The sequence below is a fragment of the Tympanuchus pallidicinctus genome, unplaced genomic scaffold (genome assembly GCF_026119805.1).
Source record: "Tympanuchus pallidicinctus isolate F22 unplaced genomic scaffold, pur_lepc_1.0 scaffold31, whole genome shotgun sequence".
NCBI lineage: Eukaryota > Metazoa > Chordata > Aves > Galliformes > Phasianidae > Tympanuchus > Tympanuchus pallidicinctus.
The window spans coordinates 14390826-14679183 of NW_026294749.1; the positions used below are offsets into that span (position 1 = coordinate 14390826).

At 39.4% G+C, this 288358-nt stretch overlaps 5 protein-coding genes and 2 long non-coding RNA genes across 8 annotated transcripts in view; 3 read left to right on the plus strand and 4 right to left on the minus strand.

Moving 5' to 3' along the window:
* Nucleotides 1-4490, minus strand: part of LOC128087812 (uncharacterized) — an 11268-nt gene extending 6778 nt beyond the window's left edge. Inside the window, exon 1 of the long non-coding RNA XR_008210024.1 lies at nucleotides 4437-4490. This is a non-coding gene — a long non-coding RNA (uncharacterized LOC128087812). The remainder of the gene's footprint in view (nucleotides 1-4436) is intronic.
* Nucleotides 4491-9557: 5067 nt separating this feature from the next.
* On the plus strand, nucleotides 9558-27178 carry IGFBP3 (insulin like growth factor binding protein 3). Its single transcript, XM_052697706.1, has 4 exons — nucleotides 9558-9948; nucleotides 13479-13705; nucleotides 18695-18814; nucleotides 24790-27178. The coding sequence occupies exons 1-4, from the start codon at nucleotides 9573-9575 to the stop codon at nucleotides 24913-24915; spliced, it is 849 nt and encodes a 282-aa protein (XP_052553666.1). The 5' UTR covers nucleotides 9558-9572; the 3' UTR covers nucleotides 24916-27178.
* An 8116-nt stretch (nucleotides 27179-35294) lies between these two features.
* Nucleotides 35295-41713, minus strand: IGFBP1 (insulin like growth factor binding protein 1). Of its 2 annotated transcripts, XM_052697704.1 has the most exons (4): nucleotides 41240-41713; nucleotides 39175-39353; nucleotides 37344-37472; nucleotides 35295-36196 (listed from the first exon to the last, which is right to left on the minus strand). In XM_052697704.1, exons 1-4 carry the CDS (start codon nucleotides 41697-41699, stop codon nucleotides 36065-36067), a joined length of 900 nt encoding a protein of 299 aa, XP_052553664.1. In that variant the 5' UTR covers nucleotides 41700-41713; the 3' UTR covers nucleotides 35295-36064. The 2 variants fall into 2 exon arrangements, with proteins under 2 accessions (XP_052553664.1, XP_052553663.1); XM_052697703.1 differs by having other exon boundaries at nucleotides 36092-37472.
* A 13781-nt stretch (nucleotides 41714-55494) lies between these two features.
* On the minus strand, nucleotides 55495-59160 carry CCDC201 (coiled-coil domain containing 201). The gene is made up of 3 exons (XM_052697715.1): nucleotides 59060-59160; nucleotides 56925-57487; nucleotides 55495-55665 (listed from the first exon to the last, which is right to left on the minus strand). Exons 1-3 carry the CDS (start codon nucleotides 59076-59078, stop codon nucleotides 55579-55581), a joined length of 669 nt encoding a protein of 222 aa, XP_052553675.1. The 5' UTR covers nucleotides 59079-59160; the 3' UTR covers nucleotides 55495-55578.
* A 16051-nt stretch (nucleotides 59161-75211) lies between these two features.
* On the minus strand, nucleotides 75212-230516 carry ADCY1 (adenylate cyclase 1). The gene is made up of 20 exons (XM_052697657.1): nucleotides 229593-230516; nucleotides 191168-191317; nucleotides 166426-166544; nucleotides 152183-152294; nucleotides 141156-141283; nucleotides 131703-131861; nucleotides 130222-130363; nucleotides 112011-112166; nucleotides 108156-108350; nucleotides 106169-106266; nucleotides 103167-103251; nucleotides 99269-99358; nucleotides 96305-96561; nucleotides 94538-94664; nucleotides 86778-86894; nucleotides 84159-84305; nucleotides 83679-83777; nucleotides 79084-79198; nucleotides 76747-76871; nucleotides 75212-76345 (listed from the first exon to the last, which is right to left on the minus strand). Exons 1-20 carry the CDS (start codon nucleotides 230259-230261, stop codon nucleotides 76007-76009), a joined length of 3429 nt encoding a protein of 1142 aa, XP_052553617.1. The 5' UTR covers nucleotides 230262-230516; the 3' UTR covers nucleotides 75212-76006.
* Nucleotides 124310-133635, plus strand: LOC128087808 (uncharacterized). Its single transcript, XR_008210019.1, has 3 exons — nucleotides 124310-124385; nucleotides 131686-131807; nucleotides 131927-133635. It is a non-coding gene; the product is annotated as an uncharacterized LOC128087808 (long non-coding RNA).
* Nucleotides 230517-245211: 14695 nt separating the features above from the next.
* Nucleotides 245212-249034, plus strand: LOC128087697 (uncharacterized). The gene is made up of 3 exons (XM_052697554.1): nucleotides 245212-245887; nucleotides 246008-248959; nucleotides 249001-249034. Exons 1-2 carry the CDS (start codon nucleotides 245212-245214, stop codon nucleotides 247357-247359), a joined length of 2028 nt encoding a protein of 675 aa, XP_052553514.1. The 3' UTR covers nucleotides 247360-248959; nucleotides 249001-249034.
* The last annotated feature ends 39324 nt before the right edge of the window (nucleotides 249035-288358 follow it).

Sequence of the window (288358 nt, forward strand, 5' to 3'; positions counted from 1 at the left end):
GTATAACATGTTCATTTCTTGTTAAGACTGCGAGGTGGAATAAAATAAACTGACATGTTGTGTGTTGGCTGGCTTCCTCTGTAAAAAATTAATTATTAATTTCCTCAGAGGTGGCAGACCTGGACTTACTGGCAAATTGAAATTGTGGAAATGGACACAACTGAACTACTGCATTGACAACACTCAGAACAGCTAGTATCCACAGGTCCACTTCAGAATTCCAGATTCCCATCACCTTCTGTGCCAGATCACATCTGACTGGACCCACGGTGACTGGCTGTCCTCACGGCTGCCATAGCAACACCTACAAGGTGGGCTCAGAGCCTCCATGCCCTGTGCTAGGAGTGCCCAGTAGCAGCACCTAGCCCCATGGCTGGCTGGTTCAGTGGGCCGAGCACCAGTGCCTGGAGCAGGGGGACATAAGAGCCTATCATACTGGTTGCCTGGGAGACAAAGTCAGCCTTGGATTGATCGGAGTAGGGAGTTCTGCTCCCAGCTGCTTCACAAGAATCAGGAGGGAAGGCTGAGACTTGTGCACTGATGCTATGCATCTCAGTTCAGCTTGGCTCAGCTCGGCATGACTCAGCACAGCATGCTCCTTCACCTGCCTGCATGGCCACCCTGCTTGCCAATACCAGCAGAGGTGCAGTCATGTAGCAGTACCCACCAGGGGCAGGCCTTGCCTCAGGTGAGGTGTGTATGTGCAGAGCCAGAGAACACACTCATGGGTGGTGCTACCACTTCTTGTCAAGAAGGAATCTGTAAAACCTTCCATCTAGTACCAAAGAAGTTGCATAAATAGCGTACTTAATACATAGCCAGTTTGTCTAAGTTACTGGATTTTACTTTGGGAGATGACTGGAAGAAGAGCATTTTGACATGAGTAAATCGCCAAAACATAACATTTTTCAAGTGGATACTCATCCTTCCACTCTCTCCTTCCACTTTCATATTAGTATTACCTAAGTGCTACCAAAGCTTTAATTCTGTTTTTTCCTTAATTTCAACTTAAAGTTATTTTATTAGGCATATTAAAAAAGAAAGCTATTATTACAAGCCAGCAAAACATTCTGATGTTGACATAATAAGCTCTTTTCATAATAAACCTGTACAATACTCAATTATGCTCAAGTTTCATACACCTGCATGTAGCTGAGTACAAAGTTGTCTGTTCATTTCCTTCTGAATCCACTACTGAAGCTGTAACAGCAACATTACTCTCCAGTCACTTTGTGGTAAGTCCTCAGTAAGAAGGAAAAGAGACAGCCAATCCATGATCACCTTTGCATAGCATAAAGTCTTGGACAACTGAGCTAGATTCTGTTGCAGCTCTGTGACTTCCAGGAACAAGGAAATGCCCTTAGTGCTATGGATCACAGGTCTGTCAATTAGTAAGAACAGGACACACCTCCTGATTGGTCTTCTAACCTCTGTATGGTTTTAGTTCAGAGGATTTTCTGTAGCTGACGTGGTTTGGCTGTTTAGAAGGTCTCAGCAGACTAATCTTCCAAATATTTGTCTGATCTACCCTTGACCCCACATAACCTTTTGCATGCAGAAGACTAGAAGTATAAACGCAGACTTACAAACTAAACAGACAGTTCACAAGAACAAACTTTGTCATGCCCTGTGATACTGCTAATTGTAAGTAAAAGCTGTGATACAAGCTAATTGTTATAGTCTCAAACAAATCCTGGGCCATCTGAAGAGCTAGAACTCAAAGCACTACTGTCTCTCCTGTCTGGAACAGGAAAGTAGTCATTCACCAGGGCTATTTCCTGAAACAACAATCCCAGTAAGGCTCCAGGGTCTCTTGGTGATCTGACAGAGATATACTGGGCTGCTTTTGAAGAGGCTGCTCTGTCTTAAGGGTTAGGAGAGCTTAGCAGTGCAGATGTAACTCTTGTCATGCTAGTTAGAGTTGAGACCAGAGAATGCCTCTCAACTTGTTCTACCTAAAAAAGCACACGTGCCAACAAGCAGACAAGCATCACCTTTTGTGTCACAAGTGTGCTAAGAAACTCTGTGGGCTTAGGGGCAGGCATAGGATATTTAGTTTCGAAAGAACACAAGCATTAGAAATGTTCCAGGAATCTTCACTTCACACAAGAGGTAAATTCACTCTTTTTTAAGGACCTGTAATAAGCTCTTCCTGTTAAGTAGTGAAATGAGACCATCACTGGCTATAGTGCACATGCACCAGCTCAGTCTGAACCAGTAGGTGAGCTGAGTGACCAGAGCTGGGGAACACACACCCATCATGCCTCCCTCCCTCCTGGTGGTGCTCCCAGGAGCACATGCACACCAGCCAGCACGGTTTGCCTTGAGAGTGTTGGTGGACACTGCTGTCCTCCCAAAAGAGAGGGATCACCAGAGCACCTGTGCTTATGTGATGCAGGAAGAACTACATAGGAAACTGGGAACCTGCTATCATGGAGCAAACATATGACAGCAGCTCTGCTCTACAAAACAGCTTTGTCTTTCATGAGATCACATCAAGAGTGAGAAAAGATTCACTCTATGCATTCAGCGTCTGTTCAGTGTTATGGTATGTCAACAGAGATGCCAGTCAACTTCTCACTACATCCAAGTTTCTTAACCAAGATCTCAACCTTGCTGACCAACAGTCCATCTCCCAGATGGATCCACACTGCCATCAAATAATGTAGCTTTGTATCTGTCAAAGCAAGATCCTGCAGACAGAAGTCAGCCTATGACACTGTTATATGAAGACAGTGTTTTTGTTTAATAGAAGAATTTCACACATTGTGACTGACAGGTTTTTTTTGTTGTTTTTTTTTTGTTGTTGTTGTTTTTTTTAAAAGGAGAACCTCTACTCTGGTTCACAGCCATGCTTGACAAAAGGCAGCTTTTGTCAATTCAAATAACATGGAGAGTTCTGGTGTAATTATGCTCATACGAGAACTTTTTCCCATTTATACGTGTATGTATTTATGTATATGTACATTTAAAATTGTAGTTCCTATAGCAGCAAAGCCTGTTTACAAAGCTCCTACTCCAGCAATCCAAGCACCACAGTTTGTGTCCCTTGCAGCTGTGCTGCCAGTAGTGACTGCAGAACACACTGCATATCTCCTTGTTGAGACAAGCAACATTTCACTTATTTGTTTCGCAGCATGAACAGTTGCATCTCTGCTTCTGAGATGATGACAAACTACTCTATAGAAATAAATAACTAGACATTGCTATAGGAGAATTGAGTGTTTTACACTATCTTTCTCAGTCATCATTCACTTGTACTCAGAATCTGCATTGGAGGACTCTAAATCAGAATATACTGTATCCTGAGCAACCTCTTTGACCTCCTTCCATCCAAGATATTTCTTGCCATAGAATCCCCACAGAAAGGAATATCTTTTGTCATACATTGGTATATTGTTGATATGTCTATCAACACAACCAGTCTGTCAAACTGTTTCAAAATTTTCTTTTATTTTTATAGAAATAATGATATTACTATTACAACACAATGCAACTAGAATGATAAGATTATAGTAAATGAAATGTTCTACTTTTAAGTCTGCCTTTTGTTAATACGGAAATCGTGACAGACCACTGTCAAAATACTTAAGATTATGTAATTTCAAAATGAAAGACATAATGGTCCAAATTCTTACAAACATTACAACAGAGTGACATATAAACTCTGCCTAAGAAGTGAATTGCCTTTTCTGATAAGGCTTGTGGTCATTTTATAGGTAAAATATATGTAAAATAAAATCTTTCATATTCTATAAAAATAATCCACAGACAAAGGAAACTTTCATTCTCACTACATTGACCACAAATAACCTGTCATAATAAGTAAATACAGGCATGCCACTATTTATTATTTGCAGGGTAATAGTTTCAAGCATAATATAGAGGAAGGATACCAACTGATTTCATCTGCACATGTGGACAGAATTCTAAGTATTTTACTCTTTAAAAACTTACAATTCTCATTCTGTCCAGAAGTTCTTCTCACAGTCATCTTCAAGGTCTAGTTGACATTGCCAGAGCTAAAATTCATCAAAAAAGTGGTATTATCATTTAAGAGAGTCTAGGCAACTCACTTTTTTTACCAGCTACTGATAAGTTTATGCAATTCAGACATTTAAGACTGTTTAAGACTGGACCTTATTTGATCAGCTCAAAGTAGAGGAACTTTATGTAACTTAGTCATACATTTTCCAGTTGCTTGAATTTGCAAGATATATTTCTGTCAACGGCTACTCTAAAACTACTGATTTGTATGCAATTCATGGCTCTGCTAGAATTTCAGATCACATATGCACATGTAATGCTATAATGGGATGGGAAGTACTACAATAATAGCAGGGTGGCAAAGTCTTGAGCTACAGCAAATGAGAAAAAGCCCAAGCGTAGCAGCTGTAGAAATGGAGAAAAAAAAAAAAAAAAAAAAAAGTGCTTACCTGTGGAAGGGCTCAGGTAGGCAGGGATCTCCAGCAAGAAACACCCTCACCTCCACTACCAACCCTTAAATAAGGTCTGGGAAGGGGTGGATCCTGGCTCCACCACTTCCAGTCACTCAGGTGCATTTCTTACACCTGAGTTCTTCTAGGTTGGCCCTGCCTTCCCACCAGGTGCTCCATCACTGCTTCAGGATGTGACTTAGCATTTCTACTGTACCACAGCAAACAAGTAGAAATTTTGGTTTGCCACAATGGGCTCAAAATTATCCATTTCCACCGGTTAAGTAGAGAACGGAAAAGCATGGTTTAAGTCTTGCCTTGACAAGTCTGACCCCCATCGCATGAATGTTTAAGCAGTGATGCTTTCAGGTGGTTGATTTCATAAAAATTTAACATAAGGAATAAACTACCAAAATTTATAATTAACTATTCTACCTATAATTGTGAATGGCATCTCTGTATTCTTCCTGTTTCTCTCAACATGGCTTGGTATAAAAGACAGGCTGGATTTCTTGGTTAGAGATTGCTGTTTTTTTTTTTATGGCTGCTGACTCTTATTAACAAGGTCTGCGGGGTGATATCTTTTATTATTCTGGCGGTTTATGTTTAGTCCTGAAAAGAAGCAGAAAAGATAATTTTTGAGAGTTTTCATCTTTTCATCGTCACACTACACCCATGCATGTCTCTGATTCCCCCAAGCTGTCTTTGGCACTTTCTAGTTGTTCCTGCGATGCTCGGGCTGTTTGTTTCTCTTCTAAGTGCATGTATAACCATACTGCAGCAATGTCCAACTCCCAGTGAAATCTCTCCACCCACACAGCGGATCATCAGACCATCCATACATGAGGCCCGTGTTCTTGATAGTGGCTCTCTGTTGCTTCAACAGTTGCATACATGAGGAAATTTAACTGCTCCTGTTGTGTGCCCTGATGAAGAGTAACTCCTGTGCTCAACTGTTTCTGTTATATTTCAACTCAGTGTTAACAGCATTTTCCACTGCAAGTAGTCCAAGGATTATTCACTTTCTGATGTTTTAGTTTGTCTTTGTTCTTTAACAAAATGAATTAAATTATACACAAAGTTTAAACCAGCTTCCATTTGCTTGAGTACTATAAGCCTCTATTCTATACTGAGCTATGGTACTGAACAAACTGTAATTATGGGATCTGATTTTTGCTGTGAAAAGATGTATGTTATTTAGATACCATAAATTAAACTGTGCACAATTATCACAGCAAACAATTTTGCAGTGTATCATAAAAGGAATTGCACCAATATGGAAATAATAGTGTGCCCAGAAGACATAAAATATTGCCTTCATCTTTCTCTACAGTTTTAATATGTGATGAAAATCATGATGCTGTTTCTCTTGAAACTGTAAAATTCAGTTTAGCAAATTAATTCCAAATGCAGATTTCCTCTAAGAACTTTGTGGTTTTACATCATCTGTTATTTCCATATCTTGCAGAGCCCACAGCATAGGACAGCAGATAACTTAGTTCAGATTATTATTCATTGTTTTTAATAGTTTTAACATCCCAAAGGAGGGTGGGATTATTTATATGTTTAATGGTTTCCAGATTTTTGAGCTGGTAGTTTGTTCAGTTCTCTGGGGAAAAAAACAAAACAAAACAAAACAGCAACAACAACAAAAAAACCAACAAACAACTGATGGCTACTATTCATCTTTCTTTATTCAAAGACAGCGTTGGGCCTCTGGTTAAATTATTAAAGCAAAACTGCCCAGTACAGGTTAGACTTATTTTCACTTTTTGCTTATCTCTAAGGAGAATTAAAGAATTGTTTTTAAAAGTCTTACATTGAGTTTCTTACTTTGATCATGCATATTAAAGTGACTATGACTGTATGATCCACAATTTCTTAGTGAGTTTTTAATACAATTGCATATTTTTATATCTACATACATTTATCCATGTTGTTATTGGTGCCTTATCCCATTTTAGCGCTGTTTCAATTCTGCCAGCATTACTAGTCTTTTACTATCATCATTACTGCGAAATTTATCATCTTTTCAGAAATTTTATCAGATACAAGGAGTTTGATTTCAGTGGCATAGAGTGCTAAAGAAGCTGTTATTAAAGATAAGAATAGAGGATAAAATTGTTCTGATTATTTAAGACTGTGTTCCTTTGAACAATCAACAGTTGATTGTAGCTGTATATAAATTTACTGCTCTTTAGGAGGTGGAGTCATAGAATGGCAACAGATTATTCCTATAATAAATATCTTCAGGATCAAGTCTACGGATTAATATAGAGGTTGCCTAGCTTAGAAAACCTGGCCCAGTCTTTCTCTGAAGTGACTTCAGATTTATCTGTTCTCATCACAGCAAATTCTCAGTGTAGACTATTGTAAGGGTCCCTCACCCTGTCACCTGTCACCACCAGAGAGGTGGTTGAGTCACCATCCCTGAATGTGTTTAAAAATCATCTGGATGTGGTGCTCAGGGACACAATTTAGCTGTGGGTTTCTAGAGTTATGACAGTATGGTTAGGTTGTGGTTGGACTCAATTATCTTGAAGTCTTTTCCAACCTGAGTGATTCTATGATTCTATGATTCTATTCTACCAAAAAGCAGGAAAAAACTGAGAAATCCAGCATATATTGCCACCCCTGTATGTTACCTACCAGAGTAGAAATGAATGTCTCTTTCTTATAGACTTAATCTGAGTTTTTCTTAAACACAAAAGATCATCCTAAAGATTTTTCAGTATTCATCACCTAATAATAGTGTTTAAATACAAAATAAGATTTTTGGCAATACTTTCCAACGGGGGGGGAAAAAAAGGAAAGAAAGAATGAAAGGAAGGAAGAAGGAAGGAAGGAAGGAGGGAAGAAGGGAAGGAGGAAAGGAGGAAAGGGAGGGAGGGAAGGAAGGAAGCAAGGAAGGAAGGAAGCAGAAAGAAAATGCAGTATTTTTCAAACCCCTCACCCTCCTCCTTGTGGATGGGTTTAGTCTAATTCAACCCTGGACAACTCGCGACCTCTTTTGGTCAGTGAACAAAATGAGTAAGATGACAAAAGATGGTTGAATACCATTGGTGCAGTCACCTATCTGTGTAATAAGAGTGTCTGTTTTTTTTCCGGAACTACTTTTATTTCAATTCCCAAGGAAAAAAAGTTTTTCTTAACTCTTGCATCATACTTCTTAAATGCAAAATCAATTAAAAAAAAAAAATCCTTGCAAGGTAAAATGTCTCTTTCAAGAAGGTATCTGGAGGCATTGTCTGAAAAAAGAATGGAGAAAGCAACCTGAAGATTTTATTTTAATGATCTATAAGTATCTGATTTTTAAAAGAGAACAGTTTTTGAGATTGACAGGACAGTACCTTGAATGATACAATACATACTCCACATTTCTGAACTTCAGTGTTAATGACAAAAGGGTTGAAAACAGAGCAATTTTGGGCTCATATCATTTCCCTGGTAGAAAATATTTGTATGAGCCAGTATCTTGTCAGCAATATTCTGTTTACTTTGTATGATGAGCAGACTTTTATGTCAGAAAGACCATACACATGTTTACCTCACCATCTCCTTTTGCAACAGGTCTCAGGAGCACTGTGGTGATAACGTATTTGTAATGATCACAAATTCTGGCTTCGTCAGTTCTGATTTTCTCCTTTGAAATTAAGCCAAGAAAAAGAGGGCAAAGTAAGCCAAGCAGAGAGAGGGTGGGATTTGCACTGGCTACAAGAAAAACGCAAACACATGCGCTGTGCAAAATTGGGTTTAGATGTTATTATTTTTCCCCAGATCTGTGAGGATGTTGTAATGGAAAGTGTTTTCTCTTGGGCAGTGGAAAAGGTTTAAGAGTTCAGAGAATGTTTTAGAAAGATAGGGGAGGAGTATCCACGGGGCTGGAGCACCACATGTACTGAGTCCTTTGCCAGAGCCAGAGAGCATACATGTCTGAGATGTAACATCTGTGTGCGTGTGTCTGTGCGTGTGTGCATTTCGCCCTATTTTCTCAGCAAATGCAACTGTCATGTGAACTGTAAGCCAGTCCCATGGTTCATCCAGGATCTGAATGTATGCACGTGTAAGAGAAAAGATATGCCTCTCTGCTTTCCGGGGCAAAGCAGGCAAGATTGTGTACTCAGGAGTCCAAAAAAGGGCACTCTCCATGAGATCTGCTCATGTGTCGTGCTGTACTGGTGCCAAGCTGACACACGGGCACGCAGAACACCCGTTCTTAAAAGAAAAGGCAGACGAAATGCCCTTCTTCCCAGGGCCGTACCCTTAAGCCGATCTCGAAGAACCCGTAAACCCCACGCATGGCCACAACCACCTTCCCCGCCCCCAGCTCCATGTCCGAAACCTGCATTTAGCGAGCAGCAGCGCTCCGTGCCGCCTGGTGCCGCTGGTAATTCATGGCGCGGGGCGGGCGGGGGAACCGCGCTATATAGGCAGGTCCGGGCGGCATGCGAGGGCAGATGGGTGTAGGGTCGGGAAGGCGAGGTGGCTGAAGGAATAAAAAGAGATTTCTTCTTTTTTTTTTTTTTTTTTTTTTTCCCCTCCCCCTTCATCAATTTTTCTCCTCACATGCCTGCTCTTTTGCGTTCCTTGTTTTCTCGAGCATTTTTAGACCGAATTCTCTTCAGATCGTCTGGGCTTGCTTTTTAAAGGTTGTTTGTTTTTTTTTTTTTTTTTTTTTTCCCCTCTTTTTGGTTTTACAAGACTTTTTTTTTTTTTTTTTTTCTTGTGCGTATGGCAAAAAAAAGCTAGCGTCAAGCCCAGTGGTTGAGGCGCTCTGCAGGGGGGCGGGAAAAGTTGCCTTTGTTCCCAACAAGTTATTTTATCGCTAAGGGCCGGCGGCTGAAGAGAGAACGGGTCGGCGCGCGCGCGCCCCGGGCGCAGCCTTCCACCCTCGCCGAGTCGCCGTGCCGCTCGCACTACGGGAGGCCGGGGCCTCGCCGCCCCGCGGCTCTTCCAGGCGGCGCGGGCTGTGAGCGCGATAGCGCGCCCCTCCGCTCTCCGAGGCGGCAGGGCCCGCCTTCGGTCGGCGCGGCGCTCCGGGCGAGGAGGGGCGGCCCGGAGCTCCTCGAGCCCCGGTCTCCCCCTCGGCCGGAGCCGCGCGGGGACGCCTTCCGCCGGTCCCCTCCGCCGGTTGCCATGGTGTCGCGGCCCGGCGTGCTGTGGGCGGTGGCCGCGGCGGCGCTGGCTCTGGCGGGCCGGCGGGCGCTGCCGGCGCCGGTGGTCCGCTGCGAGCCCTGCGACTCGCGGGCGCTGCAGCAGTGCAAGCCGCTGCGGCCCGACTGCGCCGAGCGAGTGCGGGAGCCGGGATGCGGCTGCTGCCTCACCTGCGCCCTGCGCCTGGGGCAGCCCTGCGGTATCTACACTGAGCGCTGCGGCGCCGGCCTCTACTGCCGGCCGCGGCGAGAGGAGGCGCGGCCGCTGCAGGCTCTGCTGGAGGGCCGCGGTCTGTGCACCAACGGCACGGCGGGCGACGAGCTGCGGGCCTTCCTGCCGCCGGCACCGCACGCTGCAGGTAAGGGGCTGCTGCTCCGGGCGGGGGCGAGGAAGAACGCCGAGGCTGCGTGCGTGCGTCTGCGGCGTCTCGATTGGTTCGCCATGGTTCTTTTTTAAGTTCGAAAGTCAGGCACGTACACGAGAAGGGTCGGGCGGCGGGGGAAGGCGAGGCCGGTGCCGTCTGCTGCTTCAGCGGTTCTCGGTGGCCGGGCCGGCGTGGCACCAGCCGTTTGGGTTTTTGTCCCGAAGTTACTTGTTTTCTTAGCTTTTAAGTAGCTCTTCAAAAAAGAAGCGAAGTTGCTCTTCTTAAGTGTAAGGGGAAGGAAGGAGGTACGCGCTGCCCGCCTGGCTGTGTGAGGCTATCAGGATGAAGGACCTTCCTACAGAGCTGAAATCCTTGTGATTTGTCACTGGTGTTCCTGGAAAGAGGGTGCGAAAACACTGCAGAGTGTGGGCTGACTCCTGCAGCTTGGCGAACTCGGGGGAACGCTAAGCCTGGGAATAAAATAATGTAGAAAAGAGAACAAGAATGTAGTGAAGTATTTCCCTGAGCCATGGAGGCCGTTATTAAGAACGGAGCATTCTCATAGCGGTGAGAGGACGCTGCTTTTCTCTGAATTGCAAATAAGTCTTTGGTCAAACAAAGCTGTCCCGTGCTTCTTGCAAATGAGACGTTCACAGAGCAGGTTCTGTTTGGCTTGAAGAGGAAGAGACGGTTGGAAAAAGTTCTGTTAACGTGCATATTTAGAAACTTAAGAGACAGGAAGACCTGGGTTTCAGATCAAGAAAGCACAGTCCCTCTCTGCAAGTATTTCATTAAACTGTTTGCTAACCAACAGCAAGCATGTTAATATTTATTTAAGAGAAAAAGTGTGTCAGAAGTCTTTCCACTGTTTGCCCTTTTTAAAAACTAAGGGTTTTTCTGCTAGGTTACAGGAACTCTTTGACTGGCCTTTCCTTAGCTGAGGAAGTGGCACTGGTGTTTCGGTTAAAAACTGGCTGCTATGAGAGTAAGACATGTATTATTATGATTGCTTATGTGCCTCTGCCAAACTGTGATGCTTTGAGCAAGAGTTCAGAGGTGCTTACTGAAGTTCTAAATATCATGGGAGCATGGAGCAGCTGCCTTCGTCACATGAATGTTTTGACTCTTCATTCTTCACGTGATTTGACAACAGTGGGTTGTCACTACTCCTCAGTACTTGGAACCTGGTGCTGTTTAGTGCAGGGCAGTTCAACAACCTAGAGGAAAGGGGAAAGAGGCCTGGTGAAAATACTTCCTTTTTTAATATGAAGTAGGCAGAATGTTGAATTCCTGTTTTGCATTCTTGGCATACTGAAACGTCTTGTTTTGATTCCTTAAGAAGTGGGAAGTAGATCCCATACAGTTTACATTCAAGGCATGATGATGGAAAACTCCGTGCAAGAAGGAAGCTGAACCTGTATGATGATATCACACACTGTGTCCACCTTGTTGTGGGTGCTGTTCCAATTTCATTGATAAATCCAATGCTAGGGAATTATGATTCTGAGGTGGTACCCTCTGTCCTGGAGCAGGATCACGTCTTACATCTTCTCTGTTATGCATGGCTAGGCCCTGCATTAAGTGCTATGCTTAGATCGGTAGTAGTGATTGCTAGAATTCTGTGGCTGGTGTGTATTATAGGAACTTCTTAACACCATCTAAAGTAGGCTACTGCTTTTACAGTTCAGATTTTGGAGCACTAAAGCGATAATTAGTAATGCTTATATGCAAACATTCTAGTATCTTTTTGAAAGAAAGGAAGTAACTTGAGTAACAGTTTTGTTTCCACTACGCAGGGTGTAGAGGTGATGTGCAACAAGGTCGTGTAGAATAGAGTTAATTGAATACACTGTACAGTTTAAAAAGTGCAATTATGGCTATTCTAAACTTAAGTGTAAGAAATACCATGATGGTCTGTTGAAACTGTGTGGATAGCCTGGTGGCTATTTGATGTGCAGTAATATAATTTTTGATATAGCTGGTAAACTAATATCTGAATGTAGAAAACCTATTGGGCGTAATATTTATATGTAGAAGATCTGAATTTATAACATTGTTGTGTCACTTACTGCAGACTTCACTGAGAATGTGGAAAAAAAATTCATTTCAAGAAAGAGACATTCCACTGCCAGAAGTGAGTTCAGATAGTGCTGAGAGTATGATTTAACCATTGCTAGCTAGGAAATCTTATATTTAAGACTTGAACTTCCTTTCCATTTGTTCTAGGAGCTGCATTTTCTCAGTCAGTTACGTCTTTTGCTGTCAGTGACTACATTAAAACCCCCAGTACCAAGATGTTGACTCTGATCGCTCCTGCTTGTTTTCCTCCCTGATTCTTGGGTATTGCCAGTTGAACAATACATTAGCACTGGATTTCTTGGTTTGTCTGGTTTTCCAATGAGCCAAGTATAATTTTAATATAGGTATTCAGGATGTTTCTTGTGCATCACTTATTATTGTGCAACCCCAATATGATTTCTTTCTTCTTATCGTAGCTGACAAGTATCCATTCTGTAGAGGAAATAGAGCCTTTTACAGTTACAGTGCAAGAGCCTTAAAAGAGAGAAATGCAGTGTAGACAAATAACTTTATGAGGTACAGGAACGCTGAGCTTATGCAGTATTCTGGAATAATGCATTTCTCCTCTAGCTCCATGGATGATAAAACTATCATCCAAGAAAAAGTATTTTTGAGGCCTGTATTGAAAGTAGATGTTTATCCTGGTATCACACTACAGAATGAATGGCTTTTTTTTTTTCTTGCCCTTGACCCTTAAAAGTATACTTAGTACATCATGAGATATTTTCATTCCTCTCTTATTAAAATCAGAAACACTTTTTCTCCTGTACTGTATGTGGACTAAAGCAAAGAGGAAAAATGGCGTTAAAATAATTAACTAGTACTGTCATGGTCAGCATGGTAGAAACTTTGCAGTGAAGATTTTCTTTTTGTTATTCTACCAGGGGAGATCATTAGTTGCTCTCTGTCTAGTAAGTTTCCCAAGTTAGATATATTTAACGTTGTTTAAATCTGCTCTGGATCAGAAGTAGATGATTTGAGCGCTCTACATGTCCCTTGTTGGTTGGGCTGCTAACAGCTCTGACTCAGGGCCAAGTGCTGGCAGCAGTCTGCATGTGGCAGACCTTCCTCCTGCCAGGAAAGGAAACCAGTGAAGAATAAGGACTGAGAAACCTCAGCAGTAGTGGTTTGCAAATAGTTAGAAGTGAAGTGAATATAAATAGTTCTCAAGTGATTAAGAATGCAGCATGTTTTTTAGAGGCATCCAGCACAGGTGTTGGAATGATGTAGTGCCAGGAGGGAAGCCTTTAGTTAGAAAATTCATCACAGTTCTTTACAGTTAGCAGTGGAGATGCTAATGCTTACAGAATATTGAGTTGTTTGGTGTTACAAACATTTTTATAAAGAAAAACTAAAATTGTAGATGGTTTCAGTGGTCTGTTGTCCTTCCAGACTCAGCTGATAGTCAATTAACTTTTTCTTCACTGAATTTGTTCTTTTCAAAGGAAATTCTGGTGATTCAGAAGAAGACAGGAGTACCAGTAGCTTAGAAAATCAGGCCATCCCAAACTTGCACAGAGTGCCAGATTCAAATTTGCCTCCACAGCACATCAGAATAGATATCATCAGAAAAGAACAAGCCAAAAATACACAGCGCTATAAAGTGGAGTATGATTCACAGAGTACAGATACACTGAATTTCTCTTCGGAATCCAAGCAAGAAACTGAATATGTAAGTAAATTCTGTAAGTGGAAAGACATTTTCCTACTTCCGAACATGTACCTGTGTGACTGTATCTGCATGTTGTGTTTTAACAAAGTAAACAAGAAAAGTAACCAAAATGGTTATATTTGTTGTACTCATCTAAAGCATTCTGACTGTTTTGCAATACAGCTGTTCAGTCTGCAAATGCAGACAAGCAGCTGACCAAACAGATTATATTCAGAAGACAAAGAGGCCTAATGCACTGGTGTTTACATTGATATGAATATGTTTTTCACAAAATAAGTTCTTAGTGAAAGTGCTTGTTTCCACCTGTTTCTGTCAATGGATTCAAGATAGGTTTAATAGTGTCACAGTTTGATGAATATGGTTGCAAAAAGCATTATTGGGGGTTGTAATAATGGAAAAAAGGAAGACATTGCATATTCAGTCTCGTGATGTTTTGTTTGCACTCTGTGGAGCATTAGTGTAGTTTGAAGGACATGGTTGTCCAACCTTTTGAGTTGGCTGGGATGCATTGAGCAAAGAGGAATTGCTTTGGGCTGCACATAGAGTATGTAATAAATTTGTGTATGTAAGTTACAAAGCTTATGTGTTAATTAAAAAAGCATAAAAATAAAAAACAAAAAACAGAGCAACGAAGACCTCAAACTAGCAGGGTGTTTGATCATGTTTTTGTGAAACCGGTGCATCAGGCTGGTTTGATGGCAGTGGTTGCCATTCCTAGTGAATTTTCTAAGTGTTCATCAGATTTTTGATGCAATATTACTCTTCCTGTGCTTCATTTTTGACAGTAATTTTTCACTAATGTACATACTGCCAAAAAGTGATGACAGGAATAAGGCATGACTGTGAAGTGAGGGGTATTTTTCTCCATTAAGGCAGGGCTTATGAGAATCTGGTAAAGAGTTGAATCTCTGATTGCAACTCTATCCATTACTGTCAAATATCCCCATGGAATGTATTTACATTGACTGAAAATGGAGTTGGAAAATCAGAAAAATGTCTTTTTTTTTTTTTTTTTTTAAGTCTTGAAACCTATTCTCAAATTCCTTTATAAAAACTGAAAGCATGGCTGCATGTTATTCACTGTTCACAGATTGTGTTTAGCCAATGTACCAGAATGCATGAAGTTATTTGCCGTAGCTTGAGCCTGCCATAATTTTAAGTTTCATTTCAAACAGTGTTGTCGTCTGAAATATAGTACAGATAAGGTGATTGTTCACCATGAAGATGTGTGTTGGACTCATTTAAATGAGCAGTCAAATCCACCAAAAATACTAAATCTGAGAGTCATTCTTAGTTTTCACGTTCTGGAACAAATATCCTTTTTGATTCCTTACAGGACTCGATTTCACTTTGCAGAGTCCATTTAGCATCTTACCCCAACTTAGCCACCTTCCTTTGTAAAAATAAATGATGACCCCCTCCCTCCCCCCTCCTTCCCCCCATAGTCAGCATTCTTACTTTTAAGGAACTCCTAGAAATGGCAGTGCTTCGGTCCCTTAGACTTTATGAAGTTCGCAGGTTTGATGAAAATTTGCATGATGCTATCTGCTTTACATCTTTTGCGCATAAATTTTCTTGATGCCTGATGCAGTGAGAGTTCATCAAATGCAGTAATTATTTTTATAAGCCCCTCTTTTTTACCAACCTTCATGGGGCATCATTTGATGCTATACCAGTGGTGCTGACAAAAGTCAAGGAAAATGGCTTCAATATACTTTTTTTTTTTTTTTTTTTTTTTTTTACTGCTTCATATAAACCAGGAGACTTTGTTGTGTCTTCCAGTGGCGCCAAAGAAACTATTTCTTCAGTGACATTACATTTGCTCTCAGTACCTATAATGAAAATGGCAAGTTGAGCTGTATCTGTAGCATCAGGACTTTCCTATGTTGCCAAAGCATAAAATTTGAAAAGCAGCTTTACTTTCCAAATTTCTTTCAGTAGGTAGTTCCTTTTTCTTCAGTTCACTTGGCTACTTTGTCTGATAAGACAAACTGATTTTAGAAAAATCTGTTTTTATGTATGTATAATATCCCTATATTGCTTAACAAACTCACCATCACGAAATAGGGTGGTTTTTTTTTTTTTTTTATCTTCTCAGACAGATTTGCTACCATGTAACTAGTTTTTATAATGGAGTCCATTTGAGTTTTAACTTCTTTAAAAAACTTTTACTGAAATGACACTTTTTTCAGTTCTGCTTTTTTTTTCTTTATGAAGCATTCAATAATCAGATAACTGGAGGACCTCCCATAGGGGGACAGGTGAGAAAACTGGGATGTTCCAGCCTGGAGAAGAGAAGGCTCTGCAGGGACCTCGTTGTGGTCTTCCTGTACCTGCAGGGGGCCTGCAGGAAGGCTGGGCAGGGACTCTTTACAAGCAAATGTAGCAGCAGAATGAGGGATAAGGTTTTAAACTGAAAGGGTACATTTAGACTAGCTAGTAGGAAGAAATTATTTACTGTGAGGATGGTGAGACCATGGAACAGTTGCCCAGAGAGGTTATGGGCACCCTGGAGGCATTAAAGGCCGGGCTGGATGGGGTTTTGAGGACCTGGACTAGTGGGAGGTTTCTCTGCCTATAGCAGGAGGGTTGAAAATAGATGATCCTTTAAAGATTCCTTCCAACCCAAAACATTCTACGATTCCTTGATATGCGTTGAATTTGGCAGTGTGTTTCTGCATTCAGTGTCTTTTTAAATTTTAATCTTTGAAGACTGACATCATTTCCATGCAAATCAAGTGTAGTGCCATATTATTTGTCAGCACTGCACCGTGCCCTCCTCGTGTCCTGGGGCTGCATGGGGCAGAGCTGCTGCCATTATGGTGCAGTAGCAGGGAGTGTGGGCTGCACTGAGCAGTGCTGAGCTGCGTGCAGCTTTTGGGCAGTGAGTAGGATGTGCCTGGATTAGGGTTTTGAGTGAACAGGCATTCACTGCGTATCATGTTGAACACCACCTCCACTTGCAGTTATCATTTAGTGCCAGTACATGCACATAATGGCACAGAGGTAAGGAATATACCCAAAGAGAATGGGCAGCCAGAGTATTGTGAATCTGAAGGCACGTTAATTAGAATTCAAAGACTTCTTGGCTGCTAGCTTTGTATCCTCAAACCTGTGCCACACAACTTAAAAGTATGAGTTGATACACCTTGACATCTCAACAAAACAGTTGTGTTGAAACCAGACATAGTTTCACACCTGCAGGAGATTTTTGAAACCTTTGGAACATTTTGTCTGAAGAGTGTGGCCTCCCAAGATAACACAGGAGGGCTGTTTAAACTGTGTTGGTTTTGTTGCTGATGACAAACTATCCAGTAAAAGCACTTATATATCCAGGTTTTAGTATGTCCTCTTCCCAAAAATTTGAAATAGTAAACCTCTTCTAGTAAGAGTGAGCTTTTTTTATGCTTGAGGAAATAGGACCCTACTAGGACCCTAACTAATTCACCTTTATGTAGGATAAATGTTTTACTTAGCTGGTGGGTGGTCTCTGTGTGACTTACCAAAGCTACTCATATCTGCAGGGACCAGAACTAGGTCCATCTGAGTCAGGTACTTCAGCAAGTAAATGACTTTCTACCTAAGTCTATGTGCTAGCTTTTGATATTCATTTCTTTGACTTGTGAGGCCTGCTTCAAAGTAATGGTTAAAAAAAAGCTGTTGCTCATTGTGTAGGCTCAACTCAATCCCTAATCATTCAGTGTGTGATCTGCAGTCACTGTGTCTGAATATTTTTGCTTGCTGCCAATAAAAGCAGCAATTTAAATCGCTTGTCTAGAACTTAGGAGGATTGATACTGAAAGAAAGCAGCAAGGAAGACTTTGTTACAATAAAAAAACAGTTTTAAACTGCAGCAGAACAGTGGAGTCTATACATTTTCAGACACGCGAAAGGCACTTATGGGTGAACTTGTGACATTACTACTTGAAAATATAAATGTCATTACTTCACTAATTAATAACTTCACCAATGGGTCTTTGTGTTGATACAGCAACTTAAACGTATGTAATTTGTGTTAAGAATTCTTGGTCTCCACTGAAGAATCAGGTTGGTGGACTAAGTCAGTAATGTGCTCAGGGAGGAGTGTGGCTAAAGAGTATGTGGGATGTGATTCTTGAATCCTCTTCCTGCTGCTAATGCTGACTGCTTTCCTAGTAAAATTTTAACTCTTCTTTTCCTAGTTTTCTGACTGCAAAATGGGGCTGGTAACACTTTACACTCTATTTTGGGCTTCGGTTGAGGTTTGAGACATGTTTTAAGAAACGATTCTGGAAGTTCTTATCTCACTGCCATAGAGCTAATCTACACTATGTTATTGTCTTTGTTTTACAGATAAGCTAGTGCAAAAAGTTACGTACTTACACGATGAAAATGTCATGTGCAACCATTCATTTGTATGACCACATTTATTTGCATGATTGCATCCGTTTGGTTCAGCTGAAATTTGGAGTTGTTATCCGAAGTTGCAGTATATTTATAAACACATGTATAGCATGCCAAACTACTTACTTTCAATTTAGTATGTTTTATTCAATCCTTTAAATTCAGAAGAATTACAGAAATCAAGTGGCACTAGGGAAGATTTGCCAAGTGTTGTATTTCCAATTGCTTATGTTCTTCTTTTCCTGCTTGATGAAGATCTGTTGTTTCCTGACTTAAGTTGTGTTATATATGACTGACTGACATACAAGCTGTCTTTTACATATATATGTGGGTGTGATTTCAGCTGGAAATGCCACTGTGTGTGAGCGTGTTATGTGGCCTTCAGTGTTCAGAGGATATCAGAAATTAGTAACTATGCTTTATCCTGAATAAAGCATAGTGTCAGAACTTTTATCTGTGAATGATTTGCTTTTTGGCATTTCCTTTGTTTTAATGAATTTGTTCAGTTTAACACATCTTAATCCTTTGAGGTTTTAAGTCTTGTGTGAAAGACAGCATTTGGGAATAAAGTTTCATCTGTGTTTTTTAAAACATGCTCGTTGACAGGGTCCCTGTCGTAGAGAAATGGAAGACACTTTAAACCACCTGAAGATCCTGAATGTCTTGAGTCCCAGAGGTTTCCATATTCCAAATTGTGACAAGAAGGGATTCTACAAGAAAAAGCAAGTAAGTACAGTGTCTTGATTGTTTCAGTAAATACATTTCACTTTTTCTGCATTGTTCTGAGCCTTCTGCTCTTGCCAGGAAGGTGTGTTATGTATCATTTTACAGAGGAGCTGTTTTAATTCAAATTATAGGTTCTGATGTGATATTGTTGAACCTTGTTAAGTGGGGATAGTGTTTTTATTTTCTGTTGTTCATAACAGCAGATTAATTTGAGCAACTTTTTGCCTAATCACACATGGGTTGACCGTTGTCCTAGATACTAATGCCCTTCAGTTTAAAAAAAAAAAAAAAAAAAAAAGCAAAAAACAAACAAACAGAAAAGCAGTGGCTCTGTAATAACCCACGGAGCTAAATGTTGCAGTCACCATATGACTGCAATAGATCAATGCTTTGAATTGTAAATAGCTGCTTGAAAGTTCCTAGAAGAACTACACTGGGTTATATTACAAAAAGCAATTTGAGAAAGACATGTGTGTGTCCTTTATGTGCTACACAGATCACTTCCAAAATCCAGGTCATGTTATCATGATACATTTAGTAGTTGCTGTGCAGCAAAGATGGTCCTCCTTGGTTCTCCATTTACATTTGACTTCAAGGTTGTGAACCTTTCTCACAAATGCAGACCTAAGCTGCAGGTATTCATGCTTTATTTGTACTGCAGCAGTGTTCTCCATCCAGGGCTGCCCTTACAGCTCATTCAAGAGCTTTCAGAAGTGCGAGACACAACAGACTGTTTGTTTTGTGTGCACATCTAATTCTGCCATTTAGTTAGTGACCTGTCTCTCTATGTCCTGATATAATTCCAGAATTTCCTGGTCTCAAAAGATGCAACATTTTCCTGACGGCAAACCTCTGTTGTAACTACAGATTTTGTGAACTATTTTGTCTCTCCCATTTGTGTTTACACAAGTCAGCCTCTTTAGCTGTGTTAACCAAGGGTGGCTAAGTGTGTTAATGTCTGACGCAGTTTCTAAGCAGGAAGTGATAGGCCAACCTCAGAGCACACCACATCATTTTAGGAGTGGTATCTTCTCATTGTTTGTCTTCTAGCTTTCTTAGAAACAGTATTAGGCTTTCAGATGTTTCATGAAGCTCTGCAATTAGCTTGCAGTGTCAGGTGGGCTTTTTGAAATAGGGATGAGTTTGCCTTCTGCCATTAGTCCAACAATGGACTGTGTTGTATAACCTTGGCTGTGTGTTGCTGAGCTTATACACACTCCCAAGCTTTTTCCAGAGCTGGTGGAAATAACTCCCATGCAAGGAGAATATGATTCTGAAGTTTTGAGAGCCCACTGTCAGTTCATGTCTCATTGCCTGTAAATTAACAGATAGCAGTGCTCAATTCACAGTCTGCATTTGTTCAGGAAATTCCACGGACTGCTATGTGAGCTTCTCTGTGGAGCAAGGATAGAACTGTGTTGCTGCTGTGCCATAAATGCATATGCTTAGCTACTTCAGAGCAGCATGTCATTTAACTGCATTGAAGACATGTAAGTGTATCGTAGTTCTTATTCTTCTCTGGGTATTACAGAAGACCACAGATTGGTATTTACTTCGTTCAGGAGATAGTTTTAGTTCTATCACCAAAAGGTGGTGGCTTGCATATTTATTCTGGTGTGCACGTATAGTAGATCAGATCCACAGGAAGCACATACTCAAGTGCCTTAGTGCTCAGTCATGGCTCTGCCACTGAGGCAGAAAATGAATTGAATTAGAAGGAGGGAGGAGGGCGGGAGAGGGGAGAGGAAATGGAAAAAGAAAATGTAAATACACTTTTCTAGTCTTTTATCCTAGAAGTTCATTTACCTAGGGTGAGGTGTTGGTGTGGAGCAAAGAGACTTCTGTGCTGTGTGTAGTCTCCATGCTATCTGGGGTGCCACATAGGTTTAGAAAAGGTGCTTGCAACAGCCGAGGTCAACAAATAGAAATCTTGAAGGGGTACTTTCATACACTGGCTGTGCCAATCTGTACAAATCTCTGTAGTTGCATGGTAGTTTGAGAGCACAGAATCTTGTAAGAAATGTCTGCAAATGGGGCCAGTGTGAGTAAATACGTATAACACAGTTTGAATGTTCCTACTCTAAAAGAATTGCAATCAACCACTGGCATAGGCCTTCACAACTAGTGCTGACAGGAGCAGACTGCTTCTCTCATGAACAAAATGTAAAAGAATAATAATGTATTTTAGGTACCCTTGATAAGTTAACTCCTAGGAAAGAAACATCAGATGGAGTAAGAAGTGAGTTCTGGCCACACTGAATTCACTCTCTCCAAAACAGTACAGCAGTTTTTTCTTTATGGAGCCTCAAAACTTAGGCATGATGTCTTTGGGAACCACAAGCAGATATCTAACCTGATTAAGCGAACACTAGACTATTTTGTTAATTTTTTTTACATTGCTACTATTAGCAGCATTCAGTCAGCAATTCACTTTATATTTTGTTCCAACAACAAAATTTAGAATAGTTTGTTAGGAAATAGACAGTAAATCCATCACAAAAGGAGTGTGGATTGAGCATTTTTAATTCTAGAAATGACTGATGAAACTACTGCTTAGGGTATTCGTATATGTGTGTGTGTGTGATGAGGTGGTAGAAATCTGTTAAAAAATGCCTCCTGAATGAAATTTTATTATCATAATTTATGTTGGTAATTTTTCTTTCCTGGTCACTTGCTCTTGCAGTCAAGTTGAAAGCAATTACTTTTCTTGACATTTGTTGATGTGTAGGGATGGACTTTTCAGGAATAACCATAGGAAGTAATTATCAATAATTTCAAGGGTCTTATTTAATCTGTCATGTAACAAAAATTATTCTAGACCTTGTTTTATATATAAACTTTTTTTTAAAAAAATCAAGCATATTTAATATCTTAATAAATCACACATGTAAGCCTGCACTATTCAAGTATGGTATCTAGCTGTGTCTACGTAGATTAGGTTAACATGGGTACGTTTCTGCTTTGATACTAGAATTATTGTCCCATATTTGTGTACCAGATAGAGATATTCACCTAAATGCGAGCTGGAAAGCAGAGCTGGTCTTGCCAGGTGCCAGCACAGCCTGAGGTGTAAGTCAAGGCTGTCTGTGCTGTTTCAGGAGACCACAGTTGTATCTCTACGGAGGCCTCTGGGCTGATCAGGATTCCACTGGGATACCATATGTTCTGGTGTGCCCCACTACTGCTTCTGTGGTATGTCTTTGTGGAGAGCGGGGAGGCAGGTGGCATGAAGCTGGCAGCTGGTGCTGCTATTGGAAGTAACTATTGACTCCACTGCTTGGGCAGTTTTCCAGCTTTTTTAAACTTCTGAAGTCATGCAGAAGGCAGAGCTGAGAAATGTATGTGGAGTACAAAATGTATGCTTACTTCATACAAATTGTGTACCATTTCAGTGGGGAATGCTAGCAAGCTTTCTTGGTAAACATTGCATTGGAATCTGAAATGCTTTTCTTTTGACAGTATTGTTGAGCAAATAGTATAAAGTCATGGGACTGCTGAAGGTCCTTATTTTTTCCTCACAGTGTTATTTCAACTATGAATCTCACTCAGTGTGTGGTTTTCATTTTCAAGTTGCTGTTGTTAATTCTACAAATTGAGTATGCAGCTGTAAAAAGCAATCCGGACCCCCCAACAATGTGAGATAACTTCAACTTATCATTTGTTTTGACAGTGACATAAAGCTATGAATCAGTTGAGAGTTGTGTAGTATACTTCACATAATACTTCTAAAAGGGAGCGGCTGCGTTGCTGTTATTAGTGGAAGTTTAGTTTAATTGCCAGAGAAACAGATCAACAGCAAGAAATTAGCACTCTAAATTGGGCTCCATCTATGCCTGCACTCTTGATAAAAACAACTACAGAATTGCTGCCTTGGTTTCCTTATTTGTAAAATGTAAACGATGCAAAAACAGTTGTTTACAGATTACTTGATACCAAGCAGAAAGGATTGTGCTGAATGTTAATATCAGTTAAGGTATAGCCAAGTCCAGTTACCACCAAAAGTAAAGAAAAAAAATCCTATTGACATCAGTGACCTTTGAATGGCCATTCACTGAGAATGGCATCTTAGAGAACATGGACAAATGGTCTGCTTTTGAGACGGTGTATGATTCTAAAACTTCCTTTGATTTCATATTTAAAGACTTGATGCAGGAAGCCAACAAAAAAGGTGACTAAAAGCAAGTAAAAGCTAATCATGCAGTTCAGCAAATTTTTCATGTAGTTGTTTTCTCAACAGGCTTGAACTTTTTCACTCTCCTTTAAAAACAAAACAAAGAAATGTAGCTTAAGGTATATATGTAAGAATAACTTTCAGTTACAGTGATGATTAATGTTATTTAATTTACTTCAAAGTAAACCCAGGTGAAAAATTGGGTTCCTGCCAAGGAGGAATGTTCAGAGGTTTGGTCTAATGTGTGATCTGTCTTTTGCAACTTCATAGCAAGTGCTGTCTGTGCTAATCTTTGCTGCCAGAAACTACTTGGCTCAAGGGCCTATCTGCTGGTACAGGCCGTCCCCAGGAGTAGCCCATGTGCGTACTTTCTGACATACCACTTTTTCACCTGAAGTCCTAAACTAGGCTTTAAAGTGTCAGATGCTGTGGGCAGCACATGATGCACAACATTTACTTGCAGTTTCCTTATGTGCCCATGCCTGGGAAACACAGTAGCTTTGTGGATCACTGACATAGGAGAGCAGGGTGTGTATGAAACTCTGAGGAGCCAACAGTGCAGAAGTGTTACAGGCCAGGTAAACTTTCTGCTATAATAAATCTACAGTTGATACCCGGAATAGACTTCTGAAATACTTGAATTGTTCTGATCTCAGGTGTAGCATTTACTTTGCCTGTATGATAGCCTTTACAGTATTCTGTCTGGTCCGTTCATTTTCACACAATGGTACAGCAGATTAAACCCCAGCCTTCGAAAAAACAGGTGCGTTTGTTACCGTTTCTGCTGGAGTCAGAATTCCTTCTGTCCTGACTAAATGTCCTTCTCTGTTAGCGTTTGCAGTGAATCCTCTATCATCAAATCTAAGCAACTGCGTTGGATGCAGGTGAAGGTTCTGTCTTAGCAAAGAGGTTGACAGTTGGAGACTCTGTGCCCAGTAGGCAGATGCTTTTTGAAAGGATGAAGACCTTGCAGAGTTTCCTTTAGGCTGTATCCAGGGTTACTCACCAAGTGTAATCTGTAATGTCACCTTCTTTAGTCTACCTCTTACCATTCTTGATTTCTTGAGAAGAGTGTTAGTATGGGGTGGACTTTATCTGCTTTTATCAAATTACTTTTTCTGAAGAAGTTCAGCATTGTGTTTATTTATGCTAGTTTCAGGTCGGCCAGTTTGTTAACAAATGCTACTATGCAACTGATTTCTGACAGTGATGTAGGTTGTAGACTAATTCAAGTTCTAGATCACTTAGCAGTTGTTGAAATAAGAGCTCAGTTTCAGAAGGATTGCGTATCTGTTACTATAATATAAATGACGGTATTGATATTCCTTCAGAAAACAGATGCAAACCAAGGGTATTTGTTGCTGCAAGAGTAGTCTTTGCCAGACTTGTGCTTTTAGTGTAGAACAAACTTCTTGACTTTCTTTTCCAAAGATGGGTTCCAAGTCAGCCACCTGCATGGTTGTAAGTAGTTTTGAAATTCAGCAGGCAACAACTGTGTTGCTTAATATAACAGGGAGTAGTTCATTCTGCTGTTTTCTGGTAATTCTTGGAGTAGTTTTATTATTCATAATTGGGTACTCCACCCATAAACCATTTTGTATTACATTACATATTGTCCTGCTATACTTTGTAGTGGTGTTAATCTTCAATTTGATTCTAGAAACGTCTTCTAGCAAATCTTCTATTTGATTCTATATATGGCTAGAATATAGCAATGCAACTATCAAACAAGATTCCTGCTTGTCATAACAACAAGAGCAGAATAAAATAAAAAATGTTAATTAGGTGCTACGTTCTATTTCAGTGTCGTCCATCCAAAGGCCGAAAAAGAGGTTATTGCTGGTGTGTGGATAAATATGGACAACCGCTTCCTGGATATGATGGCAAGGGAAAAGGAGATGTCCACTGCTATAACTTGGAAAGCAAGTGAGGGCTGAATGCCAAGCTCTTCTGGCATCTGTGTGTGACAGCTGGACCTAGCAGAGACCTTGGAGGGAAGTACTGCATTTTGCAAGGAGTTATGGTCTCTGCTTCCTGTCTGTCTCCTGTGGTGGCTGGGGGGATCCAGACTTCTGTGGGTTCTGCAGCTGTACCTGGCCACTGATACATGTTGAGCTTTCTATAGAATGTGTAGGGAGCTCTGAATTCCTATGAAAACCTGCACTATTGACACCAAGAGAGAAAGAAAAACACAAGGCACTTCAGAATTGATTCAGGGAATTTCCACTGACCTTTTAAAAAATGGCTTGTGGCCAATTTGATCCTGAGAGATTCTGGTTTAAATTTGAAAGAATTCGTAGATTGAAAACTTGTAAAAATTAATAAAGCAACTATGACAATGGAAAGTAACACCCGAGGATTTAAAGGGTAGGGATTTCTTTTTTTTACAGGTCTGACTTATCTTCACGGGTAAAATGTTTTATAAAAAATGTCAAAGAACTTTTTAAGAGACATATTTCTAAAATAAAGACATGGCTATTTTTTTCTGTAAAGTGTATTATGAATATTCTGTTAGTCTGTATTTAATATAATTGTTTTAAAATGAACTTATATTTAAATATAAATACCAAACTAGACAATAATTCTAGTGTATACTGAATGCAAAGAGAAGGTAAGAACACGGGGTGATTTACAAATGTGTATAGTTCCATGTGCATACACACTGACCTATTCTAGATAGTAGAAATGGACTTGTGGAGTAAAGGAAGTGTTTCCAGAAGGAATTGTTTCATTATCTGAAGTAGGTACAAATACCATGAAAATCTGCTAAATTTTGTTTATTATTTTATTGGTATTTCTGATGTACCCATCGCTGAATTATGCCACTGGAAAAATTAACAGTTGCACTGAAGCTCTCTGTAAAGCATTCATTCTTCATCCGTCCTTAGCTTCAGTTTTTGCAACAAGGCTTATGTTTTGTCTGTTTCCTTCAGGTCTCCTCATGTTAGTATAAAATGTTTATGGACAAAAAGATGCCATTACAGTACCAGCCTTTCTGTTTGCTGACTTACTTTTAAAAACTGTGTCTACTCTGTGTTGTCTTAATATACTCTAACAAAGCACACATTCACCATGAGGAACTTATGTTTTATGTTTAAAACAGTGCAGATGTGGGGACTGTGTACTTGGCTGTTGAGACCTGTGTGCTCTGTTTGTACTAAACATAATAGTTTTTTCCTTTGACTTTGATAGAAATTATTTGCCTGTATTTAAGCATAGAGTGAGAAGCACAGTTTAAATATCCAAACCACCTGCCATGACATTATATGTCCTTTTAAATGGAAGATAGGTGTTTTGGTTTTATTCTAATAGGTGATGCTTTTATGTTTAAAAAAAAAAAAAAAAAAAAAAAAAAAAAAAGGTCTTTGGCAGTTTTGTTTTGTTTTGGCCGATGGTTTATTGAAATTTATGGGGGGAAAAAAACAAACTGTATGACAGTGAAACCTGGTAAGGAAAGGTGGCCTGTGAAGTGTACCAGCTCTCTGGAAAGTAATGCCATACTTTGTATATGTATTTATTTATATATTTTATATAAATATCATATATATTTATATAAATATATAATATATTCTTGTATGTGTCACTATAAATGTTTGATGTCAACATAATTAAAAAACAAAAAAACACAATTACATCATCATTGCAATTTCCTTTTGGGTTGGGAGTTTGGAGAATGAGAGCAGTACTCTCGTGTGCCTTTCCAACTATTGCAGCCAGTGGTTTTGCTGATGGATGGGAGACCGTGAGGTCAAAGAGCCTGCTCCTCTCCCACCCTGAAAGTTGCAGCAGTCCTTTTTTCATGCCAGCACTGGCAAATGTCTTGAAAATCTGATGTGGAAAGATCTGGATACACAACTTGAAGGGTCAAGATAGCGATCGCTTCAAACCAAATGTTTAAAATTTTACCTGGACGTGTATTAGCTACCCTGTTTGAATTCTTTGCATATTCCTAATCTATATCTAATGAAATGGATTCTCATCATTGTTAAAACTTAAATTTCAAACTTAACAGTAAGAATATAGGGCGTGTGAAGTTATGCTTAGGCCAGGCTTATACAGGCTTATTGGTGGATGGTTACATTGAGCTTTGCGAGTTGAAGATTTATTGCAATAGTTTTACTGCTACTGCAAATATAATGCCTGCGAAGATTTGTTGGCTAAACAAATGAATAAATGATGAGCTCTTCTCCTTATTTCTTTTTTTTTCTTTTCTTTTGAGTTGTAAACCAGTTCATTTCAAATACATACACATGGAGAGTAAAGTTATATTTAACAGTGTTTGGTCATGTAATAGATGGTAAGTGCTGGATTCATAAAAACGAGTTATTAGTAGTTCTTTTTTTTTTTTTTTTTTTTTTTTTTCCCATCTGTACCTCATGAGCCCTCTGAGAAAGGAAAACAACCTCTCTCGTATTTCTTGCCTGTGATTTCAAGCTACACCATTCAGAAATTGCCTGTAAGTATTCCTTAAGAGTATGATTGCTTGCACTAGTACTGGACGCTTACTGTTTTGTTCATGTTCCTGGCAGCTGGCATTCTTGTTGTTAAATATTAACTTTATTTCCTTGTATCCCTACAGGGTAAAGAAGATCAATGGTAGTTTGAATTTTTTTTTTTTAATTAATTAATTAATTAATTATGAGTAGTCCTATTTCTATGAAAACAAAGGTTCAGTTCAGCAGACAAGTTGCACATCATTCAGAGGTTCTTGTCATGGCTGTGGGAGTCAGGCTGCAATTCAAGCAAGATTATTTATGGGCTATGTAAACTGTGGACAACATGGAGCAAATGTATGGGTCACTATCAGTTCAGAGGAAGATCTCTTCCTGCATGCACAAGTTAGAAACATTCCTGCAGTAAGTGCAGGAATTTTTTTGGTCACAGAAATGGAATGTAAGTACTGGAAAAATACCTGCTATTTTGGTGCCTTTGCTGCCTTTGGCTCAGGTGCATGTGTTTTTTTTTTGTTGTTGTTGTTGCTTTGTTTGTTTTTCTTCAAGTAAACGTTTTACAACATTTTTCTTTCTTTTTAAGGAGCTCTTTCAAGAATCTTGTGCAGTCCACTGTGAAGTCTCATAAAGATCCTTCTAACAGCATTATTGACACCTTAAATATTTGTGCAGGAAGGTGCGCAACAAAAGATTGATGTGTGTACTGCAAATCTGGCTTTTTTCTTTTTTGGTCCTTTTTGAGCATATTTCATTTCTAGATGCTGCATGGGTCCAATATGTGGCATGTATTGATGTGGAAAATATTTGTTTTAACCAGAGTAATAAATAGTTCATAAACCCTCTAATTGGCGTAAGTGCAAGTTTAAAGTTGATTGCAGGCAGCTCTATTATCTTTTGAACTATTTAATAAAGTTCCCTTTTTCAGTAGATCTGCTGTGCAGTAGTCTTGAACTCAGAATATCCCTGTTCAACTTTCTGGCATGCACACTCTTCAGGGAATATCATTAGCTATTTGTGCACAGGGAAAAGGAGGCTTCAATGAGTACCAAAACCACAGAATTAATTAGTTTTTAGTACAGTCTGGACTTTTTATGACTGAATTCCATAGAAACCTTAACACAGCATAATTCTTTATTGAACTAAACCCTAAATTTAAGTAACGGTTTTATAAATCTTTTGGGAAATCATTTTTTGGTATCTGTAGTCACTCTAAAACTGTGTAACCTGGGATGGCTCTGCAGAGATTTTACATATTAGCAGTATAAATTATAAAGTATGAAAAGTGCTGAGCAATTTTCATGGATGCCAACACATACTGGTATTCAAAATGAAATGTTATGTGAGTAGCTGTGTTATATGTGCTCCTGCTAAGCCGTTAGGAACTCTTCCTATCTGTTAATAGCAGAAGAATATGCTTTTCTTCCTACAGTAGAAAACACTTCCTCCCCTAGTCTGCTCTTTTTTTTTCTTTTTTATTTTTTCTGAGCGTTCTGAAAATAAGATCCAAAAACTGGTGTTGTGTTTTCCAAGGGCAAGCTTTATGGCTAGTAGCATCTTCATAAGCATTTATACAAAACTTATGCTGCTTAAGGATGTTAAGAGAAATATTTCTGTATGTCCAGTGGGCTGGTGTACATTCCAGCTGGGAGGCATTTAACCTGTCAGCGGGTGCTAGCTTGGTGTTCGGAGTTCCAGCATGTGGGATTTGTTTGTGTTGTACACATCAGTTGAGAACATACTAAATATTTTTCTGCCAGAAGTGAAATTTCCTGATAAAATCAGTTGTTCACTGGAAGAACTTTTAGTTTTAAAATTCTATCATTTTATGTTTTATAACTTCTTGCAGTTCAGCTTTTGTGGCTATGGAAACACGTACACCTTTGTTTTTGCTTTTACTCTGTATGCATATTTAAAAACGTAAATGACTTCAAGGCTGGAAGTAGCAGAAAAAAAGGAGTCCAGGTACTAGTAGAAGCAAAGGATAATGCTGCAAATCTCAGTTTATCCTTGCAGAATGCTTGTCCTGAGGTATGCGTCCTGAGTTTCCACTTCTGCTGACCTATCCAAATTCCTTGAGAGCCTTTCTCTGTCATATTGCTAATTTCACCGTGAGTGGTGATAGAAAGGCAGTAAAGTTATTGCTACAGAGAGCAGCTGAGATTTCCACTAAAAACTTCCATCAAGCTGAACAAGATGTCATTGGGAAGGACTGTTTCCCACTGCCACATGCAGTAGGACGTTCCAGAGGTGGGGTAGTGGAAGAGTTTAGTTATGAGAGCCAGGCTGAGTGTGTATTTCCCTAGCTTCCTGCAATTGGAGAACAGAGCTATTTTTGCCTGGTTATACCATGAGGAGAATATTCAAGGTGAAGGTGTGTTTCCTGCATCTGCTACACATCACGTAACTTGCACCCGTTTCACTGTCTGAACTTGAAAAGCTGATCACTGCTTTACTGTGGGGGTGCCGCATGCGGAGTTCAGCCCTGAGATCTTGCTGCATATTTCCATAGCTGCTATTACCCTGCTGACAGTGACGTGCCACTGCTCTTCTTTCCCTGCTCCCTTGCTGAAGCCAAATGGTGAGGGCTCAGCTGTTGAAGCAGCAATAAACAGAAGATGCAGGCCGTAACAAAATACAGAAGAAAGCAATGCTTGCTCCCACAGTAATCCCACTGGAAATTGCCCCTTTCCCAGGGCCTTTGCATTAGTATACCTGCAGGTAGACTTTGCACCATAGGAGAGGAGGGGGAAATGATGGGAGATAAATAAAGCCCTTGTTTGCTGATAGACCTGTCGTCAGAGCTGTTTTCCATAGCCAGTGCTGATGTGTCTGGGCTACTGCTGTACTGTCTGATAATACATAACTAACTGGCAGTGTTCCTGTCAGATCCTGCCCTTCTCTATCCCCTCATTACTTAAATGTGGCTAGGTGATACGTGGTGAAATATGACCCTACACTTGCCTCTACTTCCCTCAATTTGCTATCATGTTATTTGTTGTACACCATCCACACAAGTCTTCAAGAAAAGCAAATGTGCCAAATGCAGTTAGGTGTTGGTTAAGATACTCGTAACTCACATTTTCCTGTGCTTTTTGAGTCTCTGCCTGTTTCTCAATGTAGCCCCCAATAACTGCATGAAGTAATTGGTCCATAAAAATGAAATGTTTTCAAATAAAAAGCCTGGGACCCATCTTTGCCCCAAGTAATTCCCCCCCAGCGCTAAACAACATTAATTTTAACTCAAAGTGATGAGCATAAGTGGCTCAGTATGACTGGACACCAATGCTAGGCAGGTATTCTTGAATAGATTTAAGGGAAAAGGTGGGTAGAAAATTTACAGAGTGCAGTGACCTCATTTCTTTGCTATGAGCATTTTGCAGTTGGCAGTAGGCCAGCAGGAGGAGGAGTGGTTGGAACAAATCCTGCTGCAACAAATATGGCTGGGTTTTGGCAGAAGGAAGCACAGACTAGGTAGTGTTCTCAGATAACATGAACCAGACATTACAGATGCTTACCTTATTCCTTCCCACCAATTAATTTATTTCAAGTGGGGTGGAAGGACTGGAAGAGGGTGTGAAGGCAGGCAGAAAAAAATAACAGGAGGAGCAGTTATTCCCACAAGGATCAGCTTGCCATCACATTAGGGACTTGTACTATCCTGGATTGTGAGGTGATACATGTTAAAAAACTAAGTGAAACAAACAAGCAACAACGACAAAAACAGCCCCACAGTGAGGCAAATAATAATTAAAAAAAAAAAAAAAAAGCAAAAGGAAAGGACAGATCTTTGATATTTTTTTCATCCTATTACTGAGACTGATAATAGCAATAATGGAAATCACAGTGCACGACACCTGTGGCCTAAACATAGGACAGACTCCTTGCAGAACTCCCAAGGGGAGAGAGAATTTGCATTCTTTGCCTCCTTGCATTAGTCCTAATCCCAGTATGCAGAAGAGTCAGGCCTAAGTCAGATGGCCCAGCCTAGAGCAGTTCATCAGAGATCTCTCCTGAGTCCTGGCAAGATGTCACACAAGGCCAGATTGCAGATAAGGAGGCACCCATCCCCTGCTGTTTTCATTAGGGTGTAAGAAGACCTTCTAAGGAATCAGTCTGTCGTACCCAAATGTTGTATGAGGTAGCTTTTTTTCCTGGTGCTAAAATTATAAGAAGAGTTCCCTAACACCCCTCCCCATTTTATGGGGAGTAATTTCTTGCAACTAGGATGGGAATTTGCCACCCTGCAATTATTAGGAGTTCACTATACTGGAAATAGACTGTACTATTAGTAATTATTAACTTGATACGCTTTTCTCCTACCTGTATCAATCCTAACAAAAAGAACCAATTTCTGCTACTTAGTGATCACCTCTGTGCAAGGCTGATGATGTGAGAACAGTCAGTGCTTTTAGTTGTGTGCTTCAGCTGGAAACGTAGAATTTCCCCTCCTTTCCTCGCCATTTTCCCTTAGAAAATGTATGTGACTACTGCTCAATGCTGTGGGCAAGCTTCATGAAAGCATTCTAGGATTCTGCCACAACCTGCTGTTTTTAAATTATTTTGATGCAAGTGATTACGAAGCATTTTGACACAGTGAATGCTGTTTTACAATGAAGCTTTAGCCAGGTCTCATTGTAATTCATTACAGTGAAGTTTTTCAATTATTCATAATGCCAATGCTACCAACTGCCTTTGCAATACTTTTCTTGGACAGATCTCAAAGCACTTCACAAAGCAGCTCAGTAGCATATCTATAATTTCAAATCTAGGGCAGTAAGAAGTTTGTTTATTAGACTCCAATAAGAGCAGCTAACACCAGTGGGTAGATACAGTCAGCACGTTCAACAAATACACTGTGATGCCTTAGAACTGTAATACACAGAACAGAGATCTACATGCTTGAGCTTTGCAGTTACTGCACAGCAGTTCCCTCTCCCATTTCAAATCTAAAGCTCATCTCAATAAACACGCCCTTTTTTTTTGCTGAGTTTTCTTCCAGTTAAGCTTTTAAAAATCTCCTCTCTTCTCTATACCTTTTCTCAGGGAGAGTTGGTGCAGCCTGTTACCACCTCTGGGACTTCCTAACTCCCACACCAGTTTAACTGAGTCACATCCTGCCAGCTCTGCAGGAAATGCAGCAGGAGAGACAGTCCACAATTAGTGGAGGGTTCCCTCCTTTCTTGCCATCAAGCAGAAGGAGGACTGAATGGAAATGGGACCCTGCATGGAGTGACAGATGAACCCCCTTCCAGCCTCCCTCACCTTTCCAGCTGCCCTTACACCATAGGTCTGAAGTTCTGGAACTTGAAGGATGGGGAAATGAGGATGTTGATTAATACCCATCCAGGGAGTTGTCAAGGGTGAGTCAGTCAACCGATGCCTTAAGACTGCTTTTACCAAGAACAAAAGAAGGGTGATGGTTGTATGATACTCCTGTCTGAGGGAAACAGAGGGCCTGATATACTGGTTGAACCCTACTTAAAATGAAGTCTACTGCCTATCTGGTGCCCAGGTCAGCGACATTACAAAGAAGCTCCCTGGTTTGATTTGGCCCTCCAGTTATTACTTGCTTTTGGTTGTTCACGTCAGCATTGAAGAAGCTACAGAATTTTAATGGCTAAGAAAAGGGACTGTAGGGCACTGGGTGATTAGCTGAAGGAGCAGGAGCACAGTGTTTTCCTCAATCCCTTCAAAATATCAATAGCAGGGAAAAGTACTGATAGGAACAGGAAAACCCACCTGATCAACAACACATGGCTAAGTGGCTGTTGTCATTGATGGATTTTTTTTTTTAATTATTATTATTTTTATCGTGGAGCAGCTTATACAGCACTGGGCCTGCTGGCAACAGATAACATTCATCTGTCTCAAGGAGGGAAAAGGATTCATGGCAGGGCTCATTAAGAGGACTTTCAGCTATGTTTGAAAGGGAAAGGGGATAAAAACAGACTCCATAGAGAAGAGCCTAGGGGCAGCATCCCAGGGTTGAGAGTGAGATCAGTAGCTCAGCTGAAGTACATCTACACCAGTGCACACAACATGGGCAACAGACAGGAGTACCTAGAAGCCATTGTGCAGCAAGAAAACTATGACTTTGTGGGGAGCTGGTGTGGAAGAAAACTGGCCTGGCTGAACAGGGAGCTTTCACTGAGACCTCAGGAAAAAAAGAAAGTTTATCACCTCTGGAAGAAGGGGCAGGCAACTTGTGAAGCAACAAGGATGTTGCTAGGATATGCAGTGAGAAAATCAGAATGGAGAAACCTCAGATAGAATTGAATCTGGGGTTTAATCTGCCACAATACAAAATATACATAAAAGTATTTAAGAGCATCCAGAGGAATGCTACAAAGATGGTGAAGGTTCTAGAGGGGAATGAAGACATTTGAGGAGTGGCTGAAATCCCTTGTTTGTTCAACTAGAGAAGAGAAGGCTGAGGTGAGACCTCATCATGACCTACAGCTCCTCAGGAGGGGGAGGCAGACACTGACCTCCTCTCTCTGATGAATAGCAATAGAATGACATTGAAACTGCAACAGAGGAGGTTCACGTTGGATATCAGAAAAGGCTCTTCACTGAGTGGATGGTCAGGCAGCAAAACAGCCTCCCCAGGGAAGTGGGTCATGGCACTGAGTTTGCCGGAGTTTAAGAAGCATCTGGACAATGCTCTCAGACATATGATCTGATATTGGGGTAGTCCTGTGTGAGTTAGACTTATTGATCCTTACAGGTCCCTTCCCAATCAGGATATTCTATGATTATATAAAGAGTCAGGAGAATCCAGAAAACTAAAAGCCTCAGTATTGGGGAAGGTCATAGAGCAAATTGTCTTGAGCGCAATCACACAGCATGAGTGGGACAACTGGGGTGTCAGGCCTAACCAGCAGGGGGTTCATGAAAGGCAGGTCATGCTTGACCAATCTGATCGCCTTCAATGACCAGGTGACTTGCCTGGTGGATGAAGGCAATGTTGTGGACAAAGTCTTTAATAACACCATTGTTACTATCTCCCACAGCATTCTCCTGGAGAAGCTGGCAGCTCATGGCATAGATAAATATACTCTTATCTGGATAAAAAACTGCTGGGATTGCTGGGCCCAAAAAGAGATAGTGAATGGAGTTAAATCCAGCTGGTGACTAGTCACAAGTGGTGATGTCCAGGGATAGGTATAGCCAGTCTTGTTTAATGTCTTTATTGATCATCTGGATGAGGGGATTGAGTGCACCATCACTAAATTTGAAGTTGACATGAAGTTAGGAGGAGGTGTTGATCTGCTTGAGGGTAGGAAGGCTCTACAGAGCGATCTGGATAAGTTAGATGGATGGGCAGAGGCCAGTTGTATGAGGTTGACTAGGATCAAGCTCTGGGTCTTGCACTTTGGTCAAACAATCCCATGCAACACTACTGTCTTAGGCAAAGTGTCTGAAAAGCTGTGTGGCAGAAAAGGATTCATAGTGGACATGAGCCAGCAGTGTGCAGAGGTGGCAAAGGATGCCAACAGCATCCTGGCTTGTACGAGAAGTAGCAAGGTCAGCAGCACTAAGAGGCTGAACCTCAATGAGGCTGAACCTCAAGTACTGTGTTTAGTTTTAGACCCCTTGCTACAAGACATTGAGGTCCTGGAGAGTGTCCAAAGGATGAGAAACAAAATGGATGAAGGATCTGGAACAAAAGTCTTATGAGGTGCAGATGAGAGAACTGGGATTGTTTACTCTGGAGAGCTCAGGATAGACATTATTGCTCTTTACATCTACCTCAAAGGAAATTGTAGAGGTGGAAGTTGGTCTCCCAGGTAACTTAGTTACCAGCTTCAGAAGGCTAGCACCTCTGTGCTGTACTGCAAAAAGTCAGACACTGGAGCTTTGTAGAAGAAATTATTTAATAACTCATCTTAAATAACATGATAATGTCAACATGTGAATAATTTACATTTGTGGCACAGAATATCCTGTTGTTTTGCTATATGTCCTGATATATGTGGAAAACAGAAACAAATACTGTCCCATCATGAGCTTCAGCATATAATCAAGGTTTAGACTTTCTTTTTTAAGAAACAGCTTGACATTGAAACAGAGGTGCCAAAGCAACATGATAAATAAACAAAACAAGTTTTAAATTAGTTCCAAAGCACGTTCCCTACTGAAAGCTATTTTTTAAAATTCCGTTTTACATCTATAAATACACAGTACAAAAATGCAAGTTTACAAACCATTTTTTTCCCAATAGACTTATGTCATTTGAAGTTTTAAGTAGCATCATTTCTGCAACATAACATACATATATTTAAGGGCAATAATACTAACTATTTACATATAGTTATGAAGTGTTTAAGAATATAAATTAGTAAGAATGCAGACAAAAACACACTCAAAATAAATAACCCAACAGCTTTACATATGAGAGCATTTCTGATATTATACAAACATAACATACAAGGCTGCAGGACTTGATCTTGCAGTTACTTGTATCTGTCAGTTTTGCATCTAAGTAATGCCAGTACAGTAAAAAAGCCATTTTATGGGGCTGCCCGTGAGCCTGCAACTACCTTCCTGGAATGTCTCCTGCCTGAACTTGGTTCCTGATAAGTTCAAGCTCCAAAGAGAACCTGTTGTAAATGAATGTAACTGGTACTATTCTTCTGATCTGAGGTACTGTTGGCAATCAGAGTCTCCTTTCACTTCTGGGGATCCAGGAATTTTTATTCCATTTTTTGGATAGACACACCAGCACCCAGCCGACTCTCCATCCAGTGAAGTTTCACACTAGGATTATTAAGAAAGTTAATCAAAACCCAGAATAAGCAATTGTCAGCAAAAAATTCACTACAGGATACTGCAAACAGAGGTGTTGAACAGCACTAGAACTGAAAGCTCAAGAAGTGCAGCACATGGACCCATTTTGAATACAGTGACACCTCCCTGACAGAACCTCTAACCAACACACTTGGTTAGGAAGTCTTGATTTGAGCTTAGCTACTTCAACAGCAACTACACACTTCAAACAATACGCCCAGTCCTTGCTAAGTGGTAATATAAAATAGTCATATTTTCCAGTAAGATAAACTGACGGAAAGCAGGATACGTAAGGTAGAGAGGTGAAAGCAATGGCTTGATAGGCTGACTCTTCACACACAGAGGGAAATGGGATTCTTTCTTTAGCTGGGGAGTTGAACATGTTTCTGTGTTTGCCTGGTTAGATCCCAGGTGACAATGAGTCACACGGTGGGGTCACATTCTAAAACAATGTCTTGGTGACACAGATTTATGCAAACCTATGAAATTTTTGTGTATGGCCTATGGCTACAACAGTTTGATTTAAGCTTTAGTTAATTATACAGATTTCCATCAGTGCACTTTGTGGTGGCTTCTGTAGATATTATAATGGGTATAAGCATTATCAATAAAGTAATCTAATGGAAGTACAAATCAATATTTTTTTCAATGTAATCTCAAAGGGCTAATCTTGCTCCAGAGAGTTTTGTCACTGCAAGTGTTCTTTAATGTGAGAGCTGAGATCCTTCTGTCTCCATAGTGATTATTACATATGCACTTAACAATACATGCAGTATGATGGATATCATGGATTAGCATTGGCTGTGAATATGCTAACAAACTGGATGCATGGAGTTTGACTTGGCCTGAGAAGAGACAGGGTCAAAATGTTTTAGAAAGGCTTTGTGTACACCTGTTCTGTGAATAAAGGAGACTTCTGCCTCCATTTTTGTCTATGCTGAGCATGCACTCACTTTTAAGAGGACTACCATCTGTTCCCACTACTAAGTATCCTATTTTCACAACCGGTTTCCAGCAGCTGCAAACTTGTGAGCTTGGGAGCAGAGGGTAGTGAAAGAATTCTCAGTGCCAGATTAATTGCAATGCTGCTGTGAGCAGACAGGAAAAAAGTACATACCTGTTTGCTGTGGTAAAATCCATTCTTGTTACAGTTGGGTAAATAGAATTTGTAAATGTCCCCTCCACTTCTCTGCTGAGCCTTTGCCAATTTATACAGAGCTCTATTGAGCTCCTTTTGACAAGGTCCCTACAAGCAAACAAAAAGTGATCAATATAAAGCTAGCAAAAAGCTCTAAGTATTTATTAGTCATATAATCTGCAGCATATAACACTGATTTGCAAGTAGTTCCTACATGTTCCAATAGGAGTGTGGCCAGAAAACTCTAGCGTTGCACTTAGGCTTTTGTTTTTATTCTTTGAGGTATTTTCTGTCCTCAGAAACATGACAAAGTCCTTAAATTGCTACACAAGGAAACTTAACCTGCACTGAGTAAACATATTACTACTTTGAGAGTACAGTATCTCCTATTATGGGGAGCTGCAAGCTAGAAGGCTTGTGTACGTGAGGCTGGCCATGTTTTGTGGGTTGCCATGGTCCTGTGTTCTGTTGATGTACAGAGAATAGGTGCAAGACATATATAGACAGTGTGAGAACAAACATCTGAATGTTATCTTTTGTGTAACACATGGCTGTTACCAGATCAGAGTGCAGAGCACTGCAGTGACTCTGAGACTCAGACCCAAAGTCCCTCAGACTGGGACTGAAGATCTGTTTGCATCATTAACTACGTTCACTATTTTCTTGCTTCTTTTTTTTTTTCTTTTTCTTTTTCTTTTTCTTTTTCTTTTTCTTTTTCTTTTTCTTTTTCTTTTTCTTTTTCTTTTCCTTTTCCTTTTTCTTTTTCTTTTTCTTTTTCTTTTTCTTTTTCTTTTTCTTTTTCTTTTTCTTTTCTTTTTCTTTTTCTTTTTCTTTTTCTTTTTCTTTTTCTTTTTCTTCTTCTTTTATTTTAAGTCACTGCATTATGACTACTGCATTGACTGAACAGATATTTTTACTTGGGAGTGAAATAATTTCATCCTCTTCTTTTTCAATACCTCCCCTCACATAAACTGTTCTGTTCTAATCAGTGGGCTTTTCTGTTGCTCTGGGTCAGAAAGTAGAGGTTTAGGAGACAGAATTGTAGCCAATAGCCCTCAATATATAGTAGTGCAAACTAAATGAGTGCTTCTGCTCTGGATATGCAGAGGGATTTTTTAGTTTTTTGATTGTTCGTTTGTTTCCTTCCATTCTGTTTGTGAATATTACGAAAATGGGATTCTGTTGTGCATATATATAATTCAACGCCACACCGCATGGTTAAGCACGCTGCCTGGGACTGCGCTAAATGTGGTTCTCTGGTGCCATCAAGTGCCCACTGCTCACTGCTGCTTTACAGTATTGAAGATAGAAGTGTACTTTAATTGCTGAGCTTTCTGTCTTTTCGCGTGCACCTATTTGCTGGTGAACAGAAATATGTTTTGTTTTGTATTGGTGTTTCATCAATATTTGTACATAATTACTCCTTTTTATTTCACCGATCAATAGACAAACCACAAAAGCCTTTTATTTTTCTAACTAAAACAAGAAAGAAGTCTAAGATTGTAGCATGGGTTTCCAGAAATTAAGGAACCATGCAATCATCAGAGCAAGATTCAGCCTCTGCAAGGACTCTGTATAGAACATATCTGATGCCCACCTATTTTTACAGTTACTACAATTCTGCATGTTTCTCAAGCATCTTAGGAAAGCATTTCTAGAGAAGTCTGTTTGCTAGCTACCCAAAATAACAGCCGCTTGATGTTGGGGCTAGAACTGCTATTAGAGTTCCATGCACACTTTCATTTTATAGTCAGAATCAGTAGCATCTACTGAAATGGTCTCTGAAAGGCTTGCAAAAAAACCCACTCACCTGTTCTTTCCATTTCTTGAGTTCAAATGTTCTCTTTGCTTTCATGTTTTCATATACAGTGATGAAATTCCAAGGGTTGGATTTGTCCTGGCTTATGGGAAACATCAACTGATAGCTCAGCATCTGATCCTGTGTCATTTCAGAGCTTTCTAAAGGTATATCCTCAGGCTCGGTGGAATCTGGAAAGGAATTTTATTAAGGTGAATATCTACAGTGACCTTTAACACTTATTTCTCCAAAGGAAAAAGGTTAAAAAAGAAAAGACAGAGGAAGACCTCACGCACTCTCACCCCCCCCCCCCCCCCCCTCCCCAAAATCCCCAGAAAAAATGTAATACCTCCAACAGATCCACTTCAGCTGGAGAAGAAATAACTTACATTAAACCTTTTGTTGTAAAGTCACATTCTGGCATGGAGAAATGCTTCCAAACTTAAAGAGGGTAGATGTAGGTTGGATATAAGGAAAAGGCTTTTAGAGTAGGGTGTTGAGGCACTGGAATAGGTTGCCCAGAGATGTGGTGGAAGTCCTGTCCCTGGAGACATTCAAGGTGAGGCTGGACCAGGCCCTGAGCAACCTGATCTAGTTGTGGATGTCCCTGTTCATTGTAGGGGAATTGGACTAGGTGACCCATAAATGGGTCCAATTTAATCCTTCCAATCTAAGGATTCTGTGGTTTTATGATTTGGAATCACTCCACTCCTAAAGATTGAACTGCAGACACTCTGTCAGAAATGAAAAATCTTTCTTGACCACAGCAGGTTGTAGCTGCTTTGCTAGATGCAGAGAGTCTTGAGAGAACTTTTTTTTCTTTTTTTTTTCTTTTTTTTTTTCTTTTTCTTTTTTTTTTTTTTTTCTTTTTTTTTTTTAAATCAGTATGTGTTTCAGTTTTTACTTAGGAGGTGATTTGGTCCAGACTTGAATTCATGGTATCCTGTAGTTTGTTCTGCAGCTTGCCTCACATTTAACAATGGGTAGCAATTCACAGGAGTTGGCAGATGCACACCTTGGCCTGCAGTGAATTGAATAGTCAGGGAATGGAAGAAACTGTTTGTATTTGCCTGAGCATGGCCCCTATGCCTGTACCTAAGTTAGAGACTGTGAAATCTCTGCTCTTTTGCTAAAAGCAAAAGAAGCTTTTAGCAATTGCAAGAACTCATAATGTTTGACGTGTATAAACTTATTGTATCAGGGCAATTAATCATACAGAGACCAAAAATAACCCCTCCTTTTTTTCCCCCCTTTTGATGCTGCTCAGGGGAAAAAAAAAAAGAAGATTAATCTATAATAATAAAGAATGAGATTGTTATATCTTCCTAAGTGATGGAATCTTAAGCACTCACTTTACTACGGTATAATCTCAGTTTACTTCCACTAATGGTAAATACTATTTTGATTCAACCATGACTGCTTTTCATATGTTACTGTGTTTCACATAACTGTGTTTCATATGTTCATATGAGTTACCTTACCATCACTACATGAACACAGCTGCAGAGAAGGCAAAAAATGATAATAAATAGTAATGTAATGAAATAACACTGAGGAAGTTCTTAGTCAGCATTTAAAGTAAGATGCTTGATATGTCTTTAAGCTCAAAGACAAATTAATAATGCACTATTTAAGATAAATTTTATTCTTAAAATGAATCCAAACACAAAATTTGCTTAGGTATTTTCATTCTCTCTCAAGACTTTTGGAGGTGTCCATTGATAAAGTCGTGAAAACATTTGACCTACTCTAGTTACTGTTTTATTACAACAGGAAAACAGCCTACAGTTCCACAAACCTTACTGTGAATAGTCTGCATCTTGCCATTGCTTCAGTGGTTTTCACTTGCCACCTGGGGCATAAAAGCCTTCTCTGAACATCTCCTGGATCTGCAACAGGATGCTTCACCTCACACCCATCTGAGCACATTCTCCTTGAAAATGCCATCTGCATTTCCTATGTTTCAAACGCGTGCATAACTTTGTCCATCCTCCCAACCTCCCGTTTCCCTGTTCCCGCAGCAGACCCGTCAGTTCCCAGCCCACCCGCACGGAGCGCGGTCGCGATCGGTCCCTACCTGCCGGCTCAGCTGAGCGCGTCCCTCCAGCTTCGCTGGCTGGCAGACACTTTCCTTGGCCCTGGATGAGAGCAGAGAGCGGCCGGGTCACCCCCGACGGGATGCGGCAGCGGAGACCGTGGCGACAGCGAGTCGTGTAGACCCCGCACGACTGGCCCGGCCCGAGGGCGCAGGTCTGGCAACAGCCGCAGCCGGGCTGCCGAGCCGTCTCCGGGCAGCCGGGCTCGACGGGCGGGCAGAGGGCCAGCTTCTCCTGCGTGCACGGCGCACAGTGCAGGGGCTGCGGGGATGCGGCGGCTACGAGGCGAGGGCCCAGCAGCGCCGGCAGCAGCAGGGGCGGCAGCCAGCAGCGGCTCAGCAGGGACCGCAGGCAGTTCATGTCGCTGCTGAGGGACCGCACTTTAGTGGCGTGGGGAGCTGGAGGCAGGGTGCATACGTACATCCTGCTAGCCCGAGCCATTTATGCAGCCATTTGTCTGGCTATTAATCTTTAACCTCGAGTTAACTATTATCTGAACTAGAGAAACGTCATTTCACTGAAGGTTCAAGTTCCTGACCGCTATTCTCCTCCCCTTTCACTTTCCTCCTTTAATTATTTTTCTTCCAGACGTGCAGGATTGCCTTTATTCCCTAACTCCATCTCTCTTCCCTACCGTAGTTATCAGGGAAAAAAAGCTGCGGAGGGGAAACGGGCAGAGAGTAACAAATGAGTGGGTGCATCCCTTTCCTCTTTGCCCGTCAGAAATGCCTCCCGTTTTAGGCATAGGGGGGTCTCCCACCTCTGGATTCACTTTTGCTGCTGCTGCTGGCATGGGAGAAATATCAATCTGCATAATAGGCACTTGACAGAAACCAGTGTTTGTCCAAAAACCCAGAGACAAACGAGGTAGCTCTGCTTTTCTGACTGTCATGTTAGCCTCTTCATCTACTCGTATTTCACCTTAAAACAATCTTTCTCTTTTTTCCTTTGCATACAGAAGTTATCACTATAATGAAAGCAAAAGCATTCAGCCTTCACTGTACTGAGCAGATAAATCTTAGTATTTGCAGCATGTATTGAGCTTGAAACATCAAATTCCACTGTCAAGTTACCTAAAGTAGCATGATTTTTGGTTGTGTGAGGGTTTTGGTTTTTGGTGGTTTTTTTTTTTCTTTTTTTTTTTTTTTCTGTTGTTTTTTATTATTTTCTTCTTCTGTGTGTGCGTGTGTGAAGATGTGTCGTTAGTGTGAAAGTGAAGCAGAATTGTAGTGTTGTTTCGTGTTTTATTATTCACTTTAGTTTCTATATTATTGAAGCCAGAGTTTTCATTTATAATTTAGTATTTACTGCATTTTTAACTCCCTAACATCTTAATTCAGTTCTTGCATTATTCATATTGGTTACAGACTTTCATGACTTAGAGACTTTTTCGCTTTACTACTGCATCTTCTATTGGTTTTCTTTTTAAAATTTTCAGGCACTCAATGGAAAGTTAAAAAAAAAAGAAATCACCATACACAAAAGGTAGCAGCTCTCAAAACTCACTTGCATTTTTAAGCATACTGAACAAAACATTTTAAAAGAATTCTTTGGATTTCACATGTCTGTGAGTGAGAGTAGGCTCTGTCTGAAAACCCAGTGCATGACAACTTGTGCAGAAAAATTCAGCAATTAGGCTTTCCAAGCTCTAATGATTATTTTCCCTTTTTCAATTTTTTTTTTTTTCATGTATATCTGTAATGGAAAATGATGATTCTTCTATCAGTGTGTGAGGTGAAAATATATATAAAGATATATTTTCTCCCTCCTTCAAAGAGAAAAAAAAAATAGTCAAAGTCCCTTGCACTAAGGACCATATATATATGTGTGTGAAATGTAGAACCATCTGAAAAATACAGAGACCCGAATATCTCACATGCATCTGTAAATGCATATGCATGCATTTGCTCACTTGTCTACAAGGGATGCTCCGAAAGTAATGCTTCCTATTTCATTATATTGACCCACGACATCAGAAGTGGATGTTGGTGGTATGGCAGTAGAGGCTGAATCTTCCACTGATTTTCTGTTAAATTTTGTTTCTATGCAACATAAGGAAGCAGAGAGGCAGTCTGACAAAATAGTGTCTGACATGGAAGCGCATATGAAGCAAAGGTATATAATTGAATTGTTCTTTGCAGAAAAAAAGTGAAACCCATTGACATTCACTGACTTTACTGAGACCAAACAGTGAATATTCACACAATGAGGCAGAGAGGGGCTCATTTCAGCAGTGCTGATGGTGCCAGTGCCAATAGATCACCATAGCTGGTGTGCAGGCTCTTGTTTATCATTGGTGAAAATGCACAGCTAATAGTGGTGACTATGTTATCAAGTAGTGTTATTTTATTCTTTATATCTACTGTAGTTTCTTTGGAGCAATCTGCTTATACATGTCTCTGCTCTTTTGAAAGTCTTCATTGAAACAGAATGCAGGATCAGACTTTTACTGACTGCCTTACGTAGGCTTACTTCCAATAAAATGACTGCTCCAGAGTGACTGCCTTCCTTGCATTTTTCCTTCCTTTGCTTTTAAAAAGAAAACATGAACTGAGAAGAAATTGCTCCTAGTGATACATATAAAGCACATTCTTTAAAACTTTTGTTGTTGCTGTAGTTGTTGTTTTAAACACATTACCACATCACCATCATTTTTCCTTCACTGGATAAAGAGAGGAGCATAGTACTTCAGTCCTTGTCTGAAGTACAGGACTATATCACAAAATTTTCACTAGTTTGAATGGCAATTCTTCTTTGGAAGGTACAGTTGCAGTTTTGGTCTTTGTCATATTTCTCACAGAATCAATTGGATTAGAAGGGACCTTTAAGATCACGTGGTTCCAACCCCCACTATAGGCACGGACACCTCCCTCTAGATCAGCTTGCTCAAAACCCCATCCAGCCTGGCCTTTAAATGCTTCCAGGGAGGGGGCATCCACAGTCCCTCTGGGCAACCTGTCTCAGTGTCTCATCACCCTCCCAGTAAAGAATTTCTTCCTAGTATCTAGTCAAAACCTACCCTCTTTCAGTTTAAAGCCATTTCCCCTCCTCCTGTTGCTACCTGCCCTTATAAAAGGTTCCTACCCAGCTTTCCTGTGGGCCCTTCCAGGTACTGAAACGCTGCTATAAGGTCCCCCTGGAGCCTTCTCTTCTCTAAGCTGAAGAGCACAATCACTCTCAGCTTGTCATCTGAGGGCAGGTGCTCCAGCCCTCTGAGCATCTTCATGGCCTCCTCTGGACTTGCTCCAACAGCTCCATGTCCTCCTTGTGTTGGGGGCTCCAGAACTGGACGCACTACTCCAAGTGGGGTCTCACCAGAGCAGAGGAGAGGAGCAGAATCACCTCCCTCGACCTGTGGTCATGCTTCTTTGATGCAACCCAGGATATGATTGGACTTCTGGACTGCAAGCATACACCGCTGGCTGATATTGAGTCTTTCATCAACCAACACTTTCAAATCCTTCTCCTCAGAGCTGCTCTCAAGCTATTCTCTGCACAACCTGTGTCCGTGCTCGGGATGGCCCTGACCCAGATGCAGGACCTTGACTTGTCCTTGTTGGATTTGATGAGGTTGGCATGGACGTGTTTGACAGGTGGGCCCAGGTTTCTCTGGATGGTATCCCTTCCCTCTAGTGTGTCAACTGCACCACTCAGCTTGGTGTTGTCTGCAAACTTGCTGAGATTGCACTTGATCCCACTGTCCATGATGCCAACGAAGCTGTTAAATGGCACCTGTCATAGCACACATCCCTGAGGAACACCAGTCATCACCTGTCTCCACTTGGACATTGAGCCCAACTTCCCTCCAGGGCTTTATCCCATGTGACCCTGTCAAGCAGTTCCCTGAAGAGTTCAGTCTACTCTCTTGAAGTCCAGAGTACCAAGCTTTCTGTGCACCATCTTTGATGATCTAAGGGTCTTGACCTCCTCCATTTTGTGTCAGTGCAGTCAAGACTGCCCTTGAGCTTCACATTACTCAAAAGCCACTTTCAATGGTGAGCACAAGGTCCAGCATAGCACTTTTTCTTGTGTGTTCCTTTATCACCTGGAAGATGAAGTTATCACCCACACATTCCAGGAATCTCTACAATTTCTGGTGCCCTACTATGTTGTCCGTCCAACAGATAACAGGGTGGTTGAAGTTCCCCATGAGTACCATGTTTTGCAAATGTGAAGCTTCTCCTATCTGTTTATAGAGGGCCTCATCCACTGGGTCTTCCTGATCAGGCAGTCTGTAGCAGATTCCCATTACAATGACTTCTTCCTCTGCCTTCCCTTTCTCTTTAACCCTAGCCCATAAACTCTGTCAGCTCCTCTTCTATCTCCAAGTGTAGTTCCAAAGACTCCAGCTGGATGTTGATGTAGAGCACAACACCCTCTCCCTTCTACCCCTGCCTGTTTTTCTTAAAGCATTTATACTCATCTATTTCTACATTCCAGTCATGAGAGCCATCCCACCACATCTCAGTGATACCAGTGACATCGTAGCACTTTGGGCACACACCTGCCTGCAACTCTTCCTGCTTGTTCTCCATGCATCAGTATATCAATGTATTTGTATCATGTATCAGGCATTTGAGTTGGGCTCCCATTGAGGCTGATTCACCAACTGGAGTTCCCTTATTCTGTACTTTAGGTGCTGTCTTACTGGCCGGTGATCCAACTCAGAAGCTCCCTCAGAAGACCAGATTTCCCAAACAAGTTCCATGACATAAATAGCCAAAGCCCTGTTCATGATACCACTCCCTTAACCATGAATTCATTTTCTTAATTCTATCAGTCATTTTCCTCCCCACTCCCCTAACTGAGAGGATTGAGCACTGTCTGTGCTCCTTAGCCCTTCACTGCTGCTTCCAGTTCCTTGTAGTCCCTCTTGACATTCTCCAGGTTGCTAACAGCTGTGCCGCTGGTGCCTACATGAAACAGCAGCAGTGGGTAGTAAGTAGTCCATGAGATGTACAAGGTCTGGCAGCCTCTCTGTCACATCCTTGATGCAGGCTCCTGGCAAGCAGCAGACCTCTCTAGATAGCAGGTCAGGACAACAAATGGGTGCCCCTGTACCCCTCAGAAGATAATCACACATCACTATCACCTGGCACTTTTTCTTAGCTGCAGTAGCTGCTATGTAATGGGGAACAGTCTGACTGCCTCTCTCAGCTCTGATGACTTGCCTGTTAGAGTTTCTTGTTCCTTCTCAGTCTGCAGAACCACGAAGCAGTTCTGCAGAGGCACCTCTCAATTTGGGGCAGGCTTGTTCCTCCTGTTAGTCTTTCTTGTGGCAATATGCCGTTTCTCATTACTCTTGCCTTCCTCTCCAACTGGATGTGCCAATGGAGAAGTTTGGGGCTGCTTGGCCCTGGACTGTGGATTCAATGCAGACTGCATGTGAATCTGGCTGTCTTCTTCTAGCTCTGCCACCCCAATAGCATACAGCTTTTTGACTGTCTCCTGCAGCTCATCCACCTGTTGCAGGAGGTCCTGCACCTGTGCACATCTTACATAGGCGAGTTTGCCTCTCACCTCTGCTCCTGGAGCAAGGTCCAGGCACTTTCCACAGATCACGATCTGCACAGTTGCTTCTCCCTTTAGCAGCTCTGAGTGGAGGCACTGATTGTGTCCAGGGTAGGTTGTGCACACTCCCCTGCCAGAGCTACAGCCTTAGCTTGGCATCACGTGCTCACCATTCTGCTTTGAGGGTTGGCTGGAGTGATGCTAGCTATAGGATCACTTCGCTTTCTTGGTATTTCTCTGGCAAAAGAAACCCCCCCAAGCCCCCTTGTACCTTGAGATCAGTTGCTGCAGATCTGGCTTGGCTGGCTCTGAAGCAGCTGCTCTTGACTCATTGAGTTGAGATTTTTCATTGTTGTGAGGCAGCTGGCAGTATCTGAACTGCCCAGGCAACTGCTAGCAGCCTTCTTGAAGAAAGATTTTCTTCAGCTTACCTTGTAATAAATAAACAAACAGAAAAACCTTACAGATTATAAAACATTTTGAGGGTGTTCATTTTGCTTCTTTTATGGTTGCAGGTCACTCTATATGGTGGCCTTGCCTTTCTTTTTTAACTTGCTATCCTCTCTACGATAAAAAAGGAAATCTAGGACTCCGTTTAAAACAAAGTTTGTAAAGTAGTCACATGAATCCTAAGCAAGGGTTTCTTTTCCATGAAGCATTTCCCAATTGTTTCTCAATAATTCTTAACCAGTGATTTCATTTCTCATGTTAAATAAACCTTGTGAGCTTTTTTTTCCTTACAATTGCATGAAATTTTTCATAGAAGATGAAGTTATATACAGATATATGCAAGAGATCTTTATCCTCTGATCACAAAAAATTCTATTGACTTGCCAAGTAAATTCCTGCTGGGACTGCTTCACTGGCATGTCAAAAATGCTTAAAAAAAAAAAAAAAAAAAAAAAAAAAAAAAAGTGGAATATCCCCATAATTTTCCTTTAAGTAAGAAAGAAACTGATCCCAACTTGTAAGGTTAATATTAAAAACTATTATGCAATATATGAACGTACACACATGCACATATGCATGGCATCTAGCATATGAAGACAAACAGCTGTGAAAGAAATGCAAAAAATCTACTGTCCCTGTCATTTGTCCCCTGCCAAATATGCTTTATGTCATCTCTATGGATTTTAGTACTTTTTAATTCATGTCACTTATAGTGCTTTGGTTACTGATGAACCCTGAAGATAAGGAGGTGCTCAAAATTTGTCTTGTACAGATATTCTGTAACTTTTGCAGAGTGACTTCTTGTATTTTTTTCTCAGCAATTAATTCTTTTAGAATATAGAAAATATTTAAGAAAAACCTCAATGAATTAGTGCAGAGAAGAAAAATGAGACTCTAGCTAGAAAAACATTTCTGTGTCAAATTATGGTTAATCAGGATCAAAAAAGAGAGAAGAAAAAAAGGAAAAATCATTCCCTTTAGTGCCTAATGCATTAAAGCATTTGGGCATCAAATAGAGCAAATAAAGTGTCTTGTTTCCAATGCTGTGTGTGCACAGACTGGTCAGATCACTATTTTCCAGAAGTCCTGATCTCTACTGGTAAGAAAGGTTACAGAGCAGTCTGTTAATCTTTGTGCCATGGTCTTGTTGCTCCCATCCAGGGATGGCTCAGAGGAGAGTTTTCCCTTCTAGAGGAATAGTCCAGACACAATGCCAAGCTGAAACCGCCCTGGGAAGTATGAATTTCTGTGTGGACTGTTAATATAAAAATTTGGTTTCACTCCAACTACTCCTGTCAACAGTGCTAAACCTTGGTAGGGATATCCCTAGTACCACCCATGGAAAAGAAGGTTTTTCAGTGCCTACCAGAGTAGGATGTATCTTAGCAGGAACTTCAAAATATTTAACTTATCCTGTTTAGCATTGCCTCCTGAAACATAAACCAGCATCAGCTGCTTAAACCTCTTTGCATGTTTCTGTTCACTACGTATCAGCCAGACAGATAGAAACTAAAGGTGCTGTTCTTTCATCTTTTTATCCTTTCTATAATTTTAATAAAAATAAGACTTAGTCATAAGATCTAAATCGTAGTAAGACCTGAGGTCCATTTTCTCTGAGTGTACTGTGATGTGGGAAAATGAAGCTTGTGGATGAACTTGCCTGAACTATTCTTGCTGCAAACAGCAGTCTGAAAGTCCCAGCAAGAGGGCAAGAGAGATGTTCCAGACACCAAAATGATAAACTGTCAGAAGAGGAGCATATTTCCTTGGATCATTTACAATTGGCTTCCACACTCAGACAGTTCACCCCTATACTGCTTGTTGACAAAAACAAACAAACAAACAAACAAAAACACAAAAGAAAGTAAAAAAAAACAACTTTGCTCAGCTGCTTTTGTCTCTGCTTTTTGTCCCAAGGTATTTCTGCTTTCAGAAATATCATTGTTATTCATCATTATTATTAATATTTTTGCTAAAGTCAGTAAGAATACCTTTCAGGTTTCAAGCTTCTATTGTTTTGTTAGAGCATGAGGGACAGGACTTCAGGACTTCACTCAGTTCTGCAGATAGCTCAAGGCTCGCACTTAACACCAAATCTAGGTAAGCTGCTGTGAGGATTCAGGGCTACCTCAGCTATTTAAACATTATTACCATCGAATAAATGTCTGATAGCTAGAAAGACTGAAAGACTTTGACGCCTCAGTGCAACCTTAATCTATGTGTATTTACAGTTTTGAGGGGATCAGCAGTGAAGTTTAGATAAGTTCATGCTGCCATAAGAACAAGGATGCACAGAGGTGGTAGCCTTTGTTTGGAATCCCTGAAGCATTCAGTGAGGGGACCAATACTTGCTGACCTCACAGAAAAGAAGGTTGGAGGAGGTTCAGAGAAGGATTCCAGCGACCACAGAGATGATCTGAAGGCTGGAGCACTTCTCCTATGAGGAAAGGTTGAGAGAGTTGGAATAGTTTCATTTCAAGAAGAGAGAGCATCAAGAAAACCTCATTGTGATCTTCCAATACATGAAAGGGGCTTAAAGGCAGGAAGGGTACTGATCTTTTATGCAGGTAGATAGTGATAGGATAAGAGGAAATATATTTAAACTGAAAGCGGGGTGCTTTAGGGTAGATGTTAGAAAGAAATTCTTCAGTTAGGGAGTGGTGAGGCACTGGAACAGGCTGCCCAGAGAAGTTGTGGATGCCCCATCCATACAGGCATTCAAAGCCAGGCTTGATAACCCTGTCCAAAGCAGGGGGTTGGAACTAGGTTATTTAAGATCCTTTCCAAACCAAGCCATTCTGTGATTCTAAGATGATCTTGCATATTTCTGCTGTCTATCTCCTTGGGGTTGGAAGCTAGCTTAGCTTTTTCCTCTTGCAGGGTCTTAAGACAAAGCTATTGGTCTGACTGTGGCACTGCATGATATTACTCATCAGTCTCTCTCTGATTTCTGAATACTATGCTGCTGGTGACTTCCTCACACCTCCTGGCCACCAAAAGCATTTCTGAGCTGGGCACACTTGCATGCATGACACACTCTGCTGTGCTCTGTTTGCCATTCTTATTTGCTGTGCTCCTGGTCCCTTGCACCCACCTAAAGTCTACTTCGCACGAACACTATAACAAAGAGCCAGTTTGATTCAGTTGCATGCTGTATGGGGTTCTCGTGACAGGAAAGCATACCTTGAAATCTTTTACCTAGGCATTTTCTAAACTTTTCACATCCAGTTCTTCTCCCAGTAAATTTGTTGGCAGTGCTGCCTGCACTTTTTTTTTCCCCGATATCTAAATCTATGTTGTGGTTTTCATACCAGAAAATTTGAGAATTCTGGTTCTAGGAATCTCTTTGTTCTAGGTTCTAGGTTCTCTTTGTTTTTCTATCTTAAGGGTATAAGGTATTTCTTTTCTTGTTGCTAGATTTTCCTCTGTAGGAGAAACTGTAAGTTTTGGAAGGTTTACAGTATCTGTCAGTGGAAGATTACCACCACAAGAGACAAATCTGCAATGAGATGAGGAGGTGAAAGTATAAGGCAGTCAGAAGAGGACATGGAGAGCTAGGAAAGGACAAAAGGATGAAATGGAGGACAACAGAGATTATTCAAAATGCAGCAATGTTAAGAAGCAGCAAGGAAAGATCCTTCTTTCTTCATCTCTTCGCATCCTTCCATCCCTCCTTCCTTCTTTCCTTCTTTCTTTCTTTCCTTCTTTCTTTCATCCTAGGAGTAACAAAGGACGTTTAAACTCATTCCTCTTTTCATTTTTAAAAAATAAATATGAATTTAAAGAAAACTAATAACATTCCTTAGATGCAAGAGAGTGAGCCACTGAACTATGATGAAAATTTAACCCTCTTTTTTAATAAATGCTTAGACAAAGTAGAACAGCTTTGAAAGGTGACACTTAAAAGCTGTGACTGCAAAGTAAGCCTAGAGATGGCGATTACTGGCTTGTGACCTCAGGCTCTTTGATTTCAAAGTTCTGTTTCAAGGGAGAAGGGGATTTGAAATGTTTTGTCATACTTCCTAGAGTTTTACCTTGAGCCCTGCTGAAGCTAAAGGCAGATGGTTATATGTACTCCCTGGCTGATGTCTTCTACAAATCTCCTTTGTATTATTTCAGGGTGGACAAGTATGATTGGTGTAGCTTAAGTGTTGTGAGATCACATGCATGAGTAATGCCAGAATGAATGATAGCAACCAGGAGCTGATGCCAGGTTCTGCAGGGTTAGCAAACCTGTTAGGACTGGCTGCAGTAAAATAATAATGAAACAATGAAATTGTTGAAATTAGGCACCCAGCGTGGCAGTATGACAACTGAGCAGCAGACCTGAGGTTTTCTAGGGGGAAGACTGCATCTTAGGTGGCTCCAGCATCTGGGCCTAGGTCTACTCTTTGATAACATTTTCAAATGATAGGCAGTAGCTTCAGCTGGTCCAGCTCTTCTAAGATTCTGCTTTCAGTCAAAACTTTGTTGTTGTTTTTTTTTTCCTCTACTGAATCTGAAATGTTTTAAGAGGCACTGCAGACTGCAATGGCAGACAGAGATGAGGAAGTCTGTAGACTTGTGTCCTATAGATACTATGGAGTACAGATCAGCGACACCGCTGTAATATTATTACTCAGTTTTTACTATAGGAAATAGGTATGTTGTGATTTGGAGAAAAAAGTTTTCCTGTTTCCCACTGTTACTCATTATCCTAAGATTGTTCAGCTAGGATCAGCAAAGATTTACTCAGTTACCAGTTACATGTAAGTTTGAAATATGTTAAATATGCATGCAAAACATTTTCTTTCTTCAACCTGTTTTGCTACAGCAGCATGCCAGCTGGGTAGAGCACTCCCAGTTCTGTCAACAGGAGCATTACTGTTGCTTCAGGGGGAACAAGGCTGAACTCATAAATCCAGGGTGAAAATATTTTTTGTATCTTCCCTGTGTTCTTGGTAGTGTTTTTGTTCTTCTCCATCCAACTGCCTGCTTAGTCATTATCAGCAGGTAGATTGTGCAATATCCATTCAGAAATAAGTGTACTAAAATCAATTCCCTAGGTCAAGGTCACAGCTTAGTTCCTAAAGGAAAAACACTGATCTAAAGGAGTACTCTCAGGGGGAAGGCTGTTCTAAATTTGCAAACATGCTCAGTGTTACTTTTGAAAGCCACAACAAGAGCTGAAGAACATAACACAACTCTGACTCATTTCCATTCATGCAAAAAAGGTCAGGTTTTTAATACCATAATATTTTTTCAAAACACAGTATCTGGAAGGTTATCTTCTCATTAATTAGGTGCCTGTAGTCTTAAATCTTTTCCAGTCTCATTATCTACTGCTAACAAAAGGCCTATTTTAAAGTGATATTAGACTCTGCAGCTCCCAGTAAGGGTTTCTGTATACTGGGCTGATATTGCAATATAAACATGCATAAAGGAACTTTGCACCTAGTACAGTTCTCTACATAAGTAGTAATTCATCATTGTTGCTACTGGTGGATGAGCATTAAATCAGATTAAAACAGCACACTACTAGAGTCTCTCAAAGTAAATTCATGTATCACAGTAGAAAACGAACCCAACTATCATTATATTACTTGGGAGTCTGCTGGAGAAACAAGTGAAAATGCAAGCCTTTTAAAGAACAGAAATGTTAGTTTTTATTCTTTTTTCCTCCAGTACACACATGTGCCGCACAATAATAGCAATTATACGTAGATCCAGTTCCCTTAACATTTTGGCATTCTCTGGGGACATCATTCAAAGGCGGATAACATGTAGTTTATTACTAAATAGACCTGATTGAAATCCCTTAGTATTCTTACCTGTAATTAACAGTAATACTGTTGCTGTAGATAATGAGTCAAAAGTATTTCAGCAACACCATGAAATATGAATTAATTCTACACACATTTTACCATGAAAAGCTATCAGCAATATTGCGATTTTTCAAAATCGATGAGGATTGGAATTATTCTGAGATAAATGCTATAAATTCATGTGATTCTTTTTAAGCATTCTGCAGAGAGGAAATAGTAGCAGTTTCCAACATCTTGAAACTCCCCAGTTTTATATGCCTGTCTGATACAGCTGCAGGACTTGTGAAGACCCAGTCAAAATCAATTCTATGCTACCATTCCAGGCAATTAGTTTGCCTCCACTGAGGAAAGTCTCCAGGATTTTACTGCTACCAACTAGTTTCATGAGCTTGGCAGGGAGTAGACTTGCTCCCAAGAAAACATTCCCAGCATTTACCATGTCCTGAATCTTAGGAAGCTTTGTGTTGCCCTTGAATAAGACTTTTTAGCATCTGTATTCCCTGGATCCTACTTGTATTTCAGCTAACCTGAAAAAAGGACTGAGCAAGACTTTCTTACCAATTGCATGCACCCTTATCCTGATCAGGACTGAGTCTTATTTCAGACAGCCTTCAGTGACTTCCATCATGGATAGGTCAACCTAAGACCAAGGCACTGCGGAGGCATGACAGCTGAGACTGAGTTTTGGCAGAAGACTGACATAAAGTATCAGAGAAGCCTTTGAAGATGGGAAAGGAATACAGCAATGAAAAAAAAAATCAGGCATAAAAGACTGTTTTATAAGGAAGGCACCACTAGAGGCCAGATTGAAGATGACATTAAATGGAGGCATTTGAAGACATGAAAACAGGTTCAGGAAGGAGGCAAGAGTGACTCTGAAATGTAATTAGTAGAATGAGAAGCAGCAGCAACATCAAAATTTTCTGAGACCAGGGCAAGAAGCCTGAGAAAAGAATAAGTGCAGCTGGCTGTCTGGGATGGTACAAATAAACAAGAGAGAGATCTGGGTCACTTGGATTAAGTGTTGGGTAATGTGGCCAGACTAATCTATGCTTGTCCTACGGGTAGAGGAGGGTTTTATTCTAGCTTTGCACTTGTCTGATCTTAGTTCAGCCCCCTGCACAAATCACAGAAGCTGATAAAGTCCCTGATGAACATAAACCCAAAGGAAATAGAAGCACATCTTCAACCATGCTATTTCTTTTCCCGTCAAGAGCAGCTTGAGATCTACATTCAGAGAGAGTTTCAGTTACCCAAGGAGCCTGTGGTGCCAAGACAATCTGCATAAATCTAACACACAAGTAAGTGCCAGAACATTAAACATCAAACCAAGTGAGTATGCTTTGACTAGCAATCTGAGAGTCAGTATCACCCCTCCACCTGGCTACCACAGAAAGTAGCATCTGAGGACCATGCTGCTCCCTTGAGCAACACTGGAGAGTTTAAGGTCAGGAATTACTAGTAAAAAACGTGTCCTAACTTTGCTTAAGTCTTAAAGGAAACCATACAACTCTGCTCTTGTATTTTTGTGCATAACATAGCTGCAATTGGTTGGCAGAGACCATCGTTCTACTTGTCTATAGTTTAGGACAGGAGACAAGTTTCAGTGAGTGTAAAGGAATAGCAATGGTTTCTCTTGCCTCTGTCTATAGCTTGCAACTCAATTTGAACAGGATCTCTCCCTTTTGGACCAGTTCAGTAAGGGGAAAAACAGATTGCTGGCTTCAAAACTAGTAGAGTCAGATAAGCATCTGTACTACAACCACATCAGAACAGGCGTGAGTGGTAAATCTGTTGTGGGTCCCTGTCACTGACACCCTACTGATAACTTAGAAGTGACCTGCCTAAAGCTTACGTTACATGCAGTAGCAGGAACTAACACAAATATTATACTTTCGGGATTACTTTGACAAGTGCTTCACAGGCAGCTGCTTTAAGATAAAACATCAATCTACTCCAGCATCTTTAGAAAGGGACCAAAGAAAAAAAGAAATGAGCATACTTTCAAAACATACTTGAGATAGTTACTGCTTCACTTGGCAACTGTGCAGCATGCTTAGAATACAGGCCAGAGCAAACTTGGAACCAAGTCTTCAAATCAGATAGCAATCTCTAAAGATTTGACTCCCAACTGGTGCCTCTCACTATTTCCTCATCTCCCCAGCTAATAAACATTTCTGATTGCATGTTTTTATTACTCTCTAGATGAGGAGATTCTCCACTGACAAACCAGGATTACATTCATGTGGCCACTAGGACTTTGTCACTTCAAGAACATCAACAGCACTAGAAGATTTGAATGCTATACAAACAATTGTGATAAGTGGCAGCTGTGGCAGGATGAAGAATGATTTTTACTTAGCTCTCTCCGTTCCTTTATTCCAGGCATTTAGCTATTGCAGATTAGTGTTGTCTTCCACATAGAAGCAGTAGCTGACATCTCTTAGACTTAATAGGAAGTCCAACAGGCATTGCAGATTAGTCGAATGTGCATTTTATTGGAATCTGCTATTCACAAAATAAGCATGAAACATCATTACTTTCAAAAAGTTTGATCAAACTTCTTCAATTGTTAATTCATGTTTTGTTGCTTCCTCGATGTTTTTCAGTTGGCGAAGCACCCATTCTCTTTGTTTCTTTCTCTGTTATAGAAAAAGAAATAGTCAGTCTGACCTGTTTAGACTTCATATGCTTTAAAAACAAGCATAGGTAGATTTGGGCTGAACATTTATTTGTTTTAAGCTAAGAAGCTTTAACTCAGAGTGAGCAGATCTTCCTGAGCTTTCAATATACTTGTGAACAATATGGAGAAGAAATCCCCACAGATAAATCCAAGAAAACAGAATCTGATGGTTTGCGACAGTCTTTAGACTCCAAATCCATTGCCTTATTTTCCTTTTTGTGAACTTGCCACCAAGTCCATACTTATAATCAAAGCTGCAGGAAGCTGAGATCTCTAATTCCATTTTAATCAAACAAGACCACCTGCATAAGGACTACTAATCTAAGCTTTTCCCAGGATACCTTACACCAATTGAAGGATTGCATACAAGACCAACATTAGCAATAACTAGGATTCTTTCTATAAAATATTATGATTTCAATTAAACAGGCCAAATAGTAGATTGTGTTGTTTTGTTTTTTTTTCTCCTGCATTTTCAGTTAAGTCTCCAACATGAAGAAATTTAAGAATTTTTCCAGTTAAGCCACTAATCTCTTCCCATTCTTAAGTTCCACCTGCAGAGAGAAAAAAAAACAAACAACAAAACAAACTACTTCTGCAGTAGCATTCATATGTTAACATGCAAGTGCAGAAGCTAAATTAAATACCAAATGAGTAAATCACATCTAGTCTAGCTGGAATGATGTCAAAGAATCTAAGAAGTTATCAGTATGAACTAAGACATACATTCATAGAATCATAGAATTCACAAAGTTGGAAACGACCTATAAGATCATCTAGTCCAACCGTCTCCTCATCACCATTGCCACCACAGGCACTAAACCACATCACGCAGCACGTCGTCCAGACGCCTCTTGAACACTGACAGGGACGGTGACTCCACCACCTCCCTGGGCAGCCATTCCAATGCCTGACCACTTTCTGAGAGAAAAAGTTCTTCCTTATGTCTAATCTAAACCTTCTCTGATACAACTTGTGGCCATTTCCTCGTGTCCTGCTCGTTGCCTGGGAGAAGAGGCCAAATTTCACCACAACCTCCCTTCAGGAGGTTGTAGAGTGCATTGAGGTCTCTCCTGAGCCTTCTCTTCTCCAGAATTATTGATAAAGTTGTGAAGATGTTGTATAACCACAATATTCTTCTATTACTAGAAAGATGTGCAAATACAGTACTGGCACAAAATTGTATGCTATTTCACAGTATATGGAGAATATAATTACCACAATAGCTGTATCAGTTTTCTTCTTTTTCAACATTGGAGGATCTTTTATTCCTGGTATTCCAGAAACCATCCATGAAGATCCACTCTTGGGAGTTACTGCTAACTTCTCAGATGCTTTTGTGGGAGTTTGAGTCTCCACACTTGAGACAACCTTTTCACTTGCCTCTGCATTTGATTCATCAGATGCCAATACTGTGGAAAGTCGTTTTCTAGAATACACAACTTGAGAGCTATGGCTTATCTCTCTGCTGGAATCTTGCAAGTCAAATACTTCTGAAAACCTTTTTGGAGACATATGAGGGAAGTATGCTTCAACACTTGCTAGTGATAGTTGAGCTACTGACCTTCCTAGAGTTGATTTTGGCACTGGGGATATACAAGCTCTCTTACTGAGATCTTGGTCCTTGATTGACTGATTGATTGGACCCGAAAGAGATAGCATTTTTCTTGAGAACACTGAGTCCACTGGAGTGCTGTGTTTCACCACTTTCCTTTTTAGAGATCTTCTAACATCCCAAATAGAATCTTCTTCCTCTGACATCTGGAAGTCAGGTTTGCTGTCTTAAAGTAGAAAGAAAATTGCACCATTGCTCATATACTATAAAATGTCATGCAAAGTGTAATGCAAACATGAAAATAAGAGCATCTCTCCACATGAATTTTACCTATTATATTGATGAATATTCTTAAAAGGGTTTAAGAGATTAGAAGACACTTATTCCTGTCTCAGCCCTCTGCATACAGAGCTCCACATTGGCTAAAACTTAAGCAATCCTATTATCTGTAACTTCGTTACGATAATTGTTTTTCTTTTTCCCCTCAGCATAAGCCTTGGGGTTGCAGTTACTGAAACTATGGAAGACAGCAGTAACTGTGGCACATCAAAAGAAATCAAATAGCATAGGAAAAATGAAAGCACACTGGAGTAACAGAGACATTCTGGTCCTACTCTAATTGCTATTTTGTTACTCTCGCATGAACAACCAATTTTAGAAAAAGCTTCTAATTCCCTCCCACTTGCCTTTTCAAAGAAAGTTTTACTACTTCTGAACTTTGATCCTAAAACATTTTGTACAGTTAAATTTACAGCAATGTCAAGATTGCTCTTTTGTGAGTTACTTCCCTACTTTTACAGCTGCATCAACAACAGAAAAGAACTCGTCTTCTTAAACCTGGAGAAGCCTAAGATAAATACACTTTAAAGTATAATTAGAATATCTCTCTTAAGCAAGTGTTCTAATATTATTCTAATAATTACTGAACTGTGTGGTTTCATGAGGCAATTCAGATATTTCATACATGCTGATTGTGTAAGACAGCAACAGATTTTCAGTACCTATGTTCTGAGACCTCTATACAAAAGATCATGTATGGGTGAGCTGGACTTCTATGAGAAGAAAGGCATCAGCTCTTCTTTCCTTGGAAGCGTTTTGCACCTGTGTAGAGTCTATGAGTTTAGTAGTGCCACACCCACTTCGTGTTTCTAGAGAGCACAAGATGGCAAACAGGGGAACTTCTTCAGTAGATAGGTTGTTTTTTGTTTATTTGTTTGTTTTCTCTTCCTTAGAAAGAGGAAAGAGTAGAAATCCTTTATTACCCACTTTGAATAACCATTTCTCCTCCCATTTCTGCATGTTGCCAGCTTTCATGACTGACTATAAACAGCCCTAATCTGACTGTTTTTTCTCCTCCCTGTTCAGTCACGTTAACTTCCCTTAGTCTTAGAAGCTTACTGGTAGCAAGTTTATATGAATAAGCTAGAAATGGAAATCAGCATAATAAGTTTACAACTCCTCAAATCCCCTCCTTACCCTCCAGCACTACTATACATTTTGATGCTTTCCCCTTACTCATTAAATAATGATTTATATGAGTAATTATAAACCTTTATTTGTACTCCTAAAGATAGCTTTTGTTTCCAACCAAAGCTTTCAAGAAGAGCAAAATACTACACCATACTTTAGACATGCTTGTAAGAAACACTTTCCCCCCCAGTTGCATTAATAATACAATTTAATGACACCCAAAAGGGAAGGAGGAATAGAAAACTAAAAATGGCAGAAAAAGTTTAAACAATTAAGAAAGATAGGATCTACAATAAAAGACAACATCAGCAAAAGAAAACAAACTTACCAGTGCTATTAAGTTCCATCTGAAGTCTTCCACTACTTCTCTCCTTTTCAGGTGATCTAACTAAAGATCCTGCTTCAATTCTTATAGCCCTGGTAACTTCCCAGCATTCTTTGCTGCAGAACCTCCCCAGATGATGCATCTGGCATTTTTTTAGGAGTTTCATTAGTGCTGCTAAATGAAAAAATGCTGAATAGTAACCTAAGATGAAGTAGTCATAGGAAAACAGGCTGTCCAAATCGTCTGTGTGCTAAATTTGTTGCTGTTTAGGGTCTGCTGCTTGCTATCTACTTCAATAACAATAAATCTAGTGATTTATTGGCTTCACATAACTGTTTATGGCATGGCATGTTGAGGATCTGTTACAAGAGGGATGCTTGTTTATGGACATGTATCTGTTTCTATTCAGATTTTATTTTCTTTGTTTTTATTACCTGAAAAATTAATGTTAGGAAAAAAACATGTTAAATCTTCAATGAAAAACTCTTCTTTTGAGAAAATAAAGGTAGTAAGATTACACTGAATATTGTTTTGCTGCAGTATGAATTTCACAGTGTTTGTAACTAACATTTGTGGAGATTACAGCACTAAAGAATTTTGTCTCAAACCATCAGCTCTTAGATGAGAATTGTATTGGTATGAAATGCTAAGGTTCAAGTGGTGGAGGACCGTAATTTTTGTTTACAAAAAATCCAGCTGGACTGAACCAGCCCCACTAGAAGTGCTAGTGAACTTTGTGGCAGCAAATAGCTGCCATCGCAACACTGTAGAGCAAGCAGAGATGTGGAGGAATGCTTGCACAGATATTGGGGTAACCCTTTTTGACAAAGCATGAATTGTGGAGCTTTAAAATCTAGGTTGATCAGACAGACCTAATTTCAGGGCTTTATGTGGATGATCTGAGGTTGTAATATACACCTCAACAGGAGGTCAAAGGTCTCATCTTGCCAGGAGTTGAACTTGTGGTTGCAGGGAATATGAGCATTTCAAACCTAATAATAAACCACTCTAGCTTGCTGTATTAATACTTGCACTATGAACAGAGAGTTGGAGCGACCAGTTCAATATTTAGGAGTAACAGTCTGTCAATACGTGGAGTATGTTTCTAGGTTTAAATTGTCCGCCCCCGCCCCTAAGGAACTGAAAGAGAGCTCGAGAAGTTGAGGCACTTTAGAATCACATGGATTGCATAAGTAAACGTTCTGGAAATAAATAGCTGGTCCAAGTAAAGCTATTTATTTCCTAAACTCCCAGGGGAGATTCCTACAGGAATATTTTGAGAACTAAACATAAAATCATTTCAAGTTATTTGTGGCTGAGTAAAAGAAAAAAAATATCTTGGTCCCTTATAAACATAGAAGAGGCTAGACCAGCCCTTACCTCATTTTGACTATTAGTATTTAGTTTTCAAACTAGTGCCCTTGTGGCTTCATGAACAGACCCACCAGGTCATCCATACTGTGTCTTGCAGAGCTCAGCAAGGCAGTTCTTTATATAGCACAAAGCAGTGATGTCTTGACATAGTGTCGCAATGTTTGCGCTCTCCTGTATAAGTGGGACATACTACTGCCTGTCCCAGCAAGGGTGGGATGCAAGCAATGTTGTGCAGCATGAACCTACACAAGAAGCTTTTTGGTAGGTCTGAGTAATTTGCCAAGAAGTAACATGCATTACCATAGGACAATTTTTTTCCCCATAGTTTTCTGATCTAATCTGAGACTACACATTTTCAGTTGCTGCTCCGCTCATTTCTTCAATTCCCACTCTGATTATTGTTGCTAAACAGTTCTGAAGACAACTTGAAGGCCAAACTTAGCACCTACATTTACCTAACATGTCAAATTGGTTTTGTATTTCTAGTTTGTTAAGTCAAAAATCTTGCAAAAGTGTCCCAACAGTGAGGAGTTTGATACAGTCTGTAGTACCAGACTTCTCCCTGCCCTTGTGACTAATCTAAGGGATTTTTGGTGTGGGTGATTTTGAAAAAAGTGCATAATAGACAGTAGGAATAGGAGCTGGTAAGTGCAGCTCATCAGTCTATTGTCTGATAAATCAGTGGGATGATCCTTTCTGGGAGAAATGGAAGGAAGGAGGAAGAGCCAGGGGAAGAATACAAGGAATGGTGAAGAAAAAGACAAAGATAGAAGGAGACAAAGGGGAAAATACTTTGCCAATTTTACAGTGTAATGAAAAGAATAAACTAGAGGAAAGATTAGAGGAAGAAAGGAAAGTCAAAGAGAAAGGAAATTATACTGTATTTCTTAAACAGTTTAGAAAATTTAGGCCTAGATTATCAGTTGTTTTTGGATGAAATCCCTCCACAATTAAAATCTAATTCAAATTATTATAATCTCTCCTTCCCCAGTTTGAGTTCTGTGGTGTAAAGTCAAATCAGAGTGCTCTAAGACTGTCTGACAGACTGAACTTCTCAGTGAAATAAAGAGTGCTGCATATTTATCAGCATGAAGGCTGAAACTAGCAGGGAGCCTCATCATGAACTAAACTTTACAGCTGTAGTGCCTTCCTTGGTCTACCCAGAGTTTTGATACAACGGGATGTGCAAAAGGAGCAGAACCTCTGTTTTCCTAAGTTGTAAGCATTTTGGGTAGCCATAGAGATTGAAATGCAAGCAGTCCAAAGCTTGTTTAGATATGCTGTATGGAGAAGTACACTGGGACTTTTCAAAGGAGCCTTAACCCTTTGTTTTCACTGATTGCAGTAGGAATTACATGCTTGGGTGCTGATAATACTGAGATTTGTGAGAGGATGTATTATGGTGGCAGTCATTTAGTACGTATATTTCATGGAAATCTTCAGAAACCAGAAAACTTCAGAAAGGATTATAATCCTCTGTGGTCTGTTAAACAAAAACTATGCAAATTTATGGACCTGATCTCCAACAGTTTTGGAATTTAAGAAGTCTTTTCTTATTGTCAGTGAAACGCCAAATCATGATACTGTGATTACTGGAGGAAAAAAAAGCATAATTTATTGCAGCATTGTGGAAGTGGTACCTTGCACCTGTTTTTTCAGTGTTACAATGACCTTTATTCCTGGTCAGAGACAAGATCAATGTTTTTTACTACACTGTCCACAGACTGACCTAAGTGCAGTACAGTTCCCATTCCAATGCCTGTCATAGGTACGACTCTTAAACAGTCTGAGGTGAAGGCTCCAGGAAATCCTAGACAACTCTTTACACAGAGTAACAAACTGTTTTTCAGATTTTGGGTAGTGTCCCTCTACTATGACTGGATCTGTTCAGCTGGATAGCAAGTCTGATTTTGCATACTAAAACCCACAACATGGTTTGCTGGATGGATTTTGTAGCTACTCAGGAAGTCAAACTGTTGTTTAAACATCTAAATCTCCTTCCATATGATTAATTGCAGTGAGAGTATGAGGAATAACGAGACTGCTTCGTTTCCAAACAATTGCAAATATTCTTAAGTGCTTTTAATAGAAGTTAAAGTTAGAAAATTTCCATCTAGATCCAACAATTGCCTGGAATTAAAAATGGTATCCTACCAGCCAATTTTTTTTTCTGTTTTAATGTCAGACTGAATAAACAAAAGCCTTAAAGAGCACAACTTTATCCCCTCATGATGCATCAGGGTTCATAGACAAGGTCAGTGACGCATCCTCCCTTAGCAAGCCCAGTTTTGCCCTCAGATAGAGTGCTTGGATTCTATGTGAGAGGAGGATTAGATTGTAAACATTTAAATAAGCTGGTATCTTATAAATTCAATTATAAAACTCTAAGGCAGTAAAAATTGTTGCCTCTCTTGGTTAAACAAGTTTATTATATACAAGTCCTTATTCTAAGAACACAGTGGGAAACACTAAACTGAGAAAAGTATATTTCTATCTAGTGGTCTGACTGATTAATATTTGACTTTTGAAAAGTCTAGTTACCTAAATGGAAGAAACTTCAGTACTAGTAGAGGTCATTAACCTGCATAAAATCAATGTGCCACCACCTGCCTTTGTAATTACGTCAATGACTCCTCTTCATTATATGCCTATCCACTTCAGTCTTACCAGAGGGCCTCAATGTGTTCTATCTGCATGTTGTTTTTTTTGCTAGACGGTGTCCTATACATTTTCTGCATGTTTCTACATCCCAGAAATCAAACGGGGTTAATATTCAACAGGGACTTTTCCTCAATAACGTGCTGTCTGTTTTCCGATACGACTGCTCCTCTCTAATTATGTTGGCAGTGCTGCAGAGGAGCACATAATATTATTGCCTAAGTTCAATAAACATGCAGAGTAACTATAAAGTTCAGAAAAAAACAGTCATGCTTTTATGATCTCTGGCAACAGTATAAGCACAGTTTGGCCAGTGCCAAACAAATGTCTAACTTAAAATCTCTCAGTGATCAGAAAATTATGGATTTACTTTACTTTATTACATCTAATAATAAACAAAAAATGCTGTTTGAGCAGTGAAGTAGTGTTTCCAGACTATTACTTTGCAGAAGGTCAAGCCAGAGGTCTATCAGTGGCTCTTTCTTCTACTGAAATCTGATAGACAATTCCCCAGGTGATCTTAGCTGAGGAAGTGTTAGTGAAGGCACCAGAGTCCCACTGACTGAAGCAGTGGGTTTGTATGGGTGTGTGATAGGAAAGCTCATCCACTTCATCTACAGTGGCATAGTAATTGATACATCCTGTTGATGAAATCCCTCATTGGCATCTTCAAACTAGGCCAAGTAAATCGAAAGGAAGACATTAGTAATATTCATAACTACTTGTTCATCACTAGCTTTTTCTACTTATTCATTATTAATAATTGAATAACCAATTCATTATTAATACAGCTAGATCTAGTAATAGTAGTCTACTCTCCGGTTATAAGTATAAAAACAGCAAAAGCCTGGGAGGTTTATATTAATGCAAAATTAAATGCCTATTCTCTGAGCCCTGAGCCTGAAAACCTATGCAAATTATTACTGCAGTAGACAATCTGTACAGAACTGGATGTTTAGTATCAGATCAGGACTGATAGTGGCCTGGCTATACCTCAAGATCTCTGTCTTCAAATTCTATCCACAGTTTAATGAAAACCAAAATTGTCACAGAAATTTCTGCTACATGGGTTGCTTTCCAGATACATTTCTGTTTGTTCATTTTGTTTTCCAAAATAAACGTTCAAATGAGAAGATGGTCCATGGTTGGTACTTGTATCATCATTTCATTCTGGTGGACAGCAGAACATCGTGTTCTGCCAGCAGATGCTGTGCATTAGGTTGTCTTAGGTTCCCTAGGCTGACCTAGGGAATGGCTGCAAAACTGGAAAGCTTTGACATAGATGCATTGGCAATGCATCAATAATTCCTGGATTAGGTACACAGTGTTCACATTTTCCATTCTCCCCTTTCCCCCTGTTTCAAATTCAAAATATTCTCAGGTAACATTTTTAGACAAGAAGACTTGCTCTAGGGTGGTTTGTGGTGAAAAAATGCAGCGGCTTTGGAATTTCCTGTTCAGGAACTGCATTTCTACAACATAAATGACCATCCTGGTCCATAAATATTACCTGAGGATTTAAACAATCTGCTGCTGCTGAAGCTACCTCATTATTTAAGTAATACAAATTCTCATACAATGTAATTATGTCTCTGAAGTAATTCAGCTATGTAATGGATGAGAACAAAAAAATATACCTGACCTGGGTCATTAATCCAGAATATATGCTAACTAATTTACTAACATATGTGCATGTACATATTTTATGCCTGTTGTCTGTATTTATATACTTCACCCTTAAAAAATACAATGAAAGTTGAACTCTTTAATATTAAAAAAAAGCATGAAGTACTAATGTGGCATGTGGCAGAATGGCTCCAGTTAAAGATGAATGCCAGAATTTCAGTTTATTTGGATTCTTTTGACTTCAGAGCTGCTTTTATTGAAATTTTAGAAGGTTTGGCTTCCTTGGGGAAGAGGGAAAAAATAAACAGTTCTGCAAAGCCTCAAACAATTCTTCTCGCTAGTGTAAGGGCAAACTAAGAACAATTCCGTCATACTTACTGACATCATAACACTTCTGTACAACTCCTACTATGCTCTCTAACATGCATAAGAAACAGCTCAGGAGCCTTTGTCTAGCATTTGAAAAAAAGACTTTGTACCTGAGCCTAGGCTGTTTGCAATCACAAGGGACTCTGCATTTCCGAGTTATCTTAGGGCTCATCTGCATGGACGGATGTGATGGGCCTGAATGTCTCTGCTTTTACTCTGAGTTGACCAAATGGGAATGTGCTGTGATTTGACAGTGGTACAATGAAGTTAATTTGATATGGTGTCCAACCCTACAGAGCCTCCTAAGTGTCATGTTACCTGATACAACTTCAATCAGTCTTCAAATTAATTTTAAGTTAGGCAACGCAATTTTACACTGAGGCTGGTTCTGTGTCTTGCACTGTTTTCTCACTATAAACTACTTACATGATCTACTGGATGCTTTGAATGGCCCTAGTGTGGGGTCAGTTCTTACGGGCCTGTGTTGGGGGAGAGAGGGAGAGAGAAAGAGAGAAAAAGAGAGAGGGAGGAAGGAAGGGAAGGAGAGAGGAAGAGAGGGAGAGATGAACTTCCCCTTCCCTTCTTCTGGTCTTTGTGGACATTACTGGGCCAGTATTTGTACATGTTTACTTTCCACTGCAAGCACAGTGGATGCAGAGCTTTGCCCAAGCTGGCTTCCACTGTGTTCAATGCAGAAAGTCAATATGGCTCACAATGGAGTTGGATTGGTCCCAAAGGGTTATTAAGTGCAAAGCAACTGTGGAAATAAAATTGTAGGATTTCTATATGTATAATCTTAGCATGAAAACTGAAAAGCAGCCTTTTGGGACTTTTGAAAGGCAGCTTTGCATAGAATAACGACTGCAACTACATAAACAAAAACAAAAACAAAACAACAAACAATCCAAAACAACTGTTTATTCAAGCTGATTTTTTTATTATTTCATTTTTAATTGGATTCCAGAAATTATGATAGTGCAAACACTCAGTATAAAAGTTGCAATAAGAAATTTACATTCACATTTAACATTTTAGTTCATTCACTTTTTAACATAAAAATAGGACAAATATTCAATTGCTCTTCTCAGTTTAACAATCCTGAAAAAGATTGGAAGATACTCTACAGTATTTTATTTACATAAAAAGACCCGTATTATTAATGCAAATCTATCATTAGAAGTTACCCAGTGTTGTTATTGTATCATACTTTGCATATACATACATATATATATATATATATAGTGTATAGATATATGGTTATAGAAACTATTTCTATGTATCAGTGGTCTTCAATAGTAGGGGAAATGATGACTTAATAGTTCATTCCTTAAAGATAGAGATATTAATTTTATTTACCTATGTAGATGTTTCTATTACATTACAGTAGGCCTCCTCCTGGTCCCTTTGAAGTCACTGGCTACAATCCATTTGACATTAATGGGAGAGGAACAGATAGTTACTTACTCTTATAGTAAGGTCTGGTCTAGCAATTCAGCAATAACTGAAGTTAAAGGAAGCATTAACTCTACTGGGCTGCAAAACAGACTAAAATATCTTCTGAAAACTCATATGCCAATTAAATAAAGAGAAGAGTGTGCTTGGTTTTCCCTTTGAGGAATGGAAATGGTTTATATTTTTCTCTGAAGCCTAAACAGAATATTCCAGTTAGTTTGGAAGGAATATAGCATTTGTTGCTAACATCTTCAGCTTAAGCAGCTGGTAAAATTCCTCTAGCGTTTTCCTCTTAGCGAACACTAAATTCAACCAATCTGACAATCCTCCATTCTGTTTGTTTTTTTACTTTTATTTTTTAATAGAGTGATATCCAGACTCAGACTACCCTTTAAATGAGTTTGCACTTAATTTTTTAGGCTGCTAGCGAGCATGAATTACATTACCCCTCTCCTGTGTAACTCTGTCTTTTCTTTGGGAATTCTATCATAGATGCTGCTCTGTCTGCATCTGGCAGGACTGAGCCTTGCTGCCCAGTGCTGCCAGCTGCTGGAGTCTGCACTCCCACCACAGAGTTCACTTACCTGCCACCTCGGGTTTTCTGTTGCAGGCCACTCCCTAACAAGATTTTGTCAAATCCGTTTCTATTCCTTTCAACACCTATTATTTGAATAACTTCTTTTAGTTTTCAAAAGAAAAGTTTTGACAACTATGAGATGGAGAACTTACAGAAGAAGACAACAAGCAAGCCTGAGAGCTGCCTGTAATAAAAATGCAATGGAGCTGAACAACTGAAGGCTGGAGGAGCATGCTGATTTCTTAGAAGTAGTGCAGTGTTTATGAGCAACAATTCACATTTTCACACTTCTAACGAATAATTATTTCCTGTTAAAATATTTCTGGGATACTTAAAATTATGGGCAAGCCTACAATGGACACTGAGTACTTAGGTGTAGGCAGACTAAGTTTGATTGTAAAACACATGCTTCAAGTGTTTTTTGCTTTCTACTTAAGGTGATGGACACTTAGTTATAAAAAGAAGGAATCACATACAATTTTTGATCTTTCCAATAACAGATCAGAAAAATACCTAACACCTCATTTTCAAGCAGAACATATAGAGGAGGAAAAGAATTAACTGCCTGGCAGTAAAGTGCAAGGGCTAATTAATAGGATAAAATTCAAAGAGTTGCGGGCTGCAGCATCAGTTTTAGTGGTAAGGATTTTGAGAGATGGGTCAAATTTGTCTGAAACTACTGAAATTGTGAAAATTGTTTTGCATCATTATCCAAAATCTATGTACTCATCACTTGCACACAGATGAATCTAGAAACAAGTATATTAAGGAAAAAACACCCCTCCAAGAAGAGTTTTTTAAAACTCTGGTTAGAATTTCACTGGAAATAATGTTGCTGTTCTGTAATTCTCTGAATAAGGTAAAGTTACTCCTGAAAGGGTACTCGAAAATTATTTCAATTGCTCTTCCTTTTCTGAGTGAGAACTCCGAAAGCCTTAATTTAATTCTTACCAGAACCTTTTTCAAAGCTACATCTATATAATAATCAGTTGCTTCAGTGCAGAACAGAAACTCTATATTTGCTTAGTCTAAGTCAAATTTGTGCACACATAGACAAATGAAATACGCAATTCACATAATTACTTCTTTCTTAATTGAACTACTATAATATCACTATAAAATAAAAGCAGGAAAGATATATATTGTAAGTATTTCGAAAAGCAGTTACCAGAAAGCAAAGTTGTGATGGCACAGCAATTCATTTTCACCTACACTTCATTGAAAATGCTTGATATATCATTTGAATGGCATTTGAAATGTAAGAATAGACTGCCTTTGCATCCATGTTCGCTAAAGAGTAAAAGTAGTGAGAAATCACCTAAGCAACTTCAACATGCCAACTCAAAATTGTCCTACTGAAGTCACCATCAACAAGTCTCAGATCAAAGTAGCAGATCAGGCACTTGAACAGTAAGACACTTGAACAGTAAGAGTGAAGAACCTCAGTATTTGAAGTACACCTTAGAACTGTCCACCACAAGGACTGTTAATCTATGTCTAGCAAACATGGCAGCGCTGTTACAAGCTGTAGGTAAGTGTTCTGGATATCTTAAATTAACATGCTGAGTAAGCCTGAGAGCTCTGAAGAGGAGAGCAATCAGCTTTTTTAAAGGAGCTTCAAGCTATTTGGCCGTATTTTTCTGCAAATCTCAGCTCTGTGAACACTGAGATTAATAGAAAATCTGTTCTTTATTTAATTTGGAGCCACAAACACATGTCTATGGCCTTCCTCTATAAACACTCGGATCACTCTTTGCACTGGCATGACTGTGCTGGTAGTGAGCCAGAGTAGGAAAGAAAGTAGTAAAAACTCTTCACAGTGATGCAGCACTGTTTGTTACTGCAGTCTTATGCTGGCGTGACATGTCTGATGTCACAGAAGACATAAAATGAGAATGCTAGTATAAAAGAAGCAGATCTTCCATCGTGCAGTAAGGCACAAGTAAAATCTAGTCCCTTCAGCACACTGGCTATGTATGTTAACCAATGCTAATTCAGATTTCAAAGTGCTTGCTTGTATTTGGAAAACAGACTTTAAAGGTAACAGCCCCAACTATTCATAATGATTCTGTCAGGCATTTTTAAAGAAGTTCATCAAGAGATCTTGAACACTCTTATGGATGTGAACAGACGTGAAATCTCAGGAACGGAGCTGGCCATGCAATTAAACACAAGAGTTAATTTTGTTGCAACATGAAGCTGGTTAAGTACTTTGGCAGCTCAAACACTCGAGAACGGTATGCACCTTAGACAGCTTTACCACTGACTTCAGGAGTTTTCTCACCTTTTCCTTTCAGTAATTGATTTATTTTAGTCTATTTTTCTTTGTTATTTGTTAGTTTTGCTAATTTCCTGCTTTTCTGTCTTTTCCTACGTATGCCCTTGCATTGATCAGATTATAGATTGCACCAGATAACCCAACCAACGTACATTTTGAAGTATCCTTAAAGAGGATAGATTAGACAGCCCCCCACCCAGCCTTTACTTTTTTTCCCATTTAGATATCCAAGATAAGTCTATCCAAGATAGACTTATTTGTTTATTATTTACATTTGGTCAGAAGTAAGTAACCTGAAAACTCAGAAAGACATGATTAACAGGAATAAAGATATGAAAAAAAGTCTATAGAGAGTTCTGAAAAAAAAACCCACAGGGTTGGGGTAGAGAATTAGAGTTCAGATTGTCATTAGTCACAATTGTGCCACACTGAGATGTAAAACCCACTGAATGTGAGATGAGTTAATTTACAACTATAAGAAACTCAACTAGTACATGAAGCCAATCATCACTCCAAGATAGTTATTGCATGCAAGCAACTGGTACATGATGCTTGAATCTGCATTTATGATGATAGAATTGCTTGTAGAAAATGTGCTGCTTAGTATCACAGTCACTCGATTAAACAAATTAACAGATTTCTAAATCCCATTATAAAACTAGCTCAAATGTGCAAAGAATCCTTTGTTAATCCATAGTGGAAAGTATTTATAGTTCAGCCCTTTTTTCTTCTTCCAATAATCTCAGTGTTATGATCTTATAATCTCCTGATTCATCACAAAGCAGTATTTTAAATAAGACTAGAAGTAGCCCCTAGCTGTAATGACATAGATATTTTAAAATATGGATGGAAATAGAAATTTAAAAATGATGTGTGTGAAATGTCTCCAGAATTTAAAGTTTCGCTTAACATCAAGATGGAAAAATCTGTTAGAGGACTGGATTCTGATGTATTACTCATGTCAATAACTGTCAGGCGGCTCAAACTTTAGTCTATGCTGAAATGTCTAACGGAGGCAAGCCTGTAAGTATGGCTTCAGTGGGAGCAGGAGTAGCATCAACATGGGATGTTGCAGGCAGCTCAAAACCAGAATACTCAGACTACTTTCTCCTACTCTCAGTTCAGTATTTTCTGCTTAGCAATAGAAGTCTTTTGGAAAATGGGTCATAAAAGCTAATAAAAACATAAGGCAACAAAATGAATTATATATATACACAAACATATATATATATACATGTATGTATCTAGAAACAGAATCTATTTGCATCATGTATTTTTCACATACGATAACTTAATACCACATCAGGAATATACTCTGGGTAACATCAATGGGCCAAATTCACCTTCTTTACCTTCTGTAGTGCTATACCTGCATACAGCAATAATGGATTTGACAGTTGGTCCTGCATGATGACAATACTACATCAAATGCAGTATCACAGAGTACCCATTGAATGTCAAATATTACACAATTATGAACTAGAATATCTTCTTGCTTTTTATATTACAGTAAGTAAAGTTTATTGCTTCTAATGACCAGCAGGTACCTTATAAAGACAGCATAGAAGTTGGAATCACATTTCGTATACTGTATTACGCATCTTGGAACACTGCGGTTGGCAGATCATTAAAATACTTTTCTTCTTATTTTCATCTTTGCATTTTGATTTTGCTTTGCTAAACACACATGCAAACTAGTGGATTTAACTTTGTCAGAAGTGATATGTCAAAAACATTTAGTAAAACTTACTGGTTTTGATTTGTTTTGCTCAAGTCAGGCATGAATGGCATGCAGTATATTGCAAGGAAAACCAAAAGGACATTCATTTCCAAAGGATTTATATTCTCCATGCACATGTAAAACGTCTGTTACAAAAATTTGTTAGAAGTGTGCCTCTTTGCTTCTTTTTATACAAGTGTACATGCAATTACCTGTCAAAGCTAAACCTATTTACAAAATTTCACACAATACATCCTTTAAGTGAATAATACATGAAGGCCAGTGTTTTCTGTTCTTTTGTAACACTGTACAAGATTAAAAATAAATAAGGCATTATAATACAGTTTATCGCTAATTAAAAAATGTTGGTTTTTCACTGTAATACAAAACTCTAACTTGAAAGAACATTATGGCTAAATAGTCCTCCTGCCTGGGCAGTACACATACAGAATCTGGACTTGCCGATGCAGAGAAAATAATCTGTTTCTCCTATGAGCAGGTATTCATTTAACACATGAAAATGATTCACTCTAGTTACTACTGTGATTGGATGTCTTGAAGTGCTGAAATGGCACAGGTCACATACTTTTTCACTTCAAACAGTAACTCCCAAGTACTTTTGCCTTACAGATAAATTATGAGCAAAAGTACACAACAGGCTTTCTTAACCTACTCTTTTACAGTGTTGTAAAACAGCAATTTAAGCTCAATGCTACTGGGAGTCATCACTATAACCCAAAGCAAAACTTGGCCTCAGAAGCTCAGCTCCTGACTTCTGTAAGCATTCTAAACTTCTTGTGATTTCTGCAGGCTTTTACCTGCACCTAGAGAAAGCAAGGGATAATTTGCTCATGTTTTTGTGAAGGCAACAGAGTGTGACTTCTTACAGCTGGAAGCAGCTACAAATAACAATGAATTTACAGGTTGGATAAAATAGCTTTCTACTCAGTGTGAATGGAAAATATTGGGAAATATCTAGCCAGTAATGCAATTGAATGCCAGCATAGAATAGTAGTTAAAAAATCATTTCAAGATAAAGGTAGCATGGGAACACTTTCGAAATTAGCTCCCAAGATTTTGAGATTTTGAACATCTCTGACACTTATTTCCTTATATAAAGAACAAAAACCTTCAACTACTACTGTTATCTTAAAGAGAAAATGTGCAAACTGATGTGAAATATTGTGCTTGGTGTTGACACACATTAACATGCCAAAATGGCATCACATTGTTGTAGGGCTCATATCTGTTAATTGTTTCAAGCTAAGAGCTGCACAGAACACTGAACAGAAATGCAGGAGGCTATTCTGCCCACAGTACATAATTTAGCTACCTTCAGTTAAAGGTAAAGGACTCTGGAGTACTGTGAAGCAAAACTGACTCCTTGCCGGTGCTACAGCAAGGTCATCCAGACAACAGTTTCAGAGCTTGACCAGAAAATTAATAAATGCAAGACAGTAAAAAATTGCATTAAGATAGGCCCAATCCAAATCCCATAGAACTATTTTAAGGGATATTGGAGTTGGCTGCATACAATCTTCAGCCAATTTTTAGTTTAAAAAGTTATGACAGACTTCTCTAATTTGGCAGAATACGCACATTTATGGAGTTACCGGAGGTCATTATTATCTCTGTGTTTTTGGTGAGATAAAAATGCAATACTGCAGAGAAATTATGTGTCATCTAAAGCTACTGTACAAGAATTGAAATAAAACAAATGTACACACACAAAAAAGGAGGAAAATGATATGAAAAGAGGGAAATGCACAAAGGCAAGAGAACAGTTTCATCATATCACAATTTATATTCCCTGTAGGAATGTTTGTAAAAATTGTAAAAATTGAAAATCTTTTTTTCACAGCTGTTTACTTTGTGACTTTTCCATAATTTTATACTGCTTTGTCCACTACTACATAGAAGTAGGAAAAATACAGATTTTCCCATAATAAAAACAGCAACAACAACCACAAAAAGAGCATTAATGCTAGGACTCAGACAAAGTCTGGAAACTGACTTCAAATACACCATCAGTGGTGGCATAAGATAGCAAGGCCAAACTGGACTAGCTGCAATGCCAGAATCCATCCAGGGTCCACTCATGCTGCTCTAGAAGCACTAACTACTGCAAAGGTGCCCCACAGGTAGCTAGCCAATGGAATGGTCCTTTCCACTGAAGATGAAAGACATCCTTCCTAAAACACTTGCTGTATTTGCAGGCTGGAGAAGAGGATCAGACTTAGAAAACCTCCACAGTAATTCCACTAGCACTTGTTAGTCTTTTAAAATATTAAAACAAATTATTCAAATTTACTCTGCTTTGTAGAGTAAAAATAAAGCATTATTATTATTGGTGATATTTCACCAAGTCTACTGATTCAAAAATTGTATATTTTGATCTCTTTGTTAATGGAACTGAGAAATTAATGCTCTTGCATATATTACTTTCCATTTTGGTTAAATATTTAGCTTAATTGCATGATGATTTTGTTCTCATAAACCTGCTAGAAACCAAAAATGTGCAGTGCACTTTTCATGGATACCATTTATTCAGTTCAATTTGTAAATATTCATTCTTTTAAATTTGTGCTCTCGATGTATATTTATTTAAGTGGCTTTGAATGCCTACAAAACAGAGTTAAATAATTTCTGAATAACACTTGTTAACTGGATAGCTGTTACAGATAGGAAGAAATTCAGTGATCTGTCACGGGTCAGTCAGTGCGTACATCTAATACTTAGGAAGCAATCCTCAGTTGTTCACATCATTTCAGGCAAAATAGTAATTTGCTAGCTTTGTAGAAAAACCTAACTGACAGGATACAGAAAAGTGAGGTAAAATCTTGCTGAAAAGCATTGAATCTCGTTGCAGAATGCAGCTACATGGAGAATAGAAACTTCTGCAGGTTTTCTCTAACAATTTACATCCGTTGACACAAAATCTGTTCACATGTTTGTAACAAAATCATAACTTTTCCAAAGTAAATGCTGATTGCATAAAAATCACATTCCTCTTTCCACTGAAATCAGTAAAAAAGTAAGCCTCCACAAAGTGAAATGTGGCATTAAGTACATCCAAGTTTTCATCAGTACAACCTCAACATCTGCAGCCCTTCTCCCTCTCCTCTCCTCTCCTCTCCTCTCCTCTCCTCTCCTCTCCTCTCCTCTCCTCTCCTCTCCTCTCCTCTCCTCTCCTCTCCTCTCCTCTCCTCTCCTCTCCTCTCCTCTCCTCTCCTCTCCTCTCCTCTCCTCTCCTCTCCTCTCCTCTCCTCTCCTCTCCTCTCCTCTCCTCTCCTCTCCTCTCCTCTCCTCTCCTCTCCTCTCCTCTCCTCTCCTCTCCTCTCCTCTCCTCTCCTCTCCTCTCCTCTCCATCATGGTCTCACCTAGCATACTCTGATTTACGTGCTCTTAAACAGTGTAAATCTTTGCTTCTCTTTTGGAAAGTAGTGAAGCTGGTTAGCTTGTGAAATCCCATTAGAACATTAAAGCAGCTGTCTAAGCATGTCACCTTCATGACAAGTTCACTCTCCTTGAGTACAGAGCTGTGTAATACATTTCCCATCCAGGTCATTCAAAAAGAAAACATGCATGATAAGATGTGGGCTGCATTAAAAAACAAAGCAATTAAAATATACTCCCTTTTATTCAGATTAAGTGCAGTCCTCACTTTCCTGGCTTGTTTACTAGTGAGCTCTTCATTTGTGCAAAGTTTGACTGTGCTTGTCTCTCAGTATGATAGTTTTCTATAATTGTCCAGCTTTGAATCATGAGCCTATGTAGAATCAAGATATAAAAAAATAATCTGTGGCATCAATTTAAAAATCAGTAAGACATAAAACTATGTTGACAAACATACAAAGCTGGCACAAACCTAGCAACAGCATGTTTGTCTGTAGGAAAATTCTTTAAGATGCTTTAAAAGGTATAGCTAAGTCCTGGAACCGAGCTGTTGGACTTATGCTATCTGTAAAAGGCTGAAATAATACCATCTTTCTGCTCTTTGATATTGTATATAAAGGAATGTTTCTACATTGCATAAGCATTTTACTGTGTTTACAGGGTGGCTCCTTACAAAGAATCAAATGACTTCTAAAGAATCAGCCATTTTAAAAACCCTATCAGTCTTTGTGGTTTTTTTTTCTTTCAAAAACAAACAAACAAACAAACAAAAAAACATCAAATAAAGCCCATCATATTGCTCTTCTGCCAAAATTTAAGCTCTGTTCTCCATCTGCTTTATATCCCAATGCATGTTTTTGGAGCATGCAAGTAGAAATTTAAAAATGCATAGTATTTAGCAATTTGCTGAATCCAGCCTTCATTACTTGGCCATTGACAGTGCAATGAACAATGTTTTATTCACTCATGCACTGGGAACAGTTTATCTAACCCTTGCTGTAGCCCAAAAGAACCTTCATCTGCCACATACTTCAAATGCAGCTTTTCTAATCCCAGACCAAATAGTGCTGGCTATGACAAAAAGAGAAATCTCTTTGATATGTCATTGCAAGTGGATGTGTAAATAAATACATATTTTTATTTTTATATATATATATATACTAGGTCTACATATGAGTGTTTGTATATGTGCATATACAGATTGAAAGATATACACACACACAAATAAATGTTTGCATGTTTATCTTTTTTTTTTTTTCATTTATCCATTAAAAATGCCAAGAAAATATTCCTTATTTCCAGAAAATCGGTTTTTGACTCTTCAAACAGAATTTCTAGCCCTTATATGTTCCATCCCAAGAGTTCATTACACAGCTCCCAAGCTCTCTTTGGTTGGGTTGTAGTGGTCCTTGGTTAATGCCATGGCCTATGACCTCTGATCTTTTGGTAAAAATTCAGGCAACCATTGCTCTCCACATTCATAGCAAAGTTTCCTTTGCTCTATGCCTCCTTCACAGCTGGCACAGAAGGAAGATAATGCAGTGTTTGATTTGTGTGAGTGGTAGATGCTTGATCTGCTTCAAGGCCAGCTTTTGGAGTTAAGCTAGCAACTGAGGACACTGATGGACAGCTGGTGCCCAATTTTGTTTGAACATTTGCTCTCCCATAAGGATACATTTTCCGCTCTAAGTTTAAAGACTGTGTCTGTGAATTATTTCCACTGGCCTTTCCTTCCAGTAAATATGTCAACATTTCACCTTTTCCCTTTACACTGACTTTACCCCTGCACACAAATTCATAACTGCACCTCTTTAATATTCGCTGAACTTCTTCTGTCACCTAAGGACAGAAAAAAAAGAACAATTAATTTCTCCTGTTCACAGAATTAATCCTAGAACTGCCAACTGCTCCCTCCACTTTTCATTACCCATACTGAAATGCACATAAGCAGAATGAATTAGCATGTACTGCTGCTCCTGGCTTCACTTAAATAATTAAAAATCACTGATTAAACTAGAATCTGAGAATCAGAACTTCTGGTGTGAGCTAATCAAGCTCTATCCATCAGAAATATGTAGCCAAATTATCCACTTTTGTAAGCTGGAGTAAGTTGTTTTCCATTATATGCTTCACTTCTTCATGAAATGTATGGTTAAATTTTCGAGACTGCTTAGAAAACACAGTGATATATAAAACAGAAGATACATAAAGTTTGCAAAATTATCTTGGAATGCACTTGCCTGAATTTTCCCTTGCACCCCAGTACTATCCATCCGGCTGGCAACATTTACAGTGTTTCCCCAGATATCGTACTGTGGTCTTCTGGCTCCAATGACTCCAGCTACTACAGGCCCAACATTAATACCTAAAATCAAAAAGCATAAATCCTATAAAAAAGATGCCTCAGAATTTTTCCGATCATAGGACACAAAGTGTGTTAATGTCAACTGAACTTCTGCATTTGTAAGAGTTTAGAAGCAAAACAAGGACATACACACCATTATCTTATTGGAAATGCAACATAAAATTTTGGTTTATCTGTAGATTTTTTTTTTATTTCAAGAAAAGAAGAAAAGTAGTGGTACTGCAGTGTTTAGCTGTGGAAAAATCCAACACAATTTTTAAAATATCTTTCATCTTTTTGGTATGAATTCCACTGTGATTGCTCCTCTAACACCTTTTAGTAGCAGATTTTCCAAGTGAACAGAAATATTGACCATGAAACACAATAAATGGAGTAAGAGAAGTATGTCACATTGCTTATCAGCAATAGACAACTCAGGGAAACACTGAAGAAGAAGACAGTATGTGCAAATAGCTCAAGCACTTTTTTGGGAAACCACTGGGCTTATCTCTACATTTCTGACTGATTTTGATGCCATATTTGAAAGACAAAGTGGGATATTCCATCTTCTCACCATCCTGAAGAGATGTTGATGGAAAAACCTCCACAATATCTGTGTCTTTTCAGGCAAGTTATGCAGTAGAATGAGGTTTAAATATCTGTCTTCTGCCCCTTGTGAACTAGGGAAGACCAATTACAGCATAGTACAAAAAGAATTTCAGACTTCTAATTACTGGATGTGCAGGAGGACAGACGTATAAGTTTACCATTGCTATCCTTGATGTGTTTCTCACTATGCTGATAGATCAGTTTTCCACTTGTCTAGTCTGATTTCACAATTTACACATGAAAATATATAGAAACTGGAGAGAAAGGACTCAAGGGTAAGACATGGAGTAACATATAAAGGACTGCATGAGAAGGATCATGTTGTCAAGGCCAGAAAATCTGAAAACAGTCACAAAAAACAAGCGTGAACACTGACAAAAATAGAATGCAATAATTACATAAGAAAGCAGTAAAGGTAGAACTTTTGAAACAATATACATTCAGTCTAGAATTCATCAGGAAAATTTCTTCAAGTGAAGAAAAGATGTCAAGATGTAAGGTGTTTTTTTTCAAAATTGAATTGAAGCTAAACCTCTGTTCTTATATATGCAAAATATCTACATATTTAAATATCTGAATTTATTTAAACACTCAAATATTCAAGTATTTAAAGATTATCCATAGAAACTCCATCAAGTGCTGAAATTTATAACGAAATTTTCTCTTTCAAGTAAATTATTAATCAATTTGTAATTTTGTTAGTTACACAAAATGAATGAATGTCTGTAATAAGAACATTGAGCATGTTTTTGTTTTTTTTTTTTGTCATCACGGTGCAATAACTTGGATTTTAAGGCATGGCAGATTCACAAACACTTTGTTCTAGTTCTTTCTGAATGGCAAGAATCTTAGTCTTCTCTATGGCTTTCTCTAAGCAAAAATTCCATCCTTGAAATAAGTCTTTCTTATTGAGAAATTATGCTCAAATTATGTCCTGGCAGAAAGGACTGTTTGAAGTGATTTGGAGGGGTAGGAGAATATTTCTTCTCTCTGGTGACAGGACCTGAGGGAATGGCTTGTAACTGTGTCACAGGTGAGTCAGACTAGGTATTAGGAAAAGGTTGTTCAATGAGAGTCAAAGCACCAGAATTGCTGTAGTTCAAAAAGCATTTGGAGAATATTCTCACACATATGGTTTAAATTTTTGGCAGACCTATATGGAGAAAGGAGTTGGACTCCAAGGAACCTGCTTTAGAGGAGTTGGACTAGATGATCTCCAGAGGACTCCAAGGGTCCCTTTCAACTCCTGATTCAGTGATTTTTGTGGATCCCTGCCAACTTAGGATATTCTATGATTCTAGGATCTATGAAGAACTCTCACCATACTTAATTCCAAGGAAGCCTCTGCAAATGCTGGATTTCCTGGCAGACAAATGCAGCCAGACTCAATTTACACCAGATCAGCAGCACAACATGTAAGTTACAATACTATGTACACTAATAATATTGTATAATTTTCTTTTAGGTGTGAATAGACAAAGTAAACACACTAGAAATGGACACAAGTCATCTTTGTTTTAGTCAGGAGTACTGGACAGAGAGTACTTTGGAAACAGTAAAAAAAAAAAAAAAAGCTAAATAACAAGTGTTTCACTTGTGTGGTAATTGTAGAAAAATGGCTTACCAACTCTTAGGACAAAATCGTTGTAAGACTGATAGTTGATTTCATCAAGAACATCAAACATCTCTATTGCAAAATCTGCGAGTGTACTCAAATGGGAATAAATTGATTTTTTAGCCTAGAAACAAAACAGTGTTAAGCATTAGATTTACATAGAACTGACAGGCAGGTGAAACATCAGAGTGTAAAAAACAATGACTGGAATGAGTGGAAAAGTTAGGAAACCCAACATATTTTGCTGTCTGTGAAAAGAAGCTTTTGACAGTGACTACAGAATAAGCATTGTTTTCTCAACTAGTGAATCCTTTCTCCTTTTCTCTCCTCTCCCTCTCTTTTCCCATTCTCTTTTTCTGATTTTTGGAAGAATGGAAAGTGAAGTTCCCATGGTGAAGTAACTCTGCTGTGGATATTCATTGTGAGCATTGAGCTTTTTTTACAAAACCACTCTGCCTGATGATTATTAATAACTACAGTTTCTTTATTTTCTCCCTCTGGGGACTTTGATAGATTCCAGCTCTGTGATTCCATGATGTTGCCACTGACAAAATTCCTGTTATGTTTAGTCCTGTGAGATGCAGAACTGATCTATCCTTTTTGTTTGTTTTCCAGGCAAGCTGAAGTGACTTGTTGTGAAACATATCTAAATGAATTAAAGCGAAAGAACCATAAGTGATCAAATAAAATTATGAAGTACCATGATTAAGAAACAAAAGAAAAAAAAAGAAAAAAACAAAACAAAAGTAAGTACTTTTTACATTTACAGTCTAATTAAATGGTGGAATTCATTTTCAGAGGATGCTGTAAATTTCAATATTCTAGCTAAATTCAAACATAATTACACTAACTCATGGAAAAAATAATTGCTACAAATTGGTAAAAAGATGCTAGCTGTAGTTCTAGAATTTCCTACACAGCATATCATTAAAAAATAGAAACATTTTGCGTTTTTGTCCTGTAACTCCAATATCTACTCTTGGAGCATTTAAAAGAGGTTACCAAAATAGACATTTGACCTGACTTAGTATTGTTGCTCTTACGTTGTTCTGTTATTTGAATAATAAATAGGAATTCTTGAACAGATTTGCAAAATGGAAGTAGGCTAAAGGTAGGATATGGTGAAAGGAATGCGAGGTCAGTGGTTGTCTACCTTCAGTAGGGTGTTGCACAATACAGCTATGGCAGCTGGTGTGAGATGAAAGTTCACTGGATTTTTGACATGTTAGTGAGATTTTCTAAATTGACTGTGGATGAAGAATCTGAGAAACATTGCTATTTGCCTCCTTTGGGCTAAGTTTGAGAAGGTTCATTCATACAGCTGAGAATTTTTTTTACAAAATAGAGCAAAATATTAACAAAAAATGATGAAAGGCAGTCCATAGCAAGTCCCAGGTTTTAGGAGGAAAATTTTCTTTACTTGTTTCTTGCAATATCAGCTGGTTCTACTCGTTTCCAATCTCACAACGACAAAGAAAAATAGGAATTAAATTTAAAGTAGAGTTCATGACTGCACTTCCAACAGAGAAGGTGAAGAATTTTGGATGTCTGAAAGAGGAAAAAGTCCATAGCTTTATTCAATCCTTTAATTTTCTTTTTATTCATTTTTCCTTCCTGTTTCTTGCTGTCTGATGCATGCTTTGATTTCCTGCAATACCTCTCATAAAACTAGAGGCTGCAGCAGATTTTCTTACGAATTTGGGACACCATTTGCAAGAAAGGAGACAAGGAATTTCTGTATCTGGAGTAGCTTCCCATGAACACAGCTGGCTCTGTAGGGCAGACAAGGGATTGTGTGGACATCTGGAAGTGATCATCTGGACATAGTAAGCTACACACGGTCATCATGCTTTTAATAAATGACTGCATGCTGAAGATCTAGGAAAATGCCAAGAAGATTTGAATGATTTCCACTCACTTGCATCACACTGACAGTAAGAAGAGATTACAGAAGAACGAAAAACAAATTTATAGTTGAAAATATTGTCTGTATTCATAAAAGATTTTTAGATTTTTGGGGAGTCTGAAATATAAAAAAATAATAATTCTACTTGTACAGAAAAGATCAGAATTTGCCCCAAGATTTCAGAAAAAAGGCATAATCCTCTACAAGGATTTCTGCTGTGATTTAGAATGCATTACTATCATTAACTCTCATTAACTCAAAGCAGTAACTTTTGTACTGAACTAACTCAGCTGACCCTTCAGTTAGCAACCATAAAGCACTGGAGATAAACATGTTTAGGTTTTGGTACATATGCTGCCAAAATTACGCAATAACACACTTGTTTTCAGGATTATAGTTCAAAGAGCATTTATAGCAGACACACAAATAAGCTTTTGCCTGTTTGTCTCAGATCATGTGAGAAAAAATTGAAAGGATCAATTTTCTGCCATCAATCATCTGTAGGATGAAGGAGTGAAGCATTTTCAGCATAAACACAACATTAAAAAGGACCTTTATTAAAGCCTGGATTTTTAGTCAAGGAATGATTAAAAAAAAAAACAAAAAAAAAAAACCACCCTATCTACCAACTAGAAAGTAAGCTGCTTTTAAATATATTCCAGTGTGATTCTAATGGTTGATTTTCATGTATCCTCCATATTTTATCACCTAAAAAAGATGATTGTTTCTAGAAAGTTCACAGACCATCTTGCTTTTTTCAATTCTAAATCATATGCATGAATATACTCCTACAACACACATACATGCATGCCTCAGAAGACATCCATATCTACCTGGACTTGGGCGAAGTATTTGACATTCTCCACACAGCATCCTTATCTCCAAAGTGGAGATACATGGCTTTGATGGATGTACCACTCAGTTGATAAAGACTTGGCTGTATGGTTGCAGTGTGCGCAATGGCTCAATATTTAAGTGGAAACCTGTGATGAGTGGTATTCTTCAGGGTTCCGCACTGAGACTGCTATTATTTAATATCTTTATAGACAACAAGGACAGTGGGATTAAATGCAACCTCAAGTTTATATATGAGTGTTGTCATTGATACATGTCATCTATAGAGACCTTGACAGGCTGAGAGGTTCAACAAGACCAAGTACAACATCCTGCACTTGTCTCAGGGAAATTCTAAGCATGCATACAGGCTGGATGATGAATGGATAGAGAGCAGCCCTGTGGAGAGCGGCATGAGGGTGTTGGTTGTTGAAAAACTGAAAACAATGCAGCAGTTTGCACTTACAATCCCCAAAAACAATTGCATTCTGGAATACAGCTAAAGAAATGTAGGTAGCAGGTCAAGAGAGATGACTCTCCCCCTCCAGTCCACTCTCTTGAAACCCCCGCTGGAGTACTGTGTTCAGCTCTGGGCCTCCAGCATAAGGAAGACATGCACCTGCTGGAGTCCTGAGGAGGACCATGAAGCAGATCAGAGGGCTGGAGCACCTCTCCTGTGAAGAAAGGCTGAATTGGTGTTACTTAGGTCAAAGTGGAGAAGATTCCAGGAAAACTTTCTAGCATCCTTCCAGTATCTAACTGTGGTTTACAGAAAAGATGGGAATAGACTATAAGAGAGTGAAGTGACAGGACAAAGGGCAATGGTTTTAAACTGAAAAAGGGTAGACTTAGGTTAGATATAAGGAAGAAATTATTCATTAGAAGAGTAGTGAAGCACTGGAACAGGTTGCCTGGAGAAGCTGTAGATCTTGGAAGTGTTGAAGGCCAAGTTGAATGGGGCTCTGGTAACCTAATCTAGTAAAAGGTATCCCTGCCTATTAGGGTTGGAACTAGATAATCTTTAAGGTCTGTTCCAACTCAAGACATTCTGTGATTCAGTGAAGGGGGGTAAGATCTCACAAAAATCTGTAAAGACTGGGTGCATGGATTGCTTTCATGTTACTTTTATTTTCATTGTACAATATACAATATATTCAGTATTCTGCTCAAGTGATTCTCTGCTTTTTCAGATGCTGCGTGCAAATATAGGAAATAGCTATCCCCAAACCCAAAATCAAACTTAGAAATACACACAGAAGGATTAAGGAGATAACAGAATAACTGTATCCAATACTACTGGTCTGAAATGATTTTGATTTTTTTTTTTCATTGCCAAGTAATTAAAGGAATAAGAGAAATGTTAGCAGTAGAGATGAAGAATATCTAATTTGGAGGGATCATGGTGATGTGCAATAATGTACAGCACTCATATGTGTAGCACTATGTTCCTAGATGTAATAGGATTTTGCTCCTAAATTTCAAAATAATGAAGAAAAACAATCACATTTTAAGAATATTTTGTTATTTTACAACAGTTAATTACATTTAGAGTTCCCCCCTCTCGCATTCTACAAGAATATCTATGATGCTGAGTTTAAAATCCTATCATTCTGATTTGGGAGCTTTTTACACCAGCTTGCAAAGAATTCAAATCCAAACAATGCCACATGAGTAACTGCTAGGGTAGCCATATTTCTTTATAGGTTTTAGATATTTTTTTCAGCTTGATATTTGAATTTCATATTTAAATTGTTATAAAGAAGTAAAACAAATTATCTGTAATTTTTGGTTGTGTTTCTGCTGTTCATTTGGAAACTGGAGGAAAACTCTTCTACCAGAATAACTCTCATGTAAATCTTCTTACCTTAGTTCCTGAAGTAGGTACAAGTCCCACAGCTGCCATATATGTACTTCCAATTGTCTTGATTTTTTCTATGTCCTTATAACATTCTTTGTCCATAAGCTTTGTTTAAAACATAAAACTGTTAAATATTACATAGTATTTTAGGCAAGAAACCATAGTTATCAGAAAATATATGCAAACCAATCAAACCATACTAGGTTTGATAAATTGAGGCTTGTTCACTTTGAGGTCATTAAAAAATTAAAAAAAGCATTTTAATACTTTTCCTACATTAGAGGACTTTTAGGTCAGATTCAGGCATTTATGAGTACAAATCAGGAGATTTAGAGGGAAGCCCTGTGAATACACATTATAATCCAATAAGAAGTTAACAGTACTGTTTTATTACGCAGTTCAAAGTATACTGAATTATTACAAATAACTTCTGCAGACAAAAGTGAAGATCTGATACGCTTGAAGCACAAAATGTTTAAACCTTACCTCATCAAAATCAGCAATAATTTCATTTAACAGGCGTAAACACTCCACTCCCATATTATTGCCATCCAGTTCAATGTAGAAATCATTGAAATTTGGGATGGAAGCAAACATCACTCCCACTTGTGAATAAGACTGGTAGTAAAGGTCCTGCAGTACATGAATAAATATGATTTTATTTAAATTGTTTAATCTATAGCAGACACGGTCATTATTATATGTATTTTGTTGCCAAATAGCAAAAGCAATTGCCTTGATAGCTATTACAAAAGTCATCATTTTTGTAGAGAGAAAGCCAGTCCTATTGAAAAATAATGGCAAGATTTTTATCCCCTCAAAAACACAAAATGTAATTTAAATCCGAGATATTAAACCCATTTAAAACAACTTAGTCATTTTCTTTTTTCCTTTTATTTTTTTCCCCTGTTTAAGGAAGAATGGATGGAAACAAAGAGAAAATCTGAACAGTTTTAAAATTTTTATTATATAGGAAATATCACTGCATTTTTAAAAAATTGTTTTATAGCTAAAATAGGAGAAGGAAGAATTTGACCCTGCAGCACAAAACCAGCCTTGCTCTTTCATCTCTTTCTGAGAGTTGCAGACTCATATATATTCAGAAGAGTATAATTTTGCTGTCTGTGAAGGTTTCTGCTTAAGAATTCGTAGAGCTAACAGAAAGCAGACTCAGGTCTGTGGTTTGGATCAAATACAAGGGCTGCTCTGAAAGTAATGCCTCCTGTTTTATTATGTTGGTATATGACATCAGAGGCAGATACTGGTGGTATGGCAGTAGGGGTTGACCTTTCCCACCAACATTCCATTAAATTTTGTTATCTTGTGACAGATGTAAACAAAGGGGAAGTCTGACAAAATAGCATCTAACATAGAAGTGCATATGAAACAAAGATATGTAAATGAATTCCTCTGCATAGAAAAAATTGCACCCATTGACATTCATAAACACTTGCTGAATGGTTACGGAAACCAAATGGTGGATGTTGGCACAGCAAGGAAGTTGGTGGTATGTTGGAGCAGTGGCAGCAGCAATGCGAAAGATAAGCCACGTTCTGGATTGTCATACATGCACAGCTGTCACACCATGAGTTGAAGAGCTTATCTACATCAGCTTATCTGCATGAATTGGTGGATTAAAGCCAGGGAACTGTTTACGTGATGCTAATTAAGTTTGAACTTTCAGCGTAAGGCCAGAGAATAAGACAACCTTTCTCTTGCAACACAGTAATGCCAGGCCCCATTTCTAGAAGATGTGAAGACCATGGAGTACGCTGCCAATCTTGGCTGGACTTCTCTATCACAATTATCATATAGTCCTAATTTGCACCTTTTGATTTCCATGTTTTTGAGTCAGTGAAAGATTGACTGTGTGAGCAACCTTTTCTTAGAAATGATGCTGTTAGTAGCAGCTGTGAAACTGTGTCATTTCCACTGGTGCAAATTTTTGCAAGTGTGGCATGCAAGCTCTTGTTAATAACTGGCAAAAACGCATGGCTAATGGCATAACTGTTGAAAATTGTGTTTTGTAGCTGAGTATGTGCTCTTTCAAGTAGTGTCATTATGCTCTTCACATCTCCTTGGAAATAAATAGGAGGCATCACTTTTGGAGTGATACCAAACAAACCAAATGCATTAGTTCAAACTCCAAAACACAGAGACACATAGTTTATAAGTGTTGTGGCCATTAAGGCTACATTATTGCTGCAGATATTGCAGCTGCTCTCGAAGAAGGCCTGTGAGACCTTCTTCAACCAGCATACTTCACCATTACAGACTTTGAAGTGTGAAAAATTCTATTTTAATCTTTAAAGGTTGCCTTTGGTAGGAGCAACGTATATACAGAATTAGAGCGGTTCATTAGGAAGCTTTATACTTTGAAACTGAAGTTATGAAATACTGTGATAAATTTGTGTATTCTAACTCAATTAAAAAAGAAATCCGTGATTTGCACGGAGACTCATAGAATCATAGAGTCACAGAATCAAAGAATTACAGAATGGCTTGGGTTGGAAGGGACTTCAGGGATCATCAAGCTCCAACCTCCCTGTCACAGGCAGGGCCACCAACCTCCATATCTAACACTAAACCAGGCTGCCCAGGGCTCCATCCAACCTGGCCTTGAACACATCCAGGGATGGATGGGGCATCCACAGCCTCTCTGGGCAGCTGTTCCAGCACCTCACCACTCTCTCTGTGAAGAACTTCCCCCTGACATCCAACCTAAATCTTCCCTCCCTCATCTTAAATCCATTCCTCCTTGTCCTGCTGTTATTTACCCTTTCAAAGAGTTGACTCCCCTCCTGTTTGTAGGCTCCCTTTAGGTAATGGAATGCTGCAATTAAGTCAACCCACAGCTGCACTGATGTTGAATGATACAAAATACCATTATCCTTTTTGTAACAGTTTCTTCAGAGGAGGAGGACACTGCAGAGAAAGTAATTCCAAACAAATTCCCACATGCAAGTATTTACAAAGTCATTTATTTTGTCTTGAATGAAATTTCAAATGTAGAAGCTTTTCTTGAAAACAAACAATTGAAAGGTGACCCATGCTACAAAAGACAGATCATACAGCACTTTATATTTAAAGTTTATCTTGATTTACCATATTCCTTGGATTAGACATAAGAAAATGCTGTGCAACATGTGCTGGCAATAGGTTGAAGAGAATTCTTTTATTATCCAGCTTGACTCTCTCCATATCATCTCTCTCTTCTTCTGCCTGTGGGGACAGATGAAAATATAAAATTTTCCAAAATGTAAAAAATAGAAATTAGCTGAAACCATTGAATAGTTCATCCACTGACATTAAACTGAACAAAAAAAGCTTTCAATGCTTGATTAAGTATTCATATTGATCTGATATAGACCTCTGCTCTTATAAGTGTGCACTCATAAACAGGTACTAAAATTTTCTTTATGCTATAGAAAATACAGAAAAAGGAAGGCAGGCAAGAATGCCAGGCGGCCTCTGTGGATCAATAAGAAGCTCCTAGACTTAAGGAAGCACAAAAAGAAAGCCTATAGGGAGTGGAAGCAGGAATGGGTATCTGGCAGGACTACAAAAAGGTTGTCCAAGCAGCCAGGGATCAGATTAGGAAAGGCAGAACCCAGATAGAATTAAATCGAGCCAAGGACAAAAATGGGAACAAGAAGAAATTTTACAGGTATATATCAGCAATTAAAGGAAGGCCAGGGGAGATGTGGGCCCTCTCTGGAAGGAAACTGGAGACCTGGTCATGATGGTTACAGAGAAGGCTGAAGTGCTCAATTACTTTCTTGCCTCACTCTTCAGTGGCAAGAACTCTAGCCACACAGCCCAAGCTGCAGAAGGTAAAGGTAAGAATGAGAAGAAGGAAGATCTGCCTGCTGTAAGTGAAGGTCAGGTTCAACATCATCTAAAGAACCTGGAAGTGCACAAATCCATGAATCCAACAAGATTCATCCATGGATTCTGAAGGAACTGGCAGATGAAGTTGCCTAACAAACTTGGTGGCCTTTTACAATGGAGTTACAACATCAAGGGATAAAGGAAGAGCACCTGACATCATCTACCTGTTTGACATTGTCCTGTATTACATTCTGGTCACGAAATTGGAGAAAAATGGATTTGATGGGTGGACCACCCTCTGGATAAGAAACTGTCTGGATGGTTGCACTCAGAGAATTGCGGTCAGTGGCTCAATGTCCAAGTGGAGACAGGTGATGAGTGGTGTTCCTCAGGGATGTGTGCTATGACAGGTGCCATTTAACAGCTTCGTTGGCATCATGGACAGTGGGATCAAGTGCAATCTCAGCAAGTTTGCAGACAACACCAAGCTGAGTGGTGCAGTTGACACACTAGAGGGAAGGGATACCATCCAGAGAAACCTGGGCCCACCTGTCAAACACGTCCATGCCAACCTCATCAAATCCAACAAGGACAAGTCAAGGTCCTGCATCTGGGTCAGGGCCATCCCGAGCACGGACACAGGTTGTGCAGAGAATAGCTTGAGAGCAGCTCTGAGGAGAAGGATTTGAAAGTGTTGGTTGATGAAAGACTCAATATCAGCCAGCGGTGTATGCTTGCAGTCCAGAAGTCCAATCATATCCTGGGTTGCATCAAAGAAGCATGACCACAGGTCGAGGGAGGTGATTCTGCTCCTCTCCTCTGCTCTGGTGAGACCCCACTTGGAGTAGTGCGTCCAGTTCTGGAGCCCCCAACACAAGGAGGACATGGAGCTGTTGGAGCAAGTCCAGAGGAGGCCATGAAGATGCTCAGAGGGCTGGAGCACCTGCCCTCAGATGACAAGCTGAGAGTGATTGTGCTCTTCAGCTTAGAGAAGAGAAGGCTCCAGGGGGACCTTATAGCAGCGTTTCAGTACCTGGAAGGGCCCACAGGAAAGCTGGGTAGGAACCTTTTATAAGGGCAGGTAGCAACAGGAGGAGGGGAAATGGCTTTAAACTGAAAGAGGGTAGGTTTTGACTAGATACTAGGAAGAAATTCTTTACTGGGAGGGTGATGAGACACTGAGACAGGTTGCCCAGAGGGACTGTGGATGCCCCCTCCCTGGAAGCATTTAAAGGCCAGGCTGGATGGGGTTTTGAGCAAGCTGATCTAGAGGGAGGTGTCCGTGCCTATAGTGGGGGTTGGAACCACGTGATCTTCAAGGTCCCTTCCAACCCAAACGATTCTATGATTGTATGATATTGACATTTGCGTTCAATTACTTATTTTCAGGTAGGAGAAGATAAAATCAAGAGCATTTGATCTAACTTTCAAGATAGGGAAGCCTGGAGAATCATTGGTATTTAAAGCAAACGGTATTGTCATTTTATGATAAAATAGAAACAGACCCAGTAAGAAAGTGATATCAACAGAGAAAACTGCTTTGTATTGAAAATGCTCCAGAAAGACAGGATAATAATAATAATAATAATAATAATAATGAAAGATCAAGAATAATTAGCATTTCTAGAAATGGCTTTAATTACATCAGCATTTGTCATGAATACATATACGGCTCCTGTGCACAACAGCACCAGAGACTACCATTCATGGGAATGATAATGTTAAGGATATGCCTAGGAGTTATAACAGTTGAGGTCCTTAATCCAAAGTTCTGAGATCGTATTAACAGTGACTTGAGTCACAGGATTCAGTGAGAGCCACACATAAGGAAGCAACTCTAAAAATTAGACCCGTTATTGTAAAAGTAATACATATCTAGAGATCACATTTGAGATTCCAGCCTACTGTTCTACAAAATTACTCACTTCTTGTTCTGAAGTGGCTACTGGTCCTATATTCTGATTTTCATTATAAAACATTTGATAAGTACTATATAACTAATCTAAAGGAAATCACAACTTTTTCTTCAGTCACACTCAAAGAATCGTTAACACAATTCTGCAGTAATTCCAATATGACTTTTCTCCATCAAGTTACAGCAACAAAAGACTGGCAGATAAAATTCTCAGAGAAATTACAATAATATAAAACAACTAAGGATCTGCTCTAACCTTTGTTTCCCTTTGTGTATGGAATTTGCTCTCCATACAAAGTCCACATAGTTTTTTTCATTATCAATTAATGTTCAAGTATCACCTCTTTCTGGTGTATATTTTAATAATGTTTGTGGTGTTTTTTTGTTTTTTTTTTTTTTTCTCCAAGAAACCTATTTTTGCTTTCCATGATAAAACTCAAGGAAAATGGTTTTTATTCAAGTCACAATTTGCCTGGGAGTCTAATTCTGTATTATTAAATTCCTTTAAAAATAGAAATTATTTTGAAAGAGTACTGGCTTTGTAAATGCAACTTCACGAATCATTCAATTTTGAAATAAATTCTTAGCTCTTCCTCTAATTTATGCAATAAGAATCAAATTATTTCAGAGGTAAATATCAGTCAATATTACCTATTCATTTAGTCTCTACAAGAAATATACTTTAAAATTTTATTCTAAGCAAATATCTATTTCCTGTTTGTGTGCTGTTTTTTTCTGCTTCTTAATTTTAAAAAGGTTTTATTAAAATACCCTTTTCCAGTTTTGGAGATATAACTCTGTCTCTGCCTTACTGAAGTTGATAAGCATGTGTGATGGCCTCTTACACTGTGTAATCTATTGGAATTTAATTTTCTTAAAAATTAAACCAAATGGACAGGGAGCACAAGAGCGCTCCATCTTCCAGCATAAGAAATCAAGAGGAGGCAGAAAACTTGTGTGGTTAAACAAGGACCTACTGGTCAAACTGAGAGAAAAGAAGAAAATGTACAGATAGTGAAAGCCAGGGAAAAACAGGGATGCTGTCCAGACATGAAGAGATCATATGAGAAAAGGCAAGGCATGGATAGAATTGAATTTGGCAAGAGATGCAAAGAATGGATTCTGAAGGTACAGAAGAAGCAGAGTGTACACCCTCTGATAAATGAGAAGGGAGAACTAGATTCAACAAACATGGAGAAGGCTCAACAAGTACTCAACAAGTCCTTTGCCTCAGTCTTCAACGTCAGCCAGGCTTTACACATCACTCTCACATCCTTGAGCATTTAGGCAATATCCATCCAGTTGTAAGAAAAGATCAAGTCCAAGACTTTTCATGAAACTGAATGTACAAGCCTATAAAGTCAGATAGCATGCATTCCAGGGTCCTGAAGGAACTAGATGGTGTGGCTGCCAACCTGCTCCCCATCATATCATGTCATGTTGTGTCATATCATATCAGTCATGGATGTCAGGTGAAGTTCTCAGTGACTGGAGAGAAGAATAATCACTCCCATTTTTAAGACAGGGATAAAGGAACACCTGGGGCTGGTAAGCTGCACATTTATTCCTGGGAAGATCATGGATGATCCTGGAAGGTATGTTAAGGCACATGCAAGATGAGGAGATGATCTGAGATAGCCAGCACAGCTTCATCAAGGGCAGATCACACGTGAACGAACTGGTGGCCTTATTTGATGGAATTGATAGCATCAGTGGACAAAGGAAGAAAATCTGATGCTATCTTCCTGGAATTACACAAAGCCTTTGATACGGTCCCACATCACATCCTTGTCTCTAAATTAGAGCAATATGGATTTGAAGGCTGGACTATTGATGGGTAAAGAATTGGTTGGATGTTCACAGTTAGAGATTTGAGGTCAGCAGCTATTTTTCCAAGTGGTGGCTGATGACTAGTGGTGTTCCCCAGAGGTACATCAATGACATAGACAGTGGGACTTGAGTACATCCTCAGCAAGTTTTCAGGCAACACCAAGGTAAGTGGTTCAGTTGATACAATAGCAGAAAAGGATGGCATCCAAAGGGACATGAATAGGCTTGAAAAGTGGGCCCACATGAAACTGATGAGATTCAACAAGGCAGTCCCAGGTATATGTACAGAATGGGAGAATAACTCACTGAAAGCAGCCCTGCGGAAAACAGCTTGAGAGTTCTGATGGAAAAAAGCTTGACATCAGTGAGCATTGTGTACTTGCAGCCCTGAAGGTGAATTATATCTTGGGCTGCCTCAAAAGAAGAGTGACCAGCAAGGTGAGGGAAGTGATTGCCCCTATCTACTCGGCTCTTGTGAGACCTATCTAAAGTATTGAATCCAGGCCCAGGGTCCCTAGCACAAGAAAGACATGGAGCTCTCAGAGTGAGCCTGGAGGAGGGCCATAAAGATGATGAGAGGGTTGGAGCACCTCTCCTACAAAGGCAGGTTGAAGGAGCTGAATTTGTTAAGCTTGGAGAAGGCTACAGTGGGTAGCCCCCATTTTAGGGGGGTAATTTTTCACTGAGGGGGTGGTGACATTCTGGAATAGGTATCTCAGAGAAGTTGTGGATTCTCCATCCATTAAAGGCCAGGTTGGATGGGTTCCTGGGCAACTTGATCTAGCAGCTGATTTAGTGGGTGATATCACTGTCCCCAGCAGGAACTAAATGATCTTTAAGGTCTTTTCCAAACTAAGCCATTGCATGATTCCATGATTCTGTAGTAGTAAAAATTCTTTTTCCAGATGCTAATCCAAATTAAGCTTACAACTTCATTTTTATAGCATTCTAGAATATGGCAAATTTGACAGCAGCAAAGATATTTGTAGGTTCAGGCCCTGAATTAAATTACATTTTGTTTACCTATCAGTTTCTCTAATTCTCAAAACCTTTAAGGTTTCTCAGTTACACTCTCAATACCATATAAGGTCTAAGGAAAAAAATGTATATGGGTCAGGATATAGAGAATTAAGAACAAGTCAACACAATCAAGCAGGGGCAGATAAAAGGAGTAATCCATCTGATGCACTGCATGGACAGTGATGTTGCTCAGTCATTGGCATTTGCTGTTCTCTTCTGAGCTGGACATATGTGGACGGTCATTTTTGAGCAGTCCTGAACTAAACTGTTTATTTTGAATGACACAAGTGGGAATGTTCTTCAACTACACACAGTGTTTTCTATCAACAAAGTGTTCTGAACAAGGATAAATATAACAGCACTGAAGCAAGACTTTGTGACCCTGGTCTTGCTGGTGAATTTCTGTCCAACCTTTGATGACCAGAAGTAAACATAATCATAATATAACAACTTATGGAGACTCCAGCTTGTTACAGTTCCAGTTGTTTCCTTCTCAGAGAAATGAGAAATGATGGCTTTTCTTCTCTCATGAAGAAAAGAGATTCAAGGAGATATTTGAACGTTGAATGTACGTAGGATAACAGAATGATATGAAGAAAAAGCTTAGCTAGCTCTGTGTGACCTAATCTGGAAGATCAGGAAGAGTATATTCATGAAATTAGCATAGTGCTCCTATGGAACTACTTAGTCATGTTAAAAAGCAAAGTACAGCAGCTTAGTTCACTGTATAATCAATGGATATCAAGATGTTACAATGTATAATCAATGGATATCAAGATGTTACAATCACAATATAACCAAGAGAGTTAGGCAAAGTGGACAATGATAACAAAAGAGAATAAAATGGAAAGCTTACCCTTCAGCTGGGCTCACCACAAAACACCAGAAGAGGCAATCTCCAGAAGAGATCCTTCCCCAGTGGTAGCCAGCTCTTAAATAGGTCTAGGAGGGGTGCAGCCTGGCTCCACCCCTTCCGGCAGCACAGCTGAATTGCCTTCACCTGTGCTCCTCTGGCTGGCTCATGGCTCACCTCAGGTGATCAAGCAGAGGTTCAGGCCGTGACTCTAGTTCCCATACATTCACACACTATATTAATTCTGCTATGTATATATTCTGCTGGTGCTCATGCTGCACTCTCTGTATGGACTGCACTTACATTGTACAGACATGTCAAACGTAAACTTTCTGCAGATCATCTAAGCTTTTAAGTGATCTGCTAGGAACTTTAAAAGGATGTGCTATCAATGTGAACTATATTGTATCTTCTTTGCTACTAATGCAGAGTTGGGTATTCGTATCTTTTTGTTCCTTGCAATCTTTCCTTGTGTTCTTTGCAAACAAAGGTAACAATTAAAGGTGAACTTAAAAAAGATTTGATCTTATTCAGCAGTGAGAATTCTAAAACTATCCTATTGCACAGCTCTGTAGGGAGGAAAGCGAACCAATAACTGGTATTTTCTGAATCTTTCTCTCATCTTCTAGTTTTCTGCCCTTCAGGGGCAAATTAAATATTTTCCCTTTTTGTGACTCATAAAATCCTAGTGCCTACTCTCTGAGATAAAAGAATGTATAGGCATTACTCTTTCTGAGGCAAATAAGGAAAAGGGAGGGGCATTTGGGACTACAGAAAAAGGATTAACATAATATGGATGGCAGGTATTTACATCCCTGGCAGAAATATTATTCAGATAGCTAAATAGCAATAAAGCCTTCATCTTTTTGCCCCTATTGCTGTTGGCTCATTCAGAAAAGTTGCCATCACGATATTTATGCATTGACTGCTGGCTCAAAAACCAAGACAGCTGTATTTTCCAAAAAAGTTAATTTTTGGGGTATTCTAAAGAAGTTGGGAAAGAGTTCCATAGTTCCATTCCATGGTGTAAGTACATATCCTTTTTTTATTTTTTTTTTTTTATTTTTTTTTTGGTGGGGTGTGCTTTTTTGTTTGTTTGTTTTGCTTCTTTTTAATTTACCTGAACATCAAATTCTTTTTGCACTATAATAAGAAAAAAAGAAAAAGAAAAAGAAAAAGAAACCCAGACATTTAATTTCTTTATCTCAACTTCATAGTGGTAGTGTCAACTTCCCAGCTTGAAATTCTCTCTATTCATAATGTACCTTAGATTATATTATGTCATCAATGATGTGCTGTTAATTTTGAGAATGCATTAGTTCCACTAATTTGTTCTGACAGTTATTTCTAAGCAGTTTCATAAAGTCAGATATACACTTTCTGTGTACGTAAGTATTAGAAAGTCCTATGACTTACCTGCACAGCCCAGAGGTAGTCCAGACGTAGCTTCAAGTCCACCTGTCTCGAATGCAGTGCCAAAGCACAAGAAAATAGCAAAATAGCTAGTGTTGGTTCATAGCCTCGCATATAAAAGGATCCACTCCTTAAAAATAAAGTAAAAGTAAAAAGGTTATTCCAGGTTCCCTAAGCATTGGACATTTTTAATATAAAATCTTTAATTTGGAATCTGTTCGTGTCCCCTAATGTCCAGCCTTTTCCAAAGTGGCTCATACTGGCAGAGAGGTAGGTGACAGTACTATGACTGCATCTCACTGACATTCAGGTTCTCAAGGATTTTATAATTATACTCATTACTGTAATGTGTTGTAGTGGAATAGCCAGGTCACAGTCTAAACCAGTATGTGAGCACCTGAGAGCCCAGAGTGGGGCAGCCTAGATCCACCCTTCCTCTCTCTCACTCTCACTGGTGCTTCTGGTCATGCTTCTGGGAGCGCGTATACACTCAGAGCCTGCTTGGTTTGCCCCCTCCTCTGGCTCGCCAGAGTTCAAATCAGAGAAGGCTGCATTCCTCAGCTCACCCTTTTTTCCAAACCCTTGCTGAAAAGAGTGAATTGATTTTGATATTTTGTTCTTTAGTGCTTGTATCTCTCATAAAGGTTCTCTCACTGCCTTTGTTTGCTTTATATGTTTGCATACTTTCACTGAGAAAATATAAAAGCCCTCAAAAGTTCAAAAGTTTAACTGAAATTAGAATTAGTTGAGGGTTTCTGAAATATGGAAGTGAAGACTTTAACATTTTTTTATATATTTCATATTACAATTAGACCGCAGCATGATCAGATGAAATATATTAGCATGAAACTTCAGAATAGTGGGACAACAGTTCCCCAAAATGATTCAATATTATTAGATCCAACAATATTTCTCACATTCTGCAAAGGATACAATCTTGAGCAGCATTTGAATGCTAGAAGGCAGTTACCTAATGAGGTTCAACAAGGGCAAGTTTTAGTCCTACGCTTGAGGAGGAATAACTGTATGCATCAGTACAGGTTAGGGGCTGATCTGCTGGAAAGAAACTGCAGAGAACTTAGGTGTCCTGGTGGGCAACAGGTTGACCATGAGCCAGCAGTGTGCTGTGTGGCCAAAAGGTACATTAAAATGAGCATAAAGGGAGGACACCCTTCCCTTCTACTCTGCCCTGATGAGTCCGCATCTTTAATACTGTGTCCAGTTCTGGACTCCTCAGTTCAAGAAAAACAGGGAACTATTGGAGAGAGTCCAGAGGAGGCCTACAAAGATGACTGGGCCCTGGACCATCTCCCCTGTGAGGAAAGGCTGAGAGACCTGGGACTGATTGTCTGGAGAGGAGAAGATTGAGGGTGGATCTTATCTATGCTTATAAATATCTGAAGGATGGGTGTCATGGAGATGGGGCCAGGCTCTTTACCACTGCCCAGTGACAGGACAAGGGGCAATGGGCACAAACTGGGATACAGAAAGTTCCATCTGAACACAAAGAGAAATTTCTTTGCTTTGAGAGTGGCAGAACACTGGAACAAGCTGCTCAGAGAAGTTGTGGAATCTCCTCTGGAGATACTCAAAACCTGCTCGGATGCTTCCCCATGCAACTTACTGTAGGGAACTTGCTTTAGCAGAGGAGTTGGACTACATGATCTGCAGAGGTTCCTTCCAACCCCTATGATTCTGTGATTCAGAGATGAATAGTAAATGCAATGACTATAAAGAAACACCATTGTTTTGACTTTGCAAGACACCTACCCCACTGCTTTTCTGTAACCACTGAGTTCCAGAATAACTATGTACAAAATAGTAACAAAAAGCAGCAGTATAATTTTTGGCAAGGAAGATACACGTAGAAATATTGCCAAGGTGAGAGTCCCCACTACACAGGAAAGGAAAGCATAGTGAGCTGTATCACATGGAAGTTCATTCATTGTTTTATTTGTTCCACCAGGAGAAATGATAACTATAGAACTGCTGGAATTGGTATTCCAAACCCAAGGCATGCATCCAACCTAGAAAAGATAGGAGAGGAGAAAAGAGGAGAAAGTTAATTGTGAAATGAACAGAAATGCAGCTGGTGTGGGGATTGACTGTAGTTCAGTACTAATTGGGAATAAATGGATATAGAGTTCCCAGACAATTAATTGCTCTAATAAAATCTTCTTGAAATGCTATGTTTTGTGTGGGATAAATGTTTTGTTCACTAGTTGTCAGCAAGACCAACTAATTAAAGCCTGGAATTATTTGAGCAGTTTCCCTTTCAGTGCTCAAAACCAAAATATTTTCAACCCAAAGTAAGTGTGAAAAACTTATGAACTTCAGAAAGTATTTTATATTGTTATTTGGATGAGAAAGCCCATATATAAATGTGTCTGATTTGTGAACTATGTAAGCCATATCAATTTCAATTAATCAAATATAAAATAAAAGATATTTTAATTTTTATTTGAAAAAGTAGGCATGGATAAACATATCTTCTCTACCTCAGAGATAATTCATCTATCACATATGATTCAAATATTGTATCTTGTCTCTTAATATCCATTCCACATAGTTATCTTTGATCAATTTCTTCTCTAGAATAGGATATTAAAAAAAAAAAAAAAAACACAACTTTTTTGGTACACGATGATTTTTAATCAGATTCTTTCAAAGGCAATGCCACATATAGATCTCAAACCTCTTCGACAAGGAAGGGAGGAATCACTGGCAAACAGCTGCAGTACAGTTTTAACTGCACTCCAGTCTTCACGCTTTACTAAGGGAGAAGATTAGAGCTAACATAAATGAGGAGAGTGGGACTGCAGTGTGAAATTGATTTTAACAGGAATTGCCACATAAGCCCTGCTCTGTACTTAAGCTTCTTTTCTGAAGTGTGTTATTAGACCTTTTTACTTTATCCTAACCACAAATAATGAAATTTTACAGCATGCTGCAAAATAACTGAAAATCTGAAAGGTGATCAATGAATATACAGGACTTCGTAGTAATTCAAATAGATGAGACACTGCAGATAAATGTGAGTTAAAATACTGATTAACATTATGAAATGAAATTGTAAAGGCTGAGGTGAAAAATCAATTCAATGTGATTTTGTTCAATGTCCTTAAAAATGCTCTTCATACTGCAGTCATCTGAAAAAAAAAGCATGCATGAAGACTTTATGAATGATGTGCAATTCTTCCAGGAAAAATGCATCTGTTCTGTAACTAAGTAAAATCTCAATACCTAGCTTCTCTGCTGGATGAGAATTTGAAGAACCAGTGTTTTCTACTGATCAAACACTTATCCTAAGTATTTCAATGGATGAAGGCTTTTATTTTTATTTTTATTTTACTTCAATAAGGGATAGATTTATATTCATGGCCTATTTTAAGTTGTAACTGGATGATCCTTACTGGAGTCCAGAACTAAATTCCAATCTTCCTTCTGCTGAAATTTGAAATTCAAGATTATCTTAGCTATTTACGAGTTCTGTATTTTATTTTCACTGTCTATTATCTCGGTCAAGTAAGCATCAAGTATATAGGGGATGATCCACAAAACTTCCACTGTCATGACATTCATCTAAGTCTAAAAGTGAGATGTACTTCTGTATAGCGACTTTTGGGTTGCTGAGAGGCTAGCTAGACTGGAAGCACTGCATATCTATTTAGGTATGTAGGCACATGAGGAATCTGTGTGCTCTTACACAGATGATGTTCAGGAAAACCAAGAAATATCTGAATATCAGGAATTCTTGGTACCCCTCAAGACATTGGATCAGGACAAGGGATCCTCTGCCCATTCAGTTCAACTTGATAGATATTCCCAGGGCACATCCAGGGACCAGTGAATACATAAAATATGAAATAATGAGTGTGGCATCACAGTCAGCATTGCTCCTGAAACCACTGTCTTCTTATTGCTTAGAACACATTGCTTGCATCCCCACAGAGAGGCATGGTTTGAGACATCTGCTTCCTCAGAAGTTCCAATTCTGTTTAGCATGCTATTTTTGTGTGGATTCTTTCCTTTGGGTACCTTAGAATATTGAATTCATTCATGGACAAAGTGCTGAAATTGAGTGCTGAGAATTCAACAAAGCAACTGCATGCCAAATATTTAGGCATTCACCATGTAGAACTAGCTGTTAAAGAAACTCAGTTTTTCAGAATACTGAGCACGTACTTCACATCAGCTCCTCAGACAATAGATTCAAGTGGACTGTATAAAAAGTACAGTGTAAAAACCTCTTATTCTATATCATCCAGATTTCTAAGATTTTTTTATCTTTTCTGATCTGTCTAGACATAAAATATCTGTTACCATGCAGAAATATTTTCTATTAGTTGTCACACAGAAATAACCTTGTTACCATACATTGTCTGTCACACTATACTAGCCATTAAACTATTAATCAAGTTTAACATTTAAAAATGATTTTTCCATAAAGAACGTGGCAATTGCAGATTTGCAGTGATCCTATCTTTAGATATAAAAAATTCCACAGTTTTTGTCTATGTATTATCTATACGATATGCTAATAACTTCTCCATTCCTAACTCAGTACTCTTATTCAAGACTGTGAAAATTCAAACTAAACAAAGTAAGTTTTGAAGAAACTTGCTCTGCCAACAACAATAATTAAAAGAGTTAATAATTAATCGTTGTACATGCTCACTGGTATCTGTAAAACATTGTTCTTAAACAGAAAGCTAAAGTTGATTAAATACTCACCACACATCCTTGAGCCACAGAGTATATTAAGATCACAATAAAAATACACAAAATGGTACGAATTTGTATTGTTAGGCACCCTGGAAAACACTAAGAAAGAGAAAAAAGATTAATACATATTTTAGAAATATTTTTAGAAGTGGAGTTGTTACTATTTAGTGGCTTTATATAGCAAAGAAAGTGATGTTTTCCTGCAATGTAAATTAAGAAACAAGCATGCATTTATAATTACATACATACGTAGCAGTAATAATTGTGACTATATGTTTTAATAGCAATTGCATTTCTGGGGTAATACACATGAAATTATGATTACTATACATTATTTCTCACTAAAATTAAAATTCTTTGGACTATTAGTAGGATGCCCATTCATAATGCAAAGTGGGATGGCATTAGACTTTTTTCCCCTGAGGAATGTATACAACACATGTTTTGCCTTGCAAATTATCAACTTCAGATGAACCAAGAGAACATACTGTGATAGCATGGAACTTTGGAATGGTATTTGTGTCTTCTGCTATAATAGTCACACTAAATGTCAGGATAGTTTGAATGATCAGAACCCGTTAAAAACACTGAATTTGTCAGAGCAGAAACAGCATTGGGAAAAAAATGTCTAGTGGAATAGAGTCTTGTGAATCTCTTACTCATCTCCATGAATGAAATGTACGCCAAAAGATGAGAGAGGGAGGACAAGTCTGCCAGGGTATAGTATTTATGTTTGTTCCAACCCATACTGTGTTGGTTTTATGTGGCAATGTTTCAGTAACAGCAAGTGGCCTCTGTGAGCAGTGCCCAGCAGCTGCCCCATGATAGATCAGAGCCAGTTCCAGACATCTCCAAAAGAGACATCTGTAGCTGGCCAGAGCTGAGCTGGGAGCAACACTGGCTGTGATGCTGGAAGAGAAGGTTTAGGAAAAGGAAAAACTGTTGTGCAAAAGCAGCTTAGAGAGAAGAGTGAGAAAATGTGAGAAACAGTCCTGCAGATGTCCAGGTCAGTGCAGAAGAAGGACAGGATGTGCTTCAAGTGTGGAGTAGAAGTTCCCAGCAGCCCACAGAGAGGTCTAGGGTAGAACAGGCTGTGCCCCAGCAGTTCATGGGGCACCATGCAGAGCACATCTCTGCATGTAGCCTGTGGAGGAGCCCATGGTGCAGCAGAAAGCTGTGGCCCATGGACAGCCCCTGCAGAAGCAGGCCCTGGGTCAGAGCTGCAGCCTGTGAAGAGAAGCCTGCAGTGGAGCAGGAGGTTTGAGGGAGCTGCTGCCGGTATGGACCCATGCTAGAGCAGTGCCCTCCTGAAGGATGGGCACAATAGTACCCCATAGGTGCAGTACTAGAAGAGCTGAAGCCTGTGGGAAGCCCACATGGGATAGAAAGGATGCAGCCTGTGGGGGAATCCCAGGATGGAGAAGAATAGAGTGACAATGAAGGAGCAGCAGAGATGAAGCAGCCTCCATTCCCCATTACTCATGCCACTCAAAAGGAGGAAGGAGAAGAGAGAGCGAAGGTGTTTTTAGTCTATTTTTAGATTCTCACTGTACTATCTATAACTAACAATAGGAAATAAATAACATGAATCTCTCTTCTATGGTGTCTGTTTCGCCTGTGATAGTAGTTGTAGAGAGACTTCTCTGTCCTTATCTCAACTCTTGAGCCTTTTTCTGTTTTTTTGAGGAGGGGGAGTGAGAGAGCAGCATCGTAAAGATTATCTAGTCTGTGTCCTCCTGCAGGTTTTGACAAATATGTTAAACAGGACAAGTCACTTGGGTAGACCCCTGTGGTACTCCACTTACTACTGCCTTCCAAGTGAAGTATGACCTGTTATCTGAACCTGATCATCCAGACTGGTTTTCATTTAATCATCAAGATGTTTACTCTCCTAGACTAAAATCTATCTATATATATGAAGCAGATGGTTCATTTTTATCCATATGTATAAAATGCTGTTATAATGCTTTTGTACAAGGAGATAAGTATATTCAGTTAATTCAGTGTGCAATGAAGTTGCTCGCACAGGATAAAGCAGTAATAATAAAATGTTGAGAATTTCCATAGTTTGAAGATAATGCTGCATGGTAAACAAGTACAAAGCAAAATGCAGATTCAAAACAGTTCCAACACATTGCATAGACATTTTTCTTGGTGTGTGTTGTGTGTATGTTATAAATATTAACATGCTAGAGCAGTGGGATAAAAAGGAAAGTAAAATTTTAAAAGGTAAGGTACAAGACACATCTGACCGAATGCTCTGATTAAAGCATAAAATGTTTATATTTCTGACTTTTTGGTCATTCTAAAACAGCATCTGCTCTTTCAGAACAGTACAGCATTTGGGGCAAAATTTTCTTGGTTTTATTTGTGGGATTTTTATTAACTAAAGATGTAGTGTCAGATACCTAAATGCTAGGTAACCAGTAATGTTCAAAATTATTATAGTGATTTTACAAGTAAGATTATAAAGCTTGAAGCATCTTTTAATAATTACACTTTATACTTCCTAGTGTAATATAATGCTAGAAAAGTACCAGAAGAATAATTTGAACACAGGAGTCCCCAGTTCACAATTCTGTATTCATTACACATAATATATTACAATTTATTTGATATACAAGACAAATTTGTCAGCACTGCTATATTCTAAATTTTAATTTTTTTTTGTTTTGTTTTTCTAATGCTGGATTTCATCCAATAAAATACTGAATCTCTAGAGAAACCTGAATAAGTTATAAATCCTGTTGACTGCTGAAACAAACCTTAAGTTTGCACTAGTCCCAGGGAAATTACATAAAGTGGAACAATTTCCCACAAACTCCATCTGTATCTAATGATCATGCAACACTTAATAAAGTACTGTTCCTTCATGAAACAAAAGAGATAATTAAAATTACTCCTATAAAATTGTCTAAGTTTATAAAGATCTGTTATGTACCAGATACTCTGCTAAGATGCTATTTATGTTTCCATGAAAACAATTACCTTTCTCCTGCCAAAGGCCATATTTTCTAACTAAAAATTAGTGTGTGCTAATCAGCAGAGCAGAATAACTGTGTAGGTGTTTCTTCTGATTATTTTCTGAAAAAAAATAATAAATTTGGTTTAAGCCACCACAGATAGTTTTCATCAGAAAATTAGTCTATAGATGCTTTGTTCTGATATAGATTTGTTCTCTCCTACAACAACCAGATGTTCTGCATTATTACTGTTGTGAAAATGTAATGGAGAAGAACTAATTATTTCTTAAGATTTTTGAAAAGGCCAAGAGTTTATTTGCAAGACACTTTACCAGGAAAGTGGTTGATTATTTGACAGGAGAAGTTTTGAAAACAAAGAGGAAGTTAGCTGCACTTCACACTTAGATACTAATTGCAGTGGAAGGATTCATGCTTCCTTGTAGAAAGGAAAAAAATCCAGATTAAAGCAGCTATTCATCTGGGCACTTGGATGGTTTTAGTAACTAGTGGTAGGTGCTCAGGGAGAAATTGCAAAAAAACCCCACCAACCAACCAACCGATCAACCAACCAACCAGCAAAACTCCACACCCCCCTAATAATGATAGGACTGAATGCTACAGTGCTGAAAAAAATTACTCATGTAAAAGACCGTTGCAAAAAAAATCAATCAATCAATCAATCAATCAAACAAAAAAACATAGCATTAATAGCACTGAAGGCTACAATGCTGGAAAAAAATTATTCATGTAAGAGATCTGTCTTCAAGTGAATAATCTTTTTTTTTTTTTGAAATGCCTACAGTTTTACTCAGCAATAATCTTAAAAAGCAGATAGATTTCAGATCTCACGCTATGGAGCACGCAATGATGGCTTTGTAGTTCATTGAAGAAACAAAGTGTAGCCACTAAAAGAAAGAATAATAAAAAAATCTTAAATCACTTACTTGTACTCTTGTGACATGTAGGTACATAATACAAGCCACTAGGAAGCATATGCAGAACACCAGGAGAACAAGAACTATGGTACTCCTAGAATCAAAATACAATAGGTTAATAATAACATAAAATACAATAAGTTAGTACTTAACCTAGTAGCAGATATGAAAACAAATAGCAGAGATGTTTTTCTGAAATGGTGATGCACAAATGCTGGAGGATTTCCCCCTGTGATTTTATTGTAAAACTAACCATTTCAGGGAAAAAATCACAGTAAAATGTGCTGCTTTCAAGAATGAGAAATCAGTAAACTTTCTCGTTTGTGGCACACACTGTGATCTTAGCAAGGGGATCAAAGCAACTCAGAAATTCACCTATACAGGGTGCAAGGAAATACACTTTCTAATTTTGGACTAATGCAGAATATTCAGCATGATGACTCCTATAAATGGAGAGCGCAACTCTCCATTAGTTGATCTTGGCAACTGTGTATCAATTACTACCTGCTTTTCCCTTCTAATTTCTCCTCAAAGACTGAGTAATCAGAGCCCAGTCAACTCCGTCATTTATCAAGTCAAATAAAGTCAGACTGGACTGCACTCCCTTCTACCAACACAGAGCAACTCCTTCCATTTGAGTCTTCCTCAAACAGTAAGAAAAATCTTATCTTTCGTGAAGATGCTGTAATAATTCTGATAATTCTTAATCTTCCTTTTTCTGCTCTTTCAAAATAGGTTTGTTCTTAATTAGGAGTACAAGCCTAGTACTTCCCTTACTCAACAACCTTACATTATTAGAGCAGTACTTTATAGATATGGCAAAAATTAGTTCACTATACTGGCGCTTTGATTATTTTTAGGGACTTCCCATCTCCTTGCCAGCTATGGAACCAAGCATGCATTTCAAAGCATAAGATAATCTTCACACCTTCTTTTCTGTGAAAATAACATGCATCTTGCTATCAGTCTTGAAGAATTGCTTATACAGAGTTTCTAACAGTAGAAGAAAATGAGAAGTCTTTTGCTACATGTCAGTATTTGCTTTTGATTTGAAGTTCATGCAAGAATTTATGCAAGAAGTCATCAATACACAAAAAGGGATAACGCTGTGATGTAGTATGTGTATCTAGAACCAAGAAGTAACTTGAGATTATAATGTGGATTCCGAATAGAAGTATTAATAGATAGCAGGCTCCTCTATATTTTTAGAGAACTGGAGTGTATTTAGGATGGTAGTACTGCAAGGAAGCAATGGAGAGAACATGACTGCAAGTGTCTTTCAATGCAACAGTATCCAACCATTCACACTAGTGCTGAGTGGGACTTTGAAAGATACTGGGCTGCTACCAGAAAAGAAGAGTTTTTTGAATATGAACCCACTGAGATATCAGAAAGATTGATCATCAGAGTTTTTAGTGGCTAGGTTGTATTTTTGCCTCAATAACTGGAGAGCTTAAGTTGAAAAGAATGTAGCCTTTATTCCATCAGACACATCTGAGGATATAAATATGTGTTCAGCTGTCAAGCTGCTGTGCTGAGATGATTACAGGAACAGCGAAAATGTAAAGCTTTTTGTGCATTTATGCAGCAAATGACTTTCTTACAACAATTTTTTTGTCTAGATTTTTTAACTTTCCCCTTGGAAGACTGTAACACATATTGAAGACCATTATTATCACCTCTCCCATTATAGTAACACTTTACACTTCTTGTCTTGGCTTTTGCATTTGCTTGTCATACTTAGAAGTACTTTTGGCAATCTGAAGAGCAACTTTAAGCTCCAGGTTTTGTGAAGGAGGAACATTTCTGGTATTTTCACAGTTTTAGTCAAGCTTGTTGTTTCATCTGTGCCACAGCAAGGAAAGAGTCACAGTTTGATCGCCTAAAATTAAGACTGACATGTTTATTGGAAGATGTTACCATTCAGTATGTGGCTTTTCTAGCTTGCCCAATGATGAACCAATCCATTTTCATGGCATAGATTGTTCATGCTCTGCTGTATCTTCTATTATCTGTCACATAATAGCTGAATCTGAAAACCTGTCCAGCTTTTTTTTTTGGAGTAATGCTACTTTTTGGAAAGGTTAACAATTATCATGGCAAATATTCTTGCAAATTCAGTCTAGTTCCAGTGACACTAATGCTCTTTATTTCTCCTTATTTTAAATTCCATGGAATCCAAAGTCTTCCACCTACTGTAGGTGTACAGAACTAGATGAAATAGTTCTCAACTGTGCTCCAGTTAGTCAACAGAAGCAATCTGTCTGGAAACCAGATGATTTTTTGCAAGTTACTTTGAATTTTTCAGATGTTAGGTAAAAAAATTATACGCCAGTGACTATTATTAAAGTTAACAATGTGTCCCTCAAACTTTCAATTAGAAATAATAGAACCATATAAGAGTGTTATTCTATCTAGAGATTTGTGAATAGAAAATATTTGAATTAAAATGAGAGTAAATATATAAATAAAAATAATAAATATAAACTAAAGTATTATCCTGTGGCCCATTTCATCTCCATTGAAATCCTGATAATTTATAAGTGTGAATGAAGTTTACTTTTGCTATTCTCATCTGAAAAAATGAAATCATTATCAAGTTATTGAAATTATTTGAAATAGCATCAACCTGTAACTTAAAGATTTTTGGAATGAAGTCTAATTTGTCTGTAGTAAACATTTAATATAGCATTGACAGTACTTGAATTAATACATTATAGAATTCAATAACGAGCACCAAACGCATTCTCAAATACAACATGAATATGTCTGCTTTAGTGCAGCCAAGCTCTGACTACAATTCACGTAAGAATGGCCAAACTATATTTGTGGTTCATTTGGACAAATGGAAAAGTTGTTAGTCTGAGGATATACCATCAGAGACTCTCTAAATTGAGAAGCTACCAGTCCGGTTGCTAATTGCCTTTCCAGAGATGATAGCATTTCAGTTCTGTGCAGGCTACTTGAAGATATTTTAATTTGGATTATAGTGGCAAAAGATAGAAACTTACTGTGGTATTATTAGAAGGTAGACAAGGCCAAATAAGGCAGCTAGAATTAGTGAGAGAACTACAGCACTGGTGAAGTATTCATCCTGAAGCTGGTGGTACTGTTAAAGAAAGGAGACAATGAAGACAGTGAGCATTTAATGTATACCCAGCCAGCCACTCACACTTGTCCACTCTTCGCAAGAAAGAGCAACAACCTAAGGCCACTTCACAAGCATAAATATTATCATTACTTAATTCACAAAAAAAAAAAAAATTGGATGAGAATAGTCTACAGAAGTCTTTGCTTGATAGGTTTATTTCAGCTGTTTCTATTGGCCTACCTATTTAGCTTTCACACTCAAATTAGACAAATCCAGGCCAGACACAGGAATATTTTTATTTTTTGGATCAAAAATGATTCAGCCTTTTTTTAAGCTGAAGAAGGAGGTGCTCCTTTCCTCCTACTCTTATTCACCACCTCCAAAACATCAAAAAACACTTGGTGCTGCTTTTAAGGAACACTGTCATCTGAAGCACTCAGGACAGCACACAGGTACTACTGAGAGACTCAAGTTCACTTTTAAACAATTATTTTCCCTAATTCCACTGAAGCACAGTCCCTACAACAGAAAAAGTTGTTTTCCCAAGAAGTTCAAAAATTCAATCTTCTTTTACCACCTAATGTTAGAATTTGCTTTTGTCAGAACAATTCTAGATTTACACAGAAATACTCCTAATTGGGATGTGATAATAACATCAGTGCAAGCAACTCAGTAGAGATCCACACATAGAAGTTAAAATCAATGGAAATTGAGGCCGGGTTTTCACATACTTTAACACTGTAATGCAAGAATAGAAACACTGAGTCTTGCAAGATGCAGGATTTTCTCAGGAAACAAAGTTTACAGTAAATAGTTCATTATATATATATATATATATATATATAGTATATATATATATATATATATAAGTATATATATATTACTATTATATATATATATGTATAAGTATATATATATTACTTTCAAGTTGGCTACCCGCAACAAGTACAAGTGTGAAATACAGAGTAGCCTAGAAAAGCACATTAACTGCAGAGAAAAAAAAAAACATTTCAAGGAAATTTTGGATTATTTAAACTTCATGTTATGATATTAAAAGAAGGAAAAAAGAAACAGAAAAAAAAAAATCACATGAAAGATTTGAAAGATTTGAAAGTTCTAAGTATTTCTAGAAACACAGTACAGTTGAATTGAAACATCTCAATTAATCTTTGCCCTCCATAAGTGGAAAAATAAAAAAGAAAAATAATTGGATTAGATTGGATATAAGGAAGATGTTTTTTACAATACAGGTGGTTAGGCACTGAATCAGGCTGCCCAGAGATGCAGTGGGCACTCCATCCCTGGACACATTCAAGCTTAGGTTGGACCAGGCTCTGAGTAACCTGATCTAGCTGTAGATGTTCTTGTTCATTGCAAGGGAGCTGGACTAAATGACCTTTAAGTGTCCCCTTCCAACTCAAACAATTCTGTGATTCTATGAAGATTCTACGATTTTATAACTCTTCCTATATATTTATGTGCTTACACGTCTGAAGTAAGTCCACAGCTTTCAGTACAGTATGTGGTGTACCAAGAGAATTAAGTATTCCTTTGTATTTTATAGGATTGATTGGATCAGTCCTCATCAGACAACATATGTAGAGAGAAGTGTCCTCCTACCATCAAACCTTTTACAGAGCCAGTGAATCAGTAGGCAGTCACATTGTCATGAGAAAGTATGAGGAGCTTGAAACGTAGAAAGATTCTGATCTTTCTTTTGCCTCCTCCAAGTTCTTCCATAGAAGGTAGAGATAATTTTTCCCTTTTAGCTAAAAGACAGTCCATCAGATTATTTAAAGGTAGTGAGAAGAATTTAAATACTGTCTACAACAACAACAAAAAAAGCAACAACAACGCAATGCTCATTGGTCAATGAAATCAGTAAAAAAGTATTTGAAACTCCTTACTTTCTTTTCACGCTCAATTTGTTTATACTTCAGTGTAAAGAAGTTCAGGTCAGCCATCTCAGACTCAGTTTGCCGGGCCTCTATCAAACGACTGATGTATCTGTTTACTCGAGTTCCTGGAGTGTTGTACACAACATTGGTAGAAAAAGAGGAACGATTCCTGAGCTTTTCAGAGGCTGTCCTTAATGCTCTCCTCTGTAGCACGGATGGAAGACAGAAGCACAGGCTTTTATTAGCACAGAAATTTAACGTATTCATATTCTCTCAAGTTCACGGTCACTATGAAGAATTCATTAAGAAGAGCAACCATATAGGATCTTCTTTCAGTAAGATTACCATCTTCTAAGAACTCCTTAGATTAAATCCTGATCTCATTATTATCAATAAAAAAATGCCCACCTCATTCCAGGATTTCAACCATCATCATTTTCTTTATGTGCTGCCCTGAGACTTTTTCTCCACCAAGGAAATAATCAGTCCACTGAATGACAATGGACCATGGCAATTAATCAGTTGACATACCAGTTCATAACAAATATGTGTACTACACCTGCATATTTAATACCTGTGAAGAGGGCTCATCATTGACTGATTTGTTATTTTGGTGATTGTAAAGAGGAATGAAACTTAGCAAAAGTAAAATAATTTTTCAAGCCCTGTTTTGCTGGCTTCATATGTAGAAAGGAGCTTATTCTATCATGAAAAATAATCTTGTGAACATACATGGACTAAAACATTCAAATCAAATCTTCTGTTTTTTGTTAGTCATAGCAGAAATGCTAATTTGCCAGCCGTGCAACTGAAGCTCTTTTTTTTTTTTTTTTGGTTTTGTTTTGTTTTGTTTTGTTTGTTTGTTTGTTTGTTTATCTCCTTTGGTAAAAGAGAAAGGAGAACTGGCTACAACACATAAGGGGAAGACTGAATACTAAATGAGTTTTTTTGCCTCAGTCTTCCCTGGCAGCCGGGATTCCTATATTTCTCATTTCCCTGAAGCTTGCACCCCTGGTCCTCTAGGTGGGAACTGGGGGAGTAAATCCCCCTACGCTTTAAGGGCAGAGCAAGTCCGAGACCACCCCATTAGACTGAATGTATACAAGTCTATGGGGCCAGAGGACATGCATCCCAGTGTCTTAAAGGAGCTGGCTGATGTGGTTGCTGAGCAGCTCTCCATCATATTTTAAAAGTCATGTCTGTTGGATGAAGTCCCCAGGGACTGGAAAAAAGGAAATATCACTCCCATTTACAAGAAAAGGTGGAAGGAGGACCTGGGGAACTACAGGTCGGTGAGCCTCACTACTCTGCCTGAGAAGATCATGGAACAGATCCTCCTAGAAGACATGTTAAGGCACACAAGGGACAAGCAGGTGATCTGAGACAGCCAGCATGGCTTTACCAAGGGGAGGTCTTGCCTGATCAATCTAGTGGCTTCTGTGATGGAGTGACAGCATTGGTGGACAAAATGAAGGTGGCTGATATAATCTACCTAAACTTGTACAAGGCCTTTGACGTGGTCCCCCACCACATCCTTATCTCTAAATTGGAAAGATACAGATTTGAGGGGTGGATAAGGAATTGGTTGGAAGGCCATAGACAGAGGATTGTAGTGAATGGCACTATGTCCAGGTACAGACTGGTGACAAGTGGTGTCCTACTGGTGTCTGTCTTGGGACTGGTGTTCTTCAACATCTTCATCAGTGGCATTGATGATGGGCTCAATGCACCCTCAGCAGATTTGCTGGTGACACCAAGCAGAGTGGTGTTGTTGACACATTAGAAGGAAGTTAAAACATCCAGTGGGACCTCAACAAACTTGAGTGGTGGGCCCATGGGAATCGCATGATGTTCAACAGAGCAAAGTGCAAGGTGTTGCACATGGGTCAGAGTAACTCCAGATACATATATACAGACTGGGAGAAGAACTCCCTGACACTAGCCCTGTGGAGAAGGACCTGGGGGTCCTGGTAGATGAAAAACTGAACATGAGCCAGCAGTGTGCTTTTGCAGCTTGGAAGGCCAATGGTATTCTGGGCTCCATCACAAGAGGGGTGGCCAGCAGGGACAGGGAGGTGATTGTCGCTCACTACTCTGCTCTTGTGAAGCCCCATCAAAAGTACTGCATCTAGGTCTGGGGCCAAACACTGCAAAGATGTGGAGCTGTAGGAGAGGGTCTGGAGGAAGGACATGAAGATGATCAGAGGGCTGGAGCACCTCTCCTACAAAGACAGGCTGAGGGAGCTGGGCTTGTTCAGCCTGAAGAAAAGAAGGCTGCAAGGAGATCTAATTGCAGCCTTCCAGTATTTAAAAGGGGATTATAAACTGGCGGGGAATCAACTTTTTACTTGAGTAGACAATAATAGGACAAGGGAGAATGGTTTTAAGCTCAAGGAGGGAAGGTTTAGATTAGATGTTGGGGGAAGTACTTTACACAGAGTGGTGAGGTGCTGGAACAGGCTGACCAAAGAGGCTGTGAAAGCCCCATCCCTGGAGGTGTTCCAGACCATCTTAGATGGAGCCCTGGGCAGCCTGGTCTAATATTAGATAAGGAGGTTGATGGCCCTGTCTGCACAGGGGGGTTGGAACTCGGGGTCCCTTCCAACCCAAGCCATTTTACGTTTCTATGATTCTATGAAGCCTACAGCATACTAACAGGGATGAACAATACAGCCTTTTTTAATTAATTGAAAAAAAAGATGACACAAAAATGCTTCTTTGTTTTAAAATCTGGCATGGAGTTATAAAATGGAATAAACTCTGTAACCTATTATTCTATTTGTAGTAGGATTAAAGTTACTGTGCTTAGTCAAATTAGCTGTTGCTCATATAATTGCTTTCACTATGTGTCTTTTTTCTGTTATTATTTTATAAAGCAGACTTACATGATATCTGTGATTAAGGCACATTACTTTTATTTCTCAGAAATCAATTGAATAAATGCATACTGAAGTAGTGTGCTGACTTCAGAGTTTTATAGACATACCTTGTTTAAACTGCTTAGGAAACTTCAATCTCTGAATAAACCTTAAATTGAAACACAGTGTATTTATATTAAAATGATATATCCTATATCATGCTCTAAGTTAAATATACTGTTTCAGGTACAAAATCCTGGATCATTTGGTTCAGGTAAAGAAATTATCTCAGAACTTCACTGTATATGTTCTAACATATCTCATAGTTGGATTTTTTGTGTATATTATGAGAAACATTATAAAGAATTGTACATATTTCAAAGTCTGTGTATGTTGCTATTTTCAAATACTAGAAGAACAGTACTAACTTACAACTGAAAGGCCATACCAAAGCACCTAGATTACATCCATTTCCGAACTAGATTTGGAATTTCTGGACTTAATCACTGAAGTTGCATTCTAAAGGAGCTAACAGAATTTTCTCCATTTTCCCACAGAAGAAATATGTGCATACATAAAATCGAAAATAGAAAAGTTATAAAACTTTCTGAAAATAAGACTTAGATTGAATCTTCAATAAATGTACATTATTCAAATAATAATAAAAAATAGATTGAAAAAAAAAGTGGAGAAATAAATTCAAAATTAATAGCTGATTCATTACACTCTTTTTCTGCTTTGGAGTACCAATGGAGTGGCATATGTTATACTGTCATCTGCTAGCAAAGAAAACAGAGCAAGTCTTCATGTGTTTTTTACTCTGTTAGTTTCCAGGTGAAGCCATGTACAGAAAAGTTAGACTAGCAGATAAAGCTGCTAGTATGACGAGTTATGGCATTAAAATCTTTTCAAGGATGTTGTTTCGGTGTTTATGCTAGGACACCAGAAAGAGCTAGCCAGGCAATCCCATATATAATCAGAGCAAGTATCTGTCCACATGAATTACCTTATCATCATCTTCGCATGTCATGACATTGGAGAAAGGGATCTCTGCTTTGAACATCTTACGGCAGTGCATGAGCTGAACAAGCAGATAGCAGACTGTCTTGAACTTCATTCTTTTGGCGGGCTTAATGTCTGATAGAATCAGTCCAGGAAATATCTGTTGATAAGAAAAATATTATTATTATTTGTAACTCTCATTAACATTCCACTGTGGATGTATCTACTATCAGATATCTACATCATCTGGAGATCATAGAAAGCAATAATCCAATCAAAAAGCAATGCATTTGGATAAACTTATATATTCACATATTAAGACTACTTCATCTTTTCATGTACATATCTATATTTTAACCTATTTCATATTCAAGCAAAGTATTTAAATACAGTTAATATTTTGGGAATAGTTTCCTACATAGAAATGTAAGTTATTAAAAAAAAAAAAAGACAAGTTCATAAAAGAGGCAATATTTGTACTTCTTTTAAACATCTGGAAAATTAGAATAAAAATTTGCAGGAATTTTTTAGTAAATGATGCTAAAAATACAATTCCAATCCTGTTCTTATTCCCTCATTTTAGCCACTTGTTAGATCAATAAAATCAGAAAGGATGACTTTTGCTTCAAAGACACATGCCCTGGAAGGAGATGGTGACTCAGTGACTTTATATTTTATACCTTGTTTTTTCAAAGTATGAATTATTCTCAGAGGGTAGAGTATAACCTATTTTTTTTACCATGGAGCTCCCATTTCAGCAAGAACAAATATCTTCTTGGTTAACTTTTCAGCATGTATTCAACGTTTGCTGATTTTATTAAACCTATAATACACATTCACATGCTTCCACAGACAGAAAAAGAATGATCCTGTATTCTACCCTCAGTGCTTGTACCAATCTTATTCATGCTTGTAGAATATGTAAAGTAGTGTTAATGCGAAAATTTGGAAGAAACTCATGCCACCACACTATGGAAATTTAAGCTTGTAAAATTAATCTCTTCTGGAACAGCAAAATAAGCAGCAGACAGTTTGGTCCCTAATACTTCTAAATACAAAATAAAAATCATACTACAAAGCTTTACTTAACTTTTCTAAACACTCCCAATGCACTGAAGGATTGATGTCCAGTTCTCGCAATACTAGAGCAGTTTACGTCATTACTTGATGTAATGTAATGATCTAGAAAACAAGATGGATGTAAACTTGCACATTTATTTAATGTATGATTGCATGGATATCTAAATTTAGAGAGATGGAGGTGAATTACTCTATGCTTATATTCTGAATGGCATCTCAGTTATGGGTTTGATATTCCGTTTAACACATGGTAAAGCACTTTCATTTTTGGCAAGCATCTCAAACCTTTCACTGTGGACATTGCTTTGAAAAGGTCAAGGAGTTTGTTTTTTTGGTTTCCACTAACTCAGAAAAGACAGCCTTAAGTACAGAGAGCTACAGCAGGTGCCAAAAAGGATTCTTTAAAGAAGTGCCTCAGTAGAAATGCAAGAGTGGCAAAAAACAGGCACAATATCTGGCTAGCAATAAGTTCAAGAAGGCATCAGAAAGAAAAGCAAATTACACCCTCCTATAAAAGAACAGAAAGGAATTTAAATTTTTCTCAATGCAAGATTCTTACAATAGATGCATTTCTGATTATAATGTGAAGCTTAAAACTGTGGCTCAGGCAGTATGTCCATGCCACCAACATGACTCTTCCTCAAATACGTTTATTTTCATGTAGTTTCCTAAACATAACTTCAAAGAAGTAGGTAGCACAAACATTTTATCTCATACCATCATCTGCTATTTTCCTTTCTAAATCTTATCAGCATGTAATAATACAGACTTTGGATGTTGAAAATACAACTGAGTTTTCCAGCTGTCTCTGATTCAAATCAAAGGTTTTCAGATCAGACCACTGAATAAACCAGAGTACTGTGCCTAACTCTATGCTCCCCTGCACAAAAAAAGATAATCTGGAATGAGCCAGTTCAACAGAGGCTCAGAAACATGATGAGCGTGCTAAAAGATACGACATATGAGAAAAGCGTGATTTTCATTTAGCTGTGAGAACACTGAGGAGAGATCAAATACCGACGTAGTAATTAGAAGCCAGATTCATCCCCAGAGTGCTCAAAAATATATTAACTCCTGAGCTACACTACTAGTTACTAGCTTCCAACTAGACTTTGCATCACTGAACACCACTCTCCGGGTTTGATCATTCAGACAGTTGTCAATTTGCCTCACTGATTATCCAACCCATACCTCAACAGTCTGTGTCTGAGAATCTTATGAGATACAGTGTCCAAGGCTTTATCAAAGTGCAGAAGACTATATTCACTGTTATCAGCCTAGCCATTTCAATGCAGACGTTTATCAAGTTGGTCAAGCATGACTTTCCCATGCCAAATTCATGCTGACAACTTCTGATGATTTTCCTGTCCCTCACATACTTGGAAATGGCATCAGGTTTACCTGTTTATCGTCTTTCTAGGGAAGGAGGTGTGTTGTCAGCAACTGCGAAATTGTGAGACCCCCCCGCGGGGTCTGATGTGCTAAGCTCCCTCCCTGCTCTAATGATTGATGTGTGATGTAGGCCCCTAGGGGCGTAGACGAAGTAATTAAGCTATATAAGGTAGTTAATACGTGTAATAAACGCCATTTTACTGCTCATCATATTGGTGTCACCTCAGTAATTGGCCAAGCTGCGGTCTCCTGGGGAAGCGGAACGGACGCGTACTGTAACAGAGGTGAGACTGACTGGCCTGTAGATCTCTGGCTCCTCATTCTTGCCCTACCTGAAGGCAAAAGTGATGTTTGCTTTCTAGCAAAAGATGCCTCAGGCATCTCTCCCAGTCGTCAGGATCACTCAAAGATTATTGGGAATGCCCTCACAGTGACACAGCATACTAACTCAGCACTCTTGGGTGCATGCCATGAGACTCTTCCACACAGATTCTTAAAGAGGCCAAAGTCTCCTTTCCCAAAGTTCAGGGCTGTGACCTTTCTTTTTACCATCTCTTCCTGCCCTCAGGATACAGAATTCCACCATCTTATGGTCACAGCATCCAAGACCTCCATATTCACTACAAGAGCCTTGTTTTTAGCGGGATGAGATCCAACAGATTACCTCTCCATTTTGGCTCATCTATCATTTCAGGGTGGAATTTGCCAGCAGTGCTCTCTAGGAAAGTACTGGATTGCTTGTAAGGTCTCAGTCATCAACTCCTCCTTCCCCAGGCAGAACTCCATACACTCCAACTGGTCTCTTGGGAACAGAAGGCACAGTTCCTGCTCCTCATTTTCCTAAAGAGCCTGTATCACTTCATTGCAAGACTCTAGTCATGAGTGCATTCCACTACGTCTCTATGACTCTGGTGAGATTACAGCCGTAAAACTTCACATATCTCTAGTTACTGTAATATTCATTCACCACAGTACTTGCCTTAGTAAAACAAGCATTTATGAAGGTCACCCTAGAATGCCAGATTCCCATAAGGGGGTTGGGGAATTTCTCCATAATGGTGCCTTGTCACTTCTTTGTTTACATGCAAAGCTGGTGCTGATCCTGCTTAAACCCCATTTTGTTGCTTTTATGGTCCCAATCCCCCACTTAAATATATTGGTCCCACTTAAAATATAGTTTTGCTCCACTTTATGAGCTGGAACTCATCTCTCCCAAGCAGATGCTGATCCACAAACAGGGTCCCATTATCATAAAACCAAAACCACATCATCAACACTAGTTTTACAACCAAATATTGACTATGCAGTGGAATTCCTAGGTCACAGCCTGAACCAATATGTGAGCACATGAATGCCTGGAGTGGAGGGCGGGGAGTGCTTCTGGGAGTGCATGTGCAGTGTGGATTCCTCCCCCTCTACCTCCCCCCGCCTTTCTCCTGTGGCACAAGAGTAAGAACGGGAGAAGGCTGCATTCCTCAGCTCGCCCCTTTCTCCTGCTGCTGGAGGGGTGAGTTAATTCCTCAATCTTTGATATCTTTTCTTGTAGCACGTATATCTCAAATAAAGGCTCTGTCATCACCTTTGTTTGCTCTACACACTGTCTGTGCCCTCCTTCTAACAGCATTTCCTCTTGTGAGCAGGATTCAAGAGAAAAACACCTGGACTCCATGTCTTTGTTTACTTTCCTTAGAGCTTTGTCAGATGCCAGAGGTTTTCCCTAGCAGTACTGTTTGTTCTCACATAGAACACAGGAAAGTGTAGTAGTGAGAAAAGTATACAGGATTCAACAGTACCACACAGTATCCTAGAACTGCACCTCCCCTGGCTGCCAGCTGGTAGGTCAGATGAATCACTGGCTCTAGCTGATAGGTCAGATGAGTGCTGTGGTCTCCTGCAGCAGGGACTCATTCATTACGTCTTGTGGTTGAAGTCTAATACAGGCTGCCTGATCAAGAGGAGCCTGATGACAAGGCTAACTTGCTTCAGCTACAAGAAGCATCATACACACAGGCTCTCATCCTGCTGCGAGATTTCAACCACACAGATAGCTACTGGGAAAGAACACAGCAGGCTACACAGGCTACAAGCAATCCAGAAGACTCCTGATGTGCATTAAAGAGAACTTCCTTGTCCAGGCATTAGATGGAGAAGCATTACTGCTGTTCATCAGTGCAAATGAACTCATTAAAGAGGCTAAGATTTGAGGGAGTCTGAACTGTAGCAACAGTGTTCTTGGTGAGTACATGATCTTGAGGAATATGGGCCTGGGAAAAAGTCAAAATTAAACTTCTGAAAAGAAAACTTCCAAAAGTCTAAGGATTTATTGGATGAGATCCCCTGGAAAGCTGTCCTTAGTGACAAAGAAATTGAGCAGAGCTGGCAACTCTTTAAAGACATCTTTCTGAGAGCACAGGAGTTCTCCATCCCCATGTGTAAGAAGTCAGGGATAAGAGGCTGGAAACCAGCATGACTGAGCAAGGACCTGCTGGCCAAGCTGAGAAGGAAATGCACAGATAGTGGAAGAAGGATATGTGGCCTGGAAAGAGTGTAGAGATGCTGTCTGGACATGTAGAGACAAGATCAGAAGAGCCAAGGCACAGATGGAACTGAACATAGCAAGAGACATGAAAAATAACAAGAAGGGATTCTACAGGTGCGTTATTCAGAAGAGAAAGGCCAAGGAGAATAAACCCCTAATAAAAAAGGAGAACTGAGAAATGGCATTGAATTAAGTTAGGTTAAAAGTTATTACTGTCACGGGGTGCTGAATTGACAGCTACAGATCTGACATTTGCAAGACAGGTTTTAGCTGCTGACAATAGATGCTTCTCTACAGACTTCACAGAATCACAGAATTGTAGGGGTTGGAAGGGCCCTCTAGAGATCATCGAGACCAACCCCCCTGCCAAAGCAGGTTCCCTACACCAGGTCGCACAAGTAGGCATCCAGGCGAGACTTGAACATCTCCAGGGAAGGAGACTCCACAACCTCCCTGTGCAGCCTGTTCCAGTGCTCCGTCACCTCACCTAAAGAAGTTCTTGTGCACATTTGTGCAGAACTTCCTATACTCCAGCTTATGTCCATTTCCCCTTGACCTGTCTCCATGTATCACTGAAAAGAGACTGGCATCACCACTATGGCCCCCACACCTCAGATATTAATAAACCTGGATTAGATCCCCTCTCAGTCGTCTTTTCTCAAGGCTAAGCAGACCCAGCGCACTCAGCCTTTCTCCATAGGGAGATGCTCCAGGCCCTTCACCATCTCTGTGGCCCTCCGCTGGACTCTTTCCAAGAGGTCCCTGTCTTTTTTGTACTGGGGAGCCCAGAACTGGACGCAGTTCTCCAGATGAGGCCTTACCAGGGCAGAGTAGAGGGGGAGGATCACCTCCCTCGACCTACTGGACACACTCTTTTTAATGCACCCCAGGATGCCATTGGCCCTTTTGGCCACAAGGACACACTGCTGGCTCATGGCCAACCTGTAGTCCACCAAGACACCCAGGTCCCTCTCTGCAGAGCTCCTCTCCAGCAGGTCATCCCCCAGCCTGTATTGGTGGTATTGACTTAGACAATCAGTACAATCAGTACAGACAGTGAGTCTCCTGTTTCTCCAAATAATATACAGAATAACAGAATCACAGAATGGCCAGGGTTGGAAGGGACCTCAAGGATCATGAGTCTCCAACCCCTCTGCCACAGGCAGGGCCACCAACCTCCCCATTTAATACTAGATCAGGATGCCCAGAGCCCCATCCAACCTGGCCTTGAACATCTCCAGGGATGGAGCATCTATAGCCTTTCTGGGCAGCTGTTCCAGCACCTCACCACTCTGTGAAGAACTTCCCCCTGACCTCCAACCTAAATCTTCCCTCCCTCAATTAAAAACCATTTCCCCTTCTCCTGCTCATATTGTTAGCTATCATATCTCTGGAATGCAAGGTAGCAGGCTCAGACAGTAAAACCACAAATTAATGAAGAAGCAAAGGATTGGTGGACAGAGTTGTAGCCAATAAAATGGCCAGCTAGAGCTAAGTCAGCATCCTCCACCTTGACCCAGGTCAAAGAGTACACAGCAAGAAAGACATACGGCCTACATCAGAAAAGACCACCAGACAACCACCAAGAGATACCATGCATGCACAAAAGAACTGAGACTTGGAATGGGGAAAATGTCAGCCACTCTGGGGACTAATCATAATAACCTAAGCTTTCCTTGGAAATCTAATGCATATGTAAGCAGCTTGTTCTTTAGATATGTGCCTTTCTTGCCCTCTGGTACTCAGAGTAGTTGGGAATACCCCCTCTGCATCCAGCATGGGTATGCAGCTCTGAGTAAACATACCTGCTTTATGACTATTCTGTGGTTATAGAGTTTGATTCCGCATGTCATCATCAACAGACATGGAAAAGGCTGAGGTACTCAACGAGTTCTTTGTCTTCACTGGCAATCAGGTTTCCCATGCCTCTCATGTCTCTGAACCTCTAGATATGGGTTGGGGGAGCAAAATACCTCACATCGTAAGCAAAGAGGAGGCTCAAGATCACCTGATGAAACTAAACAAGTCCATTGGCTCTGAGAACATGCATCCCAGAGTCCTGAAGAAACTGGATGATGTAGTTGCCAAGACATCCATGCCTGGAGCCCTCAGGAGAAGAAAGACATTGAACTATTGAGGTGAGTCCAGAGGAGAGCCACAAAGTTAATCAGAGAGCTAGAACACCTCTCCAACAAATAAAGGTTGAGAGATCTCTGCTTGTCCAATCTGGGGAAGAGAAGGTTCCAGGAAGACCTCCTTGCTGCCTTTCATTACTTAAATGGAGCTCATAAGCAAGATAGAGAATTACTTTTTACGTGATCTGATAGTGATAAGACAAGTGGGAATAGTTTCAAACTAAAAGAAGGGAGATTTAAATTGGATGTCACTCGCAGTCACTGGAACAGATGCCTAAGTTGTGGATGGCCTATCACTAGAAGTGTTCAGACCAAATTTGGATAAGGCCCTGCCCATTCTGAGCCATCCTGAGCATCCTGAGTGGCAATCCTGCTCACAACATGGAATTTAGAATGAGATTATTTTTAAGGTACCTTCCAACTCAAACCATTCTATGATTCTAGGACACGTCATTCCTTCCTGATGTTCTTGCATGGTTTAGGTTTAAGGGTCCAGATTTTGGCTTCTATTCTACACTGAGAGCAGTGAACCCCTTTGTAGGTGTAAGCCCTTGGATGGGGCAGGAGTCTTCCTCTTGGTACCAGCTTCCATACTTTCCTTTCTACAGGGGTTACATATACACCAGCAATGAGGATGGACACTTAGCTTCCCTTATTTAGTTGGGATCTTACAGTCTTAAAATTACTGCATCACAAAGAAGATTCCATAAACCTCCCATCTTTTCTGATGCTATGAAGATTACTCACTTCTTCTATTAATACCTCCACCTGATAGCACAGCTCCTCCAAGGCAGCACACCTCCTGCATAATTGTGACCGTCTCTCCTGGCATCAAAATGAGGCCTTTGTCACTTCCTGCAAACGGGGATGTGGAAGGCTGCATCTGCCATGCCGTGTAAAGTTTTATCTGCCTTAAAGTTTTCAGTCCAGCAGGGAATATCTGTTCCAACAACTGCTGGCAAGATATCTCTGTGGCATGTCTGCGATAATTAATCATCTTAATACAACTGTGAACACCCTAATTCAAACGATTCTGTGTGAACTACAGCACAAACTATATTTTGTCTGCTTCTCTTAAGAGGAACATGTTGTATTTTCAAAAGTCAATCTAATGGTGAAATTGGCCCTGCTTTTAGCAAGAGGCTTGATCACACACTCTCCAGAATCTCCTTTCCCAAAAGTACCATGCAATACTATGAAAATGTGTGCCACACACACAAGTAGGGCACAATGGCTGTTCTTGATCATGGATAATTTTATAAATATCTTTTGTTTGCTTGTTTGGTGGTTGCAAGACCTATAGATTATTCCTTATGATTAATGACTTCCCATTCTACTTACATATATAGCATTAAAAAAAAAAAAAGCACAAGCAAAGAAACTCATTTTACAAATCTTGTCCCTTCATTATTGTTATTATTATTATTCTTTTTACAGCAGAAAAATGCCTTATGATACAGTGGAGTGTTTCATTTAAGTCACTTTCTGCTCTAAGTGAAAAACAATGGCAAGGAGTACAATCTGTGAAAACACTTGGAAAGACTATACACACACACAGAACACAAAAAATTAACCAGCAAAACCAGAAACAAACATGCAAACAAAAAATCCACCCCAAACCCACAATAGAATAATCTGCCTTTTCTCTGAATTTGCTCCAGGCCTGCATTACAGGAAGACTGGAACGCAGCACTCTCATTCTGGCTTATTTTGTCAATGTTTTACTTTCATGCTTCTTTTGTATCTATTAGGATCATTTTTTTTCACAGTACACAGTTCATTTGGTATATAATTTTAGAAAGGCTGTTGCTTCGCAGCAAAATAATCAGCAAATAAGATTAAGAGCACTTTGAAAGCAGCCAGACTATCTACAGCTTTGTGAACATCCTTTAGTACACAGAAACATACAAGAGCTGATTAAAATTCTGAGAAAAGACCTGTGTTTGAATCTCATGATACTATGATAAGGGATAAATTGACGCTTATCTGGGATTCTCAGAAACAGCAGCAGACCACTGCCACCCTGATTCAGCCACAATGCTTAAAACAACACTGGATAGATGATATCAATGATATTCAAGGTATATTTACAGTAGCCATAAATGTGGTAGCATTGTATTTGTCTGTGTTTTTTATCTTCAAGTCATTGAAAGTCCTGATTAGTCATTGAACTTCCTGATTATCGTTTTGTCCTGAGATAAGTGAGCAAACTGTATTTTTTAAAAATGTATGATTAGGCATTTGCTTTTCTATCCTTTTGCTTACCACTCCTCAGCTAACTCTCAGAAAAATATTTAGTATCTTTTTATCATTAAGCAACATAGTTCTATAAAACAAGCTACTAGCACTTAGAATGGCATAGCCATTACTTAACACAGAAATAGAAGTTTTTAGTAGCTGTGAAGACTAAAACAATTTCTGAGAGTTCAACAAAAGAGAAATCCTATACAATTTCCCTGCATTTCTCCCTTCTAAAGAATCCGTGTTTCTGAAGGGGAAAAAAAAAAAAAAAGAGAGGAGAACATTACAGTATATAATGAATTCTACCATCAGTGGTAGTCCAGATAGTCCAAGCTGTAGACTATCACATTGCTGACAGTGCAGTAACAGCTTCATGGCAACTGCAGGAACAGTTATGAAGGTACAGAATAGTACTGTGTTTGCTAGTGATAACACACACAGGCAACTTCCATTGTTGGTGTGTGTATATTCCAGCAACTAGAAACAAGCTACAATTTCTCTTAAAGGGCTATATATATGTCTTTTAAGTCAGATCTGCTAGAGTGTAACTGGGGTATTGAAACTTGAAAGATCCAAGTTAGGCATTTAAAAAACCTAGATAAGATCCCCAGTAAGACTTGTCAGCCATTCAGAACAAAAATCACAGTGGACACTCCGAAGCATGACAGAAATGGTAGCTGGAGGAAAGAAAAGAAAACAGAAATCATCACAGTGTGTGTCCACAGCATGTAAGCTCAGATGCCTAACTTGGGTTGTTCCAAGTAAGAACTTGCTGTGTGCTAACAGCGGAGACAGTACGTCTGACTAGTTTGAGAAGTTTTCACATGCTCTGCATTAACTGCAAACATCTCTCTTATTCTCTTACTACCTAGAGTAGAGGAATCAGAGCTCTAGCACTTCAAACAAGGGAAACTGTCCTTGAGGAGGCAGGAACAGAACAGAGCTGGCAGCTCTTTAAGGACACCCTTCTATAAGCACAAGAGCTCTCCATCCCCCAGCAGAAGAAATTGAGCAGAGGAGGTGGGTAACCAGCATGGCTGAGCAAGGACCTTCAGCTTAAACTGAGGGAAAAGAGGGAAATGTACAGGAAGTGGAAGCAGGGTTATGTAGCCTGGGTAGAATACAGGGACATTGTTTTTATGTGTAGAGAAAGGATTAGGAAAGTCAAGGCACAGATGGAGCTGAACTTGGCAAGGGAAGTGAAAAATAATAATAAGAGGATCTACAGGTACACAGACTGGAAGAGACAGGCCAAGGAGAATATTCCACCTCTGATATATGAGGACAGAGAACTGGCTTCCTCAGACATGGAAAAATCTGAGGTGCTCAATGAGTGCTTTGCCTCAGTCTTCACTGGTGGTCAGGCTCTCCGTGTTGGCCAGGACCCTGAACATCTAGGTATGGGTGAGAGGAGCATATTGTGTCCCACTGTAACAGTGGAACAAGTCTGAGAACTCCTCATGAAAATGAATGTATAGGGGGCCAGATGATATCCATCTTAGGGTTCTGAGAGAGATGGCTGATGTGGTCGCCAAGGTGTTCTCCATCATATTTGAAAAATCATGGCTGTCAGGTGAAATCCCTGGTGACAGGAAAAAGGGAAACATCATTCCCATTTTTAAGAAAGGGAGAAAGGAATACCCGGGGAACTACAGGCTGGTGAGCCTCACCTCCATGCTTGGGAAGATCCTCTGAGTTACCATGTTAAGGCATGTACAAGATGAAAAAGTGATCCGAGACAGCCAGCATGGATTCATCAAGGGCAGATTGTGCCTGACTGATCTGGTGGACTTCTATGAGTGACCGCATTGGTGGACAGGTGAAGGGCAAGAGATGTCATCTACCTAGACTTCTGCAAAGTCTTTGACATGGTCCCTCACTATATCCTTCTCTCTAACTTAAAGAGGTATGGATTTGAAACATGGACTGTTTGATGGATTAAGAACTGGTTGGCTCGTTACAGCCAAAGGATTGTGGTCCACGGTTCTACGTCTGGGTGGAGGCCTGTCACAAGTGATGTCCCCAAGTGTTGGTCTTGGGACTGGTGCTCTTCAACAATTTAATCAAAAACATAGATGATGGAATCAAGTACACCTTCAGCAAATTTGCACATGATACCAAGCTGAGCAGTACAGTTGATTCAGTGAAGGGAAGGGACCTGGACAGGCTGGAGAAGTGGGCCCATGTCAGCCTAATGAGGTTTAACAAGGTCAAGCACAAGGTAATGCACTTGGACTAGGGCAATCCCAGGTATTTATACAGACTGGAGGAAGAACTCCTTCAGAACAGACCTGTGTAGAAGGACTTGGGGGTCCAGGTGAATGAGAAGCTGGACATGAGCCGTCAATGTGCACTTGCAGCCCCAACTATATACTGGGCTACTTGTAGGCCAACTATACACTGGGCTACATTAAAAAAAGGGGTGGCGAGCAGGGAGAGGGAGGTGATTGACCCCCTCTACTCGACTCTTGTGAGGCTCCATCTGCAGTGCTGCGTCCAGGCCTGGGGCCCCTGGGACAAGAAAGACATGTAGAGTTATTCACTAGAGTTGTTTAATCAAATTAATTTTGCTGAGAAGGCAACTGCTTACAAATACAGATGAAACTTCAGGTTGAATTACAACAATAAAAATAATTAAGTAAATTAAGTAATTTTAGACTCATTCTTTCACAGAGTTTACCCACTCAGCTTTCCCTTCCTTTTTTTTTTCCCAGTTGTTCACATGATGATACTTAAAAAATATTTTCAGCATTAAATTCTGAGATTATTTTTGAGAATATGTTTCCCAGTATAGTGGAAATACAAGTCACAGCCTGAAACAGTGATTGAGCACTTGATGGGAAGGCAGATCCAACCCAGGGGAACTCAGGTGCATGTAATGTAGAAGGGGTGTAGTCAGCATCCACCCCTTCCCAAACCTCATTTATGGGTTGGTAGTGGAGGCAAGTGCATCTCTTACTAGAGATTTCTTTCTACTTGAGGCCTTTTAAAGGTAAGCAGCTTTCTCTTTTTGTTTCTGAATTTGTAGCTGTTGCAGCTAAAAACTTCGCTGCCTCTGTTTTATTGCAGTACTTTTCATCACATTAAAGCATCACACTTTGCCAAGTTGAAATTCTTACTCTGAGTTAAAGTGGTACAGGAATTATATACATTAAATTTCTGCACTTAAAAAAAATATCATTAAGACATAAAGGAAATTATCTGAAGAGTCTATACGAGAAGTTGTGCTTGTGAAATGCTGTAATTGCTAACAATGGTTCATGGATAGAAGTGATCTACAAATTAAGTGAAAGGGCAAGCATGCGTACTATGTATTTCATCTATACAAAGCACAGTAGTAATTATGAAACTACCTGTTTTGTCTGCTCTGTGCTATTGCATGAAATTAATTTGATTCTGGAGGAAAATAATGTCCTAGAGGAAGGACATAAGCAGGTAAAGCCTATTACTTGTGGTAGAGAAGAATAGAGACTAGTAACTTATTTAACATTAAATGCTTATAATTTACTTTATGGAAAGACTTTACTCTCCTTAACAGTAAAGAAAGATGTTGGACTGTAAATCAAAAATACTGTCTCTTCAAGCAGGAGGGTAACTTGTTTACTTTCTAACTACTTGCTGACAAGACTGTAACGCAAGAAGTTTAAAATAGCATCTGTTTATGCTAGATGTAAAAAAAGTATGACAGCGATGTGACAGCCTTTGCCTACTTCTCTTACAGCTGTTGTCATGCAAGTTAGAACATATCTCTGGATTGCTGAATGTCTGTTGAGTGTATCATGAGTCAAACAAATTAACTGATTGAATTCAACATTTGGAGTTGTTAAATCCATCTATATTTTGGACTGTTATATCCATCTGCATTTCACTTTAAATTATGCTACAAGTGCTTGCTGTAGATAATTGATTTCTAACTCTTACAAGAGCTCTTACACTTTAAGTAGCAATTTCGGAAAGATTCTCCTGAGCTGTGTTTGCATTGTAAGAGCATTCATGTTAAGAACCTTCAGGTTTTCAATGTGCTTTTCCTGAAATTATAAGAATGACTATACTCGTTTCCCTCAACTACTACTTTAAGTTCTCTTTTTCAGACAGACTGCTGGTACTTGTGTGTGGCTATGATTATTATTTGGGCAAAAATAAAATAGAATTTTAGCTACTGACTTTAGAACATTTAGGGCATGATTTGCTGAGGAGAAATATGTTAAAGAAAATAATGCCTTCCTGTTAACTGGCATCTACTTCCTTCCTGTTGGACGTATCAGAAAGGGTGTAAACCCTTTTACTTAGGATTTTCACAGTGGTCATAGCTTTATTCAGACTTCATACAGTATAGCATGACAATCCAACACACAAAAATGATTTTCTGAGGCTGCCTGGCATGTTCCTGTATGTACAATGTAAGGTAGAAAGGACAAATGTCAGCCCTTTCAGAAATGTATACGTACAGAAAAGTTGAAAAAATGTGTAATTCCCTTTCGGGCATTCTTCTGATGTTTTTATATTATTTTGCATTACGTTCATTTTACAGCCTGTTTTTAAAGCATGAACAGATGCAGTACAGACTCTTCATGAATGTCCATCACATACTGTTCAAATAGTATCTCCATCTAGTGTGTACTGTGATTTACATTGTCACAAATAAAAGATAAACAGCTTTGAATATACATATTCAAATATGTACATAGTTGGTGAATAACTGATTAGCACATCAGTAGAAATGTTGCAGATGGTAATTTGCAATCCATCAGAAGCTAACTGCTTGCTACAGTCAAGATATGTTGTAGGATCCATTGTATATTAATATACAGGAATCCTTTATAAAATTTAACTATAGTCTTTACCTATTATTTTCTTACCTTCTGTAGACTCCTTTCCCGGAAACAATTCTATTGTCTACTATTAATTTTCTGTTGCATTATTTTTCTTTGCCCTAATTCTGGAACTAGTGAAGTTATTCAGTGAAGTAGGTTCCCTTAAGCTGGCAATGAGTAATAGTGATGGCAGGCCTCCTTCTGTAAAGCAAGCACTCACATGATGAGAAATCTTTCTACTTGGAAAAACTTGATTATTTCTTAACCACTATTTGGCTTTCCAGAGAAGAATCTTAGGAAATTTGCTAAATTGTCTGTGTGGAACTGTTTGCTTTCAGTGAAAATAATCAAAAAGTCTTTCTAAAACTAGAGTTATAAGCAGAGAGTTGTTTAATGTAGACAATGCAAGTACGTTCAGAAAAAAGTTTACCTAGTTATCACTGAGGTCACAGCCAAATATTAGTTAATGTTGCAGGAGTAAGAGAAGAGTGGCTAATTTCATTACCTGTGCTGTCACGTTTTGGCTTCTACACCATGCTGGCAGTCATATCAGATAACAAAATCGTGGTTGTTGATTCAGTGAAAGAATAAAATAATTGGGAATACTTCATAATTTGTTCACACTTAAAATGTAACTGGTATGCGAATAATATATGCTGTTGATCAACTAAGGGAAGACATTTCTCCCAGATAAAATATGGGAGAATGTGAAGTATCTGTTTACTAAATAAATTTGTTTTTTTGTTTTTTTTTAAAGTACTAACCGATCCTATTTACCTTTTTAAGTTCAACAGATTCTTGGCCATCTGTTGCTGGTAATACTAATTTTCATTCCTCTTGACATCATATCTGCTGTAGTCAGCTCAAATTAATTTCAGAGATGATGCATAAAGAATAAAAATGTTTCTGCATTTCAGCTACTGGGGCTCCTGAGGAGCGGATACAATATTATATCATCAGATATCTAAATTCACCTACTCAATCTTCTCTGTGCTTCAAGGGCAGCCTTCTCTTCCATTGTCTCTGAAGATTTCTTGACTGAATCAAGATAGGAGGGGATTACAGGTCTTTATTTATCTCAATATACTATTATGAATGTATTTACTAGTATCTTGTGGTCCAGTTATCAGCATACAAGTTTACAAAGACAGGAGATAGCAGAGTAAATCACAGCTATGTGACAAATAGCAGAGTGACATGTTGATTATTCTGTGAGTACCGTGAAGAAGCCTGTCAATACCAGTAAAACTCATGAAGTCTTTCTGTTAGACTGGCTGACACTCTGTCGATGCCAGAGAGGTGATGTCAGCCAAGCTGTAGAACAGCATCTGTCATTTCCACAAACTCATCAGCAACACCCATGGGTGAAATGGCATTTAGTTTATGTAGCTGGTACTAATCAATCACTTGTTTCCCAGCAGTCTTACAAACAAAAAGAAATGTGCTTGTGTGTAGACTCCTCATCTTTGTACATTAAACCTATGTTTGAGTGGCTTAATATGCAAATGTCAAGATTCTATTGAAAATTCTTTGACCACTGTTTTATGCAGTGGAGTTAAGAGAACAGTTTCTATGTGTAATGGCTGCATTTATCCCCTTTTCCCTCTTCTTGTTGTCTACCAACACAGCCAAAATTTTCCTAAAATTTAGTTCTTATTTATCATATAAATACAAAATGAAGCCTGACATGCAACATGGAAAATGAAATATACATAATGCTGTGGGAGTCAAAACAGTGGTTAAGACAAAGCAAACAATTGTAGCTGCAGTCAGCAACATATCTATCTTAATGAATAATCTTCTTTATGAGTTTGCTTGAAGTTTTGGTGGAATTTTGGGGGGATTTGATAATTTAGGAACTAATTTTATTTTCAAGAAAACTAACAAAAAATATCACTGTTGATGGAAACAGAATATAACCCACTGGTTTTCTCTATTTCATTAAAAATATAGAAACAAATTTAATTGTATGTAGCAGCAGAAGAAGAATAAAATAAGGACAAAGAATAAAATAATTTCAAGAAGAACATCTCTCTAAAAACAAGTTGTGTTAGAAGAAGCACACAGTAACACAATCTTATAGCAGCCTTTTAGGGATAAAACAACAGAATTTTCATTCCTAGAATCTGAAAACTCTGGTGACCTGACATCCAACGCTTCCAAAAAATCTCCATAAATCATCAAATTCACACTAGAAAACTGACTGTAGACCTGACATTTGAGATAATTTGTTTTTCTTTGTTGCCTTTTTGTTAAACACCTGTTAGTGGAAGTTTAGTAACACCCTCAAGAATAGGCCTTTTAATTTGCTTTAAAGCCTCATCTTCATTTTTGTACTTACTTTCAGACCTGATTATTAAAATTTCCCTCTACAGATCAAATTCCTGAATGAACCTTGTTTGGGCAATCTCGGAAGATAAGGGTAAAAGATCTGTATTCTGACTTTTCTAGCTCAAAAAGTTTAAAGAACAATAAAGACCTTCTCAACATGTAAACATATTATGCCAGTTAACTAAGAGAAGCTTGATTCGATGTTGAAAATGTTTGAACAAACTAGTTATGTTTAAATGATAAGTATGGACTTGCAAGACATCCTACTGAAGTCACAATGTTTTTTACAGTATAAAGGTTGTCCTAAATATGATTATTTCTTATGCTGTTTTAAACCATGAATACTAAATTGAATGAAGTTTTCAGGATTTGAGCTGTCACTAACTGAGGAAGAAAGAAGTAACTGAATGAAGCTGCTTAAAGGTCACTGACTTCACTACATGCTAACACTCAGTTACCATTACACTGCTGGGACTCTCCTTATTCTGAAGATCCATCTAGAATGAGGAGTCACAGCCATTTCTGTCAGTGATGCTAAATCCTGAACAACATCTAAGAAGTGAAGTTCCTGCTCAAATCAGCTAAAATCTTCTCTTACCTTGTTCTTTTCACATTTTCAATTCTCTGTTCTCCTCCAAAAGGAAGAAAAGAGCAGAAAACATTCTTGTTCCTTGCAGTTCTGACCACTCACTTCTCTTCCCCCAGTAGTTTTTCTAGGGGTCTGACAAAAGGAATAGGCTGAAGGGAGAGGGGAGCATGATAAAATCTGTGCAGAAGGTGGCTGTGATAGGGAAGAGATTACTATGTTCAATACAGTAGTCTGAGGTGGCAGAACAAGTAGGGAAAATTATTTTTAGTTTGTTATGAGCAGCTCAGCTTAGCAGGACAAAATGCGTGCTTTGGGCAATGAATATATTATCTGTTGTGATCATATTAGGAAACTTACTTGACTTGAGCATAAATAACTGATCTGTGGTACACTGGTGTATATATATTTGAAAGCACAACAGTTGACTCCTGCCTGTGACTTAGATAAAAAGACTTATGTTCTGTAGCTTGGCAAGATTTCTAGATTTCTGGGGAGTGTTAGTTCAATTACTACTAAACTCGTTTAACCATCCTTTCTGCTAAGGGCATGACATGTCTGAAAATACTAGTTTTTCTGCATTAGGGATTCCTACAGGCCTAGCAAGGGAGTCACCAGTATCACAAGTGATTGTATAAGGAGTTATGAGGAGGGCATGAGTAAAATGACATGGCAATATGGGAATGAAAGAGCAAAGAAAAACAGGCAAGCCGTCAAGCGTTAGTGATCTGAAACATTAGTGATTAGGGAAGCAAAATAGGTATGAACTACATTTTTGGACTGATGGATCTTCTTTCTGATACAATGATTACAAAATCTTAATAAATCAAAATTTTAATATTTTTGTGGAGTAAAATGAGTAATTGTAATTTTAAAATTCATTGATAACCTTGTACAATAACTTAAGATTAGCTTTTTTTTTTTTTTTTTTTTTTTTAGACTTACTGTCTCAGTATTAAAAAAAAAAAAAAATCTAATTTGAAGCTTTCTTTTAGAAAGAAGAAATGCCAGCATTGCCTCTGTTTTCAAAGTATCACAGAACAGTTGTTAAGCTACAAAACCATGCTACAGAATAACCTAGAATTTGTAGAGCCTACCTTTCTCCTGTGGGATGGCACAATAAAGTATGTTTCAATATTATGTTTCTTCAAGAAACTATTCCTTTCATGGCCATATCCTGGTTCTACTTCATAGTCCCCATTTAGGCACTCTAGGGTGGTCTTTGTAATATGAACTTTCCTGGAGAGAAAAACGGGACCTTCTTTAAAGCAGTGATACGTCACTAGTTGCTACTGTGCAAAAGATCATAATAGGATATGTATATTTAGCCACATAAATCAAAGTATTTCTAGCAAAATGGTAACTGCAATATCTCCAAAGATTTGCAGACTTCTTGATTGGTAGAAAGTGGAAGTCTGCACATCATCTTTCATATTGTGTAATTTTGTTAATTTATCTCTCTGTCTGTTGTGGGGAAAAAAAACCCTAGCCTCTTAAGTGCATAAAAGATAAAAAATTTTTGTTCTCATCCTGTTTCCCTTAACAGTTCTCAAATGCACTGTTTACTTACTCTGTTTTATGGGCAGATTTCTCATCCACTGTACTTGGGAAGCACATACATTTTTGACACATGTGAGACTGCATATACAGAAAACTATCTTCACATTTTCTCCTGAAAGATCATTCATATTTGAAATGACTTTCTACAAGGTATCTGAAAAGCTGTTACAAACTTTCTTTTTTTTTTTTTTTTTTAAACTGGGAAGCCTCAAGGTAAGGAATACTCAGAAACATTGTTTAAACTCTCTTAAACGTATATAGCAAACAGAAATTCACTCAGACAGAAAAATGAAGAGGCTCCATTGTTCCCCTGTTCAGAACGTCAAAATCTTGTAAAAATCTAACAAAGATTGCAAGATTGTAGTTCAAATGCAAGTTGCATTTGAAGAGGTGTACTGATGCACTGTGTCCACTTAAATTGAGTCCAAGGCTGTCCAAGGAGTACTTAAAATTCCAAGGCATGCCTCATGCAATGGCTGCAGGTTTATGTACTACTGTATCATCTGCAGACACATGATGGATATCTGAACATGTAAGCAGGTATTTTCTTTTGGCAGCAGACAACTAGTATTGACTACTTGTCCTTGTAAGTAGAGTAAGGAACATATGTATACCCTCCTGTCCCCCTTCCTGTGTACGAATCCAAAAATTCCTGAAGTGTATAGGGAGCTTTACTTTTATAACTTCAAATGATTATGAACGTCTAGCATTTTTACTTTCCTAGTGCTGTCTCATTTCTTCTCTTTCTATGTGGCAGTTTCTAAAAAGGAGTTTGGAAAACACTTACTAAGAGAACTTATTTCTACTGCTTTTCAAAATTTTACTTCCAATCTATTAAGAACAAAAACTTCAAGGTCATTTGCACAGTTCCACAGGAGATAATGCAGTTGCTGCTCTTACTGTACACAACTCTCAACCCTTCTTATGAATAGCAAGTACAGTGCAAGTGGGACGAAGGAGGAAATTATTCACCAACATGGTCTCTGGTTCTTTTTCTATAGGTCTTTCTGAGACTTACCCAGGCAATCCTCCAGCTTCCATTACATTGGCTAAAGTAACATCATTTGACCAGACATCGTATTGCCATTTTCGGAGACCTAGGACCCCACAAAGCACCCTTCCTGTATGTAATCCAACTCTCATGTTGAGATCAACCTCTGTGGCTTCTGCAACAGATCTGGAATATATAGCATCAGAATATAAGTCTTTAGACAGTACCATTACTCTTATTTTCTTTTTCAGTACTTTCCCCAAAGTTAATAAATATACACATGATTCAAGAAATGACTTTATTAGGAATACAGGACAGAAACATGATGAAACTACTAAATTGGTGCAAAATCAGTAGAAGAGTGATAATAAACATTCATGTACTCCCAAAGCCCTGAGAAGAGTGGCATAGAAATCACCTCTAACTATGGCTGACTATGGACCACAACTTATGAATTAAAGCTAAACTTCTGAGATTTTCATTGTATACCTGGAAGAGGAGGAATTAATTGGTGAAATCATTATTGACAGAGCTTTGATTTTGACGCCACTATAAGGGAGGATTCTTTGTGAAGTACATTCTCACTCTGCAGTGACCTGTGAATGTTGAAAAGGATTCCTGAAACTAATAATTTTACATAGTTCATGAAGAGATAATGTTGTGCATAAATCTTTGCAGTTTGTCCTGCTACAAAGGCATGTGGAATTTCACATTTAAGTTGCAGTTCAAAAGCAGACATAATGAGAAAATAAAAAAGCTACCTAATTTATGTAATATTTAATTTTCTGTAGGTTTCTAAATTAAAACTTTCCAAGGGATTTCATAGAAGTCCTTAAACTCATACTCTGGCTATATTTTATCCTTACCTTTCATTGGCCAGCATGTTTTTAAAAATATCATCAAGCCACAAGAGATGGAGATCTTTAGAAAAACTTTGCGGCTGTTTTAGGGGTAGCAATCATATTTATTTCTTGTACAGCTGTACTTTAAAAGGTACAGTTAATTGAAAGGGCATGTGCAGCATAGGACAAGATGAGATGCGTTACGGCACTATACTCCTGGCATCAATTTAAGAAGCTCTGCAGCCTTGGATTGCTGCAGAACTACATGCTGTGTCGGCCCTCACTAATGCAGGTAACTGTAGAAATCTATTGTCACCATAGGAAATCTAGGCCTGACACAATTTTTAGTCATATTTAATACAACAGCAGAGAGAGACTTATGCACAGCTTTCTAATAGATTAAGTATTTCCTTGTCCTATTTCTATCTACTGAAAGTTGACCTTTCATTATACAGTATCTGCTTGCAGGCAAACCTTAAATACGACTCCAAGGAATTATTATCATTGTTACACTTCTTATGTTCACTGTGTGCTTGGCAAAGCCCCAAGGAAATAAAGGAGATAATGAGACAAGCCACCTAATGATAACTTTGTCTTCACTGTGCACATGCACTGTGCCATTCACTGAGTGAGCTTATACTAAGACCATAGCATGTAGCCTGCAAGCCAAATCATTTCAGGACTAAGGCTTGCTCACTTGTGTATGTTCTGCTGGCTAACTAAAGTAGTATTTAATTCATAGAGTCATAGAATAACCGAAGTTGGAAAAGACCCTCAGGATTACTCAGTCCAACCGTCCACTGATCACCAATAGCCAAACAATGGCTGAACCATGTCCCTCAACACAAGTCCAAATGTTCCTTGAACACCTCCAGGGTCAGTGACTCCACCAGCTCCCTGTGCAGCCCAGTCCAGAGCCTGACCACTCTTTCAGAGAAGTAGTATTTCCTAACATCCAGCCTGAATCGACACTGGTACATCTTGAAGCCACTTCACCACCATACCTACAATAGTGTGAGTTTTCCTAGAAGCAGATTAACATTAAAAAACCTTTTCATTTAAAATAGTCTATAAAATATCATGGTACATGAAAATACAATGCAGTTGCAGTGACCAAAACTACTACTACTTTCTTTACTACTTTCTTTACTACTTTCTTTACTACTACTTTCTTTGCCTCAGCTTGCTCACCTGCTTATAGAAATTTGAATATTAGAACAAAATAAATAAAAGAAATGGGCAGAGAAATACAACATGAACGATCATATTCCTTGCTTTAAAAAGCTAGACTGCACCAACGAACCATAAAGCAGACTATTAAAACATTTTATATTGAACAAAATATTTCCCAAGTGTAAAATCTGAATCTTGAAAACATTCCTCACTCTTTTTTTCCTTTTTTTTTTCTTTCTCCAGAAAGAGATGGTTCAAGCATCAGACTTCACAATAATTAACTAAACAGCAACAGAACATGCAGGTGCAATATAAGACCAAATTTCATCTGTTAGGAGTCAACAATATAAGATCAAGTTATCAGTGTTATTCACGTGTTGTTCACTATTTGATAGAAAAATAAAGCTGATTTATCCCCTGATAGATCCCACTAAGGTACCTAGATTTCAGAAAACAAGGGTTCCTAGGTCTTTTCCTTCACATCTCTTCAAACCCCACAAATAGCAGAAATATTCAATATAGGAGACAAGTCCTATTATAAAATAATTCTCCTCCCGCATAATATATACCATAATTCTTAAACCATAATTGTCCAACCTTCTGGCTTGCTTGGGGATGTATAAAATATATAATACATTTAATGTACTTAAGTAACAAGGCTTATTTTATGTGGGGTTGTTTGTTTGTTTGTTTGTTTTCAATTAAATCTTAAAAAAGCAACAGAGAGCAACAGAAACATAAAGGTAGTGAGATGTTTGGCCTTGTTTTTGTGAAACTAATTCAACAGTTTGGCTCAGTTGAGGTGGTTGTCATTCTCAGTGAATTCTCAAGGTGTTCATCAGAGATTTTTTGATGCAATTACTTTTCCTGTGCTTCATACTTGAAAATAATTGTTTGAAAATAAATGTACTGCCAAAAACTGCCAAACTGCCAAAAATGATGACATGATGACATGATGACATGTCAAAAATGATGACATGACTAAGGTGTGACTATGAAGTATTTTTCTTTGTTAAGAAAGGGCTTATGAAAGTCTGGTACAGAAAACCATTTTTCGTTGAATGTCTGATTGCAACTCTTCACATTCTGTGTGAAAATTCTCAAGTAACATATTTATGTTAACTGCAAGTGGAATTGCAAATACACAAAAAAAATTGATATCTTATTTTGAAATCTTGAAATCTATTCTCAAATTTATTTATCAAAATGGAAAACACAGCTGCATATTTTCCACTGTTCACAGGACTGTGTTTAGTCATTGTATCAAAATGCATGAAATTATTCTCCATAACTTGAGCTTGCCACAATTTAAGTTTCATTTCAGATACTGTTATTGTCTGAAATATACAACAGATATGATGGCTTTTACATTGAAGTTGTTCGTTTAACTCATTTAAATGAGCGGTCAAATCCACCAAAAATTTGTGATACATTTTTAATCTTCACATTCTGGCACAAATTTTCTTTTTGATTCACAAAGGACTTGATGCCACTTTGGAAATCATAAAGCCTCTTTAGCATCTTACCTCAACTTAGCCACCTTCCTTCAGAAAAGTAAATGATGAACCCATAAACAGGAACTCCTGGAATTTGCAATGATTCAGTCCTTTGGACTTAATGAAATTCTCAGCTTTGATCATAGAATCACAAGGTTGGACTAGATGACCTACAAGATCATCTAGTCCAACCATCCTCCCATTACCATTGCTACCATGAAGGCTTACGTTAAATTTTTCATCAACCAGAATCACTAAGTCCTTCTCAGCATGGCTACTGTCATGGATTTCTTCTCCCTTTTTATATATGTATCTGGGATTATCTCAGCCTAAGAGCAAAATGTTGCATTTTGCTTTGTTATCCTCTGGATGCCAACCCTTTTTTAATTTTAATTTTTTAATTAAATTTTTTAATACAGTATTTTTTTTTAATTTGCTGTATTAATTGTACTACTTAGATTGGTGTCATCAGTAAACTTGCTGAGGGTACCTTCAATTGCATCTTCTATGCCACTGATAAAGATGTTGAGTACTGGACCCAAGACAGATCCCCAGGGCACAGAGCTGATTACCAAACTCCACCTCAACATAGAGCCATTGATCAAAAGCCTACAGCTGTTCCAACCAATTCCTTATCCACCAAATAGTCCACCCCTCAAATCCGTATCTCTGAAATTTAGAGATAAGGATGTGGTGGGGAACCATTTAAAGGCTTTGCACAAGTCCAGGCAAATGACATTGGTCACCTTCACTTTGTCCACCAGGGTGGACTCCATCACAGAAGACCACCAGATTGGTCAGGCAAGACCTCCCCTTGGTGAAGCCATGCTGGCTGTCTCAGATCCCCTGCTCATCCCTCATGTGTCTTAACATGTCTTCTAGGAGGATCTGTTCCATGATCTTCTCAGGCACATCCCCTTAGTCAAGGGAATGAATATAATCAAAATGTACAATTTATGTAATGATACAAATGGTTACAGCATTCCGTTACATTTTTAATAAGTTATGAATGTTAACCTCAATACCTGTACCAATATTTATATCCTGTTCACCAGATTCCCTCCTTGTTTCTAATTGGAAACAACACAGTTCATTTCTCGCCCTTGGAGTAGAAAGAAAACATAACACTGTCTGCTTTAATTGCTCGTTTGATTGTTTACAACCCATGCGGGGTAGTTTCATTCTAACCATACTACCATAAGCTTTATACCTCTATTTTATCTGCTCAGCATATTTTCCAAACAAAATAATCTGGGAAATCCGTCTTCTAGATTTTGTGTTTATGAATGAGTGAAAAGTTTTTTCCTAATCTTCAGCAGAGCCTGTTTTCCTGCTCTGAAGCTCTTTGTGCATTTGACTTATCCACACACTCCTGTCAGCAAGAGATCTGGAGCCAGAAAACATAAAAAAATTGAACAGATGATACTCCATTTGCAGTAAAAGAAGAAATATAATTAAGAGTAAGTTCTCTTGGAATGCCCCATCTTCCTGTTCTCTAGCATAATCAGAATTGGTAATTTGGTTTTACTAAGAAGAGAAATGTGCATTCAACTTGGATATTGCAGTCCTTACTGGCAAAATTGCAGGGGGCAGAAGGGACTTCTAGAGATCAAGTCCAATCCCTCAGCTAAACTAGGTTCCCTACTGTAGGTCACAAAGGTAAGTGTCCAGATGAGTCATGAATACCTCCAAAGGAGACTCCACAATCTCTCTGTGCAGCCAGTTCCAGTATTCCATCACCCTCACTGTAAAGGAGTTCTGCATATTTGTGAGGAGCTTTCTATGTTCCAGTTTTTGGCCATAGTTCCTGGTCTTATCACTACACACCACTGAGAAGAGTCTGACCTCATCCCATTGCCTCCTGTAGGAACGTTACTCACACTCCTAATTCCTCATAATAATAATAATAAGAATGGAATAATTGTGCATACATACAGAGGATCATAGAATGGGCCTGGGTTGAAAAGGACTATAATGATCATCTAGTTTCAACCCCCCTGCTATGTGCAGGGTCACCAACCAGCAGACCAGGCTGCTCAGAGCCACATCCAGCCTGGCCTTGAATGCCTCCAGGGATGAGGCATCCACAACCTCTCTCTACAACATATTTCAGTGCTTCACCACCCTCTGGGTGAAAAACTTCCTCTTACTGTCAAACCTAGACCTCTCTTGTCTTAGTTTAAAACCATCCCCCCTTGTAGACAATAATTCCCCCTCCTGTCTATACACTCCCTTCAAGAATTGGAAGGCCACAATGCAGTCTCCCTAGAGCTTTGTCTTTTCCAAGCTAAACAAGCCCAATTCCTCCAATCTTTCCCTCAATGTACATACTGGAGAGCAGTCCTCGAGAATAGCCCTGCAGAGAAGGACCTGGGAGTCCTTGTGGGTAAAAAACTTAACATGAGCCAGTAGTGTGCTCTTGCAGTTTGGAAAGCAAATGGAATCCTAGATTCCATCAGGAGAGGTGTGGCCAGCAGGGACAGGGAGGTAATTGTCCCCCTCTACTCTGCTCTTGTGAGACCCCATCTGGAGTACTGTGTCCAGGTCTGGAGCCTCTAGTACAAGAAAGACAGATGTTGGAAAGGAGAGGAGAGCCACAAAGATGATCAGAGGGCTGCAGCACCTCCCCTATGAAGACAGGCGGAGGGAGCTGGGCTTGTTCAGCCTGAAGAAAAAGCAGCTGTGGAGTAACCTAATTGCAGACTTCCTGTATTTAAAGGGACCTGTAAACAGGAGAAGAGCCAACTGTCTGAAAGGGTAGATAACAATAGGACAAGGGGAAATGGATTTAGGTTGGATGTCAGGGGGAAGTTCTTCACAGAGAGAGCTGCCCAGAGAAGCTGCGGATGCCCTGTCCCTGGAGGCATTCAGGGACAGGTTGGATGAGACCCTGAGCAGACTGGTTAGAGGTTGGTGTCCCTGCTTGTGGTGGGGAGGGGGAAGTGTTGGAGCTTGATGATCCTTGAGGACCCTTCCAACCCAGAACATTCTGCTTCAGCCCTCTGATCACCTTAGTGGCCCTGCTCTGGAACCTGCTCCAAGAGCTCTAGAAACCTCAATAACCCTAAATAAATCTAGTCTCTAGCTAGCCCTCCCCACTGATGCTCTGCCCCCTCATTACCAAGTCTGAAATCTTCCAAATTAAGATGTCTAAAAAATAAAATGCTAATATTGCCCATCAATTATATTCTACTACAATTTCTAAAGAGTCACAGAATTGCTGAGTTTTAAGGCCCTGTTGGGTTTTAATTATCTCCAGGAGATAATTATACTTTATAAATGCACACCATCCCTCTGTAACTTCCCCAGTATTTGATCGCTTTCACAGAAATTATTTTTTAATGTTTAGGCAGGAATCCCTACATTTCAGTTTTGTTTACCCATTGCTTTTATTCTGACACTAGATGTTGCTGATAAAAAATTGCCTTCACCCTCTTTGCACGTTTTTTAAAGATACTTCATATTTGTACTGTTATCTTCCAGGCTGAACAGTCCAAGAGAAATCTTTCCTTTTTAATACAATTCCTTTTTCAAATTTCACATTATCAAGAGAGCAGACATACAAAGGAAACATTTCTACTATAGATCATACTGAAAATTTAAAAAAAATGGAAAATCAGAAAGCAGTATCATTACTGTTATTTGTGTGCACGAAAGACAACATAACTAATGAAATTAATGATTAATTCTAGGCTTAAAAAGAGGATGGGAGCAGCAGCTACTGCTTTCCACGGATTAAAAAAAGTCTACTGAAAAATGTGTACAAGGCTTATCCTAAAACCCAATGCATTCCTTGTAAATGTAATATAGAAGTCTTGTGCACAACATAAAGATTCAGGATCTCTTGATTATTTCAGGATTTCTCTATGCATCGTGTTGTTACGTATAACTTCAGCTGTTATAGGGAATAAAGTGTGATTCTTTTAGGATTTTCTTATCACAGATAATCATAAATTATCATAGATTACAAAGTTTTTTGTCAGTGTTACAATGTTTATAAAGATAATGTGAGCTTATATTTAATGAGGAGAATACGGATTTATTTACCCAACCCTTGAGCTTTTAAGTAAATTAACATTATAACGAAAAACACATGATAGAACTGAAAATGGGAATTGCTTTCATTTGTTTTAAGTACTTCTTTCATTTTCGGTTCTTCAAAATCCTCTCCAAAGACAGATCAGTGAATCCAGGTTCACTGAAATACATAAGGTTGATATGCAGGAACAGAAGCATGTGGTAAAGTATTAGCTGTGTTTGAACGAAGAGCTATGACTTCCACAGAGACAGAAAAACTTGCTCATGAAAGAGATTCAGTGAACTCAGTGAGCAGATCAGTTACCTTCCTCTACAGAACCAAAACCTTGCACAAGCAAGCATGGTCTACATTTGGGAAAGCATTTGCTTTGTGTGTTTACCTGTGTGTTCATCTGCATGCATACGCATCCACACATACAAATGTATGGCATAGAAAGCGTGACTGACTCAAAACAGAAAGAGTACAGAAGGTAGAATGTTCCAAATGTTAGGCATGGGAATTTTTAAGAAAACTGCTTTTAAGTCTCTCTCTCATTGACTAAGTCCCACAACTTCCTACTCCAATTACCTGAGGAATAATGAATACTCGTTTTATTAAAACAAATAGATATATAACTTCCGAGGGAGGAAGTATTTCTTTGTGGTCTGATTCACAAAGACCTAAGCATACTTTAAAATTTGTCTTTGAAATTAAGTAGAAATTAGTAAGAGTCAGTGGGAAAGACCAATACAAAGAAAAAATTTACTGAATTATCTTTGGAGTGCTATTCTGTGTTAGCATATTAAAAAAAATATATCTATATGATACTGCAGTATGTTTCTATTTTGTTTCACATAGCACTCAAGTGTAACTGAGGAGTAACTGCAGTAGTAAAATACACATTTTGAACTCATAAATGTTAGGTTTGTTTGCTCTATAAGACCCTGTATTTCTGTATTTAATACTTTACTGTAGTACTAAACTGAGATTACACTGAGGTTTATTCACTTCTACAGTGAAAGCTGTAAAACTTTGGGATTAAAGCAAGCAGAAGGAGAACCCCGAGTCAAATCCATATCCCCAGCAGCCAAAAGGAAAAAATGAGAGGTACTGCAAATAGCGACCAAACACTTTACAACATAGAACTAAGGCTCTGATGCGACATACTTTTTCAGTAAGAAGTAGACAGCATCCCAGAAGAGCAATCCCATCCCAAATGTAATAATGAAAGCGCTGTGCTGACAAGTATTTATTTATATACAGAATTAATAAGTTCACTCTCTTCTAAAGACTCTAAAACACATGCACAGTAGCAAAGAAGTCTCTTTATTCCTTCCCTCCCAAGCAATGAAATAGATATCCAGCTCGTGCTAAAAACTCATTCACAGTTCTCTCGCATTCACTTTTTCATCTTGGTAAAAAAAAATATATATATATATATATATATATATATATATATATATTAAAGTGGAGTGCTCAAGCATAAAAAAAAATCCTTATCAGCAAAGCAAGTTTCACACTACATTTCAGAAAATCAGACTAAATTTAAATGAAAGATTTAAACATGGTGCAGAAAGGAGAAAACAGCAAGCTGTCATTTTAGGAATGCAAGCACATGCAAACACATGAAACCTGCATACATCAGGACTAGCTTTGATTTTTGCATACTGGTAAGTGAAATGAACAGTGTAAATACAGAACTCAGATTCCATTATTTGTGTTAAATATCAACTGAAATATGTAATTTCCCTCACAGTGAGGAAGTGGATTCAAAAATTGGTGTCTAGAATTATGATTTGTGAAGCAGTAGCTGTGACTTGAAAGCAATAGGATGCACTGTTAGGTGGGCAGTGCTACCAGACACTACCGTTATTCTGAAAACACCTTTACTGAATGCAACATCAAAGCTGCTACAGCGCTCTTTTCCACATTCACCACGTGCAATACTTACGTGATGGTGTCAATCATATCCAATCCCATTTCAACACAGCAATGGGCATGGTCCGTTTTGGGTTGGGTTAAGCCAGATACACAATAGTAACAGTCACCTAGGATTTTTATTCTTCTGCAGTGATTTTCCTTTAATAAAAACAGAATGGGAGAAGTTTTACTGTTCACAGAAATAGTCCAATACTTACAGGAAAAAATATTCTCCAATAACACAATCATTCAGAGAATCCTTTTGCATCCACAGGAACAAATTTAGGGCTCATGAAACCTGGGTTCCTTGTACAGAGCACCTGACATACACATCTGTCAATGTAAGCTGCTCCAAAAGTAATGTTATTTTATTTCCTTGGAAACTACAGCAGATACAAAGAGAACAGTAACACTACCAAGAAAATTTTCAGCTACAAAACGCTATTTTTCATCACAGTCACCACCATTAGCTATGCATTTTTACCACCATGAATAAGAGTCTGCAGCCATGCTCATTCAGAATGTGCACTAATGTAGGTCACTGCTGTCACAGTGGCCACTGCTGAAATGCACCACCCATCTCTTCACTGTGCTGACATCCATTTGGTCTCTATAAACACTCAGCAAGCATTGTAAATGGGTGACATTTTTTAACGTGGAGGAATTAAATTACACACCTTTGCTTCATTTACCCTACTGTGTCAGACACCATTTTGTCAGGCTACCTCTCTTTTGCATAGCAACAGAATTTAATAGAATTTTGGCAGGAAGGTTCAGCCTATGTGACAGTCCACACCATCAACATCTGCCTCTGACATTATGGGCCAACTTAAAAAAAAGGAAGCACTACTTTCATAGCAGGCCTGACTAATCTATACATATATTCTGGAGATAAGGCCCACTGATTGACACACATAGGGTAACATTACAGTTCAGAATAAATTTTTTTCCTTGTCATTTTATCAGTTCAGCATCTGCAGTGAGACTTCATTCCTGCATCAATCCGAACCAAATATTGGGAGCCAAAAAAAATACTCAATATTAGGAAAACTTAGTATTCCAAGGCAATGTGTTTATGTGTTGCACATTTGTGCATTCCTAGTATGTAACTCACAGCATAAAATATAGCATGATTGCTGTACTGCATGACACACTTGCAGATCGGAAAAGATAGTCACTTTGTATTATCATTTAATTTATCTCCTGCTTGTATATAATGCAAGTTCCGCAGTAATTCTCCTGACTAAATCACTCCCATTTTGAAAAAGCAACGGGATGTGAGAATTGCTATATCAGTCTGAGCTGAAAGTTCATTCCTGATTAAAGAACATAAGAAAATGGCTTTAACAAAGCAGTACCTTTGACTAATAAGCTACAAAGAAAAATCAACAGGTAATAGTATACAGCACAGTTAGACTATACCAACTTCTAATCATTTACAATACTGTTGGAAAAAGTATAGGAATTCAGGGAATCCAACTACCACAGTGGGGACTATGCCAATAAGTGATCTGCAGAACCAGTTCTTGTGAATGCGATGAGAAAGGACTAATTAAAACTATTCAACCTGCCCTCCCTCCTTTTACAAGACAGACTTGCCTTCAGCAGCAGAAAAAGAAAAGATGGGGCTTTTAAACTGGAAAAAAAAAAAAAAAAAAAAAAAAAAATGGATGCCCAATTATACCATTTCAGCTTCAAACAGCACATTTTCTCATTCAGCCTTCTGCCTACAAGAATCAATCTGATGTAGCCACAATATCCTCTGTTCAGGCAGAGAAGAAATAATGCTGGCAAAATTCATTTACATTTTTTTTCCTCCAGGTTCACATTAATAAAGCATTAGATGCACAAGCTGTAAGCATTAAATGCACAAGCTAAATCAAAGAAACAAGTCATCTTTTTGGGTACACTTAACTAGCACAGAAGTCTTTCTTAAGAGAGGCTACTTAAAATTTCTTCTGCTGCACAACATGACTTTAAATATAAAACTATGCGTCATTGCATATATATTAAGGAATGTAAGCATAATTATTTCAGAAGCATTAGAACTAGGGCCATAGAGTGCTCCTGCAGTTGATGGCCACAAGATGCCTCACCAATTTTACATGGAGATCTAATCTAGTGTTTTGAGATCCTTGGCTGAGTGGTATTGTATAAGCAAAAATTATTGATTAAAAAAATGATATGCAAACCTCAAAATCCATCCTAACACAAACAGTCTTTCCAGTACAAGGCTTTTTGATGGAAACCACTAAGATTTTATAGTAGAAATTACAACATGATACTGCCCAAATAAAAAAAAAAAAACCACTGTGGGCAAATCTAGAACAAGTAGAAAATACTAGTAGTTAAGTCTATCCAAAATAACTTGTTCTGTCCCACAAGCCAAAAACCTCCATAAAGCTCTTCAGTATGCAGTCTGTGGAGACTCAATGACTATTCAATCCAGCAGAAAGACATTCAGAAAAGTCCTTATCCAGCCTAGATTACTGGAATATGTATGTGTTAATTGACAAGTGTTCTTCCTGTTTCAGTGTTTACATCCAAAATGACTCATTTCAAATTCCTTGGTTTTGAGAGCACTGTTGTGCTATAGATCAGTACCTCATGTTTTACAGAGGTTGCTCCAAGAGTAAAATCTACTTATTTCCACTACTACAAATACAACAAATACAAAGGGCACATCACTATCTGTGAGATCAAATTCTCAGTTACAAAATAGAGCCTGTAACCTTTAAGCTGATTGATATTCAAATTAACAAAACAAATCCATGTCCTTTCTTTGTTTTGTTTCCTCAGAAACTTCCAAGCCCTTCACTCAATATTTTTCAGATTTGTGACAGTGATGAATTTAAATGTGACAGTTAAATTCTAGTCACAGATGATACACACAATGCCTGTTTAGAAACAGCAGATAATTTGCTTTTATGTACATGATAAAAAGCTCAAGAGACTACTAGAACTGCATTGGCCAGGCAGTTCACCCACCATAGTCCCTTACCAATAGATTTTTAAGCAGTTCTGCAGAACTCCTTTGGGCACAGCTGCCAGTCTCTTGAACAGCGCTAGTGTAATGGATAAAGTTATCCAAGTAAATAACTCTTTGTTAAATAAATAGATCAAAAATAAAGTCTCAGTCAAGGATCCAAACTCAGTACATAACTTTCTGGGGAAAAATACCACAAAAAATAACGGTAAAAAATTGCTCTAAAAACAACTACTCCAGGAGATATTTGCAAACTATGACTGTTGAAGAAAGAATATGCATTATCTTTTTGGATGCTTCATTGTTGTCAAGAGCTTCCTTACTGTGGCCAGGAAGTATGATGGAGGAAGGGTCCACTGTTGTCCCTTATAGCTATATCAATAGAATCACAAAGTGGCTCGAGATGGAAGAAACCTTGAAGATCACTGAATTTCACCCCCTCTGCCACAGACAGGGATGTCACCAGCTGGGTCCCACCCACATTGCCCAGGACCCCATCCAACAAGGTCTTCAATTCCTCCAGGGAAAAGGCATCCACAAGATCTCTGGGCAACCTGTTCTAGTGCCTCACCACCCTCTGGGCAAAACATTTCCTTCCACTGCTAATTCTAGATCACCCTTCTTTTGGATTAAAACCATTCTCCCTTGTCCTATTAGTCAGTTTCCCTCCCAGTTATAGTCTTCCATTAAATACTAGAAAGAAGCAATGAGGCCTCCCCAGAGCCTTCTCCAGGCTGAACAAGCCCCAGATCCCTCAGCCTTTCTTCATGGAAGAGGTGCTCCAGCCTTCTGGTCATTTTGTAGACCTACTTTGCATCCAACAGGTCCAAGTCTTTCTACTGCTGAGAGCCCTGGGCCTGCATGTAGTTATTCTGATGGGGCCTCAAAGGATGGAAAAAGAGGAGAACAATCATCCTAGTGGCCACCTCTTTTTTGATTTAGCCCAGGGTACAGTTGGCCTTCCAGGCTGCATGTGCATACTACTGGCTCATATTAAGTTCTTCACCCACAAGAATCCTCAAGTTCTTTTCTGGTGAGCTGCTCTCAAGGAATTTTTTTCTCCTCTGTCTGTACTCATGTCTGGGACTGGCCCTACCTAGGTGCAGTATCTTGTACTTGGACTTGTTGAACATCATTAGGTTCACATAGGTTCACTTGTGAAACTTGCCCAGGCCCCTTTGAATGGCATCCTTCCCGTATGAGCTACACCACTTAATGCCAGCAAGTTTTCTGATGAGTGTGCACTTGACTCCACTGCCTGTGTAACTGAGGGATGCTAAAGGGTGCTGGTCCCAAGACAGTTTCCTGAGGAATACTACTCCTCACTGGCCTTCACCTGGACTTTGGAACATTAACTGCTACTCTCTGACTGTGGACAGCCAACCAATTCCTTATTCATGTAATAGTTCATCCTTGAAGTACAGATGCCTGCAATTTAGGGATAAGGATGTGGTGTGGGATCAAATCAAAGGCCTCACAGAAGCATGCTCAGATGGCACTGGTTAGTCTTCCTTTGTTGACTGATGCACTCATTCCACAACAGAACATCATCAGATTGGTCAGGCATGACTCGTGTTTGGTGCAGGCAAGGTCTTTCAATTGACCAAGGGGAAGATTAATAACCATGAAAAAAGGAAGTCATCACAGATGACACACTAGTGTTTTCCTCTTCAATTTCCCCTCCTCTTTTTTTTTCCCCCCTCTATTCTAGGAGTAGAAGTTGGGTTGTGCCCTATTCCAAAGGCTTCCTCTAAGCAGCCTACCATGCTCAGAGCAGAACCACTTGTGTTAGTTAGGCAAATGGGGTCAAATTTTCAGTTCATATTCATCAGTATGGCATCTTGGGCTTTGGGAGCCACACTAAAGTATACTAACTTTCCCTCTAATCCTTAGGGAATCAAGTCTATTTTAATGATCCAGGCCAAAAAGATTACAGTTCTTGAGAGAAGACAGTATGAAATAATTATTGGGAAAAAAAATAAAAAATAAAAAAATAAAAAATCCCACAATCTCTAGTATTCCTCAATGACATAAAACAGTAAAACGCAGTATTTATGTCTTCTCAAACCAAGAACTTCATTCCAAGGAGGTCAGTGAAACATACAGAGACTTGAATAAAGACATGATAGAAGTAACTACTGTGGCATATTTTCAGTGTGCATAGCAGGTGCGGCATATTTATCATATCACTCTAAAGGGCTATTGATCTCAACAAATAATCAGCTTAGCAAGCTTTCAATTGCCCTATTAGCAAATCTATATAGTTAAATAATAAAACTGTAAGTTTATGTTACAGATGCGTATTCTCAGAAAATATTTAAAACATTCACTAAAATTGAAATCAAATCTATTTCAATTTTACATATTTTTTTTTCCATTAGATTGGAACAGAAGTGGGCAAAATAATATTTTAGGTAACACTGCACAAATATATGTATCCATACACATATGCACAGGCATGGTTTGCAAATTCGCTTACACTGTCACAAGCATAAACAACATTCAGTAAGACAAATTTGAATATTCACCAAGTAAGCCAATAGTATACTACCCAGTCTGACAACAGTAGCATTGGTCCAGAAGCTGGTTTTGATGGCCTTCTTTTAAAGCATTTGAACACAACCTAACAAAAGATCTTTGAGTGTCGATACCAGTTGCCTTCATTGCTAGTCTAATCCTTATGTTACACAGATGGATAGCCAATGACACTACTCCAGACACCTTTGGAAATGCATGTATAGTGTTATGTCATTAAAGGAATGGGTAAGGACAAGTAATCCTCCTTCAGGGTCTTAGAAGGACAGGCAGCAAATTGAATGAAGTTAATCAGATGGCTTTATAGTGCAACTGAGCAATGTAATACCAAGTTACTAAAGTTCAGCAAACAGTGAGAATGCGAATCTTTTGGAAGAGATGAATTTATCTTTCTCTATCACATTTAATTCCATTATTAAACAACAAGAGATGAGTTTATATAATGCTTATACCCTTATATAGAGATAAGCTTTTGAAATCTGCCTGGCCAATTAGAAATTTTATGGAATCCTCTCAGTTTGTACATGAACATTCCAGTATTTCTTTTACTCAAGTCTTGAGCTATGGGTTTAAAATCAGAAGTGATCATTATAAGTACCTTTTAATAGAATAATGCCTGCAAATCATAACTTCAACAGCCTGTAGTAGTTCTTGCACATCTCCTTGTCTCAGAATTAAAAATATTGAGCATGAGCTAACTGCAATGTTTATGTTTGATTTAACAGGACAGAGGAAGCATATTCATAGCCGTAACAGCGAGGATAGACTTAACAAGAATAGCTTATGCAGAGTAGTAGAGATAGTGGAAAAAGAAAACAAATCTTGTTTCAGTACTGGAAGCACCACAGCAAATGTCTCAGTAGGTCCTGAATGCAGAAGACTGGCCATATCTAGATAAGCTTATAGTCTAGTAATAATTCATGAAGTCATACTTGAGATTCACATCATAGGCACAGCATAAGTAGAATTATTCAGGACAGCAACAAAAAGCATTTTTGTTCAAATTGTTTTTGTCAGTTTTATTGGTAACTGTATAAATTGATCTGCAATAACCTACAAGATTTTAGCACACATCATCTACGTATTCCCACTTCATTGTGAAGTCCGTTCCTACTCTGAATGGAAACTAATCTGAAAATATAAGAAAGTTAGATTCTTTTAGTCCTTGAGAGTAAAAATCTATTTAACAGTCAAATGATTTGTCTACTTGCAAATGAAGAAAGATCTCAGCAAGAATATTTTATGCAAAACGACTGATGAACATGCTTGTCTACTGGAAAACTTTCATTAAATATTCTTTAACAGTTTTCTTATGTAGAGAAATACCCAAGGAGAAAACAAACCCTACACAAATTCACTATAAAAAGCACAAAGACTAAGCTCTAAATTTCAGGAAACTGATATTTTCCCTAGTTTCATCTACCACAACAGAGAAGATTTAAAAAACTGTCACTTTTGTGCAGTAGCTAAAAACATGAAATTCAGTCATACTCTAAACAAAAAAATCATGGAAAAAGTTCAAGACCTAATCACTGGAAGCATCCATTCCTCTCAGTTTGCAAAAATTTCTGAAAAAAAAAAAAAAAAAAAAAAAAAAAGATCACTTGAGAAGAACTAGCAAGACATCATATCCATCTGACTAAAAAGAAAGTCATCTTCAGAAAGACTTGATGGAGATAAAAACAATCATATTAAACGAGCAGAGCTGACTGCTCTGAGGATACACTGCTGGCCTCCATCACAGGATGTGTGGTTCAGGCTAAATCCTGCTGCCATGCATTGCTGTGCTCTGTATAGCAGATCTGCATAAGGGCATAAGACTCTAGCCAAAACTGTGTATGAAGAGTACATTAGACAGCTGAACTGTGTATCTGGGCACTTCAATTCTACTTCTGAAGAAGCAAGATTTCTTCTGACAGGTTGTTAACCAGGCAAAGAACAGAACTCATCCAACTGGTGAAGCATATTTCTGGTTGTACAGCATTCCTCACAAAGCAGCCTAGCTCTAAGAGGTGCTCTCTCTTCAGCGACTGGCCCTTACATGAGCTCAGGGTGGCTCCAGTCTGAGTCCATCCCCTTCTGGACATGTGGAGAGCATAGGTCCAAAGAGTTAACCTGTGCTCCCTAGGCCAGCTACTCCCCTTCACCAGACACCCTTCACAGTTCCCCTAGCTATGAACCAGATTAAGGTGAAACAAAAGTCAAACTAGCACTTCTGGAGTGTAATTAGGCATTGATCTTGATGACATACATTGAACTCCATAAATAACGTTCTGCGTGATGACTTCAGAAGGAGATTGAGTACAGATGTTCACACTGCATGTATACGGAACTGATCCAAAGTCCTATAACACTACATCAAAAAGCAAATTATCAGCTACAAAGCACTATTTTTCAGCACAGTCACCACCATTAGCTAAGCATTTTCACCAGCTGGGAACAAAAGCCTACATTCCATGTTCTTAAAAATCTGCACTGTCAGGATTGACTCACTGTGATTGTCACCACTGCTGAAACATAACACTTGCCAACTTACTGTGCTGACATCCACTGTTTGATCTGCATAAACATTTAGCAAATGCTGGTGAATGTTTGCAAATGCCATTTTTTCAGCATTCAGGAGGAATTCAAGATTCTATGAGTCAATGATACACCTTTTCTTCATATACACTTCCATCTCAGACGCCTTTTTTTCAGACTGCACAGCAACAGAATATAGCAGAATTTTGGCAGGAACTTACAACCTCTATTTCTATATCAGCAACATTGGCATCTGACACAAAAAAACAATGATCAGAACTACGTTCAGAGAGTGCTCATATCATAACAGGAAGAATCAAATCTTCATTTACTTCTGTATGTACTTGAAAAATTCAATAGAAAAAAATTAAAAGGAGAGTTTTTATTGTAACCTATCTGACCTTTCAAGACACCTTTCTGAAGTGTTTGGACAGAGCACTAGCTAATCTCATTCAGGCTCCCTTTCCACACAAAATGTTGGACCCAATGATGTTTCTGGTCCCATCCAACCTGGGCTGTCCTAAGAGTCTAAAATCAGTGAATCTAGAGAAAACAAGTACTTCAGTAACCAGACATATTAATGAATTCTGAAGCATTCAGACAGCTGTTCTCCATGTAGATTCTCCAGTGAATGTCTAGGGTGAAGTTACACTCCTGCAAGGATACAAGCACTGTCATTCATTTTTGTCTAGCATTATTTTTTTAATATTTCTTTTCCTTCACTTGTAGTAACTAAGTTGACTAATTGACTTAAATGTTTTTAGAAGGAAGACAATGTCATATAAAAACAACTGTTTAATAATTCACTTGTTTCCTTAAGAAAGTGACCTAACAATGTTATTATGAAAATATCTTTTCTCCCTATTAAAAAAAGTACAAGCAAGCTTTTGAAAGAGTTGAAAGACAACAAGCTGAAATTCTGTCATAAACAGTTACTCTCTGAAACAGAGTACCAGCTGTATTTCAAAAGCACCAGGAAAACCGAAAAATCTAATGCCTCAAGCCATAAATTAACTTCTAAATGCTGGAAGGACAAACTCCTTTTGGATTAGACTGTCCTAGATCTCTCAAGAAGATATTTCTATGTTCCTCTGAAACACCTTTTAGAGGCCAAATTTAGAGTCATGCTGTCAAAAAGCAAAAGTGAAATTTATTCACACCAAGTGTCAAGGTGCAAAAATTCCAAGATTCTTCATGAGTCTCTCAGCAAATACATATAGGATAACACTTTTTGACTCCTGGTACTATGCTTCACACAAAATATTTCTATAGCATTTTGTTTAAACTTTTCTGTTTTAAAACATTACAGTTGTAAGACAGGACAATTGTTGTACTGTAATTACCTCATCCTGAGCAGCAGCAGCACATAGCATGCATGCTCACAGATCACACTATAGGCATTGCAGGGATCATATCCATCACCATTACTTTTTTTTTTTTTTTTAAAAGTTCCCTGCAGTTTCTTACCTCATCATTTTGAACACTAAAAAGCACAGCACTGTTTTTAAATCAACCCAATCTTCTGTTTTGAACTAAAATGAATATCTAGAAGTTGTTATAACTAGGAAATCAGAATCCTTCTGAAAAAGTACAGCTCAGCATACTTTTTTCTGAATGCAGGAGTCAATACAAAGCCTCCATTTACCACATTAGAAGTAAAGAAAATCATACATTGTATCTTTAATCACATCCTGATGCAGTACAGTATGAATAAGAAGGATGTGTAAATAATGACTCTTTCTCATGTAGCTGAAAGAATCCTGGAGAAGAATTTGGAAAGTATACAGGCTGAACAGAAAGCAATTTTTTTTTTCTAATCTTCAATTCTGTCTCTAATCTGCTTCTTCCCCACCAAACAAAAATAGAGAATCCACCTTCATTCTTTCTGTACTCAGCGTTTAACTTACTCTTCTGCTTTTCTTGAGAAGAGGGAATGCACATCTTTTCCTCTCTGTTCTGATTTGAGCAGAGTACAAATCAAGACACAGCACTTGGGCAAAATAAAATCTACTCTGGGGAGAGAGAATAGGCCTTCCTCAGCCCTGGCCTCTTATGCAATAGAAGGCTTCATTTGCCTTTTAGAGAGGAAGTCTAGTGTCCATGAACTTCAGATCTCTTTTGGAAGATTATAAGTGAATTTGGACCATGTGGATGCTGCATGACAGGACTGAAGAAACTGAAGAAATATGTTCTCTAAGCTGCTGTATAGAGTCAGAAGATATGATAATTAGACAATGGAGAAGCATAACTTATGTAGAGGTGCTACTTGTCAGAAATCAGTGCTCTGAGGACTAGATCAGCAAACAGGATAGAATCAAAGAAATTTTGTTTTCTTCATTGGGAAAACACATTTTTATCTGTAATTTGAAACCACGTTTGAGAACATTTTCAGGAGCATCCATTCCTCTCATTTCTTGTAAAATGCCTATGGTATTATTAGACTTTAGGACAAGGAACATTCAACTCAGATTTTTTTTCCTTTGGGGATCTGGCACAAATTTAAATGCAATTGTTAAAACATAAGTATCAGTAATAATATAAGTCCCATTTTGCCTACAATAGCCTTTCTGAAAAAAACTCAAAACACCAAAACAATTTCTGTGACAAGGAGTGTCACCTGCGATGAATTGATTTGAGTCTCTAGCTTCTTATCATTACAGAAAGTAATTTTACGCTGTACTTTGAATAGAAATAACTTCTATTGTTTTTTCCATACAGACAAGAAATTTTAATACTGAAATATCTCTTATAACTCTAATTTTTCTGCAGCCAGGACCAATGAAGAATTCTGCTGACCTCCAAAGAAGCATTAAAAGTATTTTTGAAAACAAATTAAGCTCCTTTCCTAAACATTTAGATTTACTGCTTACTCTACAGAATGTTAAGAAAAAAATTGAAGCATTAGAAATTTGTAACACAGACAACTAAAACAGTCTATCACAGATTTCTAACATATTTAACTCATGCATCAACATTCAGAAAGAAAATTCAAGTAGATTTTAAAAAATTGTACTTACAGTAGCTAACTCATCAAATTTGCCAAACAGCTCATTTAGCAGCTTCACCAGCTCTTGAGCAGTGCACTGTGATGCCAAACTAGTAAATCCCACAATGTCTGCAAACAAAATGCTATAAAGAAGGAAAAAACCATAAAGATATCAGTACAAAAGTAATCTTTACATCCCCTCTCTTTTCCCACTGTATGATCAATGAATATTAAGACAATTACAAAATAAACAAGAAAGTTTGGCAAAACAGATTATAATAGCAAAAAGAGAACAAAGAGAAAGCTTACCCATATCCTAGGCTTGCTTACAAAACTCCAGCAGAGTGGATCTCCAGAAGGGATCCTTCCCTACTGGTAGTCAGCTCTTAAATGGGTTTAGGAAAGGTGGAGCCAGGCTCCACACCTTCCAGCAGCACAGGTGAATTGCCTTCACCTGTGCTCCTCTGGCTGGCTCATGGCTCACCTCAGGTGATCAATCAGAGGTTCAGGCCATGACTCAGCTGTTCCCATACACCCTCTTACAGCAAGAATGGGACCCAAAACTCAAACAAGCCACGTATGCTATCAAAGGTGCTGCTCAGAATAAAGCCATTATAGATCTGAAACAGTAAGCTAAATAGAGGTTGGTGCTGATACCTATTGTAGACAACCATGATAATCTCTTCAATGCCTATATACTTATCTAATGGGTACATAGGACAAAGCACCATGTTCAAGATTTTCCCCTGAGTACTTCAGGAACAAAATTGCTTCTGCTCTTTACAGATGCGTTCTATTCAGCTTGATTTATCTCTGTACAGTTCCACAGTAAAACTGATAAACTTTGCTTGAGGCTTACTGTATACAGAAAGGCATGACAAAATACTGGAGGACTCGTATACTGTTGCTCTGTGATGTGGTTTTGCTGCTCACCTATTATGAGCCAGCATCTGCAGTGTCAGTCATGACTTCTCTGTACTGTGCTACATGGTTCAGTAAGTGTCAAGATCCCACCAATTCTCTGCAAGTTTTTAATGTCCAGAAGTTTAATCTACCTTAATAATTCCTACCTATCTGTGAGGACAAAATAACTCCAAGGAAAATAAATACTACAGTGATAGAGAACATAACAGCTATTGTGTAGATTCTGAACCTCAAGTGAACCTGGAGCTATGATCTTTAGAATTACTTAGACCCTAAGTAATTCCATAGTCTCAAACCCCACTGCAGAAAACTAACATTTTAGTTTTAGTTTAGTCAACACCTAGACAATAAATGTCTTTCTTTATGCAAATGACAACAAGCAATCCCATCCCACATAGTCTATGTTTGACGTAGTATAAAACTTCTCTCCCAAACTGAAAATTTAATTTAAACATTACATACTACCCCTTAATATGCTCTCTGTTTAGATAAAATGACAGGTGATAAAAAGGCAGAACAAAGATGTTGCTGCTTTCTCGTAACAAAGTCTGAAGTTTCCCTTGAAGCCACAAAAACAAACAAACAAAAAAGCAATATAGTTCCCAGCTCAGCCTGTGCTTCCCTCAGTTCATTGAACCTAGCTGATAAAATCCCTTCTCTACCAGAGCAGATAAGGTAACGGATCTCAGCACAAAACTGACTAATTCTGAGTTAAAGGGCTTTAATCTAGAAACAAAGCCTGTACGTTGCCCTGTTAACCCTCAGGTCGCTTTCTCCACTCTCTTCTGAGTATATTTTTTGAAACTATTATTCAAGACTTTCTTGGTACAGGGGAAAAATAGCTATTTCATTCTATGCTGTTTAAAAACGACAAAAAGACTTCTTATAATAAAATATCCAGCATTTATCCAACTTTACTTTGCAGTCATGAAAGTGAACCATATTACTTAATCACAAATCATCCTCCTAAATTACTTGAGGATTTAAAAGGTATTCGAATGTTCATTGAGATCTTTCACTCAATTTTATTTATGTTCAGTTCTCTGCTGTGTTATAACTTAATCCTTGGACAATCTATATTTTAACTTATTTTATATTTCTGCTTCAATTTACATGGCAGTCTACTTTTTTTTTCCTAACCACATTAAATTAGCGGAAGTATCTCCCATGAAACCAACAATGTCCACTTACAAAAGTGAACACTAGGATTCTTTTTAGACTTTTAAAGTAAAAAGAAACTGTTATCTGCTTTTAAGGTGGTTATAAATGAAAAACCCAGTCATAACATGTACACATAGAATCATATTCTTTTTCATATGAAAGGAATGCTAAAGATCACCTAGTTTCAACTCTCCTACTATTGGCAGGCGCACCTCCAAATAGATCTAGTTGTCCAGGGTCCCATCCAGCATGGCCTTGAATGCCTTCAAGGGATGGGGCATCCACAATTTCTCTGGACAACCTGTTTCAATGCTTCGCCATTCTCTGAGTAAAGAATTTCCTCCTAACATCTGATCTAAATCTTTCCTCTTTTAGTATAAAGTTACTATTCCTAGTCTTGATAAATGGTCTTTCTCCAGCTTTCTTATAGGGCCCTAGAGGTACTGAAAAACTGCAGAAGATCTCCTTGAAGCCTGTACTTTTCCAACTCTCACATACTTCCTTAGTAGGAACTCCAGTCCTCTGATCATCCTCAAGGCCTCCTCTGGACCTGCTCCAACAGCTTCAAGTCCTTCATGTGCTGAGATCCCCACAGTTGAATACAGTACTACATGTGGGATCTCAAGAGAGCCAAGAATCATCTCCCTCTATCTGTACATCATGTTTATTTTAATACATCCCAGAAAATGATTCAGAAAGTGGAAACTGGGGGAGCAATGGCCCTCCTTCTACAAGCGAAGATCAGATTGGCAACTGCTGAGGAAACTGAACATCCGTAAGTCTCTGCATCCCAATGAGATGTATCCCAGAGTCCTGAAAGAATTTTCTGACACTCACCAATCCACGTTTAATGATATTTGAAAAGTGATGGTGGTCAGGTGAAGCAATATAGTAATCATTTTTAAGAAGGGTAGAAAGTATGACCCAGAGAACTACAAACTTGTTAACCTCATCTCAGTTCTGGGGTAGATCATGGAGCAGATCCTCCTGGAAGCTATGCTAAGGCATATGGAAAAGAAGGAGGAGATATGGAATAACCAGCATGGTTTCACTAGTGGCAGGTCCTGACCAACCTTGTCTCTTTTTATGATGGCATAATTGCAGCAGCAGGCAAGGGAAGACTCATTGACATCATCTGTCTGGATTTCAGTAAGGCTCTTGACATGGTCCCCTATGACATCCTTCTCTCCAAATTGGAAAGATATGGCTATGATGGATGTACTGTTTGATGGATGAGGAACTGAGGCTGTACCCACAGAGTGGTGGTCAGTGGCTCAATGTCCAGATACAGATCAGTCCTTCTTTTGTTGAACTTCATGAAGTTGATGATTGTTCAGCTTTAGAATTTATCAAGATCTCTCTGCAAGGCCACTATACACTGGAGGGAATCAACAGCTCATCCCAATTTAGTATTGTCCTCAAAACTAGCATACATTCAAGTGCTGAGTTGTGATACCATCATCTCAAATCATTTCTTTATAAATCATTCCTATATAAAGCACTTGATTCTGTAAAGTACAATTTAGATGGCACTGATTTTGTTGGATTACTTTCTGTTTCTTAACTATCTAATAAAAGCATAGGAACCAAATCAAAGAGAAGAGGAGTTACACATCTCCAGTTTATGTCATTGTCATGGAGTTAACTAGATCAATCTATGTCCGTGACAGGGGCGGCAGGCCTCTGTCCTCCCCCCCCCCACCCCAGTCCCACAAAAATGGGAAGGAAGGAAGGGAGGAAAAGAACAGCGGCAACAATCTATGGAGGAAAACTTATTTTACTATAATATTGGAATACAAGATAACACAATAGATACAATTTAATTGAAATTGAGATTAATAAATCAGCCAAGATGAGAGAGAGAGAGTTCCCGGAACCGAGTCAAACCTGAAACAACAATATCTTCCTGGTCACCAAATTGGTGACAGACAGAATTGATAAAGGGAGAAGCAGCTGTGCAGATCGTGATCTGTGGAAAGTGCCTAGACCTTGCTCCAGGAGCAGAGGTGAGAGGCAAACTCGCCTATGTAAGATGTGCACAGGTGCAGGACCTCCTGCAACAGGTGGATGAGCTGCAGGAGACAGTCAAAAAGCTGTATGCTATTGGGGTGGCAGAGCTAGAAGAAGACAGCCAGATTCACATGCAGTCTGCACTGAATCCACAGTCCAGGGCCAAACAGCCCCAAACTTCTCCATTGGCACATCCAGTTGGAGGGGAAGGCAAGAGTAATGAGAAACGGCATATTGCCACAAGAAAGACTAACAGGAGGAACAAGCCTGCCCCAAATTGAGAGGTGCCTCTGCAGAACTGCTTTGTGGTTCTGCAGACTGAGAAGGAACAAGAAACTCTAACAGGTAAGTCATCAGAGCTGAGAGAGGCAGTCAGACTGTTCCCCATTACATAGCAGCTACTGCAGCTAAGAAAAAGTGCCAGGTGATAGTGATGTGTGATTATCTTCTGAGGGGTACAGGGGCACCCATTTGTTGTCCTGACCTGCTATCTAGAGAGGTCTGCTGCTTGCCAGGAGCCTGCATCAAGGATGTGACAGAGAGGCTGCCAGACCTTGTACATCTCATGGACTACTTACTACCCACTGCTGCTGTTTCATGTAGGCACCAGTGGCACAGCTGTTAGCAACCTGGAGAATGTCAAGAGGGACTACAAAGAGCTGGAAGCAGTGGTGAAAAGCTCAGGAGCACAGGTAGTCTTCTCATCAATCCTCTCACTTAGGGGAGTGGGAAGAGAAATGACTGATAGAATTAAGAAAATGAATTCATGGTTAAGGGAGTGGTATCATGAACAGGGCTTCGGCTATTTATGTCGTGGAACTAGTTTGGGAAATCTGGTCTTCTGAGGGGGGATGGGGTTCATCTCTCAGAGAAGGGGATGACCATCTTTAGCAACAAGCTTTCCAATTTAATCAGGAGGCTTTTAAACTAGAGTTGCTGAGGGAGGGGATTCTCAAACCATCTCACTTTGAGGCTGATGTTAGTAATGGATCCCCTGGGCCTGGAGTTGGATCACAGGCCAGTAAGACAGCACCTAAGATGCAGGATAAGGGAATTCTAATTGGTGAATTAGCAGCCTCAATGGGAGCCCAAATCAAATGCCTGATGCATGGAGAACAAGCAGGAAGAGCTGCAGGCACGTGTGTGCCCAAAGTGCTACGATGTCACTGGCATCACTGAGATGTGGTGGGATGGCTCTCATGACTGGAATGTAGAAATAGATGACCATAAATGCTTTAGGAAAAACCGGCAGGGGAAGAAGGGTGGGGGTGTTACCCTCTACATCAACGTCCTGCTGGAGTCCTTGGAACTCCATTTGGAGATAGAAGAGGAGCTGACAGAGAGCTTATGGTTTAGGATTAATGGGAAGGCAGGGGAAGAAGTCATTGTAGTTGGAAATCCACTACAGGCCACAGGATTAAGAAGATAGAGTAGGTGAGGCCCTCAAATAGAAGAAGCTTCACATTCACAAAATGTGGTCCTTATGGGGGACTTCAATCACCCTGACATCTTTTGGAGGTACAACATAGTGGGGCATCAGAAATCATAGAGGCTCCTGAAATGTGTTGATGTAATAACGGATACGTTTGAATAGGGTTTTAACTAGAAAAATCCCATTTCTATAACATCCTAAATACCATACTTTGTACCAATAGGGCAGTTTCAGAAGTGAATAGAAAATAACAAAAGATAACACTATCACAGAGAAACTGCTGTCTTGTCCTAATCTCTCCTTGCACCAGCCAAGGATTTTGCCCATCCATGTAGTGAATATGAAAGCTGAAATTTGTCCAGGCTTTTTTGGGGTTAATTTTAGAGCAGATCAGTTCCTCAGTTTAGTTCACCACTGGAAGTTCACTGCTTCCTGAGTGATCAAATATTTGGCAAGAAAGGATCTGATCAGAGGAGAAAGGGGAATTTAGAGGTGAAACATGCAAACAGACATAGCACTGCCTTGCTTGCTTTTATTCTTTTTTAAAATATCGCACATAGAATGTGGTGGAATGATTGAACACAATTGGCTTTCTTTAGGAATCTGCAGTGTTAAGAGTAGAAACAAGCACAGAGCAAAAACAAAAGCAGCACTTAGGAAAATGCCCAAACTGAAATGAAATGGACAGCTGAGGTGCAGAATAAGAAACTTCCACCACCAAGTTGCTTACTTAAATTGAGTGGAATTCATCTAACTACGACTACCATGTAATGCTGTAATTGCTACTGTTGCCATGCTTACGAGCTGCCTTTGCTTTTTGCTGTAGTTAAATTATTTTGCAAACTACATTCCACGTATGTAATCATAGAATATCCTGAGTCAGAAGGAACTCACAGGGATCATCAGCTTTAAGTCTTGACTCCACACAGGACCACTCAAAACTCAAACTTTATGTCTGAGAGCATGTCCAAATGTTTCATGAAGCCCAGCAGGCTTGATGCCACTACCCTGGGGACTCCGTTTCAGTTCCTGACCACTCTATCAGTGAAGAACTTTTCCTAACACCCAACCTGAGCCTCTTCTGGTGCATCTCCATGCCGTCCCCAGGGTCCTGTCATGGTCACCAGAATGAAGAGATCACTGTTTGCTCATTTGTTTCCCTTAGTTAGGAAGCTGTAGGCCACAGTGAGGCCTCCCGTCAGTCTCTTCTTCTCTAGCCTGAAAAAAATCAATGGACTTGAACCCCTTCATCACCTTCATAGCCCTCTTTTGGACACTCTCTAACAGCGTTATGTTCCCCCAAATTGTGACAAAGACCATCAAATTTTCAAGATCACTGAGTAATATTCTGGTATGTTAGGTATTTTGTACCAAACAAAGAAGAAGCAGCAGAACTGTGGAGTGAAGAACATGTTGGTAAAGGATTGATTTTCACCAGATTATGACAGTTCTTTTTGACCTCTACTTTGCGAAGTTTCCATAGTTTCCGCAGTTTCTGTTTTAATCACTGTCTTTTATATGGTGAAATGAGAGATAATGAAGTTTATATGGGGAAGATCTTGTTCTTCCTGCTTAGGTACAAATGCATGTAGAGACCTGGTATGCTTTTCTTATACTGTTATCTTACTTCCAGGTGTAAGGCAAATTTAAAGCTACTGATTTTTCTCTTTTCACATGCAGCTGTTGCTGAATAGAAAACTTATTTACATTTTGAAAGTTAAGTTAATGAACTGTGAGAGAGGGGAAAGAGCAGTTCTTTCTGTATATTACACTTCTTTTGAAAATAAATTTTAAAAAAATGACAAAACCATAACACAACACTGCATTAGGAGAAATCAACTGAAAGAAAAAAATGTAAGTGATCAATAATTCAGTTAAACAGAATTTTAATTTTAAAGCAATTCACTTAAAAATGAAAATTCTAAGTTAAAAATAATGAGTTACAGGGTAAGAAAATCTCTCAATTGGTCATACAACATTTCAGATTCTGGGCCTTTAGTACTTCTTTCTGCAAAGGTCAAGCATTATGTGCAAACATTGTAAAAAAAAGGATCTGCATCTATTAGAACTTAATTATAAGAGTTCAAGCACGGTAATTGAAGGAGTACAAAGTGTTCAAGCTTTTATCCTCTTTTTCCACAATTTTCATACCATCAGACAGTTGATCAGGAAACTCTAATACTCAAGATCCAGTGTTAGATAAATGGCATTTTTTAACAGCACTGCTGAATCACAGAATGGCCAGGGTTGGACAGGATCTCAAGGGTCATGAATCTCCAACCCCCCTGCCACATGCAGAGTGTATAATCAATGGATATCAAGATGTTACAATCACAATATAATCAAGAGGCAAAGCGGACAATGATAACAAAAGAGAATAAAATGGAAAGCTTACACTTCAGCTGGACTCACCACAAAACACCAGAAGAGGCAATTCCAGAAGAGATCCTTCCCCACTGGTAGCCAGCTCTTAAATAGGTCTAGGAGGGGTGCAGCCTGGCTCCACCCCTTCCGGCAGCACAGCTGAATTGCCTTCACCTGTGCTCCTCTGGCTGGCTCATGGCTCACCTCAGGTGATCAATCAGAGGTTCAGGCCATGACTCAGTAGTTCCCATATACAGGGCCACCAACCTCCACATTTAATACCAGACTAGGCTGCCCAGGGCCCCATCCAACCTGGCCTTGAACACCTCCAAGGACAGGGCATCCACAGTCTCTCTGGGCAGCTGTTTCAGCTCCTTACCATTCTCTCTGAATACACGGGAGTAAAATTCCTAACATTCACAGCTTACACAAATGGTCTTCAGTTAATATACATGACTTGTATTATGTATGCAGATGTTTTCCAAGAGGTATGTTACATATTCAGAGGTTTCCTACAAGTATGTTACATATTCAACGACTGATTCTAAGCAGGATCTCCTATTTTCTTGTTACAAAGACTCTGCAGAACTTCCTTATCTCCTTCATTCAGAGACAAAGCTTTATTACCAAAACAAATTGCAGAGCAGGAGTATCCATCAATGAGCACTAGCAAGGTTAATACTATTGTTACAACTTGTATTGCTGTCAGTAAAATAATATAACAGAGTTTCTCCAAATTGTGAATTTATAAATGTCTGCCCCAGCAGGCATTTTCAATTTGCTACGTATGAGCAATTTGGAGGAGAAAAGAATCCCTCCAATTACTGTTGTTCCTAAGGCCCTTTGCACATTCTTTTGATGCTACTGTCAGCTGTGCATGGAGCTGTGCTTTTCCATAGGACGTATTCATTGACAGGCCTTTTTAAGCTTTAAAGTGCCACTAAACAGAAATATTCAATTTATATTGAAGGAGGTTAATTATTTCTGCTGCGGAAAGAAAAATAAAACCCTGTATGAATGAATAATTTTTCACATGCAGGATCTACTGCTTGAATTTTTTAATTTTATTTTTTTTAACATTTAGATGGCTTTAGATGGCTGACATGAGTATGTTGGTTGAGAGTCCTTTTCTTTTCCATTAAAAAATAATAATAATAATAAGACAAAAATAATGCAGTTTACTAATTTTGTGTTTACTAATGCAGTTTACTGATTTCTGTCTTTCTGGAAGGTGATGTTTGTCAGGAAAAAAGGAAAGGATTACAATAAAAAAGGAAAATACACCATGTATTTTCTGTTTCCCAGTAAGAAGCTTTGATGTTTGAAACTCCAATTTAGAAATATAGAGGAGTTTTTCATTTGTTGTCATTTTCTCACACTGAGCGGTATGAAAAGAGCAAATCATGAGAATACAAGAATGGTCCCTTAGCTCTGGCCAGATTAACTGCCATTACTCAAAAGGAAAAAGTTATTTCCATTTCCTTTAAAAGGAAGGTTGGTTTGTTTAGCAGTAGGGATTAATACGTTAGTTTTAGAATCAATATAGTAATTTAACAAAAGGGATCTGTAAGTTCTAAAACTTTCCATTTCTACTTTAGTGGGTATAGTCTTGTTTTCTTTAATAATTTTGTACTGGGGACATAATAGAATATTTCTGTCTTTTCATATCAAAACGTGCAAGGACATTTTCCTCAGGTTCCACATATATTGTTTTTAAGAACTGTCTCACTGTGGCCTAATAAGCAATGGAAATCTTCCAAACTGGGTAAAAGTGGATGAAAACTAGTCAAAGATTTCAGTGATGAAATCACAGAATCACAGAATCACAGAATCACCCGGGTTGGAAGGGACCTCAAGGATCATGTAGTTCCAACCCCCCTGCCTAGCAGGGCCACCAAACGTACACATTCAGATCAGGTTGCCCAGGACCCCGTCCAACCTGGCCTTGAACACGTCCAAGGACGGGGCATCCACAACCTCCCTGGGCAGCTCGTTCCAGGGCCTAACTACTCTCCTTGTGAAGAACTTCCCCCTAACATCCAACCTAAATCTTTCCTCCTTCAACTTGGATCCATTTCCCCTAGTCCTGCTGTTGTCAGCCCTTCTAAAGAGTTTACTCCCCTCCTGGGTGTAGGTTCCCTTCAGGTATTGATAGGCTGCAATGAGGTCACCCCGCAGCCTTCTCTTCTCCAGGCTAAACAAGCCCAACTCCCTCAGCCTGTCCTCATAGGGGAGGTGCTCCAGCCCCCTGATCATCTTAGTCGCCCTCCTCTGGACCCTTTCCAAGATCTCAATGTCTTTCTTGTACTGAGGGCTCCACACCTGGACACAGTATTCCAGATGGGGCCTCACAAGAGCCGAGTAGAGAGGGACAATCACCTCCCTGTCCCTGCTGACCACCCCTCTCCTGATGGAGCCCAGGATCCCATTTGCCTTTCGAGCTGCCAGAGCGCACTGCTGGCTCATGTTCAGTCTCTCGTCCATCAGGACCCCCAGGTCCTTCTCTGCCGAGCTGCTCTCAAGGACCACTCCTCCCAGCCTGTACGGGTGCCTGGGGTTCTTCCGGCCCAAATGCAAAACCTTGCACTTAGCCGTGTTGAACCTCATTAGGTTCACCCGAGCCCAGCCCTCAAGCCTGTCGAGGTCCCTCTGAATGGCATCCCTTCCTTCCACCGTATCAACCGCACCACTCAGCTTGGTGTCGTCAGCAAACTTGCTGAGGGTGCACTCAATTCCCTCATCGATGTCATTAATAAAGATGTTAAAGAGCACCGGTCCCAAGACAGACCCTTGGGGGACACCACTTGTTACCGGCCTCCACCTGGACATAGAGCCATTGACCACCACCCTCTGTCTGCGGCCTTTCAACCAATTGCTTATCCATTGGGTCGTCCACCCATCAAATCCACTTCTCTCCAATTTGGAGATGAGGATGTGGTGGGGGACCATGTCAAAGGCCTTGCTCAGGTCCAGGTAAATGACATCGGTCGCCTTCCCTTCGTCCACCAATGCCGTCACTCCATCATAGAAGGCCACAAGATTAAATCGATTGTGAAAAAAGGGGAAGAAGTAGGTGGGCACTTGACCACCCTAAATGCCACTAAGCATGCTCAAACAGACATTGGCACATCTGTGAGTCCTAGAAAAAGAATGAATATGTATGCCGATGTACTACGTATGCATGTATTAACTATTCAGATGTAGAACCTGAACTCTGAAGTGTGCACTTGCTTGTCAAGTCACCCAGCATGCATCATGATGAATAAAGAAACATTGCTTTCTAATGCCTCATGGGAGTTTGGGAGTTTTCTTCCCTGATTTCAGATGACAAAGTCCACATCTTGTTACTGGCACTTCATGAAGGAATCGTAAAGAACTGCCCTATACACTGGTGTCAGGGTGGCATGAGCAGGAAGTTTCCCCTGCATCATTCAAATATGTGGAGCTACACAGCTCCCACGGTGAAGCAGGTCCAATGGGACCAGCTAGCAATATCTTCCTGATCATCTAGTGCACCCTTCCCCACCTTTTCTGTTACTGAATTCAGTAGTTGCATTAGTAGCAAAAGAAATTGTTACATAAAACTGTATAATCTCCAGTTTTCACGTATCTTCTCTGAAGATCTTTTCTTTCATATTAAAATCCCATGTTTTCTCCATTTACTTCAAAATACCTTCCTAAAGTCAGAGAGTGAATTCACCTCGTCAGATAGGGTATTCAAGTTCAAAATGTTGTATGAACTTCACATGGAAGAGGTGAGTAATCTGCAAGAGTATTATAAATTATATGAAATGCCATTTCATGCAAAAAAAGGGCATTCTTGAGGTTAAGTTTCAAAAAGTCTTCAGCACAACAGTGAACCCAGAATCGTTATAATCAACTGCAGATTTCAACTGCAAAGTAAAGCAGTTTAAGAAGACTTGTAATTCCGTAACAAACATTAAGACCTGCTGTGCTTGTAAACTACAAAAGTATATTGTGATGTAACCCAGAATATATCTAACCACCACATAGCTTTTTCCTCACCCTTACAGCAAGATTGGAGAAAAAAAGAAAAAAGAAAACGTAGGCTGAGATATAAGCTATTTACTACGAGAAGAAAGGAATAGAGAAAAAATAATAGTAATTATATATGTATTCAAAACAAACAATGCACAGTGCAATTACCACCCACTGACCAATGCCAAGCTGATCCCTGAGCAGTGAGTGCCCCTGTGACCATTTCCCCACAGTTTTATATTTTTTTCACAGCATGTATGGAATATCCCTTTTGGCCAGTTTAGGTCAGCTGTACACATTACGTCCCCTCCCAACTCCTTGTTCCCCCATAGTCCTCCTCACTGGCAGGATAGTATGAGAAGCTGAAAAACTGAAATATACTTGGCTCTGTACAACACTGACACTGTTCAGCAACAACTAAAACATTGGTATGTTATCAACATTCTTTTTTTCCTAAAGCTCTGTCTCAGCTGAAACCATGACAGTGAACTTGTTAGGATGACATGTGATTGCACTGAGCCTGAATATAAATGCAACCAACAGCATATGTATGCATTTCGTAGCACCGGGATGGAATAACCAGAAACAACTTTCTACAGGCATATGAGCAATGTGATGACAAGAGGGACAAAAACAGTAAGAGGTGGCACCCAAGCAACAAGAATCTGTCAGAGCAGAAAAAATTAGCATAAGTGACTGAAATAGGTGGGCCACCACCTAGAGAAAGAAGATTGGTAAGAAGAAGAAAAAAGGGAAATCAATATTAGTAGGGGGATAACAGCTTAAAAGTGTGAAAAATGAACAAGAAAAATAGAGAAGAAAGTAGATAGTTCACTTTCCAGTCTTGAATTCTCTCCTTGAGGGACTCACAACCCGGACAACCTTGACTGTGGCAAGTGAGAATAACCAAAGCTCATGAACAACAATGTCAACTCTGCAGAATGAGCTCTGGGATATTCATACATTGACAACTAACTTTAAGTTGCTTTTTAAAGACCAGGAGTTTTTTTTTATACGTAATGATGATCATCAACTTTATGTAGGATTTAACCATTGGTAAGAAGTGTGTTGTTAATCAATAAATTCAGTAATGCAACCCAAAGAAACAGCAGAAAGCTGCATTAGGGGAGGGTCAAGATGGATGTTAGGAAAAGTTTATTCATCAGAGGATTGCTGGGCTCTGAAACATTCCTAAGGGCAGTGGTCATGGTACCAACCTGATGGAGCAAAGAAACATTTGGACAGTGTGCTCATATTTAAGGTGTGAATTTTGGGTGATCTCATGAGGAGCAAGTAGCAGGACTCAATGACAGTATTTTGTGATTTTATGATTAGCTTACAGTGTAAAACTGATCTGATTTATTAGTCTTCTAAGCGCTCCCATTACAGCAACCTCTGCTTCTCTGACTTTCAAAATTTTAGTTGCAGCAACTTAGTAACTAATAAGAGATGTTTTCAAATACTAGAGTCAGCTCAATAGGAGATAGGCTGAAACCCAATAGTAGGAAAATAAACCTCAGGATAAGAGAGAGGGGAACTTACATATTTTGCTCCTTAGCCACACGAGCACATGGTGAAAATCATAGGAGAAGACAGTTCTGTGACATCTCTTATTGGAGCTGTATACTCAGTACAAGGATGGTATAAGTCTCTTTGAAACTGTTTATGTGGAAAAAATGTAACTAGAGACAGTATCATAAAGCAACATAATTCAGATAAATCCTTTAAGGAATGTGTTTGGAGAGGCAAAGAGGACAGAAAATGAGAATTCACTTTAACCACAATCAATATGAATGAGGTTATTTTTACAGTCGTTACCTAGATCTTGTTAGTGAACAAGTGCAAGAAATAGAATTGGGCCTTGATAAATAACCTGTTCTGAAGATGAATGCTTGTATGATGGGGATGGACATGTTCTTAAGTTTGCATAATATTTTCTGTATTTCTATGCTATTGGAAAAGCTATTACACAGAAAGTAATCCATCTTACTATCAGAAAACTACATAAAAACATGTAATTTTTACCATACAAAATATATTCTCTTATTCACACAAAATGTGAGGCAGTACAAAAAGAATGATCATTTCCTTGAAAAGAATTTTCTTACTTCCCAGCATTAATATTCAAAACTTATTAACTTATATTCTGATTTATATCAGAATATAAATAGAATATATATTTATATCAGAATATTTATATTCTGATGTTATATTCTGAGTTTCTTAAGTCTTTCTGGTGGATCCATTCCCCCCTTGGACAATATACAACAAATCACAGTACTGATTGTCTGTTATATTCTAAAACCTGTCCACAAGTGCACGTCACTGTATTTGTTCTGAACATTCTCTCTTTTAAATTATTTCATGGGTGATATCTATCCTACCTAACATTGTCATGCCTTTGAATGTAAATCTTGTGGAAAATCCTTTCAGGAGGCTTCAAAAAATCTTCCTTCATTTCCATTGCAACATTCCTAGGCAAAAGACTCATCAAGAGACGTTCCTGGAAAAACAAAAAAAAGACAACATCATCATTTTTGTGCTATAGAAAGTTGCTCATTATTCAGCAGTATTGAACTAGAAAACTAGAAAATCTTTTCCTAATGTAGTCTTCTTGAGAACATTCTCTGCATAAATAGATAAAAACTACGAATCACTTTTATTTTATTTTTTTTTTTTTCAAACTTCTGCAGCCTCTTCTTTTTCAGCTTTCTGAATTTAAAAAACAAAACAACAACAAACAAACAAAAAAACTACACAGAAATGGAAGAGGAGACTACAAATCAAATAATTTTCATTAACATCACAGTGCTAATAATAAAAACTTAATCTCTTGTAGCGTTTATTTATCTGAGAAAAAAAAAAATCCAGGATAATTTGCTTGTCCTTTTGTGTGCTCTATTTCTGAATCTAATGAAAATGTTGCAGTAGAAGTGCTATGGCAGCTGGTTATTAAGCAGGAGGGGAGGATGATAGATTTATTCACACTGCAAATCAGAGGAACACTAAGGGCACTGTTTTAATCACTGCAGTGACTATTCCAGCCAGCTCAGTAATGGAATACATTGGTATTAATCACTGATTAAATAGATCTCTGCTTACTATAAGCTTAGATATTTTAGCATGTGCTACTGATCTACATAGAAAGGACCCCTGATGTTTTGGATTTCATTAGTGTTGACTATAAAGACCTATGCAGCTATTACGTGTATTCTGTCCTGTTCACAGGGAGCCAGAGAACTTGCAGCAGGTATTCTTAGGTGTTGTAATGAGAACTTGGATACTTACTGAAGTTCGGTTTTAACACAGAAAATACCTGCAACTTAAAAACCAATAGATCTGTTTTTGTTGCTGCAAGTAGTTAGAGTAGTTACAAACTGTATAATCAATAGATACCAGGATGTTATAATCACAATATAATCTAGAGAGTTAGGCAAAGTAGACAACGATCACAAAAAGAGAATAGGTGGAAGAGCTTACGCTTTGGCTGAGCTCACCACAAAACACCAAGAGAGATGATCTCCAGAAGAGATCCTTCCCCACTGGTAGCCAGCTCTTAAATAGGTCTAGGAGAGGTGCAGCCTGGCTCCACCCCTTCCGGCAGCACAGGTGAATTGCCTTCACCTGTGCTCCTCTGGCTGACTCATGGCTCGACTCAGGTGATCAATCAGAGGTTCAGGCCATGACTCAGTAGTTCCCATACACTCCACCCCTTCACGGCGTGAACCAATGATCAGGTTAACTAAAGGGTAAGCTTTCCCTAATACAGAGATCCGGTATATCGCGACGCTTCTACAATTTTATCGCGACATGTGTTGGTACAGTTCAAGACGAGAGATGATCAGTGGATGTCTATATTCTTCTATGGGCCAGTGCTCGATGATGTGACTGGAGGCATGAGGTCCTGAGGTGCAGGTCCCTTCTATGTTCCATCAGTCCCATGCAGACCATCACTAGGTGTTGCACGTGATCTGACAGCAACACTGGAACGCTTGATGGCATTTTGTTCCTTCCAATGGTCCTGAAGGCACACAGACTCATGGGGAGTAATACAGATATTTCACAGGTACCAGGAGGGGAAGGTCTGCTCTCCAGGGCAAGATACAGGCCGTATTTCTATCCTGGGTCAACACTTCCGCTTGTACTGGGGCACGTCCTGGCCGCCTGTACCACACCTGCTGGCCGGATGTCTGTGGCTGCATAACAATATCAGGCACCAAAGGAGGTGTTCTGATCTGCCACAGGGACACGATGGGGGTCCCTTTAGCAATAAAGATCGGAGTGTTGACCACAATATCAGTAGGCCATGTACCTGTTACTGGAGGGACTACTGAGCCTCCCACCTCCAATAGTCTCCCCCAGGGTGCAAGTAGGCCACACCACTTGGGTCCTACCTGCACCTTCCAGGGCCATTTTATTTTGTGGGTACCCGGATCTAAATTCTCAGGGGCAGGGAGCAGAAGATTATTTTTGTTACCAATCTGGGGTCTTACCTGATGATCAGTAATTTGAATCCTAAGCGGGGTGGCTCATGTCGTCTGCAACATTCTCAGGGCACTGGGTCTGCCGTCTTGAGATCTTTCATTCAGGTCCCGCAGGGTTTCATACAGTCTTTTCGTCTACCCCTGCCTGGACTGGGAGTCTGTCTTCAGGGCAGCCTTAAGAATACTATTATAACGTTCGATGAGGCCTGCCCCCATTGGATTATATGGCAGGTGGAATCACCATTCGATGTTATTTTCTTCCGCCCAGCGCTGTATCGTTGCACCAGTAAAATGAGTCCCTTGGTCGCTCTCGATAACTTCAGGTGTCCCATACGCAGACACCAGTTTAGTGAGTGCCTTGATGGAATATGCCTGGTTTGCTTTCGGTACTGGATAGGCCTGCAGTAGCCCACTTGCAGTGTCGACACAGGTCAGGGCGTATCTTGCCCCTTTGTAGCGAGGAAGGGGCCCGATGTAATCGACCTGCCATCGCTGGAGAGGATTGTGTCCCCTAGCAAGATGGGCTGTTGTTTCGGGCAACGATCTCGGTCTCATCTTGGAGCAAGCGTCGCAATCCTGGCATGCCTGGACAATATCAGATAGTTGTATGGGCAGTCCCCATGCTTTAGCAGCTGCCCACATTGTCTTTTGTCCAGCATGCCGTAGCTTCTGATGTAACCAGCGAGTGATGTTCTCAGATGGTGAATTCTCAATCCATCAAACTCGGGCCAGTGTGTCGGCTTCATCGTTTCCTGGTGACTGTAGGGGCTGATGACCAGAAACATGGTAGACACGTACAGTCCTGTATTTGACCGTATTCCATATATCTAACCACCTGTCTTTGCCCCAGATTGGTCGGGTGTGGACAGTCCATTCCTGGGTGGCCCACTGTGCAATCCAAAGAGTGAGCCCCCGGTACACAGCCCAACTATCTGTGCAGATGTTCAGGATACCATCACCGGGTTCCTTGGTTATACCCATCCACACGGCTTGCAGTTCTGCCCATTGGCTACTCTGACCACTCCCCTCATCGAACCAGATTGTCTCGGTGGAAGGATGGTATGCTGTTGCTCTCCACTTGCTCGGGTTGCCCTTGCTGGACCCATCTGTGTACCAGGCATCTTCAGGGATAGGATATTTTCCATCCTGAACGGGACTCTTCTCTGGTGGAGCGACCAGTATTTCTTTTGGTGCATCACTGTGATACGTCACTGGGCCTAGGATCTTCTGGAGTTCTTCTTTCAAGGGTGATGAAGACAGACTGCTCCTTTGGCTGAGATAGGCGACCCATCGTGCCACTGTTTGCGCTTGGGCCACCCCTGTCTTAGGAAGGTGGGTCAGATCTTTCACCCACCCCTGAATTGGCAAAGTGGTCTTGACTATAACTGCAGCTGTTTGAGTTGCTGGCTCTACTGCCTGTAATGCCGAATAGGCAGCCAATAACTGTTTTTCAATCATACCGTATCTTTCTTCTGCTCCGTGCCAAACCTGAGACCAGAAACCAATGGGGGTCCGAACAGAGCTCTGGCGTTGCCACAGGCCCCAATCGAAGCTGTCTTGAGTAACATGAACGTCCAACTCGGCTGGGAGGGTAGGATCGAATATACCCAATGCCTGGGCTTGTTTAACTGCCAGTTTTGCTTGTTGGAAAGCATCCTGTTCGGTTTTCCCCCAGTCCCATAGTTGCCCCTTTTTTGTGAGCCTTAGTAGCTGTGCTATGCGAGGTATAAAGGAACGCCAATAACCCAATATACCTAGAAACTCTTGCAGCTGCTTTGATATTGTAGGGACTGGGAACACCTGAACCTTATCTATAACAGCACTGGGTAGCACTTTGGTCTTTCCTGACCAAACCACCCCCAGGAATTTTACAGACAGGCCTGGACCTGGCACCTTTTGGGGATTTACAGCCCATCCCCTCTGTTGTAAATAGGCGGTTAATGAATCTGCCGCCTGTCCTACTGCCTCCAGTGAGCCGGATGTCAACAGGAGATCATCAATATAATGATATAGGTTAACATCATCAGGTTTTCTCCAATCAGCCAGGTCACGCGGCACTAGATTGTGACAATATGTTGGTGAATGCACGTACCCCTGTGGCAGGACCTGAAAGGTCCACTGCCTGCCTCCCCATGTAAACACAAACTAATCTTGCGATTCCTCAGCAATTGGGATACTGAAGAATGCATTTGCTAGATCTAGGACACAACGATAGGTTTTTATCTCCCTACTCAATGTGTCCATTAGGGAGGCAATATTGGGTACAGCCGCAAGAATAGGCGGCGTGACCTTATTTAATTCACTGTAATCTACTGTCATCTTCCATGTGCCATCCGACTTTCGCACTGGCCATATGGGGGAATTATATGGGCTGTGTGCAGGTCTTATAATACCCACTTTTTCTAATTCCTGCACCGTTCTTGATATTTCATCTTGCCCATCCGCAAGTCTATACTGTCTGACATTGGTAATCCGGCGTGGTTTCGGCAGGCAAACAGTCCCATGTTTCGCATGGCCTCTTAATATTGCCTGCACCGCCCGGATACTGATACATCTTTGTCGAAGTCTGAACTCTCCCACAGTTGTTTGGAGAGCCAGACCCCATAGAATGTCTATGCCCAGGATGTATTCTTGGACTGGGGCAATAGACACCTTGTACCCCCGGGGTGGGAGACGCCCAACCCCCAATTTTAACCATGTTTGTGTGACAGGAATAGTCTGTCCCCCAAAACCACCAATCATCACTCGTTCGCCATCAAATTTCCTCCGATCTCCATAGATAATTGATGTTTCTGCTCCCGTGTCTACCAATGCCATCACTCTCTGAATATTTTTTCGGAACCAATAAATCATTAATTCTACATAGGGCCTCCAGTCCTGTCTGGAGGCCCTATGGGGACTAACATCCCTTGTCACGCCATGAATTGTGCTAGGGCCAATTCTTTTGCTTCTGATGGCTCAGGCATTGTGGCTCGAGACACCTGAGGTGGCTTTTTTTTCCTATTTGAAACAATAAAATCTTCTAAGTTCCATGTTGTTGTTGGTACCCTCTCTATAACCCTCACCCTTGATTTCTTAGGGTAGCTCTGAAATTTTTGATTGTCCTCTCCAGAGCTGGAGAAGGACATGGTTGGGCTGGCGGTCAATCTTAGCAAATTGGACCCCAGCCCAAATTAAATCATTTAACATTTGTTTTCGGGATACCCTTTTGGGTCCCAATCGAGGAGCTCGAGTAGCCGGCATTCTGGTTTTATTTACTGGCAGGACCTCTGCTTCTTCCAAAAACTGAATATTGCGCCTAGTCCACAGGCGTTCTGTTTCTCCCAAGTCGGCAACCAATTGGGCAGCCTGCTGGACTACAGCTTCTGACGCTACAAGGGGATTTAATATGGAGACTAGGGTGCCCTAGAGATGGGAGGGAGCTTGCTACAGCATTGTATGAGATAAATTGTATCTCTCATCCCTGCTGAAAATTTAACCATATCAGGGCCATCAAATGTGTCTTCATAGATAGCCTCTCTTACACCCAGTTTGCAGACATAATTTTGAAGGTCCTCCATGGAGGACCACATGCCTGTATATAAAGATACATCCGATTTATTCGGCCATACCATACAGCAGGCCACCATTAACCATTCTAGTATAGAATGGTTTTCATCACGATATTGATTACCCACATACAACCTCTGTCTGAGAGCAGGATGGACAGTCATGGTGGCCAACTTGGCTATTTCTGGGCCATTCACCAAGACGCTTTCTGCCCCAGAATCCCATGGTCTCAATAACCAAGCTGGCACACTTTCTCTAGGCTTCTGCCGAAATCGCTGTACTAAATCCATTAATTCTGTTGCAGTGTATGGCCGAGCCGTTACGTGTAAATGAGTCTGGGCAGGGGGCCACTGATCAGGTGGCACCCCTGCCGGTCTGTCCTGTACTTTTTTTGTTTTCTGGGTTATGGCAGGACAGACTTCCAGTGGATAGGTCAGAATTGGACATTCAAGGTCTGATTTGGATTTCTTGTTCTCCTGATCAATGAAATCTGTTGATTCAGGAGTCTGGTCATTTATTGAAATGCTAAGAATTTGGCCTACGGGAAGATGTAGAATTGACTTCTTCCCTGTTAAAGCGCCAAGTTCGTGCTCCAGCTTTTCAATACGGTCTTTCAAAAGCTGATTTTCAGTTTCTAAAGTATTATTTCTTACATCTGCATGATTTAAGGCACTTAATAATGGCCATGCCACCATGGAGGCAGTCAGTTGTCTTTCTTTAGTAATGAGGACATCCTTGCCAAGTCCTTGAAAATAGTCCGCCATGCGATATGGGGAGATATTGCTCATAACGCGTAAGGGACCCCATTTTTCAATGATAGCAGCTAACTCGTAGTAGGATGATCCCTCAAATCCTGGGATCTGCCCTGGAATCATTTTCTCTAGAGGAGTATTGTTCTCCCTCTTGACCCATTTATAGAAATTCCAAAGAAAAGACATGATGTTAATTTTAATATATTCGGCCTGCCTGGCTCGCCAAGTGTATAATCAATAGATATCAGGATGTTATAATCACAATATAATTGTAAAATCAATAGATATCAAGATGTTATAATCACAATATAATTAAGAGAGTTAGGCAAAGTAGACAATGATCACAAAAAGAGAATAGGTGGAAGAACTTACCCTTCAGCTGAGCTCACCACAAAACACCAGAAGAGGCAATCTCCAGAAGAGATCCTTCCCCTCTGGTAGCCAGCTCTTAAATAGGTCTAGGAGGGGTGCAGCCTGGCTCCACCCCTTCTGGCAGCACAGCTGAATTGCCTTCACCTGTGCTCCTCTGGCTGACTCATGGCTCGCCTCAGGTGATTAATCAGAGGTTCAGGCCGTGACTCAGCAGTTCCCATACACAAGCCTATCAGTCAGAACTGCTAGCTTCTACCATGGCAACAGTTTGAAGGAATTCATATGACCACATCTTATCTGATGGCTGGGAGCCACAGTAATGGAAATGTGAGATACCATATCACATAAGTGGAAATCCTGGTCAAATCACATGATCTTGTTATTTGAATGACATTAAGTAAGAAAGAAGCAATAAATAACACAAAAGAGGGTATCTGCACAGACAACTGTGTTGTGTTGCTCACACACACACACACACTCACCATTTAGAAATTCCTAATAATACTTCAGAGGCTTCTTTTTTATAGTTTCCTCTGAAAAATGACAGACTGAATATTTATATGTCACAAAGGAATAAGCTAAACTTTAGCAAACTGCCACAGTTCGTAATTTCAGACTCCTTCGCTTCAGTCTCTACTGGTAAGACTACCTGTCAGAAATGGAATTCATGGAATTCCATGGAATTTACTTGGGAGAGAGTTTGGGGAAAGGAAGACTTCCACTTAGTTGAGGAGAATCTTGTTAGAGATTGTCTAGGCAAAATCAATTGCACACAAATCCATGGGCCATGAAGAGTGCTGAGAGAGCTCATTGAAATTACTGCCAAGTTGCTCTTTATCATCTTTGAAAATTCCTGGAGAATGGTGGAGATGCCTGAAGACTGGAGGGCATCCAATGTCACTCAAAAACATCAACAAGAAGTATCCAGTCAGCCTCACTTCCATCTTTGTGAAGGTGATGGAGCAACTTATACACCGGATGTCACCATCAAGCAATTGAATGAGAATATTATCAGCAATAGTCAAAATGGTTGTGGGAAGCTTCAGGATGTGAAGTCACCCAAGAGACTGAGGTAAGTATCATGGGTGCCAGTGAATCCAGCTTGATAATATTTTTGAGCAGCTGACCAAGATGCAAGAGCAAGTCACCAGGCTGAGATGTATCTAGCAGTCATAGAGAGACACTGACACCTGATATAATGCAGTGGCATGGGCAGACTGGCAACCCCATCTTAGGTCCAAGCAAGGAGAAGAAGGTAAGCAGGTTTCCAATCTAACAGGGCAAACAAACAAACAAACAAACAAAAAAATGCAGGATGAGAAAGATTGGACCCTTGTCTCTACTTTGGGCGAAAGGAGAAGCCTTCAGTTCCCACTATCCAACAGGTATAAAATTCTGGGGATGGAAAAAGAAAAAGATGCAGATAGTGGTTTAGAACTAGGAAGGACAGTGTCACATTTCGGGCTTTGGTTTCTATGCTCTAGGACAAACCTTCAATAAGCTGGGAAGGCTGACCTGGGATGAGACACAACTGACCAGGCAAGAATATACTAGGCAGCAAGATGGCTGGGCTCATCATCAGAGTTTTAAAAGTAGATGTGATGGGGGAAAAGAATGTACTGTTGAATGACAGATAAAAGTTGGGGAACACTGTCACTTTAGGAAGAAGTGGGAAAAATCCTCATATTTGTCCCAGTGGTTTCTGGTAGGGCTCCTCCAAGAAGGCAATGCAGCCAAAAGCCCAGCTGAAATGCCTGTATACCAATGAAGTAGCGTGGGATATACACAGGAGGAATTGGAAACCATGGTGAAACTGGAAAACTATGATGTTATTACTATCACAGAAACATGGTAGAATAATACATGTAAGTGGAATACTATGATTGATAAGCTTTTTAGAAAAAGCAGGCAATGTAGGATGGATGAGGAGGTTGCCTTCTGTGTTAAAAAGTGGATACACTGTGAAGAGCTGCATTTCAGAAATGGTCATGAACAGGCTGAGAGCTTCTGGGTTAAAATTAGGAGTTGGACATCTGGTGACTGGGGTCTACTACAGGTCGCCTGATCAAGGAGGACCTGTTCACAAGGCCTTCTTGCTTCTGCTGCTGGCCTGCTTTACAGGCTCTTATCCTGATGGAAGATTTCAACCACTCAGGTACCTGCTGGGAAAACAACAAAGAAAGATGCAAGAAACCCAGGAAACTTCTGGAGTCCATTGGTGATAGCTTTCTGGTTAAGGTATTGGACAGATTTTATAGCACATACGACATAAGGAGGTGATCTGACACAGCAAACATGGCTTCACTGAGGGCAGTTCATGAGTGATCAGTCTAGTGGCCTTCTAGTAGGGCATCAGTGGACAAAGAAAGAGCAAGCAATGTCATCTACCTGGACTTGTGCAAGGCCTCTGACATGGTCCCACTCTACATTCTTTCCTCTAAGTTGGAGAAATATGGATTTGAAGGCTGGACTATTTAATGGATAAAGAATTAGTTGGATGGTCATAGCCGGAGGCTTACTGTCAATGACTCTATGTCCAGGTGGAGGCCAGTCATGAGTAATGTCTCCCACGGTCCCGTTTGAGACAGGTGCTCTTCAATATCTTCATCAATGACATAGAGAATGGGGTTAAGTGTACCCTCAGTAAGTTTGCAGTTGATGCTGGAGAAGGAAGGGGTGTCGTCCAGAGGAACTCAAAAACTGGGCACATGAGAACAGAATGAGGTTCAACAAGATCAAGTGCAAGTTGTTCTCTGTTCTATTCTGTAGCTCCTTGAGCAGCTGGAATTTTGGTCTCCTGAATTTCAAGGTCCTGACTCTACTTTTTGCCAGGTTTACATTCCTCAAGATCACAAACTTCACAAAGGCATGACCACTACAGCCCAGGTTGCCTCCAATCTTAACCTCTCTAATGCTCTCCTCCACATTGGTGAACATGAGCTCCAATAAGGCTTCACCTCAGGTCAGTCTGTCTAGTACCTGGATCAGGAAGGCATCCTCAACAGACTCCAGGAATCTCCTGAATTATCTGCCACCTGCTGTGCCATTAATCTCAGCAGATATCCAGGTGGTTGAAATCCCCCATCAGATCAAAAGCCTGCGAGAGTGACACCTTCTGCAGTTGCAGTAAGAAGACCTCATCAACAGACTCCCCCTGATCAGGTGGCCTGTAACAAATCCCAACTACTAGCTGTCCTTTACTAGACTGATCCCTGATTATCACCTATAAGCTTTCAACCTGGTCATGGCTGTTACTCAGACACAGCTCTTCACAATCTATCCACTTTCTAACATAGAGGGCAACTCCCCTTCCTCTCCTCCCTTGTCTATCCCTTCTGAAGAGTCTATAGCCCTCAATCACAGTATGCCAGTCATGAGAGTCGTCCCACCATGTTTCTGCGATAGCAACCAGACCATAATTTTCCAAGCACACCACAATTTCCAACTCGTCCACTGAGGAGTTTCCAGAAGATCCTAAGGGACAGTTAGGAGGTTTTCCTCAAAATGTCCTGTTGTGGCAGCAACCCCAAACCTTTCTCTCTTCGTGCCCTGGATTGTTGGTCTGAGGTTCAACAAGACCAACTTCCACGTTCTGCAATTTGGCCATAATAACCTCATGCAGTGCTTGGGCTTGGGGCAGTGCAGCTAGATGACTCTGAAGAGGAAAGGGACCTGAGAGCATCGGTCAATGTTCAGCTGAACATGAGCCAAAAGTATGCCCAGGTGGCCAGGAGGGCCAATGCCATCCTGGCCAGCAGAAGCAGGGAAGTAATCATCTGCCTGTACTCAGCACTGGTGAGGCCGCACCTTGAGTATTGTGTTCAGTTTTGGGCTCCTCACTACAGGAAAGACATTGAGAACCTGGAACGTGTCCAGAAAAGGACAACAAAAGTGATGAGGGATCCGGAGCACAAATCTTATGAGGAGTGGCTAAGGAAGTAGGGATTGTTTAGTCTGGAGAAGAGGAGGCTCAGAGGAGACCTCATTGACTCCTGAAGGGAGGTTGTGATGAGGAGGGAGGTCAGCTTCTTCTCCCAGACAACAAACAGGACCTGAGGAAATGGCCACGAGTTGCACCAGTGGAGATTTAGATTAGATATAAGGAAAACCTTTTTCTCTCAAAGAGTGGTAGGCACTGGAATTGCCTGCCCAGAGAGGTGGTGGAGTCACCATCACTAGCAGTGTTCAAGAGGCATCTGGATGAGGTGCTAACAGATGTGATTTAGTAGTTTTGTGGGTAGTAATGGTGATGGGATGCCAGTTGGACTAGATGACCTAGTAGGTCCTTACCAACCTTGTGATTCTATGTGCTTCTCTGTCCTGCTGCATTCAACTCTCTTCTCCTACCGATCTAGTATAATGCCCTAGATTACTTTCTCTGTCCTAGCAAGCCTCATTGCATCCCTCTTCTCCTTCCTACTAGTTTAAAGCCCTCTCAATGAGCCCTACTAGCTCTTGGGCTAGGATCCATTTCCCTTTTAGAAACAAGTGACACCCATCTGCAGCCATTAGACGAAGTGCTGAGTAAATCGCCCCATGGTCAAAAAAACCAAAGTTCCTATGGCAGCACCAGCCTCTCATCCACTTACTCATTACTTGGGTTTTCCAAGCTTGCTCCAAGTCCTTTGCTGCCTGAGAAGGAATAGATGAAAATGCTGGTTGTGGTCCTGCTCCCTCAACAAACAGCCCCAGAGCCCTGAAGTCATTTTTGATAATTTGCAGGCTTCTCTGATATACTTCATCTCTGCCTGCCTGAACTATCAGTAACAGGTAGCAATCAGAGGAGCAAACCAGATCTGAGTGTTTTCTAGTTATGTCCTTGACCCGGGCCCCAGGGAAGCAGCACACCTCCCTCTGAGTTGGGTCCGGTCTGCATGTGGGGCACTACATTCTCATGAGGATGGAATTACCTACAACAATAACCCTTCTGTCTTTCTTAGAGGCATCTGGAGTTGCAGAGTTGACCACCTCACCCTTGGCAATGTCTTAAAAAACCTTCCCATGCCTCCTCACTCACCAGCCCTTCAGTTTCCAATGCCTCAAAACTATTACTCAGGGCACTGAGGAAAGTAAGGAAGGGGTTTGCCCACAGTGTCAATCTGGGATTGTCTTTGAACTCTCCCCATCTCTCAGGTCGCCCTCTCTGCCTGACAGTGATGGGGTATGGGATCCATCTCTTTCTGGGGAGTATCTCCCTGGTACATTTCATTCTGGCATGCCAGGGAGTTACACCACCAATCAATCTTCCGCTCACACACCCCGATGGTCCTTAGCCTCTCCACCTCCTCCTTGAGCTCTGCCACCATTCTGAGCAGATCTTCCACCTGCTCACACTCCACACAAGTGGAGTTTTTGCCACCCTTCCTGGGCAGCAGCAGGCACTCCCTGCAGCCAGAGACCTGAACAGACACATTCTTGGACAGGGCCTCCGTCTGGGTCACCACAGTCTTTGTGGGGCAAACTCATTGCCTGGTGGAGACCAGTACATCAGTGGTGTTAGAGACTGCCAATAAGTACACTGGTCTCCTGAATGAGGAGTAAAATTTCCTGGTGCTGGAATGGGCTGCCCAGGGAATTGGTGGAGTCACCGACCCTGGAGGTATTCAAGAAATATTTAGACATTGTGTTGAGGGACATGGTTTAGTGAGAACTAGTAGTGATAGGTGGATGCTTGGGCTGGATGATCTTCTAGGTCTTTTCCAAAGTTGGTGATTCTAAAATTAATCAGAAATGTCTGATGACCACCTCGAGGTTTCGCTAAGAATTGCAGCTACTTCTTCTGAACCAGACAAATACATTAGTTTCACAAAAACAAGGTCAAATATTCCACTGGTTTTCCTTTTTTTTTTTTTTTTTTTTTTTTTTTTCCCTGTTCGTTATAATAATAAAAAATATTAAATATTATTGTTGGGATTCAAGAAAGAATATTCAGATCTGTGGAATATTCAGCTGTGAAGGAAGCAAATGGCATCAGAAAGGAAAGCTGAAAACCAAGAAAGGCTTCAGGAGAGAAAAACAAAAGTCAAGTAAGGTGCATGATGGCCACATGATAGCAACACTGATTGGAGGAAGGGCACAAGACTTGGAACCACTCGTGACTCTGATTGGATAAGCGTCTGCATGCATGGTTAAGGAGTGTTCGTGGAATGTTCTGTTGACATGTAAAGATGGGTGGGAAAGTAACGAGAAAGCTTGTGAATGTATATAAAAGATGTTGGAACCTGTAATAAATGATTTGGTTTTTTCACATCTGACTCCATGCCTCAGATGCTGTAGATTATAATAACCTGTGTTATTTATATATGTTAATATATATTAATATTTTATGAGTGCTGCTCCAAAAGTAATGCCTCCAGCTTTGTTATGTTGACTGACTACATCAGATTAAAATGTTGGTAGTTTGGAAGCAGAGACCGAACCTTTCCAGGAATATTCCATTATATTTTATTGCTGTGTGACAGATGAGAGCAAAGGGGCAGTCTGACAAAATGGCATCTGATATAGAAGTGTGTATGAAGCAAAGGTATGTCACTAAGTTCTTCTATGAGGAATAAATGGCACCCATTGAAACTCATTGACACTTGCTGAACATTTATGGACGCCAAACAGTGGATGTCAGCACAGTGAGGTGGTGCATTTCAGCAGTGATAACAGTGGGTTATCTCTGCTGGTGCAGGTTTTGAGGACTGGAAATGCAGGCAAAATGCAGCCAAATATTTACAGCTAATGGCAGTGGTTATGTTGGAAAACAGTGTTTTGTTGCTCATAAATTGCTCTATCAAATCATTATTGTACTCTTTGTATTGGTTGTGCTTCCCATGGAAATAAATAGGAGGCATTACTTTTGATGCAACCTATGCATATGTAGCCCAAGACAATTCTTCTTTACTCATTGCAGCTCAGTGAAGCCAAAAGATTGGATGCTCATGGTCTAAGGAGTTGGTAGGAAATGGTAAATTACTAGAGTTTTTATGTTAATTTAATTAAGTTTGCTTATATCTTTGCAGCAGGATTACATAATGTAGTCTTAAATCCAAATTGAAAAAAAAACAAACAACTTTTGTCAGCAGTATGAAGCTCTGTTGCACACATATTTGGATCTTGTAGTTGATTTACTGTTTTAACTGAATTGCACTGAAGCTGTAAAACAAGGTGACAGCTTATTAGGTTATAAGGTAATACACACAAGAAAGACATTCCGGCTGATGATTTGATTTTATGGTGCATGAAATAATATAAACTCCAAAGTGTACTGGAATGTCAGAAGTAATATCCTAGTTGCCAATTTTCTCAGGTCTGAAAAGAACTAGTTGTTCACTGCAGCTTCTCTTTAAGCAAGGGTAGTAAATAAGATCTTGAAATGGGTAAGTAAATTCTCAACATGTTATAGAAAAAGTGGAGTTTTAGGTTACGTTTCCTATGCCACTCTAAAACCAACACAAAATTATACTGACAGACTCTTACAGAGACAAATGCTGACCAAATAGTAATTCTATAGCCTGTAAAGACAATTACAGTACAGGAGGTGAATAAAAAACTCACAGATAACTTTCACAGTGCACCACAAACATCACTGATTCCAAAGAAGTAATTCAAGTCACTGGTGTGAAGGCAGCTTTGGAGAACTGCAGGAGTAATCACTGTACAGCTTTGAAAACCTGCTGTTGCCAGATGTGTTAAGGGAAGCTACAAAAATGGTAATTTCAATCTACATTGGATTTGGTGGAATTACAACAAGACCCAGAGGGAGTTTATGAAAATTCTACAGATGGTTGTAATTTTTTTTTTCATTAAAGATGAAAAAAAAAAAATGATGAAATACTGAGAAAGAATTCTGGAGTCTTTACAATGCAGCCTTAAACTCACCTAGCAAGGAAAGAGTCAATCATGTCATTTTGAAAGAGTAACTACTGCTGATCAAGCTACTGCTGACTCAATTTCAAGAAAGAAAGCATTGGTGTGGATCTAAAGCATTATCGTTAGAGGAGATACTGGAAAAAATAAGAAACAACCTCATGATGGTAAATATCAAAGCACTGAATATAAATGAAAACAGCATCTAGCTATCTTAAAAAAAAAAAGATAAGAAAAGGCTCTTATATGAGGCAAAATCTCATCTGTCAAGAAAAGTCACACTGCCTTCTAAGTCACCCTGAGGAATGCTTAATGTCTCAGAGATTTGAAAGTTGAATGGATGTTTACAAAATACAGCTGTTAAAAGTTTAAAAAGAGATGTTATCTGGATTTCTATTATCTGGATATCAAGTACTACCATCATTGATTTTTCATTTGTTACTGCATGACTGATCTGACAGAAAAAAAAACCTGAAAACCAGACCAACAGGAAAAGTAAATGTGTGTGCCTGTCTCGTGCACTGATGATTGTTCCATTCAATGTGTTACAACACCAAAGCCAGACTCACTTGTGACATTCATGCATGAGAGGCTGTGGCCACTGGAAGTGGTGAGTGGTGACAGAAAAAAATTGAAATTGTGAGACAGGAACATAGCAACAACTATGGCTATAATAAAAGAGTGTTCATGTTGCAGACCTTCTTTTCAGTGACATGTGAAGTTGTGCTGGGAAAGCCTGAACGTGTGGTATATTTCGAAACACAGGGGCTTGTAGAGAGAAAGATGTTTCCACATTTTCATCTTTCTCACTGGCCTACAGTGTAGTTTAAACTCTTAAGAGCTGGTTTGTATTTAGAAAATTAAATCTTGGGACTGTAAACAACTTTAGGAATTTTTGCTTTCCTTTACTTGGTATTAACATGGTCTAAGATGAATTCACATGCTGAAAAACATTTCTTTTCTGAGATGGTACTTGTCTGACAACAGTTTGAATGCCCTGCAAAAATATCATTAAGAAAAGTAAATGACAAATTAGGAGACACATCTCCTTCATTCATACCATTTTCCATTATATTTATGTTTTAAACCATCAGATTTAGCCTGGGATTTGCAGTGCCAAAATAGGCTATCTCTGACAATTGTCTTACAGGATTTCTACATCATTAATAAAGACTTAGTTTATTTTGTATATAACACTCAATTTAGAAGAACATCCAGTTTTCTTTCTTCTCATAGCAATGAAACATTGCTGAAAATAAGAAGGGGCAAACACACATTTGACTTCAATTCAAAATGTGCATACCAAGCTGATTGGAAGCAGATAAGTAGTATCTGGGCAAAAAATACAGAATTAAAGAATATCCTGTATTAGAGAGATCCACAAGGATCACAGATTCCAATTCCTGGCTTCACACAGGACTACCCAATATTCAATCTCTATTTCTGAGTGCAATTGTCCAAATGCTTTTTGAAGTCTGGCAGAGATGGTGTCATGACCACTGCCCCTGGGAGCCCGTTCCAGTGCCAATCCATTCCTCATACCCAACATGAGCATCTCCTGATGCAGTTCCATGCCATTTCCTTGAATCTTCTCACTGTCACCAGAAAGAAGAAATCACTGCCTGCCTCTCCACTGTCTATGAGGAAACTATAGGCTGCCATGATACCTTCCCTCAGCCTTCCCATTTCTAGGCTGAACAAACCAAGGAATCTCAACTACTCCTCATACATCTTGCCCTCTAGACTCTTCATCACCTTTCTAGCCCTCGTTTGGACACTCTCTGATGGCTTTATGGCCTTATATTGTGGTGCCCCAAATTCCACACATAGTACTTGAGGTACGACTACACAAACACAGCGCAGAGCAGGATAATCCATTTACTTGACTGGCTAGCAGAGCTTTGCCTGATAAACTCCAGGACACAGATGCTCTTTTAGCTGCCAGGGCACGCTGATGATTCATCTTCAACTTGCAGTCAACCAGAAACCTCAGATCCCTTTCCACAAGGATGCTCTCCAGTCTCTCATCTCCTAGTCTGTACACATATTGAGTCTTGCCCCATCACAGCTGTAGAATTTTTGCTCCTGTTAAACCTCATGACATTAGTGACTGTTCAGCTCTCCAGTTTGTTGAGATCTCTCTGAAGGTGGCCCCTCTACTCTGGAGGAAGTCAGCAGCTCATTCCAGTTTAATGCTGTCCACAAAAAATTACATAGTTTGTTTTCATGTTTAGCATTCAAAACATTAAGGAAAATGTTTAAGGAAATGGGCTCTAAAATGGAGCCCTGCAGAACCCCATGAGTGACTGGCCACCATCCTGATGGAACCACATTTATTGTACTCCTTCAAGCCCAACCCATCAGCCAAATGTTCAGTCATGGTATTATGTTCTTACATAGCTGTATGCTGGGCGTTTTTTTTGTTTGTTTGTTTGTTTGTTTTCCAAAATGATACTATAAGAAACTATATTGAAAGATTAGATTTTATTGAACAGAACTTTCGTCTCACAAGCCTGTGCTGGCTGTGACCAGTGATTGCAATGTTGAGTATATTTCAATAACTCCCAGAATAATCTTCTTCACAGCACTACTCTTCACCGAGCACTAGCATGAAACTGACAGAATCTTCTGTCTTCCCCTTCTTGAAAACTGAAACGTCTACAAGCTTCCAGATGACTGGGACCTCTCTAGATTCCCAAGACCATTGAGAAACAGTTGGGAGAGGTCTCACAATGATATCAGTAAGCTCCTTGAGTATCCTAGGATGAATTCCATTGGGATTCATAAACTTATATGCATACAACTGGATCAGCAAATCAGCACAATTTCAGTGCTGTCTGGTAGTTTATTGGTACCACAGTCAGTCCTACAACTCAGTGCTTCAGGTTTTGAAGACAAAGGCAGCAAATATCCCAGTTTTATCTGTATCCCCATTTGTGAGGGACCGTCCTTATCAAGTAATGGACCAATGTTATCTCAGGTCCTATTTTTGCTGTTAAAATATTGAAAAGCCCTTTTTACTTCCCCCCATAGTTCTGACCAGCTTCAACTCTAGTTGAGCAAACGTCTTCTCTCTACTTCTCTAATTGCAAACAGCTCTCTGCAGTCCTCCTGTGTTGCCTAACCTTGCTTCCAGTGGCCATGCACTATCTGCCTAGGCTCTAGAAGTAGACACTTTCTCAGTCAAAACCAACATTCTGCTCTTCCTGGTTGATTTCAGATATTCTGGAATTGCCTGCACAGTGTGCTCTGAAGATATGGTAGCATTATTACGTGCACAGTCAATAAAGAAAATTTGCAAAGACAAACAAATAACATCTTCTTATTAATATCCCAAAAGAGACTATGTTATTAGTTTCTTTAAAATTATTTTATATTTTTTAACATTCTCAACTGAATTGCATGTACAAGCTGCAGTACTGTATTTCTCAGCCTTTACTGGTCCTGAGGAAAAACTTTTGATCTTGCATTTATTCAAGAGTTAGCTTGAGAAAGCCACAGTTGATCAGACCTGGTATTGAGGACAGTCCTTCTCCGGGAAGTATGTTGGACTGAACAATCTCCAAAAGTTCCTTCCAGACATTCTATGATCTATGGCAAAGTGGATGGCAGCACAAGGATCGGCAGTAGAGGGTGCCTATGGCTTCTGAGGAGCAGTTGAGTCCATGCTGCCTCCTTACCAAACTGATCATAATACAACAGAAGAGCTAAAGACTCCACCAGTACTGTGATTTATCTTCCCTGAGAGGGCATGTGGAAAGTGACAAGCAGGAAGAATGTTGTAACAGCAGCTTCTGTCATCTGTAGGTTATATTCTGTTTCAATACTTTTTTCAACTTTCTCCAATTTGGGGAAGTCAAGTCATGCTCCTCAGCACAATTCCCTCTCCCATCCTTCTCCCTGACCTGGGCAGCTTCTCCCACCCACAGCCTGTCTCTATGTTTAGGAGAGTCCCCAGAAGGGTTCCTAATACATTTCCTGCCTCTTTCTCCAAATGAAGATCATCCTGCCTACTTTGAATGCCATTATAATTCTTATTTTACTTCTTCTTCCAAAGACACATTCTGAAAGTCCTTTTGAAAATTTTGTGTTGATACACAATCATTTTATTCATCTCCCCAGACAACACTATCCACCCTAAAACTACATTTTATTTCTACTGTACAAAATAATTTATTTTGACATCTGCATGGGAAATGACTGCAATAGATTTTCCAGTTCCTTTAGTAACCTGTCAATCCTTTATGAACACACTCTTGCATCACCATCATGTGTTTCAGCAGTGATGACAGAAAGGTGAAGAACAAGCTACCTTCTGGACAGGACAACTATGCGTAAATGTCACATCATGAAATGAAGAGTGTCTAGATCAGCTCATCTCCATGAATTGGCTTATGGAGGTGACAGTGTTGTTGAAATAGACTTTTGTAGCTTAGAATTTACTCTGAAAAACTATATTAATGAGCTTTTTTTATCTGTTGTAGTTAGTAATAAATAGGAGCCAGTACTTTTGGAGCAACCTACATTTTATTGTAATTCTTAAATGGAAAGTGTCACAACATTTAATTTTTTCTCGTCAGTGAAGACATGTACTCAGCTCTGGTGAGGCCATACCTTGAGTATTGTTTTCAGTTTTTGGCCTCTCACTACAAGAAAGACGTCACGACCCTGGAGCATGTCCAGAAAAGGACAACAGTCTGGTGAAGGGTCTGGAGCACAAGCCTAATGAGTAAGAATTGAGGGAACAGGAATGTGCAGTCTGGGGAAGAGGAGGCTTTGGGGAGGCCTTATTACTCTCAACAACTACGTGAAGGGAGGATGTGGTGAGTTGGGGGTCAGACTCTTCTCCCACGTAACTAGTGATAGGACTAGAGGGAATGGACTCAAGTTGTGCTAGGGGAGATTCAGGCTGCATGTTAGGAAATACTTCTTCAAAAGAGTGGTCAGGCACTGGAACAGGCTGCCCAGGCAAGTGGTGGAGTCACAATCCCTGGAAGCATTCAAGAAACATTTAGATGTTGTACCAAGGGATGTGATTTATTGGGAAATATTGGTGATAGGTAGATGGTTAGACTGGATGACCTTGGAGGTCTTCTCCGAACTTGGTGACTCTGTGATTCTACGATGCTTTGACTGAAGTGGCTCAGGTAGATCTGTACTGGCAACATAAGGGTAAAATATTTCTAGCTCAGTGGGCGCATGATATGTCAGGCCATTGAGAAAAATATGCAACATGAAGATGGGCTCAGGACAATGGTGTGGATTTGACTCATGGACACTTTTGCACAGGTTACTCACGAATGTCCAAGTTGTGTAATTAAGCAATCCAAATAGATGAAGCCTCTTTGTTAGGGATGATAATGGATGAAATATAAATATGGGAAGGCCTGGAAGGTGGATTTTATTAGACTCTGACAAAGACACAATGGCAAGTGCAATGTATTTACAATGGTGGAATCGACAACAGCACGTTCAGAAACAGGATGGGTAAAACAGTCTGGTTTATTCCTGCTTTGGGTGAAGGTAAAGCCCATTTATGAGATGGGTTTTTGTTGAAGGACTTGGGTGGTGGGTGATATGGGCAGATGTGGAAGTCTAGCATATATCTCAAGGGAATTTGATGTTGGATTAGAACAGTCAATAATTTGAGTTGTATATTAGCTGCTAAATAGTACTGCATATCATCATTACTATAAATGCTATACGCCTTATTAATGACATAACAGTAAGAATTACTCAAGTTAAAGAAGAATTAATTATAACAGAAATAGTACTGGATTCAGTGTGCAACAATCCAAAACCGTGCATCATCACCCCTGTCCTTAAGGACTATTATAACAGATGGATCCCAAAGTCATGGACTAAATGAACTCCATTGACAAGTTAGAGGGATGGCCTATAGAATATGTGAATGATATCTGCATGTGTGTATTATAAGGTAAGATAGGTGATGGTAATTTATGGGTATGTATGGAAAAGTATGGAATCTGAGCATGATGTAAATTTTATGGAATAAAGGGTGGGTATTGTCTCCTGGTTTAGGCTGAGTCAGAGTTTTTGCTTACATATTGTCTGCTACAATGCAACAGTTTGGCTTCAGAAGAAAAACAATCTTGATAACATACCAGTTAACTTAGTTGTTTCTGAGCAGGATGTTCCAGCTTTTCAGCTTCCCTTACTGTTCTGCCTCAGTCTTCGCTGGCAGTCAGGATTCTAATATTTCTCACGTCCTTGAGCCCTGCAGCCCTAAACCTCTAGGTGGGAACTGGCGCAGTAATCCCCCCCCAGCTACAAGGGCAGAGCAAGTCCGAGACCACTTCATGAGACTTAAAGTGTACAAGTCTATGGGCTGGATGGCTGCATCCCAGGGTTTTGAAGGAGCTGGCTGAGGTGGTTGCCAAGCCGCTCTCCATCGTATTTGAAAAGTCATGGCTGTCAGGTGGAGGCTGTAAACAAGCAGTGTCCCACAGGGCTCTGTCTTGGGACCAGTGCTCTTTAACATCTTAATCAATGACATTGATGAGGGAACTGAGTGCACTCTCAGCAAGTTTGCTGATGGCACCAAGCTGAGTGGTGCAGTTGACATGGGGGAAGGAAGAGATGCCATTCAGAGGGATCTCAACAGGCTTGAAAGATGGGCCTGGGTGATTCTAATGAGCAATCAAGTGCAACTTTAGTTTTGCACTTGGGCTAGAAGAATCCCAGGCATTTATACAGACTGGAAGGAGCAGCATTTGAGAATAGCCCTTCAGAGAAGGACCTGGGGGCCTGATGGATGAAAAATGTAACATGAGCCAGCAGTGTGCTCTTGCAGCTCGGAACACAAATGGTATCCTGGGATCCATCAGAAGAAGGGTGACCAGCAGGGACAGGGAGGTGATTTCCCTCCCTACTCTGCTCTTGTGAGGCCCCATCTGGAGTACTGTGTCCAAGTCTGGCGCCCCCAGTACAAGAAAGACAGAGAGCTGTTGGAGAGGGTCCAGAGGAGAGCCACAAAGATGATCAGAGGGCTGGAGCAGCTCCCCTACGAAGACAGGCCAAGGGAGCTGGGCTTGTTCAGCCTGGAGAAAAAAAGGCTGTGGGTGACCTCACTGCGGCTTTTCAGTACCTAAAGGGAGCCTACAAACAGGAGGGGAGTCAACTCTTTGAAAGGGTTGATAACAGGACATGGGGGAATGGTTTTAAGTTGAGGGAGGGGAGATTTAGGTTGGATGTCAGGGGGAAGTTCTTCACAGAGAGAGTGGTGAGGTGCTGGAACAGGTTGCCCAGAGAGGCTGTAGATGCCCCATCCATCCGTGGAGGTGTTCAAGGCCAGGTTGAATGGGTCCCTGGGCAGCCTGATCTAGTACTAAATGTGGAAGTTGGTGGCCTTGTCTGTGGCAGGGGGGTTGGAGATTCATGATCCTTGAAGTCCCTTCCAACCTTGGCCATTCTGTGATTCTGTGCCGGAGAGGGAGTCTGAGGGGGCACTAGGAGTTAGGAGATGACACACACACACAACAACAACTGAAAATAGTGGGGACAGCTTCTTCTGGGTGACCAGCTGGGAGTCTTTCAGATGGTGATGAGCAGTTGCTTCTGCATTACTTGGTTTGTACGTATACATGGGCTGCTCTGAAAGTAATGTCTTCTGTTTTATTATACTGGCCCACAATATCGGAGTCAGGAGTTGATAATATGGCAGTAGAAGTTGAATCTTCCTGCCAATTTTCTGTTACATTTTGTTGCATACAACATATGGTAGAAGAAAGGCAGTCTGATGAAATAGTATCTGACATGGAAGTGCGTATGAAGCAAATGTGTGTAACTGAACTCCTACTTACTATAAACTTACTACTACTACTACTTATAAACTTACTACTAAACTTACATCTAATGATTCCCAAATGAAAAGAGTCACTGTAAGTAGGACACAGAGGAAGAAATCTCACTTCCAGCCGTGGCATCAGTCTTATACAAGCAACATTTAACTCCAGGAAGCTGTTCATGTTCAAAAGCCAAGAGTTTGTTCTTTCCATTCTCATTAGAAACTTGCACAGATGTATCAGAGAAAGGTTTTAGTGGTTTTGATTACAATTCTCAATATAAAAAGGCAATGATATTTAGATCAGAGCATTTGAAAGAGAAAAGGAAGTCTGATTTAAAAAAAAAAAAAAATCTGCTCATTTTAATACGTGACATTTTGTTCAGAAAATAAAAACACAGGAATTAATACAGATACTGAAAAAGGTCAGTAAAGTCTAATCTTCTGGAGAACCTTCGAATATTAGTAAGAAACTGGAAAATTGGTCTACACTAAACCATGGCAATTGCATATTAATTCTGTAGCCTGTAATCAAGTAAATCTTGCATGAGTTTTATAAGTATTGTAAAAGCATTCATGGAAAGTATTTCAGTGGTACTTCTGACAGCTAGTTTGTGTACTTTATCACTGCACCAAGTTTTATGGTACCCCATAAAGTTAGTTTCACATATGTGGGAAAAAAATATATTCTCTTCACTGACCTCTGCACTCCACTGGAAAATCATTTACAGTATTCCTCTGGTATAAAATAAACAATAATAGTAATAATGTGTAATTTTTTGCTTTCTTGTTTCTATATGCATGGATAAAAGATTAGACACACGACTAATGTTCTACATACAGGAAAAAAACAACCAAACATCTGATATGTGATTTTCATGTGGGATGCCAGAAGTGTGTTTTCAAATGAACAAACGGGATTTAGACAACTGTTTGCCATTACATTTCAATTCTGGTGCATTTGAAAATCTGCTGTTTTGGATTACAAAAGCCCAGAATCAGAACTACAGACTCTGACATTAATACTGCTTTTCAACAGACGCCAAACAGATAAAACTGTTCAAAGAATATGTCTGCTGATGTTCAGGTCATAAAAATATGACTTGAATTCACCAAATCCCCATCAGAACAGTACTTTTGCACCATCATTACAGCACAGGAAATTGGAACTGAAGGATGGTGTGTGAAGCACGCATTCTGACAACCTTGAGGTCTTCTAGAACAAGGTTTGAATACCACTTCTCCACTGGCATAAATTATTAAAGTTCCACAGAAGTCAATGAAAGAATATATATGAAGACTTCTCCGAAAGTAAAAGTTCCTATTTTATTATGTTGGCCCATTGTGGTGGTATGGAAGTAGAGGCCAAACCTTCCTGATAATACTCTGTTAAATTTTGTTGCCAAGTGACAGATGACAGCAGAGGGGCAGTCTGACAAATTGCTATCTGTAATGGTTATGCATGTGAAGCAAAGATGTGTAAGTCTTTGGAAAACCTTGCACTCATTGACATTCCCTGATACTTGTTGAATGTTTATGGAGGCCAAACAGTGAAGTAGTGGGCAGTGTGTTTCAGCAGTAGTGAAAATGATAGTGGTGACATGTGCTAGTGCAGATTTTTTGCAAGCACAACATGCAGACTCTTGTTCATCATCGATGAAAGCATATAGCTGTTGGTGCTGACTATGTTGAAAAATAGTGTTTTTTAGCTGGGAATGTTCTCTATCAAATAGTGCTATTTCTGTTCTTTGTATCTGTTGTAGTTTCCACAGAAATAAATAAGGGCTGTTACTATCAGAGAACTTGTGCATTTAGTCTACAGTGGACTTCTATTGCCACACAGACAGAAAATAAGAGTTGCCCAAAGTTTTCGGAATTAACAGATTTTGATGGATTCAAGATTTGAATCTGGGAGTATCACGTGAACAGCAAGATCTTCAGTATAGCAGTTTTTTAATTCTTTCCAAATTTGATTGAAACACTTCTCCACATGACAGAGACAACTTTCCTTCTTATGTGTTATAAATGTAAACTAGGTATAGCACACATGTAGGAGAGGAATTTTTACAGCTTAGCTAACACACACACACAATAATATCCTTGAAGGGAAAAGAAAGAAAGAAAAACGATGGTGAAGAGCAAAGCACATGTGCGTACTAGGGATGAAGAGATAAAGTGGGCACAGGAGGCAGCATGCTTTTTTCACAGTGGAAGCATACACACTCCCTACCATTCACTCAGGAGTAGTGTCCTGACCTGTGTTTCATGGAACTACAACAACCTCAGAAGAAACAAAGAGGAAAAAACTGACCTGTTTTTCATTTTCATCCTCCAGCCTCAGCCTGTCCTCTATGCAGTTCCTGGCTTGAAGGAACGCCTTCCTCTGAGCCCTTTCCGTCAAGATCCTCACAAAGACTCCATACAAATTTACACTGACAAAAAGAATTGCATTGGCCACAAGCTGTAAGAAAGAAAGAAAAAAATAATAATATTTTAAAATACAGATTTATTTTACATTTCTACTCAGCAAAGTAAACTTGAAAGGAAATAACCCTCTTTACAATTCTGACTTGCTAGTGATGTCACTGAAATCCCTTCACATATCCCAACTGCAGAGGAGCTATAATAACAAGTCCAGACAGATAACATTGCACAATACAGAATTTCTTAGTTCCTGAGTTTAATTTCTCTTATGATCATTTGTAGGTTATTAATTTTGTTCAGCATCAATTCCTACATCAGTCCATCTGGTAAGAATGCGTTTCAGCACTTGCTTAATTACATGATGCTCACAATACAGAAATTATTTTCCTATGCCTTTACAATTTAGGGAAACTATTGTCGCTTTTTTACATTTGAGAATTGAGGCATTATCAAAATCTGTATTTCAAAACCTATTCCTAGGTACCTATTCCTAGATAGGTAAGCTTTCATACTGTATACTTTGCATATGGAAAATATTTTTTGTTTGCATCCTCACTATACTTCTTAAGAAGTCTCCCCAAAATACTATTGATGCCATTGTGTGGTGTACCTCCTAGAAAATGTCAAGTGCTTTCAAATGATACACAAAATGCTTGCACCATTTACATAAGCCTATGCTCACAGGTACGCACTGAAATAATTAAATATTTTGGAATTATTTCTATAAGCAATGCTTTCAAGAACAACACCTAAATGACTTAATAGTCCTGCTGATTTTGTACTTTTTTAAACTTTTTTGCAATATGTGAGAAAAATTAATTAATGTAAATAACACTAGCCTGCACGCCACCTCCTTATTCAAGACAATCCCATCCAGATTTTTCACTTCATCTCCGATTTCCGAAACCTTGATACTTTTATAGAATTATGATAACAAAAACTCATACTACATGTCTCTTTAGAGATTGCAAAGCATTGTTTGTTTAGAAAGGGGGCAGTAAGTTCTATCTACCAACTATCTTTTCAGTCTTATTCTCCATATTTACTGTAGTCACTACCACAGAATCTTGATGAGGATTCATGGGGCTCATGAATTTCCAAAATTTTGGAATTCAGTGGGCACTTATATTGGCCAAGGTGTACCATAAGAAGAACAAAGAAAAACATTAAAGTAACATCTGAAAGTCCTGTGCACCTAAAATTGTTCGTTAAGACCATATAAATGACATATATTTCTAAATTTGAAGGGTACACTTCAAACTAGTACAGCTCTACTCTTGTATGCCTTGCCAGTGTAAGTTAAAGTGCGCACATATTTGCAATGAGTCTTGCTATTTGACCATCAAAATCAATTAAAAAAAAATAAATCATTCACATCGCTGTGAAATGGAAAATGCTTACTAACTTTCATCATGTTGTTTTACAGATGAGCATCAGATTAGAATTCAGATAATATAAAGATTCAAAATGGCATGCAGAAACTTGTTGCTGATTTGAAGAACCTTTGGGAAATGTTTCCCACAAAAGTAATAAAGATATTAGTCATGTGTACCTAATGGCAGTATACATCTAGAATGATCTCCATGTAGTGAGGTGCATTAAAGATTCCCTATGAATGGGTTTTCAAGATTTTCATTCACTCTGTCTTAAATCACAGAATCATAGAATTGCTCAGGTTGGGAAAGACACTCAAGAACACCGAGACCAACATCAACCTAATTGTACTACCCTAACTCTAACAACCCTCCCCTAAATCATGTCCCTGAGCACCACATCCAAATGGTTTTTAAACACATCCAGGAATGGTGACTCAACCACCTCCCTCTGGGAAGCCTATTCCAGTGCTTAACAACACTGTGTAAAGAAGTTTGTCCCGATATACAACCTAAACTTACCCTGGTGCAACTTGAGGCCATTTCCCCTCATTCTGTCACCTGTCACCAGTGAGAAGAGACCAGCCCCACTCTCGCTGTAATCACCTTTCAGATATTGGAAGAGAGCAATTAGGTCTCCCCTCAGACTCTTTTTCCCCAGACTAAACAGCCCCACTTCCTTCAGTCTCTCCTCACAGGCCATATTCTCCAAGCCCTTCACCAGCCTTGCTGCCCTTCTTTGGACCTGCTCCAGCACCTCAGTGTCCTTTCTGTACTGAGCTGCCCCAAACTGAACACAGCACTTGAGCTGAAGCCTCACCAGTGCCGAGTCCAGGGGCAGGATGACTTCCCTGGTGCTGCTCACCACACCATTCCTGATCCAAGCCAGGATGCCATTGGCCTTCTTGGCCACATGGGCACTCTGCTGGCTCATATTTAGTCAACTGTCCATCAGCACACCAAGGTCCCTTTCCATCAGGCAGCTTTCCAACCACTCCTCCCCAACCCTGTAGGGTTGCCTGGGGTTGTTATGACCAAAATGCAGGACTCGATGCTTGGCCCTATTGAAACTCACCCAGTTTGCCTTGGCCCATCAATTCAGTTTATCCAGGCCTCCTGTAGTGCTTTTCTCCCCTCTGGCAGATCAACACTCCCTCCCAACTTGGTGCCATCTGCAAACTTACTGAGGATGCACTCAATCCCCTCATCAAGATCGTTAATGAAGATGTTAAATAGAAGCGGCCCCATACTGAGCCCTGGAGGACACCGCTTGTGACCAGCCACCAACTGGATTTAACTCTGTTGACCACAACTCTCTGGGCCCAGCCATCCAGCCAGTGTTTCCCCCAGTACACCTATCCAAACCATGGGCAGCCAGCTTCTCCATGAGTCCATGACAGGGGGGCACAGGCCCAGGAAACAAGGAGTGACAAAAGGGTGAAGAAAAATAAAAAAAGAAGGGGTACTAACAGTTTGTCACACGATCTGGCCAGCCCCGGTCTCACAGCAGGGCACACCCTGGGCTGTGCTCTGCAGGAGGGTGGCGAGGGGGAAGGGCAGAGAGCAATTAGATGGCTTTAACAAAAGAAACACACCTGCAGTGATCTGATGAGGAACAGTAATTACTAAATTTAACCAAATCAAACAAAAGGAGAGAGAAGAGTACCCAAAATGCAAGGAAAGCACGTGCCCTTCTCCACAGCCAGCTGAGCCAGCCCCAAGAAAGAGAGAGATGCCTGGGGTCCTGTCCAGAGCTCCACCTCACTTCCTTTTCAAACCAAGTCCTCTGGGGATGCTACTCCTCCTCTCAGAATATTCAAAATGCCCATAAGAGGCAGTAAACAGAACCAGAATATTAATTCTTTAACTCCCACTGGTTCACATGATGTTCTGGTGTGGAATACTGACAACAAAAAAATAACCAAACCACAACAGGGGGACAGTGTCACAGGCTTTACTGAACTCCAGGTAGTCCACATCAACAGCCTTGCCTTCATCCGCTAAGCGGGTCATCTTGTCATAGATTTATATCAAATTTGTCAAGCAGGATCTACCATTCATGAACCCATCCTGACTGGGCCTGATTGACATTTAATTGATCCATGATGGCTCCCAAGATTATCCATTCCATAACCTTCTCTAGCACTGATGTGAGACTCATAGTCTGCAGCTTCCAGGGTCATGGGTGTCACATTTGCCAGTCTCCAGTCCATCGGGACATACCCTGTTAGCCAGGACTGAGGGATAATAGAAAGTGGCTTGGCAACCACATTTGCCAACTCCCTCAGCACTCTAGGGTGCAATCCATTTGGCCCCATGGACTTAAGACTGTCCAGCTTTTGAAGCAGGTTCAAAATCATTTCCTCATGGATTATGCAGAGCCTATTCTGTTCCCCATCACTGTCTTCCAGCAAAAGGGGCTGGGGCTGGGGCTGGGTTCTCAGGGAGTAACTAGTCTTACTATTAAAGACTGAGACAAAGAAGGCATTAAGTACCTCAGCATTAACCTGATCCTTGGTCACTATGTTCCCCTCTGCATCACTTCTTTCTTCATTCTTTGTAATTATAAACTAAGAGGACATCAACAGATTCTCTTCAAACACTCTTACCAAAAACAACAAAAGCAAATGATATCCTGCAACAAGAAAAAGGATGTATGTCGAGCATTAGTACTTTATTTCTCCCTGGTGAATATACATGTAAAAATTTGAAGATGAAAAGCAATATACAAGCTGATTTTTTCATGATTCAGATGAGTATAAACAGTGGGCAGTTCCTATTGTGCTTTATTTTGCTTCAACACACGAATCTGTTTGAGGCATATCAATTTTCAGTAGAAGTTAAACATCAGTAAAATGAAATTTCTATAGAAATTCCAATTGAACCCTATTTTTTGAGGCATGAATGCTGCTGCACTTGCCTTCTCTCTGGATTTTATGCTGAAATGTAGTGACAACAATGTATAGTAAAGCTAAATCTTAAAGCTAAAGCTAAATCTGGAATTTGTAAAGGCCATTTTCAAGGGGAATAGACTGAGAACAGGTCTGATAAACAGTCAGGAGTTATACACAATGCAACTGCTTGATATTGCCCCTATTCAAAGCAGTTGTTAATAACACAGTATTCAGAAATAATACTACATTTATGTGTAAGAGTGACTTATATAATAAATAATTACTTCTAAAAAAATTGGTCAACTTGGTTTCTAGCCTTCAGCTGGGAGCAGATTATGTATTTTAGCAATCTGTCAACTGTTCTGAGATTATTATGGTTTCTTTCAAGCAATGATGATCATCTGAACTGGAGTAAATAGTGGATTGCTGTAATCATGCATCCACCTTCAGACTCAGCAGGGTAAGTTCCCATGTGCTTTGAGTAGTTTAAGATAAAACAGGGGGTTAGCTGTCAGCTCTGGCCTACAGGGAATTATGAAATAAAGCAAGTAAAAGATTAATAGATTTCAGAATGTGAGAAAAGAAAGTAGGGCAAACTGTCTCCTGCGATAATAATTCTTCTCCACAACACTTTTTCTTACTTACTACTTTTTCCCCTGTTGCAAACTACCTACGATTCTCTCTGTAATTTTTCCAAATATAAGCCACTTTCATGGTCCCTTTCATTTTAATGTGTTAATGCATTAGTACCACCCTATACTGATACATACATGCATATGTAACATAAACTTTATCTGACATAACTGAAGGAAAGACTGAGAGACAAGCTTCTAACATTTTTGAAGATATTGAAGTATCCAAAGATGCTGAAAGATCAAGGAATTTCATTTTAAGCCTTTCACATATTATTCACCATATGCTCAGTATTAAAAAGAGTGCTCTTCAGATTTTACCATCATCTCCTACTTACATAAATACTGAAGAAATAGTTTACTTAATGTAGCACAACTGAAATTTCTTTCAAACTGTTACCTGTAGTTGCTGAGGTTACAGATTAGCCAAAATAACAAAAGTTTAGGGATGTGAAAGACATTTATCTGGTTTTTGTTGCTGTGACTGAATCTCACACTGTGCATGTGTGGACCTCCAGAGGATATAAACAAAGGCAGAATTCTGACACTGAGAGATAGTCCGTGAAGAGGGACTAGCAGCTTCAGCAGGTACTTCCACAAAATTTCTGTCCCTCTTGCTTTTAGTTCATTGACTTTCTTGGGTCTCAAGTTAGTTTTGTTAAGGAGTTTGGTAGAGAATGCCAACATGCGCTCCATCAAGGAGTAGACAAATAATTCTGCAGGTAAGAAGCATGCAAAATATGCACACCTACAAAAGGATCAAAAAGCTCAATTAATGGTCTACTTTTTCTAATACTCATCTCCCATTTCTTGAGTAACTCTTTGAAGATTCTGTCAACCCTGAAAGCAAGACTCTTACATGTTCTTGCTCTCTCTCAAACAAGTGTGAATACTTCTACACACTGTTTGCCTTCACACAAAATGCTGCTTCCTCAACAGTCTAATTCTGCTGTGAGATGAACAGTTGCTTTTTCTGTTTTTCTCACAAAATTGCCTACTGTGGCTAATTCACAAAGGTGTGTAAGATTTATGCATGCCTCAAAAAACTTTTTTTACAAAGTAAAATTCATGTGAATGGATAGTGAAATGCCCAATTGAAATAGACTAGACAAGAAATATAAATTACCAGATCAGAAACTTCATTCTGTTTCCTAAAAGCTGGGTTTGTGATGTGTGTAAAATTAGATAACTAATTTCAATAGTTACTACTCTCAAGATTAAGCCCTTCTTTGAAGATTTGATTGAATGATTGAAGAGCTAATATCAATAGCCACCTTATCCTCAGCAGCATGAGCTCCATAGTGTCCCATAAAATAAAGGAGAGTGGACCAGGCTGAACTTTGCAGAAAATAAATAAATAAATAAAACAAGATCAAGATTGTTCCTGTATGTTTTCACCCACAGATACGTGATAAGACTAAAAGTGTAGAAGGCCTGAATTCTATTGCCAGTTTTTCTGTTGATTGAATTCTTTTACAGTTAATTTCTGTGCCACTGTTGTATTTATTATACAGACAATGTAACATTCTGTCAAAATAGTCTGAGAGATATGGCAGTGAAATACATTACTGTACAATAGGAATGTATTGTGATGCCTGTCTCTAAGGAAAAGTCATGAACAGCTTACTAAATTGTGTCAGTTCTTCCTCCATTAGAACTGCTAAATGACAAAACAAGACTGTGTTGTTTTTCAAAATTGTTGATAACGTGAACAAAACCTTTCTTAGATTTAAACAAAAATCATTTCTCTTTTCCCTGCTATGGTAAATGTTACCATTATACCAGTGGTTGATTTACAGCACAAGATTGCACAGAAGAGAATGCACAGTTGATTCTTGATCTCGACATAGCTTTCTTAAATAATTCACTCAACTCACTTTGCAACCTTTTGAGAATACTTAATCACTACACCTACTTTCTCCTTTTGTTGAAGTGACAGAGACCTGCTCCTTAGCTCTTGACTGCATCTCAAAAAGCATGCCCTGGTGCCAGAGGAGTCAGCCAAACAAATTATCTCCAGATTAAACAAACAAATTCCTTTTTTGAATAAACAGTCCTCCCTTACTTCTATTATTTTTTATCCTAGTTACTTCATGCCACCTACTAAGAAAAAAAAACGCTATGCTATTCTGTGTGGTTTACTTCTCCCCTTCTGATCTACAGCATACCCTAAGAGGGTATTACTGACAATTAAGTTCAGGCAAGCCAACTTTATTCCAGATATAGATAAAAAATTTCACACATCAAGAAACTCTCTCCAAAGCTAACAGAAGTACTGGAGCTATTGTGGACAGAAAATAATATTCTTCAGATATAGTGAAGCCAAAACGACTACCCACCCATTCCCAGTATCATTTATTAATCACTCATTAAAAATTAGTTAAGCATACGCATGTGTGAGAAACTGGCTGATTTGCGTGGTTTTCACTGAAAGAGAAGCTGTCAAATACAATACAATATTTCAGGTGTAGCTTTCTCTTGCTGTTGTATTGTAGTATTGCATTTGAGCATGTAAGGTCCAGAGGATGATCATACACCTTAAATGTAATTTCATGATCTCTGTCACTTCCATCTGAGAAAATCAAGACTCAATAGTCTGCCCAGAAAAAAGTCAAACTATTCTTGAAAACTGGCTTATATGTCATATCCCACAGATTTGTCCATGCTAAGGGAAGAAAATGTTTCTTATGCTTCTTTCCTGAGTTTGCTCTTACACTCTTCTAATAGCAGATTGTAAGTCACCATAAAACAAACAAGCTCTCCAAGTGCTTTGGAGTGGATTGTTACCGTTTGGGGATTTTTTGGTCAATGTAATTGTTCTCAAGCATTAAAAATATTTTCTAGCAACCACAAATGAATACATCACAAAAATCATTTGAAATAATTTCTACAGAAATTATGGCCTGCTTATTTTTATTAATTTTTGCATATTCTTTGCCAGGTGGTCAGTCCCTGAAGCTGTGCTGGATCAAACAAAAATGTGTAGCTCCCTCCCCTTACTGCATTTGTTAGAATAATGCTATGTTGTGGAATTACAGCATAGTACAGAAAGCTGTTCGCATTTACTATATGCAACACGTGATTTGTTTCCAAGACTTGTTTCCACACAATAATCCATCAGAACATCTCAATATATACAATTTTCTTTAAAAGCTGCAGTATCTAAATACTTGAGGGGCTACACAATCCAAACTAGTTTTAAGCCTTCTGTGGGACTAGCGTTGCTAGGCAACCAGTCCTTTAGATCTTAAATGCAATTTTTCTACGTTTGAGTCTTATCCATGACTGAGGAATGGATTGTAGCAGCCTCTGGCTCCTGCCTGCTGTGGAAAGGAAGCATTTCTTATCTACTGTACAGCTGTCAGAGACATAAAATAAGGCCATGATATCAGTTCAGCAAAGAGCACTACATTTTTAGATCGTTTCTGTAACAATCCAGAAGGAAGAGAGCCTAGTCTGAGTGCAATAGTTTCATTCCCAGGCTTCCAAACATGCTTGTTTCACAGCTGACTATGCCATCAGCACTGCCTCATGCTCCTGCGGCATGGCTTGGTTGTGTTACTAACCATAAAACATACTCCATAAAGTGTCTCTTACAGAATCCATTTTATTGAATACTGGTAACCATGTATTGAGCTCCTGCACATTCTAATAGCTGTACTGCATTTCCATATTTTCCCTAAGGATTTCACAGTATTCAGCTTCAGTTTTCAAAGGGCACCTGTACAAAGCTCGGCCAATATACAGCAATGGGAAACCAAGCCTTAGTCAGAAAGTAGTCATTTTTCTGGTCAGTGACAGAGTTGATAACAAAGCATCATCTTCCATGTCCCAGTCTCGCTCTCTAGCAATTCATATTCATTCTTGTCAAGTGTAGGAGCTGTGACACTGAGCCTGTGCTGTACACAAGCTACTTCTTTGGATTTTTTTTTTGGTTGTTTTTTTTTTGTTTCCAATTTAGCTTCTGAGGACTTTGTCAAGACTTTGTCTGAGAATTTGGGAGAAAATCATGGCTACAAGCAGGTTCCCAAGGCACTGTACATCAGTTAGGCGTGATTACAGATCTATCACTGATGAGAAAATCAGTACAAGGTAAGTTCAAGCAGCTGTCCAAATATTATACTGTATTGAATTCATCACTAGGAAAGGACATTGAAATACACTATTTTAGAATATACAGAGCAAAATCTGAATTAATTACTTTGACCCAGGCAGTGTTAGGTTCACCATTCTTATATGGATCAATGGTCCACCATTCTTATATGGATCAATGGACCTCAAATTTCTTCTTGTTACTATAAAAGTTTTGCCTCAAAATATCTAGAAGTATACAGTAGTCTTCTAACAATTCACCTGCAAATTAAAATGAATTACTATACTGTAAAGCTGTCACTCACTGCCAAAAAATCCGGTTCTTTTTCTGATAAATGAAAGCAGTCAGAAATAAAAAAAGGATAAACTGTGTATGCTGTTGCCCTGGCTTTCTGTGTACTGCTATGTGAAAATACGATTGCATTAGCATGAAACTGACCTCAGTAAGTTTCCTTTCTGCCAGATAGATCTACTGCTAGACCTAACAAATATATTCATATTTTTTTCTCTTTTCTCCTCTCCATGCAGATATTTGAAATAGTTGATAAATGATGTCACCTCCGTTCAAATGTCCTTAAAACATGAATACATTCGCCTTGAGGAAACTATGTTCTACTAGACTGAGTCCATTTACTCTTCTTCTGTTGTGCTTTACAGCCTGCAAGACAAGCTTTACAATAAGCTATCTCTGCAGATAAAAACATTTTCACTCTGCATGTACATTTAATCTGTAGTATCTTCTTTCACTGTTGGCACTTGAGAGCTTTAATATTCACAAATTTGAAAAACAATCATTTAACAGAAAAGATAGAAAATGTTAGCCATTTTCTTATTCAAATTTGAAAATTATTCTCTTTTTTGCAAAGAGAATCCAGTTTTATAATGTCATAACCAACTGATCAAGATACTGACACACTTCAAATTATTGACTGTTCTCACACAGCATCAAATCACCTTGAGGTACACAATAGATACACCTATGCTTCCACATTACCCACCATATGCACCCAGGTCCTTAAGTAAAAGCAATCTCATGAATAGGCTTTCCTTTGCCTGAGGCAGGAATAATCCTGACTGTCTTGCTCAGTATGTTTGTTTTATGCACCACTCTGACTTCATCCACTTCTACAGTATGTAGGAAGTTTGATTGGGCAGGACCAACTCCTTGGGCAGATCCCTGAGTGTTGATTAATAGGGTGTCTTGCTAAATGTGTGCCCCAATCTTTGAATGTCCCAGCACCTTTTGTTCTCTATGTAGTCTTTAACAGTCCATTGTATTATTCAGTTTTTTCTGGAGGCTGGTACATGATAGAGGATGTGATATATCCACTTAATGCCATGCTCTGATACTTTCCCACAATTAAGTAAGACCCATCAGTAACAAAGCATATTTCTTCTCTTCTTCTGGCAGTTGATTATACAGTCGAGCCTCTTCGGCACGTGTCACCTCCTGCGCTGGTGATGTTCCAAAATCTTTGCCTTTGAGCAAGTCCATAATCATTCTAAGATTCCTAGATAACTGAGATTCTTTATTCAAGTCTGTTGTGTGATCAGTGTGATCCACTTACTCCATGTAACATCAGTTGCATGATGTAAGAGATGACACTCCCTTTGGACATCCAACTCAGCACAGGCAGTCAGCATGCCAAGAGAAGCTATGCTTCGGTACCAACCACATCCAAAGCAGCTTGGATACAGTATCTCTGCTGCCAGAATCTTTTTTTTCTTTCAGTTGGAATATAATAGGCCTTGGATCTTCTATATCCTTGACTCCAAAACACTAAGGGTTGATCTGAAGTCTCCTCTCAGGCATTCTGCCAGAGGCTCCAGGTAGGACCATTCTCTTCCCCCTGACGATGCTGAATAGTGTTGAACAGAGATTGGTAGACATGGGCCAGGTTCCAGCATGCTGCAGTGATTTGTGCTTCTCTAGAACTGCTAGAGAGACAGCACAGCAGCTCCAGAAATTCTACTAATTTTGCAGGATTCTGCAGTTGTTCAGATGTGAACTTCCAAACCATCACTCTATGGTGGGGTGGCCATCACTCTATGCACCTGTCCACAGCTTTCCATACTCTCTGACACTCTATCTTACCTCAGGGCAGATCTCTGGGTGCTAATCTCAAATAACTGCTTAATCTTAGACATAAACTGACACACATTCATGACACACTGTCATAAGAGCACGTTGGTTTGAACATCCAACGGATACTCAAATATTCTCAAGAACTATTGTAACTAATTTAGGGAAAGAAGGAAAAATGAAAGACAAAGGAAGGCTGAGGAACTTCTGGAAAATGTTCTCTCCTGTCTCACCCATAACCTGGCTCCCTGAGGTGACAAAGTGAAGAGTTTGTGTGAATGAAAGTGAATGATTACTAATAGCATCCACTATGGTTTCCAAAGTTTATAGGTTATTGCAATGCTGAATTCCCACACCACATTAGTTAATCCACTACCAATTTTATCATAAGTCAAGGCCACAGAGTATATAGAAAATAAAAACATTAATCTAAACCTTAACAGGCTGCCCAGAGAGGTTGTGGATGCCCCGTCTTTGGAGGTGTTCAAGACCAGGTTGGATGTGGCCCTGGGCAGCCTGGTTTAGCATTAAACGTGGAGGTTGGTGGCCCTGCATGTGGCAGGGGGGATTGGAGATTCATGATCCTTGAGGTCCCTTCCAACCCTGGCTATTCTGTGATTCTGTGATTCTGTGTAATCCCCAAATATGACAAACAATGCAGCAAGGAATCTAAGCAGCAAGCAAGGTGCTACACAGTATATTTCCATGAGAAGACTCACGAAGATCTCAATAAATAGTGGAAAAATTAGCACAGAGACAAATAATCAAACTACCTCAACATTCTGTTTTAACATGCTCTAGTCAGTTCTGCTGTTATCTCAACCCTTCGTGGCCCAGATTGGGTTCCAAAACAACCACTGTGGTTTAACCTGATTTGACTTTGCAGATGGCTAAGCACTGCACCATCATTCACACCCTTCCCCCGTCTACCTAGTGGTATGAGAGAGAGAATTAAAAAAAAAAAGAAAAAGAAAAAGAAAAAAAAAACAGTAGAACTTGTGGGTTGAGATAAAATGATTTGCTAAAATAGAGAAAAGGAAATAGATGATAGCTACGACTACATATATATATATACATATATATATATGCAGATGACAAGTGATGCTCAGGCAGTTGCTTACCACTCACCCATGGATGTCCAGATAGCTCCCAGCACTGGAAGATGAACCCCCATCCCTTTCAAAACTCTCCTTCTGCATGATGTCACATGGTACGGAATGTCCCTTTGATCACTCTAAGTCAGCTGTCCTGAATTTGTCCGCTCCCAACTGCTTGCACCATCCCAACCTCTTAGTGGAAGCTGAGAAAACTGGAATTGCCTTGGCTCTGTACAACACTGCGTAGCAAATTTGTGGGTAATCAACATTGTTCTCCTAAAACCAAAACATAGTGTCATACCAGACACTTTGAAGAAAACCGATTCTGTCTCAGCTGAAACTAAGACTGCATGAATGAGAGATGTCTTTCTATGTGTTGGTTTCCTTTTTTATCTTTTTATCCTTTTCTACCATAATACTCAGAACTCTTCTAAACTTTCATTTAAACAGTGACAGTCCTCCATACTACAAATAGTTTGATGGCTCTATTCTCTGCTCTGAATGTTAGTTATGGTTGACTTACAGCTGTCCACCAAATTAAGGATGCAATCTTTAGAAAAAGGTGGTATTTTCATTTTTTGTATGAGAAGAGATAACAACAGAATTTCATTCTCTAGAATGATTTAACTGAATTATTGAGAATTCTGAAGATAACAGAGGAAAACAAAAGATAATATTTATTTTTCATTCTGCTTCATAACAAATGAGAAAGGGAAGACAATGTTCTAAGAACCAAATCAAGATGTTCTCTGTTTGAAAAAGAAGAATCAATTCCAAATATTGAAAAGTCATGTTTTGTCATATTACTTTCTTAACTGCATACAAACAATTTTTAACAGTTTGCTAACCATATATATATGTACATACATTTTTTTTTACTAGAAAAAACTAAGAAATACTATATGTAAAATGAGATGTGTACTCTCCAACAGTCCTTTATTTTTGCTTCCTTCAGGCGTAGGCTTTGCAAGTTCATTATCTGTCAGCTTGAAAAGAGGTAATGCTAAGGAGCTGATGCCAATATTATGAGCATTTTAGAAAAAGTTGGCTACACTGGAAAAGTTGACTGATGGGTCAGGCTCAAACTGATGTAGTAAATGGGATTACATCAGGCTGGTGTCCAGTTGTTAACCATTTTACGTCTCATTCCTCTTTATGCGTTCATCAGTGACTTTCACTAGTAAAAGTACACTAAAAGTAAGTGTACAACACTAAATTGGAAGGAATTGTTGACTTCTTTGGAGGTAGAGAGGCTTTGCCAAAAGATCTTGACAAACTAGGGAGGTGAACTATGATTAACTGCAGGAAGTTTAACAAGAATTGATGCTGGATTCTGCAATGAGGACATGGCAACCCTGAATATGTGTACAGACTGGGATGAAAGGCTGAAGAACAACCCTGCAGAAAGGGATCTGGGCATTCTGGCTGAAAGCAAGTTGAATAGTTGAGTCTACATATGCTCTGGATGTCAAAAAGACCAGATGTTTCCTGGGGTGCATCAGAGAGAGCATCCCAGATCTCCCAGCTAGGGAGGGGATTGTCCTGCTCTGCACTGGCACAACCTTATCAGAATTGAGACAAGAGGGGCTTTTGTTTGTATATTTTGCCTTCCTTTTTAGTACAGCAAAAATAGAGATTACCTTTTTAAAATGATGCACTATTTCCTCTGTCTCACAGGACTTGTATCATGAAGACTGTACAGGTATGAAAAGAGTTAGAAAGTATATTGCAGAAACATACTGAATTGTGCTAAATGTAGATGTATTTGGAAAAAAAAATAAAATGGGCTTGTAATTAAAGCAAATATTGCATGTTGATCATACCATATATTTATGAGGAAGCTAAAATATGCAAGAAAGTTTGGAAGGTCATTGTTTCTCCAGGTACAAGCTTATCTACTTACAGAATGATTGAAGTTTTAAACACCAGTTCATTTGATAATTTGTCAGTCATTTAAATATTTTCTAACATCTCCTGAATTATCTATAAAAAAGTAAATCAGTCTTTATGGGATGACACTAAAAACAATCTTGGAAGTCACACATCTCTAAAAGAGAAATTTAATTTAAAATTTAATTTAAAATCTCATTTAAAAAAGAGAATTTGTAATATTAATTTAAAACTTCATAATAATTTAGCAGGTAGTTATTATAGATAGTTAATATGTCCAGACCAGAAGTGAAGGTACTAAAATATAAATTCACATTACATTACAATCTCTCAATTTTTCTCTTTTCTTTTCCTCTCTCTAGGCTTAAAAATAAAAATAGATATGAAAAATACATTCTTGCAACAACACCAAAATTTTAGTTATATTCATTTTTTGTGACTCTAAAAAAATGCACATATTTGATTATTCTTATCAGTTTTGCTTTACTGCTATTTCTAGTTAATAAAACTCTTTAAAAAAAAAGTTTCTGATATGAATATTGCAATAAAGAAAATCTTCTTGCATCAAATATTTAAAATATATATATATATTGTCCAGGTTCTGAGGCAAATCAGCCCCAAATCCACTGATAAACTATCCACACCATCTATTCACAACCCCTTTTTAAGAACTACCAACCCACACAGATTTATTAGGGATAGTTATTCTTCCTTCAGAAATAAATAGCTTTGCTCTGATACTAATTCCCTCGATTAAGTCACCTGAAATACTAACTTTAAAGAGTATGGCTTCAAACACTGTGTTGTGGGGGTACTTGAAAGTTCATCTGACAGAATGAATTTAATGCAGATTCTTAAGACACTGAATTAGTAGCAGCTGCAGAGACTTTTGAAACAAGATGAGCTTGTGCAAACAGAAAGAACTTCATATAAATAAAAAAAGGGTCAAAACAGAACTAATAAATGGGTAGGTTTTGACAAGGTGGAAGACCACACAGTTCAAGAGTACCCATCATTTTTCTGATGATGTAAGGAAATAGTATTTAAACTAAGGATAGCTGCAAGGAAAAACAATGAGGAGCAGCTTGATCCAATTAAATTCTATATAACTCAAGGACAGAAAGAAGGCAGATGACCAAATGAGTATTTAAATGCAAATATATGAAGAGGAAAATGGAAAGAGCTAAAACTGATTACTGACTTAGAACTCTCATCTTAGAAGTACACTAAAAAGAAAATAATCTGTGGAACACTCCATTTTCAAGGTGCAAAGCACATGGGGAAGAAATAAGAGACAATACCACATGAGGGATGCTATGCATTAAAAGAAGCACGCAGCACAACAAGTTGAATAGGTTAGCTGTCTTAAAACATAGAAGAATCTCCATGGATTACAATTTGATACTTACATGGGAAAATCACATGCTTTTGTACAGTGCAGCTGTACATGTGCTATCACAGCCTGAAAGGGATGATTGAGGGAGGATTGCTCACCTCGGACCTCAGAGATGATGTCCTTGCAGAATACCCAGTTATTCACATGCAGACATGGTAACTATTACATTGGGGCAAGAAACTAAGGCAAATTTTTAGATCTCATAAATGACTGCTCCCTGAAGCATCTCACCAAGGAATCACAAGGAAAAGATTCACTCCTTACTATGTTTCTAAGCTCTTTTCTAGTACAAGAAAGAACAAATTAAAAATAAAAATAAAAAATAGAAAGAAAAAAAGAAAAAATGAAAAAGTGAAAACCTACAGTACTTAATTTCAGAAGGACAAAACATTTTTATAAGAAATACACCGTGTCTTCTGACTAAGACTGAATTGTCTGTAAAAGAGATTTTAAACTGTAACAGTACAGCTTCTCTGCATGAGAGATTTAAATTGTCTCTTTAAAGGAGATTATCCTTTCAGGTGCAATACTGTTGTGGTCACACTGATTGATCACTTGCATGGATTCTGTAAGCAATACACTGTGTCTTTGTTAGTACTACCACACACAAGTGAATGGGGAGCAGGACTGAGGTGTAGCAAGGCACCTGAGCCAGCTAAAGCAGTGACTTCTGTGGTACAACTTTCCCTTTTGATGTTGAGCCAATGAATGAGCAAGAATAGTTACCCACTGAACCGGCTCTGGGAATTCTTTAAAAACTGTATTTTTCTTTCACCTCTTGAAATCACATTTTTCAACAATAAGCAACATGAAATAAACTACTGCATTGAAATTTGTTCCAGCTAACTAAATATAATACATGGAGATGTCAAAAATATTTGTAATAAAACATAAAAACTTGGCCATAATAATTTCCCATGGGAGGCCAGTAACGATTATGAAGATGCTGATTTTGAAAGTGCATACAGCATTTAAGTTACAATGGCAAAAGTATATGGAAAAGGGCTTCAAATATCAAGGCTATTTAACACCACAGGTACAAAACAGCAAAAAATAACAATAAACAAACAAACAAAAAGACACACAAAAGAAAAGAAACAAAAAAAAAGACCCAACCCTAATATTCTTTGCTAAGTCTCAGTTCTGATGAGAATATCCAGTTCAGGAAAATAACTCAGGTTCTGCTTAAGATTAACAATATCTGCATTCTGATCTATACAGCAGTCTCAGAAATCTGGTCCCCAAACCACACATCCCTCATCCATTATGCCTACGTAAAAAGAAACGTCAGAGAAATACCTCCAACTTCCAAACTGAGGTAAACTTTGGACCAGATGCAGCATCTGCCCATTGTCTGCAGATGTGGAAAGTTTGAGATCCACTGCACTGGAAACATTTGGTTTCCAGTTGCTCCTGGTAGTTGCTAAAAGCTCTTCTGAGAGGTCCCAAACACACAGTAAAGTGGTTCATTAGAAAAAGAATAGTCTGTACCACAGTTAACAATTACTTAAGCAAGCAGAGGTGTGTTCCAAAGCCTGCAGCAGAATGCTTTCAGAAGCTGCACAGAATCAGAGAACAAAGGAGAAAAACTTAACATTTCTGTAAAAGTTATAGATGTTCCAGGGAAGAAAATACAGAGAAAAGGTGTTAGGTTTTCAGGATTTTTTTTTTTTTGCCTCTAGATGAAAGCAATGGGAATTTTTTTACAGGAATATATTACAAGGGACAATGTGACTGAGTCTAGCGCAGAAAAAAATTAAAGAGTAATATATTATTTCTGCACATAAATTCTCTAAATATTTCAAACCATTGTTATGAATTATATATGCATGAAGTTCCATATTGATAAAAGTGGGTCAAACTATAAACAGTAAAATTTATGATTATTTTTCCAGGACAAAACATTGAAGATGCATAAAATGTAGACACAAGTATTCTAAAGTCACAGAGACTACCTTCAAATCTGTTGTCAAAAAGTTGCAAAGGACACGGCTACAAACATGCACATAGGCAGAGAACAACAGGGAGAAAACCTGCTTTAAAGGTCTAAATACTGAAAAACAGAGAAGAGAAAAACAACTACTGGCAGCTAGCTAGTCTTCATTTGCAAAGTCCAGTCGGGTAACCAAGAACCAAGAATCAAAAATCAGCCATCCAGCATTCATAGTGGAAATTATATTGGTATCAGCCAGCTAAGATGCAAACCAAGACAACTTTCCTCTTCTAGAACAACCAGAACTGATCAGAAGGAACTAACCCACTGACTGTACTACCTAGCAAAGAGATGTCCATTGATTACAGAGAGACATGAGGAGTTAAAAAGTAAAACAGCTAAATCTACATTTTCCCAGATGGAATAAATCTTCCAAAAAGATAAAAGAGTAAAACCAATGTTTCCAGCAATTACTGGAGATTACTGTGTATCTTGAAAGCATCCTAGACAAGGAGTACAAATCTAACCTCTGATTCGTCAGTATTTATTTCAAATATTGCACAAATACTTCTATATAAAACAACTAAGCAGACAAATTTTTACCACACTGCTATCTTTCTTTGAGAAACAGTGCTTTGCTCTGGAAATTTTGATCTTGCAGTGGCACTCTGGAAAATATGATGAGAAATAAAGCTATGCTGTGAGACAGACTCAGGCTTGTAAATATTAAATAAAACCAGTGCAAAGCAGACCAACTGTGGCACTCGAGCAACTACACTTGAAGCTATGATTTTGTCCAGGAGAGATACAGCACTGATGAGAAAAACAACTTAATGGATCCAGCAGCTCAAAAAATATGTCATCCCCTCTGGTTTGCCCTGCATCACTGTTCCTCCTCAGCATTTCCGCTGGATGTGAAAAAAGCAAATCAAATAGTCTGTTGGACAAATTGGGTCAAACAGTCCGTTTCTCACAATAAGATATCACTAGCAATTGAGGTGTGCCATGCTCTGCATAGTAATCAAGTTGAAAGAATAGCTTGTGGAAAAACATAGGTTTCTTTCTGTTTTCATTCCCTAAAAGAGGTGCTATTCACAGAGCAATACAGTATGGGAAAGGAACATCCAAACTAAATTCAGCAGTGGTGATAATACCAAGAAATTTTGTATTCCTTCCACTCATCTAAGTTTTCCTTTTTTTTTTCTTTTCCTCTGAAGAATTTGGTGGAGAGGAGAAGCAGCTAAATGCTCAGTGCTGTAAAGTTCAGCTGCACTCCAAAGCAGTTTTACCTGTTTCAAGGATCAAACCCAGGTTTTCACTGCCACACTGCAGTATCCAATGGAGATGCACCACCCTTAGCATACAAGGCTCAATCACAGGACTGTTCCAACACTGTGCACTGCATGCACATTTCTCATGGCTGAGGGTGCCTTGCTGTCTGTGTGTCTTGCTCCAATTTATAGGAGGGAGATGAGGTTCTTTTGATATCTGTATACCCGGCGTGAGATTAAGAAACAATGGTTCAAATGTTGGTCCAACCAGTTTATTACAAATCCTAATCAGGGAGATGGGGAAGGGAAGGAGGGCGATAGAAAAGATAGGAAAGAAGCAAGAATTGCGTAAAGTGGGGATGGTCACCACCAGGATCCAGCAGCGTCCTGTTGCACGACTTTTGAAGATCCGAGGCAGAAGCAGCGCAGGGGGGAAGCAGCAACGTGGCGGCGTTGGGCAGCAAGCAGGCAGCAGGAGGCGGCCGCGGAGCCAATCCGGGAGGAAGCTGCAGCGCTCAGGCAGCAGCCCAGGAGAGTTCGTCACCGTGCAGGAATTCCGTAGTGAGTAATCTGATGTCAGACACCTCTTCTACTTCAGCATGTAGGCATCACTTTGTGAGGAATCTGTTAGTCAGAAATCCTCTGTCCTTCTTCATGAGGAATCTGTTGTCAGAAAACCTATCCTCATGGTTTTCGATTCCTCCTTTATCCTACTTGTTCTCCTGCCTATGTGACAAGGATGGGCCTTGAGCAAGAGTCATTGAGTACCCCCTGAGATGGCCGTCATCCTGAGATAAGTCCACACAAAAGAGCACTTCACAGCTATTTAGCTGCAACTCATCTTTCTCTCCTTGCCCCTGGCCTTGTCCGTCTGTGTCCCCCAGACAAAGGATTTCACAACCCTTGCCCAGGACTTGCCCGGACTTGAACAAGTCCATCTGTATCCCCAGCAAGCTTTGAGACACTGATGTTAACAGTGTCTTACACCACCCCGTGACTCAAAGGTTGCTTTAAAATGGGACACTGGTGATCCATGATGGTGAGAAGAAGATAGCAAGCATAGGGGTAAAGAAAGGAGGGGGGCAGGGAATCAGAAGTCTCATACAATCATTACAGGAGATTCATCAGGGTTGTTTACAAATGTTGCCCTGATCTGCTTGACTTCCCCATCTGCAGAGGAACTTACAAAGTACACAGAGGATACAGCACATTGGATAAGTTGAATAAAACATGGTATCATCAAGGGACTAACATGAGAGTCACAACAGCACAATAATAGATAAAATAAGATACGTTTCACCCATGGGTCACCTGGGAGCCAGGAGAAGAGGTCAAGGTCTGGGCTTTCCCAAGTTTGAACAGGAACATGCGCTATTTTCTGTATACCTTGGGCAATTTGTTTAATAACTTCACCATTATCATCAATCTTTAGAAAAAGTAGAATCATTTAATTTGTCTTCTTCAGCTAGCAGGTAGTCTAGAACAATGTGATGCTGGAGTATTGCCGCCCGCATCTGTGAAGCTTGATCTGCAAGAAGATCAAGGGCATATGCTGTTTCATTAGTAATTATTTCAAGGACGGCTTGCAATCTGATAATATGACTTAGGTTATGGAAGGGCTCTTGAGCACCACTAACCCATTCGTTGGGGTTCCAGGTTCCAGGTTCCAGTGTTTGATTATACACTGGGGAGGCCAATCATCTTTGCCCCAAGTTTGGCCGCTACCACATGTTAGGGAGGTGGCGATAGACCTCTTGTGTCGATTGAGATCATCATATACTCTGACACCTAATTCATTGCCATCCTTTCCTGGAACTAAAAAGAACATCGGGTGGATTACTCCGACATCACATACCCCAGTTCAGTTTGCAGGCAACTGTTTATATGCATAATGACCATAAATCCAATATTGTCCCTTTAGTTGTGAGCCTCCTAATAAACATCCACCTTTCACCCCCCTGCTCGCTTGAGGAGTGAAGGAATTAGTTTCCCAATGGCACTGATAGCTCTTCAGCTGTTGTGGAGACGGCACTAGGACCTGGGGTTTTACTTTCCTCAAGTCTAGTCGGCCATCCAGTAACCAGCATCTCCAGCCTATCTGTTGTCAATCCATCCATCAAATTTCATGGAATACCCTTTTTCCAGCTGTGGGAATCAAATGTTGTTTCTGCATTAGAATTGGATAATATTATTTTAATTTCATGATCTCCGCTATCATAGTTCTTTTTGGGAGTCCTTCTACTTATCTTGGGGAAGATCTCTGATAGTTTACATCACTTATCCTCTAGACGAACCTTCCCAGGAACGCACACTCTGTATATATGTGCATAGATGTATATTTTGTCATACACACTGCATGAATATCCTGCACGAGAGCAAACCAGAGAACAAGTCATGGCCTGCCCGAGGAAGCACCTGAAGAGACATCGGAAGACCTGGCATCATCCCCCCCAGTGCTCTTTGTTTAACAAGACTTTAAAGAAAATCACCATATAAATACAAGGAGAGCACCGAGACATCTTGGAAATAACAGGATGGCTGCTGACTGACACCAGATAACAAATAAATTAACAAGTTAATAACAAATATAAACCTTCTGATAAGATTGTGAACCTGAAGAACCCAGCCAGTGGAGAAACAGGGAAGGGGGGGAGGCAAGGGGGAGAAAACAGGGTCTAAAGGCTGTCATGTTGTGTCCATAGGCGCTCCTGCTTGCGGGACGCCCACCATTGCAATCTCGAATAAAATCTGCTTTTTTCAGAGATACCGTCCTGATAAAAATTACTTGGATATTTCCTACCCAGCCCAGAGTCCAAAAACAATTATGTTTATGATCAATATTCCACCTATTGGTTTTTACTGGCAATGAGACCCTTCCAGACCCACTGAACTTCGGGCTAGGTGGCCTGGGGGCAAGGCTGGCTGCTGCAAGCCTTACTCTTCCTGGCTCGGATTTACTGGGAAAAGAAACCATCAGCCCATATTTTCTTCCATAGTTAATTAATTCTTGGGCTACCTCCCCCCACATCCATACTTTGCATCCTGATTGCAAATGTTTGGGGGTTACAGTTTTCTTCTAACATGTTAACAGAATAATATCTTTAATAATATATTATCTAATATAATATATAATCTAATATATCTAATAATATACTGTGATTCTCCTTTCCTGCCACATATTGGTTTCAGCTACCAAACTGCAATTTGTGGGCCTGAGGAAGTAGTTCACCCCTACTAGGACTACATATTCCCGTGAGGTGTAAATGTACTTGCAACTTGGCTGACCTTATGATACAAAAAGAGGCTGATGCGCACGAGACAGCTATGCACATCACTGTCTGTGTGCTACCTGCACACAGAACTGCAATGAAGAGGTATGAAGTGTTAGCTCTGGAAAACAAATAAACAAACAAACATATTTGGTTTCACAGCATTTTGTATAGCCAACCTGAGGTTCTCATTGCAGAGATATGTACACCAATACACGGGAAGAATCAGAAACTCCATAGTGAGATACAACATGGCAAAGCACCAAGACTAAATGTAGATCTGAGGGAAAGAAATAAGGCTAACCCTATTAACCTGTCAGGAGCTTCAAAATAGCACAGTGGGAAACCCATAGGAGAGCAAATCCCTTTCAGCCCACATTACATAGTTGTCTTCTGCTATTTCCTTTCATGCTGCAAAGACCCAGATACTTTTCTACAGAAATTGGAATTCTATCTGGGCATAACGTGATAATTAATAATTCTGAGTTATCTAAAATTCAAATTAGCCTGCCAGATACGTTCCACTAATGATTCTTTTAAAGTCAGAACAGCATTTCAATTAAATAAAAAAAAATCCTCAAGAATGTAGGTCAGTGACTGTATTTCACAGAATCACAGAATGTGAGGGATTAGAAAGGACCTCAAAAGATCATCTAGTCCAACCCCCCTGCTGGAGCAGGAACACCTATATTAAATCACACAGGAACACATGCAGGTGAGTTCTGAATGTCTTCAGAGAAGGAGACTCCACACCCTCTCTGGGCTGCCTTTTCCGGTGTTCTTTTACCCTCACTGCAAATAAGTTTTTTCTCATATTTATGTGGAACCTCCCATGTTCCAGCTTGCTTCACTTATCAGATTAATGGACTATCTTAACCTGCTTTAGATTTAAACTTATTTCCAAAATTTTCCATTCCAAAAATATACAAGTATATACGAGAGTTTTATCTGTATTCATATATACACACACATATGTGCTCCTAATTTCAAGTTAGAATGACTGAAAAAGTATTCTCACTGCAAAATACAAAATATATGAAGTATAAAACTTGGTTGTAACCAAGTTGATTATTTCTAATTAGAACTCAAACCAGATTTTCATGCTGACGTGCCCTATTCCCCACTTTCATTGTAATACTTTGACAGCTTTCTAAGAAGGCAAGAGATTCCAACACTGTGATGTCATGCCATACAAAATAAAAATAAAAATCAAGTTTGATTTTTAATTAAGTGCTTAGCAATCTCACATGCATCTAAGTGCCCAACTATGGCAAGCAGTGTGGCACCACATCCACACTGCCCAGTGCGCCCTGCTGGTACAAGCACTAGTGTGGACAAACTGCAAGGGTAGCACCATTATAGTCACTGGATTGAACGGACAGAAAGTGAATAACAGCATATCCTGCTTTGGAAGAAAACCACAGGGACTATTAAGTGGAAGACCAAAAATTCAAACCCTATGTCTGAGATCTTCTTCAACTCTAGCAAGCTTTATACTATGACCATTTTCCTGGGAAGTCTGTTCCAGAGCCCAATTGCACTCTGGTTCTCTGGTGAATAACTTTTTTCCAGTACCCAACCTGACTCTCCTGTGACTCAGCTCCATGCCATTCCCGCAGGACCTGATGCAGCCACCATAGAAAAGAAATGAGCACCTGCCTCTTCACTCTCTCAGTGAGGAAGCTAAGGACCACCACGAAGCCTCCCCTCAGACTCCTTTTCTGTAGGCTGAATAAACCATGTGACCTCAGCTGCTCCTCACAACTCTTGCCCTCTTGACCATTCAGAATTTTCATAGCCTGTTATGTTTGGTTTAGTTTGTCTATTTGGAACTTTTTTTTATGGCTGATACTGACATGGAATCATAGAATTGCTCAAGTTGAAAAAGATCCAGTCCAACAAAGATCTAACCATATTACCCTAACAACCATCCGGGAAAACATTTTTCATGCTAGAATTAGTTATGCAAAAGAACTATTTTATTTAATAGTTATATAAAATATTTATAAATATTTTATATTTATATATATCTGCTAACTGACTCACAGTTTTGTGTAAGTTTGGTATTTCTTTGGAATGTGTGCTACCTTTCTAGATCAGAGAGCATGGTTTCTCATAGCCTGAAGTAAATTGAGAGGCTGAATTCACTTTTCTGAGAGGTCATCCCACTTCAAAATAGAGAAAAGGGAAACAGAAAAAAAAAAAAAAAAAAAAAAAAAAAAAAAAGGGGGATAGAGGACAATTTCCAAAGCCTGCAACCAACAGCATGGGCATCAGTAAAATCTCTACAGAACAGCTGTACAGGCAGAATCACTTGGTGCACTGATGAAAACATAAAATTGTAGGTGAATAATGAGCCATAAAATAAAACTTGGTTAATTAAAAATACCATAATATTGACCATAATCTCCATGAAGATAGACGTGACATGAAAGTCTAGATATTCAGACACAAAGCCAGTGAGTGAATAATTCTATGGTCATACAGACGAAGTACAGACTTCCTTTTTCTAAAAGATAGTAAATATTTCCTGTAGCCACTGTACAGAAAGAAAATATCCAAAGTGAGGTTCCTTTTATCTCAATCAGAAAAACAGCAGAACACTGCAGTCTTCTAACATACAGCTGTCTTGTTAAAAGCATCTCTTATAATTTTATGTTTTAACTCACCTTTCCTTCTCTCCACTACAATTCTTTTCCTATCCCTCACTTAATGCTCTATAAATCTGTATTTAATACATGCAGCTATGATCATTTGTTGAGCTGTGAGGAGAAACACTTCACTGAACAAATCAGTGCCCGAGACACACAGTAAGCTATTCAAGATGGCCAGAAGAACTCACTGTCAACTAACCAAAAGCTATCTTCAGAGGTAGGTAAAGGGACATGCTATTACAGTAACTAGCGATTATTAGTAAGAATTATTTCCAGGAGACAGAGAAAGTTTTTGAACACAGGTAACAGTCCTACATCTCCCCTGAAATCAGCTAATTTCAAAAGGTACAGACTTACACCTTAAGGTAATATAGATGCTTTAATGATATGATTACTACCATTGATTGCTGTTGTATTTCAATCTTAATATTTACTGTTAAGTATAAACCAGAAAAATGTAAGATTTATGTGGGAAAAGGCAGGAACCATCTTTCTGTTCTGCATTAGCGCACTGCCCAGCTCAGGGAAACCCTGATCCACACCTTCGCAGTTTTTGTTGTTGTGTTTTGTTTTAAACTTACTTTTCTTGGAAAAAGTGCTAAAAAGATATTAAAGAAAGACAAATGGAAAGGTTTGGACTGTTGATTTGCTTGTCTGATTAAACATTGCCTTTCTCTCTCCCTTATATTTCTCTGCATGACATTGATTTTCATAAGGGTTACTAATACGAAGAGAGATACTATACATCATCAAGTAGTAGGCAACTAAGGAACGGCCTCTATTTTAAGATAACCTACAGTCTATTTCATTCTTCTGTATCATAGCTTAAGGAATACTCGTGTCTCAGGTGTACAAGAGCCATAATACTGCTTTAAGGCAGAGCCAAACAAAATTCTAAAAATGCATTTAATTTCTATAACATCTCCATACCAGCTTAACTCAGCCACACCTACAGACTCAACAGACTTCTTAGCATGAAAACTTCACATGTACTTCTCATATGCTCTATCTTCAGTGATTGATAATGCTCTGGAAATCCCTAGTCATGATGCTTTATGGGTTGTTCTTTTCAGTGTGATTAAGAATAAAAACATATGCTCTGCAGTTACAACCACATGATAACTGAGCCATGACATCTCTCCTGGTAACACAGATAGCACTTATCTGTGTGCTTCCATCTGATTGTATCTTTCTCCACTGCATAAGAGCTCAGTGTAGCAAGCTGTATTTCTCTTGCTACTGAACATATGGCCACAATAGAAGTCTATTTTTAATATTTTCAGTATCAATTCAGTACTAATTCAGTGATTATAAATTTATCTAATAAATACGATCAGTCACGGCATTAATAAAGTGTAAAAAAGTACAGTGTAGATTTGTAGTTTCTAAAAGACACTAGAGATATGGTGGTAAATACACTCTGGATCAAGAAATAAAGTTCAATTCTTAATTGCTGAATATATACATAAACCTCTCGTGTTTGGGTAGGCTCCCATACTTAAGTATCTATCAGTAAGTTTCTACTGCTGTGTCTAAGCAAACAGTTGCACAATTACTCTGGTACAATTTCAGTATGCACTTTTGACTGTCTGCTTGGTGTCAGTGATTCTTGTACTGACCTTTGAAACATAGCATCTTGCTGCAGTCTAATAATTAACAGAAGCCAATATCACACTGTCTGGATCTACAGTATACAGTGTACATTTGCATATATAGGGAATCACCAACCTGAGGTCCCTTTGAAGATGCCCATTAGTACAGCAGAATGACTCAAATGGCCATGCAGCAGGAACTAAGTCCTGTGAAGCTTCCATAACTTTCCTATGTGATACAAAAGGTCTAGCTCCTAAAGTTCTTTCTGCATTGCTGTGTTCGGCATTGCTGGAAAGAACACCTAGCTTCATAGGATTAGCTATGCTGAGATCATAGAGAGTTGCATTCAGATGTTTCAGTCTGAATTATACATCTAAGACATTTCCAGAATGGATTTGTATGCAATCATCAAAGGTGTTCAAGCAAGTTCATAAGGCACAGCTGGAGAATTATTATATAACAGCCTCTATGGCATAAGCCATCAAGGATTACCCACCTCAGATTCAAGCTGGAAGCCCAAATATCTCTGTCAAGGAACAGGGATGGTCAGGTCTCCCTAGGAATCAAGTGCAGAGGAAAGGAAGCGGTTTCTCAGCTCTCTCTCTTTCACTTTGCTGTTCTCAGTAAACCTCCAAGGCACAGGAGCACACTGAATATCTTCAATCTACATGTATTTGTAATTCAGAGACTGTAGGCTCTGTATGCTTCAGATCTGAGGTCTGACAATGCCAATGCCACTTGATAGATGGGTGAATGGAGTTAAATCTAGCTGGTGGCTGGTTACAAGTGCTGGTCCTTAGGGGGTCAATTTTGAGGCCAGTCCTGTTTAATATCTTTATTGATGATCTAGATGAGTGCACCACCCAGTAAGTTTGCAGATAACACCAACTTAGGAGGACGTGTTGATCTGCCTGAGGGTAGGAAGTTCCCACAGAGAGATTTGGATAGGTTGATTGATGGGTTGAAGCAAGCTTATGAACCCTGGAAAGATGAAGTGCCAAGTCCTCGACTTTGGTCACAACACCCCCATGCAATGCTACAAGCTTAGGGCAGAGTGGCCAGTAAGCTGTGGAAAAGAAAATGTGGGATGCTAGTCAACAGCCATCCGAACATGAGCCAGTAGTGTGTCCAGGTGGAGAACAAGACCAACAACATACTGATTTGTATCAGAAGAAGTGCAGCCATCCGGGCTATGGAGGTCTCTCTGAACTTGGCACTGGTGAGGTTACACCTTAAGTTCTGTGTTCAGTTTTCATCCCCTCACTACTACAAAGTCATTAAGGCCCTGAAGCATGTCCAAAAAGGGGGAAAGAAGCTGATGAAGGGTTTGAAGCACAAGTCTTATGAGGAGTGACGGAGGGAAGTGGGATTGTTTAATCTGGAGATAAGGAGGTTCTGGGGAGACCTTATCGCTCTTTACAACTACTGACAAGGAAACTGTAGAGAGGCAGCAGTTAGCCTCTTTTCCCAAGTAACTACTGATAGGACAAGAGATAATGGCTTTAAGCTGTGCCGAGGGAAGTTAAGATTGGATAACAGGCAAAATTTCTTCTCAGAAAATATGGTGAGTTATTGGAACAGGCTGCCCAGGGAGATGGTATAGACGCCATCCCTTGAGGTTTTCGAAAAGGTAGATGTGACACTTACAGATATGGCATAGTGGGCATGATGGCGATGGGCTGACAGCTGGACTAGACTATTTTAGAGGTCTTTTGCAACCTTAATAAGTCTATGGTTCTGATTCTGAGCTGTACTGGAAAAAAAAGACAAAAACAAAAAAAACCAAAACCACAACATGATTTTCTGCCTATCTTAGAACCCGCTTCTGTATGAACCAGACCTTCCATCAGTATCTAAGGCTTTCAGAGTAACATCTAATAAAAGTCTGGTTGTGCAGAATACTGTGACAAAATGGTGTCTGACATGGTAGTGCATATGAAGCAAAGGTCTATAACTGAAATACTCCATGCAAAATTGCTCCCACGGACATTCATGGCTGCTTGTTGAATGTTTATGGAGACCAAACAGTGGATGTTAACACAGTGAGGTGGTGGTTGGTACATTTTAGCCGTAGTAATGGCAACATGTAAGACAAGCCACATTCCAGACAGCCATACAGGTTTTTAAAGGCACAGCATGCACGCCGTTCTTCATCACTAGTGAAAAGCCATAGGTAATGGTGATGACTACACTGAAAAATAGTATTTTGTAGCTGAGAGCTTGCTCTATCAAATAGCGTTATTGTGCTCTTTTTAATCTGCATTTTCCATGGAAAATAGGAGGTATTAATTTCAGAGTTACGTGTATGTGTAATGCCTTACCTCTAAGTCCAACCTGTGAGCTTTGAAACATATATACCTGTGAGGACCTGTGCTTCACAGTTCCAGTCTTATTGAATATATTTATAATATAGTATTCAATAAATAATATAAAATCACTGTGTATTAAATTATTTCTAAAGGGAAGAATGAGTTAAGGATATTCATAACAGTGAGTAGAGGATACCTTCACACAATTTTACCTAAATGTCCTTTCACTTACTGACTGGTCTGATGATCTTAGTAGGTCACTGCTTTTCTGCGCTAACCTAAAAACTTAAATATTTCCTTCAGGCCTTAGAAATTTACTTTAACAAAAAACAAACAAAACAAAACAAAAAGGTAGAAGAGCAAATTTTTAAATCTGACCTTACCTTTCCTTAGACAACTAAAATCCCCAGTGAATTCAAACATAGAACATGTTCCTACAGGTCAAATGTTCCACCCTGAACAGTTCTTTACAGATTTTCCAGTATAATACTTATCTGAGAAGCCTTTGTGAACAGAGTGAAATCAACAGTTGTACCTGAATGAAGAAAAAACTCCACGTTGTTTATTTTTTTCCCCTAGCTTCTTAGAAGGAGAGAAAGATAAAGTCTTGGGGAGAGAATCAAGGAAAGTGAGAAAGAAGAATGGATGGATGGAAGTACGAACACACAAAAAAAAACAAAAAAAATGAATAATCAACCTTGTGTGAACTAACTTCACTGAATACAGATAGAATGCAGAAGTGTCTAGGAAAAAAAAAAAATGCATTGTTACTTAAAATTAGTGAAACTCTTCAAAATATACTAAATTGAATACACTTACAAGCTTGTAATCTAGGTCACTGTTTTGTATAGTACTCAGATATGCATGAATGCTTTTGATGAAGAAATTGGGAAGAACTATGCAAATACTGCTGAGGACAAGATCTGATTCATTTTCCAAGACTGCTATGCCTAAAAATCCCTTTCAAATTGCACAGGAAAAATATAATATTACCACAGTACCTGTTCCCTAAATCTTACCAAGACCAATCACATGGCACATATTGAAAATATATTACCTTAGCACAACTACAAATATATTCAAATCATTCTCTGCATCTTTTATTTGGATCTAATGACAGTTCATTTAAACCTAGCCAAGTCAGTATGCAAAAAAGAAGTCTGTAATGCTGTGATCAGATTGTGAAGTATAGCATCACAGTGCAGATCAAATAACCTGATTCAAGGCCAAAGTGTCAAAAAATGGTGCTAGTAACTGAAAACAATAAAACCATTCAAAGAGAATGTTATTTAAATGGTATATGACCGCATGCAGAGTTTCTGAACGAAGCTCATAAAGAGAATTATGTTTTCCATATGGAAAGTACACATGTTGGTGTCATAGAAAAATATAAACTTTGTCATAGTACAGCTACCAAATATATTCTGCCAACAACAACAAAAAAATCACCCTTTTCATAAGCAAACAGCAATAAGGCCTCCCAGAGGAATTAACTGATCTTGCAATAGAGAAGAGGCACTGAGAGAGGGCTGCATGTTAGCCCCTTTTGGATGCAGGATTCTGTCACCACATCTAAGGAAATTCTCCAGCTTTCTTGTATCACACTAACCATATTTACCCAAACCTCACTTCAAAGCACAGTGTAAAATACATTTTATTGCCATACTTTCCAATAATTCTGACCTAAATTAGTGTGATCAAGGTATTTTTTCCTGAAGAGACATGATTTTAAAATGAATGTGCTTTAATGTGTAATAATCTTCCAACTGACAGACAAATGCTTCTGCTTGAGAGCACAGCGTTTATGAAACAGCAGGCCCTTCGGTTGCCCTGGAAACCACATTTGTAAAGGGCCACAATTTGTTTTGTCCCAGAAGCTTTTGAGATTTGCATCAAAGCTTCAGAAGATGAGAACTGTCAGCATTTACTCTTCCCCACTCCCTAAAAAACCAATACCTTTGACTTCAAGAAGGTTAAGCAGTCTGAAAATGTGTGTATGTGTTTTTCGCTTTTTTCCCTTCTAGCTCATGATAGCTTTCAACAAGAAAACAGCAACAAAAACTGTAAAACTGTGCACAGAAAGTCAAGAGCTATACACTTATGATGTTACATTTATTCATCAGGGTTACACAAAGAACTTCTAACTAAATAGAAGGAGAAATAAAGGGAGCACTAACAGTTGAAGTGTTGTCACTCTATTTACTACATTCAGTAATGACCCTGAAGCTTCACTCAGAAACCTCCATAAGGGTAATCACAGAGTAAAAGAGATCACCTTAAAAAAAGCATAAAATTAATAAAGCTAAAATTAAGCAGACAGAAATACTTGAGTTTAGATGAAACACTTAACTGTCAAAATGCTCACAACATTTAGCTGCAGGGAGTGCTTTATTTTTCAGAAGAATCCTTTCAGCACTGACAAACATCCCAAACCCTCAGCCACTATCAGAATTTCACAAATTTAATTGTGTAAAACACTGTGCAGAAAGAGCCAATCTATTTCCTACTGCTTTTCTATACTTGGATACTGAAAAAATGGCCTAAAGAGGAATCTTGACATTTATACTCAAGCAAAGTCACAATTGAAGTGACCGAGTGAACTGCTTATTCCAGGATGAAGCAGAACACTCGAGGAAATATCCTGTGATTTTTTCTTGCTTCCACATCAATTTTCACTCCCGAAAAGTGTACGGAATAAAAGATGCACCAAAAGAGTTCCTCTTTTGAGGATCTTGTACAAGCAGGAGTTGCAGATAATCCAGAAAGCATATAAAAAAAGGGTCATCCCTCAAGTTTTGAAGATGCTCAGGGATGAACGGAGGCAAAATCTGTAAGAAGTCCATGCAAGAACACAGAAAAATAGAAAGATAGAAAATAAACAGAATGCAGAAATTAAGAACCTTCTGAGTCATTTTCTTTGAAAGGGAAAAACCAAACGAGGTAAAAAGGAGAAAAAAAAAAAAAAATAGAAATCAGGCAGCTTAATTCTTTCAAAAATTTTCAGAAAAAATCTTTTCTATCTTTGTGTAGGCATTTGCACACTTTAGGTTAGCAGTTGCGATATTCAAATGTAATACTAAAATAGCACAGTGGAAGTTTCACAAATGACAGCAGACAAGAGATAGGAAAATGAAATTTTGCATAATAATTTATAAAACAAAGCTACCTAAATTCCTCACATAAACTCTGTATATATGCTTTGATCATTTTGATTTGTTGCTTCAAGCATGTGCTGCCAAACACAAAGGTAGAGGTAAAAGGCAGTAATGTGCATGGCAAGATTCCTCTAACTCAGAATTGTGTAAAGAAGCTTCTGGGAATTACCATCATTTATCATGGGGTTAGAGAGCAGCTTCACCTCTTTTTTATGGTTTTACTAACCTCTGCCTTGCTCAAGCTCCCACTCAACCTGGCTGAGTACATTCATCTTACATCTGTCCTTTTTATGTCGTGCAGCAAAAGTAAATCCAAACTCTCTACAGGGAAAAAAATGTATAGAACCAAAAAGGGCTGACAAGATTTCTTCAGAAATATCAAACAGAAATTACAACAAACTCTTTAGAAAAATGTATTTAACAACCATCTTCTTCACTTAGCTACATGTCAACTTCAGATTAAAATACAATACTCTTATGCTTATGGCAGAAGTCCATTTCTGTATCTTAGCATCATACCTTGAAAATATATTTATTATATCCATTAAAATGTACAAGCTATAGATGGATTATTCTAGAAATTGATGAAACAAATATTCAAAAACTTATTTGTATCTTCAGTTTGCCCGTGAAGAAGTAAAACAATTCCAGTTGTTACTGGACAATATACAGGTGAATAGCTACTCTTCATTATGCATATTAAGGCCATTGCTTTGAATAAACAAGACTTACTTTTTATCTACATTCTACACAGTTAATAACAAAGTTACTGAAGCAAATACATTTTAAAAAGTTTCAGTGGCTCATAAACATCTGCCATTTAATTGTATAAACTCCTAATTACTTTATCCTGCCCCAAGTCATGGAGATCAGAAGAAAGATTCACCTCAAAGTACTTGAAAAGAGGAAAAAATGACAGTATGGCTCAGCCCCAAGCAAATGAAAGCATTTTTAACTTTTCCTTGAGACTTTGTGATGTTTAAGTGAAGTCTAAATCTCTCATCTTAACAAAATCCTTGTCCTGAAGAACTGCAGCTGAAGTCTTGCCATCTACACTGACTGAAGGTTTGGAAAGTTATCTTGGTTCTACTTTTCTAGACTTTTTTTCCTTTTCCATTTCTCTATTAGGCATACAGAGGCCTGATATTTCTTTGCTGGTACAACAGGCAGTAAGTTGAGAAGTTAATCTAAGTTGACAGTTGTAGTCATTTCCATAGCATCAACGGTAAATAAGGTAAACTGAATTTCAGACTAGAATTTGATGTGCAAGGTTCTTGAGCAATCCCTTGCTTGTCTTTTGTTAATATTTTCTCAGCTGCAATGGGAAAACAATGATTTAAATATGAGCATCATAAATAATCACTGTTTTCTTGAGACACTATGTCAAAATGAAACTGGTTTAATGATATATTACTAGCACATTTTAAAGCACTGCATCAATAATTCTCAGCAAGGTGCTTTTTTGTCATTTACAAAATAGGCTGCAAGATATTTTTATTTGAATACCTGCAACTACAGAACTATGTAATAAATTAAAGATATTGCAAGGTGAATTTAAATATGTTGCAAGTCTGCTTCTTCTCTTGACTATGGTTGGACTCACTGGTATTGAGATGCACAGATTACTACAGGATATCTTTGGTATCTGTTTTTTGTTTGCTTGTTTGTTTGTTTGTTTGTTTTAACATCTTCCCTTTAATTCAGGTATTTAGAACCAAGTACTGCTGAAGTAACAGCATATGATAGAAACTACCTATTCTTTATGCAGAGAAACAGGCTTTGGCCATTCTGAAAGAAATGACTTACTCATTTAACATTTCCACACTAATGTGTGAAGCTCACTGATTTCTCATCTCAAAAACACAGTCTCTTTTATAATTGGTATCACACTTACAGCTCCAGAAATAATGTGTTCATGTGTTACACTCACTTGAGTCCACCATAATGGATATTAATATAAAACAATTTCATAGAGTCTGAGGCAATTTTTCAAGTTTGGGGCATTTAAAGGTGCTGAAAATTGTATTAAAAATATTCTAAAATTCAAAATTTTTTTAAAAATCGTATTTTCTACTAGTCATTTTTAAAAGCCTTTTCCTTCTTTTGCTACCATGTAAACAATTAGATCCCCCGTGTAAACGGTTAAAGTGATGATATTTGAATCGCTTCGAAGGGGTCACTGAAACTTAAGAAATACAACTGCTTGTCCTTAACAGTTATTTCTGTTTGCAAACTATTTACGAAGGTTTAGCATCCATGCTGAAAGGTGTTCCAGAATCTATTGTTTTAGCAGGTATCACAACCTTTTATCATATCATCAGCTCACTTATCAGCAATGACCTGTTGTGACAACAGTTAAGAAGGCATAAACTGATGGAAGAGATAAAGACAGAAAAGAACAGAATAGAAAAGAACAGAGAAGACAGCAATGAAGAAGAGGGGAGATAAGAACAAACAGAGGAGAGGAGAGAATGAGATGCAGTTCTGTTGTCTTTGAATTGCAGCCCTTTTTATTAGACTGCTAGACTCAGCCTTGTGTATGAGAAACAGAGGTGTGGAGATTAAGAGTTCTGTCAACCATGTGTTCATTAACTGTGTTATAAGTACTAATAGAAATGATTAACTATACAATAATGTGACAATTCCTAGAGAAATTCCAGATTGTTGTCATGCCAACCTGCAAAGAATTAAGGTGCCAAATCACATTTTGCTATAATACAAATTATTTTAAAATAATTTACCAATTTCCTTCATTTCACACTTTTTATATTCTAGCCATGATTTTGTTACTTGATAAAATTAATAAAAGCTTTAATCATACAGACAGATAAATAAAAGCATCAAAGCAATTTTAAATGCAGACAGAAAAAAAAAAAAAAAAAAAAAATTACCACATTGAATTCTCCACACTGTTGAAAGCAAAATATCATTTCACTATTTCTGCCCTTTTATTTCTTCTACTCCTTGCTAGTCAAGATGCAACTTCAGTTTTCATAAGAGATTTTCTCTTTCATGAAGATTTATGTTATGTGTGATCGCATTCTGCCATTTTATGATTTGTTTCTGAATGTTCTGGAGATATGCATACATATATTTTAATTTTTTTTAAGAAAGAGATGACACTACTAAGAGGGATAAGAAGCAGTTATTTAATGGTAAGTCACAAAACTGCGGACATGCCACAGCTGAGTAATTTCTGTGCGAGGTCTTTGGCTGCCATACTCCATCTGCCCTTAATATATCTAACATTCACTTAATGCATCACAACAAAAATGGATTAAACTCCTTGGGGCAGGGTTTTGGTTTTCTGTAACTTTTCTGAAGTACCTCATGCACATTTGTTAGCTGCTGGGAAAAACAAACAAACAAATAAACAAACAGAAACAACAAAAAAGCCCACACCTAGATTCTAAGTTCTTAAACTTTCATCTCTAGTTTTAGCCTCCAGTGACTACTTTCTCACTTTTTTGCCCAAGGAAAGATATGACATAAACATCTTGTTGATGACTTCAAATCAAATGAAAAAGTCCAACTAACATGCTATCAGTTATGTACAGTACCCAAGTCCTCACCAGAATGTCAAACACAATATACAAAACCAGCTTTGAAGTCAGCATACCTTTTGCTGTTAACCTACTTCAAATTTGGTCAAGGTTGTGTACAATACTTTATGAATGACTGATATTCTTTAAACACTATTGTATTTCCCTCAGGAAACCAACACAGATTAGCATATTTGAATCTTCCATTTGGGTAGAAACCAGCCACTGACTGGAAAGAAGCAGTTCAAGTTCTGCCACATTATTCCCCCTACTCCCTTTACCTCTCTGCACTCATGTTCCTCCTCTTTTCTCACGTCTCCACATTCCTGTGTTTCAACTCTGAGAGAACAAAATATACAATGATGGAAAGAGCTATGAGAAAGGAGACCCTGATCTCCACAGACCACTCACACATGCTTGAAGCATATGTGCTTTACAACATGGACCTCATAACAAACTTTTCCCATAATGAGCTGAGCTGTCGATTTTAATGTGCTGAAGTGTTTGCACATTTATATAAATGTTAATTTTAAGGATGCCACAGGACCTACTCAGGTTCTGGTTCAGCACTGGTGAAGCCAGTGGGGCCTTCTTTTGACATCCAAAGATCTGCATGTAGAAGTTCCTTATATAGCATAAACGTGAGTCCATTTTTTAATGGATCAAACTTGAAACCACAAAAAAAATGGTTTTGATTTAACTTGAAAGTTAAACTTCAGTGGATGTTTCTAGATCAGCATTCTTCTAAAGCTCAAATTAAATAATAAGAAATTTTTTTCCCTGCATGAATTATCCAAAAATCTTAAAAGACACCAGTATCAGTACTTGGTGCTAGTGCTTGTGCCTTTCTGGATCCAATGGGTTTTAATTTAATCATTGAAATTCACCCTTTCACTTGACTTTTGAAGGCATGTTGCTGGGAGAAATAGCAGAGGCATTCATGCAGTTTCATCTCTGCATACAGCCACCCTGTCTCCTTAATAGGCTGACTGCATACAGTGGCTTTAAGCATAAGGATGGTCATGATAAAATCCAGTGACAGAAAGCAGATCCAGACTGAGAGAAAGCACCCATTCCAGACTTTAGCAAAAAACCTTGAGCTACTGTTGCTCTTGGTAAATAAAATTTAGATGATGTGGCTTCTACATGACTGTTAAATGTTCCAGTGTTTTGAAACTATTCTTTGAAAAACTTAAAAACAACTGTTATATAAGAGAAGTGTCTTTGTACACACAGGGTTGGTCTTTAAATCAGAAGACATTTTGCTTGCAATTATTCAACAAAAGAATGTGCAATTCTGTGTGATAGAAATTTACAGACCAGTTATTTCACTTGACTTGGAGCTGGTTTCTGCCTCCTGTTACCAGCAAAATGTACTGTTCATACTTCTGCACAAATTACAGAAATTACTTCAGTTGAGAAGAGAGGATGCTGAAGAAGAAATGTACATGTGTTACATCAGTAGCTAGTTGAATACTTTTGAGCACTTGAAAGCCAGTCTATTGCCTGTTGAATAACTGAGTTTAGACTTAAAAAAGAAAGGCAGCAGATTTCCTCTAAAATTGTTCGTTTTCAAGCCCTTGGTTAGCTAAGTTACAGAGCAGATATTAATGTCAGTTTCTTTACATCGTTCATCTAGAACAGCCACATCGAGCATCAAGGAAAATCTGTTTTTGCTTCAAGGCAGCATGGATAGCCTGGGCTCCCATAAAGGCTAATTAGCACTCTAGTAAAAAGATTGATCTCCAATCCTACCTAAAGAGATAGATTCTAGGGTTTTTAGTGTCCTTTTGTATGCTTTTAAAGAAGGCTTCTCTTCCTGTGTTTCATCAGCTCTCCCTCTCATGGAAACTCTAAATCACGCATTTAAAAATAGACCATCAGATTATCTGGGTAAATCATAAAGCTCAGCTTATCTCCTTCTTCCCCTTTAAAATATAGAATTTATTTTGTCCAGCAGGTCAGCAGCGTGAAGCCATAAATAATCCTATATATCTCAATGTCTGGGTGTATCTCCAGTATGTGTACATATGCCACTATATATGTACTTATTTCATGCATTTATTTGATATTTAACACTAATCTACATCCCAGAATCCATGTATTTCTCCTGAAGGCAAACAAAATCAACACAATACCAAAGAGGGAAGAAAAATTCTCAATTTCTCTTTCCCAGTCACCATATAATACGGCCTTAAGCTGCAAATCCTGACTCCCAGGCCCAGCATTTCCCATACGTGCATCCTTTCATTCCCCTCCCACTGCCAGTGCAGCCCATCAGGCCACTGGAGCTGGAGAAAGCCCTGCAGGGCTATAAATAGCTACACGGGGGAGGGAGAACAGAGTGTAGCAGCACATTTCCGAAAATCCTTGCTGCAGAATGATTTTTTTTTATTTTATTTTATTTTTTTCTTCTGGATTAATTCAGATAGGGAAAGGAACTGCTAGGAAGCTCACTGACATACCAGGGAATGGCTGTGGAAAGGGGGCAACAGCTGCCATGGAGAAACTAAAATGGGAATGCCTGTTTAACTGGAAGAACAATGAGGTGGGTTTCCTTCTTTGGCTTTCCCACGTATTTTGAATCGATTCTCTACCTCCTGAGATGACCTATGGACATGAAGGCTTATACAGAGGGGATACGAGCCCCCCCTCACCCCCCGACCCCATCCAAAAAAAAGCATTACTGACACACGCAGCTTATTTTCTATTCCAAGTTTGTACTGACTCGAGTACATTTATATGTACTGGATTTGCACTGACCGTGCATAAGTTGTCCGTGAACATGCCCCAGCGTGCAAATGCTACCCTTCCCTAACCCTCATTTTCTTCCGAGCGACCAAGACGAGAGTCCTATTCTCCAGGAATCCCCATAACCACCCTGTCTCCCGGAAACTTTCGGTAGCTACAGGCAGCGCCTGAAGCATAGGGGCTCGCCGCCCCCTTCCCCGCTAGAGGCATCTCAGGCACTCTCCAGCGCACCCTCCGCTGGCCGCGCCGCGGGAGGAGCGCACCCCCCGCCGCCCCCGAAAGCACCGCGCTGCTCGGCGCCTTCCCGGCTACTTGCCGGGCACGCATCGCGCGGTACTGCCCTGCTGCGGTTTCCGGCCCAGCCCGGCCTTTTCTCACCGTCCTCCAGAGTCGCTGCCGCTTGGCGCTGACGGAGGTGGCGGTGACGATGAGATGGGAGACGGACACCACGAGCCCGAAAACGATAGCCAGCAGGGTCCGGACGGGCAGCAGTGAATACGAGACGAAAGTGACCAGCATGAGCTGCCACATGCCCTGCTCCGGGGCGCTGAGGGGTTCCATGCTGTAGGCGCCTAGCGAGAAGGGGCAGCAGAGGAAGGAGAAGGTGAAGCTAAAGAGCAAGGTGAGCTTGACGATCTGCTGCAGCTGGGTGACCTGCAGGTACTTGACGTTAGTGACGATAAAGAGAGAAAGGAAGATGATGCAGTGCACCGGGTGCGAGCCTTTGGAAATGGTCAAGCTGGGTCCAGAGAGCAGCTCCACAAGGGCCAGGCTGGCGGTGAGCACGATGAGAACGGCCAGCGCTTTGAGGGTAGACTTCTGCTCCAGCTTCAGGTTGTAGCTCTGGAAAAGAGCTTCCAGCTCCTTGCAGTCGAACTCATCTTCACAGGCAATGGCATCCAGCAGCAGCAGGGGAGGAGGTTCTCCCAGCCTGGCTCCCGCTCCCGCCACCGCGGCAGCAGACGGAGAGCAGCAGCAGTGGAAGCACTTCTTCCTCTTGGTCTTGACTTTGTGAAACGGTATTTCCTCCATATCATTGCCATTCATAAACCCCGGGGAAGAAATGCTCCTCCTGTTGTCCTCCGCTGCCGCTCCTCCGCCTCGCTGCTCATAAAAGAGAGGGGGGCTGCGAGCAGGACCCGCGGCCGCAGGTCCTCCGCCAGCTCTCGCCGGCGCTGCTCCGCTGATGCGGGCACCGGGCGCAGCTCGCAGCCGCCGTCCGCAGCCAACGGCGCCTGAAAACGCCCCCTCCGCTGCAACCGAGGAGCCGAGGATGGCTGGGGCGGCGGGAGGACAGCTTCACTCGTGCCGTCTCGCTCTCCTTTTCCCCCTCCTCCTCCTCCTCTCCTGGTGTTCCAGGGATGTTAATCTCCTAATCGCACCAAAATACCATCCGAAGGTTTGAAATCGAGCAGAGTGACGGGTGGGGGCACAGGGTACGTGGAAGCGGAGAGAAGGGGAGCGGGGGATAATAGAAACGCGGGTCTCCCTTTAAATACAGCTGTGTGGAGAGGAGCAGGACCTAAAGAGCGGATGGTAAACGGACTCCCAGGGGTAGACAACATTAAAAAAAAAAAAAAAAAAAAAAAGCCTAAGGAGATAAAAAATGAAATCCAGACAGGAGACTGAGCTAAACGGTAGAAAAAGAGGGCAGCAAGGCCAGAGAAAAAGCAGGAGATAGAGAAAGGCAGGGCGATTCCCTTCTCACGTCCGAGAGCATCTCGCCGGGGATTGAGAGGCGCCTGCGCGCCACTGGCTTGGGAAACCGAGCACGTCGGGGATACGGCACGGGAGCTGCGTGATGACCGCCCGCTCCCGCGGAACGCCGGAGCTCTCCGTCTAAGCAGCCGTACAAGCTTCAATACTGCAATTGTTTCCTGACAGCCTTGTGTTTTCAGCCCATTCGCACACCCGTCAATATGTAGAGAATTACAGAAAAACGACATAAAAAAATGAAAAATACATGAATATACATAGAAATATTAGTATCTTATATATGAAGATAGGTGACTCCTCCTTCCCTTGAGAAATAAAATCTTGTCTGCATGAATAAACATGCTGGTTTTATGGTTTTTTTCCTCCTAGACTCTAAAATACTTGAGTAAAGTGACTGAGACAGCCTGAGAAAACGCATTCCCGTGTGTGATTCTGCACTTCTGGGAGTACAAATCAGACAGTGGCTGTGGAGGGTTACTCTTGTGACAGGAGTTAATTTTCATCCCACGTAGAACTGCACTGTGCCTCATCAAGAATTTGGTGGGAATCTTAGTGTTGTCTTGAAAAATGCTTTCAGTATTGCTTATAATGCCACTGTCGTGTATCACTGTTACTAAATTGCCACCAAATAATGCAGTGCAATACCACTGAGTCTAATTATGGTATTTTGAGACTGATTCCAAATGCATCAAAGACTGGATAAAGGATTCCAATGATCGTGTTGGCTTTGAATCTTATTGAATCCAATAAGAAACAGGATAAGAAACGTATCAGAATTCAGTGTTTCAGTAGATGATGAACATTTTGTTTTTCAAACATACTACAAGGATTTTTTTCCAGAGCCCAAACAGAATCCCACTATCATGGATGTATTGAAGGTCTAATTGCATTTTTTTGTGTCAGTGTTGTCAAATTCTGGTTCGTTATTTGAGCTGAAGAGCCTTAACATCAACAGCAAAGAGGCATTCTTTGAAATTTTTTTACAGTTATATAGAATGATGATGACTTTTTATTTCTGGATAGTAAAATAATGACAAACAGTATCCCTGATATATGATCCCAAGCAACATAAATTTTTACACTATTCTTTTAGCATTTTTTTTTTCATCTTAGCTCTCCATACTCATTACGCAGTTGTTCTTTTTAACCTGTAAAGACCTTGTTAGGAAAAAGGAACGAATCAATGTTGCTGGAGTTAGTGTGTTAAAGATTCAAAATATTTCACATTTAAGGCAGAGACTGTTCCTTATCCTGTGTTCATGTGATACTTCTCATGGCAGTTTTCATAGACCGTGAATTATTTCCCCAAATGCTGCAGGACTGTAAAAAAAAAGCTACTATTTAGATTTCTATAACCTTCTGTGATGCCTAAGTGCTGGTGACAAGAATATATGTATAACTGAAATGAAATGTAATAAATACAGGCTTCCTCTATTTTGCAACATCTCCAAGTCATTTGGAAGGCTACTAAAATACATTTCCTAGTTCATATTGGTGCATAAATTCCTTTCAGTCTCACATATATTAGGCAGATACACAGTTATATTTTCACCTGTCCTCAGCTTCCTTCTGAACTCTCGTATCCCAGCAGATAAATTGGTACTTTGTATCTCATTCTTCAAAATAGCTGCCCAGTCCTGAGTAATTAAATATTCGTCATTCTAATAGCTATTATTCTTTCTTCTGATTCTCAGCCTGCTGCAGAGGGGGAATAATTCCCCACAAAACACCATGTGGTTTAGATTATTTTCATGCTTATTAGAACTTCACATTGGTTTAGTTAGTACAAACTGGCTGCCCACGGTTTGGATGGGCATGTGCTCTGCTGGGTGAAACACTGGCTGGATGGCCAGGCCCAGAGAGTTGTGGTCAACAGAGTTAAATCCAGTTGGTGGCTGGTCACAAGCGGTGTCCTCCAGGGCTCAGTATGGGGCCGCTTCTATTTAACATCTTCATTAACGATCTTGATGAGGGGATTGAGTGCATCCTCAGTAAGTTTGCAGATGGCACCAAGTTGGGAGGGAGTGTTGATCTGCCAGAGGGGAGAAAAGCACTACAGGAGGCCTGGATAAACTGAATTGATGGGCCAAGGCAAACTGGGTGAGTTTCAATAGGGCCAAGCATCGAGTCCTGCATTTTGGTCATAACAACCCCAGGCAACCCTACAGGGTTGGGGAGGAGTGGTTGGAAAGCTGCCTGATGGAAAGGGACCTTGGTGTGCTGATGGACAGTTGACTAAATATGAGCCAGCAGAGTGCCCATGTGGCCAAGAAGGCCAATGGCATCCTGGCTTGGATCAGGAATGGTGTGGTGAGCAGCACCAGGGAAGTCATCCTGCCCCTGGACTCGGCACTGGTGAGGCTTCAGCTCAAGTGCTGTGTTCAGTTTGGGGCAGCTCAGTACAGAAAGGACACTGAGGTGCTGGAGCAGGTCCAAAGAAGGGCAGCAAGGCTGGTGAAGGGCTTGGAGAATATGGCCTGTGAGGAGAGACTGAAGGAAGTGGGGCTGTTTAGTCTGGGGAAAAAGAGTCTGAGGGGAGACCTAATTGCTCTCTTCCAATATCTGAAAGGTGATTACAGCGAGAGTGGGGCTGGTCTCTTCTCACTGGTGACAGGTGACAGAATGAGGGGAAATGGCCTCAAGTTGCACCAGGGTAAGTTTAGGTTGTATATCGGGACAAACTTCTTTACACAGTGTTGTTAAGCACTGGAATAGGCTTCCCAGAGGGAGGTGGTTGAGTCACCATTCCTGGATGTGTTTAAAAACCATTTGGATGTGGTGCTCAGGGACATGATTTAGGGGAGGGTTGTTAGTTAGAGTAGTATGATCAAGTTGTGGTTGGACTTGATGATCTTGAAGGTCTTTTCCAACCTGAGCGATTCTATGATATTATGATTCTTTGATACTTCTGGAAAGAAAGGCCCAATGTGTGAGATATATACCCTTATTTTGTCAGAAAGAAGCAGTAAACTATTGAAGATTCGTCTACCTAGGCATTGTAGGAATATAGAAATGTCACACAGATTAATTAAAATCTTTATACAATATGTCATATCACAGGGCAAATACATCATCAATACAGAACCTAATGGAACAAATACAAGGAAGGAAACTCAGAATCTGGGTCTGAAACAAGAATTTTATTACAGCAAATAGCCACACACTACTGGAATGCATTTTGACACCGTGCGATATTTTCCAAATAGACTTACCTGCTGCAGATGTCAACAGCCTCTTTTAGGTTTTTTTGAACTGTGAGCAACACTTTGATATCTATACTGCACTTCTTCATTTTTAAGGAAGATATGTGGTTGGTTTTGATTTATAATACCTTGAAATTCTGGATGTTGGCCAGATCCAAGTCAACTCTTCCTTTATTTCTAACCAGATACAACTTTGGTAATAAATGTAGTATTGACAAAAAAAGGTGATCAGAGCATGGCTTTATTATTTTTTGCATTGCAAAACCTATCTGGTTTTTTTTTTCATCTTTTTCCATACAAAACAATCTGATTTAATTGTTTGATTCAATGGAGTTAGAAAACTTTTTTTTTTTTTTTAAATCAGAGTTGGACTGTATCTAGGTCACACCAAACAGATATCTCTCTACATTTTGTTGCTGACTCTAGGAGCAGTTTTGAATTGAAGGGCTACTGAGAGTTTCAGAATGTCTATTTTTATTTATTTTGTTTTCATAGATTATCCATTTAATAATGATTTATTTTTCACTGTTCTGTTTTACTTTACTAAAATCAGTACCTGTTTTTTGTTTCTTCAGCTCCTGCAGTTTCAAGGACTCACTGCCTGATTCATTGACTTCCAACATCTTTGGAAGTAATGTTTTTCATAGAACTAGAGCTTTTCAGATTTAGGACAAGTTTAGAATTAAGCATGATCAAGGTTTGATATCAATAAAATTTTGTCTTGCTTAGTTTTTGTCTAAGTATGATTTGCAAAGCTCTTCATGTTTTATCCATAGTTAATACTGTCCACTTCTAACAGAATGGCACGATCTATCACCTGAAACAGGGATAGAAATCTTTTTTTCTGCTCATCGCCTTTGACAGTAAAAGACTCTGCATAAAGCTATTGAGAAATTTCTGCAGACTCATTCTAGCAGGATTGGATTATTAATGCCACCACAGAAGCAGAGAAATGCTTGTGTCTAGCAAGAGAAAAGCAGTGAAATGGGCAGATCAGAAAGGTCCTTCAGAAAATGGTAGGAATGTACAGGTTTAAACATGAAGATTCAGTATATTATTCCCATTTTCTCATGTATTTCTGAAACATTTTCACTGTTCTTTCTAGAAGAAGTATAAATAGTCAAAGCTTATTTTTCAAATTATGAAGACCTTTTATTTGGAATCAGTACAGGCACCCCACTCACACTTTCAAGAAATACAGAGTAGATTTCTGTAAGGCTACTGAATTATTGTTTGAATGGATTTCATGAACATCATTATAACTATTCCTTTTTTTTTTTTTTTTTTTTGAAGTTTAATTTGCATTTCATATATTTTGATGGAGAAAAAAACAAACCAACTATTTCTGATACATACCACTTATACAGTCAAACAACTTGAACTGTAAGTTTGATCTTACCTAATTAGAGTCTTTCTGCCACAGAAGTGAAATATACTTTCCCCAGTGATAATAAAGGAAAGCCTTACAGCGTCTGCAAGCGCAGCTATTAGGAAACAGTGCTTAACATGAATGGTGTACTCCAAATAAATTATGGGTTTAAATGTTTCCTTTTGCTCTTCTTCATACAAGAATCCATTTTTAAGAGACAAACAATTATCAAAGGTACTCAGAATACAGTTGAGTCCTTCAAATACAAGTTTAGGTTATAACAGACATCATTTAAGGGCAAGCCTATGCCTTAGTTTCTGCTCATGTCTAACAAGTGCATTTTTGTTCATTTGGTTTCCTTTGGCCCACACAGTCTTTTTGTGCTCAAGCTATTTTAATCACAATTTTATCTGAAGTCCAATTAACTGTGTAGTCTAACGGAGAAAAAAAAAAAAAAAAAAGTCAGTTAAGAAGAAATTACACTAAGGTTTTAACCTCAAGTCACTTGTCAGACAAGGCTACTGGTGAAGAAATCAAGAGATTGAATTGAAAAATAATATGGTTAGAGTGTCTGATTTAAAGTGTCTGATTTACCAGCAGAAAATGGGAGCGTTTTTTCTCCAGTCCTCTGTCAATCAGAGTACAGGCATTAAGACCTTTTGAGTCCTTCATCTCTATCTTCTGCTCTAAGCCTTCTAAGAGAGTGTGAAACTTCCTTAAAGAAGATCTACTGAATTTAGATATTAATACTAATGAATCTTTTCAGTGAGCAAGCAACATACTTTTCAATTAGTATGGATTTATAGCAGGTTGTCTGGTTCATTCCAACTATTGACAACTCATTCATTTTCTCTATTGGTACAGCATCGACTCTGATTAACCTTCATCTAAGATTAGAGCCATCCTAAGATGTCCATACAGGCAAAATTTTAGGAAAGAAGATTAATGTGGAATTCACTATCTGCTTCTTTTATGGTAATTAGTAAGATACAGCTCTTAGAAACTTCCCCAGATACCACAACCCATTTGGCCATCCTTCTGTCTCACCACTCCCCAGTGCATTCTGCCTGTAATGTCAGGGAAAATTCAGTTTTCTTTCATGAGCCTGTAAATATCAACAGCATGTAAATGACATGGTCAAGATTTCAAAGCTTCTTCAAAACAATTACTGCATACTATGCCAAAAGGTGTACAGTAGTAATATTCAAATTATTTAATAATTTAAAAAATCTAAGAGTAAAATAAGGAATCATAAAGCATCTTGCAAGAACCATAAGGAACACACACCAGCTACATTTCAATTTAGATGTGTAAGTTAGACCCCAGCTGAGAACAGAAATAAGATGTTATGACTCAACCATTCTCTGATTTGTATATTCTGATATACTGTCATGGTTCAATTTGGCTCCATGCAGAGGTAATAAGTAAATTACTGAAAACCACACAAACTTCAAGTTATACAGTTTTGTATTTGTGTCAGAACATAACAGCTCACACTTCATACCTTGTAGGTGCAGTTATGAAGTAACCAAGTCTGGAGACAGCTCATTCAGGACCACCCTGGTACCTGTGCAATGCAGTCCAGAAACTGGAAATATCACAGCTGGAACATTTGCCTTCTTTCCTTCAAGTAAGACAGATCTTTCAGCATGTTGGTGTCTTTAGACTCGCATTTTCATCAAAGGCTTATTTGATTTTTGGCTTCTGATAAAACTATTATTTTATCTTTCCTTTTATTTATCTTTATAATTATCTTTATCTTTATCAAGAATTTATCTTTCTTGATTAGCAGATTTTTTAAAACCAATTCTACAGATGATGTCTCACAATAAATACAGTTTTATAAAACTGCATCTGTTCTCAGAAAAAATACAAGTATTTTTGAGTTTCCAGAAGCTTTCTCCTGCAAATCCTTTCAGAAAAAGACAAATAAATCAAAGCTTCACTCAACTCTTCTCACTCAGCATCTCAGTAGTTACCCATGCAACAGAACAATGAAGAGTTCTCAAACTAATTAGTAGATAGCAATTCCTATCATGCAGGTGATAAGATTGATCGGTATATACTCAAAAATCCCTGAGATATAAAATCATACTCATTAAAATTATTAGCACTCAGAAGAAAATACTTTTAGTTTTATTTCCTTTCATGTCTTGAATTTCATTCTCTTTTAGGGGTTATGCTGACAGTGTTTGATGGCATTATATACCCATAAATTCTGGTATTCTCTGCAGCCCTAGTACTATAACCCTACTTTTTTCTCAAGTAAGGTATCAACTCCTCTATTTGTATTGCCATTTTTAAGGAAGTGACTTTGTTAAGATCATTTAGCATTCCTGCTCACCTAATGATACTTAGTTTGTAAATATTTCAGAGTGTGTAAGGGCAGGAATTTTGCTTAATGTAACTGTGATTCTTTAAAGAAGATAGAAGAAAAAATAAGAATATAAGCAAAAAATAAATTGAGATTATTGCGATAATTACTTACTATTCTAAAGTTCAATCCTATCCATATTTTCATCCATCCTTTTCTATAAAATAGAATTATAGTATGCAATATTCACTAGGTCTGGTCTCTTCCCATTTGTGCCATCTCTGTTCTACTCCATTCTTGGATCAGTTATGCTGAAGCATGGCACTATTACTTATGAACCGGAAATTTAGTAAACTTTTTTTGTTCCTGCTTGCTTGTTTGTTTTGCATTAAAAAAAAATGATGTTATGAGTTTTTTTCTGTTCTTTTTTTTTTCTTCCTGTTTTTTGACCCATGTATATTTTCTGTATGTCAAGTACTATTCACGACACACTCTGCTATGAATTTCCATCACAGTGCACTTACTAGCAGTTCTGTAAATAGCTCCATCAAGTGTCAGACCTGAACCTTTTTATTTGAGCAGAACTACATACTGATTTAATTTGGGAACTTTTCTTGAGTAAGCATTACAGAAGCTTGCATATTTTTATTTGCAGAGCCACCTGTCAAAAAGGGAAAAGTATATTGATGTGAATTCAGCAACAACAACAGCAGTTGATATAGTTGTAGTCATTTCGTATCGTGGTTAAAATAAAAAATCTTAATTTTCTTGCTAATTTTAGTGTTTTCTGATGGTTAAATACAAAGCTGATTATGTTTTCAACATACAGCATGCTACAGACAGCCAGTGTTCCTACCAATTACTATTACATTTCACTATTCAGTAGGAAACAGATACAGTCCTCTGCTATTTTTGTTATGTAACGTAGAGCTTCATCTCCTCCAACACCAACATGCAAACACCAGGACAATCAGAAAAAGGCTGTTTCAGATATTAAACTGCTGTCCCACTTGGTCAATACCAAGAGCCAAGATCCACCTATTTTATATCTAATCTTTGTAATGGGATTCTTCATGTGAGTTCTGCTAGTGGTAACAACTAATTAGGTCAAATTAACAGCACATATGTTACTGGATCTATTTTGAGTTTAAACCCTCAAGATAGAGCTACCTTCCCTTCTCCCTTAACTTACAAGTACTTAATGTTAAAAGTAAGAATTCAACATTTTGCTGTGTTGCGTTTACTATTTCTTTAGTTATGCTCTACATTAAGACAGATTTCCAGTGGCCTTCAATGCTGTGCTTATTTTCTTGTCACTAGTATTCCGCTTTCATCCTGAACAATTTGCATAAACCTGCATAATGCTATTTAGTTTATACCCTCCTGTTACTATAAATGGATGAACTGGAAATACAGCTTAGTAAAGCAACTTAATTCTTTTCCTATCTCATTTTTTCTTCTTGCTTACTTTCTGTGCTTTTGTTTGCGTGTGGGAAGATGTGAAAGAGAGATTGCACATTCAAAAGACATTAAAAAAAAAAATAATTATAGTTCTTAATAATGATTAGGGGAAATAAGAAGTCTTTGAAGTTGATCCATGATCTCCCCTTAATATTACAGTTTCCGCTAACTATGTGCATGTATGTATGTGCACACATGAATGTGCATGCATTTTAAATTTAGAGGACAGTCTTTTCCTTCTTTTTTTTTCCCCTGAATATTTTACATGTTTCTTCATGAGACAAATTGAGAGCTGTGAAGTCAGCTGGTGATATTACTAATTTTACATCTTATATCTTTCATGCACATTCTTTCTTTCCTTTTTGTATGTTTTCATTTTTTTCTCAACAACCTATTTTCTTTTCAGACAAACCTACGTTTGAAAATTAAGTTATTTCCTCAGAAAACTACAGGTGAAATTGAAAATCTAATTTTCTTAAAACATTAAATATAATATACAGATTTTATTTAAAAATAGGCATTTTGCTTTAAAAAATGAAAAATACAGTAGCTGAAATATAGCTCTGCAAGTTTTAAAAAATAATTGTATATTTGGAACAACTATTTTTATAACATCTTATTTAATCCTTAAAAATTCTTCCTCTCATCAGCACCGATGCCACTTCATGGCCCATAAATGCATTAGCCAAGAGATTTTACTTTTGCTTTAATCTTCAGACTCAATACATACAAAGCCTGAGTACACCTATTTGGGTTTTATTCCCTAGTCTGAAATGTATCTCACTTCTCTAAAAAAGGTTAAGTGCTATTTTTCTTCCTCTAATCTCATCCAGTGTAACAACTGAGGTAGTCTGGGCAGTTTAAATATTCCAGTTAAGTGGGAGAAAGATCACTGCAAGAATGCTGCATGAGTAGTTGATGACGATGAAGGGCAAATGCTTTTTCCTAAAGGACTACCTTAAGGATTTCCAGAAAGTGTTGGGGATGGAAAAATAATACTACTATTTAAATTAAAGAATCTGTAGGAATATTCATTTACCATTATAGGGATGCCTTCTATGTTCGTATTGAGAATAGAGTTTGAAATTTTGTCCAGTACTGAGGTACTCTTTTGATACAACACTGAACCTCTAGTGATGCTCCATGACACCTAGTAATGAATCTTACTTCAGAGGGGTCAACTGCTCCTCACACTGCTGAAAAACATGCCTCTGATTGTAGTAAAAGCTATTCCTACAGAGCTGAGCTAAATGAAGCTGACTGGATTGATTGTTGTTCTATTGAACTTTTATGCCTAGTTTGTAACATTTGGACCTTTACATTCTAGATATGTGCATGACTGATGAACTCCTTGAGGGAGACTCTCAGCAGCAACTGCTGCCAGCAAGGTGCTTCCTGAGGCCAGTGTGCACAAGAGCATGTTCAGACTTACTCACCAACCCACTGAAGAGAAATGACCTTTTGACTTTTGTATCCAGATTACTCACCCCTCCAAGAGCCACAAGTGACTTACCTGGAATTTCATAGGAAGAGGTAGAGTCCAAAAAGTGATGAGAGCTCTTTCTCAGGATTCAGGAAGCTCAAACACCATCCATGATATAATTGAGTAGGAGAGGGCTGCAAACCATCCTACCACATCTCCACTCAAGTGTTAGGCTATTTTATATGCAGGAATTATCTCTGTTTTCTAAGTCATGTTGGGGGAGGAGAGAGGGAGAAAAAAAAAGAAAAAAAATTTTGTCAGAGAAGATAGAAGATAGAGGAAAAACCTTCAGTTTAATAAAAACTGGGATAGTGATAAAAAAATCTCCAGTCTCTAGAAAATGTGTCAAAAAGAAAAAAAAAAAAAAAAAAAGAAATGTTACCTTGAAACACCAGAATTGTGCAGCAGATGAATGGGAGATTTGAGGACTGTAATTCGTGTTTATAACTGGTTGCCTAGATTATTCATGGGATTTGACCTGGAGTATGAGAATTTATTTACACGAGAAGAGAAATAAGAAAACTGATTTTGCACTGTCAAGTTGATCTTCTTCACAATTGAAATATTATGTGTAGAAATTGTAGAAATTTGTTAGTAGCACAGTTTTTAAAATTTATAAATTGTAGTGATCTGATTTCATGGCCTTTGTATTTTCCACAGAAGTGATTATAATTTCCTCATTTAAATATGTAGTCATCTATGGAATTTCATAGAATCATAGCATCTTTTGAGTTGGAAGGGACCTTTAAAGGTCAGCTAGACCAGCTGTCCTGCAATGAACAGGGACATCTACAGCTAAGTCTCAGAGGCTGATCCAGTCTGACTTTGAACACTGTCTGACACAGACAGAGTTTCTATCACTTGTCTGGGGAACTTGTTCCCCTGCTCCACCACTCTTACAGTAAGAAACATCTTCCTTATATCCAATTTATATGTTACCTCTTTTAGTTTGAAACCATTTCCCTCTCACAACAAACCATACTAAAGAGTTTATCCTCTTCCTTCTTATAACCCCCCTTTAGTTATTGAATTTGCTGACTTGAAATATTCTTTCCATCTTCAATCATTTATATGATTAAATTTAAAAATTGTTAAAAGAGATGAAATGTGAGCATGAGATACTATTTAAACACCATATTTCAACTTCTTCTGTTTTTCTTCTGTAAAATTTGTGTGTGTTTTGTATTATTGTGTCCTTGGGACTTCACCAAAACCCTTCACACATCCCTTTATGCACAACGTTTATTTTCACATGTATGATATTTCAATTACACACAGTAATATATGGTTCTACAATTTCAGTATTAGACAAGGATCAGCCTAACTTTTGACTAGATTTTCAAAACCCATTTATCTTAAAGGGGAAAAATTTTCAACATGAGTTGTTTCATACATTTTATACATACATATACATTGTATACATTTATGATAATAAGCACAAGCTATTATGCCTCTCGTATTACAAAGCAACCCAGCTGGTATTATTTTCATAAATATTTAAGAGCTGGCACATCTACAGTGTACACTAGGTGTATTCTAGTACAGTCATTTAAAAAAATGCTGTGTGATCTTCATCTAAATATGTGGTTAAAATTGCAATTAATATGAGGCACTTGGCTTTATTCTGAAATAGATTCAACTAAAGTTCAGAGATAATTAAGATCAAAACCTATAATGCTTTTTCTTCACCCCCTTTTTAATAAAATTCTTTTAGATGAGTTTTGCCTCTTCCAGTCTCAAGCCAAATTTTCTCCCATAGTATAGACATAGTTTGTGTGATAATATATCCCGTCTCTGGGAGACTGCAACCAAGATAGAGCTGATGTTTCTAATTAGCAAAGACAAAATTATACCAAATACTCTTTATACAAGGGTGAGAATAGCATTAGGGATACATGGAATAATAAGTCATAACAGAATCCTGAGGAGGGAAAATTAAAATTTGTGTGCTAACACTGGGTCAAGTAGATTTCTACTTGTCAAAAAGTAGTATTTGTTATTAGATATTTTGGGATCTTCCTTGTTTCTTGCATTTGTAAACTTCATCTGCATAAATTTATTGTAAATATTTTCCTGACACAAGAAGAGAGAATATGAGTTAGAGAGCCTTTCCTTCACTTTTTTGGGTTTCTCTATTTACTGGAAACCCAGCTTCAGCAACTGAAAAACTGACATAACATTAACAAATGAAGTAGAACATTTTTTTTTCTGTTGATTTTTTGTTGATTTTTTTTCCCCGTTGTTCTGGTGCCTTTTCTGTCTCCTGCAGAGAATTAGTTTCATCTGTTGCTAACTTCTGTCAGAGGAACAACCTTATGTATATTTGATGGAATTGCTAAGTGGTATTGTGCTTATCATTCATGAATCACTGAAGTATGTACCTGCTGCTAGTATTTAGGTTTGGGGCCTAAAGTTTTTTGTTTTTTGTTTTTTTCTTTTAATGAACTGTTAAACTCACACCAGATTGTTTTGTTGCTTACACTTATCTATTTGTATGTTCATCTGTAGATTTTTGAAGGCAGGTGAAAATATTTTATCCTTCCTTCAATCCACATTGAGATTCTGTGATATTTATTCATTTAAAGTATACCAGGGATTCATGGGAATGGTAGTGAAAGGGTGGAATCCCTCTACTTCCTTTGTTTCTTTGTCTTCAACTAATGAAATAAACAGATGACCAAAAATTGTAGCCTCTAAGAAATGATGTGAAATAACAGATGAAGCAATTACAAGCTTTATATTGTCAATTTTGGGGAAATTTGCTTAGAATATTGTATACCTATTGTATGTCAGAATTTAACTATTACATTATTGCAGCTATTGCTGTTTAGGAGGAATTAATTGGGCTTTAACAATACAAAAAATATTATAAACAGGTGTAAAAAGTAGTTGTGCAAAGTTCTCTAAAACAAAATTAAACAAAAAAAACCTTAAACAAAAAAAGACCTTATCACTACAGCTACCTGAAGGTAGGTTGCAATGATGTGGGACAGCCAGCTTCTCCCATGTAACTAATAGGACTAGAGGGAATGGCCTCAAGGAGAGATTCAGGTTGTACATTAGGAACTACTACTCCTCCAAAGGTGGTCAGGAGGTGGAATGGACTGCCCATGGAAGTGATGGAGTCGCCAACCTCAGAGGTGTTCAAGAAATATTTAGATGTACTGAGGAACATGAGCTAGTGGGAAATATTAGTGATAGGTGAATGGTTGGCCTGGATGATCTTGGAGGTCTTTTTCAACCTTAATGATTCAATGATTCTATACTTGGTCAAACGTGCAGTGTACTGGAATACTACATAGATAAATGTTGAACTTATACTGGGAAGTTATACAACAAGTACTTACCAGAAGTACAAACTGGTGACACCATAACATCATAAGGGAAAAAATAATAGCTAGGTTAGAAGTTGCATATAGCTTTCCTGCTCGTATTATTATGTTAGTTAAGTCATCTTATCTCAAAATACAGGTTTTCATCTAGCTGTGAATGACTAGCGTATGGGAACTTCTGAACCTCTTATTAAGACTGTGGGATTCTGGGGCAGAAAGCGTCTTGGTGAATGGCCCAGAAATAGCCAAGTTGGCCACCATGACTGTCCATCCTGCTCTCAGACAGAGGTTGTATGTGGGTAATCAATATTGTGATGAAAACCATTCTATACTAGAATGGTTAATGGCGGCCTGCTGTATGGTATGGATGAATAAATCGGACATATCTTTACATACAGGCATGTGGTCCTCCATGGAGGACCTTCAAAATTATATCTGCAAACTGGGTGTAAGAGAGGCTATCTATGAAGACACATTTGATGGCCCTGATATGGTTAAATTTTCAGCAGGGATGAGAGATACAATTTTACAGCAAGCTCCCTCCCATCTCTAGGGCACCCTAGTCTCCATATTAAATCCCCTTGTAGCATCAGAAGCTGTAGTCCAGCAGGCTGCCCAATTGGTTGCCGACTTGGGAGAAACAGAACGCCTGTGGACTAGGCGCAATATTCGGTTTTTGGAAGAAGCAGAGGTCCTGCCAGTAAATAAAACCAGAATGCCGGCTACTCGAGCTCCTCGATCGGGACCCAAAAGGGTATCCCGAAGACAAATGTTAAATGATTTAATTTGGGCTGGGGTCCAATTTGCTAAGATTGACCGCCAGCCCAACCATGTCCTTCTCCAGCTCTGGAGAGGACAATCAAAAAAGGACAATCAAAAATTTCAGAGCTACCCTAAGAAATCAAGGGTGAGGGTTATAGAGAGGGTACCAACAACAACATGGAACATGGAAGATTTTATTGTTTCAAATAGGAAAAAAAAGCCACCTCAGGTGTCTCGAGCCACAATGCCTGAGCCATCAGAAGCAAAAGAATTGGCCCTAGCACAATTCATGGCGTGACAAGGGATGTTAGTCCCCGTAGGGCCTCCAGACAGGACTGGAGGCCCTATGTAGAATTAATGATTTATTGGTCCCGAAAAAATATTCAGAGAGTGATAGCATTGGTAGACACGGGAGCAGAAACATCAATTATCTATGGAGATCGGAGGAAATTTGATGGCGAACGAGTGATGATTGGTGGTTTTGGGGGACAGATTATTCCTGTCACCCAAACATGGTTAAAATTGGGGGTTGGGCGTCTCCCACCCCGGGGGTACAAGGTGTCTATTGCCCCAGTCCAAGAATACATCCTGGGCATAGACATTCTATGGGATCTGGCTCTCCAAACAACTGTGGGAGAGTTCAGACTTCGACAAAGATGTATCAGTATCCGGGCGGTGCAGGCAATATTAAGAGGCCATGCGAAACATGGGAATGTTTGCCTGCCGAAACCACACCGGATTACTAATGTCAGACAGTATAGACTTGCGGATGGGCAAGATGAAATATCAAGAACGGTGCAGGAATTAGAAAAAGTGGGTATTATAAGACCTACACACAGCCCATATAATTCCCCCATATGGCCAGTGCGAAAGTCGGATGGCACATGGAAGATGACAGTAGATTACAGTGAATTAAATAAGGTCACGCCGCCTATTCTTGCGGCTGTGCCCAATATTTCCTCCCTAATGGACACATTGAGTAGGGAGATAAAAACCTATCGTTGTGTCCTAGATCTAGCAAATGCATTCTTCAGTATCCCAATTGCTGAGGAATCGCAAGATTAGTTTGTGTTTACATGGGGAGGCAGGCAGTGGACCTTTCAGGTCCTGCCACAGGGGTACGTGCATTCACCAACATATTGTCACAATCTAGTGCCGCGTGACCTGGCTGATTGGAGAAAACCTGATGATGTTAACCTATATCATTATATTGATGATCTCCTGTTGACATCCGGCTCACTGGAGGCAGTAGGACAGGCGGCAGATTCATTAACCGCCTATTTACAACAGAGGGGATGGGCTGTAAATCTCCAAAAGGTGCCAGGTCCAGGCCTGTCTGTAAAATTCCTGGGGGTAGTTTGGTCAGGAAAGACCAAAGTGCTACCCAGTGCTGTTATAGATAAGGTTCAGGTGTTCCCAGTCCCTACAACATCAAAGCAGCTGCAAGAGTTTCTAGGTATATTGGGTTATTGGCGTTCCTTTATACCTCACCTAGCGCAGCTGCTAAGGCCACTATACAGACTCACAAAAAAGGGGCAGCTATGGGACTGGGGGAAAACCAAACAGGATGCTTTCCAACAAGCAAAACTGGCAGTTAAACAAGCCCAGGCATTGGGTATATTCGATCCTACCCTCCCAGCCGAGTTGGACGTTCATGTTACTCAAGACAGCTTCGATTGGGGCCTGTGGCAACGCCAGAGCTCTGTTCGGACCCCCATTGGTTTCTGGTCTCAGGTTTGGCACGGAGCAGAAGAAAGATACAGTATGATTGAAAAACAGTTATTGGCTGCCTATTCGGCATTACAGGCAGTAGAGCCAGCAACTCAAACAGCTGCAGTTATAGTCAAGACCACTTTGCCAATTCAGGGGTGGGTGAAAGATCTGACCCACCTTCCTAAGACAGGGGTGGCCCAAGCGCAAACAGTGGCACGATGGGTCGCCTATCTCAGCCAAAGGAGCAGTCTGTCTTCATCACCCTTGAAAGAAGAACTCCAGAAGATCCTAGGCCCAGTGACGTATCACAGTGATGCACCAAAAGAAATACTGGTCGCTCCACCAGAGAAGAGTCCCGTTCAGGATGGAAAATATCCTATCCCTGAAGATGCCTGGTACACAGATGGGTCCAGCAAGGGCAACCCGAGCAAGTGGAGAGCAACAGCATACCATCCTTCCACCGAGACAATCTGGTTCGATGAGGGGAGTGGTCAGAGTAGCCAATGGGCAGAACTGCGAGCCGTGTGGATGGGTATAACCAAGGAACCCGGTGATGGTATCCTGAACATCTGCACAGATAGTTGGGCTGTGTACCGGGGGCTCACTCTTTGGATTGCACAGTGGGCCACCCAGGAATGGACTGTCCACACCCGACCAATCTGGGGCAAAGACAGGTGGTTAGATATATGGAATACGGTCAAATACAGGACTGTACGTGTCTACCATGTTTCTGGTCATCAGCCCCTACAGTCACCAGGAAACGATGAAGCCGACACACTGGCCCGAGTTTGATGGATTGAGAATTCACCATCTGAGAACATCGCCAGCTGGTTACATCAGAAGCTACGGCATGCTGGACAAAAGACAATGTGGGCAGCTGCTAAAGCATGGGGACTGCCCATACAACTATCTGATATTGTCCAGGCATGCCAGGATTGCGACGCTTGCTCCAAGATGAGACCGAGATCGTTGCCCGAAACAACAGCCCATCTTGCTAGGGGACACAATCCTCTCCAGCGATGGCAGGTCGATTACATCGGGCCCCTTCCTCGCTCCAAAGGGGCAAGATACGCCCTGACCTGTGTCGACACTGCAAGTGGGCTACTGCAGGCCTATCCAGTACCGAAAGCAAACCAGGCATATTCCATCAAGGCACTCACTAAACTGGTGTCTGCGTACGGGACACCTGAAGTTATCGAGAGCGACCAAGGGACTCATTTTACTGGTGCAATGATACAGCGCTGGGCAGAAGAAAATAACATCGAATGGTGATTCCACCTGCCATATAATCCAATGGGGGCAGGCCTCATCAAACGTTATAATAGTATTCTTAAGGCTGCCCTGAAGACAGACTCCCAGTCCCTGCAGGGATGGACGAAAAGACTGTATGAAACCCTGCGGGACCTGAATGAAAGATCTCAAGACGGCAGACCCAGTGCCCTGAGAATGTTGCAGACGACATGAGCCACCCCGCTTAGGATTCAAATTACGGGCACTGATCATCAGGTAAGACCCCAGATTGGTAACAAAAATAATCTTCTGCTCCCTGCCCCTGAGAATTTAGATCCGGGTACCCACAAAATAAAATGGCCCTGGAAGGTGCAGGTAGGACCCAAGTGGTGTGGCCTACTTGCACCCTGGGGGAGACTATTGGAGTTGGGAGGCTCAGTAGTCCCTCCAGTAACAGGTACATGGCCTACTGATATTGTGGTCAACACTCCGATCTTTATTGCTAAAGGGACCCCCATCGTGTCCCTGTGGCAGATCAGGACACCTCCTTTGGTGCCTGATATCGTTATGCAGCCGCAGACATCCAGCCAGAAGGTGTGGTACAGGCGGCCAGGACGTGCCCCAGTACAAGCGGAAGTGTTGACCCAGGATAGAAATACAGCCTGTATCTTGCCCTGGAGAGCAGACCTTCCCCTCCTGGTACCTGTGAAATATCTGTATTACTCCCCATGAGTCTGTGAGCCTTCAGGATCACCGGAAGGAACAAAATGCCATCAAGCGTTCCAGTGTTGCTGTCAGATCACGTGCAACACCTAGTGGTGGTCTGCATGGGACTGATGGAACATAGAATGGACCTGCACCTCAGGACATCATGCCTCCAGTCACATCATCGAGCACTGGCCCATAGAAGAATATAGACATCCACTGATCACCACTCGTCTTGAACTGTACCAGCACGCGTCGCGATAAAATTGTAGAAGCGTCGCGACAAACCGGATCTCTGTATTAAGGAAAGCTTACCCTTTAGTTAACCTGATCATTGGTTCACGCCGTGAAGGGGTGGAGTGTATGGGAACTACTGAGTCATGGCCTGAACCTCTGATTGATCACCTGAGTCGAGCCATGAGTCAGCCAGAGGAGCACAGATGAAGGCAATTCACCTGTGCTGCCGGAAGGGGTGGAGCCAGGCTGCACCTCTCCTAGACCTATTTAAGAGCTGGCTACCAGTGGGGAAGGATTTCATCTGGAGATCTCTCCTTCTGGTGTTTTGTGGTGAGCCCACTGTAAGGGTAAGCCTTCCATTTATTCTCTCTTGTTATCATAGTCCACCTAACTCTCTTGTTTATTTTGTGATTGTATCATCTTGATATCCATTGATTATACATGTACACAACAAAGTGCTTGCACATAATAAGAGATCCAACAATTTATGCTCCATCCCAGGAGGACAAATACTCTGGCTTTTAGAGCTGTTTGCATATGTGCATACAATCAAATTTGTTCTGAAAGCCCCTTCATTTAAACCCTTCTTCTTACATTTTTGCGTTTTCTTGCTTTAAATTTTAGCTAGGCTAAGGGTAACATTTAGGCATGTCTGATGGACGCTGATAGTTGTATTCAAAGGAACAGGGGAAAAAAGACTCTTATGCAAAATTCCCAGATGCACTGCTTGTATTTCCAGAAAAGAAAAAACTAAAGGTTTACTTTACTTTAAAAACTCTGTTGTCACAGTAAATATACTGGGTTTTCTTTTTATAACCTTGGGAAAAGAAAACTGTCCCTTTAGTTGCTACATTACCTTTACACTCAGAACTAACTTCTAGTGGATGGCTGTAACTTCAGCAAAATCAAAGAGCTGAGCATCTTTTGCTGATAAAATTGCCTTTCCTGTTGAATCAGCATCCTCATTGCAGGACTTTCTTAGAAAATTCCACCTTATTTTCCTCATCAGCTCAAGTAAAAGAAAGAACAACCTGCTTTGAACTTAAGGAAGGTTCACCTGCAGACCAAAGTAGGCAAAGTTTCTCTTTCAAAGCCTGCTTGATATACTCAATTATTGGTTGGCAACAGCTACTGTGTATTGGTGCTTTTTATTCACTTTCATTGCAGCGTGCCATACATATTGCTAGTGCAATGGCAGCATATCCATAGACATTGGTGTAATCTATTGATAACTCACAGATGTGAAGCTGTACATCATTATTTTAAAAGTTGTCAGTTTTGGACTTTGAAGAAGTGGGAAATAATGTAACTTTAAAATAGGTAATAGAGAAAACAAACAGGGAAGATAACACTATCCATAGTGTTATTGCTATAGCAATATCCAGAGAGATTTGGCCATACTTGCTTAAAAAAAAAAAAAAAAAAAAAAAAAAATTAATGATAATGTAAGTTAAGTTTCCTAAATACTAAAATAAAACGAAAAACTTCAATACATACTATTTAAGGCAAATGCCTTAAAAGGCATTTCTTTAGAGGAAAAAGCAAATAGATGGAATACATGGAATAAATCACAATTAAGTGCATTGAATTTTCATTGAATTTGAGGTAGGGAAGATTGAGTGGGGCCCCGGCATATCTAGTTACTTTACCATTCAGAATGTTGTGCTACAAATGACTGTGGAAGGAAAAAAAAAAGAGAAAAAAAAAAGGAAAAGGAAAAAAGAAATACAAAAGCAACAAGCTGCTTGTGTTATAACTAAATGCAGAGCCTAATGGAAGCAGGCTGGGTCTGTAGCTCTTGTCACATATAGTAAAAAGCAAGAACATAAAGAGAGGTGTGAGCAGCAGATTACAGTACACGTTGGTCATACATATTTTAATGTGCTGTAAGTAATTTTAATTTTTCAAAAAAGCTTACCTTGCTGATTATGAGTCTGCAACAACTAGTGCTTCAAATGGGATACTCAGACTGGACTCTGTTTTTGTGAACTGAAGGAAAAAGTATTTCAGATGACAGATATTCCTTCCCACCCCTTCCCCATATCTGTGCTGTTTGAATGAAGTGACAAAGGAATTATTGATCCAAAATACAGGCTAGAATGAAGTATCAAAGGTTAAATGAATTCAAAATGTGATCTAGAATGACTGAGCAAGGAAAAGCAAGGTTTGACATACGAACTCACACTGAGTAATGTCTGCCAATAAGGTGGAGTTGCACTGTAGTCAACTGTAATGTGACCAAGGAAAGATATTTAAAGAATATGGTCTTTTTCATGCACTGAATAAACAGAAGGGAACAGAGGAATCTTTTTTTTTTTTTTTTTTTTTTAAAACTGTTTCTAGAAACATTGGCAGTACTACTATTTTGCCCTATATTCTTATAATTGAATAATTTCTTATTCTCATGGCTTGTTTTGTAGTTGCTGTGATTTTGCATTTGGTTGTTCTTCCCAAAAAACTCCCTATAAGAAGGCCAGAATAAATTGGAAAATAACAACAACAACAAAAAAAATAGCAATGCAACGAAAACAAGGAACTAAAACTAGAAAACCTCTACAAGAATATGGTGTTCTGGAAAGTAAAACAATCTCTTCCTAACAGAAATAAACTAAGACTCTGGAAGGAGGAGCTACCCTAACACCTGGTAGATGCTGGAAGACTTTGAATAAAGGAAATCTTGCAATCCTGTTCCAAAACTCACTTGGGAAAGTTTATATTTAATCTTTATGAATGAAATAACTAACTTCAATTTAAGTTTTGGATATAAGAACCTGAATTTTTATTTCATCTGTGATTTTACAGGCATTGGTTGGCCACTGCTGGATCTTTCATAGCACTTCTGCAATATAATTATATTAGAATTTCATACTGCTGCAACAGACCCTCACCCCCACATCGTCACTTTCCTTTAGTTCAATCTTGCTTCCATAGCTTACAAAAACCCTTTCTAGTTCTGTTAACTGACATGTACCCATACCATTGCTAGAAGCAGTAATGTTGACACTATATTTTTACTTAGGGCAAAGCATAGAAGAGGATGCAAGCCTAATCTGGGTTGCATCATAATTAAGTAGAGCACCATGATTTGTTCTATTTTTACTGTGTCCTTTCAGAAGTGTATCTCTGGCCTGAACCTCTGATTGATCACCTGAGGCAAGCACTGAGTCAGCTGTGGGAGCACAGGTGAAGGCAGTTCAGCTGTGTGAGCAGAAGGGCTGGAGCCTGGCTCCACTACTCCTAGACTCCATTTAAGGGTTGACTGCTACTGAGGAAGGATCTCTTCCTGGAAATTGTTCCCTTTGGAGTTTTCCTACGAGTCTAGGAACAAGTGAGTATTTTCTATTTATTTTTAATTATTCCTTTTTACTGTGATAAACTTTCTAGTTATAAAATCTGTAGATACCAGCCTAACAACTCTGTGTATTTGTTGATTATACAGTGTACTATGAGCTATTTGTCAAATAGCAGAAAGGAAGTCCATTAATATTTGGACATTTTGGACAAAGTAACCATTTTATAATTCTTGAAATACACTCATTGATATTTATTATGAGCAGTAAAGAGCTGATTTAACACTTATTATTTTTTATACATGCATAAAGTTATGTGAATGCATTAGAGATGTATCCTTATCTATTTCTTTTGTTAACTTCAAAATCTCAGACAGTAGAGAGGCCTCTCCTTAGAAAACCAGCATTTTTCTTCTGACACGAGTAACATTAACTTTCCTTCTTCACACAGTCCATAACTGGATGTACTGTAATGGTTATAAGTTAATAAGTTAACTGATTGAATTGTTTTGTATGAGTTTCTCAAAATACGGAAGACCTATGTTATTTGCCTCAGTCCTCACTGGTGTTCAGGCTCCCCATGTTTGCCAGTGCAGTGGATATCTAGGTGTGGATGAAAGGAGCAGATTCCATCCCACTGTAACAGCGGAACAAGTCTGAGATCTCCTTGTGAAAACGAATGTATGTAAATCCATGGGGCTGGATGGTCTCCATCCTAGGGTTCTGAGAGAGATGACTGATGTGGTTGCTGAGCCAATACCCATCATAGTTGAAAAATCATGGCTTATCTGGTGAAGTCCCTGGTGAGTGAAAAAAGGGAAACATTATTCTCATTTTTAAGAAAGGGAGAAAGGATGACCTGGGGAACTACAGGGTGGGGAGCCTTACCTCAGTGCCTGAAAAGATCATGGAGCAGGTTTTCCTAAAAGCTATTTTAAAGCTCATATGAGATAAAGAGGTGATCCAAGACAGCCAGCATGGCTTCACCAAGAGCAGATTATGCCTGACCAATCTGGTGGATTCACTTTTATGATGGAGTGATGGAACTGTTGGGTGGGGGAAGGACAACAGATGTCTTCTGTCTGGACTTCTGCAAAGCCTTTTATATGGTCCTTCACTAAATTAAAGTGGTATAGATTTGAAAGGTGATGGGTTCAATTGGTCAAGAACAAGTTGGTTGGTCACAGAAAAGGGGTTGTGATCAGTGGTACTGTGTCTGGGTGAAGGCTGGTCACAAGCCAGTCTTGGAACTGGTGCTTTTCAGTATCTTCATTAATGACATAGATGATGGAATTGAGTGCACCCTCAGCAAGTTTGCAGATGACACCAAGCTGAACAGTGTCCTTGATACTTGGAGGGAAGGGAAGCCATCCAGAGGGACCTGGAGAAGTGAGCCCATGGAAACCTAATGAGGTTCAATAAGGCCAAGTGCAGAGTGTTGCACTTGGGCCAGGGCAATCGCAGGTATACATACAGACTGGGGGCAGATCTCCTTGAGAGCAGCCCTGCGCAGAAGGACTTGGGGTCCTGGTGGGCGAGAAGCTGGCCATGAGGCAGCAGTGTGCGCCTGCAGCCCGGAAGGCCAGCTGTGCTCTGGGCTGCATGAAAAAGGGGCGGCCAGCAGGGAGAGGGAGGTGATCGTCCCCCTCTGCTCGGCTCTTGTGAGGCCCCATCTGCAGCGCTGCGTCCAGGCCTGGGGCCCCAGCACAGGAAGGACGTGGAGCTCTGGGAGCGGGGCCAGAGGAGGCACTGAGATGAGCAGAGGGCTGGAGCAGCTCTGTGTGAGGAAAGATTGAGGGAACTGGGCCTGTTGAGCTTGGAGAAGAGAAGGCTGCGGGGAGACCTCACTGTGGCCTTCCAGTGCTTGGAGGGAGTGTAGAAACAAGAGGGGGAATGGCTGTTTGTGAGGGTGGACAGTGATAGGACAAGGGGAACCCAGGCCGTTCTATGATACTCCAGAGGACTTTGTGTTCAGAGAGGAGATATAATCCTGGCAAGGCCACCTGATGTCCCTTTTTTTCTTTTCAATTGTCAGACCTTCCTTCCTGCTGCTTGACCTGGCTCTGCATCTTGCCTCAGCATCAGTGTAAGGCCTTCAGGTTTTGAAAAACAGAAAAACCCACAATGGAATGAAAGCCAAGAACAGCTCAGAATGAAAGCAGAGTAAGGATAGACTGAAGAAACATGAAGACATCTTCTCTGCTCTTTGGGAGAGAAGTGGTTGAAGGGAAGGTCTGAAGAAGTTTATAAGGTTTTCTATTAAGGGATGGGCTGTTAGTAACTGATGCTTTTATAGAGAGAGAAAAAAAAAATAAAAAATTAGAGATATTGCCTGGAAGAAAGTTTCAGACAACTTCTGTGGTAAGAATGTGGCTGAAATCTTACTCAGAAGTGTCACTTGCTGGTAAAGGTTACCTTTGCGTAATTCCCCTGCAATTAAAGAAAGACTCCCTACTGTACTTCAGCTGACTTTCTACTTTCCAGATTCTTTGTCTGACCCACAGTGTTTGGAGAAACTGTGGCTTTTTTTTTTTTTCTCAGTTTGAAATTACAGCAAGTAAAGTCCAACAATATCAACCAAAGTTCAATTCCTCAGTGTCCCATTCACTTACATGGAGTGTAGATCTTTTGGCTTTGTTTTAGTATATGCTTCAGCAGAAAGAAGAGAAAAAAAAAAAAAAAAAAAAAAAAAGCAACCAGTCAAGTTCCTTGATGTTGCTAATCTACTGTGACAGCACAAGCCAAGCAGATATTGGCAATACATACTCAGTAAAGAGTATGGAAGAGAGGAAGGAAGAAGACTTCAGCAGAAAAAATTTACATAGCATAGTATTAAGTACTTGTCTTTCTTTCTTTATTTATTTCCAAGGCCTTCTTAATTGAGTAGGCATATCATTAAAATGCATTTTATTTTAAATACTAAATAATATCTCAACTTGCAACTTAGAAAACAGTTCATTATATGCAAAGCTTTTTTACAGTATCTGGCAGCTGCATAAGACATTCCAGCATGTTCACTTTGCATAGGGATGATTGTCATTAGGAATGATCATGAAGGAACTACTGGGGATCATGTTGACACTTCTAGCTTAACCCTAAATTATCCACTGCATTTTACAGACTGCATATAAATGTATTCTACAGAGCACTATTGCTTGCAGTTAAATGTATCTAGGAGCCATTTGCTTAAAAGAGGTAGATTATGAAAAGAATCAGAAGACAGTAGACAAAATCAGGGAGAAGCTGCCTACTTCTCCCTGATTTTTCAGCTTTAAACCTGAAATGACAGAAAATTGGCAGAAAGTTGTCTTTGCTGATTTCATTGGGTTACAAAAAGATCATTCCCTAAATGACAAGATCATGATCCATTCTGTCTTGTACTCTAAGCTGTTAACACAAACTGTTTATCTGAAGAAGAGAGCATAATCATTGAATTCCAGCTATTTTAGTGGCCAGCTTGAGTTTAAATGAATCGCATGTAAAGTAGAGCCATGTATTCCTATCAGTTTTTACAGAGGATTTAGATAATTCAAACCAGAAAACAGGAGACTTGTGAGAGCCAGAGATGTGATCCCTGCACAAACCTACACTGAGCTTCTGTCACATGAAAAAGTATACTGCAGTTCTTTTTGAGAGCATGATATCTAACGATGGGATAGACGTTAAGAAAAAGATTGGTAAAAGATAAGTATACACATATATTTTAAATTTATATGTATATCAAAACTTGTGTTTTTTCACAAGGACTTGAAGAATAAAGTCAGTAGCAGAATTAGTCCTCAAAAGCTTTCTTTTTGGAGAATTCCACGCTTTCAGTAATCTTTCAGTAATAGACCACAACCCAACACCTTTTCCTTTTTTTCCTGGGCAGATCTGATAATGAAAATCACTGGTAGAGCTACAACAGAGTAAAGATGAATATCGCAGGACCCTCTGGAATACAATGATCAGCAAGATAGGCCTAAGAGTAAAGAAAACAGAGACAAAAACTCTATTTTTGAAGTCTATGTTTGTGTGAAACCACATCAACACGTTCTCATCAAACCATGACTGGTGAATTTTTTATCTTCAATATGTTCATTGACATCCTAAAAGTATTAAAGATCGAGCCAAACTTAATGACAATATTTTAGCGAGAGATACTGATGGTTGGACTGGGTGATCCTGTAGGTCTTTTCCAACCTTGGTGATTATATGATTCTATGAATATCACTGAATCACAGAATATTCTGAGTTGGAAGGGACCTTAAAGTTTCAACCACCTGCCACAGACAGGGATATTTCCACTAAATTAGATTGCCTATAGCTCCCCATCCTGACCTTGAACACTTTCAGGGATGGGGCATCTAAAAGTTCTCTGGGCAACTTGTTTCTGTGCCTCACCACTCTCATAGTAAAGAATTTCTTCCTAATATCTCATATAAACCTACCCTCTTTTAGTTTAAAATATACATGAATTCTTGCATGTGCACGAAATGTGATTGTGTTAGGTCTTCAATAGCGTCTAATTACTACTGTTACTAATCCCAGAGAGTCCGTCATATCAATCATAGTAATAAATTTGAAAATGATATCTGAAGATCTGTACAGGGACAAAATTCATCATTGGTTAATAAAAATGTATGATGTATGATCATTATGGTTACTCTATTTGACATTTTTCATTCAGGAACAGGCACTTCTGTAGAACTCATTTGGCCTGTTTTTAAACTTACTAAAAATACATGACATTATTAATATACTTTTCTTTACATTGTTTTGGCAAAAAAAGCATTGTGTTTTTTCCTTGTTTATGTTCCCATAAGCTATAGTAATTTTAAGATTAATAAAAGCATTAAAAGAAATATAAAAGTAAAATATATAAAAGTAATATAAAAGTAATATAAAAGTAATATAAAAGTAAAATATATATATATAATATAGATATATAAAAGTATTAATGTATTTCCACAAGAGGATGTAAATCTGCTCAACAAACTTGCATGAAAGTCTGAGGAACAAGCTAATCATAATTCACAAATACTCATCGGGGAGAAATATTTTGCCTCCTCTGGAATTACAGATGAACCACAATTTAGATCATACTTACAGGATAAAAATAGATCATCCTGCTCATTCAAAGAGATGTCTGCATTTTCTTTATCATTATACAAATGCCTATTTCCATTTAGGAAAAGTCCAGGACTATTACAGAAATTTCTGGTTTTGATAACGTATCATATAAAGTCTTCCCTTAAATAATTTTGAGCTTTTTATAATTCATGAATTTTTGCCTCTTTCCTCATACTTCACAGTCCCTTATCAAGTCTTCTTTGAAGACACTCCTTTTCCCAGAAAAGGCTCCTATTTCTATCATTTCAAGATACTTTGAAGAATTTACTCACTTCATACTTTATGCTCTTGGTAGGTATTCATGATCTAAATTAAAATGTCACATTTCCAGGAGGATATTCTGAAAAGGCCTGGAACACTGAAAACACTGCCAGTGTTTCAGGAAAACGCTGCCAAACTTACTCCAAACTCCCCAGCCATCTCAGTCAGCCTTTTTCAGGAAAGGGTAAAGTTCAGGGAAAACACACTGTTGATGTAAACTGAAGCACATCTTTATGCACCTCAACACAAAACTTTTACTTTTACTAATAGCAATGACAGTCTCTGTACCAATCTGAAAACATATTTTCATGTGCTTTAAGAGCATGATGCCACCATATGTCTAAGAGCACAGTCTGTTTCCAGAGGCAGCTGTTCCTTATTTTTAATTTTTGTCCAAATTCAGTCATCTACATTGAAAAGACAATTTAAAAAAAAATATCCATACATGGAAACTTGCAAAGTAACTGTGTTTTCTACTCACTTCCTCCAAACTCCTTACCCTGTTTTTTGATACAAGCAGAAAAACCTGTGATAACATTCATATGTTTCTCCCCTTGGTATAATGGTTCCTTGCAGTTACCATTCTACTTAAGAATTTTCTTATAAACTGTCTGTACCACTGCTTACTCTATTATCTTGCAGAAGTCAGCAGAGAAAGAGCATCAAGAATATTTTTCCTATAGGTTTTTCCTTTTCTAGGTTCCTAAATGTGTTAAAATTGTGATCTGGGCCAAATATTCTAAATTTGTTTCTGATTTTATTCATAAGATAGAAAAAACATTGGTCTTGTTTTACAGCTTAACTTGCAATTTCTAAATTAAAGATGGAAAAAATATTTTCTTGAAAAGTATATCATAATTATTACTTAAGTTACACTATATTACATAGATATTAAATAGCACAGGCTTATTAAGTCAAAGTTGCCCCTATTTACTCCTTGGCATCACTGTTTTCCAGCTGATAGTAAAACACGTTGTGTAGAAAAATGGAAATAGTAGTTGCTGACAGCTCAGGTAGTCAGACAAAAGATAAAACTTATCAGAAATGTGGTGTTATCTGTGTACTATGAATTTCAGAACACTGAGATCTTGCATTTCAGTTTAGAATACCTACCATGAATGCACAAAAGCAAAATTGTTCTCATTCCCTTTTCAAGATTTTATAATCAATGTATTCAACGTACTAGCCATTTTTTTCCAGAGTCTGGTGCATGATGGCACATCACATTCTTGGCATCCAGGGGATCAGGCCCAGCCAGTACAGGGTCATAAAAGGCAGGCCATGCTTCTCCAACCTAATCTCTTTCTATGACAGTGTGACCAGACTGGTAGATGAGGGAAAGGCTGTTGATGTAGTATACCTAGACTTCGGCAAAGCCTTTGACATGATCTCTCACAGTATTCTCCTGGGGAAACTAGCTGCCCACGGCCTGGACAAGTATACTTTTCTCTAGGTAAAGAACTGGATAGAGGGTAGTAGTTGATACAGTTAAGTCCAGCTGGCGATCTGTTACAAGTGACATCCCCCAGGGGTTGGCACTAGGGCCCATCTTATTAAATATCTTTATTGAGAATCTAGGTGAGGGTATCAAGCATACCCTCAGTAAGTTTGCAGATGACACCAGACTGGGAGGAAGCATCAATCTGCCTCAGGGTAAGGCAATGCTTCAGAGAGTTCTGGATAGGCTGGACTGCTAGGCTGAGTCCAAAGCGATGAGGTTCACCAAGGCCAAATGCCAGGTCCTGCACTTTAGTCAAAATAACCCCATGCAGTGCTAGAAGCTTGGGGCAGTGACTAGATGACTGTGAAGAGGAAAGGTGGTGTTGGTCGTCTCTTAGCTAAATGCGAACAAACAACGTGCCCAAATCGCAAAAAGGGCCAGCAGCATCCTGGCTCATATCAAAAGTAGTGTTGCCAGCAAGAACAGGGAGATGATTGTCCACCTGTACTCAGCTCTGATGAGGCCTCACCTCAAGTACTCTGTTCAGTTTCAGGCCCCTCACTACAGGATAGACATAGAAGCCCCAGAACATGTGCAGAGAAGGGCAACGAAACTGGTGAGAGGTCTAGAGCACAAGTGTTTAGAGGAGTGGCTGAAGGAGCTATAGCCTGCAGAAAAGGAGGCACAGGGGAGACCTCATCACACTCTACAATTTCCTGAAGGGAGGTTGTAACAAGGAGGTGATTGGTCTCTTCTCCCAGACAACAAATAGGACTCAAGGAAACAGCCATGAACTGTGCCATGGGAGGTTTAGATTAGATATGAGGAAAACCTTTTTTTCCTCAAAGAGTGTCAGGTACTGGAATCGCCTACCCAGCAAGGTGATGCAGTCACCATCTCTGGTGGTGTTCAGGAGGCATCTGGATGAGGTGCTGCGAGATATGGTTTAGTAGTTTAGTGGGTAGTAATTGTTATAGAAGGATGGTTTGACTAGATGATCTTGTTGGTCCTTTCCAACCTTGTGATTCTACGATAGGGGAATATGATAAACCCATTCAGTGTTATGCTCCTTGGCTGAGATTTTTAATGAGTTTTTTTTCAGAAATGAGTCCAAGTCTGACTCATTTCTTCCTGGGGTGCCATGTCATCACAAGACCTACTTTTCAAGGCCCAGGGTAGTATTTTGGGTAGAGGCATGGGGCACAGGATATGTTTCCGTGGACTGCTTGCATAATTGTAAGAACATGGCACTTGCTGTGGAAAGTATGTGATTCTGCTGCCAAAGGGATTGAGAAAAATACATTGACAATGTCTGTTGTGGCATACCACTTCGCTACATTTGACTCCAGTTCATATTGAAGTTTAGCATGCTTGTCATGGCAGCCTATTGTGGTGGTGTGACTACATTCAAGCCATGGTGGTCCACTGTCCTCCTCTCCCCACCGGTCTTTCACATTGGCCATATGGGACTATTGAAAGGTGAGCAAGTCATCCTGATTATTCCTTGGTTCTTCAGTTGGTGAATGAGCTAGTGAATAAAAAAAACCAACCAAACAAAAAAAAACAAAAACAGAGTCCTGGCTGTGCTATATTGCCATTGGTGCGCTTTTGTAGTAGCAATTCTCACCTACTGTTTTTCTGCTCTTAGCAATTCCACAAAAGAAGGCTCCTCTGAGAGATGAGGAAAGGTAGACAGTGCTTGATACCCTCTATCTCAAAGCAGTTATTCCAAAAGCCCACCAATACCTTTTGGATATTTGTATTACTCTCTCCTGAGGTAATCTATGCCAAGGATAAACAGAGCCTCTGGGCCAGTTGCAGTGGAGTTCTTTTGCCACTCACTTCCAATTAGAATCATAAAATCTCCAAGTTTGGAAAAGATCTCCAAGATCATCCAATCCAACCATCCACTTACCACTAGTATTTCCCCACTAAACCATGTCCAACATCTAAACATTTCTTGAACACCTTCAGGGGAAGTGACAACCACCTTTCTGGGAAGCTTGTTCCAGCACCTGACTCCTCTCTTGATGAAAAAGTAATTCCTAATGTTCAATCTGAACTTCCCCCGGTGCAACTTCATGCCTTCCTCTTTAGTTCTATTTCTAGTTACATGGGAGAAAAAGCCAATCCCCACCTCTTCACAACCTCAAATCCCCTCAAATCCCCCTGGACTCTCATCCAAGTCATTTGTAAAGATATTACATATGTCCCAATACTAATCCCTCAGAAGTACCACTCCTGACTGGTCACCATTTGGATTTAGCTGCATTCACTACCACTCTCTGGGCAAAGCCCTCCAAGCCAGTTCTTTAACCAGCAAAGGGTGTAACTGTTCAAGCTGTAGGCGGCCAGCTTCTCCAGGAAAATGAAGTCCATGACTGGTGAAACATGAGCACATGCCATATACAAACTGTCAAAGCCAGAAAGAATTTTAAGGCAACCTTCAGAGGTGATAAACTATGCTGCTGGATTTAAGAAAAACAACTTCGAATGCAAGTAATACCTCATTAAGAATGAAAGCTCAGAGTTGAGACTATCAGCTGTTGAGTAACCATACTACTTATAACAGTTTTAACAGATCCCTATCAGATCTGTCATTGCCACAGCCCAGTATTCTGAAGCATGTACTGGAACTTCTCACCACTCTCATTCCCAAATATACTCTTACTGCCTGTTGTTCATAGAGAACCTCTGAGTTTTCTTCTTCTAAACTCCACTTGACCACTGAGATATGACACACAATGCAAGCAAGATAGCTCTACACATTTTTGTTTAGATCCAAGTTCATAACAGTTCATTTCTGTTTAATTGAAATTATGCAATAGTTGATTTTTCATTTTCTCTGTACTATTATAATGTGGTTAATCTGAATCTTCAGCTGTAAAAAGACAAATGGTGCTAGGGAATATTTCTACAAGAAAGTAGCCAAGGTTTACACTGGCACAGAAACATGTGATTTACCATTATTGTATTTTCTACCAACTTTCCTTGCGGATACTGGGATATAAGCAGAAGTTTTATACCCAAGATGTTTCAGGCTAATTCCAGCTAGAATCCTCCTTACTTTGGGAAAAACCTATTTTTAGGAAGATGTTCAGAAAGTGAAGAAACTCAAAGGGACTCTGTCACCTAAGTACAGACACTGACTAGAAAGACCAAAAACTCATACATATTGAATTTGAAGAGGAATGGAGAAAAATTGCAGTCCTAGTGCCAGTACTTCAGAGAAGAAAATAAACTGAAACAAATCTATCATGATGGTACAAAAATTAACAGCCTTGAATTTATTTATTTATTTATTTATTTATTTGGTAGTATTCAAGGGCTAGTATTATCAAACTGAGAACAAACAACTATATTTAAGAACTGTCCCAAATTACCGCTGAAGAAATTAGTCTTACTCACAACCCAGCAAGGAATGTACACATTAGGGGAGAAAGTTTTGCATATACAGGGTAATTAAATGCTCAACATCTTCTCAACAAAACTAATCATTATGTTTTTACTTAGCAAGAGCATACATAACAGCAATTCTGCTGCTAAAGGGGTAACACAAAGTGTCTTCTGTTTCACAGAATGTGCCATAAGAGATCCAAATTCCCTAATTGCAAAAGACTGGTTGTAGCAGGGAAAGGGAAATACTGAAGTTGAACATGCTCTTCCAATTAAAGGGAGAGAGAAATTGCTTATCTTAGAATTGAAAGTTGAAAGACTCATTTGAGGCTCATAGAAAACTTACATCTTCCACACAGGTTCTGGGAACATCAAAATTATATCTATAGCCTTCAAGCTGAACATGAGCCGACAGTGTGCCCAGGTGGCCAAGAAGGCCAATGGCATCCTGGCTTGCATCAGAAACAGTGTTGCAAGCAGGAGCAGAGAGGTGATTGTTCCCCTGTACTGGGCACTGGTGAGGCCGCACCTCGAGTACTGTGTCCAGTTTTGGGCCCCTCACTGCAAGAAGATATTGAGGCCCTGGAACGTGTTCAAAGGAGGGCAACAAAGCTGGTGAGGGGTCTGGAGCACAGGCCATATGAGGAGAGGCTGAAGGAGCTGGGAATGTTCAGCCTGGAGAAGAGGAGGCTCAGGGGAGACCTCATTGCTCTCTATAACTTCCTGAAGGGAGGTTGTAGTGAGCTGGGGGTCGGCCTCTTCTCTCGTGTCATCAGTGATAGGACCAGGGGGAATGGCTTCAAGCTACGGCAGGGGAGATTCAGGCTGGACATGAGGAAGTATTACTTTTCAGAAAGGGTGGTCAGGCACTGGAATGGATGCCCAGGGAGGTGGTGGAGTCACCGACCCTGGGGGTGTTCAAGGAAAGACTGGATGTTGTGTTGAGGGACATGGTTTAGTAGGAGCTATTGGGAATAGGTGAACGGTTGGACTGGGTGATCTTTTAGGTCTTTTCCAACCTTGGTGATTCTATGATTCTATGATTCTAAGCAACTAGTCTTTCTGAAAGAGATTACTTAACTTAAGCATTTCAATGATATCACTGACAGAGTTCATCCCGCTGCTAAGAAAATATCACACTAAGAAAATATCATCTACAATACAATTACTACTTTCCTTATTTCATTTTCTTTTGAACATTCAGTGAATGACAGTGGAGATCTTTGTCCTTTCCTTTGTTTTTGCTACAAATTCAACATCCCAAAAATAAGTCCTTTATACCTTCAGACACAGTGCTGGAAGAACTCTCCATGAATCTTCAGGCATTACAGAAAAATATCACCAGGAAGCTTGAGCTGCTGAAATTTGTGGTCACAATGCTGAGAAGTTCTGGTACCAAACTCTAGAGAGCATTAGTTGAGGTTAATTTACTAGGAAGTAGAAATGAAAAGGGAGAGTACCCTTCTTCAGTAATAATATAAGGATTGTTTCCTGCACCTAGGTTGATTTGCACACATGCAAGTTTTTAAAACAATTGGCAGTTTGTGATATTTTGTTTAATTTGTAGTTATTATTTTACATTACTGAATATGATTCTTTATAATTAAAGATGAATCTCCAAGCATCTTCTTGGAAGATGTTAGTACAGCTGTTTCCTATCTATACCCATATTTGGAAATGCAAAGACATTTTAAAACATATTATGTAACTGAGACCCTAGAAAGAGGATAGTATTCATGCTCAGTAGCATTACTAGACATAGTATTTTGAAGTGGAAGAATATTTTTAAGTTTCTTAAGTTTTAATAGCTTGTATTGAAGAAAATAGTCATGTGTTGTTTATTTTTTTTTTCAAAACATTTTTTATTTTTGCTTAGATTTGAGTAGCAGAATACCAAAAATCAAATGTGAAAGGGAAACCATCTCTCAAAGATTTCTAAAGGAAGTACAGTTTCCTGAAAAAAATAATAAATCTTAGATTTATGATTAGCTCAGCTTATTCATTTGATCCTTAGCAAAATCTTTCCTCCAGCCACTTATGCAGCACAAAATAAATCTCTATTATGGATAGTTATAATTATCTACCCCATCCCAAAATATACAGTTGATTTAGCTTAGTTGTCATGGCTGATTTGTTTCTAGTATTCCTTTATGCTCAGGTTTCTGGAAAAAAAAAATTAGTTTATTTTTCTGTATTCCAAATTCCTCTTCCAGTGGGTATGCACAATGTACCTGAAAAGATCACCACGGCAAGATATTCAGTTGTCAAGCCCACACTTGAATTATTTTCAAGTTAGTATTTTTTCTTATAAAAAATGATTTGGGGAAAATAAAATATAATTATTTTGTTACAATTGAGCTGTTCTTATACAGCTCAAAGGAAAGAATACTGAGAAAGGTGGACCAACATTGAAGGTTCAAGGAATACTAACCCTCAGAAATTTCCCTCCTTGAAAGGATGTTTAATCTATTTTTCTCTTGTACAGTCATACATAATGTTACAATCAGAAAGATTAATGCAATGGAAGGGCAATACAAGAATGCAACAGCAAAGGGACCAGTGCAGAACATGTTGGTATTTCAAAGGAAAAAGTAAAGGTGTTCACCTGTCTCCAAAGATCTAGACATACAGGAAAGACTCCATAAGGGAGGGATCTCCAACCAGAGATCCTTCCACAGTAGCAGTCAGCCCTTAAATGGGGTCTAAAAGAGGTGGAGCCAGGCTCAACTCCTTGCAGTAACACAGATGAATTGCCTCACCTGTTCTCCCAGAGCTGACTGGGTTTTTTCCCCAGGTAATCAGTAATTAAGGAAATGACTCAATAGTTAACATGCAGTCCACCCCTTCACAGTGCGAACCAATGATTGAGCTGGTTGAAGGGTGAGCCTTCCCTAATATAAAGATCCAATGCACCATGACACTTGTACAGTTGACCGTTGTGATGGAGGTTGACGTAATATATGACATAATATAACATGATTGATGGTTGATTTGTGGTTGAAGGTTGTGTTCTTTCATGGGTCAGTCCTCAGTGGTGCTACTGCAGGCATGCTGTTACTTGGTGCAGGTTCATCCTATGTTCCATCATACACATAGGCCATCACTGACTGTTGTGCTTGATCTCACAGTGACAGTGGAATGTATCAATGAAATTTTATTCCTTCCAGTGATCCTAGAGACTTAAAAACTCATGGAGAGTAGTACAAATATTTCAGGGGTACTAGGAAGGGAAGGTCTGCCCTCCAGGGCAAGATAAAGGCTGTATTCCTATCCTGGGTCAACACTGCAGCTTTCACTGAGGCATGCCCTCGCCGCCTGTACCACATCCTTTGGCCAGATATCTGCGGTTGCAAAACTATCAGGAGCCAAAGGGGAATTCCTGATCTGCCACAGGGACATGATGACTGTTGCAATGAAGACCGGAGTGTTGACCATAATATCAGTAGGCTATATACCAATTACTGGAGTGACAATCGAGCCCCCAACCTCCAGTAATCTCCCCCAAGGTGCAAGTAGGCCACACCACTTCAGTCCTACTTGCAACTTTCAAAGCTATTTTATTCTAGGGTTACCTGGTTCTAGATTCTGAGGGGCAGGGAGCAGCAGAAGATTATTGTCATTGCCAGTCTGGAGTCTTACCTGATAATCAGCGCCCATAATTTGAATCCTAAATGGGGAGGTCCATGTTGTCTGTAGCATTTTCAAGGCACTGGGTCTGCTGTCTCTAGGCTTTTCACTCAGGTCCCACAGTGTTTCATAGAGTCTCCTTGTCCACTCCTGCAGGGACTGAAAGTTTGACTTCAGGACAGCCTTAAAAATACCAGTATGGCATTCAGTAAGGCCTGCCCCCTTCAGATTATACAGGAGAAGGAATCTCCATTCAATGTTATTTTTTTCTGCCCAACATTGTCATTGCACCAGTAAAATGAGTCCCTTGGTTTCTCTTGATGACTTGAGGTGTCCCATAGGCAGCCACCTGCTTAGTAAGTGCCTTGATGTATATGCCTGTATATGTATGTATATGATGTATATATATGTATATAATGTATATGTTGGATGCATATGCACTGGATTATGTGGATTATGTAATGGCCTGCATTAGCACATTTGCCATATCAACACAGGTCGGGGCATATGTTACAGTCTTTGAAGACTGAGGGAGGGGCCCTATGTAATCAACCTGCCATCACTGGAGAGGATTGTGTCCTCTAGCAAGATGGGCTGTTGTTCCAGGCAAAGGTCTCAGTCTCATCTTGGAGCAAGCATAGCAGTCTCAGCATGCCTGGGAGAAGTCAGATAGCTGTATAGGCAGACCCCATGCTTCAGCTGCTGCCTGCATTGCCTTTTGTCCTGCGTGCCACAGCTTATGATATAACCAGCGGGCAATGTTCTCAGATGGCGAATTCTCAATCCATCAAACTCCAGCCAGTGTGTCAGCTTCATCTTTTCCTGGTGACTGTAGGGTTTGTTGATCAGAAATATGGTAGACATGTACAGTCCTGCATTTAACCACGGGGAATTCCATTTAAGGCATATTTCTGCCCTAAATTGATCAGGTGCGGACACCAGTCCTGTGGGCCCACTGTGCAATTCAAAGAGTGAGCCACAGTACACAGCCCAAGCATCTGTGCAGATGTTCAGGATACCAGGTTCCTTGGTTATAACCATCCACATGGCTTACAGTTCTGCCCGTTGACTACTCTGACCACCTCCCTCTTCAAACCAGGTAGTTTCAGTTGAGGGATAGTACGTATGCTCCTTCTCTCCGTTTGCTCATGTTGCTCTTGCTGGACCCATCCATAAACCAGGCATCTCATTTTTCCCCTCCTGAACAGTAATCTTTTCTGGTGGAGTGACCAATGTTTCTTTTCGTGCATCACTATGATACATCACTAGGCCTAAGAACTTTTGAAGGTCTTCTTTCAATGGTGATGAAGACAGACCACTCCTCTGGCTGAGATAGGCAACCCATCGTGCCACTGTTTGTGCTTGGGCCACCCCTGTCTTAGGAAGGTGGGTCAGATCTTTTACCCACCTTGGCAAGGTGATCTTAACTATGTCTTCAGCTGTTTGGTCTATTGGTTCTATCACCTGTAACATGAAGTAGGCAGCCAATAACTGTTTTTCAATCATACTGTATCATTCTTTTGCTCCATGCCAGACTTGAGAGCAGAAACCAATGGGGGTCCAAACAGAACTCTGGCGTTGCCACAGGCCCCAACCAAAGCCATCCTGAGTAACATGAACGTCCAACTTGGCTGGGAGGGTAGGATCAAATACACCCAATGCCTGGGCTTGTTTAACTGCCAGTTTGGCCTGTTGGAAAGCCTTGTGTTCGGTTTTCTTCCAGTCCCATAGTTGCTCCTTTTTTGTGAGTCTGTACAGCAGCCTCAGCAGCTGCACTTTAGCATAAAACCCAACATACATAAGAACTCCTGCAGCTGCTTTAGTGTTGTTCAGGCATTTCTAGTCCCTACCTTATCTGTTGCAGTACTGGATAGTACTTTGGTCTTTCCCGACCAAACTACCCCCAGGAATTTCAAAGGCAGGCCCAGACCTTGCACCTTCTGAGGATTTATAGCCCATCCTCTTTCTTGTGGATAGGTTGTCAAGGAATTTGTCACCCACTCTACTGCCTCTAGTGAGTCAGATGTCAACAGGAGATCATCAGTATAATGGTACAAGCTAACATTATTAGGTTTTCCCTAATTAGCCAGGTCACACACCACTAGATTGTGACAATATGTTGGTGAATATGCATGTCCCTGTGGCAGGACCTGAAAGGTCTACTGCCTGCTTCCCCCTGTAAATGCAAACTGATCTTGTGATTCTTCAGCAATTGGAATACTGAAGAATGCTTTTGCTAAGTCTAAGACACAGTGATAGGTTTTCATTTCCCTACTCAATGTGTCCATTAAGGAGGCAATATTGGGTACGGTCACCTGAACAGGTGATGTGACTTTATTCAATTTTCTATAATCTACTGTCACTCTCCATGTGCCATCTGACTTCTGCACTGACCATATGGGGGAATTATAGGGACTATGAGCAGGCCTGATAATCCCAATTTTTTCTAATTCCTGCACAGTCCTTGATATTTCATCTTGCATCCTTGCCTGTGCTCGCAGGGTGTCTCACTCCAATTTATAGGAGGGAGAGGAGGTTCTTTTAATATAACATATCTGGCGTGAGATTAAGAAACGAATGTTTGAATGTTGGACTGATCAGTTTATTATAAATCCTAATCAGGGAGATGGGGAAAGGAAAGATGGCGACTATTACAAATTAGGGTGATGGGGAAGGGAAAGAGAGAGATAGATAAGATAGGAAAGAAACAAGAATTGCTTAATGGGTGGATAGTCAACCACCACAATCCAGCAGCATCCTGTTGCATGATGTTTCGAAGGTCCGAGGCAAAAGCACAGCAAGGGGAGAGCAGCAGTGGCCACCGTGTGATGGCCTTGGGCAGCAAGCAAGTAGGAAGAAGAAGTCACAGAGACAATCAGGGAGGAAGCGGCAGGACTCAGACAGCAGGCCCAGAAGAGTCCATCAGCAGGCAGGAATTCCATAGTGAGGAATCTGATGGTAGACACCTTCATTCTTCTTCAGCATGCTGTTAAAGTGCAGAGCAAGTCCAGGAGGGAGAGAGGCTTCTCATGTCAGAAACCTCTTCTTTTTTTGAGGAATCTGTTGCCGGAAAAAACAACCTCATGCTTGTAGGTCCCCTTTTTTTACCTCTCTTCTTCTGCCAGCATGGCATTCCTGGCGCTTGAGTAAGAGTCATTTGCAGCATCTCCTGAGGTGGCCATCTTCCTTGAGATAAACCCACACAAAAGACTGCTTCCTGGCCATTAATCTGTGACTTATCTCTCTCTCTCTTGTTGCCTCTGGCCTTGTCTGTCTGTGTCCCACAGAGAAAGGATTTCTCAACCCTTGCCCAGGACTTGCTTGGACTTGTTCATCTGTGTACCCAGCAAGCTTTGAGACAAAGATGCAAAAGAATAATCTCTTACAAAGGGCTGACTGGGTCTTTTCCTCAAGTGCTCTATCAGTGGTTCAGGCTATAACTCAACAGTTACCATACACATGATAATTAATACAGAAGAAATTAAGATAAGCAGATCTCACCTATTGCACATCTCTCCAACCACGTTAACAATGCTTCTGTTCTTAAGTTCTTCCCTGGAATTAGGGTTGCATTTATTTTTTTTTTAACTTCCAGAAAAGCAGCAATAAGAAAGTAATTAGAACCATGGATCTTTCCCTTTAGCCTCACCAGTTTGTATCACCATTCACAGCAAGATTTTGATACATTTATATCTGCTTTCGGTACTTTGTTTTAAGAGTTGCCTGTATACTTGTAAAAGGCAATTAGTGAGCAAGTTCCTGTTTTCTTTTATTCTATTAATTCTATTCTTCTATTAATCTTAAATGGAAGCATAATGCAAAACTGGTTGAAGGGTGCTAAATTTGTGATCATACAATGTAACTGATCTTCAGATAATAGCATTAAAAATAGATTTGGAGCTTGCAGATGCATTAATACGAAATACATTCAGACTTCTTTAGTTATCAAATACAATATTGACTTAAGACTAAAAATGAATTCAAGTTCACAATGGTATAATGAAAAGTCACTGACATGATTCTATGATTCTATGACATGACTGTTAGCTGGTGATAATGTCCAACTCTTCTTCTTCTGTATCATTTGCTATAAGATACCAACAGGTGTCTGAAAGCTGTCCTCTGAATATCTTACAAAAATGTTAGACAGACCCTATGTCAGATTGGCACTCAAGTAATATGGAAGAGTTTTCTGGGATAACATTATTTAAAAATCAAGCACAGCACTGGACTATTGAGGTGTCCTCTGCTCTGCAGTACTGTTTAATTTGTGGAAAAACTTGGGAAAGAAGGACAATAAAACAACCTTGTATGACAAAGCAGATGAAGGAGTTGGAAGTGTTAGTAAGAGGCAAAGAGGAACAAGGGGCTGTAACATACTTTAAAGTGGAAAAATGGTAATGAAGAACTTTCAAGCTTTAAATATATTTAGTCTAGCATTCCCAGCCTGCCAGGCATAACTGCCCATGAAATACTTGATAACCACAATCTTAAAAACAAAAACAAAACATAATCATGTGCCTACTTACCTTCTCATTTGACCCTCAAGCAAAGACATTTAAAATTTATTAAAGGTTATTACAATTCAATAAGTATTGTAAGGCAGAACAAACTATTGCTCTGATTTCTTTCAGACATTCCCCCAGGAGAGTAAAATCAACCCCCCCAGCTTGAAAACTGCATGCAGTCATGGAATGATGACTTGCAGATCCCAGACTTCTTAGAATACCTTTGGAGCATCTTTGCCTTCCTAGGCAATTCCGTACCAAGAGCTCAGGAATCAAAAATGCCAAGCATCATGTTTACAGAACATGAAATGTTGCTGAAAAGTACTCTGCAGATGCATCCAGAAACAGGACTGACATGAAGCATGTTTCTCTGTCAGAGACTTTTCCCTTAGAAAAGTATCAAATCATACAGGGAAAAACAAAACAAAAAACAAACAAACAAACAAAAACATAGAGACAACCAAAGCAAGGGAGCTTTTTGAGCAAGCTTAAAACAAACTGTTCTATATATAGGAGACAATTTCACTAACTGCAAAGACCACTTACCATACTGGAAAGCAGGTTGTGAAGAGTGTATCAACATAAAGCAGGAGCAATGTTTCTGGCTCAAACGTATTTCCAACCTCTCACCACCTTTAGTGTAGTTGTCATCTTTGATGAGCCCAGTGATTGTACTTGCAGCTGAAACTCACTTTGCAGGGCAACATATCCATTGCAGAACCTCACTAGTTTTCCAAAGCAAGAGTAGGAAAACAAAACAAAAATAAAGATGACTTGCTTGTTAGAGCTTCTTCAACTCACAACAAGAATATGCCCATAAGTGTAAGAGACTTGTATGGAACATTCTTGTCTCAAAGTTTGTTCAGTGGCACCTGTTCAAGACAGATACTGCTTGGCAATCCTTTATGGTCAACAGCCACTCATGCGGCTGAGCAAACAGAATGAACTAGTTTTTGGCCATAGTCTATCAAGTTCTCAGGGCTCATTCATGCTGACTTATGGAGGAATCTCAGAAGAGAGACCACTATACAGTCAATGTGCATACCTAGCAGCATACCATGCAACAATCACATAATGAACTGAAATAAACAGAACAGAAATAAAAAGGATACAGAAAGCTGAACAAGAATAGGAACTGTGTGTATGTATTTTTCTACTCTTGAGGAGATGGCACTGAATCTCCAGCCATGAAGTAATTTATATCCTATATGATAGTAGGTGCAAGTCAAAGTGAGGATTGATAACTTCCTGAACAACCTGGGGAAAATGGCAGGATATCCTCAAGTCATAGAGGCATATAATGTAGTTAGTGATGATCTGAGAAGGTAGATATTCTGCACTAAAAAAAAAAAAAAAGCCAGAAAGATTAGCCTTATCTGAAAGCCAAAGTGTTTTTCATCCTTCTATGCAAGATTGCATAGAAGTTTGCAGAGTATGCAAGCCATGGTTCACTTTCACTAAACAGAATGCAAGGAGAACAAATACAGAGAACATATAAATGAGAGGTGCTGTATCACTCCAACACATTTTTTCCTAAGCATGCACTTCACAAGTACAGCCTTGTATGGGAATTTGTAGGTCACATCCTAAACCAACGTTCAAGCACCAAGTGAGAAGGTAAGCCTTACCCAGGAAGCTCAAGTGTAAGCAATGCACCTAAGCAACTGGAAGGGCTAGACCCCAAGTCCACCCCTCCTTATCATTATTAAAGAATTATATTATTAAAGAGCCATGGGAACAACATCTCCAGATATCACGCTCTTCTTGAGGTGTCATTAGTCTTCAGAAAGCGTGAGTCACCTTCTATATCACTTTCTAAACTAAATCTTAATGAATTCTTTTATAAGCGCTCCTGCTCAATAGAAACCATTATCATGGTTCAATGGCCTACCATTTCTCCACAGATCTCACTTCCCTCCTATCCTGCACAGATTAGGTTGCACCAGAAGTAATGCCTCATTTATTTCCTTGGAAGCTACAACAGATGTAATTGGCACAATAACACTGATAGAGAAAATTCTGAGCTACAGAATATTATTTTCTACCACAGTCACCAACATTAGCTATGCATTTTCATAAGCAGTGAACAAGAACATGCATGCTGCCTCGTAGAAGTCCACACGAGCAGAGATGAACCACTGCCACTGTCACCACTACCTCAGATCTACTCTTTAATCTCCATAAACATTCAGCAAGCATACTTGAATATCAGTGGGTGCAATTTTTTTCTGCATGGAGGAATTCAACGCCTTTTCTTCATAAGAACTTGAATGTCAGATACTTGAATGTCAGATACTACAGATTGCCCCTCTGTTTCAATCTGTTGGATGGCAAAAAATTCTAACAATACTATTTCTATTCATTTCCTTGGAAACAACAGATGCAAAGAGCACAGTAACACCATTAAATAGAGCACATTCTCAGCTACAAATCACAATTTTGTAACGTGTCACTACCATTACTTAAGTGAATTAAATGACACTCCTCTACCTCATAAGCACTTCCATTTCAGATGCCATGTGGTCAGACCATCTCTGTGCTGCCTTGTTGCATGACAACAAAATTTAATCAAATATTGTTGGGAAGGTTCAACATCTACTTCCATACAATCAAAAGCCTCCTCTGACATCATAAGCCAACATAATGAAATAGGCATTACTTTCAATTGATTGAGAAGGTGAAGTAGAACTCACTGAACAGTTTATAGTTTCTATGAAGCTTTGACTCTTATTGAAAGTATGAGCAAGAATGTCTTCCTAATAGAATCATGTAAGGCCTACATCCAAATCTTTTATGAAGATATTAAAGACAATTTAATATTATTTTCTCCTCACCCAAACTATGCTTACACAGCATTTTCCTTCTATTGAAAGAGATGTGCTCATGAACACACTGTGAGTGTGTTCAGTCACCATCTGCTGTCAATTCTGTCTTCTATTTCTGGAGTAGTTTCCACATTAAGAAGTCCATGCATCTTACTAACATAAATTAATTAAAATTTAAAATGCTTCTATTAAATTATGAAAAACTAGCTCTTCCAGTTAAAAACCTGTTACTGAAAGCTTGAGTTAATTGTTCAGAGTTGATATTTTTCTATAGTTCATGCAGCCTATTGAATCAATCCTGGACCGTTACACTTCATCCTGTTTTCACTACAACAGGCCCTGAAGTTTTGTGCTAATGAAAGCATATCTTTCAGAAAGGTAGTTGGTCTCCATCTGAATAGATAAAGAATTCATCATTTCTCACAACATTTGTTACTAAGCACCATCTCTGATAAAATAATTGTATACTTCCTTCTGAATTTCTAAGGCTTCAAGCTCATATTCTGATAGATCTAAAAGACCTTTGGTAACATCTCTTCATGGAAACTGGATAGGGAGGAAAGCAAAATGTCTTGGCTCACACAGTGATCTGTTTAAAAAAATAAAAAAAAGTCTTTCTCCAGCAAAATTGTTCCCTGGTATTCCTGCTTCTTGTGTGGGCAGTGTTGCTTTACAGGAGACACTTTCTCACTTTCTGCTTGCTCAGACTGAATCCAGAAGTGCCAAGGAATGATTCCTTGTAGTCAAGTTACTGTTAGATCAATGGTGGCAATCTAATTCTGTCACTGAATATTCTCCAGAGAATACTCTTCAAATCTTGCAAAGAAAGGTACCATTTTCTTCAGATATCTCAAGTTATATGAATATCTTCCTTTCATCTACTAGAAGGTTGATACATTTTGTCCTCAAATGTTGATACAGAGATTTTAGAGCTTACACTAGCCAATATATAATTCAGTTCTGCATGCAGCAATAAAAATCCTCAACTGTCCTACACTGCACTGGGTTTGCAGTCATCAGGTGTGGTTCACCTTTCTCAAAGTGGGAGAAGAGTCCTTGAAGAAAAGCTAGCAGGGCTCATTGGGAAGGCTTTAAACTAGGTCTGAAGAGCAACATAGTGAGCCTTCTCATGATAAGGTGTGGGATGGCACAGCTATACTAGAGGTGCTAGCAGGGGCCTTGAAGAATCTGCTGCCTTGAGAGGTACTGGCAATACTGCAACACATACAAAATCCTATATTACGATGTAGTGACTACTGGAACAAAAGAGGACAGTGAGGACTTATAGGAGAAATCTTAACCCCATTAAAGAAAATAATGAAGAAAAATACGGTATTTGAATGAGGAAGTGAACAGCAAGCCGCCTTTAAATTAGCAAAAGAGGCTATTCAAAGGGCTTTAGATTTATGGCCTATGGAGAAAGGAGAAATGGAGTTAAATGTGTCTGTAAATGGGTCACATACCAATTGGAGCCTCTGGCAAAAACAGGAAAAAAGGCTTCCCTTGAGTTTTGGGGGTAGAAAATTGCTGGAGGCAGGAAGTAATTATATACCTTTTGAGGAACAGCTATTTTATGTTATTGGGCTTTAGTAGAAACAGAACAACTAACAACAGACTATGAAGTACATCTGTAGCCTAAAATTCCTATCATGCGGTGGGTCAAGATTTCTCTGAAAACTCATAGTGTTGAGCATGCCCAAGAACTGTAAAGTGGAAATTGTATATTCAAGATAGAGCCAAGGTAGGAGCTGATGGGATAGCCACACTCCATGAGCAAGTACCTACTGCGTGCATGGGTGATCAAGAAATAAACCCTGAATTTACAGTTGAATAGGAATCCCAAGTACAATGGAGAAGAGCTGTAGAACAACCCTTGAAAAAGAACATGCCTGGTTTACTGATAGGTCAGCTAAATGTATCAGAGGAAAGACGCTTTCAAAAGCAATAGCTTATCATTCTCATTCAGAGAAATTTTTAGAAACAGCAGGAGAAGCACTTAACATGCCAAATTACATGCAGTTTATTTGACGTTCAAACAAGAAGGTCTAGGATAATGTGATCTATATACTGATTCTTGGTCAGTAGCTGTTGGACCTCAGTGGAGTTAGAGAGCTCTCAGTTTTTTGTAGCACCAGAATAGTTCTCAGAATAGTTCTGCTTTAATGAATTCAACATACATCTTATATACCATTCACTTACAAGCCAGGAATTCCTGTCCCTCTAATCAGTTAATTGGCCTAGCTTCTTCCAAAACACAGTGATAAAGGATGAAAGGTTTCTTAAGTGTGATAAAATTAACAATGAATACAAACAGAACCTCTTGTTTACCCTTAGATGCAAACAGATACCATTTGCTCTCTGTCTTACACTCCAGACTCCCAAGGTTTCACAGTGATAGGGTCTATCAAGGAGTCTGATAAACTCTTTGCTGACTGCTCACAGATACATTTTACCCCATAAGTAGCTGCCAGCATAGGCAGTCAAGTATTGGGAGATAGATTCCAAGGAAGTCTGGAGAAAGGAATTGTGAAAAGACATTTGGGAAACAGTACAAAGGACTAAGGTGACTGTGTTACGTGTTGATGATCATAGTAACACAGATATTTTAGAATGACATAACTCTGTTTCAGACAGCCAGGAAAGATTTCCCAAGCTGGACTGGAATTCCCTCAGAAGAATTGTGATGGCTTAGCAAAATGAGTGCACCAAAAGTGCTCGCACCTTAGAGAAAAAGGCACTTACAGGTGACCTCAAGCGCATATGGCTAAACACTTTGTCACTTGATATGATCAGAACTGCAATTACCCTGTGTTCCTTTTGCCAACAAACAAATGCCCCATGCATTTGTGTGAAAGGATGGTTGGGGAAAAGGATGATGCCAGCACAGATTTGGCAAATGGATTATATTGGACCTTTACTCCAACATTGAGGGTGTAAATGCATTTACACCCCTGTAGTTACATATTTTGTGCATTTGATTGCCCATCCTTGCAAGAAGGCAATTTACTGTAGTACTACCTGCATTATAGACATAAAAAATTTATACTATGGAATCATAGAATCACAAGACTGGAAACGACCTATAAGATCATCTAGTCCAACCGTCTCCTCATCACCATTGCCACCACAAGCACTAAACTGCATCACGCAGCACGTCTCATGAACACTGCCAGGGACAGTGACTCCACCACCTCTCTGGGCAGCCATTCCAGTGCCTGACCACTCGCTGAGAGAAAAAGTTCTTCCTTATGTCTAATCTAAACTTCCTCTGATACAACTTGCGGCCATTACCCCGTGTCCTGCTTGTTGCCTGGGAGAAGAGGCCAAATCCCTCTTCACCACAACGTCCCTTCAGGAGGTCGTAGAGTGCAATGAGGTCTCCCCTGAGCCTCCTCTTCTCCAGACTGAACAATCCCAGCTCCCTCAGCCGCTATGAAGAAAGTGCAGGACCTAACACTTGGCCTTGTTAAACCTCATCCCATTCACCTCAGCCGAGCGGTCCAGACTGTCTAAATCCCTCTGAAGGGCCTCCTTGCCCTCAGGCAGATTGATACCACCTCCCAGATGGGTGTCATCTGCAAACTTACTGAGGGTGCACTCAATCCCCTCATCTAGGTCATCAGTAAAGATATTAAACAAGATGGGCCTCAGTACTGACCCCTGGGGGACACCACTTGAAACGGGTCACCAGCTGGACTGTACTCCATTCACCACTACCCACTGTGCGCAGCTCTGTAGCCAGTTCCTTACCCAAAGAAGTGTATATCTGTTCAGGCCACAGGCAGCCAGTTTCCCCAGAAGAAGCCTGTGAGGGACCGTGTCAAAGGCTTTGCTGAATTCTAGGTAGACTGCATCAACAGCCCTTCCCTCATCTACCAGACTGGTCACCCAGTCACAGAAGGAGATGAGGTTGGTCAAGCACAACCTGTCTTTCATGAACCTGTGCTGGCTGGGCCAGATCCCCTGGACACTGCACACATGCCGTGTGGTCTCATCCAAGATGATTTGCTCCATAACCTTCCCTGGTACTGATGGCAGGCTAACAGGCCTATAGTTCCCTGGACCCTCCTTACAGCCCCTCTTGAAAATGGGAGTCATATCAGCAAGCCTCCAATCCTCTGGGACCTCACCAGTTAACCAGGAGCGTTGATAGATGGCCGAGAGGGGCTCAGCAATCACCCCTGCCAGCTCCCTCAGCACCTAAGGGTGCAGCCCATCCAGTCCCATGGACTTGTGAATTCCGTTGCAGATTCAGACTGAAAACAGTTTTCTTTTTTGAAATGAATTTGTTCAACAATATGCTGAGCAACAAAATATGCAGTGAATTTTTCATACACCATATTATCCACAAGCTGCAGAATTGACTGAAAAAATGAATGGGTTGTTAAAGGAGCAGCTGAAAAAACTAGGAGATGGGTATCTGTCCCAGTGGAGAACCATCCTCAACAATAGACCTAATGGGGAGATTGACCCCCTTGATGCATACGACTATGCCTAATTTACAAATATAATCTTTAACAGTAAATGAGACTTTGGCTTATTGGGAAATTGTCCTGGGTGTGATGGGCCCCCTTACTGAGCCACTTCAGATGCTGCATGGATAGAGCTCTGTCTTAAAATTGACCAGAATAAATAAATAAATAAGAAACAGATGGAGTCATAAACGTTGAAATAGGAATTCAAATTCCTTCAGGACACTTTGGTTTGATAAATGATCACTTGAGCTTAACCCTGAAGAGTGCTCACATCATGGGAGGAGTATATAATGCGGGTAATTTGATGGAGAAATAAAAGTAATTTTGTTAAAAGGGGTGAACAAGATTTAATTGTTCAAGCCCATGATAGAATAGCACAATTATTGATTTTTCCAGTTTTAAAAACAATGTCAAAAAAGCAGATCCATTTCAACTCACCACACTTTCTGTTCAGATGGAGATTAAGGATTTGGATCCATTGCATTAAAAATGGGTACAAAGGCCCAACAGCCCTCCTGGTCTGGATGAAGTAATGGCTATGGAGAGAGATAAAAACCATTTTAGTTACAAAACCCAGGCAAGAAAGATGGGAGCATGTGCCTTCAATTAAGTATTATTTGCAAGAATAACTAGATGGTAGAATTTTGTTTAAATTTTATTTAATCTTGCATGACTAAATCTACCTGCTTGCTTAAACTGCCCATTTGGGAGAGGATATTATCCATGAAACTTGATATGAAGACCAATGCAAACACTGATTGATTTTCACAGACAGGAGCAGACCATTAACTATGAAACTGGTGTTGATACAACTATTTTTATATTATTATATTAAGTACGTTTTTATGGCTGTTAGGGGAACCATGGGCTAAGCATGCTCTTTTTTCTTTGTATAGCCACTGTTTTAATTTTTGTTCAATATTTAATTCCCTAGTTTATGCAACTAATTAGTTTTAAAAAGGATGTAAATAATAACCAAGACTGATCAGCAGAAGCTAACTGAGGAGCAAAAAGCACACCTTTACACCTAATGCCTAAGTCTAAGATTATATTAACAGAAAATATGTTATGAAGGTTAAAAGACTGATTAAAGTATTCAGTCCTGAATTATAAGCCCTGAATCAAAGTTGACTTCTGGATGAACCTCATGAACAAATGTTATACTGCACATGCAATGCAATCTCTGTCAATTTTGCTGTTTTATTGTGAAAATGCATTTTTATGCCAGCTTACAAAAATCTGTTGTAATGCCTATTGTGTGATGCTAACTGATGAGATGTTTCTTTATTTAGGGGCATATGTACAAAGCAGTATACGTTGTGAGCTGTTGGACCGAACATATGATCTTGTTGAGAAATATGTGGTTAAAAAACAGAGAGACAGCCTTGGTTTCTACACTCGAAATTATGCAAACTTGTTTATTTAACTGTATAAGAAATGGAACTTCTTGAAGCAAGTTAAGAGAGCTAACCTATGAGTGGATGTGCTGTATAGAATCTCATAGTATTTGGACAATTGATGATGCACGTTATTAATCACTATAGTTACTTAATCTTCTGTAGAAGTGATTAGGGTCATTACCTTGTTCTCTGCTACTCTTAATGTATCTTTTCTCCTTTTGTTCTATTCTCGCTGTGCTATTTCACTTATTTTATTGCCTTAAATGTAAATAAAGATTTACTCCTTTCTTTAACTTGGTATCCATGTCCTTTGTGCTGACCCTGCACACTGACAAAATACTACACTAACTTGTATTAGCAATCAGCTCTGATTACCAGCAACAATCCTCTTCTACTGGTTTATATACATGCTTCAACTGGCTTCCTGATTACGGAAAATAGTGGACTATATGGAAGATAAATGTTATTTTCATACCTAAAACATTTAGATAACCAAAATATTATTCTTGATTAGGTAATAAGTTCACTTTTAAGCATTGTATCTTCCCACTTTTTAAGAACTAAAGTTACCAGACAACTACAGGCCTGTCTCAACTCTGTGTCTGTGAAGATCATGCAGCTAGTCACACTGAAGACCCTACTAAGGCATATGGAAAATAAAGATGAGGTGATGGATGGTAACCACTGTGGCTTCACCAAAGGAGAATCATACCCGACAAACTTATGTCTCTTATGATGGACTTACAACACCAGGAAATAAAGGAAGAACAACTGATGTCATCTACCTGGACATGTGCATGTGTCCAGAGAAGGGCAGAGAAAGTGGTGAGGGGTCTGGAGCACAAATCTTCTGATGCCAACGGCATCCTGGCCTGCATCAGAAATAGTGTGGCCAGCAGGAGCAGGGAGGTGATCATCCCCCTCTACTCAGCACTGGTGAGGCTGCACCTCAAGTACTGTGTTCAGTTTTGGGCTCTTCACTACAGGAAAGATGTTGAGGTCCTGGAGCGTGTCCAGAGAAGGGCAATGAAACTGGTGAGGGGTCTGGAGCACAAGTCTTGAGAAGAGCTGCTGAGGGAGCTGGGATTATTTAGCCTGGAGAAGAGGAGGCTCAGGGGAGACCTCATTGCGCTCTACAACTGCCTAAAGGGATGTTGTGACGAGAAGGGAACTGGCCTCTTCTCCCAGGCAACAAACAGGACCTGAGGAAATGGCCACAGGTTGTGCCAGAGGTGATTTTGTTTAGACATAAGGAAGAACTTTTTCTCTCAGCTAGTGGTCAGGCACTAGAGTGGCTGCCTAGGGAGCTGGAGGAGTCACCGTTCCCAGCAGTGTTCAAGAGGCATCCAGCATCCAGATGAGGAGCTACGAAATATGATTTAGTGATTGTCACAGCAGTGGTAATGGGAGGACGGTTGGACTAGATGATCTTGTATGTCTTTTCCAACCTTTGATTCTGTGATTCTATGATTGATTCTATGATTCTATGTGCAAAGTGTTTGAAGTTGTCCCATGTGACATCCTGGTCACCAAATTGGAGAAAAATGAATTTGATGGATAGACCACCTTCTGGATAAGGAATTGGCTGGATGGTTGCACTCAGGAAGTTGCAATCAGTGGCTGAATGTCAAAGTAGAGATCAGTGACGAATAGCATTCCTCAGGGTTTGGTGTTGGGACAGGTGGTAGGTGACATCTTTGTAGGTGACATGGACAGTAGGATTGAGTGTAGCTGCAGCATATTTGCAGATCACATCAAACTGAGTAATGTCAGCACGTTAGAGGGAAGAGATGTTATCCAGAGTGATATGAAAAGGCTTGATAGGTGGTCCCATGCCAGCTTTGTAACGTTCAACAAGGTCAAGTGCAAGGTCTTTCACCTGGATCTGGGTAATCCTAAGCATAAATACAGGTTAAATGTCTTAAGAGTAGCCACATGGAGAAAGATTTGGGAGTGATGAAAGACTCATCATGATCTTTTCATCATGATCTTTTCATCAATTGATGAAAATGATCAATTTCATCAATTGATGAAAGACTCAACATGATCTGGCAATGTGTGTTCGCAGCCCAGAAGGCCAACTGTATCCTCAGTCACACTAACAGAATTGTGACCAGCAGGTTGAGACAAGTGATTCTGCCTCTCTACTCTGCCCTTTTGAGAACCCACCTGGAATACTGCGTCCAGTTCTGGGGCTCCCAACACAAGAAGGACATGGAGTTGTTGGAGCAGGTTCAGAGGAAGGTCACAAAGACGATCAGGTGGTTAAATAAGGAGCTTACTTCACCTTACCTCATCAATACTATGGTTTCTGATAATGGATTGAAGGCGTGGTCAGAGTGGAACTTTGACTTTTTACACCTGAAGGATCATGATCATGCCTATTTTTTTCCCATATTCATATTTATTTACAAAATTAATTGAATTTATTGTTGCACTTCTGTTGCATGATTATGAGTCAAATGTAAGTGTTCTGAACAAATTCAAAAGCTCTATTTGGAATCATGAAGAAAAGTCAACTGAATCTATTAGTGGAGACATGTCTTTCCTGCTCACACTATATGTCTCAGTAGACTAATTCTAGGATCTAAATGAGTGAAGAATGTCTGCCAAATATCTGTTTTTAAAACATTCCGGCACATTGAAATCTATTCTGAAAATAAAATAACGTTGGCTGGCTCCACAGCTCCTAGACCCATTTAAGAGCTGACTACCAGTGGGGAAGGATCTCTTCTGGAGATCCACTCCACTGGAGTTTCCCATGTGAGCCTGGGGGATGGTGAGTGTTCTTCTTTTCTGCTCTAGTATAATAACTACATAAGCCAAGCTCTCAGATATGCTACATCATCTGTATATTCATTGATTGTATACAGGTTCAGTAGGATAGGGAATTGAATAAGTGTGTCAACGGACAGGAAATGTGGTAAAGCATGGGTAGATAAATACTTCTTTAGAAAAGTAAAATTGGAAAGAGCTTTCAGGAAATAACTGATTTACCAAATTGTTAGTCAAAAAATGCTTCACTGAACACTTATAATGTAAGCTGAGTATTCTTCAGAACACATACCTGTCCCTGAGCCAGGTCAGCCGTCACCCACTGAACCTAGCTACAATTGGCTGGAACGTGACTCAATCCTCAGTAACAGGCTGCTGTTGGAGCACATTTAGAAGACCTTAACACTATTTTCAAACAGAATGAAACCACAATGGTTTCTGCATTTCTGCCTCATCAGAAAAAAATAAAGATGAAATTTAAGATCTATGAAGTAAAAATTAATTACAGAGAAATCCTACAGAGGGTGACAAGGAAAGAGGAACAACCTTAGTGTGTAAGAAGAGTATTACAGAAGTAAGTTATGAGCAGGGTTGGATGCAGAAAAGAGTGAAAAGTTGTGGGCAGAGTTTGAGAGTGATGAAGAAATGATACAGTGACATCTCATGAGCACACCATGTCTTCTGCTGACATATGTCTTATGCTGAAATATGAAGGTGTTGCTCTTCCACTAGCAATGTAGTAGAAACATTTGAATCATAGAACCTTCTTGCTCTTCTATGTGAACCTGCACAAGAATTTTTGTGATAGCTTGAGAAAGAGAGAGAGACATAAAGACATGCAGCTTCCCTTCAGTATTTAAAATTACTATAAAGACTTTCTAAAAATGACCAAAAAGGGTAAATCTGCTACAGAAAGAAGTTACAGAAGAGATACACTGTTTGTTTCCTGTTCCTTGTAAGAGACAGCAGATTTCACGTCTTCCTTAGCACATGGTTAAATAAATTTATCCACGTGTCCACTATCATATACTCAGCTCAGTAATATGAATCTATTCTCATGCATCCAGTTGTTTACTTCGTATCTACTCATGCACATCCTAGAATAATCTGCAGGATGTACTTTAGGGCTTATTTTAGTTAGGACTTTCCCTCCTCTAAGTAGATTTTAGTAATTTTGTTTTTTTCCTTTGAAGTGAAAAGGTGTCAAAATAAGTATAGAGAGCAAAAGGGACACAGGGTAATAATGGGTGATGATAATCTGATGGCAGATTGACACTTCCTCCCAACTTGGTGTCATCTGTAAGCTTACTGAGAGTATGCTCAATCCCCTCACCCACATTATCAAAAAAGATAATAAACAGGGCTGGCCCCATACTGACTCAAGAGGAACACCACTCGTGACAAGTTGCCACCTGGATTTAACTCCATTCACCACCAGGACAGCTGCATGTTTGCATGGATGCTCAGTCTAGGTTGCCACAATCTTCTTGAGTGCAGCTGTTGGTCAAATGGATACTGTGGCTAGTCTAGATTCACTGAGAAGATGTTACAGTGAGGTGGCATCTCCAATGGGGAGAAGGGCTGCTCCCTCTCTATTTGCCCTGCTTCTGTGAACTGCTGCGCAAGTTGCCATGCCGGACACTACTGATGCATCACATTCTTTTTGCCCATCCTGTTTGCCGCTGGGCTCTCTAGCTGCTGCCCACACTGTGTCAGTGTCTCATCAATGGTTCTGCTCTTCCTGCTCCATCATGGGGGTTGGGATGGGGGAGGGTGATGGATCGTGGGTCCCACTGCTCTCCCTGCACTTAATTTACCGTGTTTCTCTGCAGCTTTGCTTCTTTGTGAAGAGTCCTTTGGAGTTAGATTCCCATCAAAGTCTGATCCACTTGAGGTCTTGAGAGAATCACAGAATTTCAGAATGGCTTCCCGTGAAAGTGCCTGTAGAGATCATTGAGCTCCAACTCTTCTGACAAGATCAGATTGCCCACCACCTGATCCAGACCCCAGACTAAACAGCCCCACTTCCTTCAGTCTCTCCTCATACGCCATATTATCCAAGACCTTCACAAGCCTCTTGCCCTTCTTTGGACCTACTGCAGCACCTCAGTGTCCTTTCTGTACTGAGGTGCCCAAAACTGAGCACAGTACTCGAGGTGAGACTTCCCCAGTGCTGAGTCCAGGGGCAGGATGACTTCTCTGGTCCTGCTCACCACACCATTTCTGATCCAAGCCAGGATGCCATTGGCCTTCTTGGCCCCCTGGGCACACTGCTGGCTCATATTCAGCCGACTGTCCATCTGTACACCAAGGTCCCTTTCCATCAGGCAGCTTTCCATCCACTCCTTTCCAAGCCTGTAGGCTTGGGGCCTGGGGCTGTTTTGATCAAAATGCAGGACTCGACACAACAGTTTCCTCATCAGGAGATGACATAAGAGCACTGTCAGATATGTAAGGAAAATTCAATGTTGCTATTAATTTTACAGGACAATCAGCCACTTGAAACTATGGTATTTATATTAAGGCACAGTCTTACTTATGTTCATGAAATAACACAATTCTCTGACTTCAGAATTTTTATAGTGTTCTTTTTACTGTTTTCACTTCTGGTTGTTTATCCATGTTGTAATTTTATGTATTTATTTTAGGAAAACGTACAGGTGAAAAGCAAAGTAGTTACACATAACTGAACTAAAATACCTGCCAATCTTAATTAAATTTCTTGGTATAGATTCAGTCAAAGGTATTATATATATGAAGCCCTTAATCTTATGATCACAGTTTTGCTCTGCTTCATTACTTATATAGAATAATCAGCAACCACTAATGGATCACTCAGTGATGTGCCTTATAGTGATCTATATTAGTTAGCTTTGTACTGTAGTGTGGAAACCTTCTCTAAAACAGTCTTTCAATCGGTAGCAGGATGGTTTAAGCAATCTCCTCAAAATAGTCAAAGGACTGTTTGCATGTGAAGTGTTTGCTCGCAGTGTGTGTATCTGCTGCAATGCAGGCTCTTCGGGAGCTACAAGTTCTGCAGCTGCTCTTATGGTTGCTCACAGAACAATTTCTCACTCCTTTGCCTTATTGTAGGTCATGCCATGCCCTACAGATGCTTTTTGCCCTGTTATACGTCCCATTCACAGTGCTTCGGGTCACAACACTCCCTAAAGACTGTAGACTGTTGCTGTTTTAATGGGATTTGACTACCATCAATCCAGTCTCTGCCCACACTGCATGAAAATCACATCTCATCCGGGGAAATAATTACTTTCATCTAACTAAATATCTTCACTAATTGAAAAAAAAAAAAAAAAGAAAAAGAAAAAAAGTCCAAAGAAATTGAAGAAATAACTTTATCTCATTACATGAATTTTATTCATGTCTGATAGGGGAAAAATGTATAAAACTATATAGAAAAAAAAATGTATAGAACTATAAATACAATGAATGCACTAAGATGATTTACCATACTGTGTTTCTATATATTAGATTTTCTTAATGCAATATTTCTTATAAATATTCTTCAAGGAACTTTTACTAATCTTTCTTCAAACTAAGGAATGACCCAAATCCTAACCAAGGATTTTACCCAGTTAAATCAGTTATGAAGCTTCAAAACTGGAGTAATACATATTGCAATTCTTTTTTTCCTCTTTCTTCGTAGTTCTCACTGTTACAACTTCAAAGACTCGGTTTGCTTGGTTTGATATTTTTATATCCACCTGGAAAAATTATGTGCTGTGCTCGGATTTAATTTTTTGTTGTCATTTGCGCATTAAGGTTTTACTTATTTTGAGCAATGAAATGTCTATCTATTAAAGATGTCAGATTAGTAATTTCTTCAACATCTAGCTTAAATATGTTGAAGAGAATTCGGAGCTTCCTCAGTACCAGAGCAGTGTACGATGGAGGGTTAACAGGAGACTATCATGACTTCAAACCATTTCATTTTATGGTAGCAGAGACTCATTCAGTTTTCTCTTTTACACTCCTTTTATTCTTATAGTGATCTTTGACAATCAGTGACTTGCAACAGATTACTTGATATGTCTGTTACACAAGGTCTTTTGACATCCTTTATACCCAAAGATAAATGGCAAATCTGTATGAGGAAAAGTGGAGTTCAAAATTCAAAACAACAATTTTTAAAATCTTTTTAAAGCTGCTGAAACTACCTGGCACTCTAGGATTAATGTTCATGTACACTGCAGGGGACTTGGACTAGATGATATTTAAGGGTCTCCTCCAATTGAAAAAATTCTGTGATTCTATGAATATACATTCCAATAAATAGTTTATTTCACAGTTTCCACTGTGTTAAGTGACTGCTAGTTAATTGCTAACTAATTGTCTGTACACTTGCTGACTATTATCTGTGTTAATTGACCACATTTTTCACGTACACTTGGTATCATACATTCTTTTGCTCACCGGTAGTGGCTACAGTGCCATTTCTGTATTCTCATTCACTCATTAGCATTTTCCAGATGCAAAATAATCTCACAGAATGGAAACTGACTAAACCAGGGTAGAGACCAAAGGCAAGTGAGGACAAAATAACATTGGATGTAGGCAAATAGATGGAACTGGTGGAATTTCAGGCAGACTATTATTGAAAAATTATAGTCTATTTCTAACATCTGTGTTGACCTCACTAGTCAAATCAGTACTCCATTGCAGTCACAAAGAAATTTGGGGTGGGTAGCCTTATCACCTTTTCTGGAATGTACTCTAGAGAGTACTAGGTCTTGAACTCCATGACATAGGTCTGCTAAGACAGCCTCTCTTTAGTAGTTACCATACAAGCTCAGCTGTCCTTGGAGTAGCAATTGTCCTAGGGTGAAGAGTAAAAGCTACTCCTACCTCCCTTCTACTGGTGTTTCATAGCCCTTGATCTCACACACATTTCACACAAATCTAGAAAAAGCTACTCATGTCATCACTGAGTCTTTATAGCACTCACTGAAAACATATCCCTCAGGATATGATTCAAAAATTCCTTCTGGAACAGGGATATAAAGCTGAATTTCCATGAGAATGGCAGAAATCATCAAGCTCTCTAATACACAGTTCAAAAACAATTCAATATTTTATCTTTTCAGAACTAATTGAAGATTCATTTAAACACAAATTTGGTTTACTCGCATTAACACTTAAGACACCAAGCCAGAGTTACATTTGTAACTTCAAAGAACTACAATTAGCTTCAGCAGAAGCATCTGGAGCCCACTGATTTTTATGAACCAGATCATTCTAACACTCTCACAGGTGAGTAAAATTTAAATTCTTTCTCAGAACACAACAATGTGGTTTCTCTAACTACAGGATTAATTGGTGGTAGGTTGAGATTATGGCTTGCAAAAGAAAGACACATCCTTTACTGCAGTAGAGACACTCTGGCTGTCAACATTGTCAATATACTGAGGAAAAGGAAGCATCCAAGATACGCTTGGTACTTAAGTGTCACTACCCTCATATCCTCTCTTACTGATTTTCTTAGGCAAATCCTGTAGAGAAAATACACAAATGCTTACCATGAGCAGGTTACGCGCAATAGTTAGATAGGCATAATTTTGGCAGATTTCCAAAGATTTCAGCTGCTGAAGACAACTGTATCTGTGAATAACAATGAGTTTTGTTTAGTCAACAAATTGCTAGTTATAGGAAACTCCTTAAAAACTCAAGAACTGGCTCCTCATTACAGAAGGACACACAGTTCCTGCTATAAAGAGAAATCACTGAGTTCCATATTATCATCTACATAAGCATGAGGTAATGTCAACTGAGAATGCGAGGGATGCAAAGCAGTAAGCAAACCAAGATCAGATAGATAAAAAACTCCTGTTTGACCCAGTGAATGGCTGAGTCAGTAATTTTGAAGAAAAAATGTTTGGCTGGAATATGCATGCAGAAAATTTTTTTTAACATATCATAGCAAATGGAGATACAGCAAGTTTTGCTGAGGTGTCAGATGGCTAGGGTTCTTAATTGGTATATGCAGTTTTTTTATTTTTATATGCTCTCATCTTCACATAATTAATTGATTTTCCACAGATTTCATATTAATTTATCGAAAACAGATAATTTTCCAGTGGATTGTGAGAATACAATTGCCATAGGTGCAATTAAATCATTATAGTTATATAATATATATATTATCATTAGCATAATGCCAAAAGTTCTATAATCAGGTTTGCTTGGCCTGTTGAAATTCTCCTTGGACATACAAATCGCATAGATATTTTTCTCATTAAACCAGAAAGTCAGGGAGAAGTAATATCTCAGGATGCAGGACAGAAATAAAATTATCTCCTTACCTTACTCTACATCCATCTTTGAGAAAAGTACCTCCAGCAGAAAGTTTAGAAACAGTAGGAGAGGTTAATCTAAGCATCCACTGAAATACAAGCCTGACTATGAAGTTGGAAATATGAAACACTGGACATGCTGTCATACTGTTATTTCTAGAACATGTGATACATAAGAATAGTAGATCTTTCAAACAT

Bases quoted from the DNA above. Each gene is read 5' to 3' on its own strand.
- IGFBP3 (XM_052697706.1), top strand. From the start codon at position 9,573: ATGGTGTCGCGGCCCGGCGTGCTGTGGGCGGTGGCCGCGGCGGCGCTG. The intron at 9,949-13,478 runs GTAAGGGGCTGC...TTCTTTTCAAAG, and splicing joins GCCGGCACCGCACGCTGCAG to GAAATTCTGGTGATTCAGAA. The intron at 18,815-24,789 runs GTAAGTACAGTG...GTTCTATTTCAG, and splicing joins GATTCTACAAGAAAAAGCAA to TGTCGTCCATCCAAAGGCCG.
- IGFBP1 (XM_052697703.1), bottom strand. From the start codon at position 41,699: ATGGCTCGGGCTAGCAGGATGTACGTATGCACCCTGCCTCCAGCTCCC. The intron at 39,354-41,239 runs GTAGGGACCGAT...ATTCCTTTCCAG, and splicing joins GCGCTCAGCTGAGCCGGCAG to ATTCCACCGAGCCTGAGGAT. The intron at 37,473-39,174 runs GTGAGTGGGTTT...GTTTGCTTGTAG, and splicing joins TCAAGAAATGGAAAGAACAG to GGACCTTGTCAAAAGGAGCT.
- CCDC201 (XM_052697715.1), bottom strand. The intron at 55,666-56,924 runs GTAATTATATTC...TTTCTATAACAG, and splicing joins AAACTGATACAGCTATTGTG to AGAAAGAAACAAAGAGAATG.
- ADCY1 (XM_052697657.1), bottom strand. From the start codon at position 230,261: ATGAATGGCAATGATATGGAGGAAATACCGTTTCACAAAGTCAAGACC. The intron at 86,895-94,537 runs GTAAGTCATAGG...CTGTCCCCACAG, and splicing joins ACTACCTCTGGGCTGTGCAG to GCAGAAGAAGAGAGAGATGA. The intron at 84,306-86,777 runs GTAAATCAAGAT...CATGTACTGCAG, and splicing joins TGTCTAATCCAAGGAATATG to GACCTTTACTACCAGTCTTA.
- LOC128087697 (XM_052697554.1), top strand. From the start codon at position 245,212: ATGATTTATTGGTCCCGAAAAAATATTCAGAGAGTGATAGCATTGGTA. The intron at 245,888-246,007 runs GTATCCCAATTG...GTCACAATCTAG, and splicing joins TCTAGCAAATGCATTCTTCA to TGCCGCGTGACCTGGCTGAT.